Here is a 252,463-nt window from a genome sequence, read left to right as displayed (position 1 = left end):
CTTAGTGGGAGTACATGCACACATGGCATCCATGCTGCCAAACTACAAGCCCCAGTTAGTGTTTTCACATGTGAAGGGGGGAAATGCCCCATGCTTGAGCAAAAAATAAGAAATAACTGTAGTCATGATCAGCCTACACATGGTTTATACATTAATTTTTTCCAATCCATTTCCAATTGCTCATTTTGAGTCATGGTTGAATTGAAGCCCTGCAATCAAGTCAACCAATATCTGTTGAGAATGTTGAAAAAAAAGGCAAAATAACATAAAATAGGCATGAAAGATGAATGTATCACTATGGAATCAACTTACCAGAAATGAGCTACAAACAGATAAACAAAACTGCACTAAAATGACACTAACTTTGAATTTCAGGATCTTAACAACAATCGAAGAAAAAACAAAGATGAGGTCTTTTTCCTGTTAATATTAGTATTTGCTATTGGTTGATTTACAACGTTAGCAAAACAATGGGAAAAGTTGATTTGGGGTGCATAAAAGTCTGGCTCTATCCTTAATAGTTAAGTAAATGCAGCAGGAAAAACGGGAAAAATTAACATTTTCTATTCTTTTTTTGGTTTTGTTAGTTCATTTTACCAAGTGATAAGTAGATTTCAGTGTTCACGTGTATTTGTATAAACACAGTGATGATGCATCACTCGTTTTTTTAAATAAACAGAAATGCTGATGTTGCTAAAGTAAAAAGGATCATTTGACACAAAGTTCATTCATTTACAGTATATGCCTACACAGCATGTCTGTACTATTTTAAACGTCTAAGTCATCAGGAGGTTAAAAAGCGGGCTATTGCGTGAATGTCTGCCATTGTGGAACTTCCTGCTACAATCCTCCAATGAGACAGTGCAGAGGAAGTAAAAGCAAAAACCAGAAATAAATTAGTTATTTGGGGATGTTTTGCAATAAACCAAATTATAATCAGGCTTTTCACCTGAGCTGTACAAGAAAGACCGGACAAAGTCACCGCGAGTATTGAGAAAAAAACAAAACGATGACTCCAAAGTCTTGAATTTCTTTAATTCTGTTTGTGAAGCAATTAGTCGGAGGATGTTTCCTTCCCGAGCAAAAAAGTGAGACAATATAGTGACTCCACATCTGAGTTCTTCTTTTTTCTTTTTTCAGCTTTCACACAACTGGTTCAATCATTTTTGCCTTCAAGTTCCTGTTCAGTAGTTGCAGTGCAACATTTGCGGTGTTTTGGGGACCTTTTTGGGATTAACGGAATGGATTTGCTCACTTTTATCACACTTTTAATGACAGGTAAGATAAGATTTTTTTTTAAAGTTGACATCTATTCAGTGACATCAGACTATATTTTCAGTTTTTTTCCTCTCAGTATTTAAAGCTACACTTGCCTTCAATATTGATCCTGTGGTTTGGAAAACCTTGAATAACTCCGCAGAGGGTTTTGGATACCAGATAGTGCAACGGCGATCTGAGTGAGTGATGGAATTGAGTTGAGAATGTTTTGGTAGTCAGATTCGGTAGCATTGGTCTGGTTCTGTTTTGCCAGTTTGCTCGTCAGTGCGCCTCTGGCTCAGACTTCAGCAAACAAAAGAGGGCAAATCTTCAATTGCGGCCTTGACACCTGCAGAGCGTTGCAAATTCCAGGTAAGACACATCACATTCTTGATAGTTCCAAGTTCAAGTAAAGAACTGGTTACCAATTGGGCTGCTTTAATGTGGTTTCTAAGAGCCACGCCATTGGACGTGTATTGTCACTGGTACACGGTCGATTGGTCGCCGGTCTTTTGGTCGGCGATCTTTTGGTCGCAGGTCTTTTGGTCGCCCGGAAGGTTATTGATAATTACCATTTAAATCGTTGCTCAAATTCCCTAAATACAAACTGTGAATTACTATTTAGTCATACTTAATGCCCTAGTAATTATTAGGCTAAAGAAAAGCTCAAAATTTCCCGGACTTTTATTGTTTTTTGTTGGAAAACTTGTTAAGAACCTGACGGACGTAGCTTCTTAAAGGGACAACGCATGTACATACAAACTCTAATACACTCACACGTCCGCTCAGTGAAACTGCTCATGGCCATTGTTGGCTTTTATTGACGCGTAGACCGTGTAGTTTTACCTTGTTTTGTCGCTGGTCTTTTGGTCGTCGGTCTTTTGGTCGCCGGTCTTTTGGTCGCCGGTCTTTTGGTCGCCGGTCTTTTGGTCGCCGGTCTTTTGGTCGCCGGTCTTTTGGTCGCCCGTTGTCTCGGTCGGGCGACCAAAAGACCGCGACCAAAAGACCGGCAACCAAAAGACGGCGACCAAAAGACCGGCGACCAATCGACCGCACACGATTGTCACTTGCACTGAAAAAGTTAAAAATGTCCAAGTTTATCCAGGCGGGGCAGTTAACTTTGAATTTTTTTCATTATTTATAAAAAATAGAATTGAGCAAAGTCATAAAAATGACAAGCAAATACCTAAATAAGTAATTAACTTCTTCACAGTGCCGGATTTTGCCATCAACATGTCTTTAGGCTTGACCATGACAACCAATCCGTCCACCCGAGATGTTATGGTAAATCATTTTCATCATTTTGCACGTGGGCAGTCTGTGAAATTCCTACTTGTCATATTGGGTCCCTTGCAGGCTTGCGGTCCAACCATTCCAAAAGATTGTGGAAGCATCATTATGTTCAACGGCTTGTGCTTGGAGATAGACCTTTCGAACAGAGTCGGACCACCTCGGCCCGCTGCTCTCGATGGTGCTCCTTATTTTTTATTCAATAATTGTAGTGAACAAATCATTCAATCTTGACTGGCCTACACACGGTATAAATTATTATTATTTTTATATTTTTTTATGACAAGAGTGCCGTAATAAAGCAGACATCGCATTTCTGTTGGACGGGTCAGGCAGCGTAGAACCGGATCAGTTTACAACAATGAAGAATTTTGTCATTGGACTCATCGAATCTTTTGTGGGCAAAGATTCCCTGGTGAGTGACTTTGATTATTTTGTAATTTTGCATGTATATTAATATGCATGTTTTTAATATGTTCTCTAAAAGTTTGCCATCATCCAATTCTCCTCCAAGACCAAAATCCATTCCAATTTGTCTGCTTTGAACGCTACCACCTGGAAAAACACGATTCAAGGAATACAGCAGTTAAAAAGTGTGACGTATACAGCTAGTGCCATTTCAACTGTTGTGTATGTTTGTTTGTTGTTTCCTTCCAAGCCTCTTTTGCAATCTAAATGCATAGCAATTTAAAAATGAACTCAGATACTCTTTGTTTTAATAGTGATAAAGTCTTTTCGGGAAGCCAAGGCTCCAGGCTCGATGTGAAAAAGATTCTTATCGTGATCACGGATGGAGAATCTGGAGATAGCAGCAAATTGCCAGCTGCAATTCAGGAAGCCAACAGAAAAAATATAGTTCGATTTGCTATTGGGGTGAGTTGTAATGTTAACAGTATAATGGCACCTTTCATTTTTAAATGAGGCCATGTTTTTTTTCCAATTTTGACAAGGTGGGGAGTGCATTTGAAAACCAAAAGGCAAAAATTGAGCTGAACACCATCGCATCGCTTCCCTCGAACAAGCACGTGTTTCGTGTGGGGAGCTTCGATGCGCTGGATGCCTTACAGGAGACTTTGGAGGAAAGCATCTTTGCCATTGAAGGTAAAATGGAAACTGCTTCGTAATACTTTACACAAGGAGAATCACAACATTCATTTCATAAATACCTACTATGTATTTTTATGGTGATTTTAGGATCCCAAACAAGTGGTGAGATGCTAAAAATGGAGATGGCTCAGCGCGGATTGAGCGCCACCTACACGCCCGACGTACTAAACCGAGCATTCGTGCACATGGCGAAAGATGTTTTAACAAATGTTCATAACGTTTCTGGGATGATTTCAGGGAATACAGATGACTTCTGTCGGGGCCAACGGTTGGAGAGGAGGTTTCCAAACATATGTCGGCCAGACAACAAGTTCTTATCTGCCTACGGATATTGATCCCGACAGCTATTTGGGTATGAATTTGATCATCAACTTCAGTCTAGAGCCACGATGCACTTCTTCATCACCTCATTAAATTTCAGGTTATTCAATAACCATAGCCCGAACGCGTTCTGCAACGCTGACAGTAGTTGGTGCGCCAAGATATCAACATCGAGGAGTTGTGATGGTGATTCTTCAAAACATGCTCGAACAAAAAATAGAACCCTTTGAATCGCAGGTATGCTCGCACAGTGTCGCGTGGATTGCACAACTGGCCAGTAGCTATGGAAAATAAATATAGTCGTTGCACATATTTTAGGTACATTTCGGGATATTTTCCGATTGGTTTTGGTTCAATTTGTGGTCACTTCTGTTGACTTTGGGTAGCTTCTTGTAGGTTTTCAGGCAGTTCATTATAGTGATTTTTTTCCCACCGTATTTATATTGTTATTGTTTTTTTTGTGGAACTAAAACTGTACACAAAACAATCTTTTTTTTATTGTTATTGTGGCTTTAGTATCAGATTGGGGAATATTTCGGAGCAGTGGTCTGTGCCATGGATGTGAACCAAGACGCCATCACGGATGTCGTCCTCATTTCTGCGCCCATGTATGTAGAGGACGACAGAGAGGGCAGGGTTTACGTTTGCGTCATGATTGGCCTAGTGAGTCACTTTGAGATTGTTTGGGGCCCTCTTTTGAAAATGAATCCTTTCAAAAATCTTTTACCTTTGCTTTGCCACCAGAGACTAGAGTGCCAGTTCGACTCTCCTTTGGTTCTGAGAGGAGTCGCATCTCCCAGAGGGCGATTTGGCTCCTCCCTCGCCATATTGCCTGACATCAACTCAGATGGACGTAACGACTTGGTGGTCGGGGCGCCGTTGGAGGATGACGGCCGAGGCAGCGTCTACATATTTCAAGGAGAGCAAAAAAGGATCTCTGCTACTTTCTCACAGGTATTTTGCAAAGATCAACTGTTCCTTCCTGGACACGGAGCATACCTGACAAAAGTCATCTCTGAACTAAAAGTCCCACAATAATAAACATAAACACCACATCTTAGAGTGCTGTTCTTCTAAAAGTGAGACAAAAGGAATAAAGGTTTTTCACTTACTCATTTAGAGGATTGCCGGATTGGAATTGGAGTCAGGTCTCAGGTTCTTTGGCATGTCCATCAGTCAATCTTCTGCTGATCTCAGCGGGGATAACATGGTTGACCTTGCAGTGGGTGCAAAAGGAAGAGTCATTTTACTCAGGTAAACTATTCTCCATGGATACTTCATTTTTAGGACAAAAGTTTGTGGATAATTCATGAAGTTACAAGTCTGCAACGTCTTTGTTCTCAGATCTAAACCCATAGTATTGGTCGACAGCATACTGTCCTATAACCCGAAACAAGTCTCCACAAAAAACGCTACTTGTGAAAATCCAAAGCCCTTCAATGCAGAAATCTGCTTTTTGATGAGCAGTCTCTCCCCCGTGTCGACAGGTGCCTGAATATCTGGGTCTATCTTCATTTAGTGACTTGTCCATCTTGCTAACGCTTATTCAAAAATGTCACAGCGAGAGCGAGAGTTAATTATACCTTAACGCTGGACGTCACTCGCAAGGTGCCAAACAACCGTGCTTACATCAGTGAAAAGAATCGAGAAACGAGCAGGAGCATGATTCTCGATTTAGAAGAGCAACAATGCTTCGTAGTCAAATTCTACATTAAGGTGAGTTGCCAGATAGTGAAGCGCCAAAGCCGAAGACCTCACCACGCCGTTCTCAGCTGTCTTTTCCTTGACATGTTCAACTTTTTAGCCTTGCACAGACGACTCTTTGAATCCTCTTTACAATGAGCTGCAGATGACATTTGAAGGTTTGCCCGCCGCCAATGACCTGAGCCCCACTTTGGCCAAACAGACCAAAATGACCACCTTCCATCCGGTGAGAGAGCTTCATGCCTCGTAAGGTGTAGACCTATCCCACTGATTCAGGTGTTGACCCATCTTCTGCTCTCCACAGTTGTCTTTTGAGATCAACTGCGGCGAGGACAGAATTTGTGAAGATAACCTCAAACTGGAATTTAACTTTAACAGGTGAGACATTCATCAAGGTTTTGAAGTACTTTTTCCGCAATGCTTGACCTCGTTCATCACGGAGCAGCTCCTCAGAGTTCCGAGTGGGCATTGATGAACTCTTGAACGTCAATGTATCTGTGGAAAACCGGGGAGAAAATTCCTACAACACCTTCGTTGTTCTCACGTACCCAATCGGGCTCTCTTACAGAAAATTTACTGCTCTGCAGGTAAGGTTCAATATAGACCTTTTTTTCTCGGACATGATTCATTTTGTTTTTCTTCCATAAAGAGACGAATTGAGTGCAACTCTTTGGACAGTGAAGGTGGTCTCACCCGTGGAAGGACAGAATGCACCATTGATAAACCCATTTTCGGTAGCAACGCCAAGGTTTGTTCTGAAATAGATTTCAGTTCCACTTCTTGCACAGTATCTGTACTTCTTAAGTACCGATTAAGGAATGATTTCAGGCTGCCTTTGTGGTCTCGTACGGCATTGCAACAAACAGACAACTGGAAGACAGGATTTTCATCACAGCAAATGCAACAAGGTTGAGTTTTTCACCAGTGTGTGGGATAACCAATTTTTCCTACACACTTCAACTCCTGTTTTTGTTCTAGTGGGAATGAGATACACTCGGCTTTGAGTCAACCTTACAAATTCAAAGACATTGGTGTAAAGTACAGCATTTTTGTTACAATGGAAAGGTGTGTCATTGGGCAGTAATGAGAACTTGACCATTAATTGACTGTAACATTGATCAGACGCTTTTTTTTAGTTCTCTAAGATACATCAATTTCACCTACGGAAAAAATGATGAACACAAATCAATACAGCAATCAGTTCTGGTAAGATAATTATTAAAAAAACAAAGGTACGAATTGATTTAGCATTAGACTAAGAACCATGAATGACTTTGTGTTAGGTTTCTAATACCATCAGAGCCTTGAACCTCACAGTTGTGATCAGAGTCCCAGTGAAGCTTGGTGAACAGGAAATCTGGCAGAATTTGACAAGTCTGCAGGTAGAACGTCATATCATTTTATATTAACCGTCCTCACCTGTCTGTTAACACGAACTGTCTTCATTTCAGATTCCAGGTTGCCACTACAGCAATGATGAAAGCTCTAATATCCCAAATTTTGTTGGTCTGGTGCAAAGAAATAAGTTAGTGGTAAGAAAAGCATCACTATCTGTTTAGGAGAGGGTACACATGCATGATGTGTTTTTTTCAATGTTCACAGGATTGCTCTGTGGCTACGTGCAGAGTGTTTAATTGTAATAGGTTGATGGGAACGTTAGAGAACAAGGAGTACAAAATATCCGCCAATATGAGTTCAGCATGGATCCAGCAGGTAATTCATAAGCGCGTATTATTTAAAGGGTGGTCTCCTTTCTATGTAATTGAAGAGCCCGTCTAATTCAGTTGTCATTTTGAAACAGATTGGGCTCAACAACGCCAAGTTCATCTTAGTCAGCACAGCCAGTTTGGAGTATGACCAGAACAAGTACATTTTCTTCTCAACATCGTCTAATAGTAAACCTGCCGCGCACAAGGTAATTTTAAAATTGGGGGGACAAAACTTGAATGTATTGGCTCAAATGTTGTTGTCCATTTCAGATTGAAACAGGGGTAGAAGTGTATCCCCAACCAGACTTTACCAAAGAGATAGTTGGCGGTTCCTTGGGAGGAGTGGCAATACTGGCTCTACTCTCAATTGTCCTATATAAGGTGAGAAAATAAGAAAATAAGGGAATGAAAAGATGAACAAATCACACAAATACATCCTGAGAGTATGCCAACATTTTGTATTCACAGGCCGGATTTTTCAAGAGTAAATACAAGGAAATGATCAATGATGTCGACGGTGGAGAACAAGCGGCCCAGTGAATGATGCAGCCTAACTCACATAGCAATAACATTAATAATAATAATAATTTGAGGCCTTTGCTACCAGCTATGCAACACACTGAATTCGTTGTCTATTTATCATCTCAGTAAAGCTCATTCAACATATCATTCAATAAAATTTCACATAAGGAATGACATTTTTGCACTATTGTTTAACATGTTTATATGCATGAAGGCCTTGCTATGTTTGTGTTAACATAAAAAAAATGTACTGAAAAACAAGTTTGGAAATATTTGATTTTTTTTGTATCTTACTAAGTATATTATTGTCAGAAAGAAAGTCACAACAATAATAAAAAATAACTAATTTGGTACTTCATTTACTCAGGTCTGGCATAAGTGAGTCGATATATAAGTAACTAATCTCATGCCTCTCCATGATACATAGATGAAACCAGGTAGGAAGAGGTTAAAGACACAAAGAAATAAAAGTGCGAGAACCTGGATGAACCTAGTACACCTGCTGAGGACTCAGGCGCAGGAGATGGCGTGTCGCCTACCGTTTCCTTCAAGAATGATGCCAAACGCGATGTTTTGGAGAACACCTGAATGTTGGTGTGGAGGGCTGTTGTTACAACGGCTGCCTGGAACCAAGATGAGTCTGACTTGCAGATAAGAGGCCCGCCAACATCTCCCTACAAAGACATGAGTATGAATGACATCATCCATTAGAGGGTTTGAATAGGCTAGTTTAAGATGGTTTTATAAGATAGACACTGGATATGTTAGTAGAAGGTTGCTCACAACAACAGAAATCAAAATATACAATGGATAGGCCGAGGTTGAAGGTCAAGCCCATAAGAGACAGCAAATTTTATCAGGATAAATCTGACCATTTGAAGATATATGTGTAACAGGAACGTACCTGTTGAAGGTCCAAGGAAGAAGTACAAATGTTCTCCGTATCAGACCCAGAACTTTCACAACTGACTACCTCAGTTTCAAGGTCTCTTAGTCTTTCGGATTTCATAATACCTGAGAAGAACATACATACTCATTAATGTGGAAATAGTAATTTTAAGCTATTTTGGTCAATTCAATCTCAAGAAAAAATCTCCATGGTGATTGTGGCCTCACCTTGATATGGGTTCTGTTTTCCCCAGCCTGCGATCCAGCAGCGACTTCCAACAGGGAAGGCGACTGCATTGTTGATGTCCAAACACACAGGTTGACGGTAAATACTGAATGCAACGTGTTGTTTTAGATGCAGCACTGCAACATTCGAATCTTGCTGTTGGCTTATGGTAATCCTATCGATGGCCAATGAGATTTCAAACTCCTCCATGCCTTTGACAATTTTGTGTCCCACATACGCAGTCCAGTTACTGACCACTGGAGTAGAGCTGCATACAGCATATAAATTGCCTTAGAATAAAAAGATTCTTATATGGACAGCATGAATTTGAATAGATGAGTACAATATGAATATAAAGTGAAATACCCAAATTGACCATCCAATTAGACAGAAGACTGCTATCCAGTAAAAAAAAATACCTAGAAAAGCACTCAGCAGCAGTGAGGATGAAAGTGGAAGTAATAAGAGTTCCTGCACAAGCATATCGCCCATTTTCGTGGAGACTTGTGATCCAGGGCCAAGTTCCACTTTGTACATATTGAGGGTTGCCTTCCAGGCGAACGTTCAGGGGTGCAGTACCGCATACTTGCCCTAAATGAAGGGATATAACAAAGTCCAAGACATACATGTGAAATCAGGCAATAAAAAATAGTAAAGATTATTTGAATCACAAGAAGACAGTAACCAGTGGGATTTGGTAGTGTTGTTCTTGTAGTTGTTGAGGTCAGAGCTGTTCCTATTGTAGTTGTGATATCGATAACAGGAGGCGATAGAGGACAAGTGTAGTTGCGATCATCCAACCCATTGGAGTTGAAATGTACAAAGCCTGGCTTATCCGAGCCGATCTGAGAGTTGATCCACGACTGGTAGCGAGACACTCTTGCATAAACTGACGGTTTATTGGGCAGCACACAGCCAAAACTAGCAATTCCAGACTGGATCCATTTGGAATCCTGCTTGTTGACCATTGGACCTCCTGTATCCCCCTAAGGATTTCAAGTAGAGTAGTTTGGCTTCGGAAACTTGCAGCAAAAAAAATTCTAAATCAAGAAATTGACAACATAGAGTCTACCTGACAGGTGTCTTTCCCTCCTTCTAGAATCCTAGCACAGATCATGTTGTCTGTGACTGAGCCTTCTTTATTCAGGCAGTCACACTGCCTGTTTCCAACAACTCGGATTTCTACTTCTAGTAAATTTTTCAGGAAAAGGACACAAAGTGTAATGTAAATTCAACAAATATGAGTTTAGAAAATATCAAATCCTCACCTCTCTGGACTGATCTCCATCCAGTAACCAAGCTTTCGGTACCATCGTTGAACACACTCTTATCGGCTGCCAGACATACAGGTCGGATATAACCTGTGATTGACACAGCTGAGGAGAGTCTGAGGAGAGCGATGTCGTTGTCATTGTTGGAACGGTTGTAGTCTGGATGCACAACGATCATATCGACATTTCTGGACACTTGATTTGAATTGTCTCGAGGACCGAGAGAAACCGACCAGCCAACGGTAATAGTGCTGCAGAATGAATGCCGAAAGGTTAGCAGGTCAAATTAGGGGAGATGCATGTTTTCATCCTTAGATGACCCACCTGGAGAAGCAGTGAGCAGCAGACATCACCCACTCACTGTTTATGAGAGAACCACTACAAACATGGCTGCCATAACTTTGTAGACTTGCCTGCCAGGGGAAACTGCCCTCTTCTATCTTAGTATCCACTGTTGTACTGCCACACACTGTAAAACATTGTACTTTACTAGGACTGCAGTAGATTGATAAAATATAGCTAATATTCTGTTTTTATTCTGACTTAACAAGCATGTCAGAGTACTTTGTATTGTAATGTACTGCACAGCCCATTGAACTTAAGTTTAGGTTACACCAGTGTATAATACTAGTTCAGGTTGTTACCCACATTCAGCACTTGACACGCTGGGTACTGGAACTTCAGTTGTTGCTGGGCTATCAGTCCCCACAGGTGGTAAAGGGCAAGTGTAGTTGATATCAGTGTCCGGCCTACTGGATTTAAACTGCACGAAACCAGGTTTATCGACGCTGATGTGGGAGTCGATCCAGAACTGATAGCGGGACACTCTTGAGTAGACCCCAGGTTGATTAGGTCTTACACAGCCATTTCCAAAACTAACAATTCCAGATTGGATCCATTTAGAACCCTGCTCGCTCGCCATGGGAGCTCCAGCATCCCCCTGAGGTTGTGTAAAAACTTTGCATGTCAACAACATGTTTTAAGAAACACAAATAATAAGATAAGTAGTCTACCCAGCAAGGGCCTTTCGCTCCTTCCAGAACCCCTGCACAGATCATATTGTCTGTTACTGAGCCCTCTCCATTCAGGCAGTTACACTGTCTATTTCCAAGGACAGGGACCTCCACTTCTTGTAGTGTTTCCGGGAAAAGGAGGAGCACTAAAGAACACATTGGCAGTGCATGACGTATATTGTTGGTAAATATATTTTATCACTGGTAGAGCATCTTACAATCTTCCTGGACTGATCCCCAACCAGTGACCCAGCTAGGCGTCCCATTGTGGAACTCACTATTACTGGATGGGAGACACACAGGTCTGATGTAGTCTGTAAAAGTGACTGGTAATGAAAGTTTAACCAGAGCAATATCATTATCATAGTTGGAAATACTGAAGTCTGGATGCAAAATGATGGTATCAACATTTCGGGACACTTGATTTGAATTATATCCTTGAAGGTTCTGAAGACCAAGAGAAACCGACCATCCAAAGATATCTGTGCTGCAGGGAAAGTGCCAAAGGTTAGTGGATTGGGTTAGATAAAATTTACGCATATGATTGAGTGATGCACCTGGAGAAGCACTGGGCAGCGGACAGTACCCATTCTGTGTTTATGAGAGAACCAGAACAAACATGTCTACCATATATCTGGAGGCTGGCCTGCCAAGGCCAACTGCCTTCTTGGCTATCAACACCCCCGACAATCCTTGTGTTCAGGGATGCGATGCCACAAACCTCACTTGAAATGATAGTTACTGGATTTTCTGTTGTAGTTGGTCCTTCAGTGACAGGAGAAGTTAGACTGGGACATACGTAGTTGATATCAGCATCCTGCTCATTGGAGTTGAACTGCACAAACCCGGGTTTATCATGAATTATGTGCAAGTCTATCCAGGACTGGTACTGGGACACCCTTGAGTAGACATTGGGCCGGTTGGGCTGACCACAGCCAAATCCAGAATTGGCAATTCCAGATTGGATCCATACAGACTCCTGCTCACTTACCATTGGACCACCTCCATTTCCCTAGGGTGTAAAAAATAGATTACCTGTCCAAACATTTTTTTCTAATTGGAAATTAGAATTAGTCTACCTGACAAGCATCTTTCCCTCCTTCCAGTAAACCAGCACAGATCATATTTTCAGTGATTAAACCTAATCCATTAAGACAATTACACTGTTGGTTTCCCACCACTGGCACTTGAATTTCTTGGAGAGTTTCAGGGAAGGGCAGGGGCACTAAATAATACAGTAAGTGTGTATCAGTTCAATTTGATATATTATAAAGTACTATAGTTGGAAATTTGCACTTGACCACTCATAAAATGCCTCACCATCTTCCTGCAGTGATCGCCAGCGAGTGACCCAGCTAGGAGTGCCATTGTTGAACACACTACTACTGGATGCCAGACACACAGGTCTGATGTAGTCTGTAAAAGTGACTGGCGATGAAAGTTTAACGAGAGCAATGTCATTTTCAATGGTGAAAATGCTGAATTCTGGATGCAAAATGATCTCTTCAACATCTCTGGACATCGCCTTTGAAAAATTACCCAGTAGGTTCTGAAGACCTAGAGAAACCTTCCATCCAAAGGTACTTATGCTGAAGAGAGAAAAGCAAATAATACACAGTCAAATTAGAGGAGATAAATATTCATTCATGTTTGGCAGACCCACCTGGGAAAGCAATGAGCTGCAGACAATACCCACTCTCTGTTTATGAGAGAACCACCACAAATGTGACCACCAAAATTCTGTAGACTAGCCTGCCAAGGCCAAATTTCAGCTTGAGCGTCTCCTCCACCAACAATCATTGTTTTCTGTTTTGGCCTGCCGCAAATTACATTTGATATGATGGACTCTGGATTTTCTGTTGGAGCTGGTGTTTCAGTAACAGGAGGAGGTAGACCAGGGCACATGTAGGTGCTATCAGAATCTGGACCAATTGGGCTGAACTGCATGAAGCCAGGCTTGTCAGAGAGGATGTTGGAGTTAATCCAGGACTCGTAGGAAGACACTCTTGTGTAGACTCCAGGAGAATTAGGCCGAGCACACCCTAATCCAAAACTGACAATTCCAGACTGAATCCAAATAGAATTTTGTTCACTCATCAATGGACCTCCCGAATCCCCCTGAGGTTAATGAGAATAAGTGCCTGTCAAAGCATCTTTTAAGATTTAAGAAATAAACAAGAACAAAATGAGAGTAATGTACCTGACAAGCGTCTTTCCCACCTTCTAGAAGACCAGCACATAGCATACTTTCTGCAATTAAACCCACTCCAACTAGACAGTTACATTGTCTGTTTCCCAAAACTGGGACTTCAACTTCATGTAGTGGCTTTGGGGAAGGAAGAGACACTAAAAGATATAGTTAAGTACATGAGATACACTCAATAAACATCATTTTAAGATTTGTTTCGCTATGGAATAAGCTCCTCACCTCCTTCATCAATTGTTCCCCAGCCTGTGACCCAACTACTAGTACCATTGACAAACACGCTGCTTTCAGATGCAAGACATATAGGTTTGACATGGTCTGTGAAAATGACTGCAGTGGTGAGTCTCACCAGAGAAATATCATTTTCAAATCTGTAAATATTGTAGGATGGATGCAAGATGATCGTGGCAACATCGATGGTCACTTTGTGAGGTTCAAGCTCTTCTAGCTTCAGAAGACCTAAAGAAACTGACCAACCACGGGTGCTGGTGCTAGAGAAAGAATACCAAATGTTAGATTAGCAATTGAACATGTCATAATTGTCTGTCCTAATTTATGGGTGACCCACCTGGAGAAGCAGTGGGCAGCAGACAGTATCCACTCTTTGTTTATGAGGGTACCACCACAAATATGGTTACCAAAATGTTGCAGACTAGCCTGCCAGGGCCAAGTTCCATCTGAAGCAATGTCACCTCCAACTATTCTGTGCTTCCTTGCTGGAACTCCACACACTGCAAATATGCCATCTTTGTAAATTGACAGCCTTGCCGCGAGGTACAGAAGTTTAAAATGCAAAAGGACATGGACCACAGCTTGGCTAAGTGTATACCAATGCAGAAATACAATTGAAATGGGAAATATAACATAAGTAACAGGACTGTATTGAGAAACAGGTTGGTAAACTTCTGATGTTATCATACAAGTGTGCTGTGCGTGGATTGTACTTTGATATTACAAATGGGATTGTACGCACGTTCAGCACTTGTGAAGATGTGCCTTGGATCTTCAACTGGTTTTTCAGTAACAGGAGGAGGAAGACCAGAACAAGTATAAGTGCCATCAGCATCTAGTCCAGTAGAGTTGAACAGCACAAACCCGGGCCCATCAGAGGTGATGTGCAAATTGATCCAGGACTGGTAACGGGACACGCGGGAGTAGATACTAGGTTGATTGAGCTGATCACAATCAAGACCGTAACTGACGATTCCAGACTGGATCCAGATAGAATCTTGCTTGCTCACCATTGGACCCCCCGAGTCGCCCTAGAAAAGGGAAGACGAACTGTTTGTCGAAACATGTTCCTACAGAAATAATGGCGTTCTTTACCTGACAAGCGTCTTTTTCTCCATGCAGAAAACCAGCACAGATCATATTTTCTGTGATTAAACCGACTCCATCCAGGCAGTTACACTGTCTGTTTCCTATAACTGGGACTTCCAATTCTTGTAGGGTGTTTAAGGACACTAAAGGATGCAAGGATATTGTTTCGTGTTTAATAAATGAATTGATTAAAAATAATGCAGAGAACAATGAGTGCCTGACCATATTTCCTGACCGTCCCCCAACCAGTGACCCAGCTTTCAGTTCCATTATTGAACACACTACCACTGGCTGCCAGGCAAACAGGACTGATATGGTCGGTGAACGTGACTGGCGAGGAGAGTCTGAGCAGAGCGATGTCATTTTCCAAGCTGAAAATGTCAAAGTCCGGATGCAAAACGATTTTGTTGACGGTTTTGTTCAATTCCTTTGAGTTGTTTCCCACCAGGTTGTGACGACCAAGAGAAATTGCCAATCCAGAGGTATCAGGGCTACAAAGTGAATGCGAAAGGTTACGTGATCAACGTAGAAGAAAGGATTCTGTGGTCACCTTGGCGTGACTCACCTGGAGAAGCAGTGGGCAGCGGACATTACCCACTCTTTGTTTATGAGAGAGCCACCACAAAAATGCATTCCAAAATGCCGTAAACTAGCCTGCCAGGGCCAACTTCCTTCTTGCGCCTCTCCACCCCCAACAATTTTTGTGATTAGTGTTGGGCGGCCGCACACTGCATAGGAAAGAAAGCAGTTAAGAAGAATTCATTGGAAAAATACTCATTCTTATCTTTCACATAAAATCACAAAGTTTAGAATATTAATTCACCATCAAGTTGTGCTTGTGACCCTGCAGAAACACAAAAAACACAAAAGGAATTATCACTTGAGCTCAAACAGGTTCGTTAACATCGGGTAGGTGCAGACGCAGGACAATTAGCAACTCAATTTTCTAAATTACGCTAAACAGACTCCTTAGACGATTTCAAATGTGCACATTTTTGCTGAAGATAGACTTATACCTTTTGCGAAGATGTGACTATTTAAACCAATACATGCATGAATTAAATAGAGTATTTTATGAGAAATAATAGCATTTATAAAGATGAAACAAAATAAAAAGTTGTTTTAACAAACATGTCTAAATATAAATCCATTAAAGTGTCTAATGAGAATTTATCCAAAACATAATTTACACTCAATTTAAATCCTCCCCTCAGGTTTGTCATTGCAGTATATATTTCAACAACATGAAAAGCTTAAACAAATTACAATGGGTACTTGTTTAAACAAGAAACAAAATTATATATAGATATATAGACTTACTTGCTGTTAAAAGGATGACAAGAGTCAAAACATTGGGGTATTCTCTCCAAGCCATTGTGAGAATACACACTTTTTGCATGTGACAGTATTTAAACATCTGGCAGGTGAGGCCCTCCTACACATAAGTTGACTACTTTCTTGCTCCTTTAATTGGACGGAACAAATTTTCAGACGACAAAATTGCCGTAACGCACCGGTTTTAAATGCTACCCACGTATGAAGCGAATACTGCAAATATTTCACATTTCGCAAAGCTGAAAAACAACATTTTCAAATGGGGTTTTTTGTTGTCAAGTATGGCGCATCATCAGGCCTTTTGACAAATGCACCTATTAATAATCTGCTTCTGACATGCACTATAATTCCCCTTTTTATATTTATTTTTTTTATTTCATACAGTATATCCTCAAATGGCATTTCAGCTAAAACTATTTAGAAAAAAAGCAATTGCTTTTAAAAGTACAGTAGCAGTAATAGTTTCTGTAAAAGGGGTGAATAAATGTCTTGTAAAACTGACAGGGTCATTTTAAAATCTCTTCTCAATAATGTGAAGTCCACAAATGTTAATGGACTTTTGACCATGAGGATGTTCTTGAGTCTCTGATGGCACTTTTTTTCTGGTCTGTGGGAAAACAACCGGTTTTGTGGAAAAAGCTACAGCTTCGAAGAGAATGCAGAAGGCTTGCTTAAAGTTCATTTCACCCCCAAGTCAAGGTTTGCCTAAGAATGTCAGCTGTTGCTGGAGGGCCTGTGCATTCTTTCCAGTAGTGAGGGAAGGCCATTTACTCTTAGCCTTAGCCATGTGAACATTTCCGTTTAACCAACCCCCCCCAAGCCATTCTGAAAAACAAACAACTTTTGAGAAACCCCCTCAAAATATATAACTCATAAACACTAACAAGTACTGTTTTCATGTCCACCATAAACAAAAACTAATAAAGTTTTAGGGTTACAATAGAAGTATATTTTACACCAAGGGTGTCAGACTAACGTCAACGTTAACGTCAACTTGATTTCACGGGGGCCGGGCCATTTTAGTATAATATTTAGATATTTTTTTTTATAAATGGATTAAAAGAACTAGATTAAAAGCCCTGAATATTCAGTTTTTTTATAGATCTAAAACAATGTGTATTTGAGCTTTTTTTATATATATTTTTAGATTTTACAAAATGATTTGTGAACTAAAAACACAGAAAAAAATGATTAAAAAAATACAATTATTGATTTAAAAGGGGGAAAATCAGGAAATTTAATATACATCTATACTCTTCATTTTAATTTGATCCTAAAACAGAAAGTCGGCACTCATGATTTACTTTCCCGGGCCACACAAAATGATGCGGCGGGCCAGATTTGGCCCCCGGGCCGCCATTTTGACACATGTACTATACACTATTTCATTTCACCTTCTTTTTTATATATAGTATATATAAATTGATACTCACCTGCTAAGTAGGTCTTTGGCGTCATCTTGTTGCTGCAACAAAAACAGCACCAAATAAACAATAATGGGTTTTCGGCAATTACGGTTCAGTCCTTTGAAGGGAAAAAAAACAACTAAAATAATCAGTTTTCACTCCATACAGCAATTATTTCAGTTGATGTGGTTTAGATAGTTCAGATACCACAAAACACAATAAAAGAATCATTCAACTTTATTATTCAACACTCTAAAATCCAAGTGATGAGGACTGACAACATATATATTTTCAAATGAGATGAATCTGTGTTCTGGGGTGGAAAGTCTTGAAATGGCATCAAGAAATCAGTCAAATGAATCATTGCAGATGTCGTATTTTGTTCTGTGGGTGTGAACGATAATTATCCTGCCTTCACTTTCTTCCCTTCAATGGCGTTCCGTCGCTTGAGGTTGGTGTACAGCAACGCAAAGTTGACTAGGTACGTTGACACGCATACCATGCAGAAATCACCCAGGACAAAAGCCAGAATAGAGGCGAGGTAGAGGGAGCCAGCCACTGACACCCATGAAGAGAACACCAATAAAAGAGCAGCCTTTTTGGACAGGGAAAGACCTTGGATGAAAACAAAAACATGATCAAGTCAGACCATTTCGAAAATATAGTTAAACTTTGCTGCCCTCTTGTGGTGTCTTAATGCTATTAGAAACTCATCTGATTACACGGGCATTTCTACCCATCAGTTTACTTGCTCAACCTATAGTAGACAAAATTAAATTAAATTTCGCTTTAGAAAATTGCAAGAGACAAACAACAAAGTCTTGAATAACTTTCAATTCCTTAAAAAAAGCAGTCTACATTAAATGTAGCTACATTGCAGACCAACATTCTGGTTTGACCATTTTGGTGTTTTTTACAACCACCCTCATCTGCAGTCTGTCATTTGAAGAACGCAAACATACCCAGGCCAAGTTGTAGAGTGTAAAATATAATTCCAAGAATACTGTTTGGTTGGTTGAGAGGACTATCTTGAGCAACAAAGAACTGGACCAAGCCAAAACCACGTCCCCATCTGAAAAATGTAGAAACAAACAAACACATTTTTTTGAAAAAGGGAAGGGTTTACAAACTACTGTACTGTATGCATATGGTGCCTGCTCCAATGAAAAGATGTGAATCAGTTATGTTTACAACTTTGGTAATGGATTGCCATTTTTACACATTTCCCAGGTAAACATTTCACATTGTTAAAGTGGTATTGATGGAATTTTAGGTCGAATGCTGGCACTTAAATATACTTAGAAAATCAATGATGTACATTTGATATATTGTACTTTTCAAAAATAAAAATTAAGTGAAATTCAGACTTAGCTTTCATTGTAAAAAAAACATCAATAACAACAACAATAGTATAATACCAAACTATTTACAAGAGAGGTGCATTCCACAATTCGGGGTCAATGGACTCCAAGGGTGTATTTCATTTTAACTTTGGAAACCTAACCTACCCAAACACTGAATAAGAATCGACTGCACACAAAAAAATATTAATGATGCTCATCCCGCTAGATGGGTTTTGTGATGATTTGCATTTAGGTGAGAAGCCCCCCATGATAGTGGGGGTTGCAAAACGTGGCACTTGAAAGGGGCGGACCCCAGTCAGTCATCAAGAAGCCATTGTGAAAAACCTGGCATCCCTCATTTTAGCAAAACCTAAAGTAAAATAGAAACAACAAACCAGACCTGGATGTGAAAACTTTGGAGCAGCTGACAGAATCTCCCAGATCGCACATCGCTCTGTAAGCCGGGTCGTGCTCTCGGGACAATTCCACGTGAAGCGCGTAAACGGACAAAATCAAGCCAAAGACGCATAAAAACACGCGTACTGTTCTCTCCCACTTGGGCATAACTGCTACTACTGCCATGTTTAAATCAGACAAAAACGACGCCTTCTACTTTACAAAATGAGGAGAAAACGTTGCGTTCGTGGGCTAGGGGAAGTCTATTCAAAAACATAGCCTGTTGATTGGCTCTGAAAGTTCAATCCCTGTCCTCCTAGTTCGTTGATTGGCTCGGGGATAGTCCGGCCTTTTCATTGGTAATATTAGTGGCCAGTAGGCAGTGGCGTAACGGTGTTTGTTTTTAGAGTTTGTCCACTTAGTGTAAATACGCCTCTTTTTCAGTAGATGGACTGCAATAACTGCAACTTGTAGCAGCCAGAAATTTTGTCATGGTTCAATGAGGGCAATGGAAAATGGAAAGTATTTACATTCTTAGACAATTAACCTGGATATTTTTTAATAGCACGAGATTTCTGGTCATTTATAAAATACGTAACTGAAATATCAAATATTTTCTTATTATTGTACTATTGTTGCGTTTTATACTTTTGTGTAAAAAGAACTGTTGTTTTCTTGTGGTGTGACGTCATTTAACATTGATTGGCTATTCACAGGCCAATCAAAAAGCGATGCGAGGTATTTCCCTCGAGCGGTTTTCCATACGCGCATAAAGTTTTGGCTTTGTGGTGATGCAGTTCGTTCAAAGAATCATTTACTTCATGGATTTGGATTTTAATTTGTTGCAGCAGAATCAAGACGATTATAAATCGGGCTCGAATTGTATAGTCTGACTTTCGGAAAAGCCGCATTGATAGACAGGGCGAGCAGCTAAAACCTTTTTTTTTTAGCTCATGAGTGTACATTTTGTCCGCCAGATGGCGAACGTGCCACTCGGTGGCTGGCCTCCGCCGTGAAACGATACAGAGGAAGAAGACAAAGACAAGGAAACGAGAAATAACAACAAGATCCAAATATGCAACTAAAGGATTAAACGATTTTAAATTGATTGATGCTTTGGTGAGTCTCGAGGAGAACCACTGTTTCGCGACAGTAAACACATCTGCATGATCGGTCACATCTAGTCGATAATTCTACTGACTTTGATTATTTGATGGTAGCAAGGCTACGCCCCTGTCTTGAGAGATGGTCAGATATTGTTGTACTCCATGCAGTTTGTGGGGCACTGTCAGGCTTAAGAAGACCACATTGATAATTAGTTTGAACGGGATTTTTCGTCTAGAGAGTTAGATTGTGAAAGTGCGTGCTTCACAGTAGTCAATGAGTAACCTGATTCTCTTATTGTTTGACAAGCTTGCCAAATAATGGTGCAAAGTTGCTTATAATTGACTGAAACGTCTTACTATGTCATGCCGAAGGGTATTTTTGCCCCCACAAAATAATGTCTGGAATTACTCACACATCTAATTACTGCAATATGCAATCAAAGCTTAATCTGTGCTTGGCAACAGGTTTATTTTCTGTTAAGTGTACCTGTCACTGTCATAGATCAATAACACAAATACAGTAAGGTGCACTTTTGATCACACTGTATCCCTTTTATTTCTAGAGCTATGTCATCTGAGGAGCATGGGGAAGGTCAAAACCATCAACCTCTGGCCGTGGCGCCCGAAAGAATGACGACTGAAAAAGCCGATGTTGACCGCCATGCAGTCAAAATTACAAGCAGCACCACAGATACCAGCACAACTGCAAAAAACTTGGCTTTGCTCAAAAAGCACTCACTGGATGTGAAATTTGATGTGGGCGAGGAGTATGATGTCATCGAAACCATCGGCACTGGCGCCTACGGCGTCGTGTCATCCGCGAGGAGACGAGATAATGGTACAACTGATTGACAGGGGTTGATTGTTCATTTAGCTGATGGTTATTCCTCCTGTTTTTCGCATGTTTGATGTTCCTCAGGCCAACAGGTGGCGATAAAGAAGATCTCCAACGCTTTTGAGGTGGTGACCAACGCCAAGCGCACCTTGAGGGAGCTGAAAATTCTCAAACATTTCAAACATGACAACATCATAGCCATCAAAGACATCTTGCAGCCTAACCTTCCTCACTCCGCCTTCAAGTCCGTGTGAGTATTTTTCAACTGCACGTCCATGCATAAAATATCACACGACTGTACATTTGAAAGTACTAAATACACGGTCAAGTAGTACTTACCATCTAGATTTATTTTTCTGATATTCTGCAGGTATGTAGTGCTGGATTTGATGGAGAGTGACTTGCACCAAATCATCCACTCTGCACAAGCGCTCACACCTGAGCACACGCGCTACTTCCTGTACCAGCTCCTCCGCGGCCTCAAGTACGTGCACTCCGCTAACGTCATCCACCGAGATCTGAAACCCTCCAACTTGCTGGTGAACGAGAACTGCGAGCTAAAAATCGGCGACTTCGGCATGGCCAGGGGTCTGAGCTCCCACCCTGAGGAATCGCACTCCTTTATGACCGAATACGTGGCCACCCGATGGTATCGAGCTCCCGAGCTCCTCCTGTCCCTCAATCACTACACCTTGGCGATTGACATGTGGTCGGTGGGGTGCATCTTTGCCGAAATGTTGGGACGAAAGCAACTTTTTCCCGGCAAGCACTACGTCCACCAGCTCCAGCTGATCTTGTCCGTGTTGGGAACGCCGCCCAAGGGCTTAATTGGCGCTATTCGAGCCGACAGGGTGCGCTCGTATGTTCAGAGCCTTCCGTCACAATCTCCCGTGCCCTTGGCCAAACTGTACCCTCAAGTGGAGCCGCGGGCTTTGGACCTGCTCGCCTCTATGCTTCGCTTTGACCCGCGCGAGCGAATCGGGGTGACTCAGGCGCTGGAACACCCGTACGTGGCCAAGTACCACGACCCCGACGACGAGCCCATCTGCGTGCCGGCGTTCGACTTTGAATTTGACAAGCTTCCAATGACCAAGGAGCAAATCAAAGAGGAAATTTTGATGGAGATCCAAGACTTCCATAAGAACAAGCAGTGCACCCGTCAGAGGCTTCAGTTCAGGCCGCTAGCGAGGGCAAACGGCGGCGGAGGAGGAGGAGGAGGAACCGCGACGCAAAGTGGTCCACGTGTCGCTCAGGTTTCCTCGAGCGACCTAAGCGAGTTCAATGGCGATCTCGGCAAACAGCGAGCCTCGCAAACGGGAGATGCCGAGTCCAGAGCCAACCAGATGTTTGCAAATCAAATGGACACGTGTGGCAAAGATGGCCTCAATTTACCGTGCCTCACAAAAAATGAAAGCGGCCCGGTCGATGTGGACATGCCCAGCGCCAACTCGGACAGCGGCCAGCCGGAGACCATCGACTTGACGACGCCAGTCTCAAGTCAGGAAATGGAAGCGATGAGGGACAACGAAAGGCGGAACCAGCCCAGCGAGAACCAGAACCGTCCTACTTCTGCCACACCTTCAACTAGCACTGTACCTTCTCTATCGCTGTCAGCCGCCCAAGCTCAGTCTCTGTCCCAAAGCCTCTCACAGTCACTGTCAACAAACCAGCGGCCCCCCCAAGTTACCTCAGAAGCGCCCAGGAAAGAAGGGGCCATCTCGGAAGACACCAAAGCTGCCCTCAAAGCAGCTTTATTCCGAAATAAAGCGAGGGGTGGTACGTAGGCTTTCTTCTTTTCATCTTTCGCTTTACCTGGTGTGAAATGCAGGTCCTAAATTAAAAAGAAAATGGATCACATTTTTTTAAGCTTGTTTTGTTCAAAGTTGTATTTAACAAGAAAAAGAGAACACTTTGGACAACTATCATTCACATAAAACAAAGTATTTCAATATGCCAATTGTGAATTTCTGAGACCTGATAATGGAGTAAATCATTTTTAAATGTTAATTTGACTTTTTTCCATTTTTATTGTAGATGGCGGTGTGTCCACACTGAGCACGGAACCGTCAACAGGAGTTGGAGGAGGGACACTGGCAGCCCTTTCCAATCCCGAGTCTCGGCGACCAGTCACGGCTCAGGAGCGCCAGCGAGAGCGCGAGGAGAAAAGGAGGAAGCGGCAGGAACGCGCCAGGGAGAGGGAAAAGAAACTGAAGGAGAAGGAGAGGCGAGAGGGAAGGCGCGGGGACTCGCTGGGCGGGGTTTTGCTCAGCGACAACGACAAGAGTCTTTTGCAACGCTGGACCAAAATGATGGACAGTCGCAACGACAAATCTCACACACCTAACAGTGAGGGCGCCAAGAATAGAGACTTAAATGTGAATGCTGTTGTTGGGGAGAACACTCAAGGAGCATCCAACAAACAACTGGAAAAGGAAACAAAGTTTCCGTCGCACGAGCAGCTAAACTCTCAAGTCCGAGCCAGCCAATCGGGTTTGCTGCAGCCTTCCGGCAAAACCCAGCAATTAATTTTCTCAATGAGCCAGAAGAAACCAGCCGATATCGTTCTTGCTGTAAGCGGGTGCGTGGACATAATGGACGGTTCTAGCGGTTTCGTCAAGAACAACAACACGCTCAAACCTCACGACGAGAGCGACGGCTTCAACTGCTTCGGTAATTGGAGCGGACAGCAATTAGAAAGCAGGCCCTCCCAACAGGCAAAATGTCAAAGGACGCCACCGCAACAGAACTTTCAAGCCTTAGCCGAGTCTCAGACGCAGCTGCTCCCAGTGGAGACTTTTTTGACCAAAGGGCCGACGGCACTCGGCGCCAGCGACGCTAACGGGGACGTCGGGGGTCGCGATCACCTCAACCGTCACGTCGCGCCCTCGGTCGCCAACGGCCCTCCCGTGGAGAAACTGTGTTCCTCCGTTGGGGACAAGTCGGGGCCCCTCTGCGGGGTTTTGCCGGTCCCCACACAGGCTCATCCCAGTTTGGCCTATGAAGACACGGGACAGCAAGGACCCTCCGTCACCCCCGACATCCACACAGTAACACTACAGCTCTCCAAGTCTCAGGTTGGTTCTTTTGTATACTGAAGAAGTTCATCATTGGATTGGATTGGATAACTTTATTCATCCCGTATTCGGGAAATTTCGTTGTCGCAGTAGCAAGAGGGTGAGGATGCAGAAATAGGAAAGGCATTTTAGACATAAATAGATAGGTAATAAGTAAGTTAATAAATACATGAATAAATATATAAATAAATAAGCGTGTTGCTGAAATATACATATATATATATACACATATATACATATACATACATATGCATATACACGTACATGTGCATACACATACATACATACACATACATACATGTACATGTGCATACACATACATATATAAGCACATATATACATACATACACATAGATGTACATGCATGCATACGGTAGGTCTTAACACAGCCATTTGTTTTGTTAAAGAAGGAGCATCGAATTCAAGCTATTCATATGACATTTTTGAAGAATAAGTAATATCATAAAATGGGTGACGTTGGATTGATTGGCTGTGTTTTCCTACCTCAGGTTGAGGACGTGTTGCCCCCAGTATTTTCAGTCACCCCAAAAGGAAGCGGGGCAGGTTACGGTGTTGGCTTCGACTTGGACGATCTCCTCACGCAGTCACTCACGGAGCTGCAACACTGTGACCGAGACAGGTGGGATCTTAAACAATACTTTTTGAATTTAAGTTCAAGATAAGGGACTTACTTTCACCTGTTGAGCTCCACTCTAAAAACTTTTCCTGTTGCCCCCCCTCATCAGTTATGACTCGGCTCCTCTCTCGGCCTCGCTCTTATCTGACTGGAGCGAAGTTCACCGGATGACTCCGGCCGACCTGGAATCGCTGCAACAGGAGCTCCAATTGGGCTCTCCCATGATCCTCTCTGATTCCATCGCACCTGATTCCTGACTGAGTGCCAGTGCTCGACTGAATGTCATTTTATGATTGACTGAATTAATTTAAATGTATTTTTTGTGAATTGTATTTTTACGTTTGTTTCCTAGACTTCATAACAAAAAACACCTACTGTGTCAGACTGAGAATGTTAATGAATAAAATTTCAATTTTCTAAAAAATAAAAAAATAACCACCACATACACTATCAATTAGTTTGCACTTTGTATAAAGGTTTATTTGTCCTTAGGACAATATATGGCCCACAAGCCATGACACTAATTTTCAAAAGTAGACATTTATTTATACAAATGAAAAAACGAATACAGGTCACAGTTGCAATTTATAGGACAAAGATATATATATAAAAAACTTTTAATTTGCACTTCATTCACTCAAATGCTAAAAATTATATTAGAGTTTGTCTTCCAACAAGTAGCAAGTAACGGAAATTTCTTCATTTGGCCCGGTTTAACCTTCCTGAAAACCTTCTCAAGGCTTACTTACAGCCAACGCAGGAGCAGCATGACCGACAAGCAGGCGAGCAGCACGTCCGAGCGTTGCAGATGCGCTCGGCCATACAGTGGGGCGTCGGGTACATTGTCTCTGATGAAACTGGTGTAACTGGTGAGCCTAGCGTAGACCCCTGGCTGGTTTTCCTCAGCGCATCCTAGCCCAAAACTCACCACCCCTGCCTGTACCCATGTCCCATTGAGCATCTGGCACACGAGGGGCCCTCCTGAATCACCCTGTTGGGAGAGGGTGGGATTACTACTACTGCATAGTGTAAATGGAGCTATTTTTGGTAACAGCGACACAAAGCGCTGACCCCGACAGTACCTGGCAGGAGTCCTTGCCGCCCTCCTGGTAGCCGGCACAGATCATGTCATACAAGATGTCCACCTGTTCTGTCTGGTACATCTCACGACATGACTCCTGAGAGATGATTGGCACCTGGACCTCCTGCAGAGGACCCGCCCCTGATAGTGGAACTGTGCAGAGGGTAGGGAACCAGATGATGACTTTTTGAAAATCACTTAGCTGATTTCCCCTTTTATTTTCTGTAATTACTGATGTGCCACTCAAAAATAACAGTGTGACGTGAGCCTTACCATTATTGCGGATGTGCCCCCATCCAGTGACGTGGCAGCGCATGCCACCGGGAAATAGGGCGCCGGAGGTAGGCAGGCACACGGGACTGATCCAATCTGACCAGGTCAGGGGAGTGGAAAGGCGCACCAGGGCCACATCCTTACCGCTGTGAGGCTCCACGTACCCAGACGGGATCACTACGTTGTTGATGCGGTGTGCCGATTGGTGCGGGTTGAAATTGTTCAGGTAGTACCAGCCGGCGTAAATAGTGTACGAACTCAAATCAGATGGACTGAAAGGGTATAAAGAGAGGTACATTTGAAGGTTACATTGTGCAAATCTCAAAATGTGATAGAACACATGGAAGATTTAAATGTTACATAAAAAATGTTTGGTGGGAATCATATTTTTAATATCACTATCAATAGACAACATCAGGCTGAGTTTCACCAATTTGGCACTTTGTTAGCAGCAATTGCGTTATAGTATTGACGGATGCTTCAAATTGTCATTTGTCGGACATCAGTGTCCGTTAAGTAAACTTGTTTAGAGCTAAATCAATAAACATACTGCCTTTGATGAAATTAATCTTCCTCATATCCAAAGGGGACGTCAACACATTGCTTTAAATGCCGCTTTGCGATGAACCAGGTCTCCTACGTCTTTAAAATGTTAACATTCTATGTATACATTCTTTGGTCAAAAGAATAGTACTTTAGTTAAAAAAAACTATTTTCCCTTAGAATAGTGTAGTAGTGCATTTTTCCCAAACCTGGTCATATATAAAATATAATTGCCTATTTTCCCACAGTTCCACAGAAACCTTGAACAAGTGTGTTGAAATCCGTGGGTTTGGTTTGCACGTCTCCTTACTTGGGAAAACAGTGAGCTGCTGAAAGGATCCAGTTCTCAGTGATAATGGACCCCCCACAGACATGGATAGCATCTTTCTGAAGGCCAAAGAGTACATTGTAAGAAGAAAATCCACAGATACACACAGAATGCGACACAAGTAGATGAGTACAGGACCCCCTCACCCTTCTTGCTAAAAAGCAAGGGGGATACACGAAAGTAGGGCACCATTGGGACCCCCTCTCACCTGAATAGACACCTGCCATGGCCACGCCCCATCAGAAGCGTCCATTCCTCCTACAATTCTGTTGGTCTGGACCACCGGTCTCCCGCAGTCTTGTGCGTACGACGCCAAGAAACCTAAATGCCAATTTCAAGATGACTTTTGAATGGAAACGGCAAAACTACGAGAAGGAATTATCTGATTATTATGTTAGAGTAGACAGATCAGACAATAAAATCAAAAGACAACCCGGTGATTTCATGGTTGGTTTTGAGACTGACTGACTAAATCCACTAAATCTATGACACAATACTGTGATTGGATTTAGTGTTAAAGCAAGAATAGTAATATTACAACTGGAAACATATTCCATTCAAAGTTGCATGTTTTTTTTTCTAAGTAGAGGACATTTAGAAAGGAACAAAGGAACAGACATGGCGACCACAGGGAAGATCCTGGCGGATGCACTCACCTGTTACGCCAAACAAAGCAGCAATAAACTGGGCCTTTAGTGACATTTTCTCCGTTTTAGTCCCGTAAAAAACAAAACGCACAGTTACTTTGAGAGATCAGCGAAACTCTGGCAGAGAAAAAAAAAGATGCCCTTTGTCCACGACGACGTTCTTCGCTAGAAAAGGGAGCAAAGAGAAGAAGGGAAAAGGATAAAGGAAGAAAACCGGTTTTGTTTGTGTCCAGACTGAAGTGGTTTCGACCACATTCCACGGTAAATGGTTTCTTCTCAAGCCACAGTTGGTTGTACCTGTTCGTTCTGACCAATGAAAGACGCCCTCCGGGGGACACCTGAGCCAATGGAACTCTAAGAATTTAGCAGGAAGCCCCTCCCCCGAAATTCAGTTCAGTGCAGTTTCGAGGTCAAGACAATATGACAATAAAGTGTCATAGAAAGGACATGATTGATAACACAAAAATTTAAATAAATTATATTACATATTTCTCTCCGCACCCACAAATGTCCTTGCTCATTGTGTATTGTTTGGAGTGAGAATGAGTAAACAGAAATGAATATTTTTCTCCATTTATCTGTATATGGCTAAAACATGGCCTCATTTTTTTCTCATTTATCAGTACTGAGAAATATTTGCGACATGATGAATCTGCCTGTGTTTAGTAAAGTATTATTTGTCAAAATGCTCCTAGGTATGGAATCACAATATAGATCGTGTGGGTAAAAATATAACTTTTAAAAACTGCCACGTCACATTAGTCACGTGACTCTTGTTAAAGGTTAACCACGTGATAACCTTCGTGTGTTTGTTGTGAAAATGCTGGGGTGACCAACATGTTAGTAAAAAACTGGCCCTCACATATTTTAGTTTAGGGTTATCACTTATCCTCACAAGGGTGGCGAGGGTGCTGGAGCCTATCCCAGCCAGCCATAGGGAGTAGGCGGGGGAAAAACTGTAACCTTTGTGGATTGATTCTAACAAGGTAAACTTGTACTGGACTCCAATCCAGGTCAAATGGTAAAAGTAGATGTTTGGGACTAAAAGAACATATGGGTCATTTTCACATAATTCAGCAAATAACGGTAAAGACACTTTCAGAAAATGAATAATTTACAAAATGCAATTCAAGCATTCTGATTATCTCTAATTAGCAACACTAGCACTGCCTGGAAATATCTTAGCTGGAACTTTAATGAAAACATAATTAATTAAAATTTAACCTGGATTTTACTAGTCTGAGCTCCTTGTACTGGTGAATGATACGATATTGGTGCCCCATAAGAGCCACAAGGTCTTTCTCAAGGTCATCACAGAGTTTCGCAATGGTGACAGATTTTTCTTTCTTCTGGATGACAACAACATCAATTGGCCCATTATTTGTCATTCTGGTCTCTACTCCCTTCTCCCATTCGTGGTATAACACTTGCTCCTTTGATTGCCTTATGTCATCAGTTCCATCCCTGTAGATCTTTTTGATGTATTTCTTGCAGACAGCACAGTTTCTAAACATACAACGGTAAAGACAAAATTTATTAACGGTAAAGACACAACATTCCACCTCAGCCTTTGACATTGGTAGATGGTATTTCTTGGCACTCAGTAAATGATAGTGTTCTGCATGCATACACCATGCCCAGTTCATTAAAAAGCAAAGTAATTATGTTCACCAAGTTTTTAGGACATCGGTAAAGACATGGAATTGTTACGACATTTCACAGGTATGGTCCTTACCTTGGTTTTAGTTTCATTCTCATGGCTTCTGCTTAGCTGGCGTTGACAATATGGCTGACAACATCCTGGTACTTCTCCCACACCAGCCACCTGGTGTATTTACTGTGAATTTTTTGGTGTATTTCTCATGTGATAACGGTAAAGACACACTAACTGATATGAAAGGTACATCAGTAAAACTGTTTGCAGTTGCAATTCTTTTGCATTTTTCTCAAAGACAACTTGAGTGAAAATACTATTGAAACAAATCTAAACAACACATTCTAAATAGAGACAAACAAATAAATCATAACCCGACTTTTCATTCCTATAAACTGTGACACTAGATTCTGGACATCTAACGGAGTGGACAAATTCAACATAAACTGGCTCTCAATGTATTTGTGTCTCAAATAGATTTCTCTTAAAATTGGTGCCAAATGTAGTATAATATGTGGCAAACAAAGCAGTAGTAATTAATTTTTATAACTTTGTAACACATAAAGGGAAAGTCCAGGGCCATATCTTTACCGTTATTTGCTGAATTATGTGAAAATGACCCATATATTTACGATCAAAGTAAGTCTGTGGGTCATTTCCTTTTTCCACATTATATTGAATGCTTATTTCTCCTGTCTGTCTTTAAAGCGGTCTGTCTGTCTCTCTCTCTTTCTCTTTCTCTCCCCTGCCTTGCTCGCTGGCTCTCTCGTGCCCCTAGGCACTGTGTCTAGTTTCAGAGAGCAATTGAAGGTGACAGGGACAGAGAGAGAGGGAGAGGGAGGGTGAGGGAGGGAGGGACAGAGGGAGGACACATCACACTGTGGCCTGGGGCTACACAACAGTAGTGGAAGAGCAAGAGATGGAGGTGGGTGGGATGTAGGAGGGTGGAGGGGGGTGACCAACAGAGGAGAGAGTCCAAATAGGGGAATTCCGTAAACAGGTAAATAACATCAACAAGTTGGAATTAGTATGTGACGTAGCCGCAGGTTAACTATTGGCGCTTAAGCACGTAAGGTCCTCCCGCCTACCTGCTCTCCTCGCGTATTATATATGCATGCATTACAGGAGCCAGTCAGTAAGAGCAATTATAATGCACTCCCGTTTGTTTTTATTTTAACGTCTTGATGAATATTTGGGCTGGCATGGTAACCATGGTGACTGCCTCCGCACGCACACATGGCCCTGCCCTCCTCTCGCCCACCCCCTCTTCCGCATCCCCCCTCCAGCGACGAAAAAAGCAAGGGATGGCGAGGGAGGGAGAGAGAGAGAGAGGTGACAGGAATGAACTAACAAGATGCACTGGGAAAAAAAAAGCATGTCCCGCAGCTACATGAATCTTTGCAGCGAAGCACGCGCCGTCACACACACTCACAGACTCACACATTATTGCACTCAGCACATAGGGATCACGTAGGTTAGGCCACATTCCAACAACTAGAAGACAATGGGATGCTGCAATCGGTTTGGAATAAAGGGCGTGCGAGCTAAGATTCGGCTAGCCCACATTGCTTTACTACTTTTAAACAATGTATTCATTGCTTCTACGTGTATGGTAAACTTTGACACTTTTAGTTGGATCAGCACACATCTCTATAGGAATGCATATGTATATGGATTTTTTTAGGGAGGGACGCATGCCAAAATAATAGCTAAATAAGAAAAATGGTGAGAAATGAAAACATGACCAAATATGGACTGTATTTTGAAGAAAGTCATTTTGTGCTCTGAGCACATAATGGTTAGAAACGTGGATGATCCAGAGTTGGAAATATTGAATAAAGATTAAAAAAAAAGAGAACCTGAACTTTTTGGGGAAGTTTGTGTACCTGGTGAAAAAGTTTGAGAATCTCTAGCCAGGTCAAGTTAAATTTCTAGGCCTAAATCATTAAAATCGGCTCAAGGGGTCCGCGGGAAAACAGCTGTTCACACAGAGCTGACAGTACAATGTTAAAATAATCAAAAGTAATTTAAACAAGTTCATATTTTAAGAGGAAAATTCTATACTAAAAAGTAATTAATGCAAAGATGGCATCCTTTGTCCAGTCTATACTTACATAAAATGCATAATTCATTCCTATAAATACAAAAAGTCAAGGAAGAAATATAAGAAATCTCTAGAACAATAAAATAATATTTTTTTTAAATGATGTTTGGGGCTTATTTAAAAAAAATACAGTACTATCAAATTAGCCATCTATTTCATGACAATATCATATTTGTACTTTGTAGTATGTAATATTTTCCAAATATTATGAAGTCTGCCACATTTTGTTTTAATTCAAAGCCATTTGATCAATTTAATAAGATATGATCTATTAATTTAACACAAACACATTGCATTGAAAGCCATAAAATCTAGAACAATTTTCACATTTTCCAATTTTTTTGCCGAACCATTTCAAACCATTGAATGAAAAACATTTTAACATAACCCATCTAAAAAAAATTACAGTTCCGATTGATTTCCCTTGCCTTATCAATCGATCCATACCGATTTATTATTACTAATCACATAGTAACTGCATACATACCCCCCAAAAATGGCATTACTCACAATTAGTGCATTTAAATACATTTAAAAGAAGTCAATTGTTTGAAGATTTTACTCCAATTTGTTCGTGATTTAAGTAGGAAAAGAGATAGAGCAATGATGTTGGGATGGGGCGCAAGGGGTGGAAGGGGGGCAAAGAATAGGCGAGTATGAAAGAGAGAGGGAGCGACAGAGAGAAAGGGAGCGCAAAGTCTTGTCAACCGGAAATAAAACAAGCTGGCACCCTCCCCATCCCCGAGCCCCTGCACCCACCCCAAAGTCACATACTTCCTCTTCACTCTCTCCATCTCCCGGCTTGGCCTCCATCTTCCAGCAAAGAGATATATTTAAACCGTGCTTCCACGCCGCTTCCTGCCTCACATACATACCGTCATACCTGCGTCACCTCATGGCAGGCCTTCATGTGGCTTTTTTGTTTCTGGAAGTGTATGCATTTTGAAAAATACATTTAGTAAGAGGCCTTAAATGCACAGTGTTATTATTATTATTATTGTTATGAAACAGTCCTCAAAACAGGTTTTTAGCATGAATTTCAGGTAAGGTGCTTTGTAACCTGTTTTGAGGCCTTTTTGCTCACCCCACTATGCCGCCACCTATGCTTGAGTGAGGCCCAAAAACTGAAGCTTTACAAACCTTAAATCTTATATTAATAATATCCTGACTTTTTGCAATATATTGGACTTTTTGTGTGCTTACAACCTTCCAATGAGGTCACACAGGACACAAAATAAAGGCCTAAAGGAGATAAAATACATTTGTGCTCTATGTGTTGGTTGTTTGTAGCCGATCCATTCATTTTATTCATTGGTGATAAATTAACACAATGATTTATTCCATTCAAACAACTTGGTGAATTTATGAAAATATTATTGTTGATCATGAAGTTAAGTAGTAAAAGTATAATTTTGAATATAATAAAATCATAAATATTTACGATAAATTCTATCATCATTATTATTGATATACCCTTTGGATGTTTACTTTTTTTTCCACATTACAAATATTTTTCAGGAAAAACTGTCCATTTTAAACAAATTAAATGGTGCAAACCCCAACCACATCATGAACTAAAATCAAAATTAACATTTAAATTTCTCAGTTTGTCTTGTATTTGAATAATTTTATAAATCTGCCAAACATTTAAACATTATTACGAACAATACAAATCGAATTAACGGTCAACACAAACAAACCAATTTAAATCCCATCTGAATCAAACCATCCCTCACTTAATTCACAGTTCTTGATTCATTTATAAATCTGCCTTCAGCTCATTCAAATCATTGTATGACAAGCATTACTCTGCCGTGGCTCCAAAAGAAGCGATGACATTGAAATAAAGCAAATGATGTCATCACCTGGCAATATTGACATGCGTTTTTATGTTTAAAAAGAGATTCCTTCATGTATTTGCCTTGGTCTCTATCTCTCCATTATGCGTGCCTCATGCTGGACTCTGTATGTGTGCACCTCCCCTCCTCCTCTCCATGGCATTAAGTTCAAACTTGACACTGATGTTGACTCACTTTGTCACCCCTCGGTGGCCCTCTACCTCCCTTCTTCTTCTCTCTCTCTCTCTCTCTGTCTCTCTCTCTCTTTCGCTCTCTCTCTCTCCATCGCTCCGAGGACAAGAGCGCCCGCAGACGCATTTCTCTCCAGAGCGCACCCCCCACCACCTTCCCACACACCACCTCGTTCCCTCCCTCGCCCTGTCTAACTCCCTCCATCTCTCTCCTCCACAGTCGCTTTTACGCACACAGTATTGTCAACAAAGCTGGAGAACAAGGGGGCGATCGAGGTACACGGGACCCCCGGCGTCGACACACCTTGTGAGTGGAAAACTTTACTTTTTTTTTCTCTCCACATTGATTTGGGAACTCGTTCCATGTCATCGACGGGGGTAAATGTCTATTTTGTTTGAACTGGGAGAACCGGCATTTATTGTACCACACTTCAAATGGATTAGAGGTCTTTGGTCGTTAAGGGCTGCTAATGAGTTAATGTCGCAAAAATAGTTCTCTGTTTTCTACAAATTAGATTAGAATAAATTTTAATCTAATCTAATTTGTAGAAAATGGAATCGGTGATCGCTGATGGGGACAGGTGACCTGTCGGAATTGTTTTTCGGTGTTTTGTTTGTGTAGCGAAAGGTTATATCTTGTAGAGATGACAAAAATACAGGAAAGAAAGCCTTTACCTGTCTTAAATTAGGGCACGCCTTGGTTTAATAGTACTCCGACGACCATCGTTTTTATTATTGATAGTCTTTCCGTTGCTACAAAGAATTTGGAAGATGTGACTCAAGTATATATTTTGCATTTGGACTACAATGATAACATTTACCCATTAAAAATTCCATAGCAAGTTGTTAAGGTCATGGCTACTGGGCAAACCTCTTTCCTTGGCGTGTGTCAACATCCAAATTCCGCATCTACCCATGCTTGCATCCATGTTATCAGCAAAGCTAAAAGCGGGTAGCATAATAAATGTCGCGACTGGCAGAGTGGCTTCTAATGTACCTCTTCTCCCAAAGGTATACCAGCATTCCAATGTATAACATACACACACACTACAACAGCCGGCATGTAACCAACTCCATTTCTGTCTGTCATCATGAGGCTAATTCGCCACAATGCCGGCCATGTGTGAACTCATGCGATATGAACCCCCCCTCCTACTTTGCCTCCTCCTCCTTCCCCCAGAAGGAAGAGTTGGAGGATCGAAGGACGGCGCCAGGAGCCCAAAGTGACAGCAAACGGGGGCGAGCACGCACACAGCGGGACTGCTGCCTCGGTCTTCATGGTGGTTGGGCCACTTGTAGTATGTATGAGAAGTTAACCATGCTCAACCTGCAGAGCGGCTCTAACTGGAGCGGGCCTAACAACTGGTACCACGACCCCACCGGAGTACAGACTCAACACAGCGCAGGTGAGAGTAAAAAAAAATCGTACGTGGGAGACGCCAGCGAACGCTCAACGACGAGGTTTTGTCACCTCAGTGTCCGAGGGATGCTTGCTGGACGCGGAAGGCGGCATGGGAGGAGAAGCGGTCGTCGGGGGAGGCGCGGTCCGAGGGGGAGGCGTGCCCCCCGAGAGGGACGAGGGCGAGGAGTCTCAGCTGAGGCTGCAGCTCAAGAGGAAGCTGCAGAGGAACCGGACCAGCTTCACGCAGGAGCAGATCGAGGCGCTGGAGAAAGGTCAGGGCTGCACGCAATGACGCTTTACGGCCAATCGCGACACGCCATATCGTGATGACTGACTAGTGGGTTGGTGAAGGGCAAAAACAGGGTTTGGACACTTGCATAGATTTCGTGAGGTCAAATAACACTGGCTAAAAATGAAAAAAAAAAAAGTTTGACAAGGTCTAACAGCTACTTCATCTCATTTTGGGGTGCGTAATCTAAAATTGATCTCAGTTTATGTCTTGTAGGTCAACTCTTTTTCTACATAGTTCACCTAAATCCAATGTTCTTACAACATGCAAACATCTAGCCTTAAAAAACTAACAATGTTTTAAATATAAAAGCCCAAACTCTTAGCATCCAAAATTCTGCATAATTTGAATATAAGTGGAAGATATAGAGCAGCATGCACTGCAAGCTTTATATTGCAGCTTCCTAATTCAAAACATTATCAATCACCAAAATTATTACTACCACAACAGTTAACATTCATTGTCTAATTTCACTTAATGGATAAAACTAAAAAAAATGCATTTTTCTTGAGTGTCGTGACAAACAAGTTTCTTAGTTACGCTTGGTCAATTTCTAGCCTCTCTGCCTGAAATTTAACTATAAAACCTAATAAAAAATGGTGCGTGCCCAATAACATGGAAACAAATCTGCATTAAAGAACTTAATGTTTTTTTATGCCGATGCCCTCTGAATGTACTGGATTAAAATATGTATTGAGCTGCAAATTCAAGAGTATGTTAACTCATTGGCTACCAATGACATAGATATACACCAAATCCATTTTGCAATCACTCGCTGCCAGCCTCTCCTAAACAAAAAAGATTGGGCGTCAATCCCCGTCAATGGCAGCGAGTTAATCCTGTCCGTTATAGTTTCTACCACAAACCAACGCAAATATGAGCATCACCTTTAAGGCAAAACAACACACTTGTGCTTCATTAGAGTAGACAGGTGTATTTAAACAAAAAAAGTGTGTTTTTCCTCATTTTACCGCAATGAGCCCTGATTGCCCGACTCCGATGATAAAATCAAATTAAGAGCGCAGCTATAACCCCGAAAAAAGCCTCTGGCTGCATAAACAGTGGCGTTTTGATAATGCATCATTACTGTGAATGCATTATGCAGTAAGATAAGCACACATACACACACACACACACACAAATGCACGGAGGCATCAGAACGGCACCCTTGAGTGGATATGGCTGTAGCGGGCCCTTGAGCAAAATAAGGACACGATGTCCACTGCTCAGTCGAGTGGAAGTGTATCACTGCGGTCACTCCGTGCAAATGACATTAATGAGGTAGACTGACCTCGGTGCACGGCCAAGGCGCAATCGCCATCACGTGTTGACGCACACGCCAATTATAACGCAGCCAATTAGAGCAATTTGCTAGACAGGTTTAAATCATCAGGTCAAAGTTGCCGTCCTGTACAATATGGGACCTGTTAAACACATGTTAATGTTCAATACATTCATGCGGAACATTCCAGTCTTGACCTCATTTTTCGGATCCGACGTATTTTGCGGAATATAAGTCGCACCAGCCAAGAAGACACAATGGAAAGGGAAAAAAAATTGTGTTGCATATAATGTGAATTAAAGGAACTTCACCAGTGAAGCAGCAAATATGCACAGAAAATATGAAACTATTTCCAGACATGTATTCTTTATCCTTTGCAAATAATGAGATCTTACTCACTCACTATGAAATTTTACTTATAAGTCACAATCAATTAAACTCTTATGTCAAGGCACCACTGCAATTGACGGCAATACACGTCCAATCCGACAGATGTGGGAAGGTTGGCTGGGAAAAATCATGTTTCCGTTGTTAATACGAGAGGAAACGTGTTCTACGGGCAACCATCCTGATCTCGCTGGTATTGGCAAGCCTGACTTTGGTAAATAAATGTTGACGACAAAACTCGAACCTTTGGGGAGTTCCAAGTCGGCCTACTTTAAAATAAAATTGCTTAGGCAGCATCTCAACTCGAATCATTTCGTTTGAACTTTCGGCGCGTTCCATCACCATCAATAATTCATATAAAGTGCAACAGATAAATATTTCAAAAATGGTTGTAAGGATACATCTCTCAGCCTCCATGATTTGTGTTTCCCACGGAAAGTAGAATTAGTCTACACAGATATGACGAAGGGAATTGAAAAAGATGCGGCGCGGGTGAATGCTGAGTGATTCTAATTCCATCTCCACTTCATTTCCTTTTAGACGCATCTGACACTTTTCCCACTGTGATATGTTTCTTTCCTTCACAGAATTTGAACGAACACATTACCCAGATGTCTTTGCGAGGGAAAGACTGGCCAATAAAATTGACTTACCTGAAGCCAGGATACAGGTGAGCAAACCAGAATATAATCTCTTCCCACATTGCTTTATGATCATCCTCATGATCGTGAACATGATCTGGTGTCCAACCTAGGTGTGGTTCTCCAATCGAAGAGCTAAATGGAGAAGAGAGGAGAAGCTACGTAACCAAAGGAGGTCGGGAGGGGTCACTTCCTGTTCGCAGAGTCAAGCCCCCCTGACCACTTCCTTTAACACATCTGTCTACCATCAACAGCATGGCAGCAGTTCGGGTAAAATGAACTGGATTTGCTAGTGTGTGTGTCATGGGACAACACCTGTATGGGATTGATGGTGATTTCTGATTGGACAAACAAAGAAGATACTGGAAGCTGTGCAAATAACCTTAAAAATACTCATCTATTTTTTTCAAGTTTTTGCAAAAGCTTTTTTTAATGTAATCATTTATTGTTATACAAATCTTATGCATATTTAATAATTTTCAATCTGGTTTATATGTATTTTTTTATCAATTATATTTATCTCAACTATTTTACATATAAATTGCTGTCAGACCCATACCGGTATATAACTTTCTTTTAAAATGAACTAACTCATCTGTGGCCCTTTAGCATTAAGGTTCTATTGTTTTTGCATTTCTATAGGCCCCTGAATGAGTGTGTGTGTTTGTTTGTGCTGACTTTGCTCGCTTTCTCATTTCCATCAGGGTCCATGTTGAGTCAAGCTGAGTCCTCTCTGCCCAGCTACAGCTCCTTGTCAGTCTTCTCGTCCGGAGTCCAGGTTTGTCTTTTTTATGTCCTTAAACTTTGCAAAGCACAGCATGCAGTACTTAAAGTGTCCGTTAGGTGGTGGTGGTGATCTCGTAGAATCTGGATTCACAAAGGTGTGGCTACTTTATAAGAAATATTAAACTAACAAGATTTGATATAATCATCACTATTGCTTGCTTAACTGTTTGAGCAAAGAAACACTGCAAAAAAGATGCATTGAATATCATAACTCGAGCACCCTCTAGCATGCAAAACTGTGTCACTACACCTATCAATCCCCTCCACAAAGGCACAATGGAAAAAAAAAACCTTGCACACTGGAATAATGACCTTTTCCTAAATTGTCCTACAAATTGACTTTCATGAATGGCATTGTAACATTTAACAGTGGCAGTCACAGGCTGAAAATAACTGAATTGGGAGGAAATGACTCAAAGCAATTTGCACGCTGCCATTGATGGCGATGAACATCTCTGCCATTTAAACTGAGAGGCTTCAAATAGATTGCCATTGACACAGCCAATTCATTCACATTTTTCCAACCCCATCCTATATTGTAACCTACTTTCTCTTCTTCTCTTCCTACTCCTCAGTCCATCCCTCCGCAGTCAGCCTCCTCGTACTCTTGCATGTTGCCTCCATCTCCATCTGCCCCGCGCAGCTTTGACTCCTCAGCCTATTCCTCCCCACACCTGCAGGCTGCGCCCTCGGCCAACTCCAACACAGGTGAGTAGTGCTTCTGATTTCTCCAAATTCTATTTTGGAGGCCTTCTTTCCACCAACTCTTCGCCCTTTATCTCTCCAGGCCTCATATCACCTGGCGTTTCGGTGCCGGTGCAGGTTCCCGGGACCGAGCCTCAGGGCATGAGCCAGAACCTAGGCCAGTACTGGGCCAGGTTACAGTGAACGACAAACCAGCCTGACGGAAAATGGCGAAAGAAGCAAAACGGGTTGTGAGAACAATAAGGGATGAAGCAAGACTGAGCTTTAAGACCCCAATATGCATCAAATGTTTACAAATGTATCCAAGAACAGCTTTGGCTACACTTGACAGCACTCTACCGCTATTTGCCCGGCCACCAGAGTAGGATTAGAACTAGTTGAGGATTAAAGTGGAAAAAGGGTGTGGACTACGTGATGGAACACCACAAGTAAAATGCCAACAAATGTTTGTAGTGTGTATTGTGAAGTCCAATACTTGTTCCATGAGCTGTTCAGTGGTGACAACAACAACATGCAGATTTGTCCACTGGCTTCAGGTTAAATGAAAAAAAAAAATGTTTAAAAAAAAGAAAGAAAGAAAAAGTTCCATCTTGACATTTTGCTTTGTATTTTTGTACATACATCCAAGTATGATGACGTGCTGTCAGATGTTACCGGAGGGAAGAATGTAGCATTTTATGGACTGAAAACTGCTAATTCCTTCATCCAAAATGAACTATATAGCTCATCATGCAAATGCAAAAGGTCACAGGGATTTCTACACTTAAAAAAAAGAATCAGGTTAATGAATTGTCTTCTTTTTTTTAATCACTAGTAAAGCTTCTATGATCTACTGACAATCAAGGCTGCCTGCATGCACTCCAGGCTGACAATCAAAGCAGGGCAGAGAGGAAATACTGTGAAATGATACTGCGACACTGCGATGGCAACATTATAAACTGTGCATGACCAAATGTACCCGTAAGACAATCAACTTGATGGGGAAATGATTTTAAGGCAAATAACGACGCTCACTTTCCTGTGACTGATGGTTTTGTGGATGCAACTCAGTGCGGGCTGTACCGCCGTCGTCTTTGCAATCTATTTATTTGTCTTTTCACGTCACAGGTCCTCGATGTAGTTTCTGTTGCTGTGTGTCTTGTGCTAGTACTGTTTAGCTGCCAAGAGTCAACCCTTTTCGTGAAGACCTTGGATCCCTTTAATGAAAATAAAACTGCGTCATCCGTACAAACTGAGTGCTTTTTGTTTGTTCCTATTTTTCTTTTATGTGGTTTAAGGCTAAGACTAGGTTTGAGTGTTTAATAGGATGTTTAGGTCTGATAAGAGTGGAACATTAAAAATAGTCAATATGAAATTTGAGTGCTAGAAATAGTGTCGTTCAAGTTGGGGTCAAAACATAAAATGAGCTAATGTTTGCATTCAGTAGAGACGAATGTGTGTATTATATAATGTAGTAATGGCATGAGTGACTCGCAGAAATCATTGAGGATGAGGAGGAATTAAAGACAAGGAGGATGGCTTGGAGGGTTGGGGTGGGGGGAAACATAACACCAAAGAAGAGCAAGCAAACATGCAGTAATGGCTTTCTAAGATGTGGATTTATTTTGCAGCATCATAGTGTTATCATAGAGAATTCATGGACATGTGCATTGGGACCCACTCAGTGTAACGCCAGGCATTCAAAATGGAAGACAAATGTAAAATCATCTCCAGAGATGAACTATAAAATTGTACGTATATAGGGTATATAGGCAAGGGTGTCAGACTCGGGTTGGTTCGCGGGCCGCATTAATATCAACTCGATTTCATGTGGGCCGGACTATTTTAGATATAATATTTAGATATTTTTTTAATAAATTGATTAAAAGAACTGGATCAAAAGTCCTGAATATTCCATTTTTTATAGATCTAAAAAAATGTTTATTTGAGCTTTTTTCCTTAGTAAGGGAAAATCTCTTTTAATCATTATGTTCCATATTAAAGTGGAAAATAGAAAATATTTTTATATATTTTTAGATTTTACAAAATGATTTTTGAACTAAAAACACAGAAAAAAATGATTGAAAAACTACAATTATTGATTTAAAAGGGGGATAATCAGGAAATATAATATACATCTATAATCTTCATTTTAATTTGATTCTAAAACAGAAAGTCGGCACTCATGATTTACTTTCCCGGGCCACACAATATGATGCGGCGGGCCAGATTTGCCCCCCGGGCCGCCACTTTGACACCTGTGGTATAAAGCATATAAGGTATATAAAACTTGCAATTCAGAATATGAAATTAGAGGCATTCATTTTGCATGGGAAAAATGTCTATAAAAGTTTAAACAATCTGATGTTCAAACTACAACGAACCAACAAAAGTATTTTTCAGACCATTAATGAAGTAGTACCATCACGCTATGAGTAAATTAAATTCGCCACGAAAATGCGACTTATTGCCCATTGTGACATGCATTTTTATAGATATACTATCATAATTCTTTTTTTTTAACTGCTGCAATTTACATATCTAATTGTGATTTTTAAATGTTACTTTTACTCTGAGTAACAATTGTTTTATTCTGGTTCGAGATTGCAGTGGTGTGCAAGTGTGCTTTATAACAATACCCTTTTTAATATTTTGCTGAATTAGTCCGAATGATGCATACTTGGGTGGAGTGGCTTGTGGTGGTGAGGTGGGTTGTCCCCGCCCGTATGAACTTGAGTCAGAGAGAGTGAGAGAGACCGAGAGATGCTGTATTGATCAGCCCATCCTAGTCTCAGGGGAGCAGACCCAAGCTTCAGAAAAGACCTCACGGTAAGCTTTGTTCTTTTCTTAGGAGAATCATGAGCTGACCATGTTTTCTACCCCAGAAATTGTGATGGAACTGATGTGGATGATTTTGACTTTGGCTGCATGCACATCAGCTGTGCCTGAGCAGTATAGCAGAGCAGTGGTGAGTAGGAGACTTATCATATATTCTCTTATGATATATTTATGCCCATGAAATGATAACATTGCTCGCTTATGGCTGACAATTCATCCCAAAACTATAATTCGATGTTAAGTAATGAGAAAATAAAATGGATGTTTAAATGAAGCCAACTCTTAAAGTAATGCATATAACAGCCAAAATGTCATTGAAATCTCTAACATAAACATTACTGTGCATTACTATTCATATTGTATTTTTTAAAATAAAGACTGGAGAAAAAGTTGGTTTAATATTATACAATTGTGGCTTGCTTATACAATAGTAGGCTGGTGATGGTGTGTTTCAAGATATTCATCTTTCCTGTTTTGACAGAGATTCATGAACACACTGTACACTTTTTTTTAAAGTTTCACATGGCTCTCACGCCCTTTATTCACTTAGACTGCCCGTACACGCCAATGACACAATATCAATCAGGGCCAAATGCTTTAACGTCCTAAATCATGTGAGAAAAGCACATATGGAAAAGGAAGTGAAATAATGCATAAGTGAAGTAAACATTGTTTTTTCCATATAATTCTTTTTTGCTGTGGTAATCATCTTTGGAGGAAACCACACAACCACACTTCCTCTTTTCTAATTCTTTGTTTTGTACACTCCAGGATTGGTTGAGCAGGTACGGCTACCTTCCTCCGCCTGACCCACGCACAAGTAAGCTCCAGACCAAGGACGGCATTGAGAAAGCCATTCGGGTCATGCAGAGATTCGGTGGCGTGCAGGAAACCGGCGTGCTCGGTAAAAGGCTTCTCACGTGTAGTCTCTGACTTCCTGTTAGCTTCTGTTTCACTCTGACGCAAAACCAAAAAAAAAACCTTGGTGCGAATATTGACATCAACTGGATTATGGATAGCGATAGGTCTAAAAAAAAAAATCAAAGTCTTCTAAAGTGGGTCTACAGCAAGTGAAAGTGAAAAAGATGATCTAAATTCTGACTAGTATTAACTAATATGAATCTATATCTATTTCTACCATATTAACGTTGAAGACGATGAAACACTGAAGCTCATGTCGACGCCGCGATGCTCCCTTCCCGATATTGTTGGAAGCGAGGACATGTTGAGGAAGAGGAGGAGGAGGAGAAGATATGCGCTGTCGGGACTTAAGTGGCAAAAGCGCGATCTCACATGGAGGTAGGTTTCAAAATTCCATTGGAAATATGACTTTTTGACCAGAGTGCCATCTACTGGCTCTGGCGGGGCACTATCTTACTTGCCCCAAATGCTAACTCGCTCAGGACTGTCCCTTTTGCAGCATCCACACCTACCCGTCACCTTCCCGCTCTCGCTTGCCTGATACCTCAGTGGACAGCATCGTAACACACGCCTTCAAAGCCTGGAGTGACGCGGCTCCTTTGACTTTTCGCAAACTACCGAGCAACGGCGCCAAGGGTGGCGACATTAGAGTGTCTTTCAACACTTTGCTGCATGACGACGGGTACCCCTTTGATGGACAGGGGGGAACCCTAGCTCATGCATTCTTCCCTGGCAGGGACGACGTGTCGGGTGACACGCACTTTGACGACCACGAGATGTGGAGCTATGGAGGTACAAAATCCCTGCCCTCGTTATATTGCTAGTAACTCACTGCGGGACCACCGTATTGCACTTTTTTTGTTTTTGTTTTTATCTGTAGACCATGAGTCAGCTGCACAGCTGTCCAACATGGTGGGAGGGTGCATGTTGGGCAGGAGAAGAATTAGTTTATTTAATTATAAGACAAGGACTTTCCTCAAAATCCTAAAAATCAGACGCAAATAAATATTCACAACACCTTAACTGACAGGTCACCAATGGTTAATAAGTTTATAACGGGTTACCAAAGTAAATCAGTCTAAATTATACGGTGCTCGGATGATTCGCCTAAAGACGTTTCGCCGACGGACGTTTGACAGACGGACAGGTCGCCGAATGGACGTTCCACCGAACGGTCAATCGGCCGAACGTCTTTAGGAGAATCATCCGACCACGAATTATACAGAGCATGTTTATATACCACCTCGAATAGTTGGTCTACATTTATCCATGTTGACTAATGGCCGATTTCTCGTACAGGGGATGGCGGCCGCAGCACCGACTTGTTCACAGTCGCAGTGCACGAGTTTGGCCACGCTCTTGGCCTATCGCATTCCTCCTCGGACCCCTCCATTATGCGGCCGTATTACCAGGGTCCCGTGGGAGACATCCCCCACTACCAACTGGCTCTGGACGACAGACTGGCCATTCAGCAGCTTTATGGTCAGTCACTGCTAAGCACGAGTGCTTTCATCTTTCATCTCTTAGCTATCCCCTGAGTCATAGATGATGGTCTACAAGAGGAAGCTTAGACAAGATGCGTACAGTCGGCTGCATGTGATTGTGTTAGGCACTTACTGTAATATATTACTATACTACTACACCCAGTCGTATGCACCATATACTATATGCGACTGGTTCGTGCTTTATTGCGGTTCTTTAAGGTTTCAGCATTTCTCTTGGGTGTCGTTGATCTGTAATTTTGAGATACTTTTGAGATATTCTCATCTCCACCGAGTCCAAGTTCCTCTTTATATATAGTCTTGTCTTTTACACATGTCTGGTGGCCTCATCCTATGTGTCGCAATGTTTAGAATACTGCCAAATCACAGTTTCAAAACCACAAATCATGGGCAACTTGACTATGCGTCATCTTGATGGCACCTTGTGATTATTTTCCACTTCTGACAGAATTGCCTTGTTAACCACAAATCACAATAGCATTATGTACTGATTGGAGGCCTTTGTTAGTTCATGCCAAACCCCAAACATTAAGTGTCTCCACCCTGTGTGGAAACACATTCTTCTACATTGCTCAATTTCAGGCACCAAGGACGGTTATAAACCAGATGCGGTAGATCCCAACCTCCCTCGTTTGCCCAGTCCTCCTCCAACAAGACGGACAAGGCCGTGAGTTAAAAATTATTGGACACTATTGCAGCTATGCATTAGTTTAAATGTATACTGTACTCTTCATATCAGTTAATTCAATTTGTTGCCCTCCTCGCAGTTAAAATGTTGCTATGCTATGTCTCAAATGCTTTACAATAAATCAGGGGTGTCAAACCGGTCCTCAAAGGGCCGCAGTGGGTGCAGGTTTTCATTCCAACTCCACAAGAGGATACCTTTTGCAAGTGTAATCAGTTCATTGAAGTCAGGTGCTACTTATTTTAGAAGACACCTGATTGGTTAAAATGTCGGCACTGGATCGGTTGGAACAAAGACCAGGACCCACTGCGGCCCTCGGCGGAATCGTTTTGACACATGTGCTTTAGATTAATCAAAGAAAATTTCTAGTATTTACTATGAAGGCGGATGAGTTTTTAGCGCGTCGGCCTCACAGTTCTGGGGTCGAGAGTTTGATCCCAGGTGGATCCTGGGTGGGTTTGCATTTTCTCTCTGGGCTTGGATGGGTTTTCTCCGGTCCTTCATCCCTAAAACATGCAGGATAGGCAGGTTGAACACTCTAAATTGCCCCTAGCATGAATTGTTGTTTGTCTCCTCGTGCCCTGCGATTGGCTGGCCACCAATTTAGGGAGCCCGAAGTCGGCTGGGATTGGCTCCAGCACTCCCCATTGTTTCGTCTCTTCTTTTCCAGTTCGGAACCATCTGTGCACGATCGGTGCCAAGGGGGATTTGATGCCGTGGCTAACATTAGAGGGGAGGTCTTCTTTTTCAAAGGTGAAGATAAAAACTCAAATTTGTACTCCAAATGTACACAGCTAAAATTCATTCTTGTCCTCTTCTGAGCCAAGGTGCTAATTTCTGGAGGACCACGCGTGATGGATCACTGTTGTCACTCAACCCAGCTCAGATCCAAAATTTTTGGGTGGGCCTTCCCCCGGGGACGAATAAAATCGATGCCGTATACGAGCGGAAGAGCGACAACAGCATCGTTTTTTTTATCGGTGAGAAAACTGCCCGGAAATTGAAATGAAGATGAGCACCAAAGCAAAAATTGCAAGAGTCATAATCATTTTCAACATTTCATTAATATTCTAGATTTTATCTAAAACTCACCTTTGTTTAAAGTCAATGATTCAAAAATGTTGTAACAAACATTACAAGCGTAATACGTATTCACCTTTATGGTACGACTCTCGCATCCCTAGTGTCTGTTTATATGCTAACATCTACCTGGCCTTGAGAAAATTGTACAAATATTTCTTTTTAATAACTGGAATTTAGCAGCTTGTACTAATCCTCAAAACTTGAAATTACAAATGCATGCACAATTCACACTAAATTAATGAAAATGCTGTAGCCATTATGAAACGTGTCATTTTGTTGTCTAGATATCAGATTAAGCTGTAATAAAGTAAAAAAAAATTCAACCATAAATATAAGTGAGAAAAGTAATATGAATCACAAAAATGATTAACTGCTAGCTCGGTGGTATTTATTTTGTGTACTTTGGGATGTATTTCTGCAACAGGATCTCAGTACTGGGTCTTCAACAACACAGTGGCCATGAGCGGGTATCCTCACCCGCTTTCCGAATGGGGGATGAAGAGGAAGAGCGGGCTTGTTGTGGACAGGGTGGACGCCGCCTTCATTTGGGCTCATAACGGGAAGACCTACCTCTTCAGCCAAGGCGAGTTTTGGCGCTTCGACGAGAGCGGCAAAGACCAGAAGGTGACCAGGCAGCCGGAGTCGGGATATCCCCGGGACAACAGCCTCTGGACCGGAGTTCCGTCCCGCATGGATGATATCATCAGCTGGGGTGAAGGTAACATCACTGACAGCCCGACAAAACCGGCAGTTCCCATTTATTGCAGTCAGGTGGAATTCTCTGGTATCTACTGTTTGGAATGCAGATGAATATATAATCGATAACGAGATGGAATTTCTGTTTATGACGTGAATGTAGTCTGTCTGATCTGTCTGTGCACATTGCAGCAAAGTTTTAAAAGCAACTGAAGGGTCATCTACAATAGATACCAAGGTGGAATGCAAAAAGAGGTTTAAAGTTCAACAGAGCAATCATCTTCAAAGACTTGAATGTAAACTTTATGATAATGACCGCCGATCGTTTTCTCACGGCTAGTTTAAAACAAGGTTTGAAATGTGGTGTGAAAACTTTAGAGCAGGGGTGTCAGACTCGGGTTCGCGGGCCGCTTTAACGTCAACTTCATTTCATGTGGGCCGGACCATTTTAGATATAATATTTAGATTTTTTTTTAATAAATGGATTAAAAGAACTGGATTAAAAGCCCTGAATATTCATTTTTTGTAGATCTAAAACAATGTTTATTTTAGCTTTTTAAAAAATATATTTTTAGATTTTACAAAATGATTTTTGAACTAAAAACACAGAAAAAAATGGATTAAAAAATTACAATTATTGATTTAAAAGGGGGGAAATCAGGAAATATCATATACATCTATTCTCTTCATTTTAATTTGATCTTAAAACAGAAAGTCGGCACTCATGATTTACTTTCCCGGGCCACACAAAATGATGCGGCGGGCCAGATTTGTCCCCCGGGCCGCCACTTTGACACATATGCATTAGAGTCCCTTTTTTGCGATATTGTTTAGCATCTTCAATATCTCTTTCTTTTTAATCTTACATAATAAGGAAGCTTAATTTGATTACACTTTGTTATTACAAAATTATTATTGCAGGAAAGGCTATATTGGAACAACTGTCTTTCGGTTTACAAGATTAGCTGAATCGAGTCTTGCATCTCCAACTATTGGATGATTATTTGTCCTCAGGTGATGCCTACTTCTTCAAGGACAACAATTATTGGGTGCTCACGAGCGGAGGCCTGGACCAAGACGTTGTGGAACCGAAATCCATCGCTGTGGACTGGCTCCGTTGTCCCATCCCTCCTCCAACGTTCGCTCCGGCCAATCCCGACGACCCGCACAAATGCCGCTGTGACCTCAAAGGTTCGTCTTCATCTCTGACAAGTACTAACTCTCTCCTGCTGTCTGTTTTACTGGTTGTCAAAGAGATTATTAATATAACAAGAAGTTGAATTTTGCATCTGTTTATGTTACACACTTCCTGAATTATCAAAATATCAACCATTTTCATTTTTTTTTCATGAGCTATAATACAAATAGTGGACTTTCAATTCAGAAAATTCCAACTGGGAGTGAATGATTAAATTTAAAGAATTTAAATACATTGAAAATTTTTATAGACGTCCAAATCCATTTGAACCGGGATTGGATGTCTGTTGTCATCAATGGCGGTTAATGAGTTAATATTTGATTGTCTCAACTGTATATAACATTTTTATTGTGAATCATATTTTCCCCTTACAATTCAAAACAAATACGATATCAGCAAATATTTTGTTAATACGGCAGCTTGAATTGAAGTGACAATCAAAACTGAACAATAATGGCGCTATCAGTAATTGCTCTTGTTCTTTGGTGTCAATCTGTTATGTAAAGTGAATCATGAATGCTGTCATTAAAAAGAAATAGAACAAGTTTTAGTGGGTGTGGGGTTGTGTCACAATTTGAATGACAGAATATCCAACAAAAGACTTTTTAACTGAACTCTTACAGGATGTTATAAGAGTCGGTCACTTTGTGAATATTTTATAGGCAGAATGATCAGCCTTGTGTTTGAGAAATAAACATGAAAAATAAAAATCATTAATTGGCTGCCCTCCCAGTTTAAGATGTCTCGACAGTGTGGGCGTGTACAGCCAGGAAAAAAAACGCAACATTAATTTCATTGTTGAAATCACTTTCTATATTGGTGCGGTCAATCCAGAAAGGGAACGCGCCATGTTTTATTCACCATAGGTAAGCAGGAAATTGTCAACAAGGTCAGTTGAGAAACAATCAGTCTTGCGGAAAATACAAATCTTTTTTCTAAATCTTTCACATGCGCTATTATTGCAATGTAAAATTGCTGCTATTAAACCCAAGAATAGTATATTTTTATGTTTTGGAAATCTCAAAACAATTTCTCAGGCATTAAGCTTATTTTGACATTGTTTATACTGTAACGCAATACAAGATGCAACAAAATGTGGAATTAATGAGACAGCATGTTGCATTCAGTGCAATATCAACATAATGCAGATTAGGTTAAATTTACACAGGCACACTCAAAATGGGAGAGGGGGGTAGTGGGGTTCAGATGGTTTTGTCCTTTCATGACAAAGTAGCTTCCAATTTAGGAGCTCAAAATCAAGTTAGTATCTGTTTCCCAGTGTGAAACTCAGAGAAAGTAGCACCATCGAGATGCAAATTTTGGTAGGGGAGCTCAAATCCACACTAGAATCCGTCATATTCATAGTCCGGGTTTGGGTGACACTCAGTCTCGGCTGGATGCCCCTGTACACACCCACCATCAACGGAGTTGAACTTGAATTGCCGATATACAACATTGTGCTGAACATGTCAATCTAGGGAGAAAGGAAAAGGCATTGACAAATTAGGAAGGGTGATTGCTGTGTTCTCCGTCACCCCCGCGACCCACCACAACCTACCAAGTCTGCACTGACTTCAATTGGATCCTTAAACACAGTCCAGACCACAGCTTCGTTGCATGAGGGTGTGGTCAGGGAGCCAAGATAGCGATAATATTGGGTGGTATCCACCCCAACCAGCAACTCATTGAGCGAAATTGGCTCCATTATGGTGGCATTTTGACCTGACCAAGGATGACAAATGTTTTCAACTTGTCATAGATGCATAACAATATCATCACTTTTGCCTTTAATGTCATTTTACCTTGCAGCCTGATGTTTCTTAGGTAGGAGGTGAGTCTGTTCCAGGCGGCAGGTTCGCCGTTCGTGTTCTCTCTTACCTACACATCAACGTGATCTCAATTAGGACGCGAAAGCAGATTTGGATCTAGCGTTAAAAAGGCATGACAATATCTCACCACAATGCGGAAGCCGAGAGCGGCAAGTCCCGTGGGGTCATTGACCGCTAAAGTGGTATTCAAATTCAAGCTGCCCTTGACGTGAACAATGTGAAGCTGTAGGTGGAATCGAATCGTAGCAGGTTTTCAAGACAGAAAAGAAACAAAGCCAATATTTGAACCTGGTTTTAGAGCTCACCTCCATGGGGTCGCGTACGCCATTCACCGTGTGCTCCGCGCCGGGAACTCTGCTGCCGTTTCCCCAATGCAAGTGGAACTGCAGGGCGTCGTAGGCCTCCGAGAGACCTCCCCCGGAAACCTGCACCCCGGATTTGAGGTTCACTTTGACTGAAAGCAAGATGGAGAAAAAAAACGATGAGTCCAAACGGCAAAGTCAAGTGTACATATAAGGCACGCAATTAGTTTAAGTCAAGTTGAAAATATACAGGTCTTCACCCGTTTTGCCGGTGTTGACTATAGTGTCCAGCACGTTACTGTCGTCGAAGTTTGTAAAGGTGAACGCGCCGAGGCTGTTGTCCACTACGGCTGTTGCCGAATCAATGTCGATTGGTGACTGCCTGCTCCTATTGCAAAAATTCGCAGCGATGGTCGGCCACGTGATGTCGTCTATACGCAAGAACATGGGTCATCAATGAGAAGCAATGAGGAAGCAAAGATAACAGATCAACCGCTTGATACTTACTGCATGAGGGATCATGATAACACCAGGCTGGGGAAAAGGAAATGGGTTGAAATTAGTAAATAATTCATACGAAAAGATTAGATCAGATTTTTTTCCTTGTACTTAATGTCTCCTCATTTTTAGTAGATGTTACTACTATACTTAAATTGATAATTAAATGGGTGATGATATTACAATTTGAAATATATATATTATCATGTCTACTTAAATTGAGTGTTTTACCCATCTTGTGCAACCGATATGTACATATTTGTATCAAGCGTGATTTTAGTTATTAAGGTTGGTCGATTTGATAAACCCTCATTAGATGGTCATTTTTTTAAGGGGTAAAAAATCAAATAACTTACGAATTCCAGTGTTGGCACCGTAGACTCCTGCGATAAGGCTGCCAGCAACAAAGTAAACGATCAACCACCTCATCTAAATGAACAAATAAAAATAAAAAGACAACGAATGCATTCAGTATCCAAAGAATGAAAATCGTCAATTTCTCATCTCGTCTGATTCACGAATAAATGAGTCGCCATAACGAACGTAAATGAACTCATGAAGTTATTAAAATAAAGACTTGGAAAAAGTTTTAAATCAAAATGATGCCGCATTAAAAGTCCAGCGATTCGAACGCGTTGCGTCTCTCTCACCTTTGGGCGTGTTTTTTTCTTTTCTTTTCAGGTGAGCCGTGATGGCATTCACCCGTCCTCCTTCGCTATTTATATGCTTTGTTCGCCCAAAAAAAACAACAACGCCTCTTTTATCTCTGATCTTGCACTTTATAGAACAAATCCACCAACCATTGTATGCAGATTCCAACCACAAGATAAAAATCTGTGTTAAACTGCGAATGTCACGACAGTGAGAGATTACTATACACCATAGCAGTTAAACTACAAATACTTGAATTAAAAATTAAATAATATTGCAAAAGCGTCTGACTTTAACCCCCATGACATAAACTAAACTGCATTTCATACAAGGCAATAATTAAACTATTCTACCTAAGAGCTTTTTCATGTGTGCGTGTGTGTGTTTGTTTGTCTGATTTTTATTTAAGTATTTTGGTTTTTAATATCAAAATTCCTATTGCCTAAGGATATCTCGTTAATGGTATGTCTCTCATCTCATTTTCTGAACCGCTTTATCACCATTTGGGTCACAGGGGTGCTGGAGCCAATCCCAGCTGTCTCCGGGACCCAAGGCTCCAATTAATAGTCATAGTCATAAAAGTCAAAAAAGAAAATTAGAGAACAAACTATTTGCCTTTTTGGCTCCTACACTTGCAAGACTTGTCTTCACTGTTTATTTTCTTCATGTGTACAGAATGGCACAAAAGGTAACATGTGGGCACCTGATTTGGCATCAAGCATCTTTCAGTGTCATAGAATAACAGAATTACATTATTTTCATTTTCTGGGATGATCGCACCTTTTACTCTGATGGCTGGAGCTGCTTTGTTCAAATGCAGGTTTTGAGCAACACGCTCCGAATGTAAGGCTTAAAGCACGTGTCAAAGTGGCGGCCCGGGGGCTAAATCTGGCCCGCCGCATCATTTTGTGTGGCCCGGGAAAGTAAATCATGAGTGCCGACTTTCTGTTTTAGGATCAAATTAAAATGAAGAGTATAGATGTATATTCAATTTCCTGATTATCCCCCTTTTAAATCAATAATTGTAATTTTTTAATCATTTTAAAGTTTTAGTTTAAAAATCATTTTGGAAAATCTCAAAATATCTTTTTAAAAAGCAAAAATAACCATTGTTTTAGATCTATGAAAAACTGAATATTCAGGGCTTTTAATCCAGTTGTTTTAATCCATTTATAATAAAAAAAATCTAAATAATATATCTAAAATGGTCCGGCCCACGTGAAATCAAGTTGATGTTAAAGCGGTCCGCAAGCCAACCCGAGTCTGACACCCTTGGCTTAAAGCATTAAAAATATATTAATGATAGCATAAATTATGAGTCCCATAGATTCGCCCTTTTTTCTTAAGGTGGCCATTTGTTTAAATGCCTTAACTTTCTAGATGGGAAAGACAATCTCCTGAAGTCTCCAAAAGTTGTTTAAAAAAGAGCCAATTGACCTTTCGCAAAAGGTTTGTGAATCTGACAGTAAAGTGTATGGTAGGGAAACATATACCTGTGTATGTTGTTTCTTTTGGACCAATACCAAAGCAATAGCCAATCATCACAGCAAAAATATGCAAAATATACAGGTTGCTAGCTAAGTCTGAGAAACTGCACGACGTTTATTTTCAACTGGGTAAGTTATGTTTTATATATTTGTCCAGTATTTGTCAAGTATGGCCACTACTGTTTGGTTAGTTTGACGTAAACTTGAGCAGGGGTTGGAAAATAGCTTCTACTCTTCACACCAACAATGGAAATAAGTGTTTTGAGGATGTGATGTAGTTAGTTATCTATGACTCATAATGCAATAATGGAAAGGTTCAAGACTAATGGCAAAGAGGTTGGAGGTTGGGTGAATAAAAACTGTACACAATAACTTAGTCATCCTTTTCAACCTGCTGTATTCAATTGAATGCGTGACAATCATGAGATTTATTGTTGAAAATTGCCTTTTTTAAACTCCAAATACTTATTCATTTTGAATTTAAGACCTACAACACATGCAATTTTTTGTTGCCCAAAAGACTGAGAAAGGTCAAAAATGCTCACCCCAAAAATATCCTGTTTTTAATGTTCTACAGGTGAACTCTTTTTTTTTTTTAAACAGGTGTGTGACCTGAGAGGTGGGAGGTGTTCCAATAGTGTGGTTGAGAAAGAGTGTGCACTAGACTGTCCTGCTAGCAGCCTCGACCTTCCAATATTATAATACAAAACAATAAAATGGATTGGCTTTAAGATAAAAAAACATCTCGCCTGTCTAAATGTATTTCATTGAAAATACAGAATCGTTATTTTACAAATGAACTCAATGGTTACCCATGACGAGCTCTCTCCCAGTTCAGGCGAATTGGACGTCTATCCCTGTTTGAAACATGAATATTCACTCACTGGCCCGTTTGTCATGCAAACATGAGGAAACCACACAAAATATAAAAAAAAGCTGCTGGTTCTCACTAAATACCTGGCCAATGTCACCCATCTGAGTGACATTCATCTCAATGGCATTTTTTAAATAACAATTACACTGAAAGTAACTGATACTGCCTTGAAATTTAAATTACAGTCCTAATTGTGTATGTCAAATGTTTTTGTGCATAGAGATTTACTAAATAGGCGAGAAACATCCGACGGGGGGCGTACAAATGTATTGTATGCATTTTAATGACTTGAAAACTGGTTCTCAGTAATTGGATTCCAAGTAAACTATCTTTGCCTATGTAACAATTCCATGAATTGCTTCGGATTATATAGCCAATTTTTGGAGACGTCACACACATACCTGGTTCTGAAAACATTTTAGTTTGATGATAGTGTGATTTTGTTAAGTGGGGTATTGCGTACAAAACTATCACACAAAAATAGTACCTGTTTATCTTTGTGCCTTATTTCTAAGGCTTGATTATATTTGATTTAAATTGAGGTCACACTTAAACACAAAGGTTGTTGATAGAATTGGCTTACAATTATTGGGTATAACAGGCAGATCATTTATACTTCATTTTCTGCCAGCTGAAATGGGAAATTAACTGCCAGATACCTATATACAACGCTAAGTTAATACTATCTGATTTTAAAAAGTGCACAATAAAATACACCACAATATTCCATCAAATGATGAAGTTGCAGAAATAAATCAACAGCAGGCATTGCACGATGGGTGCGAGTTTTCCGACTCCGGCCGTGGTGTAAATTTTCCTGCCGTGAAGATTCTGCGTGGCCCGGAACACATCATTGAATCCAGTTTGGTTGGGGAACATCATCAGCTGGAGACCCGGGTGACAAATAGATAAATAAATTTTCAATGCAAACTGGCTTTTCTTTCCTAATCGTTCAGATTCCCTTCGACACGTGTTCACCTGCAGTCATCATGACTTAACATTGTCATTATTATGGCATTTTATTATCCAAAGCGACATCTTGTCTTCTGGCTGATGTTTGGCTGCCCGATTCCAATCAGCCACGTAGATAACAGATTTTTTTCTACTCACTGACGCACGGCCAAATATTAGTCATACGAAATTATTCTGGTTGACGTTTGTTTTCACCTTTATACAAACTTTCAAGGAATTCCTTGGATGTTTTAATTGGACTGGATGAACCTTGAATTGCCTCTCCGATCTTTCATTCATTCATTTTCCTCTCCTTTTATTCTCACAATGATGGAGCCTATTGCAGCTAACAATGGGCAGTTGGTGGAATAAACCCTGAATTGGTTGCCAACCAATCACAGCCTGTCAGATTTGACCTGTTAAAATGTTTAAATGAGTAACCAGTGTGATTTCACTCACTAGCCTGTGAAACTGTGAAACTGTGAAACTAAATTAAACTGGTAAAACTAAAAATGACCTTGAAAGTGAATGAGCAAAACACCTGAGTTATACTGAACGTTGCCACGCTACCATTTTTAATCCCATAATTGCATTTAATAGTCATCTAACAAACTATGTCAAGGTTTTACAGGCTCACGAAAGAACTCACCAGATCGGGATGCACCTTAATCGACTCTTTGAACACGGTCCAGACCACTGCTTCGTTGCACGAGGGTGTAGTTAACGAGCCATTGTAGCGGTAGTAATTACCCATGTTGACGTGACCTAGGAGCTCAGCAAGAGAGAGCTCTTCAGTGACGTCCACCTGCGAACCTGTGTTACAATAAAAAAGGGATGTTTTGACTTTTATATATTTAGTTCAAGGGAATAATATGCCGGCGACTAGACTCGGAAGACCCGAAACCCACCGGTGCTTTGTATCTGCATCAGGTAGTTGCTCAGAACTTTCCAGGCGCCAGTCATCACATTATCTAAGGACTCGTGAGAGGAGTCATCACCGGAGTCATGTGACTATATTTTAAAATAATAAAATCCAAGATATAATTCTATACAGCTCATCGGTAAGGTTATGAAAGGTTTTGATGGACTTACGTCTTCGCTGTGGTCGGAAGCGCCGCTACTTTTGCTGGTAGTTTTGGCCTACCGAGAAATGACATGGTGTTCTATTTTTATTTCAAGGAAGCACTCAAAGCTGTAATATGTTCTTTTACATGTTTTTTTTGCGTAGCTCAAACAAAAGTGTTGAAGCAGCTTTAGAAAATCTGTTGTTTGGATCACAGTCTTTGTAAAAAAAAACTTTTCATGACAACCTCAACCTTGAAAAGAAATGGACTGCTGTCCAAAATCCCTCCCATTTCCACCACTGGGCCAAAATATACTGCGTTGAGTTAACATTCATTAGAAAAAAATAATGGTCTGGTAAAAATTTGTTTCCTGAACATGTTCAGGTACAGCAGTGGTCATTAATCCATCCATTCATTGTAAAACAGCTAATGTGATTGGTCATACCTTTTAGTAAGTAGTAGTTAGTAGTTAATTACCAACGAGAGCATTTTAAACAAAGATGGGCGTGATTGAAACTAATGATGACTGCGGCCTAAAAAATGTACTCAACCACTAAGGTGTTTCTCCAAAGATTTTTTTTTATTGTTCATGATTTTTCCAAAACTTTGCCCCTGATTTATTCGGCAACGTTCAAACTATGTGTGACACTTATGCAACATGTTATGTGATTCAAAGCTCGGAAGACGTTTCATGAGAAGAAAAAAAATTCTAAAACAACCATCTTCCTTCGCTGTCTTTCTCTTGTCAGTTAAAAGCACGAGATGACATTTGATGAATGTTTTTATCTGATCATAGAAGAGACGAGACGCAATGTTCAACATTTCTCTGCGAACATGTGCTTCTCTAATAGTGCATTCTATCTAGCAGTTACTTCTGCAGTTCACAAAGGTTGAGTCCATGCAACTGGATTTTCTTGTTTAAAATGTGTGGGCCCTCGACCAAAACCTATAAAGTTTAAGGTGTGGATGTTCCAGCATTCATTAATGAATCTGTATTTGATTCAATATTTTTCAGTAACCATCAACTGGATGACTAATCTTCAGATGTTACATCTTTTTAGTTTTTTTAAATCATGGCTTTGCAAGATGAAATGTGAAAGTTATTGATCACATTACCTCAATCAACAAGCCCATCACTGCCAGGCCATTGGTGGTGTTGACTGCCTCCTCCAGAGTCAAATCTTTTCTCTTGTTCACTATGTGCACCTGAAATTGAGTTGCAATATCAGAATAAAATAAGAAAGGAACATTGCCAGTGAGATTCCTGTGTACCTCCATTGGAAATCTTTTGGAATCAATCGTGTGCTCGGAGCCTTTGGTGTCCGGAGATAAAGAACCCCAGTGAAAGTGGAACTGGAGGGTGGTGTAGACGTGACCAAGGCCGCCCCCCGAGACCTCCATTGCTCCCTCTTTTAGGACAAACTTGACTAAAAAGGAACACATACGGCGTTCATTTAGTCTCAGCATGCGAATCCAATTTGTTTTTTTCTTTTAACAAGTCTGAAGTGCTTAACATAATATGTATGTTATATTTTAAACCCTATTTACAAATAGAAAAGATACTCTCACGATTTTAAATGAATTTATCAAGTGAATGTTAAAAATGTTGATTTTCAATTTGAAGTTGAAAAAAAAAAACATGATTTTTTTGTTTGGAATTGTGTTTTTTGTGGGTGATTGAGTATTGCACAACATTGAAAATAAGGTTGGATGAGATAACTGATATATTCTCTGTGTAGTGAAGTTATATAACCAGAATATTTAAACCAGGTCAATATATCATTTCCTGAGTGCATAGTGTCAAATACATATTTTGAAAGTGCCAAGTTAACCCGCAAATGAATGGGTGTAACATTATCCAACCTGTATGGCCTGTATTTGCGATGTATTTGATGACATGTTTGTCGTCAAACTTTGAGAAAGTAAAGCCGTCCAGTTTTCCTTCCTTCACAGCATTCTGTGTTTGGATGTTAACCGGCGACTGACGCTCTCCATCGCATTGCGAGTCGGGCAGGAGATGCCATTTCGCAGGACTGAACTCTATGAAGGGTAAATGGCCATTAGCCAAGTAAGATTAGAAAAGAGTACACACCTATATCCTAGGATTAAATGGGTTTACCACATTCTTCACCATAGCACCATGCGTGATCTATGGACAAAAAAGAAAAAAAGTACAAGAAAAGCTATTAAGCTCATTGACTGCCATTGACACGGATAAACATTTGAGCAATTTTGAACTGGGAGGGACGGCAGCACATAGCATTAATAAAAGAAAAAATCTCATACCTGTCAACCTCTGCCGATAACTGCCCTTATAAATGATTATGATTCCCCTTACAAACCCCCAAAAAAACTTACAAACACCGTACGACTCGTATGGTGTTTGTAAGGTTTTTGGGGGGTTTGTAAGGGGAATCATAATCATTTATAAGGGCAGTTATCGGCAGAGGTTGACAGGTATGAAATCTATACACGCTTTCTGTTAGAAATTAGAATTTAGAGTGTCCAATTAGCCTACAATGCATGTTTTTGGAATGTGGGAGGAAACTGGAGTACCCGGAGGAAACCCACGCAGGTCCGGGGAGAACATGCAAACTCCACACAGCTGGACATGACCTGGATTTGAACCCAGGACCTCAGAGTTGTGAGGCCAACACGCTAATCACTCGCACCACTGGGCCTCCACAGCTAGAATTAGTTTTTCTTAAAAATGGAAAACAATATTTTTTTAGTCAAATTTATAATTCATTCATTTGCTGAACGGGGGTAATAGTGGTTGGGGGGTGCTGGATTCGGGCAACAAATTTAAAATGAATGTGGCCAATAAAAATCTAAATTTCAGTGTGGCAAAAACTATCTGGGATTCATGCTTTTTTCATACAAATTTTGAAAAATGGATTGATAACACAAAAAAGTGTGTGTCTTAACTCACTCGAAGGCAAAACAACTGCAGGGGAATGATATACTTGACGTCCATTGAGGTCTTGTCCTGGGCGATATACATTGGCGAGGCCAGTCTTCAAACGAAACTGTTGAAGCTAAAATCGGACCCAAAAAATAACAAAGCTATTCCAAAAATCGTGCCAGCATTCCTCAACAGATGTCCAAATATCACATCATAAACATTGATGTCTCATGGTGCACCTTTAATTATTCCAATTGTCAAATTGTGTTTGGATATGTGCATCAATTATCTTTATTGTATGTGAGCCGCAAACAACATGTTTTAGGAGATGTAGGTCACCATCGGCCGAGTGCGAGCCACAAAATATGCGAGAGACATTTCTCAGCCTCAGTCTGTCAAGTTCTTGTTTGTCCAAGATGTCAGTTGTTTGTTATAGTCTTGCACATGTGCCAAATCAGGTGTGAAACCAGTTTAAGTCCATGCATACGTCAATCCCTAGTACAGATGGGAGGAGTGTACATGATGCCTCGCTCCCACAAATAATCGTTGTTGTTGTTCTTGCCAGCCTTTCCACATGGTGATAACTACAAAAATGTGTGACCTGGGCTTGACACCAGAACTAGTATGTTCACTATGTCTACTTATCCAAACCCACTTTCCTTATTTGCTATCTTCTTTTTATTCTTTAAGGCTTTATATGCATATTCATGTGGATTTAAATTGATCCCTGAAAAATGAAATGATCTTTGAATGCATCACTAATGAAAAAAAAAACCAAAGAAAATAATGTGATTTTAAATAATGGGGCCAAATATTGGAATATAATGAAAACAAATTGGGGGCACAATAACATGGGAGAAAAAGTTATAATTGTGTTAACTGCCTATTAAATTTGATTTAATATGTTTTTTTAAATGTGATCCATTAGTATTGTTTTTATTGTTTTTTGTTTTTTAGAAAAAGCACCATTCCCACAGAGTTCAACAATAGCGTGTCTGGAGACGAGCCCAAATCTGCCAACACCCAAAATTATTTTTAAATACAGGCACAATGGTTGTACCTGCTGTAATTGATGTATCATATTTTAGGTCAATCAAAACACCATTGTCTTTAAAGGTGTAGTAATTCTGACCAGGCTGTTTTTGTATAATAGCCTTGCACTCATTTTAAGCATTTCTGATTTCCCAAATCAATTACCCACAAAGCGTTACGAATGGCTTTACGACCTGATTTGACTTTTCAGACTTTGCGACTAACCAGAATGCTGTTGACGGTAATAGGCTCATGAAAGACCGTCCAGGCCACCACTTCGTTGCAGGAGGGGGTGGTCAAGGAGCCCATGTAGCGGTAGTATTTGGTTAGGTTCACATCCCCAATGAGGTCTTTGATAGAGATTTCATGTGTCACGTTGATTTCAGTATCTGTGCAAGCAGAAATGTGATTGAGTACAATAACTAACTGATACGACAGGATAATCGAGGACCGAAAAGAATAGGGTGAGGGTACCTGTGCAAGATGAGCTGTCAGAACACCTATAGACTAATAGGTTTTGCTAATTAGTGTTAAAATCCTAAATTTCAATGTGTTACAGTTATTTTGATTAGTTGTGAGGAATTTACATTCACTGCCAGCCTCTCTTATTCAAAATAGACACCATTAAAAAATCCTATACGTATCTCTACATTGCGGTTATCCACTTAATTTGGCATGTCTCGGAACCTATTAACTATGATAAATTAGGTATACATGTATTTTGTGTGATGTGTACACGTCTCTTTCACAATGGTAGTGCAAAATGAAAGCCCAAGGCCGTGCCATTGTTAGCACTGCCAGATTTGTTGTTCCTTACTACCTGACAATAGATGTTATTGAATCGGAAGATTCTCGCTTGTATTCAGGCAACAATGCCAACCGCAAATGATCCGAATCAAGACCGGGTGCCTAGGCAGGAAATTACAGTGTAATGACTGGGTAAAATAATACAGCACATTCTGTTTACTCCTAAACACCATCACATTCTCCGACTTTAGGAAATGTGAGAAATGGGCTCAAGTGTCACAGTCTTTAGATGAGTTGAAACTGAAAAATATATGATGTATTTCCAACATATTTGGCCAATAGGTTCAAGTCATGTACTGTACCTATACGGCTTGAAAGGTAAGAAGTCAAGATACTCCAAGGACTTGATACATTCTTATCTTCAATCGCCTAGGGAAGAACAATCAGTAAGTTAGTGAGTCAAAAGCATGATGTTTTATCTGCACGTACGTCGATGAAGAAGCCAAGAACGGCAATGCCGGTTGGATCTGTGAGGGCCTGCTCCACGGAAAGGCCTTTCTTTATATTCACAATGTGCATCTACAAGACATACTGAAGCAGTCAGAGTTGGAATCACCACGAAAATAGACAGTGTGAGTTGACAGACCGCATTTCGTGGGGGGAATATTGCTTGACAACTTTTTATCGGCGGTGAGAATAAGTCATTTCTTTTCCCACTATGATGCAGCGATAAGGTCAAAATGGATTGGCCGTCTATCGCGGTCAATAGCATCTAGTGCTGTACCTCCATCGGGTATCTGTGCCCATTAACGGTGTGCTCCGACCCAGGATGATGCTCCGTGTCGCCCCAGTGAAAATGGAGCTGCAATGTGGAGTATGTGGCATTAAGTCCACCTCCGCTGATTTCAACCTGATCATCCTCTAGTAAGAATTTAGCTGTTCAAAAATAAGCAGCAATCAGACATAGTCATTCATTAGTTGGTGTAATATCTATGAAACTTTACCTGTATGCCCGTTATTTATGAAGGCCCTAAAAGTCTGTTTAGACGTGAAGTTGATCAAATTGAAATCGAGGAGCATTTCGTCCCGTTTGAGGTTGCTGCTCACTATATCGACGGGTGACTGCCTTTCATCCCCACAGAAAGACCCCTCCAGGTCTTTCCAGTAGCTGGGCGTATGTTCTGTTCAGTTAGAGTCCATTCATTATTATTCAAATTGGCTTTTTCTTAACTATTATATCAGAAAGATGCACTCACTTACCACAGCCCGTGTAGCACCAATCACTTCCAGCCGCTGGTTTATTTACAAAAAGAGAGAGAACAATAAGTGCCTGCTAGATTATAAATGTGTCTTGAGTAAACAGCGTGCTAAAGAGCCTGTTAAAGTCCAAAATAAACAAAAAACATGCACTGTGCACACTGTCAATAGAAAGCAAGTGATCACGCCCGTTCCGACTGTAAATAATGGGTTTTCCAAAAGAGGAGGCTGCGTATTGCAATAATGACCTATAAACAAAAAATATCCCACAAATGTAGCTAATAGAGGTGTCAGGATGAACCTTTTTGAAATGTATATTGGTCTGTGTTGTGTGAGATCTGATTGGTAAAAAATAAAAAATAAATAAAATGACCTTCATGAATGGTTGGATGGCACTGATTTAAAGCTATGTAATGGTTTACTGACTTTTTCTTTGAAACGAAGTATCTTAATTTAAATCTCAATTGGACCAAATAGGTTCAAAGTCCCTGTAAATCGAGATATGAATCTTCTTTCTCTTTTTTGGTGTGAATGATTCACACCCAGAGTATCTAATATTAAACAGGTGTTTGTTTGTTCTGTACTTTATATTTAATATACGAGAAATGGCGTAATGTTGACAAATATTACTCACCATTATTTATCAGCACACTCAGGCAGAGCCCAATAAAGGAAAGATACATCTTTACAAAAAAAAGAAAGGATGCAGAATTAGATTTGAATAGGTCTTCATTTTTATTTGCACTCACTCAATTTTGAAAAAATCTTTTTGATTTGAAGTGCTAATTGTTTAAACTATCACACAATCATCACTATAATAAACAATGCATACCAAGTTTTTCATGCTGAATAATAATCATAAAGTAGTGTTTTTTTACCTTACTCAGGCTCCAATTCCCAGTGAATAAAAAAATGCAGAATATATTAAACAATATATTGTTTAACAGGGAAAGCGCGTCCAAATCCAAATGGAGAAAAGTGTCAAAATACAGTTTATGATATGGGTGGGAAGAATGTTGGAAGGGAGGGTCCCTCACTGTGTACAATGACAACATTTAACCTGCTTAGGGGACACTTGAAACCTGTCAAAGGATTTGATTTTGTTTCTTTCTCTTTTGACCTTTGTTATCAAAATACATATTTTTTATCACCACTTTGTTAAGACACATGCAATTACTTTAAGTGGACAAAAAAAAACACCAGCAATTGAATGATATCCAATACATAAAATTAGCCAGTTGTTGTTTGCATTGTTGCATTGGTGTGGAAGTACAAAACAAAAAAACATCTTGTTAAATCACATGTTTATGCTATATTTTTCCTATACTTTTACTTAGTTTTTTAATCCCACAGACTAGAATTGTTATATGGTGCTTTAGGAATATAGTTTTTGCTTAGATGCTTAGATAAAAAGTAAACACTTATATGACTGGTTACGGTTGGGTGGTCCACAATAGTGACAACAAAGACTTTTCAACCACAATAAAGGAAGTTGGTATTCTCCGCTTCCCTTTAGGTGAAAGGCCACATTATCCCACATAAACAAGAATGAAATCCCACTAAAGCCGGCGACCATTCTAGTGCAATCGACCGTGTTAAACACAAGACTACTCTTTTAAGTTCTTTAGTTAAATGAGGCCAGAGAAGCAAAATGATACTCTCGGGATTAAAACAAGGCCCAACAACGTTATTTGAGAAAGGGAGTTAAGTTCTTGATTTTCTTCAGAATTTCTATTTCCAAAGAGTAATGAATTAAAATTTATTTATTCATTGGAATATACTAGTATTCTTCCTTCTATTGGTAAAAATGTGTTTACAATGCATTATTTAAAAGAGTACAAGTAGAAAGTATTATGAAATTATATATTTATTTGTGCTATGAATGAGAAAAAGGGGTGTGGTTTATTAAATTCCCTTGGCCCCACTCCTTTTCAGGCATTTGCTGTTTATTTATTTTGTTTATTTGCCACGTAAACCAGCGAACGAACACTCAATGACTGAGTGTTTGATGGATTGAACTGCCTCAAAAGAAATCATTACATTTGAAAAATAATAATTGAAGTACTTTTTTCCCTCATTAGCTGTCAGTCACTGGTCTGAATCCTACGAATGAATGAGAGATGCATTTTCTAAAGTATATATATCTATTGCACAACACATTATAAGCGCCCTTATATTTGTAGTTGACAGAGAAGCAAATGTTTATTTTACTCATCAGGGAACTAACTTAGCAGGTGCGCATGTATGTCGAACACATTGACAGCAAAGCTCATCACTGTAAGTCATCTGTCTATTTGCCCATCAGCATCACTGTCAACACCTCAATTATGGTATGCAAACCAGTAACGTGGTGTTCCAGAGAAATTCTAAAGATTTTCATTCAAACAAAAGTGACACATTAAATGGGTGATTTTCAAAATTAGGAGGATCATTCAGAAATTGAAGGGACCAGTCTATTTATATGTTAATTAACGAACTCATGCATGTCTATATACAATTAAAATTATTAAGCCACAATTTCTTGAGTCTTTAACTGGCCACTAGAGAGCAATGTCAACCTTCAGAAGTTAAATAATAGTATATTTTAAAATAACCAGAATCAACTAAATTCATCAGAGGCGGAAACACTTTTTACTTGTGCACTGCCATTGCGGGCAATAGAAGATTCTACAATTTTTAACTGGGACAGCCCAAGTTATGGGTTAAATGACATTTGTTTCTAGGACATAGTGGTAAGCAGTGGAATTTTTTTCAATTCTGTTTAGAGATCAGATAGCCAATCTGGAAACATGTTGGATAGGGTTTTTCTTATGTTGATCAAGTGTCAAAGAGACAAAACAATGTGTTGCTATGTGACAGTTTACATTCCAGGGGGCGTTCCATATTGCATAGCAGCATTTAGACTGCCATGTCATACCGTCAACTTTTGTCCTTTGAAACACATTGGCAAGTGTGAAAATGATTTTTAAATACCTCCAATTATTACTAGGTGAGGCTTATGTGGGTTTCAGAGGAATTTGTAAATGGCACTTTGGATGCCATTTTCACAAAATTATATCACCCTTTTCTGCTTTAAGGAACACCACTGACAGGAAGAGACATCCTATTATTTTGAACGGATGATTTCTTGATGACTGTCACAGGATGTTGTAGATTAAAAAAAACCCTGTAAATTCTTATATATTTATTATAAAACTGTATTGTAAAGCCTTTCAACCTATCAACAAAATAAAGTGACAAAAAAGCACACGTTGAGCATAAAATGAGAAATAACATGCAATAAACTTGGCCCCACTCCAGTGTTACACCATAGTCACAGTGTTAAATATTTCATATAGTATCCAGTGGTTGACTATAAATACAGTTTGGCATATGAATAGCAAAAATTGCACTTCAAAATATTTAGAAGTACTCCCTTCAAGACTGAAACAACATGGCTGCTATTCCTTCTTCTACTCATACCGCTCATAATATGCTATGGCATTTGGTAAGCATGGCAACAGTCAAATCTTAAAATGTCTAAAGTTTCATCACGAGCCAGATGAGGAAGGGATAAAGGAGTCTGGAATGAAGAAAAAAGAAATTGTGTCAAAAAAAGAAAAAGAAAAAGTATAGTAATAATAGTAGTAACTTGTCCAATTTTACCTCGAAGCGTTGGGGGAGGAGGTCGAGGAGGTTTGAATGAGCTGCCTTGCGCTAAAGTATCGACAATCCAGCTGAGTGCGCTGGAGCAGTACTCCATCTGTGGGGCAGAAATATTTTTCAATATGTTGCCCCATTTATATATGTAAACAATATTTATGAAAACTGATGTTCATCCTTTCTTTTCAGCCAAAAGATCAGTGGCTTCTCCCTTTTGAGAACACAGCATTCAACTGTCCTGTCGAATTATTTCTGGATTTCAGTATAATTGAACTTGGGTGATTAAAAAAAATTGCTATGGTGATGACGCACGTTAATGTATCCGTCACACCCAGGCAGTAAAACAATTAATTACGCATCCGAAAAACCCCAAGAGGAAGCGAACCGAGAAACGGTGTCACGGTAGAACACAAAAATAAATGACTGAAATGACAGTGCACATGCAAGTATGGGTGCAGCATGAAAAGGAGGACTTGTTAAAAAATAAAAAACTGAACCCGGAAATGGCATGAAAATCTGAGGAAGAACACAAGAGCGGTAAAAAATAAAACAACTTTCCAATTTTAGTTTTACCTCATTCTCCAAAGTCCTGAGCCTGTGGTCAAAGTCTCTGCTTTCAGTCAGTTGTTTCATGACACCATCCACCCTAGAAAAGAAGTCATTTTTCTCCGTTTTAGTCCAAGACTCGTAGGGTTATTTCAATAAAATGATTGTAACAATTCAAAAGGCTCGCTCTACTTACTTAGCAGACATTCGCTTGAGCCTCTCTGAGTCTGTGCTTTTCTGGATCTTGCTCTGAGCTGTCAGAAAGTCCTCTTTCTGTATGGTTTCCCACGTCGTCAGCCTGTTTGCCGCCTTGCCGTTTAGTTTCAACACTGATGGGACGGAAAAGAAAAGCTCGTTCACCCTTGCCGACTGCACGAGGGTTCAAACAACGTGAGAACGCACTGACCGAAGTGGTGGATCTTGACCGAGGAGACTTTACGGATGTTCCTTTTGATGAAGAGGTTGATGTGCGACAGGATGATGAACGGCGGCGCTAGCGAGGGCCGCGAGTGGTACTGCACGATGAGGTTGTAGCGCTGGAACTTCCAGTAAATGTCGCTGTTGGCTTGCACCTCGTTGAAGGTGTAACTGCAAAGACAAACCAGAGCTGTAATGGGGAAGCTCAACGTGAATTTGTGAGAAATCAAGGCAGAGGTGCTCACCTGAACATTGCAATGAGAAGATTAATAAGCAGGATGTTGGTGACCAACAGATAAATGACCAATAGGATTACCACCAGCCAGTTGCTGTACGTAACTCGACACGGCTCTGCGCCGCCGTCGATCAGGGTCACGTTATTGGTGCAAGCCATGTCCCAGTCTTTCCCCACTGGGAATAAAGTAAATAAAAGACAATAGTAGTCAGAGAAGATGCACAAACGGATGGACAATACTCTTATCCTATTCTTATGTCACAAAATTGCTCAGCTCGTTACACTATTTTCACAATTTTTAGGTCACCAAATGTTCCATTTTTAAATAGTTTAACGTTAAGGTTGTTATTGTGTGTCCCTTTAAACATAAATCCATTTTTAATTTGCAAAATGAAGGTAACGTTTTAAGTAAACAGCGACCAAAGTACAGATATGAGCGTACCGTCCATCTCTTCAACTGGGATCTGTCCAAAAATATGCAAGTATGGCCTGTAAAAAACCCGCCGGAAGATGCGGTCAAGCCGGGGGTCGTAGGAATACAGCAAAGCCTGGTTGGCCACCCCGTACGCCATTAGCCAGACCCCCAGGAAGAAGAGGATGAAGAAGACATCCTTCATCTGAGGAACAATAATTTGGGGAAAATTGAGCAAAACTGACTTAGAAGCTTCTAGATGTGCTTTGATACAATTTCTCACCATCTTCCCAACGATGATAATTTTAGGTCCTAGTTGTCTGTGAATGGCAAAGATGTGAATGAGGCGGAGCGTGAAGACCATGTAGTCCACGCACATAATGTCTCGTCCGAACTCGTAGGAACTGCTGAACATCCTGCAACATCAGTAGAACCCTTTAGAAAAGATGTTCATGGCGCCTCCTAGTGCTTCACTTGTAAAAGCATGAGAAAAAAGATTTGCAGGGAGATTTTTCCAATCCAAAAGATTTGCCTATATGATTAAAGATTAATACATTTTGACAAGGGGTGTATTTGTTATCCTTTTACGTGGAAAAAATGATTACACAAACAACCTGCCACATTAACATGCCAGTTTACACTGCAGTGAACATCACCATCAAAAGTGCTTGACACATCTAATGTTGTTTGGCATATTCAATTGAAAAAGAATGGCATAAAATCACTTCTGCGTCATTTAACATTTCATTACAGTCCCACCCATCGAATGGATTAGTAGGAAAAAGCCATGCCAAAATAGAAGAAGGCCAAGTATGATTATGTTCTTATCTGTCCTCATAATTAGTGGTTGTACTTAATTACAATTTGTGCAAGACTTTTTCCATTAAAAAGAATGTTGCTTGACTAAAAAAAGCATGGGAAACTCCGCGGTGGGCCAACTCACACAAACGACACAACCATTACCTGCAAACTAGTCCAATGATGAAGAGTATGATGGCAGTGAGGTCACACTTGTTCCATACATCCTGAATGTACACCCTGACTCTCTGGCGCAAAGTCATCGTACCTGAGAAAAATGTCTTGAGGGGGAAAAGAAAAAAGACATCAGCCAAAGGCAGTTGATTGTTATTTTTTATACAGTAGGAAATATATTAGCAGTGGTGTGATATCTACAAAATGAACAGTTGATTAAAAGACATGGCTATTTTATATATAGGAAACAATTTAACTCATCCAAATGTTCCTTTGTAACTCATTCGCTTCCATTGATGGCAAAAGACATCCAAATAATTTTAATTAGGACTAATTAGCAGCAGTAAAATTGATTTTACCACAATCGCCGTTATTGGCAGTCGATATAGTAATGAGTAATACTTTTGAATAAGTGTTCCACTCTTTCACAGAAACTTTTGATGTGGGATAACTTTTGTATTATTACAAAGAACTCCTAAAATATGTGCTAATATGAACTAAGCCAAACAATTGTAGTAAAAACTTTGCAAATAAGGGACATATATTTGTAAATGTGTATTGCGAGCACAAGATGACCATAAAGCACCAATCTATTAATCGCTGCCACGCCTCCCAGTTAAAATGAATTGGCACGGAAAGAGGGATTACGAACACCTCGGACATGTACAAATCCCCACTTTCCGCAATTACCTCTCGTATCTCCTCGCACACAATGGTGAAGACCCAGAAATAAAGCACCAGCTCTGTTATGGCGGGCCCTGCGGGAGGCGGAGGCTTGAAATCCACCAGCAGCACGTAGGCGAAAAGCAGCAGAAAGAGGAAGTACATGAGCACGTTGCCCAAAAAGGACGTCACTGGCGCGAACCAGAACTGACGCCATCTCGACACGATGAACGGCCACTCGGGAGGTTTCGGAGTTTGAGGTACTACTGGACAAAAAAATAATAAAAAATTAAAAACATGTCGCTACCATTGCCTCATGTGGAAAGTTTTTTTTAACTAGTGATTCACCTCTGAATGTAGCTGTCCTGCAGGGAGTGTACGCCCCGTGTGAATCTGCTTCACTAGTAATGCAAACACAACATGATTTTAATGTCTGTTTTCACAGATAAATTAGCAAGACCCAGTGAGAAACTGGCGGTGGTCACTGTGTAACATTACATATGCTTAATGTCGGAGAAGGAGAAGACAGTGGTCCCATATAGGCTGTGGCTGTCTCGGCCCATGACGTCCTCGTTGGGCTTTACATCCCTGCTTTCCTGTTGGTTGTCTTCTGGTGTCCTGACAAGTGACGTGGTGTAAAAAAAGAGGCTGACATTTTAGCAACTGGATAATGAATTTCACTAGATAAAAGGTATACGAGTGTTTTAACGTTTTTCTTTGTCATTGTTTACTTCTTGTTTTGTTATCAGTGTTTTTATTCAATTTTTTGATTTTTTGTTTGAAATTATGCTATGTGACAGTGATGTGTGCAAATATGATTGATATATTGTATACTTTGTTGTCTCAACTACTGCAAGTCTCACTTTTTTCATAGTTCAGCGAGGCCTGCACTTAACTGACAGCTGCAACAAAGGAACCTCGAAGCGAGTTTTTCGCAAACGATGTTGAAAATAAAGATTTTACTGGATTTGGTAGTTATCTAAAGACCTGTTGATATGTTACATAGTGCATTGTTCTCCTAAAATTCTATTCAAAAATGTGATTCATTTTTTCCCCCTCTCTTTGTGAATTTTTTGGCTGGTATGACTAACAGCCTAAAAAATACAGTATACAACCATATAGAATAATTTGGGCTTAGTATTAATTTTTGGATTTTGAGGGGCTATTAAATATGATGGAAACAAAAGACGAGTGAATTACCTAAAGGAAATCAAGTTAGTGTAGCAGAGGAATGGGCAGAAAAAGGTGAGTAGGAGTTTCCACACCTCCGTATTTCTCTTCATATCCCCCCACCAGATCTGGGACAACAGAGACTATGGGGAGGAGAGACTCTGTTCAACTACACGGCAAATAATACGTTTGAAAGTGAGCCGCGGGGAAACAAAGCCAAGCACCTGTACGCCGTCGTGGCTGAAGAAAAGGCGTGCGTCCGCACCCATTCCCATCTGGAGGCAGGTGGTACCGCCCCACATAGGGGATTTGCGGATCAGCAGAGTGAAGGAGCGGCTCTCGTTGCTACGGTAACAAGAACTGAAGATATCTGAAATTGAATGAAAATAAACAATTCTTACAAAAAAATGACTTCAAATGGAGTCCAGTAGATTCCTTTTCTTACCATGGGCTAAATTCTCAAATTTCTGAGCCAGTTCTTTCATTGAGAGTTTGGTTTCCGTCTCCACGTCCAGTTTGGAAAGTTCTCTTAGCATCTTGCACCCACTCAGTGCACTCAACACCGACTCACCAGCCTGGAGAGAAAGACAGGAAAGTCCTTTCAAATGAAACACTGTGCTTATTTTTTAGAGCTCTGTAGTCCATCGGCAAAGTTACCATTTCCCAGAAGAAAGTGGCCATCTCGCTCCGGTTTTGGAGGACGGCCCAGATGAAGAGTGAAGACCAAGGGAAGAGGCAGGGATTATTCCGATACAAACAGTCGCCGCGAAGCAGCTTACTGGCACGCTGGCGAGAGACAAAATAAGTGGGTGAAAGAATTTTGACAAAATGAAGAGTCCTGCCTCAGATGTTCCAAATAAAAGGGAAAAAACTATCAATGATCACTGTAACGACAGGTACTCGGACGTTTGGTCGCCGGACGTTTGGTCGCCCGGAAGGTTATTGATAATTACCATTTAAAATCGTTGCTCAAATTTCCTAAATACAAACTGTGAATTATTATTTTGTCATACTTAATGCCCTATTAATTATTAGGCTAAAAAAAAGCTTCAATTTTCCCATACTTTTATTGTGTTTTGTTGGAGAAATGGTTAAGACCCTGACTGACGTACCTTCCTAAGGAGACAACCCATGTACATACACATTCTTATACACTCACATGTCCGCTCAGTGAAACTGCTCAGGGCTATTGTTGGTTTTGATTGATCCGTAGACCGTGTTGTTTTACCTTGTTTGGTCGCCGGACTTTTGGTCGCCGGACGTTTGGTCGCTGCACGTTTGGGTCCGGGCGACCAAACGTCCGGCGACCGAAAGTCCGGCGACCAAACGTCCGGTCACGGTAACGACATGTAGACGAACAATAGATGATACAGTGTGAAAGTAGTAGTAAAATAGTTTAATCATACCTTCATTGCCCGTCTCTTGGAGGTAATCTGTTCCAAATCTAATGGTGAATAATAGAACGGTTGGCAAACATCACCCATTAACAGTTCTAGCACTCTCGACACCTGTGGAGAATTGAAAACACATACATTGAAATAAAGAAAACAATAAAGATTACAACTAAACGCAAAATAGAAAAAAGAAAAGGAAAGAAGGGCGTCTTACAAGTATGAATTACCTCAAAAAGGCTGAGCTCAGTTACTGGTCCATTTTGTATTTTCTCAGTTGAACTTTTGCTCGGGGAACCCTGGAGATGCGTTGGAGTACCGAGTCTCTCCATCAGATGGCGCTGAAGGAGCTGGTAGAGAAGTGTCCCGGCAGCCACCGATTGGTAGAGGCTTTCCAATCTTCCATATGTCAAGTATTCCAGGATATTTAGGCCATTCTCGGTGAAGAGCCGGACAAACTGAGGTTTGTCATTCACCAGAGCGTCGGTCATGGAGTCCTCAAGATCTTCGTACTGTTCGAGGATTTAAGCGATTTTAAGGTTTGAGACTTTTTTATGCGCGTATATCTCAACTCACCCTCCACTGGATGTCTCCATTGAAGAGTTCGCTCTTGGCGATGTCCACTCTGTTCCACGTGACTGCCAGCTTCAGCTCTTCATTATACGGGCTGTGGTCTACTGAAGCGCGTTGCTTGGATGCTAAAAAGTCACATTTAGATAAGAGATCCGAAACGACAGTGAACGAAAAAAAATTCGCGCCATTCACCCCTATAGATGCCAAATCCATTTGACCTGGAAAAGCCTTCCCAATTCAAATGTATTGGACATCTATAACCATCAATGACAGCCGGTGACTTAATGTGGATTGGATATTTCTACTATACCTCCCACCAGAGCTTTGAGAAGCACTGTGTCAAAGTCATTTGGACCCTCCTGCTCGCCATGATAGATGGTGATCAAGTCTTTGTTTTGGTAGATGCTCAAAGCCTAGAGAAGTCAAAAGGGAGGGGAGAGTCATATTTGTTAAATTTTAAGATATGCACAATATTACAAGCCAGTGTTTCTTTTGTGTGAGGTCAACGTTCTACAATTATATTATGTACACATAGCTGTGAAGTTGACATTACTTTTGCAAAATGATAAATGATAAGTGGAGTGCGACATACGTATGTATTATGTAACATGATGCTGCTAGTGTTTGACTTTTAAACACACACATCACACAAAAAAAGAGGAGGCTATTGTGTTGACTGTCGAGGGACGTCTTACGGGTATGTATGTCCATGGTAAATTGCAGCTTGGCATCTTGCCATGTGTTATGAAATATCCTGTCTGTGCTCTGATGGAATTTTGAGCCCATTGGCATTCAAAGAAAGGTCAAGCAAAACTCTGAGATAATCCATTGTAAAATACCTCTGCCTATAGGGTGAGACCAAGGGTGGTCATGTACCATATTATATTTTAAAAATGATGGATGAGCTAGCTGTGAATGAGAAAATAATATTTTATTTTAGTATTCAAATACTTGATTTGTTTCAATGTTTTGAAATTTTAATAAACTAACTTATATTTAGTCTCATTTTCCACATCTTATTCACAACTATTCTAAACTATAATTAGGAAGTACTTTATTTTGTAAACATGTTTAATTAATAATCAAGCAAAAAGACTAAACTGTACAGGATAAATTTCATTTTTTTTTCAAGAAGCAAAATTAGAGAGGAAAGAAGCTCAGATGTTTATTGTTGACAATGTAAATGCTCAATTGACCAGAATGAAGAATGTGTATGCATTGTGTCAATAGAATTTGCTCACCCCAGGTCACACCCTTACGACTGGGCCGTCCTACTTCCTGCTTATCAAAAATGCACACAGGTGTGACAAAAGGTGTTGCACTTACATGCTCGACAAGTTTGTCCGTCTCGGCTTCGGAGGGAAAATATTTGCGAACCCGTTCGGCCACTCTGTCTTTCAGATCTACGCTGGGGCCTGCGTCACCGTCGCCCTCGCCGGAAGACGGAGCGACCGGCACTGACGACAAGTTCTTCAAGAGGTCACTCAAAAAGTCGGCCATGCCTCCTGAGCCTGCCAGCACTAACCAGGGCATGGAAGTCTTCAAGGAGAGATCAACTCTCTGGAACAAAAGGAAATAGGGCCCATTTTTGTGGGTGGGCTTGTTCTACTAAAGCTAATGAATGACTTAACAGTTTTCACAAAACTTCACCTCCAGTAGAGTGGCATCTCCCGAGACCAGCATGCATAGAACTGGGATGTCGATACTTCCACTGCCTTAAAATAGCAAACAATAAATCAACACAGTAGGACTGTAGGAATATTCTGAGCATATGAATACACATGCATGCATTATTACTTATACAAAGAAAATTGCATTTGCCCCATGGGATGATTTTTAAAAATCATTAATTATATCTTTTCACAAATATAAAAAGTCTACAGAATCCAATTTAAACTCTGGATAGCAGATTTTAAAAAAATATCTAGTCATAAATTAAGTTCAAAGCTTCGAAAGGCAAGCATTAAAATCGGTCTTGTTCTTTTTTGTGCCGACATTGCTTGACTTTACATGTTGAAGAGCAACATGTCAAATGCATGCTGGGGCATGCAACAGCTGTCGGCTAGTGAATACCAAAGGATCATCATGCGCCTTCAGTCCAGGAATCAAAAAACGAAAAAAAACAGCTTCATAAGAAAGCATCAGGAAGGGAGATCACTACTTTCTTTTAATTCTAGCGGTATTTCTTCAAAAATACTCGCAATAATAACAACACGGGAAGCGGCAGACAATGGAGGCAGCTGACCTTCAGTTCACGGACTGGATATAAAAAGCGGCCCACACAATGGGTTCCAATTCAAACAAAGCCGTTACCCCAAATGCCTGTGCGTTGGTGGGAGATGTAGTCCTCCAGTTTGGCCCTGAAGCCCGTCTCACCACCTCTGCGTCCCATGCTGCCGTCATCCACCAGCAGGAATGCCTGGTAGTTGTTATCCAGGCAGCACGAGTCCCGGGGTGTGTTGCGGACATAATACCTGGCAGGAAAACTGCCCTACAATAAGAAGAATCAAGGGAAAGGTCCATGACAGGTGTTCTTTGATTTAAAGGTTAAGAAACTCTTGTTAAGTAGATCTTGAGACAGATATAAATTGTTCGCACATCTGTGCTATTTGACAGCTTGTTTGGCAAATTTCTTTCTGACGCATTATTGTGTGAGGACAACCTGTGGATTGACCAGTTGCTCCCGCTTGTGGACGATGCCCCACGGAGCAACGCCCACGGCCACCACCTTGTTGAGGGAAACGGACGAAGCCGCAGTGGCGTGATCCCTCACCGCCTGGCCGACGCACCTGCCAACCCCTTCGCGCAAGCCTGCCGTCAAGATCCAAGCTCCTAAAAGGATGAAAAATGATTTATTGACCGAACGATCTATAATTCAACAATATTGAGGTCGATATGTAGCATGGCATTTTTGTTTTAAATTTGATCAATTTTAGATTTTTTTTTCCCCAAACCACTTGGACAGTATTTGTCAGTCCTTGAGAATAGGTCTGGTAACTCTCTTGGACACACAATGAGCATCGTTGTAAAAATCTTAATCAAAAACCATGGTTGGTGTTAGCCTCGTTTTAATCAACGGCAAAGTAAAAAATTAACATTACTGCACAATATAGAATGGTTCAGTGTGGTGTTTTTCTTTCATTTTTTCTTTTAAATATATAATTTGGGGAATGTGAGGATTTTGTCCAACACAAATGACATTGTCGTGTCACTTATTTCGCTTTAAAAAACAAATCTGTATCTTATGTACAAACACCATGAACCCACGTGGCATTTGTTTGATTACATTTTTTTTATCGTGTGCCAGGCAGTTGCTATCTTTCCTTTGATCTGCAGCACTCCGTGAGAAAACCTGACAGAGATGATCTCAGATGATGGAAGAACACTGCGTGCCACCTGCAATTGGCCAACCACTCAGGAAAGAAAAGGCCCATTGTCATTCCAAATTTAGGTTACCACCCCCAAGGACCCCCTCAGTTTATGGCCACTACCTTGTTTTTCCATGTGCTACAAGTATTCACGCGATCTTTTCAAAACACTTCAAGAAAAAAAGACTGAGCGATGAGTCATAAATCTACTAGGGTCCCTTACTTCCTTTGTTTGCAGAATGTTTTTTACCTGTGCTTTGAGAGGCCTTGACTAGACCCTGCCTGAGGACTTCCCGCACCCACGTCTTCACTTGGGTCCTGCCCTCGCCGCCCACTACGGACACCACCAGGTTAGGAGCGGGCAGACCCCAGTGGGCCGTCATTAAAGTGTACACCATCAACGGCTGTGTTTCGCTAGACAGCCGTAAGAACTGAACCATGGGAGGGAGATTCATGATTAGTGCATTGGTTTTCCAGTGCCAGTTCTGTGTACTCTAGCTTGTGGGTAGGCAAAAATAATTTGTAAAATCTACCCATTGTCAAATGGGAGATTAATTGTTAATGAGAGTGATTGAAAAATAACCCACGTAGCTGTGCCGCTTGCTGGCGCCCGCGAACTGCAATTCTCCGAAGGCATCGGTGGGGTACTCAGAAGAGTGCTGGGAACTGGCCCAGTGATTGACAATAGCCGTGCTGAAATAGTCGCCGAGGGCCACAGAGGCATGGGTGTCTCTTGTCCCTCCACATTGGCATAAAGCACCATTACTAAGGGAAATGGGGAAATGAAATGTCAATAAAAGAATGTGATGAGGCACCAATGCCAACTTCAGGGTACCTGAGAGAATCTTCCACAAATGTGGTACAAATTCTTTTCTTGAAGATTTTGGGGATCCAGCTCTGGAAAATAAATTCAACAAAATTTAGGATTTAGACTGTGAGCGAACATTAAATTCTGAGAAGGAATAGGGATGGAAGCGCAAACTTTGGCAAGTTGGTTTTAGATGATAGAAAGTAGCTGCTATTACACTAGTGAGGCATGCAGTGTTCAAACACTTGCCTGTGACTTATGGCAAGGAACTGCAGTTTGGCCCAGTGTGAGTATGTGGAGAGAATGTGAAGGCATAATATGGGTGAGAATTAAAATATTTATAAACAGCAAAATGCACCTATTTTTAGCAGGAAAAAAGTCAATAATGGGGACAATGGCCAGTGTCTCGCACTTTATAAGTTGGGGCTTCTGGAAACATAGCAAAGTGTGTATTTCAGCAGGTATGTAGACTAAAGGGTATGTATGAGTAATATAATGTGAGTGGAGAACCACACAGTGATGTGCAGGGCAATGCAAATTGCTATTTGCTATGTGATTATAATTAAATAATAAGATTTCTATTATAAGTTTGGTTATTTTTATTACTGCTATTATTCTACTATTATTATTAATCACATCTAAAAAAAAAACATTTTTGACATATTTGAACATGCTCAGTCTAGCTGTACATAGAAGGCCACGTTCCATTTAGTTGTTCCGGCAAGACCAACCGAGCGACAGCAATACATTCTGGTTGAGCAACTAGTCTGTAAAAGCAACATGGACCGCAGCCACTTTATGTGTACAGTCCAGCACTCTAACTCTGAAGTTTGACAAGTTGATGGACACAATGTCAACATTTTCACTAATTTTACAACTGTAGTCCATTTAGAGCGTGTCATATCAGCCCCAAAACATCTTTGTTCCTTACAAGTTCCGACTGTTATGCTAGCACATACACTATCAGCTAACGCCCGCCGTAATGTTTTTTAATTGCCCCATAATCGCGATTACGACAAAACGGAGTCAAATCGCATCTCACTGACCGAACGAAAGCATTTGCGACGAAATTTTCCCGTTCTTTGATAAGAGAGCCTTCACTCTATAAGTTAGATCATCACATGGGGTAGCAGAAGCGTGGGAGCGCGTCATGATGACTCATTTTGGGTAAGGCAACTTTCACAACTTCAACTTTTCTCACAACAATACTAGCAAGAAGTTTTTCCTCTCACCTGGTCTTTCTCAGATTTGCTGTTTTTGTGTCCGGGGTCTGCTGCGTCTCCAGTGTCTCTCATGGTTTTTTTCCCCTCAGAGGCAGATGACAGGAAAAACAATATGCTCGTTTTTTTCCCTAACCATTATGCACTAACTATTTCCCCTTCCGATGTCATTGCAGTTTCTTAGTCAAAGCAGCCGGTTGCAAGGAAGGTGCAGAGAAAGCAAAGCCTACAGGTGAGGGTGTGGTGAGAAAAAGCAAATGGAGGACACTGCCTCCCCCAAAACCACCCACAGACACACAAATGTCGCACCTGGTCCCGGATTTAGGAGCTTAGTTATGGTTCCTATCTTAAGCACTCTCCAGAGAGTGTCTAAGATCAAACTTTCAATGCTAAATGCTGCCAAAATATATAAAACAGCAAGAACACCCGTGTCCAAGGACTAAAAATATCCCATTGCCTCACTTTGTACAACCACACGTACCACTGGAAGTGTTTGTGTTGACATGACTTTAATCAGAACATAAATATATTACTGTAAATACAAATTAAATAATATATAATTTCTTTGGAAGCATGACTAAAATACAGTGGCAAAAAGCATATGTAGGAATCAAGTACCAGTCAGTGAGAAGAACTAAAATATTTTGAACATAGCAGAGGAGTTTGGGATGGCTTTCATCCAATGTGTGTTTTATCTGCCGTAACCCTGGGGGTCGTTCGCCTTATGGGATTTGTCTTTTCCACTTGTTTTGCTGATGTGGTATAAAGTGTTGGCCAAGTTTTGGACATGGCAAGTTCCCAGTTTGCATCCACCCTTGGCTGCACGTTTTGGACGGAGGAGTCTTGGGCTTAAGCTGTGAAAATGGGGAAAGACATAAGTAAATATCAGTCAAATTAATAGTATTTTTTTTTAAAAAATGATCACAGCAAGCCATCCCAGTTCAAATAGATTGGACCAATGACTGAAAAAATATCTGAAGGCAAAACATGAGCAGGGTGCAAATAACACCAAATTTGTTCTGTTAAAAAGAATGTGCAATATAGTGTGTGATCAGAAATTAATCTTAACTTTTTTTATGTGATATGTGGGCAAAACATGAAATGGCTTGTTGCATACAGCCGTAAATATGATGTTGGCAATACAGCAACTCTAATGATGATATAAGACTAGTACAGTACTAGTATACGCTTACATAGTGGCTCTAGAATTTTTTGTGCTTGCAGGAAAAAAATACTATGAGACTCTCTACAAGCCCAAGAGTGAATCATTAGTTCCTAAATTTAAATGCGGAGTTGAAATATTAACAAGGCTTTTAAATTTAGGAAAATAGTTATTCTACTCCAATGATTCACTGATGGAGGAATGCCCCAAAATGTACCAAAACAAAGTCATTGTAAATTGTTCTGAAAGATAAATTATAAATAATTTGTGTCCTCAGAACTCAGAAATACTTTGGAAAAAAAAGTACAGTACTTAATTTTCCCCAAAATATGAACTCTGTAACATTAAGGTCAGTTACTACAAATGTTACTATTTCCTCACTTTGTAAATGACTCAACAATAGTACCAAAAACAAATTGCATCCCGTTTTGTTGCATAATATACCTGCGTTTGATTGCCTCTATGTCTAGGTGAAGCTCTCTTGACCGAAAAGGCACAATCTTCAGAAATGGAACATGCTGCTTCTGAGCCTCCTCGGACTTTTCCAAGCCTGATCCTTCAACCGTGTCCACTGCAAGGAAGATATCTTTGTCTGACCTGTTGCTCAGACAGAACCAGGTACCAATTAGACCCAAATATCATTAAGCCTATCAAACACGTAGGTGTGTTTTCACTTACCTGAGAGCGGGTGTGAGTGGTAAAGCAGTTGTCAAAGGTGCAATCAGAAGCAGCAGAACAGCTATCTCCATACCGCACTGCTCTGTAGTAGAGAAACACTCCAATAAAGTGATGCTGGAGAAAAATTCTCCAAACATTGACAGCGGGATAAAGCTTACCACCAAGAAAATAAGAAAATCCGCTGCTACTTTTGTAGTGAACCATCAATCCAGAGGTGTTGTTGTTGTCGCCTTGTGATTGTCAAGTTGGAACGTCTCATACTTTCGGCCCTTCGGACCTTTTATAGGGTCAGGGGGTGTGTCTGGAGTGTAGTCACGGTAACCCCAGATCAACTCCCATGCTCGTAATGCTTTGACATTCGGGGGGGTTAGATGCTAATTTATTGCATGAGTTATTGTGAGCAACCTTTTCAGTAAAAGCCAAGACATGTGATGATAAGTGACCTTGTACCTTGTTTGATGTTTACATTGAATTTAAAGCCCTCACCCCCCACATACACCTCCCCCACCCCCCTTTTCCTCCACATCCTCCTCCATCCCGCCACTCTCGGTCCACTTGCTGCTGCGCAATTGTTCCACAAATCTTTCTTTCTTTTCCATCACCTGCAGGAAGTGCAGACGGGCTCAAAATAACGCTGATTCTCCTGCTGGCTTTTCTTTATCGCCCCATTTTTCCTGTGGCTTTTCCCCTTGAGTCACATTCGCCATCAGCATGTTTATTCCTGAAATGTCCTTCGCTCCCACTAATTCGCTACACATAGTGTGAAGAAAAACAACCTCTTGATCCCAAACAGTTTGGTTAAACCTGAAATTTATAGCATTGCAGAGTGTTTCCTGCTCTAACGTAATGTACGTAGTAGCAGGCCTTCTATTATACACGGTTTTTCAGAATAGATCATATTTTGAGAAACTTGCGCTAGATATCGCTCATTTCACTGTCTATATTTAATTCAGTTCCTCAAACTCATGCCAAACTGTGGTTTTGGACAGAAAAACATCTTGGCAGTAATTTTGTAGGAATTTTACAAAGCTTAAATTGTCAAATTCTATTCAGCTCACATCCATCCATACAATACCTGAAATGAAATATAGCCTTTTTCAGGACTTTCTTTTTCTCATTTTATTAAATTGGAAGTTGTCCAGCAGTTTCCAATTACCACCGTAATTTTCTCTCTCCCTCTTTTCATCTCTCTTGTGCACAACTTCCCTTCTGGGATCTATTGTTTAACTCCACTGTGTAGCATCTGGTCTGTGTGTCGTCACTGCACTGAGTCATCACGCCATCACGAGGCACCATATTAAACTAAAGCGTGATTAAGAAGGGGCATGTCAGATTGTTATGAACACTGTCATTTCCCTTTCTACACACACTGACACATTGGTGCAAGGGAGAATGAGTACGTGCTTAAGGAGAGCAAACCTTCTCAGCTGACCAACCTATGAACCCTACCTTCCTCACGAAATAACTAATTTCCAGACATTTGACAAGATCAATTTATGCTGCAATCGATTGAGTTCAGTCAGGTCAGTCTAGAATTTTGGGATGTTCCCACCCAGAAATGTAGTGTAGTGTAACTTTGAAAGACGTAATGAGAAATGCACAATGCGTCATAAAAAAGCAGGAAATTCGTATGACTTTTCCACTTAATGGAGCCTATGGAGCCTAAGCACGTTTTCAAGTTTGGTCACTGACCTACATTCCCACCAACAATTGCCTGGTGATCAATGACAGGTTCTGAGTTCCATTAATAGTACAGAGTTGTATAATTAATGCTCATCCATCTAATTTGTCCATCTAAAGTTAGCATGTTCTCCTCATGCTTGCATGGTTAGTCAAATATCTGATAAACCACAATTGTTAAAAAAAGAAAGAAAACATTTTCTCTTTATTCAAGGTTGTCAAATTCGTAGCCCGGGGACCAGATTCGGCCCGGCACGTGATTCTGTGTGGCCACCTTTATGTTTCTGGATGAAATAATAATTAATAATTGCTAACATTTTTATAGTCCTTGTTGAAAGGTGATGGTCTGAGAATGATTACTCTTTTTTCCCTTTTTTTTAAATATGCATTCAAATAAATCCTAAACATTATATATCCATAAGGCATATTTGGCTTAGTTTAAGCACAATTTTAAATATTCCATAGGAGTCAATGTATGTGTCCCGTCTGGTTGACCTGGTGACCCACTAATGAAGTGTGGACGCCACCTTCCTAGCTACTAAATTGCTCAGGTGGCGATTGCACGAATAGATGCAGCCACTAAGACACATAGCATTATTACGTAACACAGGTTAATTCAAGTCTGAAATTTTTCCTTTGGTCGGTTGGGTTGTTATATGATTTACAGCATCCTCTGTGTTATGACAGTTGGTCACAATGTCCCAATAAATCAAAATTTAGACGTATTTTAGACTAACTCATATATCTGTGACAATCTTTGTTTCAAAGGTGCCCAAGGGTCATCCTTCTCTTTTTAACTTTGACTTGTTGATAGCCTTGCTTAAGTGTCGAGTTCATGTGCAATAAATATACATTGAGAGCACTTGGTGGGGACCCGTCTTCCCCTTTTTCCCATTTCTTCCTGACGTAGTGCACATCCTGTTGTTGTGTGACTGCAGCCACCAGTTGGACATTGGAGAGCCTCTTGGCTCTGCTTCCTTTTACCCACTGAGCACAGGAGTGAGCATCCTGCCAGGAAAACCTGTCATTCCCATTTATTATCTTCTCACAGGTTTCTTGGCAATTTTAGGAGGTCTCAGGGTACCTTCTTGAGCACACGTGTAAACATCCCCATGTCACCAGGAAGCTTTTGATAATGACCTTTCATATTTGGAGTCATGGAAAAATTTTATTCGTCACACTTTGTTTTTTTCCATTTGTGTCATTCAATAATTGTTTGATATGATTTGAAATCATCCAATAATTGATAAATATTACTAATATACATTTTATACTTTTACATTTGATAGTTTTACATTTATTTTATTTACTTATTATTAGTTAATTCTTCATACTGTATTTCTAGGAGTGTATATTGTACACAAGAAATACCAGATTGTAAGGGGGATTAATGCTTTAATGCACTTGAAATTTTGGCGCTTTTTAAAAATTTAATATTATTTATTTATTTTTGTTTTATTTAGATTCTATTTGGACAAGTTCAAACTCAACTATTCATTTCTATTTCTAAACAAGTAATTGTACTACTTGAACTATGATAATTTCAATTTATCAGTTTTGGGCAAAGGGGTTCAGTCCCTTTTATAGAAAAAAAATCTGGTATAATCAAAATGATCAGAAATGTCAATGGGCTATTACGGCAGTTTTCAAAAACACAAACCAAATGTGTAAGGATAGAATTGTCCAAAAGCATTCACTGGTGCGTCCTAAACTGGTCCTGAAACTGTGGAACCGTTACCCCATTTTGTGAAAATAGCGTCATCTGGCGGGAAGCTGGCACAATGAGAACAGTAGTGAAGCACTGGGAATGCCAGACTGGTTACCAGTCCATCAATTTTCACATGGATTCAAACCCCGAACTCATAACTGAGAATAATATGCTAAGAATTAAAACACTGTGCCAACCCATCTTCGAATTGAATCTTTTCTGAGCATTATTCTTTATATTAAATATTACAGTGCACTAGTTGTATCTTATTACTGATTTGTTTTAATTACATAATAGCTCTTTGGAACATTTTAAGGAAATCTTTAAATAAGTACACTTGGTAGGTAGGGAACTGTTCAAGGCTTGAAAGTCCAGAAAAGGTTACGTGGTAGTCACAGAGATATAAAGTGGGAGTCCATTAGTGGATTATAAACTCTGTGGCCCCTTCATCTCTCTTGGATTAACAGGAGAGAAAGTGAGAATGGGCGAGAGAGAGAGGGGGGCAAAGTGGAGTGCAACTGGAATTGAGCAGAACCCGGCAGAACTCTGCACTCTTCCTACGTAGACGGAGCTTCTGGAGTCGTGACAGTCCACCAGTATCAGATTACCTAGTTGCTACGGGAACCAAATCAAGGTAGGTTTAAGCACACTCTTCATGCATTATGTGGTTGTGTTTTTGCATTCATATTTATACTAAACATATTGTGTAATGTTTACTAAATGTGCACTAAACTGTCATTTTAAAGTTGTTTGGCTTTCCACTGAAATCACATCACATCCATTCATCAATCCATTAACGTGTAATCTCCACCTCTCAGCGTGATTATTGTGTAACTTCCATTTAAATGATTGGTGTGCTCGTGCAGGAAGCATGGTCGTAGACGTCGAGGGGATTATCCGGTGCATCAGGCGCGATGATGTGAGCAGCGTTCATACCCAGCTGCAGGAATTCAACACTGAGGTGAGATAAACACGGATATACAGATTTTACAGCGTGTATCATTGACTGCATGTGGCTGTGTTCCAACAGTACGCCCAGTGTTTCTTCTTTGACGCAGAAGAGAGGGACAGAAGAAAAGTAAGCATATTTTACAATACAATAAAGCCCACTCCCTGCAAATAAAAGCCCTCCCCTTCCTTCTCTTTCCTGTATGACATCGAGCCATCGTCAGATCCCCTCCTCCGTCCATCTCTGATTAGTAATTCTGCTGTATCAGTCATCCCTGATCCTCTCTGTTTGCATGCTCAAGCAGATTGCGTCTCGAAGCTGATAATCTTTTAGACATTTCTCCAGTCATTTGCAGCCTCTGAGCAGCATTTAATGTGGATCTGTGCTCTTGATATGTGTACTGATTCTGTTTTTTTTGTTCTTTGGCTACTTCTTTGCTAACACCAAATGTGGCTGCTCAACTTAAGCAAAGAAAACTGGACGAGGTATACGGATACAGATATTTCTGACTGTAGTTTTATGAGAGAGCATTAGATGTCATGTAAAAATATGATCCAAGTTCAGACAACAGAATATTTCAATTTTAGAATATCACCAGAAAGTATGAATTTACCTGTAGTGCATCATTCTCCTGTACTACATATAAAAATGCCTTCTCATCTCATTTTCTGAACCGCTTTATCCTCATTAGGGTCACAATGCCTTTGTTTCACATCATAAAATTCAATTTGTTTCCTTGTTTTGACAGTTTAGGAAGAATAAAGTCAGGGACAGCACGGAATCTAACTCTGACTATGACGAGAATGACCAGGAAGACCGAGGTCTACTCCTCAGACAGGTCTGGACCCTACACTGCATTTGCTTGCAATGCTTTGTCTGTGCACATTCAAACCATTTACATGTTTTTCTTTTAGAGTTTGGCAGCAGTTCTGGTGCGGTTCATAAGAAAAGAAGTTCCATGTCCTCTGATGCGAGTCACATTACGCACCCTGAGGATCCTCTCAAGAGACAAGCGGGTCCTCGGCCCGTTGGTGACCGACGACGCTCTCCTCAAGCTGGCCAAAGCGGCAGGGCTGCCGACCACGAGCGAGACCAACGACGATGCTGTCACCGACTCGGATTTCTACGACAACATCATCTTTTCTCTCACCGAGGGTGTCAAAACACCGCCATGTTGTGTGGACGCAGACCAGGACCCCGACGGAGAGTGCTCGACCTTTGAGGGCGACGCCAAGAGTGACGCTTGCAGTGATCCCGACAGTATCAGCTGGCCTAGCAGCCACCGGCCCAGCATTGACGAAATGTACAGGGGCAGCATCCATCACAAGGAGCTGGAGCGAGGGAGGAAGGATCGCCGAGAGAGCAAAATGGAGGACGAGTACGAAGAGGACGGAGTATCTGGGGATGAGGTGCAGAGGAAGGAAGCTTTGAAGGTGTTGTGTAATTTGGTTTACAACAGCACATGGGCGCAGGAGAGGTTTAGCGCCCTCAGGTGGGAATCTTTCTTCACAAAAATTTATATTTATAGGCCGGGATGTCAAACTACAAGTATTTTTTTGTTTATTTCAGGCTCATGCGCGGCCTTCGAGAGTGTTTGTCCTCCAGCGTCAGTTGCTCATCTCCCTCTAGTGTGCAGTTTTACGAATTACGACTCACATTTCTCGTCACGGCACTGCGACCCGAGCTCAGCGCTCAACTCCAGGAGGTGACGAACACCTGATCATGTTTCAATGCCATTGGCGGCGAACTGGGAGGACTGGTATTGAAAAAGTGTGTTGTTGTCTGTGTCCCACATGTAGGAAGCAGGCGTCTCCATCCTCTCAGCAGCACTGGAGGGCTGCCTGGAGGTGCAGTGGAAGGCGCCGTACGAGTGCACGTTGGACCCCGGGGCGCCCCCTATTTCTCTGGAAGCCTCTCAGCGCATTATCGAGATTCTCAAAATACTTTTCAATGTGACACACCGATCCCACAGGCAGGCGCCCACTGACGTGAGTTGAAAAATTTGCCCATTTAGGTACTGCTTAGTGTCACGTTTTCTTATGTCAACTACAAAATCGATATTATTATTTAACGTGACAAAAATCTGTGATTACATTTCAGAATACAAGTACATTATATACAAAAGTAGCATGATTTGCCAGTAATACAAAAAATAGTACAAATAGTTAAATAGAAAATTCACTTGAGTACAGTTACTAAGTAGTGTTTGTAATTCATAAAGTCCTGTCACTGTGCTCACAATCAACTATTATGTTGATATTTTTCAGTCTGATGCAGCTCTTTACCGCCACCTAGTAGCAATGCTTCGTCTGTGCATGTTGCGCAAGTGCGATATTCCTGAGGACACAGATGAACTGCAAGGGTGAGCTCTTTTTTGCTCTATTTTTTACTCTCTCACTAAACTATATTTATATAAGACAGCTGTTGGTGTCAACATGCCGAAGTGCTTGTGGACAACTTAACACTTTAATGAAAAATATAACTGCAAACTTCCACGCCGATGCACACACACAAACACAGCATTTAAATACACAGACAGGGGTTGATGACAATAACGAACACCTAGGCCACACAAGGGAAGGAAAGTCAGAAAGAACACAGCAGGTGAAACTCATCCAATCACGAGGACAGAGCACACAAGGAAAAAACACCCAGCCACCAATCCCCCCAACACATGACAGTATTTGAAAAATCATTTTATTTATTCTTCCTTTTTACACAGTCACACTGTCAACCTGTTGTCGGCGCTGCCTCTCCAGTGTCTGGATGTTCTCCTGACGGTGCCCCTGGAGCTTGACTCAGAGCAGTGCCAGGGTGTCAACATGGCCTGCGTCCAGAACTTGCTACTCTTCATGGAGAGACGCCTTGAATCGGTATTTGGTTAAAATTTTACTGCAGTGCACACAATCACACTTGGTCAATAACTTGACGATGTCGTTCCACTTCTCAGGGGGACAGAGTCAAAGAGAAACTGACGCCAATCCTCAATTTGCTCACAGAGAGCTGCAGGGCACACAAGGAAACCCGCCACTACATCAGGAAATATGTAATAAGGACAAAAAAACAAGGCGGGAGTAAACCAAATGCAAATACTTTGACTAATGAAGTTATTCTACTCAGATTTTGCCTCCCCTGAGGGATGTTTCCCAGAGGCCGGAGGAAGGTTGTACTGTGAAGAGCCGACTAATTCGACTCATGACTCACCTGGACACGGACCTCAAACATTGTGCCGCTGACCTCCTTTTTGTCCTCTGCAAGGAAAATGGTAACAAGCACAAATTTTATCTGGATAGGTTCTTCCACATTAGCTTTTAAAGTAGAATTGCGTGAATAAACTTGTTCTTCAATTTGTAAAATGGCTCTACAAATCTAATTTTAATTTCCTAAGCCAAATATATAAGATGTATATTGATAGTAGATAAAAGATAAACATGAAATGAAATGTGGAAAACCTCAACAGTTTGGTGCAGAATCCCATCTTTAACTTTTCCCTCCAAGTTCGACGTTTCGTCAAGTACACGGGCTACGGGAACGCGGCAGGACTGTTGGCCACTAGGGGCCTTTTGGGCGGCTCAGCGTCAAGAACCGCCTGCAGCGAGACCCTGTACTCCAGCGACTCGGATTCGGATACGGAAGAATACCGTCAAGTTAAAGACCGAGTCAACCCGGTGACGGGGCGAGTGGAAGCGGAGCTGCCGGACCCCATGGAGGGCATGACAGAGGAGGAGAAAGAGGAGGAAGCCACCAGGCTTATTCGGATCTTCAACAAGATGTCTAGGTCTGCGTGCAGTGTAGTTACCCCATTAACATTCATTTTTCTATCTCAAAAATTAATCTTAAATCATTACAGGGATGACATTATTCAGCCAATGGGAGTGGACGCAGATGGGAAGTTGGTCCCGATGGCAGAACTTCGAGACAATAGAGTCATGGAAGAGTCGACGTCTGACAACGAGATGGATCCAGTTGAGACAAATCAATGAAGTCTATTTTTTTTGTCTTAGATACCATTTTAATGTAGTGGTTCTCAAAGTAAGTCCTGGGACCCTCAAAAAGTTTCCGAGCTGTCGATTGAGAGGGTCTGCTAAGTGGTTGTGATGTATCAGTACATAAACTTGACATCCCGATGAATAAGTTAGAACAAGAGGAGTATTAGAAGACTGCCGCTTTAATGCCTAATGTTTATAGCAGGCAAATTGACAAGTTAGAGATTTAGATTTATGGACATCTCTTTTTTTCATCACAGAAAAACTGCTTCAATTTATATTTTCTGATACACTTGGAGTTGCTGAATACACTATAGAAGAGTTTGCCCGTTTTTTACACTAGAACATTTTCATGGTACATAAACGAACAAAAATGTCTGTTTTTACAGTAATAAAACGCATAAAGACAATCTTTCTTTAGGTACTAAGCCAATAAGCCTCATAAAAAATGAACAACTTCCATTATTCCATGTCCTTTTTTCCATTAATCCAGAAAATATTTGTTCAACTTGTCTCCACAGACAGACCAGAAGGATACCTAGAAGACATTCTGACATTTGCTACATTTGTTGGTTGGAAATTTCTAGTAACGCAAGAGCACTGTTTTGTGCTATTGACACCTGGACATTAGTGAGTTGTGTATTTATGTATCGAGTCACCCATCATCTGTGGCATGTGTTTCTAGTAATTAAAGAAATGATGAGAAAAGGATGGCTGGCAGTCTTCATTGTTTTGTTAGCAGGCACCTCCAGAGGCGCCCGTACAGGTAAGAAAGCATGACATCAGTAAAAAAATGAACACGAAGAATCAGTCTATAATCATCTCTTCCAGCGACATTTGCAGTTCAACAGATTTGAGAGATGAGGCGCCGCCATCCATTGCCATGGTCTTTAAGCTCTCCAAGGTAGTGAGAGCCACCTGATGGAATAAGAGAAGCAGTTGTGAAAAGGTGTGGACAATTTCCTTTATTTCTTAATATAGAGGTAAATTGACACTTCACAGAGGAGAGAAATTCTATAGGTTCATATAAAATACCTAAAAAACAAAACAAGCGCACTTATAACTTTCTCTTAACCTATTTCCACTGAGAGAGGCTGTCAGCGCCTCTCTCACTTTGGGCAAACTTCCTTGGCATCTATTCTTATTTCCAAACTGTAAAACTCTGAATGCTGACCTCACCTCAACAGTGATGAGTTTTTTCTTCCACGGCATCTTCTCTGGGTCAGGCCATTTTTCCCCCAGGCAGATAAAGAGTGAGCAGGGCCCACATTCTTTGCTGTCAAGCTCTATAAATGCCAGTATACCTGGAGGATACGGCACCAATCAAGGGAGGCAGATGTCATGTGATTGACAAGAGGGTTAGGGGCGGGGGTTGTTGGGTTGTTCAAGCCTACCTTGGATAAAATCCTTCAGATGAAAAAACGGCTGTGGCTGCATTTTGGCGATTTCCTGGGGTCGTCCACTGTTGTCGAAATTGGAGAAGCTCCAGAAAGCTTTGATTTCGCCTCGTCTCTGGCCGTAAACGACTTTGCCTGAAACGCCAATGTCCAGTCCCTCGCCAAGATTGTCCAGGATGCACTGGGTCAGCTTGGCTTGTTTTTGATCCTTAATATTAACAGGGCACGGTAGGGAGATGACAGACAGCCCCGACTTGTCGTCCAACACTGGCTCCACCAGTTCAGGCCTTAAATCCAGATTTAAAAATTGGTCGATGGCAGTCAAAGAGTTAAACTTTGTAAGTTTTATTTGAATGTTACCTGTAAACTAAACGGAATCCAGCTTCATTGGGAATTACCTTCTCAGAAACCTGCACACCTCTGTAGTACACAGTTATCCTGAATTGGGTTTCTAAAAAAAGGATAATATTGAAAATGCACAATCCAGTTCATCGTAGCGTTTAAGTGGGATCACTATTAAATTTACTTACGTAAATGACCTCCATCCCTGGTCTTATTAAAGTAGTCTAAAAACTGTTTCGCAACCTGTCCCCCACAAGCCTCATCTTCAGCTTCCTCCATTGGATGCGCCGGTTGCCCAGGCGACCGAGCTTCGCCGACCGTGCCCTCCGCCGCTACTGGATGCGCTTGTTGCCATGGCGACGCACGGGCGCCTATCACAAGCTGATCCTGGAGCTCCTGTTGCTCGGGTGGAAACGCAAAGGGGGACTTGTCTTCTGTGGGAGGGAGTTGCGAAGAGTTGAATATTTCCGCAGTGCAATAATGGACAAAAAAAATAAAGTGAACACAAAAGAGGGGTTTCTTTAGGTGTGGTGCCGGTTACTTTGAGATGATATCTTTTGCTCATACCTGCTTGAGGTCTGATGTCAAGTTGTTCGAGACACGTCTGCAAAATGTGTTCATTGGGGATGCATTCTGTCGGCAAATTTTAGTTCAGCAAGGGGAAGGAGAATGCTCTTCATGCTGTCATTCTGCTAATAAATACGAGCGGCGTTCACCTTCAGTAGGACAATAGAGGAAGTCATCCATGAATGGGACAACATGGCTCTAAAAGGCAGACATGCACAGCGTTAGTGTTTGAACATGTATTTTAAGAAGGGAAGCACAACACATGCACGTACTTCTTGTACGGGAGGGCTTTCATGTTGATCTAGCCCAGGTTGGATGGATGGTCTGGCCGCAGAGTTGTCTTGAAAAAGAAAAAAAGTGTTGTTAACCATGCAGGTTTGTCTGACTTGTTGAGACTTGCTGCTATTTGCAGAATTGGGAACATTCATGAAAATAGCCTCTTTCCTGTCTGAGATTGTTGATAAATCCTATTGGCTGAATAATTTGAGTGTTTCTTAGGATTCTAAGTGTTAGGGGAAACTTGTGTATTGCATCAAAGTGACTCAGTGTACATTAGGGCATGATATCCATCAGAAATAATTTAGTATTTGATCATTTATGACCGACTAATTACCGTGGCTTGAAGTTGACTCATCTGGCCAACGGAACACTTTGTGAGGGTTTGCCGTATCGTTTTTGTTGTCTGCGATTAATGTAAACCTTTTAGCACGCAGGGCAGCGCGGAAGTTTCTCTTCCAAACTGATGGATCTCCTTGAATGCGCCCGTGTCCACTCACATTTGCCCATGCCTACAACCCAGAAAGACACACAAATGTATCTGGTCAACAAATACAACAACAGAAAATAATAGGACTATGTTTACATTGAAAAAAAAAATAATTAAACAAGCTGCACGAGAAACAGTGATAGCTAGATGCACCTTGAAAATGAGAATGTCAGTATCTGAAGAGTCTTGTCTCAAGGCATGTTTCCAAGGAATGCAAAATTCAGTTTTCTTCTCATTGGTCCAACATACACCAGGATATGTTCTGCTGTCAATCTGTGCTCGAAGCCACTGAATGAGCAGCGGTTTGGAATGAGCCATCTTCAAAGAGGAAAGAAAACCAAATTTAGTCAATATCCACATCATATTTTGTGACATTTCTATGAAGTTAATTAGTCTGTTGGGGAAAAAAAGCTACAAAACAATCGCCTTTTATTCCCAAATTTCTAAACAGCGCATTAGTTGAAATAAACTAAACAAAAATATACGTTGAACTAACAAAGTTGTACAAATACTATGTGTTATGTAGTACTATACCTATGTATATTTGCATTCTTTTACACACCACAGTCCTGGCCTGTAGAGGGTGCTATTGTTTAAATGTTTTAACCAACAAAGAAAAAACTAATTTAAAAAACAACAACGCTTACAATACACACATACAGTGTAACACTATAATACTTTCGGAACCAAGTTACAATGATGCCAAAACTGTAATTAGAAATAACATTTCCGAACCTATAAGAACTGGAAACTACGTACGTATTGAAACCCACGCTTTCTGTGAAAACAAACAAACATTTAATAATAGCTAATAGTACAATAAGTCAATTTGTTTACGTACTTACTCGAATATGCTGCCGACTACGCTGTTTAGTTATACTTAGCAGGGCAATGTTGTAGCTTGTTTAGGAATTAAACACGGACGATCGCTATTTAAGATAAAAATAAACATGCACCATTTTGATTCTATACCTGGAAAAGTCGTCGAACTTCGGGTGTGTTGCTTTCAGAAGTCTTTGTGCTGTACTAGCGAGGGTTTGAGCAGCAAATGTTTAAAATACTGTGATATCGAATATGGGAGGGCCTTCTTAGGAAACTCCGAGCTTTCGGTTTCGTTTTCTGAACGGTTTCATTAATCATCAATTTTTCTGAACCGCATATCCCCACAAGGGTCGCAGGGGGTGCTGGAGCCATCCCCAGATAACTACTACGGGCACCAGGCAGGTGACATCCTGAATTGGTGACCAGCCAATCGTAGGGCAAGGAGGGACAACCATTCACACTCATTCATACCTAAGGGCAATTTAGAGTATTCAACAAGTGTACCCTGCATTTCTTGGAATGTGGGAGGAAACCGGTGTACTCGGAGAAAACCCACGCAAGAACATGCAAACTCCACACAGTGAGTGGGATCGAACCATCGACGCCCAGAACTCTTTACCACTTCATAAATGATCATATTAAATATAAACAATGGATTCTCGCGAGGTTAGGAGAAAGAGGAAACTGTATGATCTTTGCAGGTTTTATTTGTTTCTCAAATACAGGAGTTAATGTACAGAATGACAAAGAATATCATCAAGAGCTGTACAATATTTACACACCCATTTCCTTTTTTTATGGAAAATTAGATTGTTTTCAAAATAAGTATGCACATACATCAAAATGATAAAAATGACATGACTATTTCCTCTTTAAATATCACCTATTTATACTTCTTCCCACACCGGAACTGGACAGTTGACTTTTGTTTTTTTCCTCGTTGCATCTGCATTAGTGATGATTGAATTGAAGCACAACAATGTAAAGATTCAAATACACTCCCCTCACTCTTTGCGCTCTCCTTTTTAAAACTTTTTTACACCCACTGTATTTGATACATTATGCCGGTCTTAATGTCTGTTCTTGCATGGAGAAGGAGAAGACAGCTTGGATATGTGGGTCACGATTGTAGTATACTGAACATGTGGACAGTAAAAAGTATTTAAAATGTTAGGGCAGCAATCCAGCGCTTGTTAAGTTAAAAACCTCCTCATATAAATAATAAAAATGTGTTTATATATTATCACACTGCTGAGTTGTGCTGCCCTTCACATAGCACAGGATGAGAGAGAGAGAGAGAGCATTTCTTAACACATCTAATGGTACAAGACCATGTTTACGCTGCTCACGGCACACTCCACACGCAGTGTAAAAAGCATTCTCGCCCTCTTTCAGTCTTTCCCAAAGCCAACACTTCATGTTAGTCTTTTCAAAAAAATAATTTATGTAAAAACTAAGAAGTAATAGTTTCTCTTCAAGCTACTGTCTTAACGAGGTGCAGTTAACGAGATGTTAGTGGCTCCTCTGTGGACTTGGCGTTGCTCGACACTCTCCGACCTCGTGTCCCCTTTTCACGGGTGGTCAGGTTTCCCATGACTCCAAGTGAGCGCTAATCCAGTGAGGTCCCTGCCTCAAAATGAAACACTTTTCTTTAGTCATAGTTCGATAAAAAGAAAAAAAAGAAAAAAAACGAGGCTACGGTTCTGTCGACCAGCCTCAAGTTCATCAAGGGCTTTGAAAATACATCCTCAGATCTTTTAGATTCGAGGAAAATAAATGGGTTGGGGGTCTGTACAGTAGGATCCATCATGTTCATGACTTTTTCTTTTTTTTTTCATATCTCCGACTTTAATTAATCTCATCCTTCTCAGGCTTTGGTGCTGAGTGTGAGGAGCTCGATGAAGGAGCCAAAGAGTGTGTCTAACCAGCTCTGGTTGGCCATGCACTGCTGCACTACTTCTTCTTGGCCGGGGTCCTCGGCTGCCTGCTCGATCGTGTTGGTCTGCATAAAAGGATGTGGAAAAAAAAACAAGACTCCTGAAACTCAAGCACACGTGCAGGTTGGTTCTGCAAGGTAAGTATCTGAGCTTACTTACCTCTTTCTTGCACTGTAAGAAGGTGTGGTATTTATAATGATGTAGAGAGTGGTAAAGACTGTAGATTTGGTACGAATCAGATGACAGTTTAAGGTCCTGGAAAGAATCACATTATACATCTGTCAATCTTTTCACAAATAAGAAAACACAAAAATGTACAAAAGTATTTTTTTAAACATCTGTTAAAGATTAAATACAAATGTATTGAACTTCAAAATCAAATACAATTTAAGTCAAGTTATTTATCACATACCACCACACTTAAAAATTACGATTTTAACCATATCGGTGAAACGGCAAATTATCAAAGATCACCAAAATGTCAGAGTATATATTCTTCATGTTTATTACATGTTACCTCTGTCTTCTTTGCCAATCCAATACAATGTATTGATTATTTACCTAATTGTTAGCTACATTTCTAATGAAGATGTTAGCAATGACAAACCTGTGGTTTAGGCAGGATTTTCTTGACTCGGTTGAGGGTTTTGCGGTTGTAGCCGTCGCCACTGAGCCGCACCCTCACCACCCCCGAGTCCAAAGGGTCCACAATGATCTGGGGGTATGCATGCACAACCTCCTGAAAAAGCAGATGCACCAAAAATTTAAAGTTGCAGCTCACAAGTCCGATTCATTGACACTCCCTAGAATAACAACGTTCAGTTTAACACTCGCAAACAATTTTAGATGCGACCCGGAATGTATCTTGTTGACAAATGACATAAAAGTGCGTAGCTGACAAAGCACATTTGTCAGCAATGCCATGATCAAGTACTAGGATACCTGAAGGACAGTTGAGCGCAGATTACCTGATGCTGAGAGCTCATGCTGACTCTCCTCAACAACCTCCGTTTCTGTTCGCTGAGGATGCTGTCGATCTTCCTCATGGGGGGGAGGTAAAGCTCATCTGCAGGCCAGTCAGAAAGAGAAGGTGTCATTAGTCATCATACGCCGAGCTGCCGCTCGCTTTAATAACACGGGCTGACCCGTAGCGGCTCTTCTATCAGCCCTCATTCTTTCAACAGAATCTATTTCGGTATCGTACTTCAGTAAATATGTCAGCCCCTCTACTATGGAGATGATAAAGTTCTGTATTCTCATTGTTGTTTGTTGTGAGTCAGCAGTATAGCACAAAAGATGCCAAATCCATTTTTTGGGGGGTAAACAGATATTTAACAGATGTTTTAATGACCGTGGTCATACTACTACTACGACTACACAATGTAAAGCACTACTGTAAAAGTGTATTTTTCACAACCAGTTTTGTTATGTTCTGTAGAGTACTCCTCATTATCTATCATAAATGTGTACTTTGAAAGACTCATGTTGACAATTTATATGCCACACTAAACAGTATCTACTGTACTGCTTTTGCTTTAATTACTGTCGACACGCTACTGATCGCATGCGATCTGCATTTCATTGCCTTGCCAAACGTTTAAGCGAATCTTCCGTAATCTAATTTAAGGAGGGGCCCAAAGACATTCTTACCGTCTGTGTCCTCCAAGGCTTGGATCATGTCGGGGTCCAGAGCTGTGCTGACGAGCATTTCCACGTAGCTGCGGAACATTTCCCTCATCGCTCGGTTGTTTACGCCACCTTTCACGGGCACTGAGTGCAGAAAGTCAAAGGTCATTTCCATCTTAAATTTTGTAATCTAACCTCATTGGTAAACGAATAAAAAGTCAAGCGCTTACTTTCATTCTCACTTGCTGCTTCGTCCGATGAATCGGAGTCAGAAGAGGAAGGCGCTTCCTTCAGCCATTTCTTCCTCTTTTTGGGTGGAGGCTCCGCTTTCACCTTGGCTGGTTTGGACTTAGGTGGCCGGTCGGGTTTCTCTTTCTTCTCCGGTGCTTTCCTCTCGTCCTTGCTCTTCCCACGTTCGGCGGTACGTTTCTCCACTTTGTCCTGAGAGGGTTGCACTCGCTGCTTCTCTTTGGCCTTGGGGACCGCAGCTGGGGCCTCCTTTTTTTCCCGTTGTTCTTTTGCCAGCGTCGGGGTCACTCTTGATTTCTCCTTCGTCTCCTTCTCGCGCTGGCTGGGTGGAGTTAATCTCTCCTCTTTTGGTTGAGCTTGGCTTGCAGGTGGGGAAGCCATTCTGGGAAAGGATTGGCGCCTGTGATGCATTGAGAAATGCCATTTAAAAAGCCAATGATTAGGAATCATCTTCAGATCAAATAAGAATTGGGAGCAAAAATCCCAACTTGCACACCAAAAAGACATGAACGCCTTGTTTCAATGCATAGAGAGCTCTATCCGCGTTATAGTATTTATTTATTCATTATTGTTGGGCGGGTTGAAACAAATCAAATTTGTTTTCTAATCTGGATAAAGGAGATATTTACCTGAGGGCAGGTGTTGCCCTGCGCCATGGTCTCCGGGAGCAGACTCTGACATAGTCCTTCTTGTTAACATTTTCCAAAAACTTGACATAGATACGCTGGTAACGTCGTTTGGCATCTCCAAAGTAGCCGAGATACTGCAAGAGGAAAGAAGGAAAACAGTCAAATGGCTTCCACTCTGAAAGAAACTTGTGGTTTCCTGAATTTAACTCACATTGCTTGTAGCACAGAACTGCCTCTGTCCATCTTTGATCTCTGGGCTGAACTTCTGCAGCAGAGCTTTCTGCACTCTCCAGATGGGTGGAGGTTCACGACCCGTCTGCAAGGCCAACTATGAGGAAAACACAAGTGTGTATGCTCTAGTTTAAATATTGGCATTGATGGCATTTTCAGCTATTCAGCCCATTGTCTTATTTTCACACATATGTACCTTGAGTGTTCGGATGTCCTCCACTCGCACCACAAACTCATCCCTCTCTCTGAAGATCCCCTCCCCACCACTCTCGCTGTCATCTTCCTCACTCTCTCCCGCAATGGCAGCGTCCTCCTGCTTCTGAGCTAGGTGTAAGTTGGTATTCTTTGGGGGTGGGCGCTCTTCTTCGGGAGAGGCAGCGGACTCGGGGGATGGTGTCGGAGACTCCTTTTGAGGAGACGCTTGAGCGGGAGGATGTTGAGCCAAAGATGTGGGAGGAGGAGGAGGAGAAGAGTGGGGAGGAGGAGAAGTGTCTGGCAGAGGAAAAGTAGCGGTCAGGGGAGGCGGCGGTGTCTGAGATTTGGCAGCCGCGGGACTTGAAGGTTTCAAGTCCTCCCGTTGTTCCTCTGCTGGAGGGGGAGGCGAGGGCAGGGAGAGAGGAGGAAGGGGGGAGGGAGCTGGAGATGACGACGCTGAAGAGGCAGGAGAAGTGGGTACTGAAGGAGGGTGGGGAATTGCTGCTGCAGGAGGAGGAATCTCTGGCATGGACACTGAAAGGACAGAGATTTTAAGGCTGAGAACCATTTGACAGATCAATGGAAAACTGTACAAGCAACGCATTGTATTCAAATTAACATCATCTAACATAATCGGACAGTCTGGGCTAAGTAAGCCAGCTGTTGATTTAAATGTGTGCAAAAACCTTGTGCTCAATACAAGATTCAAACTGCTGCTGCTTGAAAATGCTAATTTAAGCAAATCTCAAATACAAGTAATATCGTGATTTTGAAAAAACTATTTAAATTGTAGATGAGGATATTTATGAGTTTGTGAATCTGTACTTCTAGTAGCATCCGTGCCAATGTAACAGCTAGAGCAGAATTATGTTTGTTTTGTTGGCTATTTTGAGCTCTGCGACCTGTAAACGCAAGTTCAGCTTGAAAATGGAGCTCCGTTGCCACAACATTATTTTAAAACTAAAATGAGCGCCAACTGAAATGTATGACAAAACTTCCATACATCAAATCTGAACTTAGATTTATGCCTTTGATTTGATTATGTATCTGCTTTTGACAACTTGGGGTGCGAATGAGTGAAGCCTTCCTGACCTTCAAGTTCAGGGGCACCTAACGTCTCCAGCTGCTGTTGTCTTTCCGCCATCATTTCGCTCTCTTCATCCACTTTGGTACTCTTCTCGTCGTTGTCGTCCTCATGCTTGTTTTCGTGCGTGTTTTCATCCTCTGGCTGGAGGACGCATGGTTCATTCAGCTCGGGTTGTGTGTGGGGTGTATGAATGTCAGTCTGAGGGCTAAGAGTTGGGGGTTGCAACGGGGGTGTCAGAGGGGAATGGGACGGCTGCGGCTGAGGAGGCGGAGGGGGTATCGAATGATGGAGGGTCGCAGTTAGCTGTGGAGTGTCGTACAGGGCAGAAATGGCTGAGGAAATGCTTTTCTGGAGATCTTGGTTCTTTCCGACCGAGTCCTCCTCATCTGAGGAGAATGAAGGCAGGGTTTCCAAGTTCCTCTTCAACTCGTCCTCCAAGCGCTTAGGGCTAGGACAGCTGCCCAGGGCGAGACCACCATTGCCTTCACCGTCCCCAAAAGCAGCTGCTGATGGGGGTGGAGGGGGTGCCGGTGATAGTGGGCGCAATCCTGATTTACAGGGAGATGTGTCACCATTGTCAGCTTCCATTCCTGGGGAAATATCCAAACCTGGGGGTCTCTTCCCTGTATTAAGGAAGTCCAGCAAAGAAGCTACCAAACCAGCCTTGGACTCAGAGTCCTTCTCATCACCCTAGAGGAGGCACAAAAAAAACTTCAATTACTTAACAGAAAAGGGAAAATATCTTTCAATTCAACATATAGTAGCTAACATTGACCAATGGCTGTTACCCTTTCCTGCAGACCATCCTCATCCATTCCTTCGTTTATCATCTGGCTTTTCTGCTTGTTTTTATCCTGTCCCCGAGTGCTTTCAGTGCTGCAAGGGCCAGGACTCAGCCCAATTGAGGGGGCTGAGCCTACTGAGCCATCAGACAAAGCAGGGTCTGTACCAGATAGAGAGTCTGTCCTCAGCAAGTCATCAGAAGAGGACATGGGAATTGGCAACTTGATCTATAAAAAAAGAAGGACCACTATAATGTACTATTTGCAGCATACTTTTGATAACAGCACAGCAAATTGTTTAATCAGTTATGAATGCTGAGCCTTGATTGTCAGATTTGTAAAGCCCAATAACAAAACTGAATTAACTGAAAACGCTTAATTGTTTTAAAGCAATGGCTTTCAAACTGGGAGCTTTGGACCCACATAGTTTCTTGATAAGCCTTGCTTTTAAAGCCACTTACTTTCAACGGTGGGATCGGTTCATGCTGTAGCTGTTGGGGTTGATGATGGAGCGGCTGCTGCTGCTGCTGATGGTGGTGGTGATGATGCATCTGCTCCTGCTCCTTCCCGCTCATTTCCATGTACATATCCTCTCTCCGACCTCCTCTTCCTCTGCTCCCACGGCCCCGACCCCTGCCTCGTCCCTCCACATTGAATCCCCCTGCGCCACCTCCAACTGTTCCGCCCATCTCACCCATCATTCCTCGCGGTGTGTAGGGCTCGGGCATCGGGCGAATGCGAGGTCTGCCTCTGGGCCGTGGGGGGCCCTCCCTCTTGGGCCTAGTAGGCTTTCGACCTCTCTTCTTAGGGCCATCCTGAGGCATAAGAGTCTGTGGACCTATCGGTTGGTAGCTAGAGGCATGGTAGAAGTCAAGCTCGCCCATTAAAGGGCTGAGAGAACCACTCCCCCCTCCTCCTTTCCTGCAGCTTGACACCAAATCTGGCAAGAGATCTGGAAGTCTGCGACTGTTCAATCGGATGTCAGCAGGCTGGTCAGCTTTGTCCTCATCATCTTCAAATTCGTACTCTTGGGCGTAACTTTTCTTAGGCAGTGTGTTGGGGTCCCTACGCTCCTTTAGGAGGTGAAAAGAACTAGACTTGAGGAGCTTCTTCGGACGAGATGAGCAGAAAATCGGCGATTGGAGGCCACCGGATGCAGAGCCCGTGCTTGTCCCTCCAGGCCCGGAGGACAGCTTCGCGGCGGGGTTGTTAGGTCCAGCGTTATTAGTGCCCATACCCATTGCTGGGCCCTGGGACTGAATTAAACCGAGCTGCTCAGTGTTAACGGTGGAGGGTAGCTCATGGGTTTTCAAGGAGTCAAGATCCAGAGTCATAGTGTTGTTGCTGGGTTCCTCCAGGCTGTGACAGTATGGCTCATAACCCTGATCTCCATGATGACCCATCATATCATAGCCAGCTCCGCTACCGCCACCTTGTCCACCACCACTTTGTCCGGCTTTCATGGAGCCCATAGCCTCCTGCCCAGTATGGCTTTCATTCATCTCCTCCTGACCTGGTCCTGCACCACCAGCACAACTTGATTTGTAGTCCTCCGCACAAAACATGTCTTCCATACCTGGAAAAAATGAACGGTCCTCGTCTTGGAGAAGGGAGTCAGGAAAACAAATAGAAGTTAGGGGAACAAAGCGATTACTCTGTTGGGCTTGGTCTGCCTTTTCCACTGGGCTGACCGTATCAAACTGGTGCTGCTCTGAGCGTTGTTGGTCTAATTGGCTCTGCTGGGGCGTGAGCTGGGAGGGGAGAGACTGTTGCGTATCGGGCTGAGGTTGGGGATGCGTCGGGGCAGACTGAGAGGGGATATGGTGAGAATGTGGGGTCTGTGGCTGAGAGTGAGGGTGGTGAGAATGGGCTTGTTGGTGCTGAGAGCTAGCATGCTGCTGTTGCTGTTGTGGATGGTGCTGCGAGAGGTGGTGCATGTGAGACGGAGTGGGCATGGAGATTTCAGACTCAGAGAGGAACGAATGGAGTTCAGGGGCCGAGTGGGTTGGCGGGTGATGGTGAGACGGGTGCTGCCTTTGCTGCTGCTCCTGCTGTCTGTGGCGCTCGTTGCTTCCTCCGCTCCGCCCACCGCGTCGATCTTCCGAAATTGCTACATCTGTGCCGGAGGTCTGCGAAAGAGAGCGCTCCAGCATGTCCAAAGATGAAACAACTGAGCTTTGTTTGACTTGGCTCTGCTCGTGTTGATGTGACGAGGGTCCGTGGTTGTAATGAGCCGCTGCCACCTCTAAAGCCTGCGACTGGAGTTGCAGCTGCAGCTGGGTCGTTTGGGACTGAGCCTGAGCCGGATGCTTAGTCGAACCCAGTCGTCCGCTCGCACTCTCCATTACAGTTTGCTGTTGGCCAATGGAGTGCTGCTGCTGTTGGGGGTGAGAGTCGTGTGGATGTGAGTCCATCTTGTGGTGCTGTTGATGCTGTGGGTGGGAGTCCATTTTAGGGTGTTGGTGAGGTTGGTGGGAGTCCATTTTATGGTGCTGCTGATGAGGCCGGTGAGTATCCATTTTGTGATGTTGCTGTTGATGCTGTTGGTGTGTGTCCATCTTGTGGTGCTGCGAATGAGGTTCGAGTTTGTTGCGTGTTGTATGGGATAAAACAGACTGGAGCAGGTGTGAGGGCTGGTGGGACTGATCTGTGGGAGAGTCCATAAGAGACGCAGTGCTTTGAGGCTGGACCTCTGGCGTTTTCCGTGGATACGGGATTTCAGAGCGCTCCTTTTTCTGTAACTCCATCTGATTGTGGGGTGGCATCTGTGAATGTGATGATACATGCTGATTATGGGAAGAGTGCTGGGGAGGAAGGGAGTGTTGTGTATATGGGTCCCCTCGCCCATAGTGGACTACAGAGCCCAAGTTGTCATGGTGAAGTAGGTGCGAGTGCACTTGTTCAGCACTGCCTCGTCCGCCACTGTTTCTGCTGCTCCCAACAGGCCTCTCGTTCCTTTGCTGTTGTTGGTGATGGTGCTGTTGCTGTTGCTGCTGTTGTTGTTGTTGATGTTGCTGCTGTTTCTTCAAAGACATCTCCAGCTGACTGTCTAGCCCAGAGGTTGCATTGCCTACCCCAGAAGAAGATGTGGCACTGTGGGTGCGTATGACACTCTGGGGATGATACCTTTCTTCAGAAGACTTTCCCATATCATAGCTCAACCCTTTGCCAGCATCGGATGTTGGTGGTGCCGACTGAGGTTGTGGCTGCGTTTGCTGCGACGTTGGTTGGGGCTGGTGATGAGTGGCCTGTGGAGCAGGACTCGCCTGTGCCTGCAGCAAGTGTTGGATTAGGAACTCATCGTCATCATCTACTTCTTCTTGGGATCGTTGAGAACCAACTCCGAGCATTGAGGTGTCGGCCTTTGATTTTGAAGAGTTTGCATGATAAGACTGAGATTGAGAGTTTGGACCTCTGGTGTCAGGGTAGCCCTGAGGGGAGCTTAAAAAAGGAGGAGAGAGAACTGAGGAGATGTATTTATTAGAACCAGCACCTCCAGGAGATTGCGTGGGACATGTCGGCACGGGGGAGTGCAGCCCTGGGCGGATAATGCCAGAGTTTCCAGATGGGGAGGGACTTGAATCGGGAATATGATAAGACCCTCCTCCACTCCCTCCAGCACCTCGCTCACTTGTCATGCCATTTCCTGCACCTCCTCCTGACCCAGAGTTTCCACTTCCTGTACCACTGCTACTACCTCCCCCAGATGCACCACTGCCTGAAGAACCACTTGATCTTAAAAGCGCAGGAGAATGGCCTGGAGCACCATAACCCAGTGATGGGCTTCCAGCTCCACCCAGGGAAGAGGGAAGTGATCCATAAGCAGAATCTGCTCCGTATATATCACTGGGGTACGGCTGACTTCGCCCTCCTAAACTTCCATAGCCTTTCCCACCAGTACCTGAACTCAGGTCCTGGGCTTGTGGGGAACTGAAGCCACCGTAGGACTGAGCTAGGTGAGAAGTAGGGGGCTGATTTGGGGAGTATGACTGAGTCTGTTGTTGAGGTGGGGTTTGACCAGTGAGACCAGATGTGGGGGGTTTTACAGGGGGAACAGGTGAACCGTAACCAGAGAGGCAGGATTTGGGAAGAGACTGGGGTGTTGAAGTGGAGGTGGGAGGGGGCTGTTGTTGCTGAGTGGCTGGGGGAGGTGGTGCTGGTTGAGTGGGGGGTTGCTGCCTAGCGGGGGCTGCACTAGAGCTAGAGGTGGGGATTGAGTTAGAAGGGTGAGCCCCAGGAGTGGCAGAAGACGATGAAGAGGACGAGGAGGTAGAAGATGCAGAAGGAGGCGTAAGAGGCGTTCTTGAGGACGATGCTGAACTTGCAGATGAGTAGCCACTGCTGGAGCTGCTTTTGGTACCTTTCCCAGCTGAGGAGGACGAGGAGGAGGAAGATGACGAATACGCAGGCTGGATGATTGGCCGATATTGCTCTGTGCGAGACGAAGCTTTGTGGTCAGATGAAGGGCTTTGGTCACCCAGGGGACTGCAAGAAAGGCCAGCGTGCCTATGATGAGAGGCAATTTGTTGGTAGCCTGCCCCTCCACAACTGAGGTAGTGCTGCAGGGAGTGAGCAGCGGAGGACGAGAGCTGCGGCTGCGTTGGTGTTGGCCGCTGGTAGTGTTTGATGACGCTATCCTGTCTGGGCACGGCTCGTTCCTGAGCCGAGTTTGACTGGGAATGAGCTTGGGGCTGGGCTGAGGAGAATACTGAGGCATTATACAGCTGAGAGGACTGGTCCTGGAGCTGTGAGGACAGCAGGTTGAACTGATGGGACTGCAGGTGCCTAGCAGAGGATGCCTGGGCTGATGCGGCACCTGTAGGGTCTTGACTGCCCCTATAGGCGGCTGCAGCAGCCCCCTGCGAGGACAGTAGTCTGTCAAAACCCAGACTAGACTGGGAGGGAGCTTTGATGTGTAGTAAGGGGTCATGTGGGGACAGAAGACCATTAGATGTTGGGCTAAACGTGGGGGTGTCCTGGAGGGAAAGGGAGGCACCGGGAAAGGAGCGGCTGGAAAAGGATGCTGGGTGCTGATAGGCTGAGAGAGCGGAGGAGGAGGGGAAGGAGCCCGAGCCAGGAAGAGCTCCAGAAATGAATAATTCTGGAGGAGCAGGTGTGTGCATCGCTGTTCAGGAAGAGGTGGGGTGGGGGGTACAAAAGAGAAATTACTCAAAATCAATGCAGTCATCTACACAGTGCAAATAAAAATGCCCAATGAAGTTTGGGTTTCTTCTTTGCATAGTAACAAATTAAATAAATTAGCACATAGTACATTGCCAGCAAAACGATAATAAAATAAACAGGAGTTTCTTCAAATGGCATATTGACAGTCGGGCATGTTTCCAAGTTAACACATGAAGGAACACAGACTCACCTGTCTGCCAAGTGGGTGTGCGGAACTGGGAAAGTAGCGAGGAGGCGGAGGGGGGAGCTTGGGGACCCCGAGACTCCAACGCCGAAATAAGATTCATGACTGAAGCATCGGGGGCTGAGGGGCTGGCATGGTGCAGGCCAGTGTCAAACAGCCCCGAAAGACCTTATAGTAGGAGATACAATTAAAACATGTTTTGAAAATGATTTTAATATTTTGAATAGAAAAAAAGCATAATTCTTCCTGATTACATAGTAAAGTATTAGCGACTCTGTCTTTCTAGCTCTTTTGCGCCGTCAAATAAATAGAGAGCATAGAATAGATCTAAAAGCCCAGGATATGATAATGAGTTCATACTTGGATAAGGCTATGATACAGTATCACATTAAAATTCCATAAATGTTAAGAATAAATGGTTGGCAGTGATACAATGTATCTTATGATATCGTCCTCATGCATGATCCATTTTGCATGGCGACTATTTTTATTAAATGCTCATAGAGTCACACTTATCTAGGCAATGCCTGGGTAATGGATTTTACTCCCACTTGTAACCTGCAAACTGATTTCTGTTTTCACTGTTCATTAAGTGGCATGTTAGAAAAAAACTGACATGTTTTAATAGTACTTAAGACTGAGGCAAAAAATCTCATTACACTGCAGGCATTCTTACTGTTCAGAGTTTTAATCACTTTTATATGAAATCAATATAATTGTACATTAAACGTTGCCATTGTCTTCAAGTGGACACGTATAGCGCTATTGATTGATTGTTTTCAGTCAAAGCCCAAATGAATGAAATCACTGTGTGCAAAATTTTAAAGCACGCGTCCCGATTTGCACGCTTGGTCGGCCACACCAATAATTCATTCCTGTGGCCCCTACTGTTGGGGACACGGTAGGTATGACATTTATCTCACCCAAACTCCGTCCAGCTGCTCCCCAAGCCCCGCCTTGGCTGGAGCTCCCTGGGTGGTGATTGGTGGCATAGCCCTGCAGAGGGTGTGGGGTAGCGTAGGCTTGGCGGTGGAGGAGCTCAGACTCAGGGTGGGATGATCTGGAACTCCCATATACAAGACTAAGAGGAGGAGGAGCGCAGGATCATAAAGTGTTATTAATTTCAGAGGGCATTTGCATAAATATTAGCTGGTACTAAAAATGGTGACAGACTCCCACCAAAATCCCCCATCATTCAAGTGTGTGCTTAAATCTCAGACCCTCATTTAGCCAAGGTCCTCAATTCCATTGCATCATTAGCAATCATTCAATGTCATGATCAGATCCTTAGATTTAACCATGACATTTACATTATTATAGTATCATTCTGAGGCTAGGGGTGTGTTTCAAAAGAAATGTAAGTGTGAGTAATTTGACATGCTATAACTGAACATGCCGTGGTTGCAGGCAGATTCCTTGTTAACATGTTGGCCATGGTGCTTGCTTGATGGGAGCTCTGTGCACAGTAGCGACGAGAGCAGAGCAGACACACGGCCTTAGTGTGCGCAAGGTCGGCATTTTGGGGTGAAACTAAACCAGATTAGTGCACTCACTCACTCCACAGCCCGCTCTCGCGATTGATAGACAAGTATTCATTGATTACGTTGATATGGCTAACTATGTGCTAGCGTTCCACCTACATAAACTAACCAACAGCAACACCATGTCTCGCAATTGGACATCACATCGCGTCTAAACACAATAGCGTTTAGACGTGGTGTGGGAAAATGTGCTGTAGCGGCTAGCTGAAGTGATGCTAGCAGGCCGCTATTGACTTCCGTTCAAAATTAGCTCGCATGCTAACGTAAAAGGTAACAGAGGTCTCAGGCGATTTCAGGTTTTTTTTAACAGCGTATACACGTCGTCATCAAACTCGCCATGAGTATAATCAAATAAGCAAGTCCTTTTGACCTTGTTGTTTTTATTCAAACAATCAGATGCAATGGTACAATTTCATTATGCAAATGAGCCTTGCTCATGAACCCTCTGCAAATCATCTCCAATCATGTCTGAGGCCAAATTCGGCTATAAAAAATGTGGCCATTTTCATTGCAATCACGCTAACATGAGACATTTTTTTCATTTCGATGCACCATTGAAGACGGCTCAACGAATGCAGCCTCCAATTCTTTTTGTTGATGTCTGTCAGGAGGGGGCTGCTTTAGAGCTTTTGCACCATTCGAACCCATTTTATTTATTTATCAGAGCATGTCCAGGCCCGTTAGGTGAAAAAAACCTGTAGATGGTAGCCCACCACCACTTCGCATCAACCATCTGCTCCATCCAGGTCTAGCTAAAAATCCACTGTCTGTCTGTCAATCACATTCGATTCAAATCCCCCATACCCCCAACACCCCCCCCCCCCCAACCTTTTCCTTTCTCCACCCCGCCCACCCCCACGACACGCACACTGCTCCATTGCTGTTGATAATGTTATTACTATGCAACTCTTTGGGATGACAATGCATCGGCGTTCCGAGTGCGTGTGTGGATCGCGAAGTCAATAGCGACAATGTGTTTACACACGGTGCCCTGCCATGTAGGCACTGATGCATGCATGCACATTGTCTGCCTTGTGCCGATTACCTTGCTTTGGCCGATCTCTCGTAACTCCATCCTGCTCCAGCGCCCAAATCGCCGAACCCTGTTCCCGGGTAATTTCTATCCATCTAAATGGGGGGGACAACCGTGTGCGAAAGCGACGTCGCAAGGGGGTGGAGGAGGGGAAAAAATCCAGTCTTTCCCGAGCTCCGTTTCAGGCTATTTTCCCCGGTTTCATAAGCAAGTCCTCCGGGGTGGAAAACAGCATATTGAAAGAGAAATGGAGGGGAGGAGGAGAAAGCTGGATGAGAAAAAGAGGGGGGTCTACGGGGCTATAATCCAAGCACCTCGAAAAAAGATAGTCTTCCTCATTTTCCTCCTTCCACGTTTATCATTTCCATGAAGGTAGTCCAAATCCGGTCCCGCTCATGATGAAGATGTCGCGGATTTGGCCGCCAATGGGCGAAACGCTGACGAACATTTGATTTCCAACGCGTCCCCCTTTTTTTCTCTCTCCTCTCTGTGGTGCCTCCTCCCCTTTCTTTAGGCTAGTCTTTTTGGGCTACGCTGCTAGCGCCACCTAAGAATCCAGCAAAGATCGGAGGAAATAACCACGTTGATGGAGATCGTCTCCCCAAAAAACATTAGGCGTTCGATGAGCGGAAAAACGCCTCATTTAAATGTGCATTTCATGCAAAAATCGCCGCCACAGAACACCCCTCCTCCTCCTTCTTCTTCTATCTGTTATATGCTAACAGCGAGCCGCGCATGCTAGCTGTCAGGAACGACGCATACGAATAAAAGTGGCGTTATAACGCCCCCATTAAATGTCGACTTCCTGCAGTTAAACCTTCTGGTATTTCAGTGAAAAAGTAACCGCATGCAGGGGAATCAAGCCAATCGTTAGAAACAATAAACAGAACAAGGAAGCTTAAAAAAAGCAGGCCGCGTTTTTTTTTAAATACATCTTTACAAATTTTCATCCGTAGACGCCATTTTTGAAGGCGGCTCTCTCTTCGTCCTCGCTGGTTGCCTCGGCTCCGCGTCCGGGCTGACCTCCCTTCCATTTCCCGACGCGTCTGCTAACCAGATCGGCATGCTTTTCCACATTTTCGCCTCTTTGTTAAGTAAATGACGCTATTGATACCAAACACTGGACAACACAAGGTAGCTCCAAAGTGTGAAATAAACACTACTTGGACCTAGACAAATTCATATTTTAATTGAATCTTAACAAAAGTTATAAATATTTCCCACAATAGGTTTAATGCACTGGTCCTAAGTAACAAAGTGCACTGAAAATATCATTACGACAGTATCACAGTTATTTCTTGGATTTGGAATGCACGTCTATTTGCAGGTCAAATGTGTGCCAGTAGATGGCAACACTGGAGCACAACTAAGTGTTGGATGGCCAAAACAATTGGAACACCTACACAACACAATTATTATAAAACGGACCTGCAAGTGTAGTCCTTTTCTGGACAAATATATGTATTTATAAATCTATTGTTCAATTTCAGTGATGGGCCATCAAACCTAAACATGACCAGAAGTTCCAACATTATATTTAGACCCTGCACTCCAATATTTCTTTCATGAAGTCGTTAATTTATTCCCACCAGTGTCATCTCCAAATTTCATAGTCTTCCAGATGGTTGCGTTGCTCCTAGCACATTAATGTAGATGTCACATTTTCTCTGTCCAATCATATTTCTGCCTCCATGTCCTGCCATGCCAATCTACTCGCCCAAGGCATTCCATAAAAATAATTTTGGTGGCCATTGTTACTTAAACTATGTTAATACTGGGACTATTTCTTTAACCAGTCTCCAGCGATCCATGCACATTTGTTTACTTTATTTGTCGAAGAACATTTCTAATATTGTATTTACATAATATTATTCACTCTTCATAGACTATGTGGCCTTTTTGTATAGTATTAAAGGTTTTAAGCATTAAATAATTAGACCCCACTAATAATTAGTACCCACTGAGGGCCAGAAAGCATTGTTAATGCCTTGAAACGGTGCAATGCAGTCTAACATTACTCACATATGTATTATAGGAAAAGAAAAATAGTTATTGCAACTAATGATTCAGTCCTGCAGCTAAAATAAAAATAGTATACATGATTTTGGAATATGAGTGTAACCTATTGTCAACTGAATAAAACTGATACAAGTAAATCATTCATAGTTTTCATGCTTTTAAGAAAAAGTGTCATTTAAAAAAGTAAATTTTATGTCACATTCAATGGTAATGCCAAGTTGTTGGTTCAACAAATGCTAAGCCAACAAATCCACTGTAATACAAAATCAGGATCTCCAGCCTCCTCTTCGAAAAAAGCCCCTCTGTCAGCTCCCCTGCCGAGACTATTTTAGATGCATTAGGGGGTCTTTGTAATGCACAATGCTTGCAAAAGGTCTGTTATCAGCATATTCATTAAGCAGACTCCCAAAACAAAAGAAGAGGAATTTAAGTATTTAACAATCCTTCAATTAAAGGGGTGGGATTACACATGCATGAGGATCAATAATACAAAAGACCTGCAAAAAATGGGAGATTAAATGTTAACGTTAGAAGTTTCAAGCAGCTATATAGATTCACTGGAAAGTCTGGGCACCCTTGTTCAACTGCCAGGTTTATTCCTCATAAAATAACGAACGACATACTCAGATTAACATTCAACTATTGTCCAAATAATCAAATCTGCTTTTTCAGCAGGGGTGTGTAGACTTTTTATATCCACTGTACTTTTTCCACTGTGGCCTGCTGCTACATGACACTGTCACATTTCAATCCACCCTCCCTCCCCACCTATTCCAAACTGTCTCTCCGTCTTTCGTGTCTCCTACAGCAGATGTGCATTTGACCGCAAACTCTTGCAAGCACGCTCCCGACACACTGCAGCTGTTCTGTCAACATGCCAGGCTCTGACGACGCTGCGCCGGCACCGTGCCAGGTTATCAAAGCGGACGCTGGCAACTGGTAAGTTAGGATAGATACAGAAATCAATTCAAGTACGTCTTTATAGCTTTGTATTTTTGTCTTTTGTAACAAAACACCTTGTGTTTAGAGTTCCATCATATAATATTAAGCATGAAAACCAATACCAAAAATCGTCGTCAGGAGTAGATGGTGAATTTACTCATTCGGGGTCCAAAGTTAACTTGTCACAGCAGGAACATTTGCACATTTACAATTGTTTTAATAAAATAGAAAAAAGTAAAAGACGTCAAACAAGAACAAAATGCAGCATTAGAGAGGATTTAAAAAAAACAAACACAAAGAAAAAAATTTGAAGATACTACTTATGTATACATACTGTATTTGTGGTCACAGTAACACACATGTTTACTCTGGTTTGTTACATAACAAAACTGTCTCGAGCCTTATTAAAAGGTTTAAAATAGTCTTTGACATGAACGACCTGTCCTGCGCATTCGAGGCTGCCGTTTCGTGTTACATCCACAAAAGGGGCTGGGGATATTCATTGCATGTGCACGTGCTGGGGTGATTAGTGGTGTACTGTTTACTCACGTGTTATCACTTTATTCACATAAAAGTATAGTACAGTACAGAAATAATCCTTGATGCAGATTTAGGGTCATATTAGAGATGATCCGATGCAAAGGCAAAGGTTGAGGCAGCATTTCAGGTGCTATCTATCCTGTGTGTTATTATATAGTGACAAATACAGAATGATGTATAACTCCAAAATGTTCGTAGTATGTAATTTGGATTTGTATTCAGTATCAGAGATAAGGGAGCAGTGGCGTGTAAAGACCTCCTAGATGCCTTCAATGCCTGTGCAAAGACCCTCTCTGAAGGATCGTGACACATGTACAGTAGGTAATATCTCTTTTTAATATGAAAATACACTTATGAAAGAATTGTGCTTGTGTCAGGGCATCCTGTGTACAATGTGTTTAGTGGAAGATAAATAAACCTTTATTGTTTCTTACTTTATTTTTATTATATAGTGTATTCATCTTGTGTAACATTTATTTTTCATTTAATGTTTTTTCTGACAGCTCTCAGGACAGGAGAATGTGGACTGAACCATCAGAAAAACTGCAGAGGGGTAGAAATGTCTTGTATTATGCTTTTCATGCAGCAGAATTTTGTAAATAGTGCTATTACTGTTTTATGATGATTGCCTGTCCATGCTATTAAATATTGTGAAAACGACCATATTATTATTTCTTTAATTAATCTGTCAGTGTCATGTGACTTATTGTATTATTTAATGCCCAAATGAGTATCATTTTGTATATATTGCTCTTAGTGTTTTTTCCCCGTGAAGATATGTGGTACAGAAAATTTAGATTTATACAATTTTTAGATTTCTCCAGGCCTTTTTAAGATAAAATATTTATACATATATGAATACGTACAAAGTCACATTATGTTATGTGAATTTTCTCTTAGGGGATTGATCCAACATCGTCAAATTCAGCATCATTGTTGAACCTGCTTGAAAATTCTGTAATTGTCTTTTTCCTGTTTCTATTTCAGCCGCATGCATGGCTGAGGCAAATCCTCCTGGCTGTGTGAGATTCACCCAGCTTGGCAGAGTTGAAACTAAGCTTTGGGGAATTATCCGCCCACGCAAAACATTTCAAATTGAGATCTTAGCACTTTCACTTTTGAGGCGAATTTCAAATTGTCCTACTTTTTCCTTTTTCTAGGAGAGTAACTGATTCTACCCAAACTACACAAAAGGTACACATTTCCAATGACACTATTATTGCCACTTGAAAGCTCCTTATGTTGTTATAATACTGTACACCAGAGGGCTTTGTAAGCAGCCAGTTTGTTTTCTTAATAGCATATAGCAGAAAAACTGTTATTTCTAACATATGTAAGAATTTCTGAAAGTCTTGGAAATGTTCCACTTTTTTTTTTTTACAGTTGTACATATACGATTAGGATTCTAACTTCAACCGTGGGATACATTTACCCATATTAAATCAAGCTGCCATAAAAACAGAGCTATAAATTGTACTCATTATTTTTTACAACTGTTTTTTAGCATTTTATCATGACAATGACCCATAAACATCGTCAAACGTCTTATTTTTTTGCACTGTCACTATTAGCAGATGTGCAACACCTCAGCATCCTCATTTTAATGCCCTCCCATTGGTTGCCTGTGGCGGCTGTTTATGACCTGGATGCGGGAGGAGGCGGAGGGCGGGGCCAGGCGCTTGGATGGAGCAGGACCCGGATGCTGATGCGAGTGATGCGAAGGGAGAGGAGAGAAAGAGAGGGAGAGAAAAAATATCGATTTACGGCAAGAAAACCGAAGGGAGTGTAATACTAGGAGGCCTTTAAACCCTGCACCAACTATCACCGAGCTCTAGTGCAGGAACCGAAGGGGTTTATTGCTAAATAGGGGACGTCTGCGTGTGCTTTTTTTGCACTTGCTTCGAGAAGATGTTGCTGTGATATCGGCTGGCTCCTAGCGGGGATGTAGAGGCAAGCGCTGGGCAAAGGGAGGACAGGGCAGGCGGGGGAAGGACTTCGAGACGACGCCGGAATGGCGGTCTTTACGCTGGATACGCGCTCCATCCACCTTTCGAGAGAATGAGGCATCCGTCGGACAAGGGTTACAAGCGTTTCTCGGTGGCCAACGACTCGAGGTGGTGTAGTTTATTTTGACAGGACGGCCGCTGGGTCAAGGCGCCGTAGCTAAAGCTAAAAACTAGCCTCGCTGCTGTGTGGGAGAGCGGCGGCGAGGCTACACTTAGCATGTCGTTGCACCTGTGAGGAGGAAAAAAAAGGCCCGACGAAGAGAGAAATTTCAAATTCACAACTCATCTGAGGATCTTTTGGCACGACTTTTAATGTCATAATTTAGAAATGTGTTTTTGATGAGCTTTTTTCACCCCCAAATGTGTTACTAGGTTGTAGTGATGCCAATAAGGTCATATTTTCTGATTGGTTTAGTTTGTCACGTTTATTGATTTTATTCCGGATTTCAAAGTTGTTGTTGTTTTCTATACTAAAGGGGCAGCAATGACTAAATAGTCAGGTTTAAATGGAGTATTTGAGCAAGATTCCTCTTTATTTGCTGAGCATCTTCAAAAGTGGGCACAGTGTACGCCACATTAACATCTGGATAAACTGTAAAAAATTACAGTAAAAGCAATAATCTTTTAGTCTAGTGTCTCTTAAGTAAGAGCAGGATGAGTAAAGAACTGTCTTTGAGTCAGTCCGCTCAATATGTCGGGCCTTATCGGCTGGAAAAAACACTGGGAAAGGGGCAAACAGGTGAGGAAATCATGATTAAAATATTTATGCTCCATTTAAAGAAAAAAACAACGCCATCCAAATGATTTACCTTTTAACTTGTCTTTAGGACTGGTTAAGCTCGGCATCCACTGCATCACCGGTCAAAAGGTGGCCATCAAAATCGTCAACAGAGAGAAGCTCTCTGAGTCAGTGTTGATGAAGGTATGCAAATTTCCTGTTCCTTTTTGCAATATTTTCCACTTTGGAAATAACATCAAGTTACAAGCACATAATGATATGAGTGGTGAGCATGCTGTGTCAATCTTGGCTCAGACATTCCAGGAGTGCATAGTATTTGGACTTTTCCCCTTTATGTCAACCTTTAGCCGTATCAAAGCATCTGCCAATATAAAAACAATATGCAGTGGTGTTACCTCAGTCAAAAAAAGTGTCAGTGTAGTTATTTTAGAGTGGTGCAGAACTGCACTGTAACAGTTTTACTAGTAGAATCATTCATAACCATCCAAAAATTTCTCTTGGTCTGAACAGGTTGAGAGGGAGATCGCCATCCTGAAACTAATTGAGCATCCGCACGTGTTGAAGCTGCACGATGTATATGAGAATAACAAGTACCTGTGAGTTCCCACCGCACAGTCAGACCATGCAAACACTTATGCTTGTTAAGTACTAACATATGTTATGAGACCGACACATATACTCTGCTGCTCGATGCACACTTTTAGTGTACAAAGTACACTTGCCCAGCTGAATGAGATTTGAGACAGGAGTATGGAATAATTTAGTTTTTAGAAGAATTATGAATAAATAGTAACTGTGCATCTACAGATATCTTGTGCTGGAACATGTATCAGGAGGGGAGCTGTTTGATTACCTGGTTAAGAAAGGCCGCCTCACTCCCAAGGAAGCCAGGAAGTTCTTCAGGCAGATCATCTCTGCTTTGGATTTCTGCCACAGTCACTCCATCTGGTTGGTTTTTACGTCCAAGCGCTTGTTCTTGCACTCCTTGGTTTCAGTAATTTCATTTGAGAACTCATACACCATTAACTCATAAAGTGCCCCATTAATGCAGTGATAACAATGTCCACTTGAGTAAAAAATGTTGTCTCGAACTATTAAAATGCAAATGTTTGATTCCTGTATTCATAGTAAAAGAAACTGTAAAAAATATATTGAGAACAAATTGCATAGTGATTTCATGCAATGATTTAATTGAAATGTATTGCAGTTTAAAAAAAAATGTTTCACCAAGTGTGGTAGCTGTACTGTTATTTATATATACATTTAGTAATAGTTCATTTGGGGATGCCACTTTTAAAAATTACACTCATAAATACATTTACACCCATTTAATGAGCATCACTTATGCACTGATGCAGCCACAGAGACCTGAAGCCTGAGAACTTGCTGCTGGATGAGAAAAACAACATCCGCATCGCTGACTTTGGTATGGCATCACTCCAGGTGGGTGACAGCCTGTTAGAGACCAGCTGCGGGTGAGTGCCTCTTTGTGTTAATCCACAAAAAACATATTTGAAATAACTCTGCCACATTATATATTACACTGCATCATTGCAAAGATGTCAAATTGTAGAAATGCTTCTAATGCCATTGTTCTCCTCTTTCAGATCCCCTCATTACGCCTGCCCTGAAGTCATACGGGTAAGTGGCCACATTTCACATTAAGGATAATCTGTCTTGTATGAGTCACATGATGTCTGTTTTTACAGTAAATGTTGATTTTTTGTCTGGCAGGGAGAAAAGTATGATGGAAGGAGAGCAGATGTATGGAGCTGCGGGGTCATTCTTTTTGCTCTGCTAGTGGTAATTATTATTGTCCGGGGAAAGAAGTGTTTGTGCTTTCGTATGACCCATTCTTTTTTGGAGGTGTCACTATTTTGCTCTTTGTCCTCGCCAGGGCGCCCTGCCGTTCGACCATGACAATTTACGTCAACTTCTGGAGAAAGTGAAGAGCGGCGTGTTCCACATGCCACATTTCATCCCGCCGGACTGCCAGTCCCTGCTCAAGGGCATGATCGAGGTCAACCCTGAAAAGCGCCTCACGGTATGCGATAGCCCTGCAGTTGACAATTAGACATCCACATCATTTTGACTGGGAGGGTTGGCGGTGAATGATTGCTGCAATCTCTTCCATACAAAATGAAATAGACATTTAACGCTGTAAATGTGGAAACATTTTTTAAATGCTTAAAAGTGCTGTTAAGACCATTGCACAAAGTCATATATATTATATTATAATATTTTCCTGGTATGATGTAATTCCATTGCACATTTGTAAATACAACTGTGAATTTTGCACTGAGGTTTGATTTGTATCAGCCAGAAAAATGGATGTTCTTCCTTACTTGACTATAAAATTCTAATCTTTCTTGTGTGTTGTACAGCTGGACACCATTCAGAAACATGCCTGGTATCTGTGAGTATATGTCACTTCTCTGTGGCACATAATGCTACCTTTAATCGCGCTCATACACAGTCTATGTCACATACTGGACATGTGAATGTCTCCAGGGGTGGCCGTAACGAGCCTTGTCCTGAGCAGCCTCCTCCCAGAAGAGTGTGCGTTAGTCAAATCCTATCCTTGACCGAGCTGGACCCAGATGTGTTGGAGAGCATGCACTCACTGGGCTGTTTCAGAGACCGCGTCAAGCTCACGCGTGATTTGCAATGTGAAGAGTAAGTCTTTACACTTTGGCCACCCCCACCTAAAATGTTCCTTTTGTTGGCCTGGTCCAAACTGATAGGTTAACTTTGGTTGAGCTTTAGCCAGAGCTTTAACTCATGGTTTATGGTGATTCTATTTCAGGGTTCCTTGTTTACAAGCACCTGCGATCTTTCTAATTTGTGGTTTTAATTCACACTGACGTTCTGTAGGCTTGAGGAATTTTTATAGACGACGAGAAACATGTTTATAGTGCTTTTCAAGCCGGCAAGAGAAAACGCTGACTGCCAAGCAGTCCAGCATAACAGCTGATTAAATGAAGCTGCTGAAGGGAGGACAAAATGATTGTTTGGACTCGGACACTTACGGTATTCCAAAAAGTTGAAAAGAAGTTTTTCATTTTGGAAAGTAAATCAAGTAGATTCAGCCTTGTTGACAGATTTGATTCATGAAAGCACAGTTGCTCATTTTAAAAGCTCCTGGTGTTATTTGTGTATTCAACAATTCCTTTAGGGAAAACCAGGAGAAGATGATTTATTACCTGCTACTGGACAGGAAGGAGCGTTACCCCAGCTATGAGGACGAGGATTTGCCCCAACGCAATGACGCTGGTCAGTCCTTAGGTGGCAGCGTAGCTTCACTCATGGGACGTTGACAGTGAAAATGAAGCGACAACCGAATTATGGATGCTTTCTCAACTTTTATTGGCCGATGTGCAGATCCTCCGAGGAAGCGCGTGGATTCCCCCATGCTGACGCGCCACGGTCGCTGCCGGCCAGAGAGGAAAAGCCTGGAGGTGCTGAGTGTCACAGAACAAGGCTCCCCCACGCCTCCTCGTCGTGCTCTAGACGCTGCCCACAGCCAGAGGTATGAAATTAAACTGCCTTGAAAATGTTTGTGATTATGTTGTTGCGTGAAAGTTTGCTGATTTTTCAATTTCTCAGGTCTCGCTCAGTGAGCGGAGCATCCACCGGGCTCTCCTCCAGCCCTCTCAGTAGTCCCAGGGTAAGACTCAGCTATTGCTTTTATACTTATGAGCAATGGCTGAATGCAATCGGGTAATATTTAACTTACTACTAAAACAGTAGCTAATTGGTTTTCAGGATATATTTTGCCGTAGATTTTTGTCAAAATGATCAATAACAACATTCAAAACTCATAACTCCCAGAAACATCCATTTATCCATCTCTTCTCATCATTTTTTTAACATGATAACAAATCAAGCTCCTCAGAATAAACCTCACGCGGCAGGTTCGTGTAACATTTTCACTTTTCTACTGTCATGCCACTTGTCTTTCGAATCCCGCATGAGCAACGCACACGAAAATTCCATAAAGCAAAGCCATCGTTGCACCTGACACCGTCCGCAATTTACCCCGTTGCTACCGCTAATGGACGTTTGGCCACACTTTGTCTTTCACTCGACACTTTCACTACTCACAAGATGCAGTCTTTGACCATGAAGCATGATATTCATTTCCATCCTTCTTTCTCCATGTTCCATCCCCTCTCTTTCTTGTTTTCCATTTGGCCCCAACAAAATCCCGCTCCCCAGTCCTACCAAAGCCCCATTTTCACTTTCAGCCAATCAGACGTCACTTCCGCCGCCACCTCCGCCACTCCTCAAACAAAGGAGCCCAAACAGGGAAGCACCACGACACCCCGCTGCGCACGGGCTCATGACAAGCCCAAAGCTTCCCCCAATGCAAAGACCCAGACCCTCCCCGCCAAGGGACCGGCCGAACGGCTTCACCTGCAGCCCATCAAATCCCTGCCTCTGCACAACCCATCCTCCCGCTCACCCTCACCCTCTCCGCTGCTCTCACCCATCCCTCGTTTCTTCTTCCCTTCGTGCTCTGTCCTAAAGTCGGTGACTAAGAGCTTGTACCCAAACTCTGCCCACTCTGTGCCGCAGGTCACTCCCCAGGGCTCTCCGTTGCCCACTCCCTTGGGTACCCCTGTCCACCACCCTCACCACCCTTCCTCTACCCCACCTTCCTCCTCCTCGTCCTCGTCCTCCTCGCGCGCAGAAGGGGGTGGTGGGGTGGGTTCCCTGTCTCTCACGCCGCCCTCCAGCCCCGGAGGGGGAAGCGGACTCGCGGCCAGCAGCTCTGCTCATTGGAGGACTCGCCTCAATTCGTTTAAGAACAACTTATTGGGCTCGCCGCGGTTCCATCGTCGCAAATTGCAAGGTGAATGGTTCTTTCTGTTCATATAAGTCGTACACTTAAAGGAAAATATGATGTTCACATATATGAACATTGAATCTTTGTTTTTTATGTTATTAAAATAAGACAAAAAGTCAATTAAAAATGTAAAGAATCAATAAATTAGGTATTTAGTAAGTATTCACAAATTCACAAAAAAATGTCCCAAACTGACTCCATAGTTTCTCTTTTAGTTCCAACATCAGAGGACATGTCGAGTTTAACTCCAGAATCCAGCCCCGAGTAAGTCATCATTTTTGCAATGCCAAGTTTTACTATCAAGTCCAAAGTCCTGCTCACTTTTTGAATGCTGACAAATGTTTTTCCCACTTCTCAGGCTGGCCAAGAAATCTTGGTTTGGAAACTTCATTGGCCTGGAGAAGGAGGAGCAAATCTTTGTGGTGATCAGAGACAAACCTCTGAGTTCTGTCAAAGCCGACATTGTTCACGCCTTCCTGTCTGTGAGTACCTGATGTGGCTTAACTATCACGCATATCAAAGGTCACAGGCTATCAGGAAGCATGTTCAAACTCACACATGTACTTTTTTCTTGTCTTTTTATATGTATGCTCATGATTTCAGTTCTGCTTACTCGCGGCACGCTGATGTATCACTTTGCTTTTGCCTACGGCTCACTCTTTCTCTCTTCTCCACACCCTCACCCTCACCTTTTGTCTCCCCTACACTCACGTCGGCCTCTCGTACCTCTCCCGCCTCGTAAGTCTGTCGGGCTCTCTGCTTCTTCTCTGTCTCCCCACCACGCAGATCCCGTCGCTCAGTCACAGCGTCATCTCCCAGACAAGCTTCAGGGCCGAATACAAGTCCTCCGGCGGCCCTTCCGTCTTCCAGAAGCCCGTCAAGTTCCAGGTGGATATTGCCTTCTCCGAGGGAGAGAGGGAGCGGGACAGAGAGAGGACCGAGAGGGAGGGAAGGAGGGAGACGGGAATATACAGCGTGACGTTCACCCTCATATCAGGCAAGTTGGATACGCAGAATCTTTTTCCCTTTTTTTTGGGTGTACTCACAAGTCCATTGCAGGACACATTGCAATCACAGCTTTTTAAAATCCGCATGCTCAGGTCCGAGTCGCAGGTTCAGACGAGTGGTGGAAACGATTCAAGCCCAGCTTCTCAGCTCCCATGATCAACCCCTGGTGCAAGCCTTATCTGGTGAGGTTGTGATCCATGTTTAACGCGTAGACAAAAGCAGGCATTCTTACATTACATAAAGTCTTACATTACCTTTTCGTCTGACGTTTTGACGTTAAATACGCATCACTCACAGTCGTAGGGTGACTTCCCTGTTCTCGTCTGCTGATCCCTTCCCAGACGAGAAGAACGGCCGACCCCACAGGACCCCCACCCGCCAAAATTCCAGGCGCTCAGAGGGTGGGGGCGACAGGTGCGAGTGGGGCGACCGAGCCGACGGCTCAGGCATAGGAGGCAGCGGGGGAGTTCTCCAGCGCAGAGGCTCGGCAAAGGAGAGAACCCGACTGCTGTCCACCAACGGAACCCAATCGCAACCGTAGGTTAGAAAGGAAAACCACACCGCAGGATGCCTGACCGAGCGACATCCACTCTCTTTGACTTCATCTTTAAGCATCCCCGCAAACCACAAGCTCCATCCTCAACGAGGTGCTTGGACGTTGAGCCCCCGCCCCATCATGCTTTTGTGTTTAACAATTGTCTCGAACCCTTCGGACAACCTGGATTCCAAAAGTTCCACCAGAGCGATGGAATCCCCCGTTTAATGAAGTGATAGTGAATGAGTAGTTTGGTGTCCCACCGTAGGTACAGCTTCTCCAAGTCAAACTAGGAATCTTGAAGTGCTAATGTGCATGCCAGTTAGCAAATCAGCCTGCTAAAGGATGCTGACAAGACCTGATAGCTAGCCTACCATAAGCATTGTACGACAGCATCTGATACCAAAAAGAATAAGGTGTATTGTGGCGGCTCTCCAGATGACACTGAAAAATTTCCCAGTGCGTGTTCATGTCAGTCTCAGGTGACATGCAACAAGTAGTCTTCACGGCTATTCCATATTTGAAAGACATCGACTAAGTCAGTGGCAGATTAAAACCTGATGCGAGCTGAACGAAAAGGTCCTGATCTTCTCAGGAAATCAGCATCCTACACGTGACTCAAAGAAAACCAACAAAGTAAGCTATGTAAGTGAATGTGAAAATTTATTTTTTTATTTCGCCGTTATTTATTTCCTTTTGAGGGCGTGCGCTGATCGCAGCAAGACGGCGGCAGTCAGTGCTGGAAAGTGGAAGCTGCCTCTTTATTTTACTTATTTATTTTGGCCCTTTAATTTCTCTTCAGAGACCAGATGAACTTATCCATTTGAGCTCCTGTTCCTCTGAGGAAAAATAATTTTGATTTCAACAGAAATCTCAACATGACTCTATGGAGAGACGAAAAAAAAAACACTATTTGTGACTATGTTCATGATCGTCATCACTGTTGTTTGTCCTTCATTGAAAGAGAATGACATTCGTGTGCAGCTTCAGACGGAAGCCTCCTTTTCACGTCAAGCTTTTCTCCTTGTCGTCGGCAGAGATGACACACGCGCCGATATGTTGGTGGTTTCACGGCTCACTGTGTCACATTCCTGGTTGACCTGGACTTTGTGAAGGGAACAGAAGCAAAGTGTCACACATCCTTGCCCCTCGCAATGTCATACAGTATTAGTACTCAACTTCTCTAATAGACTAGCTAATGCCCATCACCAGTCTTCCATACAGCACAATATGCAAAAAAGTGCAAGATATTGTCCAACCAAGTTCTCATGTATGCTTTTGGTTTACATATTTATTCAACTCTACCACATTCCTTTGCTTTATGGAACATTTGCCTATTTTTACCGTCGATATGAACTTTTCCATCGCATTACTTTCAGCACTTTTTAAATGTGAATGACTACGATAGCTGTACGGAGTAATCTTTGTTTTTCTGCTTTTTAATTCATCAAGGTTTTTGCTGGTATGTGTGGGAGATTGGTGGATGATGGGGGCGTAACAATGAGTTAATTGAACTTTTAAGACGCCGCACAGGGCCTGTGTGACAGATTAGCAACTAAACTCTTAACAGGCATGTCATTTTTCGTCACTTTGATCCGTTTGCTCACCCTCAATGTGTTGTGTAGCCCTCATCAGCACACGAGAAACCGCTTCACTGTGTGCGTTCACGTTATGATTGCTCACCATCGTCCAATTCATTTTTTCTCTTCTACACGCCACTTTCACCGTCAGTGACCCAACTGTGGCCAAGATTGTAAACTATTCTCCATCCATAAGGGTCAGTAGAATAAGGTGTTTGAAAAACAAATGTCTGTATAATAATTTAAATATAAAAAAGTGCACTATTATAACTATTGCCTGTGATTTAAAAAAAGAATAACAGTTATGATTCAATTGATGGTCAAAATAAAGAGAAATCCACCTTGTTATGATTACAATAATAAACCCCAAATCCATGTGTCTGGCACCTATCATTAATAATTTCAGAATCTTTATTGAACAACTGATTAGACAGTATCAAATGTTGTCATTTACAGTGGCAAATTATCCTCCCAGCCAGATTGGGCTGGTTCTCGCCTTTGAAAGACTCGAGGCGGAAGACAAATACAAAAGGAGCGTTGAAAGAAACGTGTGCTTCCTTTAACAAAATTAGTCGCTTTGTTTAATATGAACATTTAAACCTGTTTGTCTGCATCTTGAAGTTCAGCTACACTGCCTCTGAACTGCAAGTACAAAGTCAAATTATAAAAAAACTGAAAATGACGCGTTAGATAGATGCACTGTAATTTTATTTTGATTTGTCGCCTTGTTTCGAATTAATTCCACTTGACAGGTGAATTTGCTTCTGCTTTCGACACCAAGCTCAAAGGAATATTATGCAGTCGAATTGTCAAAATTGTCCCCCGACTACGATTTCTTTTGACAATCATTTTTTGGACGTTTAATGGTGAACACATTATTTTGTTAATATTTAACTGGTTGGGGTAACATTCTAATTGGCTTGAATATTGTCTCTTCGATCTGCTAACCCTGTAATCGACATTTCCGACGGTCAGTGAAGGGTGCATCAAGTCCATTCAGTAGGAGGGGAACTGTTCTGTTGAACAGTTCACAGACAAGCAGGGCCGGTTGGACTACGTCGACACAGTCACGGCGTTTTTCGATGTTTTAAGACACAATTCGAGTCTTTCTTCTCTGCTTTCGAAATCGCAGAGCCCAAAAGGTAAGAAAATACAAGCTTGGTGGTGAATGGCGCCGTAGGAGGCTGCGTGACGTATGCGGCTAACGATAGAGTAATGGTGCTAAAACCAGTTCAAATGGGCTCGGCGTTAATCGCTGACAATTGCAGGTGTTTTTTATTTATTTATTTTGCAATCCAGATCATTGCATCTATACTATCTCTACAAAAAAATGTCTAAGCACGAAGCTGGTGATCGATTTTAAACGTCTTCATGAAAAGGAAAGTAATTTCAAAGTAAAACAGGAACTAGCGCTTAGCTAGCTAGCGTCAAATGTTTAACGTTTTAATGTATTTTTTTACTAAAAACTTTTTGATACTTGTGTGGCTTTTGTACAATATTGCTGCCAAATGTTTTGATTGTCCGGCAATGTTTTGCAAACTAAGAAACAAATCAGGACTCGGTGAGTTACTTCACTGATTGTTAAACCTTTTAATTTCTGTATTTCGATGGTAAATTAAAAGCACATAGCAAATGTGAGATCAACCTCACTTTTTAACAAACACATTAACATAATTGCACTTTCCATTCTGACTAACCATTACTCTGCTATCTTTGTGAGTAATATACAGTGTACTTGCATACCATTGGTGGGCGGGTCCAAATTGTAATTTGTGAGCTGGAGCAGTACAGAATGTATATCAATGTAATTACTGAACAGTTCATCATTAAATAGCAAATAACAATATATAGTAGTTTTACTGTCACTGTCCCCCGAATGAAAACAAAAGTTGATTCTGGTACCTCTAGATAAGAACTACCATTTACCAGATATGTTTTCTGTACTATTTTTAAGTGTCATTGGGTTCACAGTCCTGCATAATGACATAAGGGCCATGGATAAGTGTTTCCCCCTTCCACACAATAAATCGACTCTTATGGCATAGAAAAGAAACTTTTCATGGGCCACACCTACAGCAGTTCTATAAAACATCTTGTGACTGAGCTGAGTTTCAAAATTAAAGGAAAGAAAAGTTTAACCTTTACAGTGAAGACATGAATTCTTATCAGTATATTTTAGTGTAGGAAGTCGGGGTAAAAATCATAACCTTGATATGATGACAGGAACTGATGACGTGACTTGGTTTTGTGACATATGGATGGAATAGAAGACCATCAGAAAGTCCATCAGAAGTCAGTACCTATAAACTACAAGATTTAAAAATAGTAGTAGTTGCTTATCATAACATAAAAAAGCAATTTATGTTAAATGCTTCTTTCCCACGCTACTGTGTCTAGTGTAACAAACCAGACCTCAGGCTTTCCCCAATATCACAACCTATTTTGGGACAGAAATCAATCCCCTCTGTGAGGTGAAATTGTAATTGAGTTCAACACAGAAAATCATAAAGCCAGTCAGCACTTTTCCATGTAGCTCATTTAAGCCTACTTTGCGTTTGAAAGGAGTCACTAATAAAAGTGCCGCTTCACACAATGGATATTCATCCATGCTCATCAATTCTCATCCCCTGTGAAGACATATTTTTACATGCTTACGTTGCAACGTACTCCCACATGCGCTCTTGTCTCTTTGTTTATTGTTGTCACTGACAGTTCATATGCAGTCCCCAGCATCCCATGATTAAGTGGGTCATTCCCGGTATGAGAGGCAGCTGCTTGCAGAGGTTCACGTGACCCACGTCGCGTTTGCAGCTGAGCTCTCGTCACCCCGCGTTTTTTTCCTAACCCAAAAGCTGCCGTCATACGTATCGCCGCTTTCTCTCCGCACAGTGCACCGTCGTCATGGCAGAGGCCCACCAAGCCGTGGCCTTCCAGTTCACTGTCACCCAGGAGGGCATCGATCTTCAGCTGTCCCATCAAGCACTCACTGAGATCTACCGCTCAGGCATCCGCTCCTGGAAGAAGCGAATCATTAGACTGAAGGTTGGTTGGCCTTACTGGTTTCGCTTTTTTGCAGTTTAATACTTCCGTGATTCAGCTCGGTTGACTTGTTTACTTAATAAGTTAATAAGTAGATGAATAAAACTCTTGTCACATGTCAATATGAATGTTTCAGTAGATTGCTCAATAACCAGCTATTCAATGGACATGTTCAGGCAGTAATGCGGTGGTTCACAAATTGGGGCCTGATGCAGCAATAAAACAAACACACTGACACAATAACACAATTACTTTGCCCTATTTTAGCTGAGGCCCAAGGCTTTGAGGCTAGCATGAATAAAAATTTTTTTTTTAGTTTTTGGGTTTTCCAAACAATAGCCATATTGTTACAGGAATAAAGTGGTTTTACTTAAGAACTCCAAGCAACTTTTTTTTAAAGATTAGAGGTGTCTTCAGTTTACTGTTAATTATTTCTTTAATATTTTCATTTCAACTGACATTTTTTTGTTTGTCGGTGAAGCCCTGTGGAAGGTTTTGACAATTTTCCAAAGATGGTTTCAAATGAGTTGTTTTTAATTTACTTCATTACCATTTATGGCTATAGAAGTCCAATCCATTTGAACTGGAGTAGACGTCTATTGCTGTCATTGGCAGGCATGAAGCTGCCTATACATTAAATCATATTACATATAATGAACTTACACAAGAGTGTGTCAATGTTTTCCTTAGGGTTTTCTGTTTATGGCCTTTACATGTGCAGAGTGGTGATTTGTAGAAAAACATTGTAATTTATTCATTATGTAAGAAACCTGACATGAGAGTGGATAAAACAGGATTTACGGTCAATCTTTCACTCTTTCTCAAAAAATCAGAATAGCGTGATCACAGGAGTTTATCCCGCCAGTCCGTCCTCATGGCTCTTTGTGGTCATCGCTATCCTGGCCACCATGTACACTCGCTCCGATCCTTCCATGGGACTCATAGCCAAGATACAAGAACACCTGCCAGTCAGGTAAGAAATAACACACTCACTGGATGTTACATTAGATACTTTTTTTGATTTGCACTGCTATTCTTTAATAATGATGTACACACGGAAAAAAAAAACTTTTCTGCTCCTCTCCAGCCAGTCCATGAGCACCCAATGTCAGACAGTAGTGTCGGCCGTGCTCTTCAGCACCTTACTGTGGCTCCTACTCATCTTCACCATGCGCCTATGCCTCAAGCAGCTGCTCTCCTACCACCGCTGGATCTTCGAGCAGCACGGCAAGATGTCCACCACCACTAAAGTCTGGGTGGTGAGCGTTTTTTTCTTCTTCCTGCCTTTATTTTTTCCACAGTTCAATTTTCTTTCAAAATGCACTCACCGCGTGCCTATGTTCACGAGCCAGGCACTGGTACGCATTTTCTCTGGCAGAAAGCCTCTGCTCTACAGTTACCAGGGCTCGTTGCCAAACCTGCCGGTTCCGGCTATCAAGGATACTCTCAAGAGGGTAGGTCGCCAAATGATGCCCAGGAAATGCTAGCAGCCAACAACTCTGACTGGGCTTTCCTTTTTAGTACCTGGAGTCAGTGCGCCCACTGATGGACGACACCCAGTACGAAAGGATGACTAAACTGGCCGGCGAGTTCGAGAGTCGCCTCGGAAACCGTCTTCAGTGGTACCTCAAAGTCAAATCTCTCTGGGCCGCCAACTATGTGAGCAACCACACTTGACCTACTTTGGCAGTAAATAAAGTCCATGTTGGAAAATTTTATCAAATATATATGCCTTTGAGGGTTTCTCTGCCTTGCATTATTTAGGATAACTCAGCAGGAAATTGTTTTATTGGTCGTTTTCTCACTGAGGTGTGTTTTAGGTCAGCGACTGGTGGGAGGAATATGTCTATTTAAGAGGAAGGAGCCCCATTATGGTCAACAGCAACTATTACGGCATGGTATTTATTTTTATTGGATCGATATTGATTTGTCTATGCTAGCTTGTCCTAATTGTGTGGTGTTTCTCCGCAATTGCTGTGATAAAAACTCTTGTCTTTTCTTCCCCCTAAGGATTTCCTGTATGTGACCCCCACACCAATCCAGGCAGCCAGAGCTGGCAACAGCATCCACGCAATGTTTCTATACCGCCGCAAACTTAACAAAGAAGAACTCAAACCTGTGAGTCTGCCTACTGTTGCTAAGGCAACAAGTGGAACAGTGCATGTTTTACTTTTGCAGAGCAACTTTAGATATAATGTTGCGATTTTGTAATTATTCAACCATGAACAGAGCAAACACCTGTTTAGTTTGTGGTTTTTAGTTTTTATTACATATAATGTGCCTCTCCTTAGTTTTTTTTTAGTTTTTAAATTTTCATCTACCTATGAAAACCCTCATGTTCTCATAGCACCCCTTTGTCTCACCCTTGCTCCTATTTACTGTATGTTTTTCACTCCACTCCCACTATTGTTTTTGCCTGACCTCATGATCCCCCCTGCCTCTCAGAGTCGTATACCCGGCACCTTCATTCCTCTGTGTGCGGCTCAGTGTGAGAGGATGTTTAACACCACACGCACTCCTGGAGAGGAGACGGGTAAAGATACAGACATGAATACACACACACACACACTCTTACGTTTTGTGTCAACATCCACTCAAAATGGCCTTTTGTCGAGATGTGTGATCCACAATGGGTAGATGAAAGCCTTTAAAGTTGTGTATGAGTCTCGCCCTGTCTCTCCTTTTTTCCTACTGTGCTCTTTCTGGGTCTATGTGCCTGGCTGTTCTCTTAACTAATATCTATTTTCTTGTCTGCCACTCTTCATTTTCTCTCATCTTTCTTCAATTCCTTTTTTCCATTCTATGTTCCTTTATTTCTTTTCCTGCGTTCCATTCTTCTGACTCAGTGGTTATTGAGATCTGCGGTTCCTTGCTGTTCCTATCAGTTTGAGAGGATGTTTGACACATGTCGAATCCCTGGAACGCTAACAGGTAGTCAAACTGGATCTTTCCTCAATTAAATTGTTTCAAATGTAGACTATGACCACTAGCATCCATTGCTGTTGCAATGTGCTGTATGATTTGAGTGGATTGACTTTACTCCTTAGATCAAATATGCTGCAGTCCTACTGCCAAGTCCCAGATTGCCCTTTTTTGTTGTAAAACTGGACCCAGGCGAGGGAAGTTCTGTAAATTAAAATCATTTTTTTTTGGCTTTGGAAAACTGCAGCTGTTCATTATGAGCTATGTGCACTGAATCAAGCCGGCCATGTGGAATGTTGCCCAAAATAGATGGATCCTGATACGAAAGAGTGCCATTGTGCCAGTTTTACCAGACTAAATTGCTGAATAAACCGACATATAAGCAACACCACTTTAACTAATCGACATACTTATAATACATGCCAAGTTTTGTATTTAGTAATAAAAGTGTGCCTCTTTCTCCTCCCAAAGACACCGTGCAGCACTGGCAGGATAGCGACTATGTCGTCGTATATCACCGAGGCCGCTACTTTCGGCTCAGGGTGTACCAGGCAGGTAGGCTGCTGTCCCCCAGGGAGATTGAATTCCAGATTCAGAGGGTCCTCGATGACCCTTCCACACCCTGCAAGGGAGAAGCCAAACTTGGGGCTCTGACTGCTGGCGACAGGTCTGTCTGACAAGAAACTGCATTTTTCTTTTCTGAATTAAAATTGAAAAAAAAAACTCATTTTGGCCCAGGATTCCTTGGGCGCAAGCCAGGACCAAGTACTTCAGTAGCGGCATCAACAAGCGGTCATTGGACTGCATCGAAAAAGCTGCGTTCTTTGTGGCTCTTGATGACGAGGAGCAGGGCATGATGGGAGACGACCCGTCGGGGAGTCTGGACCGCTATGCTAAGTCCTTGCTGCATGGGAAATGTTACGACAGGTAGTTATAGTCCAAAATGAACTCTGTGCAAAGCTATTTTATATAGCAATTCCACCATTACTGCATGTTTTATTACGTGCAATTTTATTAAAATGCTATTATCTTCTCTGTCACGCAGGTGGTTTGATAAGTCTTTCTCCTTGGTCGTCTTCAAAAATGGTAAGAATGGAATTAACGCGGAGCACTCGTGGGCTGACGCGCCGGTGATCGCACACCTGTGGGAGGTGAGGAGTATTATCCAAGAGGCCTGTGCCTCTCAGTGGATTTGAGTGCCAACATTTTTTTTAAAAATGGATTCCTGTCCTGCCATTGCAGTATGTGGTGGCCACCGACTGTTTCCAGCTCGGTTACAACAGCGAGGGTCACTGCAAAGGTGAAGTGGACTCGTCGCTGGCACAACCTGTGAAGCTTTCTTGGGAAATTTCCCCAGAGGTTAGTATGGTCAAGTAGAGCAACTGAGCTCAGAATGCTTAAAATTGTATGTTGAATAGCACTTGTGTGTGTCACATTCAGTGTGAGAAGCAGGTCTCTCAGTCCCTGTCAGTGGCCCAAACCCTGGCTGATGACATTGACTTCCATGTGGTGTCCTTCAGAGACTTTGGCAAGGGAAAGATCAAGAAGTGTCGAGTCAGCCCGGACGCTTTCATCCAAATAGCTCTTCAGTTAGCCTACTTCAGGGTGAGAAACACATGCAAGTTTGGATGCGTTTCTAGACTTTGGCTGCAGCGATCACAAGCCATTTCTTGTTTTGATGTTCTAGAATCGGAAAACATTTTGTCTGACCTACGAGGCTTCCATGACCCGTCTGTTCAAGGAGGGCAGAACCGAGACTGTTCGCTCCTGCAGCAATGAGAGCAGTGCCTTTGTTAAAGCGCTTGTGGGCGAAGAGGTGGGAACGTCCACTTTTTTTCATGATTCGTGAAAGTTTGCGATGCCAGCAAACTTCAGTGTGAAGTAATGGAGTATCGTACATAATTGAGTTACTTTTTTTTCTCCACCAGTCAGCAGACGTATGCAGGCGTCTGTTCCGCACAGCATCCGAAAAGCACCAGAACCTTTGCCGCATGGCGATGACAGGCGCCGGTATCGACAGACACCTCTTCTGCCTCTACGTAGTTTCCCAGTACCTCAAATTGGAGTCGCCTTTCTTGAAAGAGGTTCATTTCGGACTCTACTCGCATTTTCTCAATTTGTAGCTTTGTTTACACCGATAGCGGGCCCTTTCAGGTCTTGTCCGAGCCGTGGAGGCTGTCCACCAGTCAGACTTCTCTCCAGCAGCCGGAGCTGTTTGACCTTGTCAACCACCCTGAGTACATTTCATGCGGGGGAGGCTTTGGGCCGGTGAGTGCTGCTTTCTGTGTCTCACGGAAGCATTTAAATGCGTGGTTATTACATTCTATTTTGGGGGCTGGCAGCACAAATAGGGGAGAGAGGAAATATAGCTGTTTTGTACTTGCATTCCAGTATTGGAATTGTGTTTATTTTAGTCCATATCACCTAAAAACATTGTTTTTCCTCCAGAAACTCTTCGCTAACCAAATATTAACATCATCAATTTCAATATTAAATAACTTTATTAATACAATAATGTCATTTGATTCTGTTATGTCTGTCTTTTCAGGTGGCTGATGATGGTTATGGAGTGTCCTACTACATTTTGGGTGATAGCCTGATCAACTTTCACATTTCCTGCAAGCACTCCTGTCCTGACACTGTGAGTTACTGTACACATTTTGACATACTATTTTGAAAGAGTACACTTAACTTTTTTTTTGTATCTCTTCCAGGACGCCCATAAGTTTGGTGCTAAAATTATGAAAGCCTTGCATGACCTGCTGGACCTGATGAGCCCTGTCCAGAAAGAACCCAACAAGCCCGAGGAGAGTCGACCAGAGGTCAAGAAAAACTTGTAAACGAGAGAAAAAAGGGATTCTGATGAGAAAAAAAAAGGTTTTTACTGAGTGAGGGAAGTGTGGTAATGTTTTTATGTTGCGGGAGGTAAGAAAATAATGTCTAGTTTTCCAACAAGCCAGTACAAGGGAGCAGATCTTTTTACGACATTTATATTTTTGTGTTTGTCATTCAATTTCATCTAGGTTTAATATGTAGTATTCCATTTATTTGTGAATATAAGCATTTTTTTAAAGGAGCATGCTTCTGTTTCGATACCAATGATTGCTCTGAGTAGATGCGCATCTGTTTGCTTGGAAATTGTGCACTGACGACACACACACTTACACACTTAACCGTGACGACAGAAGGCACCTGAAACATTCCTTAACTTCAAACATTTTGCTTTGCACCACAGTATATGTTGTGGTCATTCTTAACAACGTGCCAAAGGCTTTTGTCTATTTTCAAATCTGTTCAGGTTGTCCAGGAGGCATTGGAAGCACGTCCACGTTCCTTTTTTTTGTATTTTTTTTATTTTAATGTCAGCATTTCTAAAGGAAGCAATGTAACAATGCAATGTGTGTTTTAAAACATGAGCTCGAGAAGGTTACCAGGGAAATGTCGGAGAACACTTTTGTTTTTGGTTCTTACCACTGAATTTGTCAGAATTCTTTTGCTAGGCTTTTTATTTCACTATTACACGGTGACATAAAGACATTCGATAATAAAAAGTGCTTGTCGTATTTTTTGGGAGGTTTGTTAACTTGTTATCCTGCCACTGATCGCCACACTGCTCTCTTGATGGACATGTTAAAAAAATGGTTCTTTTGTTCCAGCTCCCAGCACCTGTCTTTTTTTGTCTTCTTATTTCAGCTGTGAGCTCAGCAATGAGGCGCTCGCTCCCAAACCGCTCCGCCAGAATTGGCCTTCAGCTCCCAAAAGCCGCCAATAATCCACAAGCTCATTTTTATTCCACGTCCCCCTCTTGTCACCCCACCGGAGCCTTTTATAAATGAGGCGGCGTCCGCCACAGTCTGCTCATTACGCCTTGACGCCCATTTGACACTAAACTGGTATGTACAATGACTCTTCTCTAGCTTTTTGAGGTCATTTTGGGGAATCAATGTGTTTCTTATGGGTTGGTTTAGTCATCGGGTCCAGATTTTCTTACCTTATTTGTCCAATGCAGTAATTATTCATAAGATGGTAAGTGAAATAAAATAAAATATTTGGATGTGTCCATCTTGAAACTGTTTTGATTTAGGGACCTACAGTATGAGACAAACCAATGGAAAGTTGCCTGAAACTACTTAAAAACAAAAAATAGTCAACATTGAGTAATAGATTAAAAAAATTAAAGTTGGCAATTGGAATTTAACTTCATTTAACATTAACTGGGGTGCTTCGTAAAAAGAAACATTAATCAAAAGTGTATTGCAATACTGTATTTCAGTAAATATCAATTTAAAAGGAAAAAAAATCAAGTCCTAAAAAGAAATACATTGTGTGGAAATATGTTTTTTTACACATCTTTTTTTTCCAAAATGAAAGCCACAATAATAGTCTCAATCTTAACAATATTACCAAGAGGAAAATTTGATAAAATTATTTAAAAACAATATGTAGATGTCTTCAGAGGAAAATCCAACAACAGTCCTAAAAAATATCCTGTCACCACATGTAAATTGGCCTTTAAAAAGGAACAATGCATGCAGTGATTTCAGATTAAGGACAACGATAAAAGAATTTGGAAAGTAATAACTTTGCTATGCTTATTATATTGCCTGCTTGTTTCCATAAAGTATTTAAGCACTTGCTTCAAATGCTGCATCGTAACTCATTTAAATGATTTGGACCCCAAAATTATCCAAAGTGCTTCTACTTCCTGACTGTTTGTTTATGTTCTGTACACGCTAGTATAGTGCTTTAACTCCCTTGCTCACACTTGTCACCTGAGAGGGTGATAATATACATGTCATGTATAGTATGACATATTTATCCCCCTTGGGCAGTTTTACTACCTTTTGAGCAGAAGGGTTTAAAAGTATTGGAGTTGGACGGCACTCACTTTAACGATGGAGAACGGAGGGATTTTAAGGCCAATCCCTGGCCTGTTGACTTTGCGCCATGTTTATTCACATTGACATGGTCTGAATGCGCTTCATGCTTGGCCAAAGCTTGCAACTATGTAAGGCCTTCATTCATGTTATTAATTGTTTAGGCAACCATTGTCAACATGCTGTATGTGGCGGAGAACACCGCCATTTTCTAAATCAGACTTTTATGGCCAGTGTGGGAGATATGTTGGTACTTTTCCAACTTTAAGGGAGGGCAATTATCCAAAAGATTTTGTTCATTCATTCCTCGTCTTAAAAAAATGTTGACTTTATTTTAACTAATAATTTTAATAATTAGACAAAATCATTTTTTCCATTTGAATACTAGGTTTATATTATATACTATATATAATGCTTCGTTTTCAATAAATAGTAGTGAGTCTCTCTATTCAGTATTATCCCTTCATTATTCTTTTAGAATTCACCCCAAAAAATCTACCTTACTATATGGCAACTCATCACTGAAATATATAATTCAATGTTGAGTGAAATGATAATTATATTTCTACTGGCTGAAAAAGGTATGTTGACTATGAGAAGTCCCACAACACAAGAAGATTAAACAGTAATAGGGGGTCCGGCTAGTGTAAAGTGCCAAGTTCAAAGCCCTCTCGCCCAAAGTCCTTTGGAGTAAATCAAATTAACAAAGAATGGTCGGCCGCGTAATTCCTCGCTGTTATTGGAGTGGCATGACTCAACTGCGGTCTGTCTCTCCTATCCCGAGATCAGCGCTCTGTTATCTTAGAACACAGAAACAGTCATTTGAACTCATTCACTGCTTTTGATAATAGAAGTTCAATCCCTTTAGGCTAGGAGGGCTGACTGTGATCATTCACATAGGGCTGTGTTGACTTTTATAGTATTGACCATGATGTGTATTCTGTATGTTTTTCGCATCACTGGAGTTAGATTAAGTTTTAACTTTTGACTTATTTGTGTGTTTCAGTGTGTCAAAATGTCTGATTTAGAAGATCCCGGGTGAGTAAATTGCCTCAAGTTTACCATGTTTTACTTTTTTTTTTAAACACAGCTGCAATGTATTTCTATTTCTGCTCTAGAGTGCACCAAGAGGGTAAGTATTTTTAATTGGGAAAAAAATAGTTATAATCCTTTTGTCCTCAATCATCATTTTTGAGGCTTTTTTTCCTTTATAGATGAAGACGAGCATGGAGAAGGAGGTAAGAATGTATGTGAGGATTTTTTGGGGGTCATCTTCAACTGCTTGTATGATGAGCCTAGCATCTCTTGTTTTTTGTTTTTTTGCTTTACATATTGAAGGAGAGCGACCAAAGCACAAGTGAGCATCAAGTCGAATCTTATTGTGTTAAACTTTCCACGTATACCTGATGCAGATCAAAATTCATATTTTACAGGCCAGTTGCCACACAGCTCGCTCCCCCGAAGATCCCTGAAGGCGAACGGGTGGACTTTGATGTACGTTCTCCTTACTGTTTCAGTTTTTTTAACTCATTTTTTTCCATTAACGCCAATCTCCATCACTGACAGTAATATTAATGGTATAAACATGTTGAAGCAACACATGTAGACAGATGTTAAACCATTGCTACAAGCTATATATTATATATTTCATCCTTTGCCATCAGGATATTCACAGGAAGCGCATGGAAAAAGACCTCCTGGAGCTCCAAACCTTGATTGATGTCCACTTTGAGCAGAGGAAAAAAGAAGAGGAGGAGCTCATCGGACTCAAATCGAGGATTGTAAGACTCTTTTTTTTGTCATTCTTATGATACGTCGTACATAAAACACTCATATTTGTCTTTTTGTGCCTCAGGAGAGTCGGCGTGCAGAAAGGGCCGAGCAGCAGCGAGTGAGGGCCGAAAAAGAGCGAGACAGACAGACCAAAATTGCGGTAATTGACCGTGAAATTTTTGGCGTCATCGGAAAAGACCGATGGGTGAGCTTTTAACGTTGACGTCTACAGGTGGAGAGGCAGAGGAAGGAGGAGGAGGAAGCCAAGAAGAGGGCAGAAGATGAAGCCAAGAAGAAGAAAGTGCTGTCTAACATGGGTGCACATTTTGGAGGATTCTTGGCCAAGGTTATCGATCAATTTAGCACTTTCCGACAAATGTGAAACGTTGTCGCTGGGATTTTCTACATTCATCACCGACGAGGACAAGCGGTGTTGAAATTACGCCGGTCGCGACTGGTCCAGGTGGAGCAGAGGCGGGGCAAAAAGCAAACGGCGAGGGAGATCAAGAAAATGACACTTTCGGAGAGGAAACAGCCGCTCGTCATTGATGACCTGAGAGAGGACGCTCTCAGGTCTATTTCAAGCTGAACATCACTCAGGTAGTATAATGCACGTACAGCTCAACGACAAGGTCATTTTCTTTTAGGAAAAAAGCCGTCGAGATATGGGAGTGCATCTTCCAGCTCGAGTCAGAAAAATTCGACCTATCTGAGAAGATGAAGAGGCAGAAATATGAGGTGAATCCTTTCAACATGACAACAAACTAGGGATTTCCCCATCACCTTTTGAAATATTTATTTTCCTTTTGCTCCACACAGATCAACGTTCTCCTGAACAGAATCCAACACGCGCAAAAGTTGTGAGTCCAGACGTCGCGCTGAATGTACGAGTGCTTGCCCTATACTCACGGATCTTTGTCTTCTCTCCGGGCAGCAAAAAGAGCCACGGTAAGGGGATGGTTGGAGGACGCTGGAAGTGAGCCGGCAGCCTCAAGTTTAAAAAAAAAAAGGAATCTGGCAACATAGCAGCAAATTTGCAGTGTCGCCCCATTTGGAATAAATTGCCGCGTTGCATGATCATTTGAATTTGGCCATCATTGACAATTCACACTCTGACAGGGTGGGAAGTTAACCCACGCTTCTTTTAAAACAAAATGTGCCATGAAATAGAAATAGTAAAATCATGGAGACATCTTATTTGTCCTGGTGTGGTTGAAAAACAGCATGAAGGTCGTCACCGTTTGCCCCGACACACGGTTGGAATCCCGCTTCTTGACACATGCGGGTTACTTGCTCAGCGAAACCGGCTTCTTGCTCTTTATTCAGGTCCAAAATGTACCTGAGGCCAAACCACAGCTTCAGTACCATGTACACTCCACTGTCGTCACCATGGTAACAAGACTTAATAATTAAATTTAAAAAAAGAACTCACTTGGCCAACTCCACGATAAGCACAGCGTCTGGTGCTGCAATCTGCCGGATTTTCGGGCCCAAATGGTGCGAGCAGCTTCAGAGCGTTAAAACGGAATAGAGCAGAGAAAACATGGTGAGCGACAAACACTATCTGTTGGCTGCAATTCAAACGGAAAGATTTCAGACAGATTACGCGGTACGCGCCCCCACGTTTTTAATCCCATAAGGCCTAATAGGACAGCTGTGTTTAAAAATGGGTTTTTGTAAAGCTCATTGTTATGGAGGAACGCAGTTTAAAAAAATATTCGATTTGTCACCTGGTCGAGAAGTGAATGACGTGGAAGAATTGGGCATATTTCTCTTTTTCTGGCAGTTTCTGAAGGGAATCCAAAGGGAGGAAATTGACGGAAACCCCTTTAAGATGTGTCAGTTCTGAGAAAGATAGGAAAAAAATGTCCACCGACTGAACAGATATTTGCCTTTAGTGTTTTGGGGGATTTCGCTTACTGCTGACGGGGACAGAATGATGTTCAATATTTGCGGATGGAGGTTCCTCTTGAGGAGAAGTTGTGCATTTTTGTCTCTTGGACAAAGATTGGAACAACACTTGCATATTTGCGAAGGAAATATCTTGTGCCGTCTGCAAGGACAAAATTACAAGTCAAATGGATTGTATGAGGCGTGATCATGAACAAATACACCTTTACCTTCATGTGTTGGCCGTTCTGTGTTTTGAGCAGGCTCTCGTCTTCAGTTTCAATCCCGAAGGCGAGGTAAGGACTCGACACGATATCCCCCCAATAGCCCCTCATGGCCAATTTGTCCCCTCTCTGGTTGAAGACCCGAGAAGACAGCAAGCTCGGGTTGGTGCTCTGGTAGACTCCTTCCCTCAGCTCAAAGGCCAGGCCGCTCTCCCTCCATCGGAAGTACTGATGCTTGTTAATAACACTACCCTGTAGATGAAATCCAATATGGTTAATATCGCAGTAGTCCTGCAGCCAGCAGAGGACGCCATCCTATTCAATCAATATTTAATGTTCATTTCCAGCAGTCAACCAGTCAGTCATTCTCAAATAGTATGCGTGCGCCCTCCTGTGGTCAATGAACAAAACTGGACCCTCGAATTTTAGTGGATTAGGGGCCTATAAATGAACTCATTTGATTCTTGTCCACTTGTAATAGCTGTAAATGTTTAATATTTTGTTTGGCAAGTTTGATCACTGGATTGATAAATCTCCAGTCTAGAATTGGAAAACAATTTAGGATTTATTTAAAGGAATATCAACCAAAAGATGGCTATGAAAGCACTAGGACACCAAAAAAGGTACTATTCTAGCTCCCCTATTGATAATTTTTATTACCCCTTTCTCGTATAGCTTCATAGTAAGATCCCAGTCAAAGCAGCCCCTTTTGGCGTCGTAGCGTGTCCCAAGGTGCTGCCTGACTCGGTAATCCCAGGCTTTGGCTATGGAGACAGGGGATGTGGAAGAAGATGCGGGTTGCATCCACGATTTAAAAATCCTGGCCAGTTCATCCCGCTCCTTAAACTAGACACAATTAGAGAAGTCAGTTTTTTGCAGACAAGATGTTCAAGCATCTCGACTGAAGCGAGCACCTTGAGAAAAGCGGTGTTAAAACAGGGGTGCACGTCTGAATCCGGAAGGTCGCTGACGTGCAGCAAGAGCTGCGACGCTATACGTTTGACCGTGTCGTCCGTCTGACTACGGATCAGGCTGTTGCCAAATAACTCCAAGAACATCTCTGTCTTCTCTAGATGTGGAGAAAGGTTGCGTTAAATGGGATTAGGGATCATAACAAAGAGCTAGAACCCGCTTAACCTACCGTTAAGTCCCATCATTTCCTGGGGAGTCAGCGTGATGTAGAGCAGGAGCATCTGTCTGGCCACCACCTCCATGCAGTTTTCAAACAACCATACCTACATGGACACGTATGTACATGTTTAGCTTCTCATTTTCTGGGTTATCCTGAAAAATAAGAGGCTTACGTTTAGAATGTCCTCATCCCTAAGGCCAGACAAGGTCTTCAGAAGGTGTCTTGGGTCTCCATTCCCGACAAGCAAAATGTTGAGTTCTCCTTCATGTCTAACGGGTCCTGAAATGACAACATAAATTCAAAGGTTTTGGGAGAAATAGAAAGTAAACCAACTGGAGAGGAAATTTGACTTTTTGAAAAAGCAATCTGAACTAAACCTCAAGGCTTTATTCCATAGTATACTGCCTAGTATTTACTGTAGTTTTGTAATTGATCATATTAGTCATTTATTATGCAATCAAAACAAAATATACGTATCATTAAATGTTCACAGCCTGCCATTGCCCTTTTTATTTTATCGATTGGTTTCTAATACTATTTAAACATCTAAAAAAAATTTGTTTATTATCAGTGCAATATCAGAAAATAATACAAATCACTCTAATATTTTTGCAGCTTTATCATAATTGTCGCCAGCTTGTGTTTTCACGTTCACGCGAGAGTTGGGAGAAAACGCCGACTGACGTTCGCCATGTGTTTTTCTTCTTCTGTGAACATATTATAAACGTAGTACGAACACATTTTGATAGATTGATCGGTCAGTATCTCTGTAAAGACAATTATCTGAGGAAAAATTAACCCGATTGGCTCATCGTAAATTGAAGAACAGAATTTAAAAATGTTCCCAAGTTTTTGTTGGAATCTACTCACCTGTACCGACGAGATCTCGAGCTGGACCGAAACCCCACCAATTAATGCAACCCGCGCCTTCCGACGGCCGCCCGGCGCTCATATTATCGCGACGAGACTTCGATGGAGATCGGTGACAATAAATGGTTCCTGGAGGACGCCGCTTCGATGAACTACCTGCCGTGAGTATTTTCAGGAAGTTTAACGTGACAATTAGCCTACAAACGACCAAAAGTTAAGTTTTTCTTTAGTTGCCTAGCAACAGTTTTCTGTGTTGTGCGCGCGTGCGCACCGTTGCTTGGAGCGCACGCTCATCGAAAAGTGATTCTCGCTTTGACGTCTTGTTCGAGAAAACGCGACTTTTATGATTAAAAGTCAGGCATAATAGAAGGCACATCAGGCAAAAATGTTCAATGGCAATTTATTCGGCGCTCAAATAACATTTTCCTCATTGAATACACAATACACTTCAGATTTATTATTTTATTGTCTCCTTATCTGATATCATTTCTTTTAATGAATCATTATGGTCATGTTTGACGTTTGGAAATAAAATACGGGAATAAAAGGAAATATCCACAATACTCCAATACTAACAATGTACCTCTGCCTATATGCTCATACATAAACACATTTACGTTTGTTTGAACTCGGGTAACATTCAGATATACACAAATAAATAATCATATAATATATAAACTAATAATAAATAGAGAGGTGGTCTTATTGACCCCAAAAATGGTCTTTTTGTTTTTAAAAATATTTTCAATTCACAGAAAGAAACTTCATGCATGGAAAACAATACCGCATAAAAATTACAACATAAAAAACAGCAAGGAAGGTAGTGTTAATATTATTGAAAATATCTAACAACTTTACCAGAAAATCATATTTTTTTCAGTCATTCAATCATGGCAATCAAACTCATAGATGGTGTGAGAACATTCAAAAGGATAACACACACACGCACAAAGAAAAACATCGGAAATTTTTCTCTAGCGAGGTTTAGCTTTGAGCGCCGTGTCCACCTCCTCTTCGGGCAATAGCGTGTGCCACTGGGCTACAGGTCGTCTGGGATTGGCCAACATGTCCGACCAATGACGCAGGCCCACACCTGTTGCTCCGTAACCCATGAAGGTTTTACCGATGGGGTCGTTGCTCCCCAATTTATCGTAGTCGTACACTGTGATGACCACCTGCACTTTCTAAGTCAGCAAACACAAATAGTTTAACAAAAAAACACCACATGGACATTTCATTTATACTTCATATCATTTACCTGTATCTGCTCAAAGGGGACTTCAAAACTAAAACTCTCATTAAAGTAGGGATTGAGTGTGTTTTTCTTGACTGTTGTCTTCTTCTTTTTGATCCGTTTTCCATTTTGCTGCAGGACAATCTTCACGAAGGGATCTTCAAATGGACGACAAGATGACAACAACAGGTATACAAGTTCTCATCAAAATTAAATATAAATTCGCGTTCCACAATAGTATGCTTGCCAATCAGTATGCACTAAATTCAAGATTCTGCAGATGTCGCTGTATGATGCTTAAGCTTGACTGAGCAGAAATGAATAAAACAAGATCGTTTTACAAAAAAATACTTTAAAAAATCCCATACAAAAGTTGTTATACGGCGTACGCAATTAGAAATGATAAGAAAACAAATATAAAATACGGGAAAATGTATAAGTTGACAGGTACGCAACGGTTTCGTAAAATGAATGAACAGGTCACCCTTTCTGTTGGATGGCAGCATTTAACGAAAACACAAATTCACCTGATAAGCCCCCCACATCCATTTTCTTCAGATTCTTGGCCTCCATGATGTTCACTGTGAGTTTGCCAGCAGTGGGGACGTATCTCAGGGAGATACATACGTCACCCAGTTTTTCCTGTGGAGATATTAGAGGAAGACGTTATGTACAAAATGACGACAAATTGAAAAGAGAAGACGTACCTCTTCCTTTTCCACACTTTCCAAATCCCTCCACTGTTGCATGGGTTGACCCAGGTCGACACTGTTCATGGGGATCTTGATATCGCCGATCATATCGTGCTTGGAAAAGCGATCGAAATCGAAGACTTGAAGCACTAACGTTTTGCCTCCTAATTCTGCGTACGGGATCTAGAGGGAGACAAATTGAATTATTTCTTCAAAATAATGAAAACACTCATGAAATCGGGCTTTTCAGACCTTAAATAAGAAAGTCTCGTTGAAAACGGGACACAAGTTCTTGCGCTGAACTTTGGTCTCGTACTTCTTCTTTTTGTCTGGTAAGAGGAAGACCTTGACGTAAGGGTCTGAAGTTCCCCCCATGTCCATGGCGGCCAAATCCTGAGCCTGGAGGATCCCCACGATGAGCTTTGAGCAAAAGAGTACAATCGTCAGCTTCAAGAATTAAACCATTTGACTGTTTTGGCATTGTGTGTTGCAGGAGGGCCACCTGGGAATCTGTGAAGTTGTAATCCAAAGAGAACTCCAGTTTGCCCAATTTTTCCTGCTCTTTCTCCTCGTCCTCGCCGTCCTTCTTCGCCTCGCCTTCCTACGAAATGGGCGCCATAGTGAGTACTCACCCAAAGTCTAAGGGCTTAATTGGTGGCACCTTATCGCCCGTTTCTCCTTCGCCTTCCTTTGTCTTCTTGCGGCGCCCCGCCTTCTTTTCTCGCACTTTCTTGGGCTTTTTCTTCTTCCCAAAGCATTTTTTGAAAACGCAAAAGACGCAACACGCCACTAACACGAGAACCACCACGACGATGGCTCCCACTGCCCACATGGGAACTGCGATCAAATGAGAGGGAAAAAAATGGTGAGGAATAGATTTCTAATCTTCTAGTTCATACCAACAAAAAAACAGTCAAAGACTAAACTCTCTCAGAATTAGGGATTATGTTACCCTTTGCTCCTATAATCTGAAATCGTTCACTCGCCATCTGTGGACGGAAAATCTTTCAAGGTTTCAAAACACAGCCAATGATTTAAAAAAAATAGGATGAAGAAGGTTGTTGTTTTTTTTAAGCGTCAATTATTAAAATTCCGCGTAATAGAAAATTTAGTTTAAATTTTGGGGCTGTAATTTGTGACCCGCTGAAATCTCTATAAATGTGTTAGCAAGTGGCTAATGTACGGTGTGGCCCGGAGACAGCTCGGATAGGCTCCAGCACCCCCAGCGATGCTAATGATGATAAAGCGGTTCAGAAAATGAGATGAGCTTTTAATTCACTTTTTAATGAGTAAAATATATTTTTATGTATTACAAAGATCTAAATGACATTAGGATTGTTATCATTATTAGTAGACCTGTATTTTTTTTCTTCAATGACATAATATTAATGAATAATATTTTAATGTGACTAAAGTACTTTGCGTAGCAATTGAACGCAGACTGTAAATGTTCGACATGCTCACTGGGTAGGTGATCCAGTTCATTCATGAACTTATTCTTCATGTGGTCATAGTCGTGGGCGGGATGATGCTCGGAGTGGCCGTGGGGTTCCCCGCCGGGGTGCTGGTGGTGGTGCACCGGCTCAGTGGCCTCCTCGGACTCCTTCTCGGGCAACTCGGCAGCCCTCCGGTTCCGAAAGACGCCGCTCGGCAACTTCATGTCGGCTGCCAAAATAGAGCGGAATATAACGACGTGGACGCGTACGCTCGTGTAATCCCTGCGTCTGTCCGTTGCACTCCAGCGGAGAAGCATAGAACATCTCTAAGCTAGAAGCTCGACATGGTTGACCCTAATCCCTCTGTTTCCCCCCCCCCCTCGTCCTGCACACACAAACATTTGCATTCACGGTCTACCAATAGTTTTCTCTGCTTTTGTGTTCTATCTGCATGCACGTTTCTAGATTTAATTCGACAATATTAATCCAGACGCAGGAGAAAACGTTGAATTCCTCCGTCATTCAGTTACACAGCGATCATAATCTAATGTATAGTGTGAGAAGCTTTTTCTCAAATTATTCTTTACAAGCGCAATGATGCCGCATTTAATAATGGCATTTGCACAGGAATTCATTTTTAAAAAATTGTGTTTTATTTATTTTAAAAAATTAAATAAGTTATATACCAACCCATATACGAGCTAATAACAGTAAAGTTTAAATGGGAATTTAAATGGGTGGTCATGAATTATTTCAACATGTTCAAAACAAACAAAATGTACAATATGCACATTTTGTCAAATTCAGTCACAATTTTTATTTAATGCATTGCATTTTAATTCAAATTTGACATTACTTCTTGGAAAAATGACAAAATATTTAAGGGTAGGCTTTAGGGTATCAATATTCAAAATGCTCATGTCTTTTAGATATAATGAATCATTTTGACATTTCTCGCCTATTGCTTGGATTAAGACAAAACAACATCCATCCTACCTGTAGATATGTTCCTTTTATCCACGTTCTGATGACAATTTTATAAAAATCTTGTGATATTTAGTTTATAAAGCTCTCAGATGCCCATCATTCCCTCGATACGCCAGCGCCCGTTTCCATCAAAGCTAAAGCCCTGGCAAATCACCATAGCAGTGACGCGATTTAATCCCCCCTTTTCCATCACCATCACTACCTCCCCTCCTTGAAATATCAGAATAGTGATCAAACATCTGTTGCTTGACAGCCATTTGATTGTGACCACGAAGCAGCAGTCTCCTTTATTTTTTTGGACTGACACTCACATATGCCCAACAATAGTTATGGTTTTCCTCTTTGAGATAAATTGATAAAATGCTGAAATCAACGTTTCCTACGTTGATTTCAGTTGATGAAATGCAAGATGCACTGTTTAATTGACTCGCTCCATCTAGTGATCGACCTGAGAAGTACAACAATGTAGGCTAAACTGCAGCTTCTTGCGTCGGCCATATTCAGTGATACTGGCCAATAAAAACTGGGCAGCAGGCCGTGGTTTGAACACGCCTGCTTTAGCGGAGCCAAGCCCCTGCTAATCTCCTCAGTGTAGCTTTGCGAGCACTTTCACACCAATCCAGCAACAACTTTCATTCAGAGTGGACGTTGTGTCCCGCTACACACGTGCTCATATTTAAACCAGCATGGGGATGTATAATCCTCTGGCACGCTGTCGCATCAGAACGCCTCGGCTGAGCCCAGCCCTCCTATAGTAGCTAACGTGGAAGGAAATATGTAATAAAATGAGGCATTAATCGTTTGCTGCCTTTGACAGCGATGGACGTCCAATGGCAGACCACATTGTAGTTATGGTTTCTTTCCAAGGGCCATTATATTGTACATTTTCACTCATTTGGTTTCCATTGATGGCGTTAGGCGTTGATTTATTCGAGCGCTTTAAAATTTAGTTCTACTAAGATGGCCTAAGTGAAGTCAGTGGGTGTTTCATTTTGGGTGTGTCCGCCTTTGCCTGACAAGATTATAAAATGCGACGGGCAAGCACTAGCAAGATCCTTCTTATCTTTGCAGAAACATGTCATTTTGTTAGATTTCCAGACTGACCGCAGGCCTGTGCCTAATGTTTGACTTTTAGCCCCCACTCAACAGACACTAAGCAAAGTCCCCCTGTTATCAATGTTATATAAGCGCAGATATAACATGACAAACGTTTGTCTGAACATACTATAAAAGTGAGTATAGGAACAAACTGTGTGCAAAGTGAATTGCTGGCATAGGTGTAGTTTATTCAATGTTTGACCATAGGAATGTAGGAAAATACAACTTCTGAGCACCATAACTAGTGTGGCCTACTGGAGGTTTGAGGTATTTTCAGGTTGACATTTTCTTAAAAATAATTACTTGCGTTCCTAATGGCACAAATCAGACTTGGTTCTTGCTTTTAGGAATGAGCTCGTTACAAGGTATGCTTGTCAAAGAGGTATTCTCCCAAGGGGCCTTGGCTTTCGGAGGCCGTGACGCGTTTCAGGCTGCCGGTGTAGTCGCCCAGCTTCTTGATGGTCTCGTGGCTGTCGGTGAGAAAATGCTGCTCGAGGAAGTCGCAAAGCTGCAAAAAAAAAAAAAAAAAGTGTCGATGATGAGACTTGTTATGGCTTGAATATTGTAGCTATACTAAGATCAGTCATTTATTTGTAAGAGAGACTTATTTTTTTACTCACATGGGGGTCTGTGTGGGTGTCAGCCTTGACATGCACATCCACAATACAAGTATTCACAGCCTTCTGATAGTCCAGGGAGAAAGACATGGCATCAAGACCACCTCTCCAATCTTCTCGACTTGGTTTCTGCATTAAATTTGCCCCGTCACAAAAGCACCCTATACATGTTCATTTATATTGCGCTTATTACAACAACAGGCCATTTACAGCAATAGTCTGCATCAAAATGCGACCTCCTCTCATGTTTTGGTACTCCAGCAGCTTCTCGGCATGTTCTCGCTCTTTTTTGGAGAGCTCCAAGAAAAAAGTGGAGAATTTGTGTAGAGCAACGTCATCCCTGTCAAAATACATGCCCTGTAATGGACAAAGACGGACCAAAATCGTTAGGAGAAGTCAGATTACATTCCATAATAATATTTACTAGTGAATTTAATGTCAGAGCTAATCGTGGAATTAGTCGGATCTGTTTTTATCTCAATTTTTTCATAGTTTCTTGTTAGTAAACAAAATCAAAAGGTATACGATTCAAGAGTTGGCTGGCTAAATCACGTGGATCGTAGTAATCCCTCATATAGTAATAGCTATAAATGTATACAAAAAGAGAAAGATTTACCAGAGAAAGGTAGGTGTAGGAGGCATTTAGTTTAAGGTTGATGAGTTTGTTGATGTCGCCCTCGCACTCTGCGTGGAGATTTTGCCTTACCACCGACTGCATTTTCTTCATTTAAAAGAACAACACGTTATGCAAGAAAAGATATTTGGGACAGCCCTGCTCACCAAGATTTCGATAAGTCACCTTTTCGTTCCTCGTGTCTTCTAAAATTGTTCAGCGTAAACAAGTCAGACGCCCCCTTGTTTTAAAACGTACTAAAAGAAAGAAAAAGAAAAAAAAGGAAAAAGCTCGTCTTCCGGCAGCAGCAATGTTTGTTTTGCTTTGTGTCAAATAATGACTCTTTACTGCCCTCCTGTGTATTTGGAGCATACTACACATGGATAGACAGTACCAAAAGAGTAAGGGGAAAATGATTCCCAACCAGGATTCGATTTTTTATGTTTCGCAGCTCTATCTGCAGTAGAGGTTTTGTAGCCATAAAATAGTTTTTGAGGGTTGGATTGATTCTGACAGCTGAAGGCGTCCCTAGGAAATACACGGACCGTCACTGCTATACATAGTCATTTTTGCAAGAAAAAAGCCTTACTATACATGGTCCTTTTTGCAAGAAAAAAGCCTTACTATACAATGTATAGTAAGGCTTTTTTCTTGCAAAAAGGACCATGTATAGTAAGGCTTTTTTCTTGCAAAAATGACCATGTATAGTATACATGGTCATTTTTGCAAGAAAAAAGCCTGACTATACATGGTCATTACATGGTCAAAAAAAGCCTTACTATACATGGTCATTTTTGCAAGAAAAAAGCCTTACTGTACATGGTCAGCATAAATATACAAGGACAAAATATAATAAACATCAGTCTGTGTTTCAGATACTATTTTAGACCAACAGAGAAGGCGTTGCAGGCCCTGATGGTCCAACACTGAGTTATTGTATACAATACAATGAAGAATTCTTTGCGTGTCAAATTTTAAACTTTTAATGGAGTCAGGTGGCTTGGAATAATGGAGAGTTGATGTAAAATACATAGTCAAATGTTAATCAATATTTGGTGAAATTGTTTTACTAATACGTACTGTTTTTTAGCATCAAGACCACAAAACTCACGACTATTCTACAATATGGGCGGGGTTACGCCTATTGTCGACGTAGCAGAGTTTATTAAGCGCATGCGCAGTAACCCCTTCCTTTTGGAAGGCTTTTGCCACGCTGCCTGTCGACGAGCATGCCAACCAGGTAAGGAGAGCAACAATTCAATGGCCTAAATGCGTTTTTATCAAGCTATCGGGAGATTTTTCAGCAATCAATTGAGCCCAAAACGCCAACAAATATCTTAGTTTAATTCCAGGTTTAGCACACCGTCGACAATTTAAGTTTGCGCTTAGCGTTAGTGTCACGATTTGACTTAAAAAGTATGTTGTCCGTTTTCTCTCCATTATTGAGTCGTGTTGCAAGACTTTAAATTTAATCAAACAACGCCGAGTCATCAACCGACAGTTTGCTGGGTAAATGCTCACTCTAGAATGACATCCAAAGCAACGAGTTAGTTCCTGTTGTGTTTGTTGGATGTAATGATAGTTTTCATTGCGAGTGCAAATCACCCGTTGCCGATTTGTAATTGTTCTGTTTTTACAAAAGAAATCACTTATACAAAACTGTTAAGTCAACGTTCTCCTAGCTGTTAACGTCAGTCTGTATATTTAATCGCCGTATACAAAACTACTAAGCCAACTTTCTCCCAGCTCAGTGGTGTCAAAGCGGCGGCCCGGGGGCCAAATCTGGCCCGCCGCGTCATTTTGTGCGGCCCGAGAAAGTAAATCATGAGTGCCGACTTTCTGTTAGGATCAAATTCAAATGAAGATTATACATGTATATTATATTTCCTCATTTTCCCCTTTTTAAATCAATAATTGTAGTTTTTTAATCCATTTTTTTCCTTTTTGTGTTTTTTGTTCAAAAAGCATTTAGTAAAATCTAAAAATAAATATATTTTATTTTCCACTCTAATATTGTACATATTCCCAAAAATATTTTGTTTCCTTTTGAAATGAAAAACAAATTATTATAAGATATTTTCCCTCATGAAGAAAAAAAAAAGCTCAAACAAACATTTTTTTAGAGCTATAAACACTGAATATTTAGGGCTTTTGATACAGTTTTTTAAAATCCAATATAAATAGAAAAAATATCAAAATATTATTTCAAAAATGGTCCGGCCCACGTGAAATCGAGTTGACGTTATTGCGACCCGCGAGCCAACCCGAGTTTGACACCCTTGTCCTAGCTGTTAACGTCAGTCTGTATATTTAATCGCCTTGTCTGGAAAAGGAAAAATAGCACTTGGCACTTGCTAACTAATTTTCATTCTTTATCTTGATCGTTTATTAAATTTCTTGTAAGATTTCTCTAACCCGTAATTGTTTGGCAACCCCCAAATACCTTGGTTAAATCAAGTTTTCCCTGTTTAGCATCAAGATGAAACTACTTTCCCCAAAAAACAACTAAGCCTATCTGTTGAATCTCCATGCTCTATATATGCTAACTTATGCTTTTTTTGTGTGCAAATTTTCCATTTAGCACCAAGATGCAGCTCTTTTAGCATGCCAAGAGCACTCTTGAGGTAATAGAAGTGGAGCCTGTGCCAGATCAAGGTAAAACTACCCCCCCCCCCAAGTTGAATCTCCATTCTATATATTCTAACATTTGCTATTTTTTTTGCATGCAACAGGCCTGACAGATCTTCCTCTCAAGTTGCCCACTTGAATCATATGGTGTCTCTGTACTCCTGAAAATCCAAATTAAATAAAAGCCTAAATCATCATGGTGATGTTTCACTGGCCATTCATTTCCACAGCTCTTTGACTAAATCTTTAAGGTAAGAAGGATCTCAGTTAATGTTAGAGCAGGAATTCTAAGTATCTATTCCCCCAGTATTTTTTTCTAATTTTATTTTCTGTTTATTCCTTAATTTTATTTTCTGAGTGTTTATTCCCCATTTTATTTTCTAAGTGTATATACCCCCAGCTTTTTTTTTCAAATTTTATTTTCTAAGTGTATATACCCCAGTTTTTTCCCCCAATTTTATTTTCTAATTGTTTATTTCCCCCCACTTTTTTTCTAATTTTATTTTCCAAGTGTATATACCCCCATTTTTCCCCTAATTTTATTTTCTAAGTGTATATACCCCCATTTCCCCCCCAATTTTATTTTCCCCCAAATTTATTTTAATTTTATTTTCCAAGTGTATAGACCCTTTTTTTCTCCCCAATTTTATTTTCTAAGTGTATACCCCAGTTTTTTCCCCCAATTTTATTTTCTAATTGTTTATTTCCCCCCACTTTTTTTTCTAATTTTATTTTCCAAGTGTATATACCTGTTTTTCCCCCAAATTTATTTTCTAATTTTATTTTCTAAGTGTATATACCCCCAGCTTTTTTTTTCTAATTTTATTTTCTAAGTGTATAGACCCATTTTTTCCCCCAATTTTATTTTCTAAGTGTATAGACCCATTTTTTTATATACCCCCAGCTTTTATTTTCTAAGTGTTTATTCCACCAGATTTTTTTTCCTAAGTGTTTACTCCCCATTTTCTTCTAATCTGTTTACTCCCCCAGTTTTTTTCTTAAGTTTTTCTTCTAAGTGTTTATTCCCCATTTTTTTCTAAGTGTTTTTTGTTAATCTATAACCATGTTGTCTTCATCTGCAGGTGGAGAAAAGACTGGCCAAACCAATCAACACTTCCATATGATGGCAACTCAAGAGTTAAAATGTTTGACTGTTAATAAAAAGACATATATACTTTGCAAGATCTTTTATTTTGAAAGAGTTTGGAGATAGGTTCTGGCAAAACACCCATATACTTTGCAAGTTCTTTTATTTTGAAAAAACCCACTGATAGGTTCGCGCAGGCCGTCCAGCATTTTAAAAAATTCAGTTTTGCCTTCATCCATTTTCAAATGGACGAAGACACTCCCCTGGGCACCAGGTGAATTTCTGAAAATAAAAAAAAGGGGGTCAATACACAAAGTTAAGTAAAAAACCATTCGCAAGGTCTTACCTTTTATTTTGAAAAAATGCATAGATTGGTTCTCGCGTGACACCCAGCACCGAAAAATGAGGGTGCCTCAGCCTATCTGTACATAGGCAGAAAACCTTGTCCCCCCTTGGGTGGAATTCTGGAAAACAAAAAAGGGGTCAATACATAAAGTTAAGTAGAAAACCATTCACAAGGTCTTACCTTTTATTTTGAAAAACGCATAGATTGGTTCTCGCATAACACCCAGCACCGAGAAATGAAGGGGGGTGCCTCAGCCTATCTGGACATAGGCAGGAAACCTTGTCCCCCCCTTGGGTGGAATTCTGGAAAACAAAAAAGGGGTCAATACATAAAGTTAAGTAAAAAACATTCGCAAGGTCTTACCTTTTATTTTGAAAAACGCATAGGCTGAGGCGTTATGCGAGAACCAATCTATGCGTTTTTCAAAATAAAAGGTAAGACCTTGCGAATGTTTTTTACTTAACTTTATGTATTGACCCCTTTTTTGTTTTCCAGAATTCCACCCAAGGGGGGGACAAGGTTTCCTGCTTATGTACATAGGCAGGAAACCTTGTCCCCCCCTTGGGTGGAATTCTGGAAAACAAAAGGGGTCAATACATCAAGTTAAGTAAAAAAACATTCACAAGGTCTTACCTTTTATTTTGAAAAAACTCAGACTGGTTCTCACATAACACCCAGCACCGAGAAATGAAGGGGGGGGGGGCTCAGCCCATCTGTACATCGGCAGGAAACCTTGTCCCCCTCAGGTGGAACTCTGGAAAACAAAATGGGGTCAAGGCACAATAGATTAAGTTACAAAAAAAGAAATACAGACTAGGGCCTAATTAAGTCAAATTTAACTAAAAAAACTCCTACATTTAGCTTTTTTTCTATAAAACAATAAAAGGGTACCCATTATTCAGGCAATATCAGACATACTCCTGATGGTCTGTTTTCTTTTTGTCTGCTGCAGAAAGACTAAAAAAAGGATCTGTCTTTAAACACCCCTATCAAGTCTATTTTTCATGTTTTCCTCCACAAACAAATAATCAGGATCTTGATGTGGTGGGAAATATAGAAAACACTGGACAGGGGCCCACAAGGTACAAATTACATGAAAATAATAAATAAAATAAATCCTACTTCTGCCTTGAGTTTTTCAGTCAATTATTTCAAATCCATTCATTCTTAAAAAAATAAATATCCAAAAAGCTTCTGTTTTTCTCTTCTTATGCCAAGGAAAAAATGCTTAAATGAGTCAAAAATGACACCTGCACTATTGTTGAATAAATGTCTTAGGTTTTGTTAAAACTAAAAATGAAATGGTCCAAGCCCTGAGGTCTTTAAGAAAGTTAACGGGGTAAAGGTATATAATCTATTTGAGTGCACAGTTCCACTACATGGCAGAATTTTTTGTACCAATTACCAATTTCATCACACAGTTATCTGGGTATGATGACAATTAGGCTTTTGTCAAGTCAATGATGATGAAAGCCTATGTTCGATTATTATATGCAAGTTCAGAAAGATGTGAAACTCACAAGCGGAAGCTACTCCTACACTTGCCACTTAAATTCAATAAGGATGACCCTACTTTACAGTTTTTCATTTATCGCAGCCATGTCTGGTCTACATTAACCACGATAATCGAGGGATTACTGTTTATTCCTTACACGTCCACTAATGGCATTTGTGTGGGTGACTTATCCACAGGTTTTTGCTATTAAAAAACACCAAGCTAGTTAGTATTTTCATTCAAAAGTCTAATGTATCATGATGAAACACGAGCCAATTGCGCAAAGCCTTGAATACTGAACGCTGACGTTTAAATATTACACGGATAGAGAAAATCAGAACTATTTAAAAATGACTCACTTTGTTATGGCGTCGACAAGATGCCCCTTTCTGGTCGTTTTGTCCACATTCTTGATGTTTCCCAGCAGTCTGTGCTCGTTGAGGGACTGAAACACACAATGGAATGATTTCCTTTTAAACAGAGAGCGATCAAAGAGCGATCGGTAACGCAATGTAGCCAATTTGTTTGCAAACATTTTGCTGTCTGCACACACATGGGGCTACATCACGTCAACGAATCATGCTCTTATCACTCTTAAGACGAGAACTGGGGCTTCGAAATCCCCAAATGACAACGTACCGAATGTGCTGCATCGTCCTGTGAGAAGTTTGTCAGGCTTTCTTCGGCAAATCGTCACTGTTGAGCTGCTCTGCAGTGCACGCCCGTGTTGCCTCCTGGTTCATCAGCCATTTTGGGGTTTGACGTCGGCAATTTAAACTCTGACCTCGGCCACGCCTATTCAAAATAGACACACACAAAATATAAATTGTTTTCATAATAACGTGCATTAGTCAGTGTGTGTGTGTGTTTGGGGTCTGCAAATGCTTTTTGGTGGGATTTTAATACTTAAAAAAACATTGTTTTCATAACATGCATTAGTCAGTGGGTGGGGCGGGGGCGGGGCTGTAAATACGTGTTGATTGGGCTTTCATACTTGAAAAAATACTTTGTTTTCATCATAACGTGCATTAGTCAGTGGGGGGAGCTATAAATACCTTTTGGTTGGGCTTTAATCCATTAAAATACAGTGTTGCACATTATGAACATTGTGATGACATGCACTTTAGTGTTTGTTTTTTACTTCTAGACATTTAAATGATACTTGGCAGTGAGGTGCCGATCTTGCACCCAAAATCACGGGGCAAACTCCACATAGGACCAACTGGGATTTGAACCCACACGGCTAGAGATGTGAGGTTGCAAAGGCAATGTGCTAACTACTTAGGCCACGGGCCTCCAATATAACATCAATACTAGAGATGCAATTTAATAAAGACTTTAGCTTATTCCGCTTGGTAACATAATAGTTTGCGACACCAGGAGTTGAACCCAGCACACCAGACCCGTGAGGCTGATGCACTAACTACTGAGCTAATTCCATATGCTAACATAAGAGCTCAGAGCACCTGGTATCCCCGGGCAGTCTCCCATCCACGTACTAACCAGGCCAGATCCTGCAAAGGTTCCGAGATCAGGCATTTTCAGGGTATTATGCCACATAAGCACGCTACACCTTGTATTTTTTGAAATGGCAGGAATAAAAACAATATTTGAGGAAAATTCCCTCTACTAATGGGTGTTTGAATTTGTTTCTTAACTTACTCATTGTTCCCTCACTGCATATTTTGTTCTGACAAAATAGGAGAAACAGACACCTGCCGATTTGACGAGAGCGATCAAGATCAAACGTGAAGTCGCGCGCTCAAAAGCGATGATGCGGCGACATCGCTTCAAAGCCCCCCGCCGCCAAACCATTGATGCCCGATATCGCCCAAACTGCTTCTAGCTAAAAGGGCCAGAATTTAGCTGGCTATCAATTGGCTACATTTCCATGGAGGTTCCTTCACATTCATGCATGGGATCTTTTGTCTCCCTTTTCAACAACAAGGTGAAATGCTTGTACTTTTCCGGCTCCAGAGAAATCTCTCTCGCAGATTTCCCCAGCCACTTCGAAAAATTGAGTAGGAATCAGAACCGAGGTTTCAGCGATGAATACGAGGTGCTGGAAAAAGAACGGCTATTAAAAAAGGGCTGTCCTTTTTTTTTTTACCTGGCATCTAAACCCCCAAACTTCCCATGCAGAGCCTCGCTCTTGTCGGCATCGAACACACTCAGGACGCCGCTCTCTTGGAGGAAAACGTGGAGAAAAACCGCTTCACCAACGTGCTGCCGTGTAGGGCCGTGATCGACGAAGGGCACGTTTTCCACTCCATAACTGGTTTCTCCTTTTAACAGACGACAGGAGCAGAGTCAAGTTAGGTGGAAACTTGGACTACATTAATGCTTCGTACATGGCGGTAGGTACGTTTGCGTGGTGGATGATGTTGGGATGTTTAAGCGTCGACGTCCACATGATGTGAAACAGGGTTTCAACAGCCCACGGGAGTACATTGCCACTCAAGGTCCTCTGCCTTCGACGGTCGGCGACTTCTGGAAAATGATCTGGGAGCAAAAAGTCAACGCTGTCGTCATGGTGACCAACTGCAAAGAAGGAATACGGGTGTGTTCCATTGTAGAAACACTTCACAAGATTTGCAGAATTTTGTCAGTTGTGTTTAAATGCATGTTTTCTAGACTAAATGCGAACTTTACTGGCCCGCACATGGAAAGTCGTGTCAGCATGTACGATTGACGGTCACCACTACGTCCGAACAGCAAGACAACAGCTGGACGTTAAGGGAATTCAGAGTAAAACATGTACGATTTAGCGTCAAAATGTATGCTAGAATGCATTTACATGGTAGACCCCCCCAAAAAATGCTCTTCTTGTGTACCATAAACTGAATGTTTTTTTAGAAGAACAGATCAGAAGAGAGGACAGTTAAACATTTCCACTTTACTGCATGGCCCGACCACGGAGTCCCTCAGTGCACGGATGTCCTCATCCAATTCAGAGGTCTCATCCGACAACACATGGACGCAACCAGAACCAAAGCCCCAACCGTGGTTCACTGCAGGTATGAAACAAGAAAAATTAAGAAATAGTGATCTGTGGTCACGCAATGAATATGACATGATGGATATTTTTCTCTTGTAGTGCAGGAGTGGGCAGGACAGGCACACTTATAGCCTTAGATATTCTACTTCAACAGCTGCACAGGGACAAGGAAGTCAGCATCAATGCTCTCGTACATAACATGAGAATGCGGCGCCCACATATGGTGCAAACTGAGGTAACGCCAATCATGTGTCCTGGACTACGCTTTTCCTCAGTGAGATTATTGTTTTATGTGACATCCACTTTACAAGCCAAGTTATTATTCTGCTCTCTTTACAGTCCCAGTATGTTTTTTTGCACCAGTGCATCATGGACTATCTGAAGTCTCAAGGGCAGTGATGAGAGCTTACATCAGAAGACTGATATTATTGATAAAAATGCAATGGCGCTGGAAGAGTTCTACAAAATGGCGGTTTGAGCGTAAGATGATGGACACCAAATAAATTATCGGATGAAGAATGTTGCAGTCGTTGGCAGTTTTTGGGAAGCTGTTTTGCCACCTTTTAACTTGGGTTAAAATTAACTTGCTGGTACAAACTACACGTTATTTAACCCAGTTTCCACTTTGTATACGTTCATTTTCAATATCACCTATTCTATTCTATCAGTTATATTAATAAAGAAAAAATGCATAAAATGACACTGCAGGAGACCAAATAATGGTAAAAAAAATCTATTAACTCCTTCCAAAAAAAAAGGTTTCGAAACGTTTCCTAATGATGAATACAGAGAATACTTCAATTTCAAAAGGGTCCACAGAATTTAAAATTGAGACAAAAATCTTTTTTGTCAATCGTGAAAGCTGAATTCCTCTTCCCCTTGGCCTTTCACAACAGAGAAATTATACTCGATAAGTTCATGCCGGGCTCTCAACGCATCGGGGCAAATATCGGTCCACTCGCCGCACAAGTTGGTGGGCTGCGGGTCCTGAAACTTGTCCATTCCGTGCGGAACGGGGACGGAGAATTTCTTGGCAATGTTGTGCAAGACGCAGCAGACCTGGATGATTTTGGTCAACTTGTGTTGGGCGAAGCCCAGTTGAGTCAAGCACCTGAAGCGCCATTTCAAGCAGCGCAACATGTTTTGCGCCACCTTGTAGAGCTTGTCGTGCGCCACGTTGAAGTTCCTCTGTGACTCCGTTTTGGGTCCGGTGACAGGGGTCAGGACGCGTTTGCTTTGGCTGTAGCATTCCCCTCCTATAAGGAAGTAATTGGAATGGATCAAATGAAATAGCAAGATCAGCATCAATAAATCGATAAGTTAAGCAGAGATGCCAAAATCACTGCGGTCACCACGGCTTCACTGTTTGAATGGAATTACCGTAATGCTTGAACTAAGCAGGCAGGCTATTTTGAGCATCTGCTCATTTGACCACGAAAACGCGAACGTCCCGCAGTCCAAAATCCACAAAACAAAACATGGCTAGATTTAGTCCAGATCATCAATTTTTAGATATTCCCTTTTGTCTCAAAATACAGGTTTCCATCAAATGTGTCAGCGACAAAATGGTCAAAAAAACGATACATTTCTGAATGCCAAACGTCTGTGAAACCACATTTAAGCTTGAATTTCATCGGATCGTGGCGGAATTTGTCAAATCCTCGATCACCGTATCGTTGTCCAAAGAATCGATATCGTATCGGCACGGCCTCGACGATCGCCCCCCTAAAAAGCCGCAAAAGCGCATCCACTCCATCCGACAGGCTGCCACTTACCTACGACCCAGTATCGCCCGTAGAGTTCTTCCTCGATTTCCCGTCCAGTGAGCGACGTCCCCCACAGGTCTCTCTCGCGGGTGCTGCCCGCACAACATTGCTCCACGCTGAGTATATTGCCATCCAAATCGCAAATCATCTGGCTGACCACTGACGTGTAGCCCATCGAGTTGACGCACAACTCCCGGGCCCCGTAGGTGATCCGAAAGTGAGCCGGAATGAGCAAGCCGAGCGTGTTGGGGATCCCGCAAAAGTCCTCCACCATGTGTGCGATGCCCACTTTGGCCCTATGCGTCTGCGGGAAGGAAATGAACTGCTCGGACAGGCCGGCCACCACGTCGGACACGTTGAGCACTATGTCCTCGTAGTCCGTGTTTAGGTCGAAGCGTTTTAAAATCGAGGAGGAGTGGAAGCCCCGCGCGTAAAAATTCAGGGTTACTAGGATCATGGCGTCCATGGAGAGAGGGCTGAGCTGCATTTTCTTTTTCATGCGGACGCGCATCATGTCGGCCACGAACTCCAGGCAGGGCCGCGTGAGGTGGAACAATTCAAACAACGCCTTGTCATTAAAATGGTCAAAACAACTACGCGACTCGGAGTCCAACTCCTCGCCGTGGCCCAGAAGCTCCGACTGGACCGCGAACCTCACCGCCAAAGGATCCGACATTTGGTCGCTCCTGATCTGGCTTTAAAAAAATAAAAAAAGTTAAAACCACATGCAGAAGTCTTTCAACTTCTGATGAATTAGAATGGCAATGACCGGGTGCGAGCGTTGTTTACTTCCATCGTTTGGGGGCTGGAGCTCGCCAATGACTCGTTAGCGCCCTCCTGTGGGGTGGAGTGTGGAATAATTGTTTTCCCCGTATTTTTTAGCTGTTTCGTTAGCGCCCTCCTGTGGGGTGGAGTGTGGAATATTTTTTCCCCCGTATTTTTGAGCTGTTTCGTTAGCGCCCTCCTGTGGGGTGGAGTATGGAATATTTTTTTCCTCCGTATTTTTTAGCTGTCTCGTTAGCGCCCTCCTGTGGGGTGGAGTGTGGAATATTTTTTCCCCGTATTTTTGAGCGTCGCAAATCGGGTGAAAAAATTAAATACACAATGTAATTTTAAAAAGTAATTTATGTGACATGAATCATTTATCACATATGAACTCTATTAACCATTTCGGTGCCATATTTATATGTAAAGTATTCACAGAGTATGGTGTGGCAGTAAAATAATGACATGTATATTAACAACATCACATTGACTGCACTAGACGCCCAATTTATTTTGACTGGGAATAAATGTTCTTTTGACCCTTACAAGCAACGGAATGGATTTCAACTACCAACAATAGAAGTCCATGAGTTAAGAATATAAAATGTGTCTTAGATCATTTTGCATAAATTGTGCAAGTTAAATACATTATTTCATACCCACAATCCAATCCTAAGCACATTGTTGCACGGTCATCCCCTTTTTACAGTCAGTGGTGACAAGTAGAACATTTTATTGACATCACTGATGGGAACATCCTTCAGTCTTTGGATTTGACCCTTACGCGACACTTCGCTCAGCTGGCCTTTTGCAAACCCATCTGAAATCGTTCCGTGAGATAGACGAGATGCCATATGATACGTGTTTTAGAAAGTGAATAGCTTCAATATGAAGATGCTGACCTGTAACGTTGTCCAGAGAGTCCAACGGTGCTGTATTGTACATATTGATTCCAAATAACAACAACACAGAGATGGTTAATGCCACCAGCAGATAGATTGGTGCAGCCAAGGCCCAATACCTACAAGACAAAATCAATGTTTGAAAAAATACTTCAAAATCATTCAATAATATTAAAAACGAAATGTCTGTTTACTTTTGAGGCCAGTAAGTGAATCCAATTGAATGAAGCCACTCCTCCGGTATGTATGCCCACACGCAATATAAAACTTGGCGGATGGAAGTTAGGGGAAAAAATAGTCAGGAAATAAACATAGTTTACAACTTTCATCTATTAAGGAAACGGGGGGAAATAAACTTACTGAAGCCAAATTGGGAGCCGAGGTAGAGAACAAAGCCATAGATCGCCCTTTCAGGCAGAGGAGAAGGAGTGTTTTCCACCATTATCTGAAAACAGATACTAATATAAAATAAAAAGGGAAGATGGCTACTAAAAGCATCGTAATATATATTTACCTAACTAAGCCTAACGCCCGATAAAACTCTAAATCAAGCTACTAAAATATGACAATTTGCGCAATAAAATAGTCCAAATCAAATTCATTTAACGCAAAAGTGTAACAATACGGAAGAAATACCTAAACATACCTGTTTTTAAACATGATCCTAGAATCGGAGCTCGACTAGTTTTGCCTAGATCCGTCCAATATTTAGAACTTCCGGTAACATGGTATGAAGTTTATTCCTTTTTAAAAACCCTGCTAAAACGTCACAAACGCTTTTTAATTTCCATAAAATATAAAACAGAAAACATGTAATTATTTTAAAACATATATTTGAGTTGATACATTTTTTATACAGCTAGAAGCGTGTTTTCCCTTCGAACGCTGGGTTTGTGTTCCTAGTCGGACACATTTAGATGTTACACCAAACGAAATGGGTCATTTCTGCATGGGTGAGAAAATAAATGCATGTGATCGGTTTCTATAAATGTAATACGATACTTTGAACAATTTGATCGTTTCTTGATACGTTTACCGAGCCACCTCAAACGATAATCGCAACTTTTCAAACGTGATATTTATACGTTATGACGCCGCGTGGATGCTGATCATTTTCTATTCGATCACATTTTACAACTAATCCCATTGGTCATAATGTCGAAGAAAAATAAACAAATCTCCTCTAAAGTACATCAAAACAGCAGAGTTCAAAAGAAAAAAGAATTCTGGATTCAAATGAAGAAAACCAAGAAGAAAAAAAGTCAATTGTCAATACTTCCCAAAGATCCCAAACAGTTTTCCTGCAATTGGAAAGCATTGCAAGAGGTAAGAATTAAACATGTACTGCATTGTTATTATGCATAAATGTGTTTGAGATGGATTTGTTGAAAAGATAACTTGATGAACTCAAGAACAGGTAAAACAGACATTAAATACGAGATAGTTGTCAACACTGCCACTCCTATCCACAGATTTTAAAGTCCAATAAGACGACAACAAATGAGCCAAAGGCAGCCAAACAACAACCTAATGGCCATGCACAAGAAAAGAAAGTCAAACCACCCAAGACTGTATGTGAAAAAAAGACCACCCCCAGTAAGACTGATTCAGGAAAAAAAGCCAAACTAAAAAGTGTTTCCAAAAATCAAATTCTTCCGGACACAAAAAAGCCAGCTAAAGACAAACCCAAAAGTGTTTCCAAAAACCCAATTCTTCCGGACACAAAAAAGCCAGCTACCTTGAAAAGGAAAAAGACATTTCAAGCAAACGGTGAGCAAGCAGCCAAGAAACAGAAATTTGTAAAAAAGGACTCCAAACCCACAGAGTGAGTGTCTGCCGAACGATCACGTTTCGGTGCCGTTGACGTCCATCGATGTCATTAGGTTATTAAAAAAATGTGTATGATGATGTATCCTTCTGGCAGAGAGGACATTTGGTTCGATGACGTGGACCCCGATGACATCGAGGCGACCATCGGGGAAGAGGCGGCAGCCATCATGAGAAAGAAGCAAGGCGTTCAGAAGAAGGACACGGATAGCAAGCTGGTCAAGGAACACGGATACGAGGGGTGAGTTCAATTTCTTCCTTTAGATTTATTTTCCTAAGTGACCACCATTTGTTCTCAGTCTTACCAAAGCCATCGCCATGGATTGCGAGATGGTCGGCGTCGGTCCTGATGGCGAGGAGAGCATCTTGGCGCGTGTGTCGCTCGTCAACCAGTATGGGAAGTGCGTGTACGACAAATACGCAAAGCCCACCGAGGAGGTGACGGACTACAGGACGGCCGTCAGTGGCATCCGGAAGAAGGACATCATCAATGGTGAGTTTAGATACGTTTTAATTCCCCTCTTAAATAACTGTACTGTTCATTTTGGAACACAAAATATTACAATACGCCATTTTCTCCTCGAAACGGCAGGAGAAGACGTCGCGACCGTGCGGAAGGAAGTTGCCGAGATCCTGCAGGGAAGAATAGTGGTTGGTCATGCGCTACACAATGATTTCAAGGTATGTATTTAATGTTTATATTAGGGGTGTCAAGTCAAACTTAAGTTTGGTTTCAGGTAACCACCTTGTCATATTAGGGTACTTACTTATTTTCATGTTGTCATAACATTTTGATGTATTTTTTTTTCCAGATCTTGCTCCTCGATCACCCAAAGAAGAAAATCCGAGACACTCAGAAATATTTACCATACAGGAAAGCTCTGAAGGTGTCAGCAATGCCCAGTCATGCAACACATAATAGAATCTTTTCACCTTAGTTGAATTATATGATAATCATTTCTTTTCCAGACAAAACATCCTTCGCTGAAGGTACTCTGCAAAGAAGTACTCAATGTCAAGGTCCAGCAGGGCGAACATTCCTCCGTAAGTGCGACCGGAGCATCCTCACGTATGTTCAGTGCGGTGGCTGTAATCTGTTGATTGAAATGTTTCAGGTGCAGGATGCGCAGGCTACTATGAGGCTGTACACGCTGGTGAAGAAGCAATGGGAGGCTGAGATCAAGAAAGGCGCCAACGAGCAAAGGGAAAAGCGGAAGCCCAAGCCCAAGTTGTCCAAGACAGCCAGCAAGCCTCGTGTAGCAGGGTTGGGGGTGTTTTAATTTAAACATGTGCACCCAAATCTTGTCTTTATTCCTGGGAACCTATATTGACTGAAATAGATTTTTGATAAGCTTCAAGGAGTTAAAATATGTCAAGAGATGAGCAGAAACTTCAATGTCAATGGAGGAAGTTTTAAAAAATAAAAAACTAACCAGCAGAGAAAGGGATCCTGGGATATCTGAATGTTTACATAAATGTCAGTAGTGCTCAGTGTTCTACATTAATATGCATTTAAGTATTCCCCTCTCCTCTATATGGATGTGTGAAATGTTTCTCCTCAATTATGAGTAAACTTGATATTAATATTCATTTCCTCGCTGTCTTGAGGTGCAAAGTTATTTGTACAGTTTGAATTAAAATACCATATAACCATCTGGATAGCAGTGAATTTTTAATGACTCATTCGCAGCCATTCACGTCAATTAATGTTTAATCGTTGCGATTGAACGTCAGTCGCTGTCCATGGTAGCCTTTTAATTGATGAAATGCCCTGTTGAAAGGCAAGTCAAGATTAATGTTGTGATATTCTAATTCTGCTTGATTCCAAACAACCGATGTCAACGACAATTGGAGTGTTCCCCCTTCAAAATGCCTTATCCTTAATCGATATCTGTAACAAGAGCAATGAGAATTTTCTGAAAAAGTAAAACTGATTTGATATGATGTAATGTGAATGTATATCTCGTGATAAAATGATTGAGCAGCATTTACGTCCAACCTGACCTTATTTTACCTGTCTAATTGTGTGCTCAGTTGACTCGGAAAAACTTTTGCCGCCCCAACTTTCCTCTAATGCACTTCTGCTTTCGACATGGTGTACTGTACACGTACAAGCAAGCTGTTTAAGCCTCACGGAGCGCCTCATTTAACAACAACACGGGCTGCTTTTTGCACTAATAGTCAACACATGACTCGGCACATCTCGTCAAGTCTGCTTGGCTCTGCGTTTTTCCGGGTGCACTTGTGGCCACGCACGCAAACACACACTAACCCTTTCGTCCTTTTACACCCACTGTAATTTTCATGAGATTATATGAGGCACTTGCTCTTGGAGTTTCCTGTCAATAAGTGCATTAGCTGTCTTGCTGACCCTTAAGTTTCTCTAAGGCTGAGTCTCATTTTGTCCATTTCCTTCCTATTGAGAAATGTAATATTTGTAATTGCATGTTACTCCGGCCTTTACATGTTAGCCAGAAATGTGTAGTGGAGCAAAAACTTTGTGCTAAGAAAAAGGTCTATAAATGTGGTGTCCCTAAGGAACTCTCATTGTTTTACAAGGCAGAGTTCAGCTAGAGAGTAGTTTCAGATTTCATTAAAAAAAAGCCAAAAATCGATTTATATAGATATATTCCTTAGTTTAAAATCTTTCTATTGAAATACTTGAGTCCTTTAAGTCAGAGGATGGACTATACAATCTTACTGTTGGTTTAAAAAACCCCTAAAGGCATTGGACCAAAATACATTCTTGATTTGTTCGCCCCCTACAAAGAATTGAGACCCCTAAGGTCGTCTGGAATCGGTCTGCTGCCTGTTCCAAGAATAAGACGCAAGCAGGGTGAGGCAGCATTCAATTATTATGCTCCTCACCTCTGGAGCAAGTTCCCCAAGGACCTGAAATGTGCTCAAACATTTAGCTGTTTTAAATCAGAGTTAAAACACTGTTGCTTACGACAGCATATTTAGATTGCCCATATAGTTCCAATTTCAAGTTTTATGACTTTTGCTTTCTAAGAATGAATTTTCTGTCTTTTACATTGTGCTATACAAATACATTTGTCTAGCCTTAAGGATACATAAAACAGTATTCTTTTTTTCCTTATTTGTTTTGGATTTTAAAAAAGGACATTATTTGGTATAAGGAGGCTTCAAATAGAATAAAGGAACTGGATCAGTTGTCAATCGTCGCAGCATTGACAAAATTATGAAGAACACAACTGCGTAATGACACATTGTGGAACTTTTCTTTGGTGATGCAATGTGTAAATGCCCAAATGTGAAAAACTGCTACATAGAATGACATCAAAATATTCATATATATTTATTTTGTATTTTTTTCACATCGACCGTCATTTACAGAACTATGAAGAACACAACAACCCTGATTATTCACGTTTCAGTGCCATTCACAACAATAGACGTCCAATCCTAGGTATAAGAGCTCGGCATCATCCCAATTGAAAGGGAACGAACCTCTATCAGCGTCAATTCTACCATTGACGTCAATAGACGTCCAATTCAATTTGCTCACTGAATCCCTGCCTTCCCAGTTGATTTTTTTATATCACTCACCATCAAAAACAGTAGATAAAACCAATTGTAGCAAGTGACATGCCCTTCCTCACAAACTACAGCAGACAAATATGCGCGCATATGTCATACCTAAATTGACCAACTTGAATGATGACCACTGATGTCAAAACTGGAAACCTGTGGACAAAATGGTGTTTGTGCATCCATCCAACAGGCAGAGAGAGGGAGAGAAAAAAGAGAGAGGAGAGAAGGCACCGATTGGTAATAAATCAACACAATCCTTACGCAGCCCCTCCTCTTTCACCCCCTGTGTGTTTTTCCTCCATTTCATTTATGTATCAATTTGCGTATTGATGAAGTTTAACATACATTTAGCGCGTTCCTCCCACCTTTCTGTCTTGGGTCTAATCCGCCCACATGGATCGTCTGAGGGAGGGTTAAAAAAATAGTGCAGAAGGTGACGCTCCTCTGAAGGAACACACCGAGGGATAAGGCAAAGAGCAAGGCTGCATCTCCATTGAAATATTTCAAATCAGACGGACAGACGCCGAATGGGAGCTGGCGATCCATCATTCCATTTAAGAAAAAAACGCCCCAAAAAGGTGATAGACTACAAAATAAGAGGGGCTTTTGTTTTCCCTGCTTCATTGCACTAACTGGGAAATTCCCCTCAATAGCGAAAGGAAATAATAATAATAATTATTATTCAACCCAAAATGAATCATCTGCCTGCATGCGAGCGAGCGACTGGATTTTGAGTGAAAGCCTCTGCTAACAAAGAAAAGAAAACTACGCCGTGATTGATCTCTTATTTATTTTTTTCTCCGGGTTTGGCGCACGCAACCTGCTGGAGCCAAGTGAGTATTAACCGCATCCGCGCACGCGTTCGACAAGCCTGCCCTTCTTATTTCAGCTCATTTAGCGAGCACATTCAACAAGTCGCGTTTTGCCCTTGCGTGATGAGAGCTCCATTCTCCTACTATTGCCCCCCACCCCCACTGGGTTGCACAGTCGTGACGTGAAATGTACATTTTCATCTTAATATCGATGCCCATTTCCCCAAAAAGCTCTATTGCTGTCGCCCAAAACACTAGTGGGTGTTTCCCCATCTTCTCCAGGCTGCAGATAGGAATGCACCCTTAGTCTCTCTATACTTGTGTGTGTGTGTGTGTGTGTGTGTGTGTGTGTGTTTGTGTGTGTGTTTGTGTGTGTGTTTGTGTGTGTGTTTGTGTGTGTGTGTGTTTGTGTGTGTTTGTGTGTGTTTGTGTGTTTGTGTGTGTGTGTGTGTGTTTTGTTAAGGCCCAGGAGGAAGGTTTAGAGAAGGGAATCAAGATAATGAATGGGAATACATGAATGGATAGGGTTTAACATTGGTGGGCATCCAGGAAGTATAGAGTTGCACTTGGATGTCTAGACTGGCTCTCACACACGCGCCATCAGGTCCATCTCAGCCAACTTGCTCCATCTTTTGCATTCCGCAGCATCACCCGCACACATCAACGCCAAGTCCTCGGTTTCATAACGCCCCTCGCTTCCTTCCTTCCGTCACTTCCCGCCTGCCAACTGGCTCCGTCGTTTGCTTTCCCGTAACGCTCTCTCTTCTCTCCTCGCCTCGCTTTCCTCCATTTGCTCCCCACCCCGCCACTCTCTTACACACATACTCACTGGTTCTGCATTATAAATCTACAGCTGGTGCTATTTTTAGACTGAGGGTAACCCAGAAACCCTTCACCACCACCCCCCAAAAAGAGCCACCTGGCAGAAGAGATGCTGTAGTTGAAAATGATACAAAATGAGAGGGAGAGAAAAGGGTGGATTTTTTACTTTCGGGACTAAATGACGGCTACGGACGTTCCTGTCCTAGTCCCCGTGGCTCCACTATTCCCGCCTTTGAGAACCTTGAAATCCTTGACCTTGACTTTAACCATTCACCCCTTCTAACCAATTATTTTGACGCCTTCCCCATCTGGCAACCATAAAGCTTCCTTCCTCCCGCCTTTACTAATTTCTCACTTGGGACCCAGAAAGAGGCGTGCAGGTCCAATCTACACAAAAGTAAAGTTTAGCGATAATTAGAGGATTGTAGTGAAGACAAATCCTTCATCAAATGCGATAAAAATTCATGGAAAAAAGGTACGAAAGCTTTTAGTTCCATGATGAAGCCTCACAGTCCAAATGAAGTGTGTTTTGGCCCTTTTGGACTTTTACAATCAACACTAATTCACTCCACTGCACTAATTACTCCAAGGAAACAGTTTGTACTTTTTCACAACCAATGATATGAACAGCTTGAACACTCCTATTGTTTTATTTTAATTTTATTTTTTTATAACAATGTTGATGTTTCCCTTGCAACCTGCAAAAGGACTTTAGGTTAAAGACATTATTTTATATTAGTCTCTTTCCCTGAATTTGCCACACACACACTCACACTTGTTTGCGTAACAGTTGGATAAAAAAAGGATTATGAAACAATACTAATGTATAGAAGATGTAAACGGTCTACTCACCCCTGTTTCAATGGCAGGCTTTGTTACGATTAGCTCAGTCGTGGAATGTAGTTGCACCCAAATGCAGGGAAGCAGTCAAGGAACAAGTGGGTGCTGTGCTCTAACACAACTTTTAATAAAACATCAAGAAAATAACAATGACTTAGAATCAAATAATGAAATCAGAAGGATAAGGAAGGCATGGGGAGACTAGGGACATGGAACATGGCATGGTAACTTCCCATGAAGTAAACAATGAAATAGACACAAGGGCTTGATCACTAATCTTGTGCAGCTGGTTACAAAAGGAAGGGAAGCCGAGAGGGACAAGAGGCGAAAAGCACACACATACTCATACACAAACACAAACAAATGCACACACACAAACAAATGCATGCACACACAAACAAATACACACACAAACAAATACATACACACCTCCACTCTAACAAGATGTGACAATTTTTGCAATATAAAAGCATTAAACCAAAATACTCAATTGTTTTCCATCATGTGACCTCTGCCCTGTAGGTTAAGAAAGTAATATATATTATTTGTTAATGGGGGGTAGTTTTTCTGGTAGCAGAAGGTGATTGCTTTTAACTCATGAGGTTTTGCACACTTCTGCAAATCACAGTTTCAGTTTCATAGTGTTACTTCCTTCTTCAATTGAATTTTTTTCATCACAATTTCAGTTCGACATAGCTTCAATCACATGGATTCAAGTTTACGACACATCGCGAGGGAATTGTCTTTATCTTTAAGTCTGGCAACGACTTCTATAATTTTTGTCTGCCATAGAGGTTCCGTTTTTTTTCTCACCAACCCATCCATTTATTTTACTGCTCATAAACATTATGTTTGGAGGTAAGCTGGGATCTATCGGAGCTGACTTGCTATGACATGTGGGGAATACCCGTAACTGGCCACCGGGCACTTGCTGTGTGAAAAAAAATGTAATTAGTTCAAATGTGAATCATCACAAATGGATCATCATTTGCCAACGTGGAAACAGCTAACACGTCAAAAAATAAGGCGAGGAAAGTACAGGTATTAGAAAATGAGATTAAAAATTCATATAATATTAACATTACCACTCATTTAAAGCAAACGGTCTGATCAAGCCCCCTGCATGCAGGTGTGAGTGATGTGTTTGGTCTGGTTGCGCCCCCGGGGAGCGCCACGCTAGCTGGAGGAGAGGCGCGGACCATTTCCTTTCTGCTTGTTAATTGATTGCCTATTTCATTTATGTTGTGGGATTTGGCCGCAGGCCAGTTTTGCTATGATGACCGGTGCCATCTTTTTACACGACTCCTGATGAAAAAACGCTTCGTTATGATTCAAAAGTAACACTTCAGTTCACGGTTTGTCTGCCACTGACGGTCATAGACGTCCAAACCTGTTTGATGCAGATGATCGCTGTCAGCCTTCCCAGTTCAAATGATTGGACGTCCCTGGCGTTGAATGAGTTAAAGAGATGTGAATAGAACCGCAGTGCTCAGTCGTTGTAGTACCCCCGTTTCTTCTGTAGAGGTCTCCTGTGCACTGAGTGTGACGATGGCGTGAAGGAGGGAGGGAGGCAAGTGATCTCGTTGGAACAGCATGACGCCTTGTGGTTACATCTTTTGATGAGGGAGCGGGTGGCGGCGATGGCTCGGAGGGAGGGGAGTGGGGGGCGTGCAAACATCACACACGTGAATTCATGCATGTCATTTTTCCCTGCATAGCCAGCCTCCCTTAGGGTACCATGTGTGCCCCCTTGTTTTCCTTCCGTCTTATAATAGATGGACCCTTTTATTCACTGTACACCCCAATGTCCTTTTCTCCTTCTCATCTATCTGCCTCCCTACCCCCCCTCCCTCTGTGATTGGGATAGGTTTTTCCTTTTCCTGCCAACAGCCTGGTTCGTTCCGCATACTCAGCACTCCTCCGAATTTCTCTCTCTTTTTCCTCCCCTCCCCTTGCAGTCGATGCATCCCATAATCCCATGCCCCCCCTTATGCACCAACCCGTTCCTCTATTCTCGCCGCAGTGTTTGGGCTTCTGTCTATTAGGGCCTTTGCTGGCAGGTTTTTACCCTCACTACGGTGACTTTCTCGGTGTGTTGGGCCAGGTGAGCACCCAAGGTTGGAAATACTGCAGGAGAAAAAAACAAGACCCCCCCCACTAACACACACTCATTCCAGTTTGAGCCCCTCTGCCTTCTTTCCCACCTATGCTTTTTACCCTTCCTCCCTTGCCCGCTCATACCTGTCCTCCCTCCTTTGCTCGCTTTGTTCCCTCTGCATTGAAGTGCCGCGGTTCCCTTCCCAGCTTAAACTGCCACCTTAAAAAAAGCAGACAAATCCACACTTCACCAACACCACCAACCGGATGCACTCTCAACTCGAAATTAAACCTCCCACACGTGTAGCGATCGATATACTGACCACACATGACACCAAGACAGGCACTTAACTATTCTTGCAGATTTGTGGCTGATGTGAATAAAATATTCAGTAGTTTAGTAACTAGAACAACACGGTTACCAATCTAATCGTTTGTTAGAAAGCAAAGTAAAAGCTGCAGTGGAACTATCCATGGTGCTGAAAACCAGCCTTTCCCATAGGACTAACTACATAAAGAGTGTCACTTTTCTTTTTGGTTACAATTCCAGTTGAAATGTTGACATGCAGCACAAATCTCAACCTACCTGGTCTTAGGCTCGTTCCCAGGCATGGAAAAGGAAAGCATCCGACATCAAGTTATTGCACCACTCAACTTTCAAGAGAAGTTGTCCCTCTTACGCAGAAATAAGTACAGCATTGCTGCAGTGTCCGACAAGACTGAAGAAGAAAGTTAACCCAAAAGTGGGGGAAGAAAAAGATGGGGGGTGTGGTGAGGGTGGGGGGAGGGTGGGTGCTGGGGGGTATCAGAACTAGTCTTGCTTCTCATTCCTTTAAGGTGATTCCTTTATGCGGAACATGAGACCGAACAAGCCAGGAAAAGTGAAGGAGAGAGAGTAGTAAGTGGGAGGGGGTGTTTAGAAAGGAGGCGTGTGTGGGACTTTTATTTATTTATTTTTAATAGAGAAAGAGGTTAACCACATGAATGTACACACATTTCTCCTGTGAATGGCGAGGTGCTTTCAGGCAAAACCTTTTGACCTCCTGGAAGTGTGTGTGTGTGTGTGTGTGTGTGTGTGTATTTTCGGCAGCCCATTTCATTCACCTTTTTTCATCGTACCTCCATCTCTAATGAAGAAAACGCACTATAGCACATCATGCTGCATTCCATGCCTTCCTTTAAGAATGGCCCCTTCGTTCCCTTCCCCATCCATTTGTTTATTAAACTCTGAGATTCATGCCACTAGTACTTTATTGCGTGGCAGAAAGTGACATACGTAATTGTGCACGGGATGAATCCGAAGCGCCCGTGTAACATAAGCACGGGCACGCCACACTCCGGGGAGGCAATTAACACACACTCACATACGGACGAGGTGCTGCGGCACCTTACGTCAGAAATGCGTTGAGGAGCAGGAGCTCCCCACCAACCCCACACTTTTCTGCTCCTTCCTCACGCTCATGTGTCCGTGCTGGGTGGGGGTTGGGGTGGATGGCGCACACATCTCACAGTGGCCTAATTAGGGAGAGGATTTAAATGAGCACCGACTTGAGCATCCGTCGGATCAATTTAAAGATTGCGGGATGAGTGAGGGGAAAAGGGGGGAGACATAACAGTGCTGGGCAATTAAGAGACTTCATCATTAACAATGCGGGAGGTGGGGGTGGGAAAAGTACGGCTTTGGGGCCCTATATGGTTCACAGCGTTGTTTAATCTGGCCTCTTGGGGAAAGGAATTGGACAGCGATATCTAGACTTTTATGAATTGAATGGATTATGGTTTAAACCATTTGCTGGACTGTGATGGGAGTCCAATCCATTCAAATTGAGGGAAGGGGGGATGTTGGTGGTGGTGATCGTTGCTATTATTCATCATGGTTCTGTTAGATAACCTGTCACCCCTCCCAGTTCAAATGGAGTGAACATTCATCTGCATCAATATTAGCGAATGAGTAAAAAAGCACTCAACAAATGTAATTTATTAGCAATGTTATCATGATCAGCATTCCTTACATTGTACAACACACTTTTTGTTGAGTTAATATGTAAGATTTTTGGGCGTGGAATACAAAACCAATCACAGTTTGTCCCATCTACTTGAATAAATACTGCACTTAACATATGTGCTTGCTGTATAGAATATTGACATACAACGAAACATGAAAGAAAAAGCTATGACTTTACAGTGTTGTTTTTGTAAAGAATTTTGCTGCCATAGATTGTAATTTATATAAACCTTGAGGTGCTAGAACAAGTCCACTTTTGGAATCAGCGTGCTAATTTTAGTTCCAATCAGAATTGACCCCCCTAAAGTGGTCTCCTGTGTTATTCTATGACCGTTTATGAACCATTTTGCTCTTTTTTGTTTGCAACTTTTCGGTCCATTCTGCCTGTTTGTACAAACCAAATGTGTTCCTCGAGAAGCAGAGGTAAATGACGGGTTGCCGTCTGCAGACGACAAGGTTATTTGGTGACCTTTTGCATCCTAACGTGCGACTTTACATGGTGGAGAATCCACATTGTGCTAAAACGCTTCCCTCTTTTCGCCCCCTCCCCTCTCTCTCTTCCCGCAGACTCCTCCTCCCACCTCCCTCCGGTTGCTCTCATCTTCTCCCTCCTCCTCCTCCCTCCTCCCCCTCCGGTCCTCTATGCTCAGTTCGGTGTGTGTATCCTCTTTCAAAGGGCGCAAGGGTGGGAACAAGTCGTCCAACAAAGCATGTTACAGCGCAGACATGACTTGTCCGTCGGAAAGCGAGAAAATCGTGATAAACTGCGGCGGGGTGCGCCATGAGACGTACCGGAGCACCCTGAAGACCTTGCCCGGTACCCGCCTGTCTTGGCTGACCGAGCCGGATGCCTTCAGCAACTTCGACTACGACCCCAAATTGGACGAGTTCTTCTTCGACCGCCACCCGTCCGTCTTCTCCTTCATCCTCAACTACTACCGCACGGGGAAGCTGCACTGTCCCAACGACGTGTGCGGCCCCCTGTTCGAGGAGGAGCTCGCCTTCTGGGGCATCGACGAGACGGACGTGGAGGCGTGCTGCTGGATGAACTACCGCCAGCACCGGGACGCCGAGGAGGCGCTGGACAGCTTCGAGACGCCCGAGCCGGACGCGCCCGACGACGACCCGGCCCTGGGGGGCGCCGACGGGGACCTCAAGAGACTCTGTCTGCAGGAGGATGCAAGGAGGGCGGGCTGGTGGAAAAACTGGCAGCCCAAAATATGGGCGCTCTTCGAGGACCCCTACTCGTCCAAATACGCCCGGGTGAGTTGACCCACCGCCTCCTAACTTTTCCAAAAGTTAGCCGCATACGCTAAAAACCCGCATCCGCAGCGCCCTCTCTTTCCGTAGAGACTGGATTATGTTGCATTCCACCATATAGACTGTGATGTTGAATAATTGATGCAGATAGGAAGAGTCCGTTTGGAACGCATCAAAACTCCGCACGCTGCGTTCACTTCCGAATGGCAGTTTTCACTGCCATCGTTGATTTTGCGGGGATTTGGCCGAGTTAATGCAGCAAAGATCCCCTCATCTTCCTCCGCGTTTGCCCTTGGTGATGCTCCACTTGTTTTTGACATCCCCGTCCCATTCGAACGCTACAGGAGCGTTACGCTCTGGCTCCGTGACTTTTACGCGCAACACAGGAGTTGCGCGGGTAAGAACGCAAATGGAATGTGGCCTTTTGGGAGATTGTTGATGAAGCAAGACTGACTGGTGCAGTATAATTTCACCCCATAGGCGCAACATGAATGCGATCATTTCTCAGCGCAGGGAACCTAAATCTAAAATTGTGGATAAAAATTAAAAACACGGATTACCTAAATTAAGAGGGCATTTGCGATTTGGAAATAGGCCGTTAATGCAAATATTCTGTCCCTCTCCTTCAAGTTTGTGTTGTCTTTAACTCCTCGGCTGCCATGGATGAAGCGTTCAATCAATTTTGACTGGGAGGGCCGGCAGCGATCATTGGCTTTCTGGAAGATGGGCAATCATAGACAGTCTTGTTGTTGTCAATGGCAGGCAATGAGTTAAGGAGCTCAACTTTGGTAAACATTGGATTCAGGGATCAAGATACAATAAGGAAATGTATCAATGTATTTTTTTTATTAATCCCTCCTGTATTGCATGTTGCAGGATTCGGATTGTTGTGAGATATTGAAGCAAAATATCAAATGTGTAGTTGCTACAGCAAGCCTGGCTATGCATATTCATTAAAGTTGTGGTGATGGTGGAGCGGGGAGAAGCGGGGGGGTTATGCAGAGTGCATTGCAGGTGTAGTCGCTGAGCTCCATTTGTACATCTAGTGTCGCCAGGTTCCGATCTGCCAGCGTCAAACGGCGAAGTGACCCAGATCACTCGTTTTTTGGGGGGGTGTCTGTTCTTTTTCCGACATGACGGAACCTTTTTGATCCGGAGATATGCAGATGACGTGAGGAGAGGCAATGGGGGATGTAGTGGGAGATGTTGGAGACACGAAGGGGACTGATGAGAAGAAATAAAGGGAGACAGGAGGAGAGATGCCGGTCTAATGAATTAAGGGGCAACGAATCAAACAAATTAATCTCTTTGTTTGAGACCCTCCTCCTTTATTCTATTCTATGTTTTGTCGCCTTCTTACCATAGCGCCGCGCACACACGCATGGTATCTATGCTGGCTTTTCTGCTGCAGTAGACGCTGGAGAGAGGAGGGGGGAGCACTGGAGAAAGAGAAAAGAGGTGCAGCGGGTGCTGCTGGTGGGAGGCGGGGAGGCTTGGGGGAAGGGGGGGTAGGCAGAGCGAGAGGGAAATGGAGAAGGGGTGAGAGAGCGGGGAGAGGCGGTGGGAAAATGGAATGAAAGTAGAAGGGGGTACAATGGAGGATGTCAAAAATGCGATTGGGTGTAGGGGTGGGTTGTCTTTGCGTATTCAATTATATTGAGAAATTCAATCACCCCCACATGATCTTGGCAATCCTGCCAGCCAATTTATCAATTGATATTTCATTGATTATCTTTGTTTTATTTTGTTTAGTGACACTTTTGTTGCTTTTTATTTGCTATTCATGCAAGTTATTTTATAGACAGTGATAAGGGTGCAGAGATCACGATTTTCTTGCCAATCGCTGATTTCTTGAAACCCAAACCAGCTGATCGCCAGTTCTTCATTAATAATAGAATTAATATTACAATCAATCTCTTCTTTTACGGGTGAATATTACTTGTGAAACAAGACTGTTTTAAACTGCACATGTAGTATTTCTTCCCAAAGATAACTAAAAAGTTATCAACTTTTCTTTTCAAACAAAGTACTAACTAGAGTGTCCTTTAGCAAAAATTAAAATGCAGCAGTATTTGCTTCCCCCTATAATAAAAAAGTTTAATAATTAAATTGATAAATCATTTTAGTAAATGTGAGCTTTCACTCCAAAGGTTATCAAATTTAAAGATGAACAGTAATGAATCATTGCAGCGATCTTTCCGACCTCCCAAATTGGACGTCTATCAATGTCTATGGCACTGAAACCTGATCACTCAATGCTGTCATCTTCTCTTTAGAGGTCAAGATAAAAATGTTCCACCACACGATCATAACAATCCATACAATGTTTCATTTGACCTTAGTAGCTCAAAAGAGCACCCAAACATGAGAGATTAATGATGACTCAACTGCACTGAGCTCATTTCAGCTGTCAGCTAATAAATGCTTAACTGCAGTCCCACTACACTTACTTGTGGGGTGCCACTCTAGGTACCCTGAAGGGCACACGGACTGTCCTTATTTGTGTTGTGTTGGAGCATTGCTGCCATAAACACAAAATTCGACCCCTCCGCTCGGACCTGATGTCCCCTGATAGAAAACCACTGCGGTGGACAGAAACCGGAAAAAAAGATGCATTGGCAGGTGAACAGCTAGACAAGAGAAATGCAAGATCACCTTGGAGAGGATTTTGTCAGCAGAGCTTAAGGGGAGACAGTTTAAATATGTCCAGCTGTGACTAGCAAATACTTTAAAATATTTCCTTTGCTGTAAACGAGATGGAAATGCAAGGTATACAATGTAAAAGCGATCTTAACTAGAACAAAGATTTAGATTTTTTTTAACCAAGTTTATTTTCACATTTTCAGTTGTTCAGAGATAGAATAGTCTACGTTTAAAAATGTTTTTATAGAATATACCATATTTTTTCGGAGTTATTATAAGTACTCATAATGCAATTGTGGGTTCCAAAGTTGCTGCAAAATATTTGATCCTGAATTCATCATTTCATATGCAACCACTTAACATTTTACACTGTGATCTAAAGCTCCAATTCTTAAGTTTTTTTTTTTTAAATCACAACCAATTATCTAATTGATTAGTTGAGTCATCAGAAATAAAATCATTTCGCATTATTCAACCAATATGAAATGTAACACAGCAATCCGCACAGTATTTTTTGCTTGTCTTTTTTTGGTTAAAGTATTTTTTTAACTAGCTCAAATACGTATAAAACAACAAAGTCTAATCTTTTTTCACTCTTACAATCGCCACTCAACTTACATTTTATATACTGAATGTTATCTTTGGATGGTATAAATGGGATGTGACTTTTATTGCTTTGTGGATCTGCGAATGTTCCCACTGCAGTGCAGGTAAACATCACTTCTGAACCTAAAAAGCATAATTCTTTTTCTCAGAGTGCAAACAGTGTCCCCGCAATGACGTGGAAGTGCGCTCAAGCATTGCGGGATTAAACACCGGGTACTTTGCTTGTATTGGAGCTTCCCAGCTGTGCAGTACGTACCTGTTGAGTGGCCTCCTTCCCACCCCCGCACGTGCTCCAGTCCCTGTGGGCCACTTGGAAGGAAGGCCATGCTTCTGTCTCGGCAGGCAAAAGCACTCCTTTATTTTACCTTGGAAGAAATGCACAGATTCAGAATCAAGAGTCCAGCCTATCCCATTTTATTAAGTGCACCAGGTGGGGGACACCCTGAATCAGTGGCCAGCCAATCGCTTTACACAAGGAAATGTGCAACCAATCATGCTCACACTCATATCTAGGGGCAATTTAGAGTGACCTATCTAGCAAGCAGCCTATCTAGCATGCTTTTGGGATGTGGGAGGAAATCGGAGTACCTGGGGAGGACATGCAAACTCCACCATCTTGTATTTTATGAACACCATCTTGTATTTTATGAACACTTACTAATGTATTGACATGGCTTTCAAAGAGGGAGCTATTGTGTTTTTGCAGCTGGTAAAAAAACAATTCTCACGTATTACAGAGTTTTCAGACAGAAACTGCATGTCTCCATATCACTCAAAATTCTGCTCGTGTCATCTTTATGTACTTTCTTTCCTCCTCCTCTGCACTGAGATCAATTTAGCCTCACTGCTTAAGTGCTGACTCAGCCTCCTGCTACCAGTCAATTAGGGCCATGTTCTTGGGACCTAAACCTGCTAGTGAGCCCTTGCAGAAATGAATAATATTAGCTCATCTTACTGAGTCACAGAAGGAACTCTATTTGATGTTATTATAGTATGTTTTTGAAACGTGTCATCTTAAAGAGTGTTTTTTTTTTAAATTCTTATTTAAAACAATTCTATTCAGCTTGTTTTCTCATTAGAAACAGTTCCATTAGAAATTTACCGTATTTTTGGATTATAAATTGCACCAGCCCAAAGAATACATAATGAAGAGGAAAAACTCTCATTTTTGGGAAGGCAATTTTTTGGGCAAAGACACATTCATCCACTTTCATTACAAAATGCATATGAATGCTGACCCTTTCAAACAACTGAGGGGTCATCCATCCTTCTGGGTACATTCACCTTTCCACATTGGCCCATCCGATATGAGAAGAGCAAGCCATAAAGCATTCGGCTAAGGGCTGCTGTTTACAGCACGCGAATAAATCAGCGCATTGGACACGCCTCCCTTGTGGAACCCTTGAGGAGTGCCCTCACGCATGCTCTCCTGCGCGCAGCTTTACCAAGTCCGATTTCTTTTCAGCCTCCTGCCCTTAATCAGGATTCTCTTTCTGCTCATTTACCACAATTAGCCAGTATTAACACCACAAATCTGGCTTTGTCAAGTTTTTTGGAGGGCAAAAGGTTATTCTTTGTGTCACATTTTGGTGATAAACTTATTATTCAGTACACCTGCATGCTTTGCATTTTTCTCATTCAGAATTTTGGCTTAACAACGCGCATTATCTCTAAATTTAACATCCAGAGCGTATAATTGAGCAATTTTCTACCAGGACAAGTAGCAAAGAAATGTAAAGATGTTATGATTCAAGCATAACGACTGTGATTGGACAAATTATTGCGTCAGTTGGTTGGTTCCTGTGCAGCCATCTGCTTTCTCTTGATTTTGCCTCCTGTCCAAGCGGTGACACTATTGACTATTCGCCACCCCAATGTGTACAAATGAATAGATTTTTCAAGTCTCTGTACATTATTTAAACACTGGTATTTTATTTTTATTTTATTTTATTTTACTACCTACATTTACAAATAGATATCTGTACTTACTTCGCTCAATCTTGTCACCACTATTAAAAGATATACATCTTTCCAAATGTAGAACTTCAACATAATTTTGACACACACATTGCAGTATTCTGAGTTGAAATTCGCCCTGTTTCTATTGCTTTGTGCGTCACTCATATAAAAAAATAATTTGAGATTGACCACAAGTCTTTTTTCACTGTTCCCCAAAAGTACACAATTGACACCAAAACAGTGCCTTAATTTTAAATTTTTAACTCTGGAAAGTTCATTTCAAGTTCAAGAACACAGACGGCCTGAAAAACTGTCATGTTACCAGCCTGCTCTCCATTTTACTATCATTAGTTTAACCTATATTTGTTCATGGTTTCTAATGAAACAAAAAAATGCCCTCCCAAAAATGCGACTTATACTCCAGTGCGACTTTTAGACACACAACTGAACGACGTCCATCTCCGCCAATTAGAGCCAATGAGTTAATAGCCAAGCATGTTAGTGTTAATGTCAAAGGCATCACATGGTATGTAATACTTTCAGGTCCTGCAGTTACATTGCACGTGTTTAGATGCTTTATCAGACAGATGCAAGACAAAAAAAGGCATATAAAGATGTCGTAACCAAACTCTCCTGGTGTGTGTCGGACACGATGAAGGGTGCAGAGTGAGTGAGAGATGGAGCTAAAAAAGAAAAAAGAGGGATTGGCTGAAAGAGAGAGGGGGGGCTGCGTCGCAAGGACAAGTGCACATAATATGCTGCAGTAATATGTTCGGAATACAAAGCAGATGAGAGAGGGAAAGCACACATGCAGCTCACTCTTACTATTTGTTTGTCCTCGCTAATGTTTGACAGGACTGCAGTGCAAATGCAATGGAGGGGGCTTGTGAACACTGCAGCGCTGATAAGACTGTGACGTTACACGCTGACTGGTGCGTGCGCGTGTGCGTGGGGGGGAAAAGGGAGACGATTCAGCCGTAGCGTGTCAAGGAGTTGAGTCATTCAGGGAATTTCTGAAACTGAAGTCTAGATTGTTGTGATTTCTATGCAACAATTGTTTTTGTCTTGAGCCATCAAATCTGGGAATACAATATTTTTTGGACTATAAATCGCAGTTTTTTAAACATTTTTTGGTCGGGGTGCGGCTTATACTCCAGTGTGACTTATGTGTGAAAATATTCACACATTATTATATCATTTCCCAAATTATTTTAGGCAGGATTGCAAATATTAATGGTGGACATGCTAAATAGTTCTTTAGTTTTTCTTTACCTCTAATTTTAGATACTCTCCTTGAGTATTTTTGCATTCTAGACTTTTGAGCTCCGGTAAAAACAAATTGCAGGCGTAAGGTAACATACTAAGAGCAGTTTAATTTCAGTTGAATGCGGAAGATATTGCTTGGCTTAATGCAGCATTTCAAAAAATTGGAAATCTACTGGCTGGTTATAGTTAATTTATTGGTTGATGACAGTGTTAGAGGTTTGATCCATTTGGACTGGGAGGTATAGCAGCGATTATTCACTAGTAGCTCTCAAGGTTCAAATGGATTAGACATTTATCACCGTCAATGGACAGACCTCCAAAGTATTTCCAACTTCCCAGCAGTCTCTTGTGGCGCATAATTAAATTTAACCTGCCCATATTTTACCTGTTCATACTGGCACAAAAGTCACTGATGTCATTCATAATTTAAAATGTGATTTCAGTGTACTTTTCTTAGCTTGAACGCTCGCTTGTCCACTCTGCACGCTATGTCCTCAAGGAACCTGTCTTGTTTTTGTACCCTTTACTCTTTCATTTAGTGATCTTTTGTTTTCAAGAGAGACTATTCCAAGGTTACACTTATGATGGGGAAAGAGTGGCAACTTTGATGGATGCCATCAATGATCGACATAATAATCGAGGAATGATCCCGTCCTGGTTTAGATTATGCGGCGTCCTTCGAGCCAGCGTTCTCAGTCACATAGCATTTAAATGTTCATTTTTCCTGCATCGTTTGTGTCGATGCAATTTGATTTCTGCTGACTTGACGCGTGATATTAACGCCCACCATCTTGAGGAGTCGGAGCTACTCTACATAAAATTAAAAAATGTTGCAAGATCTGACCCAAAGTCAAAGGATGTCTGTCCATTTTACAGTTCACGCTAAAATAAAATAACGTTTTTGCCATTCTTCCTCATTGTTTTATCCATTCTTTCATTTTTTTCTTGTCCTCATCTGAGTCACAGGCTTGCTGGAGCTGATCCCAGCTTAATATGAACAGGAGGTGGGGTACACCCTGAACTGGTAGCCAGCCAATCACTAAGCCAGCTAATACCAGTTTTTCATCATTATAAAAATTTATAAATAAAAATAGTCAATAAATGCAAGAGAAATCTAATGAAATTGACTTCTAGTGCCGTCACCCAAAGCCAATTAGATTTAGGGAAATTTGGTGTAAAGTTGTCCTTCCTCCCGACGAGAAAAAACAAACGAACTGATCCTTAACCTAATCCCCGTCTAGTCGATATTATTGGAGTCATTTGAACCGTGTCAAGGTCACTCCCCTTTTGACACCCTCGCTCCTAATTTGGCTTCTGTGCATGCAAACCAGTTCGTCATTGCAGCCGCATTGAAACACTATTTGGCTCCGTCCTGTCCTTGGTGTCTGAAAGCAGAGGCTAACGCAGTGGTTGCCATGGCGACCGAGAGCCAGGCAGGGGTTGGGGGGGTGCTGAGTGTAATACTGTAATGATAAAGCTCTTCTGGATGGTGCCGCAGTAAACACAGCACCACTAGGGTCCCGTTAAGAAGAGCATGGTGCGTCGCACAAATCAGCGGTGACCATCTCAATGTGGATATATCGCCACCCTCCTTTTACCCCTCTTTTGTCGTCCTCTCCGCTCATTGCGGCCGTCCTCTCTCGCATGGCATTGGTGAGAAGAACGCCATTGTCGCTTCCCTCTCCAATCTTTCACTGTGGTCGTCCAAACACAATCAACGCTCCATCAACTTCCGTCTCTCTCTTTTTCTGTCTGACTCTCAACCTTCTGAATTTATGTTGATGATCTCTAGGAATCTAATTTGAGAGTCGAGCGAGCGAGCGGAACTCCATCGGGCCTTGAAGGTCATTGTGGCTGCAGGTGTCTCACTTGTTTGGGCTTCAGTGTGGGGAATCGAGAGCATTATAGGTCTCACCTAGGATGGTGTACTCACAGCGCCGCGCGCACGCGCTCTTGATGCAGGGGTGCACGCGGGTAAAGGGGATAAATAATTATGAGGGATCGGAACTCCTCCTTTTATCGTCGTCCTCCAACTCTTTCTTTTGACGGCGGCCCTTCGATGCGGCACTCGCGTTCGTGCGTGTGCCTGGCAACAGCTCAAATGTCGTTTGTCTGGCTCGTGTTCTGACTTTTGTCCAGGAGACGACTTGCGCTGGTCACCAGAAACACCTGCGCCCACCTGGCTAACATTTTTTTGTTTTAAAAGCATGCCTCAAAGATTGAGTTAAGTCAATGGTTTCCATTTCGATCGATTGTATGTATGTAGTATTTTTTTTCTCTTATTGCCGCTCTCCAGCTTTTGCATTTTAACTGAAAACAAAACAAACTGTTCATTTTACTTCAACAAATAGCTAATTGTCGACCTTTTAGAATGTTGATCAATGTTGATCACTTTGCACCGATTTATTTTCTGCTTGTAGCTTGGCGCACAATGATGTAATGTGAACAATCTCATGATGATGTTTTGACTTGCTTTGCTGCTATTTTGAAATGCGATCAAAGGCAGTTCTCTCCTCCAAATCTATTTTTTCCAAAGGTATTCCAATACTTAAGAACCAACTCAGCATTTCTTTCTGATTTTAATCCAGTCTTACTATCAAATATGTTATTTGCGTTTGATCGAGATTTTATTTTCTATTTACATTGACCTATTTTACTTTTCCCGAGCCCTACATTTGTTTACATCAAGCTTTTTCCTCCCTCTCATATTTTTATAGTTCATTTTGTCGCCGTCAACTTTCTCCTTCATGCAATGGTCGTCTGGTCTCCCTCCCACCTGTCCGCCCCCTTCTGTGCCTCCACCTGCGTATCCTACATAAAGCGACGCTACTGTAGCTTTGCCACTGTATTCTTTTTGTGTGTACTACTGTAGCTTGGCCGGTCTTTTTCTCCTTTGTGAGCGCTTTGAGCTTTCTCTCCTGAGAATTCGGTGGGATTTGGTACAAAAAATGATGCTCTGTAATTAGCAGAAAGCTGTGTTATTTTGGGCAATACTTGAAAAGGCTTTATCTTATTTTTCAGTATATTTATAGCATTTGCGGCAGTGTTGTCAGAGTGCGTCGCAAAAATAGTTTTTGTGGATGCAGTAATATTCACAGTTCAGTACTGCTCAACTGTTTATGTACTGAAATTGCACAGAAAGATCATTCATTCATTCTTTCATTCATCATCTATACCACCCATCGTCCAAAAGGTTGCAGGAGTTGACCCTAGATTGGTCACCAGTCAGTCGTAGGGCACACAGAAAGACAGACAACCACTCGCACTGCCACAGAGTGGGAATCGAACCCAGACCGCCCGCACCAAAGTCAGGCGGAAGAATCACTGCACCGTCGGGTGGCGTACAGAAAGATATGTTCAGTGATTTGAACCTTAATTGTTCCTAAAATTGTTTATTTTAATATCATAAAAAGCTAGCATATAAGACATCATTTATTTATTTTTTTCTTGCCGTCCAAATGCACAAGACAAAGCTTTTCATACATAACCAAAGCATATGCATTATCTTCCCATATTTTTCAAATATAAAAAAATGGTGCAATAAATACAACAGTGAGCTAACTAAGCACTTTAATGGTCAAAAATGAAACTATATGAACTTTTATGGCAGACCATTTTTTTTTCTGCACTGAAGCATTAGAGTAATCCATTCTTTAACAAAACAGGCTGACCCCTAAGTATTTGCTCAAATATCATTTTTTTGTTCATTAGACATTTATAGTCTGATTTTTGCAATTACCCCAAAACAATCAGGAAATGACACTAAAAGTACACTCAAAGCCTACGATCAGTGCTATTTATGCCAATACGATGCGTGGTTGTACAATATGCCTTACATCACACGCGCCGTCATGAGAAAACAACAGTAGAAGACTTGTGGGTAATATATGTACTTTATTCTTTTCCTTCTGCTTGCCCTCAATTGCGTGTGTGAAATTCCAAGCCAATGAGGAAGTGCAATGAGCAGGTCCCGCTGGTGCTATCCCGCTTCCCCGAGACACACCGGCATGGGGGTAGCGGCAGGAGGAGGGTGATTGAGAAGCTGCGTGTGTGCGTGTTTGGCGATGGAGGGGGAGAGCACTGCAGCAATCTGAGAAAATAGGTCAGACATAGCAGAGGAGAAAAGAGGTACAGGAAAGAGATGGAGAAGGAAAAGGAAATGCAATTCTTCGGGATACAAAAATGGACAATTGTGGTGTACTTGAGCTAATGTGTGCATGAATACGGCAATTTACTGCCTCTTTAATGGACTCTTCTAGATGCACCTGCAGGCCATGTTTGCTGGCCATTGACCGACTCTCCTCTTTTGGCTGAACGTTAGCTCACGCGTTCTAAAAATAAACGTGTCAATAGCCTTTCCAATAAGTACAAGCCAAATGGCTCTTTTGAGGAAGTTTGCTCTCGATGTTACATAAGCGCATAAAGCCAAAAAATACAGTGCGGCACACATAGGATACACTAAATGCACTCAGGCTCCTTATACGTATATGGGCTCCACTCAGCTATGAATTACCTTTCTCTTTTTGCTCTTTGGGCATGGGTGGTGTTTTATTATTTATTTGATGAAGCACAAAGTATACTGCGCCTATAAATACACACTGCGGCCCCACTGGATCGGACTGCGCCAGGGAAAAAGATTGCGCGGTAACCGCACACACAATGGAATTGATTCATTGACAATTGCTTAGGTACATATAGAAAGTGCACTTGGTGTTGATACAGAAAATTGCCTTCATGAGTCATGGGAGAAGGTTGGAATGCTCGGAAAAGAAACTCACGAGGAAGGAAAAGATCCTTTTAGAGGTTCAACTGTACTCATAAAACACATTGACTAAAATGCAGTCAAACAAAGTGGCAAATAAAAAAGCTTCAGTAAGAGCAACACGTGCGTCTGTGTGTGTATACTGTAGTCTATGTACAAAATAGTTTTAGTCGACACTGATCTGAGTAATTAAGACTAAAAATAAGATTAGGAGCTACTCTCCATGTCTCACACTTTTTTACAAACTCCAGCCGGACACCGTAACGCAGGCAACACCTCAAATCTAATTACATTAAAAAAGTAGTCCAGAGATTTTACTTATCTCTTGGACAACTTTAGAATTTATTACAATATATAGAGAAGAAGATCAGATGATTTGTAATAGTCACCATGTTACAATAATAATACCAAAAAAACCCTCAATGAATGTATTTTCTAGTGTCACTTACAACTAACTGCATTCTTCTCTTGGTCCCCCCAGTACGTGGCGTTTGGCTCCCTATTTTTCATCCTCATCTCCATCTCCACTTTCTGCATGGAGACGCATGAGGCCTTCAACACCATCCTCAACAAGACTGAGAACGTGACGGTGGGCAACGTGACGCGGGAGGAGATCGTCTACGAGGTGGTGACCGACAGCTGGCTGACGTACGTGGAGGGCGTCTGCGTCATCTGGTTCACCATCGAAGTCCTCCTGCGAGTCATTTTCTGCCCCGACAAGGTCGAGTTCTTCAAAAGCTCCCTGAACATCATTGACTTTGTGGCCATCTTGCCCTTCTACCTGGAGGTGGGCTTAAGCGGTCTCTCATCCAAAGCCGCCAAGGACGTCCTGGGATTCCTCCGCGTGGTGCGATTTGTCCGAATCCTCCGAATCTTCAAGCTGACCCGTCACTTTGTGGGTCTGCGTGTCCTCGGCCACACCCTCCGTGCCAGCACCAACGAGTTCCTCCTGCTCATCATCTTCTTAGCCCTGGGAGTCCTCATCTTCGCCACCATGATCTATTACGCCGAGAGGATCGGCGCCCACCCGGACGACCCGGCGGCGAACGCCCACACCAACTTCAAGAACATCCCCATTGGTTTCTGGTGGGCCGTGGTGACCATGACCACGCTGGGATACGGAGACATGTACCCGGAGACGTGGTCGGGGATGCTGGTGGGGGCTCTGTGTGCCTTGGCCGGCGTGCTGACCATCGCTATGCCCGTTCCCGTCATCGTCAACAACTTCGGCATGTATTACTCTCTGGCCATGGCCAAGCAAAAGTTGCCCAAAAAGAAGAACAAACATATTCCCAGAGCACCTCAGCCGGGGTCTCCCAATTACTGCAAGCCGGACGCCTTGGCCATGGCTACTGCCTCACCGCAAAGGCTCTTGGGAAATGTTCTAGGTGGAGTCATGGGCTCCGGGGGCCTCGGGGGTGACTGTCCTCTTGCCCAAGAAGAAATTATAGAGATTAACAGAGGTGAGCGGCTTGTTTTTTACTCTGCTAGAACTAATTTAAGAGAAAGTTCTGCACATGGGTGGGCAAAGGTCGCATGCAGCCAGTCTCTTTTTTCATCTCTATCAAGAGTTTGTTTTACAATATGTTCAGAAAGTTATACATTTGTATGAACAGATAGCCATACAGTTCAACAAGTGAAAATCTAGGAACAAACACTAAATAAGGATAGCAGGGAGTGAACTCAATTATCTATTAAAAGAGCTGAATGCATTTCAAATTGCACTGACTTGGCATTTCCTCCATGGCATCACCAATAAAACCAGCAAGGGAGGTAATTTACTTATTGGTTTGCTTTTTACATGTGCCGGTGCACCTTTAATGCATCATGATGGTCATCAGAGAGCTAAAAAATATTGCCCCCGTCAGCTGTTTTATGACGTTCCGTCTGCGTTGCTTTCCCTTACTTCATCAAAAAATTCTCATTGGCCATTAACACAGGAAGCTGTGATCTAGCCATATTCGACTATTTTTTTTTCATGACTACAAATAGGCTCCATCTTTTCCGTTGAGAAAAGTACTTTTTAGCCACAAGAAACTGCGAAAAGTTTTGGAAGCAGCACAGAAGTTATGTAGATCCAGTTTGGATTGGAAATAACAGTTGCAATTTTTATACAAAAAAGCACGCTTCCAAAACTTGTTAAAATAAAAGCTCAAATGTTTTTTTCTTCACGTGTAAGTGAGAATTTCATTAGTGCGTAGGTGTGTTTTTGTATAATGTGTGATAGAGTAGTATAGTACTTAATGAGAGAATTTGTAAGTGTCAATTATGTTAATGTTTAGAGTATTTGAGTTCAATATATAAGAGAGCTTCAGTATTTTGTATGAGAGCAAAAGGGTTCCAATTTTTGTGAATGTTTCTCCAGTTGTTGGAGCCTTTTTGTTGTTTGTCTAAAAACGATTTGGCTTGTTTTACGCGTGAGGGCAAGAGGTTGTCAGTTATGAGTATTTAAATAATGTATGAATTAAGTTCATCCTAGCCTATCATACAGTGATAGTCGGCCTGTAATAAGCTAGACTTTATTGTAACACTATGATCAATGCTGAGCCTTTTCACTGTCATGTATTTTCTGGCTCCAATTCACCATTGGCTACATCCTGTGCAGATTCCAAACAGAACGGTGACGCGGCTTCGGCCGCGCTGGCCAACGAAGACTGCCCCACCATCGACCAGGTGCTCAGCCCCGACGAGAGGAGCCCTATCGGGCGGGGTCCGACCCGGGAACGCTACCAGCAGGACCGCGCCTGCTTCCTGCTTAACACCAGGGAATTCCGAGCCACAGATGGGAATGTGCGGAAAGGTACGTCACGCATCCGGAAAACGCTGACGCAAACATGTTGTTTACACGTTGAGTAAACATTTAGAAGGGAGAGCACACATTAAGCGGAAGATATTTGACTCCAAACACATGCTCACATGCACACTCAGCTCTTGTGCTGTGCTCTGGCGTGTAAGCGCCTCTTTTCCATCCATGTTGTCTGTGTGCCATCACGGCTTGGTTTGCCTACTTCTCCGTCTGACCTCCAACGTTTCTGTGCGTCTTCTCGATTTGATTGCTTCCTTTCTGGTTTGACTTGCTCCACCTTTCCACGGTGTCCATACGATTGTTTGCGTGTGCCGTGGCATCCATCCATGCTCATAAACAGTCTTTCTCTGTCTTCTGGACTCAGACAGTTGACCATGCATTAATTTATCTTCTCGTCACTTCTTTTTCTCTCTCTCTCTCCTGACTCCTCCCTATGTACTTTTTATTTTTTTACCCTTTATTTCATCATTTTGCCTAACCTTAACCTGCCCACTCATTTCCCTTCCCCGGGATAATTCCATGACCCCATATTCCATCCCCTTTTCTCCTTTTGTGCCACATCCAACCCCACCCAAACCTCCCCTCCCTCTTAATTTTGACATCAACTACATTATCTTTGTGCTCATGACAACCAAACACCTTAATCCATCCATCCATCCATCCATCCATCCATCCACCTGCCGGCCACTCATCGCAATCAAACCACCGCTGCCGCCAACCTGCACCCAAACACTCCTTCACACTCCCTCCAAACTTTTCAACACCCCCCTTGTTGACAACAAACTAGAGGCAGCAGCCCTGGCACCCAGCCCAGACTCCCCTCTGACTGAGGATTGGTATAAGATGGAAGGGTCTCTGTTACAGCAGGACCTCAATGCAAACTCCACCTCTTCCTGGATCAAACCATAGACCAGAGGTAACAATGCAAGAGTAAGACAAACGAATCCAATAATCACAATAGTCAAAAGAGCCCTAGCAACAGGTTTGGCTTCAAGTGTCCACTCAATTCCATTTGGCTCTCCATCATGTAGCATGCTATGGCATTTTTTGTATATCAACTGCAGCAGCAGCAGCAGCAGCAGCAGCACAGAAACGACATGAACACAAAATACACACTTGCAATTACACTTACTCACATTAACTCGCTTTGTCCGTCTTTTCCCTCGTCATGAGACGCCCCTAACCCGTGGCCTCAGATGTGCAGGCTCTTGAGCTGAGTTTACGGCGGACACACAGAAATTATTTGGCTTGAAATATGAACGAAATATGAACCAAATATAACCGAACCACAGCCCAATCACATAGCCGGTTTGCTCTTTTTGTGAATTGCAGCAATACAGTACATTCATTGTGTGTGTGTTTGTTTGTTGTTTTTACACAATTTAACACAGCTTTGTGATCATGTGTGTATCCTGGTGGAAACATTCAAATATGAACACAGTAGTAGTGACGAGACGTAGTGGAAGGAGGGAGAGGGAGTCATGAAACTCCCAATTTTTGAATATTTTAAATACTTTGGCAGTGAATTTGATTCTAAACACACCAGCTGACATCAATGAATATTGTGTTCTTTTATGGATGAGTGAGTCAAAAAAAAAGATTTTGATATACGAAAAGCAGTAGATTTAAAGATTCACAATCATTCATACTACTTTTTTAAATTACAAGCATAGTCACTGAAAGAACTAGACTCACAAGTGAAGGAGCCTCTATAGAGACTTTTTGTGGCTATTCTTGCCATTGGAATTATTACTATCTTTTAATTTTACATTCATTGTGTTTTGACTCAAACATCGTTTGACATCAGTTGATGATAAATTGATCTCAAAAGCCAGTATACTGCCAAAAAATGCTCCCCCCTTCTTTCACTTTTGACCCATATGACCCCCTCATAATTGCAATAGAATAAAAAAATAAAAATAAAAGACTGTAGAATAAAAGGCAACACACACTTGAAGAAACGGGAAAAAGCGGTTCACATAGTTGCCATCTGACGTGCCTCTGTTGTTGTTGTTGTTTCTCCTCTTCAGGTTGTGTCATATCACGCGTGTGTATGTGGGCTCTTTCATTCCTACACGTGACACACACTGTCTCAACGCCGTCTGAGTGTCGTGTTGGTGTTGTCGTGCGTGGCTTACTTTTGGTTCTTACTCCTTTTCCCCCCCTGATAATGTGTATAGCAGTGTGAACTCCTTTGCCCCACGGGCCTCACCCTTGGGGAAACAAAAACAACCCTTTGAAAACAAATTGAAACACTATTTAGATGTGCACAAAGCTGCAAATTCAGTACAAAAACGAAAAGTGCACATGATTATATAAAGACAAAAGTATATAAAAACAAAAGTATTGGACACTGGGCTAATACAAATATATGAAATAGTCTGACACCACTGAGACTGTTTAAGATAAGACAATAATAATAAAAACATTAGGATTTTCAAAGTGATACAATGGCTTTCTGTTGTATTTCTGAACATTAATGGAGACATTTCGGATACAGTCCAACTCTTGATTGCTTCAAATAATCAGGAGGTCCGTCCAAAGACTTTTGTCTATTTAACTATCCATCCCAGCGTGTCATGTTATTCCAAAGTGCAATTTCCCAAGGCCCAAGGTCACTGTGGTAAAGGGGAGACATTAAGGTCAAAGGGATAGTACTTCTGAAAACGACACTGTGCTGACGACAAGCTAAACACCCTCCATGTGAGAACGCCCCTTTGTGCTTTATGACCTTCATCAATCAGGTTCTCCCTGTCATCATCATCATCATATAAAAGATCGAACACGGTGTCGTTGGAGCTTAGTGCTTCGGAAATACTATTCCCAAGATCGTGCGACTGAGCTTTCAGTGCCAAGTGTAGCCCAAAGCTTCATAACTCTTTGCTCCCTTGAAAGAAATGCAATGAAATACAGCTCAAAGCTCCACTTGGTAACTAAAAGACTTTGCTCATTCAGTCCAAGATTTCAAAACTTGGCAGGTTGAATTAAAAAGTAGCAACAAGGTAAGCAGTAGGTCTAAGACAATACTACACTTTTGGTTGATCCTCTTGTAAAAACAAAATATGTGCCAATAAATCCCTCTTTAAAGCAAATCAGGATTCAGAAAGAGAAATTTAGTTCATTAAAAGGAGGCCTCAAGATTTGTATAAATGTTTACAGTTTAAGACTTACAGTTTATGACGGTAATGCTAACACACAATGGGGAATGCAGAAAAATAAAGAGGACACACCCAAAAGATGCAAGTCAGTACATATGAAATAAGGTTAAAAGGAAAAAAACAGGGGCAATTTTCCTGTTTTTAAAGAGGGATTCGTAGTTATTCTTGTGTGCTGCAGGTATGTTTTCCCCCCGCTCCGTAGATAAACGCTTAAGATGTCTTTGCCAAGTTGTTTTGGAAAGCTTTACATGTTCCTTCAATTTTGATTGTGGGCCATCTGGCTTCCTTTGCTTTCAATGCAAAATATGCATGGCTAATTTAGAGGGTTATACGCGTGGCTACTGGGGACCTTCAACAACAATTCCCCCCCATCTTGTTAATTCTCTTCGTGTGGTTTTATTAAATATTTTTCTTCTTTTTTAAATTCGCCTAGTTTTTGTCACTTGGTTGTTTTTTGTGTTGTTTTTAACTGTGCTTTTTGTGTGATTTTTAAACTGTGTTTTGGTGTGGTGTTTTATTTTATAGTTTTGTTTTTTTCCTGTATATTTTTTATAGGGCTAAGTTATAATTTGATTTTTGGTGGCATTCAGTGTGGTTGAACTCATAAGTTTTGTGCACCACCGTTTTGTTGACCTGGTGTTGTGTTTGAGTTTTAACATCATTTTCCAAAAATACATCAAACAAATATGGCAGGGGAATTTATTCATTTTTACCCAAAAAGCTAGAATGATCCTGTATCATGCCGTTTTAAAGAGCAGTACTCTAATGTGTTCTATTTCACAGTCAATTTTTAACAACTAGCCAGCCAGTACTACATATCTCATTGATTATTGATAGATTTTATTGTTGTTTTCCTTAAGGCACGTTTTTATTGGTCTCTGTAGTATCAGCTCACGTTAAAATATTAATCATGGCCAGTTTTTATAGTGAGCCCTTGAAACAGTATCCAACCAAATACAGTATTTCTTGTAAAAGTGGTAACACTTGTCTCCATTTTCATATCACCTCATTATGGTTTACTGCAAATATTACTTTTTCTGAGCCAGAGGTAGGTAGTTTTTATCAGAAATAAAGCTAGTACAGCATAAGAAGATCAAGAAGGCGTTCTAATCTTCACTCAATCTGTGAATCAGCACAATTCTATTAAAGTAATATGTTAAAATAATGCACTCAGGTTTCATTTACCTTGTTAAGATAAAACAAACTGTCCAATGTCCTCAGTTCTGAGGTTGTAATTTTATCCCATTGGTCGATCGACTACATAATACACCTTTCAATCTAAAACTTCCCAATACGACTTTCCCATCGACCGTAACCCTATAATAACGTCCAATACGACCTTTGTGACCGTCACCAGAAAGACGCTTTATCAGTGCAGTATTGAATTGCAGATGAGGTGTACCTAATGAAGCGGTCCCATTTCCTGCTCTGGATTACGCCTGACGATCGCAAATGTGGTCAGGAACAGATCAATCGTTTTAATTAAGTGTAACTGGAGTCGCGGCATCTTTAACGGGCAATTGATCCCACGTTCCAAACAGCACAGTTTGTGGCCCTCGCGAACATTTACGAATAATCCTTTCAATCCTTACGTTTATTTATTTGTATTATATTGTACATGTATCGAGAGGGAATTTCAATTTCGCTGCTTTTTGCTTCAGATTTCCTCTTTTGTTTAAGAGTCTGGTCAGATTATTTGCAGTGTTTGCCTCTCTTGTGTTCCTCCTTGTGCTTCCTTCTCCATCAGTTTCACCTTCCGCGATTAACGCTCATTCTCCCATCCCATCTCCAGGCCGCCAATGCAGTGCAAGTGTATCTTAAAGTCTGACTGTAGGTAGGTATATATACACATTCCCTTTCTTAGTGTAAAGTGCAGTGTGACTGTGGGTTGAGTCGTTTGTCATCAATTAGCCACACGCGACTATTTCCCCTGATAAAAAAAAGCAAAGGGACCAAAGCTTTGGCATTTGTTTTGTAAAAGCACTCGTTACCAAGGTGACGAGTTGACTTCTGCAGACTGCAGTGGCTGAGATACACAATGAGCACATTCTGTTTTTATTCTTATGCTCACTAAACAATGTGATTATACATACATAAAACATACGAAAGGACCAAATTGGAGTCAAAAATACTGGAAATACTAAACCATGTGGTACTGACAATATTTATGTATGTATATGTGAAAATACGCACAAGCCTCATTTTTCATCTATTTCATCCACTTTTGACTTTTCATTGAACCACACTGGACAAGTGTTTCAGATTTATGGAAATAATGAAGAAATATATTGTAAAATCATTTCTTTAAGACAATACTCATTACAAAATAAGGCAAGAAAATTGTTATTTTATTTTAAAATTTCTCACTTGCTCACCATTTAGATTGAGAGACAAAAATACTTCTCAAACTTTCAACTCAACAACACAACTTTAAAATAACTTTTGTTTTACTAAGCATTAAATTGAAAACTTTGAGAGCATTTTTTTTTATTATTATCCGAACATGTACCCTTTCGTCTCTACTTTTGGGTGCCACGCGGTTCCTAAAATCTTCACGAAACAGCTTTATTTAGAAATGTTCAGCCCTAGAAAAGGCATCATCAATATTTTACTGAGTTACCATTCGACTAATGCGGTTCAGCACACACACAAAAAAGGAAAAGCGGGCTTTTATGTATGGTTGGCTCAAGCGAAGCATCATCGAAGGGTCAGCGGCTGCCCTACTAGTTGTTTTTGTCATATAGCGTGACAAAAATGAACTTTTATGACTTTTTTTCTGGGTGGAAACATCCTTTAGTTTAGTTCTACAGTTGTTGTTGATTGTTTTTATCCCCCAAGTTAAGAAAATGTGGTAGAGTGTGGCAATTTTTTAAGAGAAGGTGAGGTTGGATACTCATGATGTTCATCACTTGACCAAACTTCTATTTATTGTTGGGAACTACACAATGGGAAGGGACACATTATTTGGTATTTGATAACTCACAAAAGAAAAGGTTGATAGTAAATCCACAAACAAGTGTCGTGTCCCACTGTAAACAATAATCCACATATTCGGATCTCTCTGGATTAGGATGTGTTTTGAATTTTGCCACAAGGTTCTTTTTTCTTTTTTGTTGACCAGGTGAAGTTTACTAGACTCAAAAGCTTGATTTGAAAGTGAATAAGAAAACATATTTTTATACAATACATACGGACTGATAATAAAATGTTATACGGAAAACATGTATTTTGTAAAATTGTGAAATCTCAACTTAAAAACTACAACAGTGGTTCTCATGTATTAAGTAAAAAAATACCTGCTCTAAACAAAAAACAAGCAGTTATTAAAGATTCTCAACAAATACAAACTCTTTGACATTTGATGTCATTGTTAATTGACATGACCATCATTTTTTCCATCATAAGCGTTTTATAAAATTTCCGCTGTACTGTTTTATTACTGTAATTAAAATACTTCGTCATTTCCTGGTGAAAAACTATATGTAAAAATTATTGAATGTACTGTACCTTGAAACTTCAGGTGGTCAAATCCTATGCAATAATTTGTATGGGCTCAGTGTTGTCTAAAGCATGCGTATCAGGAACGCAATGACGGGTGCTTTATTCATCGAGCCTATAAAGCTGTTAGCTATTAAAACTGTATGCTTTTTGGAAGAAAAAAAAAACAAAAAACAAAAACCAAAGACATGTCATAACTCGCATTTTCTTGTTTTGTCTTGTCTGTCTTGTCTTTGTGTGTCTTTCTGTCCTTTTGTATGTCTTTTTAATTTCATGACATTTTAAACTGACTTTTTGCTGACATGCTTTTCATTTTCTTTTTACTTTAAAATCTTGGGTGGAAACCACTGACGATTGTTCAAACGTGTAATTGTTTTTTTGGGGTTAAAACTTTAACCATAAAATAGCTACAAGTTATGAGAAATCTCGCAGTCTGACAAACGTAACGGGGATGTCTGGCTCGTCTCTTCGGCTAGCCCCCATCACGAGCCCACCTTTCGAAAGCTACGAGGCACCGGGCCCGTTGCGCCGTTGTCGTTCGCCAATCCCCTCCATTTTGTAGCGGGAAGGCCGCACAAGATGGGATGTTAAAAGATGCGTATAAATCTCCGTGGACGCTGCACACTGTCAAAACGGATAGCAATAAGATCACGTGAACTTGAATGTAGACCAAATCTTGTCTTGTGAATCTCACTGTTTATGATGCATGCGCCAGGTTAGAAAATAGGTTTAAAATAGAAGCTTCAAAGGGTAACTTCTGTTTCACTAATAGATTAAATGTAAACACATTGTTTAGCAAAGGAATTGTATTACAGTTTCAAAAAAGATTCACTTTTCATGTTGTTCAATTACATCTTTTATGACTGAATTGAAATGACAGAACTACCACAAGACGGAATTAATCATCATAAAACAAAAAAACATCATCCACAACAACATATCAGTGGAACAGAGCTCAAAGTAAAATCAAATAATATTTAAAAATGTGAAACAAGTCTTAAAAAGAATTTTTAATCTATACTAAAAACAACGAATATTTGTAAAAAGCACCTTGTTATTTTTAAATGAGAGTTTACAAAAGCAACAATACGTTATAAGGCGATAAACTGGACTTTGCCAACTTTTGTTTTTATTCAACTATAGTTGAATTTCTTGACCTTGCGACTATGTAAGTCAGCTTTACAAATAAAATATGATATTAATATCTATATATCGAAAATCTCCTGGGAAAAAGTGCAATAGATGAATGATTAATTGTTAATCATATTTTTGATAAAAGTATTTATTCATTTGGTATTACTTACTGTTAAATCACTGATTCCTATACATATGCAAGTATTGTGCAATATTCTTTCTTTTGTAAATGTCTCTTTTCCCTCACTTAAAAAACGCACACAATTATAAATCAGTGTACAAAGTACCATTATCTCTAACTATAAGTCACTTCTTTAAGGCCTTTTTAATGTTGTAAATTTTGAACATTTGTCAAACATTTTAATTTTTTCACTCTAAATTATAGACACCACTTCTGTTTAGACTGACACAATTGCTTATTTTCATCAATTTAAAAAAAGAAAACAATAACAAAGCTTCCAAAATAGAAGTTGAAGATGTTTAAAATATTAAAAGTAATGCATGCCTGACTTTTTCTGATTATTGAAGGATTGTGCATACTTCATGTACAGGTGTTTGCCCCAACCATTGTTAATTAAAAAAACACACAACAAAAACAAACAACTGCTTTGTGCAATTCAAACATGATCCACGCCTTTATGTATCGCACACTAAAAGGAAGGCAATTCTGGGAAAATAAGTTTGCAATTTGATTGAAGTTGCAGCAAACAAAAAAACAAACAAAAACAAAAATGTACTCTTCTAATGGGCACTATGGGTCCATGCTTCAATGCCCTTGTTAGCCCAGTACATAATACTCGCTTGCACTCAGTGGATAAAAGCCTCTAAACAATCTAGCACACAAACGCTCCTTTTTCCACAATGTGGATGTGACAATGTTGTTCTTTTTTATTTTCTGGAGTTGGAATGTTTGTGTTACGGCCAAAAGAAATGTCCCTGTGTCATTCACGGTGTTTGTACTGGGTTTCTGTTTTGTTTTAAAGATACTTTGAATTTGCATTGTCTTCAATTAAGAAGGAGATATGATCAAACATGGAGACAAAACAGACAGTAAGTGCCTCTATGAGGCCCCTGGAGGCTCTGATTTTATTTTAGGGGTTTATTCTAATTAGCTAGATTTAACTAGCTATATTCCTGTACTTTTCAAGTGATGCTTCACAAACTGTTAGTGTTCAACATGTATTGTAAATATCTGTTATTGCACACGTGAAACATTAAAGTCATGTAAAGTATCATAGATGCGCATTTGTAACTTCTTGCATTCTCAGAGGAATCTTGTTTTCTCACTGAATTTATTGGGAGGTTTAAAAGTACTACTCATGTTTTTTTCCCATTAATGTTAATAGTGGGAATGTACATTAAAGGTTGGAAAATATTTGTTGTATTGATGTAATGTTCATATTTTGTGCAGTGCTTCATAGGTTCATAAAAGGACAGTAATGACGTTCTTTAATAGCTGAAATTCAAAAAGGTTGGGATTAATAAGCCTTTATTTAGTAGTTGTCTAATACATTTCTTAAGCACTTTATTTTTAGCATACATTTAATCATGCCATACTATAACTTACCTGAGCTATTATTTTAAAGGTATACCTTAAAGAAATATTTAGTTATACTTCCACGGTGTGAAATATTTCCATATTGTTTTTTTTCTTTAACAACGTAAGTACTGTGTAATATAGTCCAACTGAAATCAATTGATAAGTTCTAGGAAAATGGTTCATGTTTCTGTTCTGCTTTGTAATGTATTGTTTTGCAAGCTGTTTTTTTCTCGAAGAAGACATTGGGAGAAGATGTTGAAGCCAAGAGAAGAGGGGGATTGTATAACAACATTTTAAATAGGTTTATGGGAAAAGAATGAGTTGTAACATGATCAATTGTATGTTTTGCATTAATATTTCAGAAGTATTTACCCCCTCTGTAAACAAAGCATGCCTATGAGAACAAACAAAACCTGAATGTGACAAATGACTGCAATAGTTATTTCCCGCTTTTGGACGATGCATTCTTTCAACAGGGCGGTTAATACTTCTGTTACGGCAATTGGTGACCTTCATTTTTTTGAAAATTGATCCTTTTAATGTGCCCATAAACACCACGTGTATATGTGTGTGTCCATCTGTCAAAAAATGTTTACATATCACACTCATAACACAAATAATTCAATGAGGTTTGTATTCTAACATGATTGTAGCCTTTTTCTTTTGTTTAGCTGAATGGAGAAAATTACGTCAACATGTTGCCACTGTTTCTTTTTTCACAAAATATTATATTTTGCTGCAAATTCTTGCACTTTATTCTCACAGTTAAACGGCAGTGTACACAGGTAATGCTAATCATTTCCCTTCTTGATTGAAATGCCAAAAGAAAAAGAAAAAGTGACGGTTGCAATTGGCAAAAATAAGACAAAAAAATGCTCAACTTATATCCTTGGTTGGTTTATAATAGTTCAACACTGGTATAACCCAACCTGAAAATGTTTGAACTTGTTTCGAATTCCTGCGTTGTAATGCTTGTTTGATTGTTAGCTAAGTGTGATTATTCATGACTTTCTGTTCTTGTCTTCACAGTGTTAAGTTTCTAGCATTGGCCTTCTCTGTGTAAGGAGGAGTCATTAAGCGGTTAACACAAATTTGCGGCAGGAGCCACATAGGCGGCGAGCGTGACGTGGATGGACGTTTTAAAGAAGGGTGACCAGAGAGAAAAAGCGAGGGAGAGGCCACACGTTTAATCATGAATTCTGAAAAAATTCACACGGTCTGCTCCTGCTCACGTCGTTACCAAAGTAGCCTCTCGGAACTCTGACGACCACATTTTTTGACATCTGTCTGACAGACCTTGTTTTTTCCACCACCTGTTTTGGGCCAATTGACTGAGCATTGCACTGACACACTTTGGGAGGAAAAAAAAAAGAACTCCTGATGACACATTCCAGATGACATCACTCCGAAAAACGTCACCTGTTCTGTACCATCAACGTGTTTCCGGAAAGAAAAAGAAAAAGAAGAAACAAACAAAGAAAAAAACCTACTCGTCTTTACAAGGGACCGAATGAACAATGTAGCATCCCTCATGATACTGTAGCATTCATTGGCTGGGAAACGACTTGACCTGACAGAAGAGTGAGGGATTTATGCAGTTTAGACGTCAAAGCCCTCTTGAGATCCTTCCCAGTGAAGAAGTCAAACGCCCCCCTCCCAACCCCCCCGACAGTACATGGGAGACATAGGTCTTACCCTTCATGGCGTATTACATTCAAATGAATAACCCGCATTAGGCTCAAGTTTAGCACTTGCCTCTCAAACTTTGTCTTCCATTCACTTGTACCAAACACGATCGTATAAAAGCTAGCACGACTAAACGAAGCCCTTGTAGCATCGGCGTTCAAAGTGGTTTGACCTTTAGTCTGCCCTGACATCACAAGACTTTTTCTCTCATGTACTAAAGCCGGAGTCGGCGGGGGTTGGGATCCCGCTGAATGACCTTCTGTGATGACATCTAGATTAGCAGAAATTAGTCCACTTGGGGTTGAATGGCCACTTGCATCCGCTCCCCTTTGATGCGAAGCACATTGAAGCAAAATTAGAACTATTCTGGATGGAGCAGAAAATAGACTCAAGGAGACTACAGACAGACGACTGCTTAAATTATCATCAACAAAAAAAGGGAAACGGACAGCCCCACCCCCCTCTCTCCGCTCCCTTGTCCCCTACTCCAAGGACACTTTTTCCATCCCATGTAACTGACCATTAGTAGTGAAGGATTAATTTGAAAGGGACCAATCAAATTAGTAAACCCCCAACTCACACAAAGGCCTACACTGCCAGCAAGGCACAAATCCCCAGTTGAATACTGCCCGAAACCTCTCTGCGGTACCTCTCGCTGCCAGGGGGCCGCTTCACCGGTGAGGCCATGTCACCACGAGAACGGCCCGGAAGGAGGAGCCATCGAGAAACGGAAGCGGACCAAGTATAAAAGCAAGTGTACAAAAAAAGAGAAAAAAAAACAAAAACGAGAGAGCACAAATCTATATTTTGATAAAACAAATCTAAGTATGGCTTCAGAAGCTGGTCCAAGATGGAATGAGAGGAAAGCGGAGGACGGGGGGTGGAAAGTGAGATGAAAAATGTGAAAATCTGCCATGAAAAAACAAAGTGTCCTGAGGAAAGAAATGAAAAAAAAATGACAAAACGTGGCGGACAGGCCCGTATGCACTGATGGAGAGACTGAGAAAAGACATACTCATGCATCTAAGAATGGATGGACCCTGAGATCAACAAAAGAGGGGCAGGGGGGAAAAAGATGATGCATTTTTGTAACTTTGTTTACCAGCATGACAACTTTGCATGACTGTCTTTTCTGCAAACCCTTAGCTGAAGACAAGGGTGCTAGAGATACAAAAACATATATATATATATAAAAGGAATTTAAAAAAATGTTATATGCAATTCATGTTTAAAAAAAATTCTAACGAAAGAGAAGATATATTTTGTTTTGAAAAGTTGAAAAAAAATGTGAATATTGAAACGTATGTTTGCAAACGTACACCCTGAACTGTTTTGTTGGATGAAATCTCTCTGCTTCTACTGCCCTACTTTCCTCATTCCAGGGTTTTGCATCCCTACTACTAATATAGTTTTAAACATGGTATATTTTCCTAACATCTCATGAATCACCATCATCATCATCATCATATGAGACTTTGCCGACCGTTAGCTTACGTGCAAAGTTGAACGGTTTGCACAGAAATCGTAGCAGCAGCAGCAACTAAAAAAAATGAAAAAGCTGTCTGTACTTTGACTGCTTGATTAACACTCATTTTTTCATTATCTTTTTTTTTTCTTTGGCAATAATACAGGAACGGTTGAGACGTGATTGTAGCAGGAAAAAATGGACAAAGTAGCTGAAATTGGATTCGTCTGTCAGGTTGGGTTCTGTTCCACTTGGCCAAATGATAACAATCAATGTATATATACAGTGGCAACCGTCAAGGTTAAATATAATTCCGGACTTTAGTCCACTTCTTTTGTGTGCATTGTGTTGAAAGAAATTTTGCCAATATAAAATGTAGAAATTGGTCACAATTAAGTTGATTAACAAGAAAATGTTTCTTCTACTCTAAATATTGCAGTTCATCAACTCTATTAGTAATATTAAATCTTTAAGGGTCATCCAATGGAAAAAAGTCACTTAACCTGTCTACTTTAAATTACATTTCCGTATATTTGTTTTTGTTGCTCTTTTCTCAAAAATTAGGTTGAGGTTCTGCCATCTTTTTTTACATTAATAAATCAAAAAAAAATGCCAGTCCCTTGCTACATTAGTAACTTAGGCTACACTCACACAACAATTAACTTCTGATTCTTTGCTCATAAATTACATTTATCAAATATTTGTGAAAAGTCAAATTCCAACTTTTTTAATACAACCAGGGTACATTTGTACAAATCAATATATGAAGGCCCAGAAAATAGCTGACCCAGATAAAACCAAAATTACCTAAATATCCGATTTGGGCGCCACGGCCTATGGTGTAAATATAGCCTTAGACCTTTGAGGTTCCACTGTATATATACTTAATGGGATATCCGATGCCAGTTTATCAAAAGACATCCGGTATTAGGCGAGATTTCAAGTTTGCATGGAACCAATGTTCATTCCAAAGTTTGGTTTTAAAGACTCAGGTTGTGTTGTTGGCTTTCGTGAACATGCATTAGGTGTGACGCTCTTTTATTTTGTAACACGATACATTTTTAGTCATGATGTGAACACCCCACAGTGATCAGTAGAGGAAAAAAACAAAACAAAAAACAAATGCATGCGTAATTTCCTAATAATCTTAAAGCGGGTGAAGCGGGGCACAGAGTATCGACGTACAGTAGCTTCTTAGCTGCCATCATCTGTCATGAACCCTTAAAAAATGTCCACTGTGCTGTGTCGTAGAGCAGAAACGTCTTCCTCCCAGGAGCAAATGGCAACACGCTCACAGTGTTGAAAGGTAGCTCGTCTTATTTTGTATCTTTTTTTTATTTTAAAGACAGTCTTTAACAATCTTGCAGCATCCAATATTGCTCTCTGAACCAACTTGTTCCACACAGCACAGTCAAAAGAGACCCAGAGCTTCCAAAAAATGATGTCGGTCAAGTAGTGTTTCATTCAATCTAGGAGATCCCAGTGTCCACCAAGAGATGGATATTCATAATTAATAATTCTCGTTTATTTTCAATCCATGCCCTGCAGGTTCAGGGCTTTTGCAGCTCTGGCAGCTAACCAATCCTTGCCCGTGTAAAAGCTTGTCAGAGTTTGACCTCAGCAAGTCTACGCTAGTCTTACAGGGTCAAATCTCATTTGGTTGCGACAAAAAGTGTCCGTGGGGTATCCTGGGAAGTGTCATTTATTATTATTTGTGTGTTATTGTTTGCAGTTTCCATCTCGAAAGACAATTATAGCTGCGCTGGTTTAAGATGGTCAGAAATCAAAATGGTGCATGCAGAAACTTGTCACACAGCTGTGTGAGTGTGTGTTTAATGCCAAGAATTGAGTCTTTATTTAACCATCTCATTTTTTCCACATGTTCTCATCCTTTAACAATTCCAGGTCCGGGAAAAAAAAAGATGTCTTTCCATTTCTAGTGTGTACATGTAATATTGCACCATGTAGATTAAGACTACAGTGCCATGTTTTTTTGTTATTTTTAACTTTAATCAAAATGCCATGGACAATTTTTCCTTGACGAATGCTTTACGATGTCATTTCAAATCTTCATCTTCGGGGTGTCATGTGCTCTAAAAAGCACAATTCATGTTTTCGTGATGTGCCTGTTTGAATTGATCTGTTTGTTTTATTCACTTGAAGACACTGTATGCAATCTGCACCAGGAATGCCACTGATTGACACTTACTGTAATGCTCTCAAGGGCGCAGATTTTTGGGGCTGTGTGTCTAAAATTATTATTTTTGTTTACATTTGAGAAAGCCCATCATAGATTTTTCTAAATATGTACATTATCAGACATCCGCACATCGGATATTGCAGATCAACGACACGCGTTCTCACAAGATTTCCAAAGATTAAAAAAAAAGGCTTATCGTTTAGTAGTTTGAACTGGACTGAGAGTCACTGCACTGCAGCTTTAAAGGGAGAAGAATTGAAAAGTGAGGTGTTCGCTGGGGTATCCGGATTTTATTTTTGAAATGTCCTAACACATCAAGAACTGTACAAAGTATATTTCAACGGAATGTTCATGATCTATCTTTTTATATTTTGAAGAGAGAAGAGAAAAAAATAGAAACATATCAATAAAAGTGTCATAATTTAACATATTTCTACTTCTGAGACTTAAAAATGTATGAATGTCAATACGAACTAATGTGAAATCAATCTCCATAGCAGCTTGAATGAATTAAATGGTTATAAGTCAGGAGATGCTTTTTTTCAAAGACGTTAAAAATTGCTTCAAATCAATGAGATGAACTTAAATAAACGGGGAAAATGGATCACCATTGTGTTAGTTGTTTTTTTACCTTCTGTGCTGCTCGTTTAAAGAGCTCATGCACAAAAATATTTTAGCAGACACATTTTTTATTCCATAACGGTCAATTTTATTGAATTTTTCAGGCATTTACGTAAAAAAATGTTGATGTTAACTTTTAATATTACAACAAAAGTCATGATTTGCTTCTAATTTTGTATTTTAACTCCCTAAATTGTAATGAAAGCACATTCTGCAGTACATGTGAGTGTGCTGACAGCAAGAGTTACAGTCGGGGACGCCATCTCGCTGCACTGTGATGGATGTAATCCGACGTGAAGTGAGAACACAATGAAAAGTCCTTGAAGAAAGTCAGATATGACGTATTCAATCACAAGTTAAAAGCTACTGTATGGCCTAAGTATCGGGATGACAGAAGCTTCCATAGCAGCCCTGCTTTAGCCATCATTTGAGCCTGTTAGCAGCTGAGAACTGATGACATGTCACATGATGCTGATCTATGATTTTACTGTATCTGTGTCACGATATTTAAGAACACCGAAGTAAAGCAAGCGATATCTTGGATATCGGATGCCAAAAAAGTGTATGTGATGGAAACATTCAAAGCCGATATTTTGAAACAGATATGGAATGCAGAAGTTGACAACATGCTCAAGGCCTTGACATACAGTAGGTATGACAAGTCAAAATATGACTGTTACAATACCAATTTTTGGTCATGTAGTAAAATAGAAACACTATTTGATTGAACCATCATCATTGGTGGAATAGTTTAGCACAGTCTCAGCTTTCTATATCTATAAAAATAGCATTTAAAAAGTGTTGTGTAGATATATCACATCATTGCTTTATGTACCTCCTCGCCACAGATGCACCTTTTGCGCTATTTGTGTATGTATACACACACACAACACACACACAACACACACACACACACACACACATATATATATATATATATATATATATATATATATATATATATATATATATATATATATATATATATATATATATATATATATATATATATATATATATATCTTTTGAGCTATACATAACACTATCACCCTCTAGTGGTTATGCAACTTCTGCAAAGGAGAAGCCTGTTGAGTTATGTTTAACACAATGGTAACATTAAATTAATTACTGGAATACATTGTGTCTTTACAAACAGAGCAACAAGCTGTGATTTATGTTACTTTTATTCAAAAAACATTAATAATATATGGACTGCTTAATATTTAATACTCTGATAATCATCTTTCAGAGTGTTAAGTTAGGATCAACTAATGGATGATTTTATTTTTAACCGATGATGTCAGTGAACTAGTAGAAGACCCCATGTTTTCACTACACCAGGCATAAGATGCTTTACCTGATACTCTTGAAGTAGAGATTGAGGGAGTCATGGAGCCGCACTCAAAAGAGCGCCAACAAACTGCCAAATCATCTGCAGGGGATTCCATTGGAGGGCTGTGAGGGCCTCCAGCCAGAGTATTGAGCTTGTTAGACAAGCCAACACCAGGGGCTCCTATGCAGACATGACATCCGATAGCTGAGATGGAAGGGTGTGCAGCTCCATTGCTAAAATGGGGGTAAAGGAAAGGGAGGGGTTGGAGACACCCGAGCCGGATTGAATTTCCTCAGAACAGCATTCCCGAAAAATTTCAAGACTGGACAAACATGAGGCGACACGAACTGACAAGATTGTGGATGATCTCTGAGCAAACAAGTGGTGCTGGAGTCAGGACGAGACCTTGTCAAAGTTTAGCAGGATTTAGCCTTTTGGGGAGAACCTCCATTGAGACTGCAATTGGAAGGTCATGATGACAGAGCGACGGAAAACCAACACGCTAAAAAAATAGGAGCGAAACCATGTGATTTGATTTGGTATATGTGAGTAGGAACCTTTTCCCTGTTAAATCATTCTAGCGTCCTGGGTAAAGACATTTCTCAATGTATGGATTATTTTTAGTATTGCTGTAATGCCATTAGCAAGCTTAATGAACCATATCTACTCATGGCACTCTCGCTCTGGTCTCAGGCAATTTAGTCTTGCTGTTCAACAGTTCCTCAGGAAAGACATTGGCGGAGGAGCCTAACTTGCGATACCGAACGGGATGGACTGCAGTGGTGAGGAAAAAGAAGGTCGAAAAGAAAACGATGGAGAGAAAGACAAAGAGATGAAAAACCAACTGAACATTGAAGAAAAAGGCGAAACGGAGATTAAAAAGAATGAAAAAGAAAAGAAGAGGCGTGGATGGGCACTGAGTGAGAGACTGGCCATCAATGTCTCGGGGATGCGCTACGAAACGCAACTTCGCACCTTGGCTCAGTTCCCGGACTCCATGCTCGGCGACCCCCAAAGAAGGTCGCAGTACTTTGACCCCATGCGAAATGAACTCTTCTTGGACCGAAATCGGGCTTGCTTTGACGCTATCCTCTACTTTTATCAGTCAGGGGGGAGGCTGAGGAGACCTGCCAACATCCCTCTGGACATTTTCATGGATGAACTCATGTTCTACGAACTAGGTGAGGACATCATGGACCGCTTCAAGGAGGACGAAGGCTTTTCTAAAGAGGAAGAGAGGCCCTTGCCTGCTAACGAAATGCAGAGAAAACTTTGGATGCTTTTCGAACACCCGGAATCCTCGTCGGCCGCGCGCATCATAGCCATCATCAGCGTCATGGTTATCGTGGTGTCTATTCTCATCTTTTGCCTGGAGACGCTGCCCGACTTTCGCGTTGAGAAAGAGACACGAGAGGTACGCAATGTGAATGAAAATAGCACGACGATAAAGATCTGTACTCCATCTAAAGCTTTGAGGTTAAAGATCTTGTAAAGTGAGTTCAAATGGATCTTTATGCAAGTTCTGTAGCTAATTTAATCCGTCGGATTTATGCACGGACTCAAACTGTTTTTACAATCACCACGCTGAAAGTCAGGAATGTGTAAAGGGATAGAAGGGCGAGGCCCGGATGCAATGGAAGGAGATGAGTGAATTGCGGGCTTAGGTGCAAGCAGAAAAGGTCACTCGCAGTGACTGAACACATTGGCGAAACACTGCCAAAGTCTTCTGCCGGCTTAGGACGGAAGATTAAAATATCTCACGGGATGAGTAGAATGCATCAGGTCATGTTAATAGATTCTTTCAGGGCTGCCACACTGTAGGTGAGAGCTGCCAGGAAAGAACTGTAACTTTGTCCACTCCAAGCCTGCTCAGTTGGAGGCCCACTGAACCGCACTGGCGCTCGGTGTTCTGGGAGGGTGATGAATGTGGAGATGGATGGGAAGTGGTAAAGTGAGACACTCTCGTATTTCTCTTCAGACATCTGACAAGGTTATATTTAGTACGCGGAGAGCCTGCAGAGGTGATGAGCGCATACTGCAAGCCAGATACACACCTTTAGCAATAAACACTGGGGCTGACCTACTACTGAATGTCACGTCAAAAGATATTTATCCAAATTGCACTTATAAATCCTATCCATCACATTACCAGTAAGGCCATATGCTAAATCTGAAGCCATGTTTTTTTTTAGGCCAAACCGTATCTTTAAATATAAATTCCTGGTATACACGAATGTAACGCTTACTGTCACGCAAACTAGAAAGACAGGTGCACTGCAACAGAAAGCTAAGATTGATATATAAAGCCACAAATGTCAACTGGGTTCTGATGGCTGCTTTAAATGACAGCCAATGAGATGGTGAACAACATACTAGAGTTATAGTTATCAGAATACTGAGAAAAACGTATCCCGCCGATGTGTTTATAATGGCGTTAAATATAGCCAAGCAGTTTCCAAACAGTTCAAAACATGTTTATTTTCCAGAGTCTATATTTTATTTTATTCTTAATCTTATTTGATTCAATGTGAAAATAAACATACAGAAAGGTTCGGCCTTAATGCATTCTTATTCTTCTTTTTTGTCATCACAGGCAAATTTTTACAAGCACCACGGCCAAGAAACCAATGTGTCTGAGACCATGCCTCCCCCTCCCAATGTGTTCCAAGACCCCTTCTTCATTGTGGAGACCGTATGCATTTTCTGGTTTTCCTTTGAGCTCATCATGCGCTTTTGCTGTTGTCCCAGCAAGGTGCACTTCTTCAAGGATATCATGAATATCATCGACTTCAGCGCCATTTTGCCTTATTTCGTCACTCTGGGAACAGAGTTGGCAAGGGAGAACGAAACCAGCCCAACCACATCCTTGGCCATCGTCAGAGTCATCCGACTAGTCAGGGTGTTCAGGATCTTCAAGCTCTCTCGTCACTCCAAAGGTCTTCAGATCCTCGGTCAGACCCTGAGGGCCAGCATGCGGGAACTGGGCCTTCTCATTTTCTTCCTTTTCATCGGCGTCATAATTTTCTCCAGCGCCATCTACTTCGCCGAGGCCGACCACAGCGACACGGCCTTTATCAGCATACCGCATGCGTTCTGGTGGGCCGTGGTCACCATGACAACAGTGGGCTACGGAGACATGTACCCAGAAACGATGTGGGGTAAAATGGTGGGCTCTATGTGCGCCATTGCCGGTGTACTTACCATTTCTCTACCCGTGCCAGTCATAGTCTCCAACTTCAGCTACTTCTACCACCGGGAAACGGAATGTGAGGATCGATCGCTGTATAAGCATGTCACAAGCTCACCGTGGGAGGGTGAGGAAGCAGAGGGGGAAGAAGAGGCACAAGAAGGGAAAGGGAATCCTGACGGGGATTATTATGCCATCGGAGGCAACTATGACAGTCTTAACGGGACTCTTCTGGGTGCTACGCAACAGCGTGTTGAATTAGAAGCGAGTATGTTATTAAGGGAACCGCTTGTCACCCAGGTGTGAAAAAGGTCATACTTTGAAAAAAAAACTGTAATATAACATGAGGAATTGCTTCAAAGGTGCACTTGATTATTTGAATGCTGCCAAATGTCTTATAGGATGTGTGGGGTCTGTATATTGTCAAGTTCCCTTGCACAAATAAGCGTTTGTTTTTGCTTGACATGGAGAATGTATGGATTCAGACACTATGACGTCTTACTGTGCCACTTTGCATATTTTCAAATGGAAACTTTGAGGCGTTCTTTGTCATAAAAAGCTCCGGTTGCTGCATACGCACTGAAATGTCTCGTAAACGAAGCAGAAATTCTTAGCATTGTTTCGATGGTTGACATTGATTCCGCTATGGCCCGTGTGACAGGGGGTTATTGACCTCTTCATGCTTTAATGCAGCACTAAATGGGAATATGCATGTGAATATGTATTGAAGACATGAATGGTTCTGTTATGTACTTGTTGGTTTACTAAATCCTCTATTTTATGAATTTTCTAGAAGGAAGTGTTGGCTATTATTATTGTTAATATTAATATTTTTAGTCTTGAATGATGCATTCATGACTGACCGTTAGAAGCTTCAGCATAATCTGTTTTTATCCTCCATTTTCTTGGAACCCATGCCTTACTTTCCATAGTACGAGAGTGATGAGCCATGGAAGGCATGTACTGTACTTCAATACTGGTTTGTGTTAGTGTCAATATCATGCAACCTATAGCTAGTACAGTGAACAGTACAGTAAAAAAACATTTTCCCACTCCAACCTAGTCGTACTAATATCATTACAGAATTATATTAACTCAGTCGCTCTCAGCATTTAACATCAAATCAATTTTGACTCGAAGATCTGGCGTCAATTGCACTTTGTACCTCACTGATGCCTCCATAAGTGTTTAAAATTGATATAATGATCACTCAGTCACTGTGTTGACAGTAAGTATCTCATATTTAGTGTATGTGTGTAGTATACAAAATAAAGTTAAAACATTCACTGACGACATTAGACATCAGATCCATTCAGGTGGGATGTTTATCACCACTGTCAATGGCAGTCAAAGAGTTAATATGAAAAAGACTCACATGGAAAAAGAAGTTACAAAAATAATTTATTTTCATCCATGTTTTCCAGTCCAATAAATACATTCTTTATGCAAACACACTGTCAATGCTAAAACAGCTAATAAAATTTCATCATAAATAGACTTAAAAAGCACACTTAAATAAATAAAATAAAATCATATTTACATTAATAGAATTCACCTGTCAATGCATTGAATTCACCTTCTTTGCTTTCACTTTTCAACGGCGAACTGTGGACTTAGCACGGACCCCTGAGACATTCCAAGAAGGTCATCAGAGTCCAAGTTGAAGTAGGTCTCTCTTATCGGTGCTGGCTCTGATGGGGTCTCCTCCCTCGGGAGGGTTTCCTTGAGCGGCAGGAATCGAGTGAAGGGAACGTGACGATCCGGGGAACGCCTGGATGCCAGCGACAGGGGAAATCCGTGTCGCGGGGAGAGGAAACGGGTGTATCCGTCGGCCAGCAACAGCTCTTGGAAAGTGCAGTCGTCTTCTGAGAAATGACTCTGTAAAAATCAACATCACAGATGTGCAAATGAGGGAGGGCCTTATGAAATTGACTACATTTACTACTTTCGTCAATAACTTGAATTGCGGCAATCGTATTCTGGGTTATGACTTCAAGGAAGATTGAAAAAGCTTCAAATTGAAACAAAAAATATTTCTTCTCAAGCTTGTTTTAGGCTGGGATTGTCACAGTAGATTGGTATTGAAAGTGTGACTGTGAATGACTGCAAATCATTTTGGATAAAATATATTTTAACCATTATCATAACACTTTGTTTACCTGCCCCCTCAGGGATCCCCCGCTGTCTGTGCACAGAAACATAGACGACCTCTGACCTTTGATGGCGATGTGGCCCGGTTGCACCGACCGCAATTGCAATGCACCTGTGAACATTCATGCAATGTTAAATTCAAAAATCATATTTAAAACGTCAGTTTTCCATCCTAATACACTCAGAATAGCCTTTATTGACGATGTAATTGAATTTAAACACAGAAATTTCTCTTTTGCAAGAAGTCCAGTGAGGATTTCAAGCATAAAATAAAGAAGTGTAAAATAAAGCGTTCTGTATAAAATAAAGAATTCAAATATAAAAGTTTAAGAGGAGATCATTGAGGAAATGAGCAACACTCACTGTAAGGGGTCTGCACATCACTTCCGGACACGCTCCCATCCTGGCTAATCTGTAGGTACATGCCTCGTCTGTGATTTTCTGAAAAAGAAATAAACAACCTGAGTAAAAATAGTATGAGATGTATTCAGCTGGACCAAAATTCAAATGAAGTACCTGTGTAAAGGTGCCCTTCTCTGACTTGGCTGCTAAAGGCTAAAAGTGGATTGGAGTCAGCAAGATAGAAAGACTGAGCAAACGGGAGGAGTGTGAAGAGAAAAAAGCACCCCAAAGTGATGTTTGCTAACCAAAACATTTGGAGTCAAAAGGAAAATATTGAAGTTCTTTTAGAGTTATAAATACAATATAAATAATTACAAAAATATTATAAATGACAACAAAGGCGCCCAAATAAGTTAGTTACATTAGGAATATTATGGCTCAAGTAATGCAAGTTCTTTTCTGTTTATTCCAAAGAAGTTTGTGCTTTTATAAAGGAGGCAGGGTAGGAGGGTCTTCTTCATGACTCAGACATTTAAAGTGTGATTTAATGCTGAGCGGAACCTCGCCGACTATATAAGGGCCTCACCGTTGTTTCGTTTTTTTTTTTTGAATTAGAATTCCCAGTAGCATTTCACTGTTTTCATTCTTTCATCCCCTTCTATTTGCACAAATAAATAGCAGGACTTAAGGAATGTTATCAGTTTATAAACATTCTGACAATTGCATTCCTTCAAATGAAAACAATCTTTGGAATTTGACTCAGATTTATCAACGATATTAAGTAATAATATTCAACTACTCCTGGCTTGTATTGGACAAGATTTGATCTGCATGTTATTATAATGAAGTGTGAGTCTCTTCACTTTTACTTCCAGCAATAGACCCCTTCGGACTTACTGTAACTTCTTCTGTTCATTCCATTCATCTAACAAAAATGCACAAAACAAACACCATCCACTCTATAAATTACAGGACACAAAGGCGCAACAGCATTGACTAAAGCTTTTTAAACTTGAAGCGCGTTTATCTTAGGTTGACGCGTATTTGTTTGACGGTATAACGAGAGGAAGAGTGGGCGAAAAAGGATTCACAAGTATGAGAGCAAAACAATGTTTACGTGAGTGCAGCTGTGTAAGGCCTTGCGTGTCTGCTGGTAAATGGACTTCCATGTAAACCTCCTGAGCATTGCCTTCACCTCCAATGAGCAAATATGAATAAATGAATCCACACTGGTGTGCATTCATGCGATCACTGTCATTGTGATATATTTCAAACATTTGTGTGATGAAAATATAGCCCTCTGTATGTAAAATAATACATGCAAATTGTTAGTTGGATAATTATGACCTTTGCACTTCAAATGGTCCACTAGAGCAGTGAATCTACACTTGTGGTTATAACACCCTCTTGTGGCACAAAGACAATCAATGTACGTATAAAGAGAGTTCAGTTGTATTTAACATTTAAATAGAATACAATTTAATTCAATTCAATTTTTGAGAACTGTTAGTTCTTTAACTTTTATTGAATATCTTTTGTTTTTGCATAAACCTCACCTGCCATATGATTGAAAGATTGTTGTGGTCTATTGTAGTATTTAAAAAAATGAATTTAGAATATTTTAAACATTTGATGAGATGTTTGTTTTGACATTTAGACCTACTTTTGTACTAATATGGTGCTCAATGTTGTATATATGATGACGGTGCTTGGTGTAAATACTGGCTAAAAACAAAAAAGAAATGTTATATGTGTCTTTGCCTGTAGATGGAGCTAACAGAAAACACAATTGAAATAAATAAAATATTCCCTTGTGGAAAATGTTGCATTTTTGTGAACAGCATAGTTAGTAAAAAAAAAAAAACATTTCACAAGGCTATAATACTTTATTCTAAGTTGTTTTTGGTTTGTACTGTAAATGTTTCTACCTATTCCTTCAGCTGTAAAATATATTTTTAAGCTTTTGAAATTTATTTCTTTTGAAGTTTTTTTGGGGGTTCATTAGTGATGTGTAATTGCCGTAAATAAGCCTTGTTCCGAGAAGGAGTCGTGACTAGTCGATGATGTAACGGTTGTTAAACTTTTTATCGACTTTTGATGACGACATTGAGATTTACTGAAGAGTTTGAAGTCAAGTTTTAAGACCCAATCTGCCCACACGTAGATTATCCAATAAAATGTCAAGTGGCCCAAATATTTATTTCCTTTTCCGATTACTGGAAATATGGTTCCATGTGAATTTGGTTTTCCCGCATTTACGGTTGAACCTTTTGTGGCCAAAAACGTAAACCAAAAACTAGACAGAGAAAATACGTCATTGATTCAGAAAAGTTGCACCAAGTTGAGTTTTATTTGTGTTCATTTTATCCATAAGAAAGGGTAGTATTAGCAACCCGCTAACTCCATCTTAATTTGAAGAAAAAAACTTTCAGAGGCGTCTAACATGTTTTTTTTAATTACAGCTTTTACAATCATGATCAATATTATTATCATATTATATCCAATTGTCATCACTACTCTCCAGTAATATCAACTTAGCCAAAAGACAATTTGTTGTTCGAAAAATGTACGCATACAAGTCGGATATCTTGACTGTCCATCATTTAAAACACATTTCTTTTTGTTAAGCTAAAATGAAATGAACATCCACCTTAAAACTAAGTATGAAATGAACATATAGTTTACACGCATACATACTGTACATACATACAATAGCAATTATCATAAAAAAATGATAAAAATAAAATGCACACAATTTACAAAGTTCTGAGATCCAAGCTTTCACATCATTAGATGACTGACATTCACTCTAACATGATAGATTTTGGCATGCATATGAACACGAATGCGTTTTCACTTATTTTCTGGTTTCAACGGGTCATAAAGCACTTTGCTTATTATCTCGTCGTCAGTCCTTTTATCACTTGTGCATCTGGCATTTATTTTATGGCTTCAGAACATCCACATTACCACTCAAAATTGTCCTGAACTGTAATGTTATGACATTATATACTGATACTAATCACTTATCAAATAATTATCCAATCGACCTGAAAGAATTTATTTATTGTTCTGAACACGACTGCCCAAAACTGTAAATTCAATATTTCAGTTTTGCCATTGCACACTCTAAAACAGAACTTGAATTCATGATAGGCATTGGTCACTTTCTACAGAATCAAACAGCATCATGCCACAACAATGGATTGACAGATAAAGACAGAGATGATTAAAAAGGCATCCATTCATTATTATATCGTTTGACCTCATTCACTCAGAGTCTTTGATTCTTTCAAATGTCCGACTCCGGTGTCACTTCCTGGGCTCATTTGTTTCCTCAGGTCAGGATGGCGACAGAGGTCTGTCAAGTGACAACATAACACACACGCAAAGTTTCACTTTGATTGGCCACCTTTAAAGAGGACACCAAAAATGATTCCTCACCTGATGTGCTTTTTTTTTTCTTAGCAGGAATAGGTTCTCACTGACGCCGGTTCTCCTCTTTGACCCGAGTTCACTAGAAAGATAAATTGATTTATTCAGATTCTATTCTTAAGGTGTAGTCACACCTGTTCTGTTAGATCCGGACCAAACCTAAACCTCTGGTGTGCAAAGGTGATCTCGGTGGCGAGATGTGTTCATTGTTCTCATGAACTTTTATGCTCTCCCACTTATTTCATGACTAGTTAAATTCAAACTTAAATGTCCTTTTCCTCACCTTCACTTTGGACTTTCCTCAAGGTGACAGAAGGGGTCGAGATCGCAGAGGCACGGAAGTTGGCCGGTAATGTTTCCGAAGAGTCGGAAGTCACGCCGCGGAGGTCTTTCTCTCGGAACATCTTCCTCCACGACGGTGACCGTGTGAATGTTTTCGTGCCGTCCTATGGAAGACACAATGAAGTAATGACAATCATTAATTGAACCAGCTGCCTCTAGTGCATGGGGAGGGTGGATTAAGCGGTGTTTGTTGTGACAATGTGCCAATGATGGCATAATTTGCTGTATTTAGGCAATTTACAGCATAGTGAACACATCTGAAGTAACAAGCCTAAGCCTAAGAGATATTTCACCACAAAAAAAAGAAGGATGGGGTGAAAATCAACACTTTATCTTGACTGATTATTCTTCTGGCAGTACCTCATCTGGCCTCCTCTCTGTTCCCATGGAGATGAGACCATTGTACTCCTTCTCCAAGAGCTGCCTTGCCTACAAATCAGAAAGATTAGATAACGTAACCAGCACTGGATGAAGAACCCATTTCTAACTGATGGCATGGATAAGCTTTGAATAGAGTTGAGGTTTTCGCGCTGACCTGTGTGTTTTGATTGGGTATCTGCAGAAGGAGGGCCAAGTCGGTGTAGTCGAAGGTGTCATCGAGAGCTAGGAGTGCTCCGTGGACTCCACTTTCTAACAGATTGTCTGCAAACTCTTTGAGACCGATGGACTGCACCCAGCACATCACACGCTCATTGGACCACACCATCACATCTGAGGAAAGGCGCACCATCAGAAAAGCCAAACGGACACGTGGTGCAGAGATTTAGGCGTTTCTTATCAGGAAAGTTGCCATCACCTTGGTTCTGATGCTGACTATCCTCCCTCCTCCTCTCCAGCTCCTTTCTGTCGTAATTCAAGCGCTTCAAGCACATGATGCCGTAATGAAGACTCACTCTATGGAATAGCATAGTGTGCATTTGAAGAACAGACCAAGAAGAATCAATCTGGAGAGAACTATGCCACCAATAATCCACCTGTGGAAACTGTCCACCATCTTAAGTTGGCCCCTCAGCTCTTTCTTGGTCAGATGATCAAGCATTCGGGCGTCCACCAGTGACTCCATGAAGTACGAGCGATACTGGGGTAAACCCAGGCTGGGGAGCCACTCATTTCCCACCCACTCATGATTCATATCACCATAAGCCAAGATCTGTAGATGAAATAGCACTACATTTACACAAAACCTTGAATTTCACCCCAAACATTTGAATAGAGCAACAAATGAATGCAGAACGTCCTTTAAATAAAATGAACTCACCTGATCCCAGCTGAACTCTTTGACCTCCTTTTGGTTTGAGATAGGCAAACAATGAAAGAAAAAAGGGACAGAGAGGCGCACATAGAGGAAATATATATTTTTGCATGTGTGTGTGTGTGTTATGGTGGAAAGCGATGTAAGGAGAGGGAAGGCAGAAGAAGGAAACGTTTGTTAGTGAGAATTAGTTGGAAAAAAAACATCTGCACAGATTTTAAGGGAACAGTATGGGGAAGGCGTAGCCAAACAGGCCTAATAAAAGAAAAAGAAAAAAAATACATGTCAAATTGATGACACACTCAAAGTAAGAATATTCTGATAAAAAGCAATATCGTTTGTTCACCCAGTCTGTTCTAGACTCCACAAATTTACTGTCATTGACGGCGATAGACGATAGTAAACTAATTGTCTATTGTTGTCAATGGCGGTTAAGGACAATAGTGAATAAAGTGAAATCAAATAATCTTACTGGCTTGGTGGCAGCAGCGAGCGACTCCATCTCAGCATGTGTCATCCAGATATTACTGGTTGACTGTAGTAATAAAATACAAAATGTATCCAAACTCAGGTGACTGGCTAAGACGCATCATCGTGTTCGGGAGGCTTACTGAGCGTGTGCTGGCGGGTGCCGATGGGCTGGTGAGGGAAACCATTTCCTGAATGGCCAGCCGGAGTTTGAGCCTATGGAGGGGGTTGCTGATGCCGATCTCTCTCTGGATCTCTGTGTCCGAAAGGTTGGCCATAATGGCGCCGCTCTTTACGTTGGCACGGCACGCTGCCACGTACCATGCGGGCATCCCTACCCAGAGCTGCGAGAAAAAAAAGTGCAAAAAATGTTGCAGAAAAAAAACGAAGACACAAAAAAAGGAAGCCATACCTCAAGCCACGTGACAACCGTTGGACCGTCCCATGAGGCAAAAGGCAAACCTTGACGACAAGCCTCCTCGAGCAAGTCATGCCTGGCAAGACAAAGGAAGATGTTAAATTAGGCCTTATTTATTTATTGCAATTCCATCAATTTAGTCAATCATCACTTCTTTTTGCTCCGACGGTCCTTTTCAACTGTTCCAGTCCCGAGTTTTGCCAGGCCCAACGGGTCTGCCGGGCCCAAGTCATCTGAAGGCGTAGAGGCTGAAATGGTTTAAAAACATGATGCCAGCTGGTAAAGACCAAAGTCAAAGAAAATGGCAGTCGCACCCAAAGAGGTAGACTCGCGTCCAGGCGTGCCGATCCTCCCCTTCTCCTTTTTGCCAAAAAGACGTCCGATGGAGGACTTAATGCTTTTCTTTTTGCTGGCTTTGTGGAGGGAATCCTGGCTGGCAGTGATCCCCCCATCGGCAGATAAACTTAAAAGAAATGCGAAATTCAGAGTCTTGGAAGCCAAGCATCTCAGAGTTCATATTTCATACCTGCGAAATTCTCTGTGGTCGTCAAGGCCTGCTCCCGGGTGAGTGTGTGTCATCCGGTCCAGTCGTAGGGCTCGCGGCACAGCGGGAGGGTTGGAATCAATCAAGGCGAGTGCTTGGCATTCTTCACCATCTTTGCTGTTCTGCATGGGGGGAGAGTTAATTCAATTACAAACAAGCTTTAGCCAATGGATTGCCTCTGTGAAAATAAATGAATAAAAAATAAAGACTGTGCCAGCTTCGGACCTGTCTGTCAGTCTCTCTGGCAGGAGAATGCGGCAGCCGGGGGGTGGAGTGCCCAGAGCTGGGGGGCGACGGAGACGCCAACGTGGAAGAGGTGATGGAGGGCGTCATGTATCCCCGACCGACATTGTCCCGTCCACCGAGCGAAGAGGGTGGAATTGAGGGCGTGTCTATGGCCACGCTGCTAACCCGGCTCTGAATCTCCTCTGCCCTCAACTCCGTGCTCTCCTTTTCTTCCTGTATAAGCCTGAGAAGACAATCACAAAGGGCAATCTGAGATGTGACAGCAATTTTTTTTAAAAAATCATTCCCCTCATGAGCAATTAAACTTAACACCAACTTAATCTCTTTGTTGATGGCCTCCAGTTGCTCCTGTAGCATGATGGCCAAAGTCTGCACATCGGTCTGCCCGCTCGGCGACAGCAGCTCCGATCCAAACAGAGTCTCCCGGTCATCTTCGTCGTCGGAGCAGACTCCTTCCACGCCATCGAACCCGGGACCCATCATATTGCCAGTATCCCAGTCACCGTACTGGAAAGAAGATGTGGGACGGGTAAGAAGAACTGCTGCGACCTCGACGTCATCATCTCAAGACCAGGTGACCACCTTGTTACAGTCGTCCCGAGCTTGGCCCCAACGGCCGCGGTGGGTCCGCCTGACCACCACCCCGCCGGAGGAGCTGGTGTAACCCGCTGGGAGAGACCCCCCACCCTGTGGGTACCGCAGCTCCGAGGAGCTCCCCGGAAGAGATCTCCGAAACAAGGTGGATGGAAGTGAGCTTACGCTACCCGCCCTGCAGTGGGACGCAAATTTTTCTTGTTATAACACCGTCCTCGTAAATGACCCAGCTGCTCAAGGAATATTTTGTGTATCTGCTTGTGACTGAGCATGGTATAAATCAACTCTTTTTATGGTTCATTTTGACAAACCTGGAATAAGATGAGCCAGGCCTTCCCCTCAGCTGGTCCAGCTCCAATTGGATTCTCTCCAGCTCAGCAAGGAGCTGCTCCTGGAATAAGTAATTGATAACACCTTGTAGATTCATGTTTTTCCCGGCGAGAATGTTGCCTGTGTGGTTAGGATTAGGAAAACACCTTAAACATGACGGCTGAATACCTTATTAGCAAGAAGGTCATCCTGAATTTTCTTCATATTGGCCAGTTCTTCGGAAAGCGCATTCTAAGAAAGGAAGAGATTTACATGTTTGGAACTCTTAATGCTACAAAAAAGACAACAACAAAAAACAGTTTTTGAGGTTACCTTCTCTTCCAGGGCTGCCATCCTCTCTTTTAGATGCAGCTGAAGTCTCTCGTTGGACTCAGACAGAAGTTTGTCTACGGTATCCGAGAGTCGTTTGTTATGTTCATCATTCATTTTTTCCCTCTGTCTCGCCTGGATGGAGTGAATGGAAACTACGTGTTACGGCACAGGACGTCAGGGGAGAGTTTTTGATCGACTTAAACTAAATAAGCTACATGACGTTTACCCTCTGTAGCTCTTGGTTTTTCTCTTCAAGTTGAGCTTCCATTTGTCGTAGCCGTTCCTCAAAGTTACCATGGCGCTCTTCTGCCTACAAGAAAAGAAGACAGAAAATGTTTTGTTTCCAAAGAGTGACAAATTCTCCCTTTGAGAATATAACCCCAGTGATAAGATATTGTACACTTTGTTTGCAATATTTTATCAAGAGACAAAAGCTATGACAGAATATCTAAGGGACGTTTAAATATAAAAAAGAAAGAAAAGAGAAAAAAGGTTCTCCTTTACCTTGTTAAGAGCGGCGACCCTTTGTGCGAGCTGCGCTTCGATCTCAGGAAGCGTCTCAGCTCTTTGGAGGGTTTGCTGAAGCTTCTGTTTGGCTTCTTCTAGGCGCTCCTGCAGTTGTCTGTTCTTCTCTTCACTCTGTCTATGAAGGGATTCCTTGCTGGCCAGCTCATTTTCCAGTTTGTCCTTGATATCATGGAGAGAAGTGGCCTCCCTTTGGGCGCTGAGGTACCTGTACACAACACAAGACAAAATTGTAACTACCTTGAGATGTCCAAAATGTTGAGATACCCCTTTAGCAATTGGGATTGGATCTTATACTTATACTACTTATTTATTATGTTGTTTATCTATTACTATTTAGTGATTATTTATTTATCATGACTATATATTGATTATCTATGCGTTTGTTCTCAACAACTTGGCGATGAACATCTCCAAAACCATGGAAGTCATTCTGGACTTCAGACGGAACAAGCCTGCTCTGGTCTGCTGACCTCACTTAGACTACTTATTAATTTATTTCTTATTTATCAATTATATATTGGTTTGGTTGTTGTTATTTGTGCACTATGTGGTGAAAGCTTTTAATCTCATGATACATGTATAATGACAATAAAAGCATTCAATTCAATTCATTCAATTAATCCTTTGGGACATTTATACAGTGTTTTTAATATGGCCAAACGGGGCACCAACTCAAAGCTTCTTTTTCACAAGGACGCTAGCATGAGTGTTTTCCCTAAAAAGCACAATGCAAAGACCAAATGCAAATTTGATTCAGAATAGAATTCAAGCCAACAGCAAATTGTGATAGCACTGTAATTTTTCCCTAATTGTATGTGCTTAGTTGGCCTTCAAATTGAACACTGATAATGGTTACCTTCGTTCTAGTGTTGTGATTCTTTCCTCCATATCCTCCCTTTGGCAAAGGGCCTGAAAGAGGAACAGATATATCAAATATATATCATCATATAATGTGTGTACATACAGTATATGGAGCCCCTTGAGTGAAAGATCAGGACAGATTGGGTCAACAGACCTCTTTCACTTCCCGTTGCAGCTTCTGATTGGCCTCCTCCGACTTTGTCACCTCCCTCCTGGCGGCGGCAAGCTGTTCCTCTATTTCACCAACCTGACGAGACGCCACAAAGTACGACAACTATGGTGAGTCAGTATTCATTCCAACAGGAGCGGGTGTGAATAAATAGTGACAGTGATTCATTACAAATAGCCATCGGGTATCAGTAATGTTCTTGAAAAGCCAAAGTGACACCGGATGCTGACGTGAGAGCAATGTTCACTAATAATTTTGATCAGCCTATCTTTTTTTGTTGATAGTATGACATTGTTCTGGCGTGCAGAACGGTGGAGGGGCAAGGGCTGAAAGTAAAATAGAGGCTCATGGACCTAAAGGCTGCACCAGTAACACTAATTGGAGATAGGAATATACACCTAAAAAAAGAAAGAAAAAGGACAAAAAGATTACAAAACACCATATATAGTGGCATATATACTTTAAAGCAGGGGTGCATGTTGATTGAGTCCAATTGCCACATGCACAAAAAATAACAATATACAATAAAAAAAAAAAAAAACTTATATTTATGTTTGCACTTTGTGGTGAAACCTTAAATTTCATTGTACCGATGCAAAAAAGGGCAAGTGTACACACTGTGGTTAGTTAGCAATAAAGTACACCCGCTCACCTGCCGGCACATGAGGGCCAGCCTCTCTCTAAGCTGGGAAAGCTCGGCTCTTTGACGCTCTATTTCCACTTCCCGCTGTCTCTCCAACTCGCTGTCCTCCAGGCCAGAGGCGGGACCATTAGGTAGTCGCTGAGATGGCCGCAATAAAACAAAACAAGACGAGTGAGGGATGATGCGAGGATGCACGATTTGAAAAAGAAATAGAAATCACACTCATGATACCCATACATCTACTTTTCTACTCGACTTCTAGTCGCTACCACGTACACAAAAACAAAACAACTGGAACCAACATGCATAAAACCCTCCCTTACATCTTTCCCGCCGTCCACCCCTTGTTGACGTCTTTTAATTTGGTCTCTTAAAGAGATTACCTAGGAAGGGGGACACAGAGCAAGCCAACAGAGCATACTTATCAACATGACTTTGTCACATGGGAGTTTATATGTATATACATATGTAAAACTGTATGTAGTCAGATTTGTTGACAAATTTAAATTACTTTACCTCTTGGGAAGATGCAGCTAATTGATCCTCCAACATGGACACCCTCTCAAGGGCCACTCGAAGACGCTCTCGAACCTGCAACACAAGTTAGGGATGCTACCAACTAAAATCATGGCACAATTTCTAGAATGTATTAATTTTTTCCCTGTTCAAAATTTGTACGTTTCGCTTTCAGTATATGCTGAGATGGTTAGTGTTGGCATTATTGTGTTTAACATATTATCGACTTTTACTCAAATAGTTAGTATAACATAGAAATGTCAAACAAAAGCGTCTGACTCGTGCGTCCAATCCTGTCCAAAGACTGCATTTTTTTGGACGCTGTGTTAATATTAAATGCTTGACTGTCAGTCTTCTGAGACACCTTCTCATCCAGAGCCTTGTGGTGCTCAAAGAGGGACTTGAGTGCCTTGAGGACTTCCACCTCGCTCGATACCCCCGCTGGTGATTGGGCTTGCCTCTTGACCACCGTCATCCTCAAACTGCGTTCGTGACGGGACACCAGACATTCCAGGTGTTCCAGCAACAACTGTGGGACATGTCCAGATGAGCAAGACACGTAACACTGAGCCCGTCGACGTGCAAACGGGCAAAATGGCGCTTAGATATCTTACACGTGTGTTGTTTCTCTCCGCCTTGAGCTCAGCAATCTCCTCCTCCCTCTCCAGAAGATGCTCCCGGCAAACGTTGAGCTCTTTTGTCAACACGGCAAACTCCTGCGGAACACACGAGTTGCATTAAGGGGCCAGCAGAACAAACACTTTAAACGGTGCATCGTTCGGAGTGTTGCTGTGTGTTAAAAGGGAGGAAAACAACCCAGGCCAAACATCCAAATGTAATTCAGAAAGTGTGAAGATACCAGATTTACTACAGAAGATGTGAAACAAAGCCCAGCTAAGACCGGGACGTAAAACAGCACAATTATCAAGCAAATCACTCATTCACTTTGGGATGCACTTGTATTGTGAACACATGGATGCATTACATCACACGGTTACACAATGGCCTCGCACTGGCATGCACGAGAGACCCCCCATCCCTAAATAAAAGCTGGGCAAATTGACTCGATGTGCTACTTTACAACACCGTTGAGGATACATTTGCAGCTTTGAAACAGGACACGGTGTCTTATCACGCACAGTAAACCATAGCAAATGTCTGCATCAACAACGTAGTCAATTCAGTTTGAAGAATGAGACTCTCCATGCGGTGACCTATCTGTATCAACAATCGGAGACCTCGTGTTTGCATTCCAGGAAATATATGACTTTGACCAAGACAATTTTTGTCAGCGTTCTTGCTTGGAAAGATGGTCAGAAGCAATGGCTCAATGAGGGAAGAGATACGAGCCAAAGAGTGTTGGCCGCAGATGGCGACACAGTGGGTCTTTGGGACTGATGGGACTGTTTCTGGTTTGGATGGCGGTCAGCTTCCCGGTTGGCTCTCCGTGTACTTTTTTTGTAATTATCCATCTCATGCTCTCTTTTGACACGCCTGTTCGAACATCATCCGGCGGTGGAATTGAGTTAAAACTTGCCGTTGGGACAAACTATGCTGTAATTATGTAATAATGTGGGCTTTGTCATATTACTATTGAATTCCAATAAAATATAAGAAATGGAATTTGGAGATTCTTCATTCATTCATTTTTCAAGCCAGTTGTCCTCGCGATGGTCGTGTTGGTGCTGGAGCAACAACCGATTGTATGCTTAATCAGGCTACCAAACCAGAGTGCCAGAGAAAACCCACAGAAGCAGGGACAAAACATGCAAACTTCACACAGGAAGCCCGGAACCCACCAGAGATTGAGCCCTTGATCTCAGAACTGTGAGACGGGCATGCTATGCACTCTTGGCTTATTGGAGGTTATTTATAACAAAAACTTGTCAGCCAATTAAAAAAGGGGTCTCCAAGTAGCAGACGTAACAAAAGGTTGTCAAGGAGATAAGTAACACAATTATAGTTTTAGCTCTACTGTAATTTAAATGCATTTTCATTTTTGGGTAGAATCTCAACTTTAATTAGCAATGTCAAAATCGCATTCTGGAATCCCGCCGATCTCAATGAAGCTGTCTTGTGCTCACACGTTTTCCTCTGTGGACCCTGACAGGATTTTCAGCAGTACAGCTGAAAAGACAGCTGAGTGTGACAGCAAAGTAAACACGCCTGTAAACGCCTCACACGCAGTCAGAAGTGGGGATTGATCCCGAAGGAAAAAGCCAAAGCTGTTCATCATAGCTGGAGGAGAAAATCCTCAAATAACACTCAATATTCATCAGCAAATCCTCCCAGTATAATAAAGAGGATTCCTTGACTATCAACTATTCATTCAAACCTGAGTTCCCACCATTTAACAAATATCTTTCAGCACTATTTATCAGCAGAACCTCATGAGTGGTAATAAGAGAGGGATTGTGAGCGAGGCTATTAACACCAAACGGCTCTAACTGTAGAGAAACGTTAGCGCGGGTGCAGAAGGAGGATTTTAGCATTGACTTAGAGTGCTGCTTGCTGCTACTTGAACTGTCACCGCAAAGGCTTACTGTCTCATGAGCTCACTTCATAGCAAAGTACTCATACACCACTGGACTGATAGGACACGGCAGCAACAGTAACCGCACAGCGTGCTCTCCACCTTAAGGCCCTGACACAAAAATGCACACTATTGAGGAACACCTCCAAGATCAAACAAGGATTTTAATAGTTTGGAAGGTCCTCCTGCAAAGACAATACTAATGATTTTCAATGAAAGTCTTCTCCTATAAAAATCGATGAAACGCAGTAGTTACGTGCTAGGTTGGCAGATTTTAATGGACATTTTAACAGACACATTTTTATGTTTGCATTGTTGATCTTTACTTCTAAGTTTGTTACCACCCAGAGGGTGCTGAATTGGGAACATGTATGGCACTGGAGTGAAGAGACTAGATAAAAAAGCATCAGGAAAGCATCAATTTTGACAGAGATAATTTGAATTATCATTATCAAGATGAAAAAACATAATCAATATTTTGGGAATAAAGGACACACAACAAGTTTGGTTATTTGACATTCAAACTCCACACAGTGGCTCGGAGTCCACCAGGAATTGGACACTCGATCTCAGACTTGTGTTGCATGTCTGTGTTTGTGTTATCTAGATGTGTGTTGTTTTCATGGTTGATTTATAGTTAGTCAATGAAAATTAATTCAGCCATTGAAGACAATCATTTGTGTCTGGATAAGTGCAACCAAGGGAGGTAGACATTTTTTTCAGTTGGAAAATGAGCCTGCCTGCAACATACAATCGTACATGTCATAATGGCACTCTTGCACTGAAACCAACTCTATGCATTTTTAACCTATATGTGTCCACTGTTAAAAGTTTATGTGCAGCTTCCACACACTCTTTTAAGACGCAACACTGTGTCTTTTACAACAGTCAGCAGGATTTGTCTCTGATTGCCATCTTACGATGTCGTTTACGGTCGTAACGTTTCAGAAGCCATACACCTTTTCGTCCTGCAGTTTTTCTCGTTGTCTGCATTTTCAATAAATAGCCACCAGAAAGACTCACGTACCTGCGGCAGGGCAATGGAAAGTTGCCTTTGAAGAGATTCCTTCTCATGGCTGAGCTCTCGTAGGCGTAGCTGTGCCGTTCCCAGACAGTCCTGCGTCTCTCTCAAGTTCTCCAGCAGCCTCTCTCTCTCCGTCAGCATGTTGACCATCAGAGACTCCAGGTTTCCTGTGCTGCCCCCTTCGTCGCCCCCGCCACGGATATCCCTCCCGCCAAAGCACCCTCCTCCCATGGCACCTCCGGGGCCTCCCACCCCAGTCCCGGCCGGAGAGGAGGAGCCCCCGGCCGTGCCACTTCGCCCATCCTCAGAAATGGTGGGCATCACTTCGCACATCATCATGAGACCGGTGAGGGTGAGTCAACTTCAGGAGGCTTACAAAAAATGTAAATGTTGATTTTACAAGCTTGTGCGTACAATTATAGTCTGATGCTCAAAATGTAAGCCTTTACATTTACGGAGAAATCGTATCCCTTTGGTGAGCATATTTTCCTGATTTGAATGCCTTTGTCCACTCCTCAGGCCTTCAGTACTTGTCAGATGCCTCCTTCAAAAAGTCCCAATCTGCATGGTAAATGATAAGAATTCTTATGAGCTTTCAGGGAAGGATGTTTCTAAGGGGATGCCATTCTCTGGGTGCCTGGGATGGGCGGAGGGCGAGTATGGGGACAGACTGTGGTGAGAGAGGGGGATTTTGCTCCTTGACTCAATGCACAAGGCAGCACTTCTCACAGCACAGTGCAAAACCTGCAAAGAAATAAAATGCGGTTGGTGTCAGACAGTTCTTACAAGAGTCATAAAAAAACCCTGCAATATTTCTCCCTTTTTCAAAACTCCGGCAGGAAAGCACCGGACCGATAAATATGCCTGCAAATTGGCACATTTGTACGTGTCTCATCTCATCTCATTTTCTGAACCGCTTTATCCTCATTAAGGTTGCGGGGGGTGGTGCAGTGTCCAATCACCATGCATGTTTTTGGAATGTGGGAGGAAATCGGAGTGCCCGGAAGAACATGCAAACTCCACACAGGTGGACGTGACCTGGATTTGAACCCAGAACCCCAGAGCTGTGAGGCCGATGCGCTAACCACTCGCATCACCGGGCCGCCATTTGTACGTGTTGGAAATGTCAATATACAAACATTTCTATCTTTAACGATAACTGCTGAGAATGTGATGCACAAAGACTGAAAACTATTGGGGAGAATTTGGGTCATCTTTTTTTTAAAAAGCATTCTCAGGTGTCCATTTCTAAAGCAGACGACACACATGTTCCCTCTGCTTGTTTGTGCTAAGAAAGCTAACTTGAAGCCCCGTAATCTATATTAACTTTGGCGAGACATTACAATGGTATTGATCTTCCCATTTCCCCCTTGACAAGAAATGAAAAATCTAACATGAGGGCTTTGAAAATGTGATCTTCCACCACTTATCTTCATTAAATCAGTGTTGCTGTTGGGACTTACAGTACTGCATATTGCTCCAATCTTGAATTTCCTCTCTCACTGATTACAAGTCTCTGTGTCACTGTGTGAACCCGCGGCCAAAAATGCAATGGATGGCACATTAATTGAGTGCGGAGAATATTATTCTTTCCTCTCTTATTTTTCACTGTCTCATCCACAACACCGGTATATTCATTCAGAATCCCATATTAGCCCGTGAGCAGGCATTGCAAATACAGCAAGAATGTATTTTTTAAAAACATGTTGAGCAGAAACTGTTAATGTTGACATCCACCCACCCATCCATTTTCCATATTGATAATTCTCACTATATAGTTTCAAACTTCACAGTGGCATGACCAAAACTTTTTGGGGAAATTCATGCTGGCTAAAAGCACTTGGCATCTTCACTGTGTTCCAGTCAATAACTGATGGATGGTCACTGATGCAAAACAGCTTGCACTTACTGCATTTACTTAATATACACTTTAATCTTACAGCTCTTCCTAGGAATTTTCAAGGGCAACTGGAAGGTATACGGCCCGACGGATGAGTGGTTAGCGTGTCGGCCTCACCGTTCTGGGGTCGATCCCGGGTCGGTCCTCAGTGTGTGGAGTTTAAATGTTCTCCCCGGGCTTGTGTGGGCTTTCTCTGGGTACTCTGGTTTCCTCCCACATCCCCCCCAAAAAACATGCAGCGTAGGCTGGTTGAACACTCTAAATTGCCCCTAGCTATGAGTGAGAGCATGAATAGTTGTCCTTCTCCTTGTGCCCTGCGATTGGCTGGCCATCGATTTAGGGTATCTCCCGCCTGGTGTCCGTAGTGAGCTGGGATAGATATATATTTCCATTTATTACCATAAATAATCATATTTGTTTGGTAATTGTCGACACAGAAGTAGCTGTCCGCATTTTGTAAACAAACTTTACTATTAACTAGCTCTCCCACTAAATGTAAGGTAGGAATTAATTGGTTACACTTAGTAGGCAAGCTAGTAATTTTCTTAACGTGTTCAGCACAGGCTCATCCTTGGGGTCGGGTGTTAACTTGCTCATTTGCATAAGGACGCTAGAAAAGTTGATGGGGATGACTATGTTTCTATGCAGATGAGTGGGGATTGTGAAATGGAAATTCTCTTACATAAACAGTCACACTAGAATTTTTTCTTAGACATTTTGGACACTCACTCGGACCACCATGAGTGTACACAACCCAAAAAAATAGTTGAAGGCAAAAAATGCAGTTATATTTACCACGTACTGGAGAAAAAGGTGCACCTCCATAGCATACGGCGGGCGTCTGATGATGAAAGAAAATGGTCTGTATTGTGAAATGTTAGTTTAGAAAAAAATACGTATATGTGGTGGTGCTGAGTAAACATTGGGCTGAGGGAAAAGGAGGTGGGGTTACAATCTCCCACAACCTACACGAGAACAAATACAACGACACCTGCAAATGGATGCAAAACCACCTTCCCATAGAAACCACAACAACTACTAGTAACTAAGCCCCCTAGTCTACTTCTAATGCCAATAAACGACGGCACCCCCGCTCCTTCTACCCTGGGGTGAACAAACGCATCATTGAAATCAATAAGTGATTGTCGACAGCTGTTTTGCGGGGATGAAATCCCCTGGAACAGAACCACACACGCCTTTTTTATGCATTTTAAATTTCCACTCATGGAATCCACATGCACTAATGGAAAAAAAATGACAGGATGAAAGCTCGACGATGATTCCCATTGCTGGATGTATAGCAGCAGCCCTCGAATGCATTCTTCTAGTAAAACATCCAATGGGTGAGTGTGGGCTTTAAACCAGTCTCTTATGGAAAACATGACAGGATGAAACCGTGCATGCATTCATGGCGTGCATCGTGCAGAGCGCACGTCATGTAACGGACCCAAAAAAGGAAAAAGAAAAATCCACCCCACATGAAAACGACATTTCAATGCATTTGATGTCATTCTCCCCCCCAAAAAGACCCTCCTACATGAGACGAATTTTAAAGAGCAAATTCAAACCTGGAACGATGCTTCCAGCCAAATCTCACTCTGAAAACATTTGCTATATTAGGTGGCCGTGTTAACATTTAAGTAGCTTTGACTGGATATACACACATTAAATAAAGAGTGCACAAAACACACCTGTCATGTGGTTTGATGACAGCACGCGCGCACACATGCACCCACGCCATACTGTAGCCTTCCTGCCATTATAATTATAGTGTTCGTGCAGCCATTGTTTTTTGTCTCTCGGTGCAAAGTTGAAATTCTTACCATAGCCGTCGTGGTAGTTAGCATTCAGTATTCAGTAGCGTGAAATATCCTCGGGTCCATTTGTGCGTGGGTAGGCGCCCCTCATCCGGATGCGAGAAAAGCCCCACTCTTCTCAATGTGTGTGTGTGAGCGTGTGTATCACCCCCTTTTTTTCCCACATGTAAACGACGACGAGGAAGAAGAGTTAGGAGGGGGGGGGATGCGTTACGCCACCTTTGCACAGACCCCCCCTCTCGATGGGATTGGAAGGTAATGGGTCTTAAAGAAACATTCTCTCAGCATTCTCCGCATCTCTGTGATTTATGCGCTTGCACGCGTGGGCCAATCGCGCGCACGTCGCATCAGCACCGGCGTTGAGGGGGTAAAGACGCAAAGTGAGTGACAGACATTTTATTTGCAAACAGACCATAATGCATTGCAGTGCGGCGCCCTGTGCACAACCCCATTAAAACACTATGACGGAGCCGCGCGTGGAGATAATGTGCATCGCATAAGATGCTGTGGTGCTGAGGAGGGGCAATCCAATTGAGCCACAATGCTCACTGTACCCCTTTGAATATTGTCAACAATCTCATTTTGCATCTTAATTTAACTGACTCGTCGCCTCATAATTTTATTGCTGATTAAAATGAACTACTCCATCAAGTTTTTTTGTCACCTGAACAGAAAATCTAAATAAATAATAAAATCTAATAAAAACCCCACGCTTGTTCTCAATATGCTGATGTTGTTATCAAATTTATGCATGTGTGTGTTTGTGTGTGACTTTATGTGTGCGGCTGGGTAAACATAAGGTGGTGCTGTCTTTAAGAGAGCCAGCCTGGGAAGGGATGATGTAATGTGCTCTCAGACAATGATGTCATCGACTAAGACTCGGCAAGGATTTAAAGTGACAAAGGCATTTTTTTTATGGGGCTCTGTCAAATTCTGCGTCAGGTCTTTTTAGGGAGCAGTAGAACCACACGGGAACATCCTTTTGAGAAAAAAAAAGAGGAAAAAAAGAGGGAGACATCATGCAAATGATTTAGGTGATGGGGAGGGGGGTATTTTCCCTTTAGAGCACAGGATCTTTATTAATAAGGAGTTTTGATGAACAAAACATAAGAGCATTTTGTCAGATGCCAACATTTACATCCATTCATTCATTTGAGTTGAAATTACAAGTGTTATTCTCATTGTGATTATGCGAGTGCATCGACACATTGAAGAGGGACATGATAATATCACAGGCAAATTTTCTTCATCCGCCATGAAATTAAACTAACAATATTGTAGTTAAGCGGGCATCTTACAGTGGTTGTGAAAGTCTTTTGCGTTTGTGTATTCATGACTGTATTATACTGCCCGGTGGCCAAGTCACGCACACCGAGAGTTGCAATGAATTAATCATGCTGTACATGAGGTTATTACTATATCAGGATATTAGAATGCTTTGTTTTTTAATAAAAAGAATAAAAAGAACACACGAGGAGGGTAAAAAATGAGCAAATAATATTTTTGTTGCAAATACTTTGAGATCAGAGCATGCTCACAGAACAAATTAAACACATATCTGAAGGCAATCTAATCTAAATCGTTACAGTATTACAATATTGCATTTGTGTCAATTGATGGACAATTGTGGACTTTTTGGATGAAAAGGTGCTTTCACAAACTGGTCCTGAAAACTGTCACTTTAGTCTTTTGGAAGGAGTCCCTCCGACTAACCTCGTTGTCCTTGTGAATGGAACTGGATGAAGTCTTGAAGTTATCCTGGTCTTCTGTTCTTTCTTGATCCCTGAATTCAGCTTGGCCCAAACTCCTTCCCTCAGACGTTTTGGTCCCGGCGTTCTCTTCTCGATCAGATTCCAAAGTCGCATCTTGAGGTGACGCTCCGTATTTTTGTTCTTCAATGTACAACCTGAGTGCATCTACTGTGTCAGCTATCATTTTGTCTGTCTCTGTATCTGTTGGCAGCTTTTGATTGGGCTCCGTGCACTCGAGATCGGATAAGCTTCTGACCGCACAATCGTTCACGCCATGCTCGTCTCTGGAATTACCGTCATTCTTGGTTATATCCGTGTCGGAGATGCTGATGTCGCAAGCGATCTTATAGAACAACGAGTGGTTTTCTTTCATTTTCTCCAAACTCTGACTGACTGTGGATGACATCAGTGTGGAATCGCTCCCTTCATCAGAACAATTCGGGAGGACCTCCTTGCCCGATGGCTCCTGGGTGCTAATGTCAATTTCAGGGATGTGCAAAGGGCGGAATTCCAGACGCTGGCTAGTGGAGAGGAACCACTTGGATTTCACGTCGGAAGATAGCGTATTGTCATCATCTTCATTACCATCAAATTCACGAATCTCTTCCTTGTCCCCCTCTTTGCTGCTAAGAAAGCCCTGACCTTCATCACTCTGGTAGACTGTCATAGATGTAATGTGATGTGGCGATGGTGGACGTTTGATTTTAGTGGAAACACCTGCCCTGCGACTGTACCTTTTGTTCTCTGATTTGCTCGCAAACCTTATGGGACTCTTGACATTGTCAACATGTTGATTTTGTTTCCTTTCCACTTGAGATATTGCAACGGGAATCTGAGAATTCAGAGACGTTCTAAAGGACTTTGTGTCACTGTTATGTTCATAGTCTGAAGAAACAGAAAGAAATAACATCGGAGAATAAAAATAGAATTATTCCTTTGGTGCAGCCTGGACCGGGAGCTGGTATATGATAAGATAATAGCAATAATAAAGTAGCCAAAAGACGAAGAACGTACCTGATGCCAGTCTTTGCTTGACTGATGTGTCATTGAGATGGCCCTCTTGCTTGACAGGTATAATGGCACTGGTAGGTAAATAAATGGATAAACAGACAAAATAGGCCACTTCAAATGACTAAGAACACCTTTATATATAGTTGTTTTAGGATTCTTGTAAGTACTACATAGAACTAAATGGATGTGGCGACCTCCACTAAGGCAGATATTCATGAAAGATGTTAGAGTTTGCATAGTCTTTGTTTTTTTAAATTGTAAATGTGTAAAAAGCTATTGAAAACTGTATAACTTGGTCATGGTACCTTTGGATGACTCTCTGGCGTATTCTTTCAACACGCCTGAGTTTGGCCTCACGTTGCTCGGGGGTCATGTAGATTTTGGGGTCCAATGCAAGGGTCAACAGGGTAGAGGGTGGTTCAACCATCTGTCCAAACATTTCAAATAAGGGTCAAATCACTATGATTTATGGCAGCGTTCCCTTGTATGTTTATGATGTATTTCAAGATTTAAAAATAATCACATCAAGTAACCTTGATTTCAGAGCTGCATCCATCTTGTAGTCCTGCTGATGGCTCCACAACGTCAGTTCTTGACCCTTCTGGACGAGCCCCACCGCTTACGTCCATTGAGGCTCGAGTCGGCCTGTTGGGCCTTGATTTTTTGCTGGGTTGCGGCACACGTGCCTGCACATCTGGCGTGACCCATTCGGATAGCGGGGCTTCCATCTCGGCTGGGGGATCCTCCACGGAAACACGCCGGGCCACGAGGGAGGTTGGCAGTACGGCAGTGACCACCCGTGTCACCCTTAAAGGAAAGGGGGCCTGAGGACAAGAGTAATTTTGTCTTTTTAAAAAAAAAGCTGTGGCAGCAACCCTGTGAAAAAGCAAGGTGGGATCAGCTTACACACCTCCTCTTGTAGTTCTAAACTTTGACTCTTGGTCTTGGCAGCTGGAGATGGTAAGGGAGGTTTCTTCCTATTAGTCATCCTCTCCTGGTTCCTCTTCATCCTCTCCATCTGCTCCTCCTCACTCATCTTCATCTTCTGAGGGCAACACAGGCCATTTGGAGCATCCATCATACATGTCTGTATGGCCAATCATGTGTGTGCATGTATGCTTGCATGTGAATCTAGCCATGTGTGTATCTATGTGAGAAAAGTGCAATGGGTGCAGGGAAAGGGGGCTTCTCTGAAGTCTCTTGACTTCCTCTGTTGGATAACACAAGTAGTGCAACATGCCCTAATTGCAGCGAAAGATGACAAAATCAAAGAATTTCCATTTGGCTGTGATAGCAGGGAGGTAAACTCAGTTTTAGAGTGCTTCTATATTTAGATGCGTGTTCTGGAGCACACTGACTATGGTAACCGGCCCAGTGGAAATAATCATGGTGCCAAACCTTGGTTGATTGTGATGTCGCATCTGCCGTGATCCCCTTAGTGCTTGACTGATATGCTAGAGTTAGATTTTAAATGGTGAAACAAAAGACGTAAGTGAGTGAAATATGATTTTCTTTACAATGCCATATGTATAAATCAATGCAAACCAGATCCATTCTTTTGTGCTTTCACATTCCGCAGGGCGGGCTGACTTTTGCTTCTTTCATGGATATGATCAGCAGTGTAGTTGCCCTGAAAAGCCACAACAGATCAATAACCAATCGAAACTTGCTTTTTCGTGCTGTGTTCTTACTGTACATCGTATGGGGATCCACTCCAACCGAGGTTTTGAATGCTTTCCAGTAGCTCCTTGGGTAAGGGGGGGCGGACCGGCAGTGGTTCTTGATGCACATTCTGCTGGGATTGAGACATGGTCTTATTTTATAATCTTTTATTAATACTTAATATACTTACTATTAGACTGTGAGGAATCTCTATTGGAGAACCAGAATGTGGGCCCGAGGACTCGAACACTGGAAATTATAGATAAAAAATGAACTAAGGGGTTCATTTGGCATGAAATAAACTGTAGATAAAATGTCAGAGAAATAGAACTAACCATGGTGTGTCTGTAATCCCAACAGAAAGTGGAAATGATCTCTGTTCAGTTTTAACCCGGTGAGGATGTCCTCCATCATCCATAGTTCTCTTTGGGCTTGAGACTGTTCCTGGGAGAAATAAAGAAAAGAAACAGACTTGAAGAAATAAAAATTATGACACAATGTTCACAAGTCAAAGCAAAAATTTGTCCAAATGCCAAGTCAAACTGCTCGTATCTCAAGTCTAAAACAGTCTGATGTTGGGTCAGACGTACCTGTGGCATCCCAAAGTTGCAAATGTGCTGCAGGTGTGAACGAAAAACAGATAGTTCACTTTCCAATCTCTCATACTGACCCCACACGACCTCCATTTCCTGTGCGACAGGTACAGAGGAAAATATGTGTTCATACATATACCCACAGGGGTAGGTATACATACACAAGTCTTTGCGCACCACTGACAAATCGCACATTCTGGCACGGATTGTGACCAGTTCTTCCTGGAGCAAGACCTTCTGGCTCACAGCCTCTTCATGGGCTCGCGGTCCCAGATTGCTCCAGTCCTCCAGCTGGAGCCTCAATACCTCCAGCGCGCACTGGATGCTATCCTGTTACAATGAAACTTACTTTCAAAAAAGCAAGAAACAACAGAACACATAAAGATGTTTTTCTGCTCAACTGCTGCGGCGACCTTGTCCATTTGTAGTTGTGACAATTCCACGGACAAAGATTGCAGAAGCTTGTCGCACCCACACAATCTTGTCAACACAGCCTGGAAATGAATGAAGTAGAGCATATATTAAATCTGTTCATAAATGCCTCTTACATATACATATACACACATATAGGCATACGCATACATATACAGATATTTTTTAGGGTACTTACATCTGCATCACTTGCCAGTGGTCTGATTGGAGTTGGCTCAGATTTTGGAGACTGTAATTTCATCAATGCATGGCATTAGGACATAATTATTTTAGACACTCAGCACATGTATTTCAGTTAAATCTGTCAAATTATTTAGAAATCCTGTATCGTTTAGATCAGGGATGTCAAACCGTTCCTCAAAGGGCCGCAGTGGGTGCAGGTTTTCATTCCAACTCAACAAGGATACCTTTTGCAAGTGTAATTAGTTAATTAAAGTCAGGTGCTACCTATTTTAGGAGACACCTGATTGGTTAAAATGTCGGCACTGGATCGGTTGGAACAAAGACCAGGACCCACTGCGGCCCTCAGCGGAATCGGTTTGAGACAGGTGGTTTAGATGCTGTTGCAGATAAATTGTCCAGAAAATATGCTAATGTCACCAATGGAGTCTAGACAACTCAATTGCCATTTTAGAGAAATAAATACCTACGTATAGATGGTGAATACATTGATATGAGATGAGAAAAAAAGCAATACTGCTGGATTTCTGACCGATAAATTGGAGCGTTGCTGCGAGTGGTGCCCATGTGCAATCCTGGATGAGGGGGGGAATGGGGAGAGGTCCATGTGGGTGCCTGTAGAGTAGCACTAAAGAAAGAGAAAAACAGGAAACAAATCAGAATCGAACAAGAGTCAATATATTTGTAGATATTTTGGAATCACCTTTCCTACCGGTCTTCGTCCAGTGGGCCCACGATGCACAGAACCGTATATTGGAGAAGTCTACAAAGACAAATGTGGCAATTCCAATTAAAACTGTTTGTGGAACACAAATGATATTTATACAATTAAACAAATAAACATTTTTGGGAACATCCTGACCTTTGTGCCATTTTTCCATCTTTCTGTCACTGGAGTGGTTGGAGTGGATCTGAACTCAATTTTGGGCGAGACAGGTGTGTAATACAACGTGTCCGACACTGTGACCGCGTCCTCATGAGGTCGAATGTCAACCCTTCCGACCGGTGTGTGAGGTCGAGACCCCAGTTGACCTCTGGAGGTAAAAAAGTTGCCGATTTCTGCATTTGTTGCTGATATGTGAATGGGGAGAGAATCCCCCTCCCGGTTTGGACCCCAATGGCTGGGGGTTCGAGCTGAAAGACTGTACGGCAAAACCGTCAATGAGTGAATGAATGGAAGCAATCGAACATTTTTGCTAACCTTGCATTCCTTTGACGAGCACACCTCCTGCCTCTCTGCTCAGGGTTTGATGTCACGATTCTTCCTCCGCTTAGATGACTCGGTTCACTGAGAGTTCTACTGAAGTGTCTCAGTTCCGGACATATCGCCCCTTCCGAGGGGGAATTTGGGAGGTCCATAGATTCACTGCTACCACCTATCTGAGTAAAATCCTGGTAGCTTGAGCAACGCCTGTGAAGATTGTTTAAATGTCTATTTCGTGGGAGTTGGAAATTAAAATAATATTGTAGATGTAAAAATGAAATAATAATACCTGTGCATACTATCAGTCTCCATTGAAGCCGACTGATTAAGAGCTCGGACCCAACCCAACATATCCTCTTGAGTGTCAGCGCTGAAGTAATAAGAGCGCATCCCCTGGTGCACCACCTAGATTGGGGATTTTCACACAATATCAGACACTCCTAGTATTGCATAGATAGATGTTTATATCATGATTAATTTAATCTTGAGATACAATAGAATTTTGAAATGTGAAATCATTAGCAGCCCAGATGAGCTTTTATAATAGTCCATACCCAAATATGCTTCAGGCTCCTACATAACTTGAAGGTCATTGTTTTTCTTAATGATAGCAACTATCATAAATAAATAAAACAGCAAAGCTAGAAAAGATACCTTGAAGGTGAACTTTCTGTTCTTGCATTCTCGCGGCGTGCAGAATAAGATTTTGTAGCTCGGCAGTGGAATACTACCTAGCACCAATTCTTCCCTGCTGTCTGATTGGAAACAAGTAAACAAAATGAGCGTGTTCACTGTCGCACTGTCACGCTAAAAATGGGAAAGTCGAGTACTGTTGACAAATGTTTACCTTTGTAGTAGAACAAGCAGTAGTCGGAGAGCACAAACCATCTTCTCTTCCATAATTTCAAACCTATGCTGTCCTATACAGGAAAGATGGATGATTCATGCTTTTAGAAAAAAAATATTAGTATCAGTAATTAATCCTTTTGATGGAATAAAAGTCATTCAAATTTACTCTTTTGCTAAGCCACCCTCTGATGACTACAGGACAATTGGGGTCCCTCTTGGCTGCCTGGCATCTTTTTCCAAAGGAATGCAACTTGCCATCGCTTTCCTGGACAATCAGAGTGAGATCAGTTGATGCATTGAAAAAACAAGACAAAATTTAACCCTAGTCAATTCAGACCAACCCTTCTGACGGGGAAGTACGAGATGGTGGCCACACTGGAGGCTTGGCTTAATCTGTCCTGGTCTTCCATTCTGCATAGGACATTAAGGGCAATATATATCATGCGGTTTAACCTGGCATACCTTCGGGGGACAAATGATTAGACCCTGGCCTAGTCATGATGTCTTACCACAAGTTTTCTCTGTAGTATCATTCCCACGCTCGAAACCCTGAAGCCTTCGAACACACCGACCGCATTCCCTTAATGACTTGTCGGTCCTCCCGTGTCATGTGTTCATTCTGACTGTGTTACACTCACCCACTTGCAGTTACCCTGCATTCTCCCACTTATTCTATTCCGGGCCACTCAGCAATTCCACTACATGAGCACATAAGTGACAGGTGACAGCTGCGTGGCCTTGGTGGCTGCGAGCTTAAATGGAAGGACTGGCATAGGACGCATGACTTGGAATGCGAGTTCTTAAGTTAATGAATGCGTCTAGAGGCTAACGGAGAAATACTAAATAAAGACAGATGGGATAATGAGCTATATAGCTCGAGAAAAAAGTCATCAAGTGCTTTATTACTCTTAAGGCACCAATAGTTAATTGAAATGAGTCTGAAACAAAAGTGGCTCTTTAGTTTAGCTCCTTTCAGCACTGCTATCTAAATTTATTAACCAGTAGTTAGTCAGTAGTTGACCTTGTTTAAAAAGAACAAACATTGGGTAATGTGAGAAAGAGCATGCAAAAAGTCTGTTATGCCACCTCCTGCCCACCGGCTAATCCGCAACCACAATCACTCCTCAAATCAGTCACGAACCAAGTGATTGTCAACAATCCCGTCTTTGTCGAGTCAAAAGACAAAAATCCAACGCTCATGGGGGTGTTATTGTTGGAGTTTTGCAAAATCTCCTTGATAATTCGTGGAGGAGGAGATGGAGAAGGATGGGGGAAGGGGATAACATGCTGAGGATGGAAGAGAAGACCTCACATGCAAAATAGAGATGAAGATGATGCCAATGGTGGACGGGAGGACAAACGTTGAGTGTGTGCACAGCACAGAGTGCGCTTTGTGGCCTCGGAAACATTTACATGTCTCCCACACCCTGCCCACATTTACAATCAAATGAAGTATCACTCTGCATTTGACCTTGATGGTCAAACTAGTGACAACCGTGAAACGATTTTTAAATCAAACTATTCTATTCATCAAATTGTGGTCTAACTTGGTGATTCCCTCATCCAATTGTTTGTAAAAAAAATTAAGATCTCAATGTTTCTTCCTTCAATGCCTGAACTACACCTCTTGATGAAGAAAGATTAACACATTCTGCAATCAAAAAGAATCTTAGTATGAGATGATATTGCCATACCTGACTTGTCAGATGATTTCACACCATCCCCCTTGAGCCAGTCCACTTCCTGTCCAAAACAAACTGTGTAAGCGCTCCCTTACTGTGTTCTACCTTTGCTGTGGATGCTCATCGCTCTTGACTTTCTACACACTGTCAGTGTCTTCCTCCTTACTGCTCCTTCTTAGTGTTCTTCATCCTTTCCTAGCAAGCCTGAGACCACAGCCTCTCTTGTCTATTGCTGAGCGTGGGTTTGTGACTGAGGAATTTATTGGGAGGGAAAAACCCCAGCTGCCCTGTCGGCCCCCTCTTCGAGCCTGTTGCTTTATTGAAATCAAACCATGGAGAAAACAAAGACAAGTCAGGAAAGTGATGTTTACAGATAAGTGTAACCCTCCTTAAGAGTTTATTGGCATACAACCCTTACTAATGAACATGGGGTAGGTGGGCTGTAAATATGTGTTATATAATACGCCCAACGACTTTGACAAATAGAATATTGTTGAAGAGAAACATGTTGGAGATCATTTTTAAATCCGAGTTGGTGTTTACTGTCAAACTAAATATGAAAGGCAGTTTTGAGATAAGGCCCAAACATACTTATCATGCCATCTTATAATTATGTAGAAGCTTACATGTCTGCCGATTGTTGATTCTGTTTGCTGTAAATTCAGGGGAACTACATTTCCAACAGAGGGAGCCCTTTGATAACTCTACAAACCAAAATAGTTTAGATTGTCACCCTAAAATTATGCCTGTTTAGATAAATGGCTTAATTACTAATATCACATTATATTATTTTACTACAGAATTAGGGAAAGGTCTTGAACACATGCATTAATATTGAGGACAAAGCTCCATTGACGAGTGGTTGTCATTATACAAAAAAAAAAAGAAAAAGAAACATGATTCAAAATTTACTAAGGGTGTACTGACTGCAACATGGTCTTTGTCTCTTCCTGCTGGTTGTATTTTGAACAACATGCTTTGCCAGCACTACTGTGTAGTGCAGTACTTACTATTTGAGTAGAACAAAATGTAAATAATGAAAATATTGAATATTTACGTATATCTTGCTAATATCCATTCAACCGAATTTTGATTTATCTGTATATTTTGATATATTTCTTTTCATGTCAGATTCAGTGCACAGGATTAGGCAACATCAGCTACTGATTGAAATGGCATTGTAATTCCTATAATATGTGGAAAACATGGATTTTTCATTCAAATATTTGTAGTTTGTATAAAACTGACAAGGAGAACTGAAAAGTTGTGTAACAAACAATTTTGACCACTAGAGAACAGCACCGTCTCAGCTGCTAACATAATTGCTTAGTGATATGGCATTCTGTTTTTTTTATTTTATTTTTTATAATTAAATAAAAAAAGCTTTTTTCATTTGTCACGTGTTTTTCTTCACCGGGCCTAATCCTTTACCATGCATGCATGGAAGACCAAACTAATAATAACAAATAATATGTATGTAAAAGTAATGGTGGAAAACCAAACTAATATTACCAGATAAGTAAAATGTATGAAAAAGTAATAGTATTTTAAAAGTAAATCATTGTAATGTTTTAAGATCAAACAGATAAAGACATTAAATAATTCATGAAACAAAAACAATTTATAAAACAGACTTTAAAACGTTGAGAGGTATTCCAAAACATGCAATAAATAGTGAACAAAAATACCTTGGCCATCTTTGCTCTTTGACCACAGTTCACGGAAACCATAAGTGCAAAATGCTCTTTCTAATATCTGTATATTAAAGTCAAATGCCCATAACCTTATATGAATGTGCCTCAGCGCAGAATGAAAACTAATACAGTCTCAAGGGTTTGAAAAGCCCACCCATAACACACGCACAAACACATAATAAACAGCGATAAAACCTGTAAAAACAAGGTCAAAATATAGACTAGATTATTGTTACTGTGGACAAAACAGAATGGTGCACTTGACTACAAATTATCTCTGTCTGCCTCTTAAATTTGCTATCTGTAAAAGTCCCTGGATATTTATAGTTGTCCTCCAATTCAACATCCTTATCAGATGATGGTACGGATTTGTAAGCAGGGTATAAAGCAACGCAATTTATTGCACCTTGCCAATAAGGCTCCAAACATCTTGGTTGCCCAAGTTTCCTCAATGGAAAATGCTGAGAAATCCTGCACGCACAATAAACTCTATTTATACTATCGACTGAGGAACAATAAAATAGCGGAAGGAATCGTGTACATGCCAGAATTTATATAAAAACATGTCATGTTTTGTGAATTGTATAAAAAAAGTATTCAACCAAAAACAAAAAAACAAAAAACAAAATAATAAACTATTTGCCATGCATACTTTGGATTGCTAGTCACAACTTAATGATGATCCCGGACAATGAGAAAATAGTAATTAGGGTTGTGAGGGGAAGTTATGGAGCATCTTCATCTTACATAGATGTGCATTTTGTGGTGCATTACTTTATGAATTAACTGTAAGACATTATTTTTTTTCAATGTAATATAAGTTTTGTAGAATGCATGTATTTTATGATTATATAAAACATATGGTCTACTCAAGTTTATTTATATAGCCTTAAATCACCATAAGATCCCAAACGGCTTTGCAAACAAAAACTTTAGAATGTTAAATAAAATATGAGTAAGTAATAATGATGTTAGATAGGCAAACATCAAGAAAAATGATGAAATGGCCTGATCTGAACCACTTAATAGAAAAAAAAGAGAAAAAGCGAACAATGAAAGTATAAAAATGATAAAAACAACTCTATAAAATACTATTTATATAGAGTAGTCTACAATAAACCAATTAGCAATAATTAGTAGCATATAGAGAACCACCAAGATTAATATAATGCAGCACACATTCCAGGTCTCTTTGAAGATGACGATCCACCATAACTCCATTAGTTTAAAAAAAAGGTGAATAAAACTAAATAATTTAGCAAAACTGGTTGATCCACAGCCGCATTTAGTAATTATTACTTTTTGCAGTTTTCATTGCAGTACAACACCTAGTCCATTTAGCCTTATTCATCCATCTGATGTACTTCACCGTTTAAGGGCAGAATTTACAAGCTGCGCAGTTGTTTAGTAGCACAAAGCAGCCTGTTGGCCCACTTGCCGATGTCACCTCATCAACAGCAACCTCCGGCTCGCGCTTCACCTCCCAAACTCTCCAGACATTGCCGACATTGACAGACTGGACGTGGGTGTCACCGAGCTGACTACGCGGTGACCCTTTCACCTCCTTTCGCAGTTTGTCGCCTTCACCTTTTGCCCCTGCCAGTTTCAGGCATGACATACGCATTTCTGCCAAATAAAGTCGAGATGACTAAAGTTAACCAAGGCAGCCACGATTGCTTCCATAACCTCTCAGTTCAAACGGATTGGACTTCCATCACCGTCAATGGCGGTGAAACATGAACATTCAAACTTTGGACCCGTTTATTTTTTCTCCGAGCCCCCGACTTCCCCCCATTTTCTCTTGTCACCCCCACATCGCCCTCCGCCCCTTTCACACACACCTTTTCTGCGCTCCTCATTGAGAGTGCGACCCCACTTGAAAGTGCTTTAGGGGGACGCCAGCTCCTTGCTTCTCACTTACAGCGTGGGTGTGGGTGACTGGAGTTCCACGAGAGCTTTGAATAACAGCGGGGTTAATAAAAGGAATAAGCAAAGAGCCTGCGACCAGTCTTCCAGCAGCAAAGAGAAGACACAGGAATAAACCATGCCGGTCCCTGCAGGTATGGCAATGTGCAAAATATTTGCTTACATTTATGGGTGTCTGGGATGCGCTTTGGGAAATGACTTAACTCCGACTTCAAATGTTGCAGGATATTGCAGTCAACTTTTTTTTAAGTCAGCACAATCATGTATTCACTTTCTTTAAAGTACAATTAAGTGGTTTGGAAGAAAGACGTATGGAAGTAGCCTGCTGTCATAAAATGATTTGGGGTTTCCCAAACTTGGGCTCGGGGCCCAAATTGGGTCAATTTTTATGGCGGATTGTCAGGATAAATCACTGGGATGAATTTTATGGATCAACAAGCACACAAGCGAGCGCCGAATGAGTGATGGTTAGTTAGAGTGAAGTCATGTCTGTTGTGTTGCTGTTGTTAGTTCATATTTATGCTAGGATGTTTTTTGTCGCTGGTTTAGGAAACCCTGCCATGAATTAGATTGAGGAAGTATCAGTTGAACAATTGATTTTTTCCCTCTTTTTACTGTCAGAATGAGATGATAAAAAAAGGCTTCAAAAAATCTTTTGCATGAACTATTTTCCATTAGAACTACCACTTTTGAATCTATCTAAAACATTCCGACATGCCCTGATGGTGGTTCAAGCTTATGCGTGAAACGATTTTGCCAATATTACATGTTAATTTATCACTTGGCGACCTAATTACAATTCTAAATCATTTACGGTTGGCATAGTGGTAATATTCCACTGTAGATACACAAGTTGATGATGTAGATATCTCAAGACAAGAGTGCTCTCCGTAGTACTCCACATTATTTCCTTATCTTTCTTCACCGCAACACAAACTAACAACTTTTGACAAGCATCCAGAAAAGAACAAGCTGGAAAAGTGGAAAGAAAGTGAACCCACGGGCTGAGGAAGAGACTAATAAACTCAAGAATGAGACGCTACCAAGTTTTGTATTAGTTTGTGATTAAACAATAAGGTGTTTTTAAAGAATTTCGTTCCTTCTTTGACGAGCTATAGCCAAGAAGTAAATGTTATAAGACACATTGCGTGTAGATTTCAGCTCACTTTACACTTTAATATATTATTATTGAGATCTGAAAGCCGCTTGAGACAAACGCTACTTTCTCCAAACTGTCGCATGATGTCCTTCACCTTTCGGTGGCGACAGGTTTGACCCAATGAGGCTCTAAATCATTGACTATGAGAAATTGTCATGGGGAATGACTTCATTTTTACAGGCCAAGGTTGCATTAACAATGTAGACCCCCTCCCACTTCCCATCTAACAGCCTCCCACATCTAATCCCTCCACAGCCGCTCTGCTCTGATTGGGAACATAATGGGCTTCACACATTATTTCCCTCTAGACTTTTCGGTAATCTTGAAACATTTTTTTCCTGCGATTATCGCAGAAGTACGCATACCCGTGCGCTTATTAAGCGTATGCAGTCAGTGAGTTTGAACTGAGATTCTTGGACATGCGCAACGCCCACCGTGCTGTAAGTGAGCCAAGTTCAACTGCCAAGCTTGCTAAGGATGATCATCCAATGTTTGACTCCCACATGTCACCCCAGGATGTTCTATGTGCTCTTAATGTGGTATTGAATCAAAAGATTAGTTCATTAGGATGAGAATAGCATCGCGTTTCATTCTCCGGTCTTTTTTCTTTTTAAATCATCCATCATTCTCCCTTCCTTTTGCAGGCAGCGTCGGCCCTCAAGGCGCAGCCAAAAATAATCCCAAGTAACCCGTGTCCTTTTCGACTTTTTTTTTTCCCCGCGTCTCCATCCTCTTAAGTTGATAGGGTTTCTCACACACCAGCGCATTAGTTACGATAGCACTTGCGCACTCACGGCTGAAATTTAAATCACGATGCACACCGTCGTTCTGGGCTTAGAAGTTTCCTCGTCAAGATCAACAGGCTTTGTGCTCATCTCTCTTTGTATAATTTCTCACTGGTTGGATCATAAACACATGCATTAAAAAAAGAAACCACCCAAAATGCTGTTGCTTAACCAAGTGATGACCACACGCGTACGATTTGAAACACTCTCCTGCCGGCTTCATTAAGTGTAGCGTTGGCTGTAAATCTATATTTAGATGATTAAGAAGATCATTTTAAGTGAAATTCATTTTCTCACATTAAGCCCCGCAATGTCAAATTGCATTAGCACCTTCATTTGTTTAGTCCACAAAGCGTCGCCCGCAGCTGAGCCTTAAATTGGCCGTACTTCAAAATCAGGCATAAATAGAAACCCAATTAACTCCTATTTAACAATTTTCGTTGACTATCAGCAGGTCCTGTTAAAGTCAACACACTGTGATATGATTTAAGTTCATTCGAGGAATGTTATTGTACGTATTATATAGTCTTAAAATAAGTTTGTTTTACTTTTTCATTAGCTGTTTTGTTAAAAATAATGGTTTTCATGCAACAAAATTGTGAAAGCGTCAAAATGTTATATATATTTGGGTTTCTTTAGTTAAAATATAGCTTATTGTGTTAAATGTGTATATAATATTCTATTAAATCGATTGAAGGGCCTTGAATTGAATTTTGGCAGACTTTGTTATATAGGTAAATGTTGTATAATTGGCCATTTTGACCAAATAATCGATATCATATCATCATAAAATTATTGATTTAAACCCTCTATTATAATTAGCCTTTTTATTAGAATTTTCAGCATGTAACTGTGATCATGAAAGTGGTTAAAATCCCATTTGCATTCCGTAATGGTTAATAGCCCACGCAGAAATGGATGGGCTGTTCAAATATTATTTCAAGATGTATTTATTCATTATAATCTACTATCTTCATCTGAAACTTGACAGTAGGCAAATGTGCTACTTTAGATTGATTTATGCCAATTTGGAACTGCAAAGGCGAGAATTTATGAAGCGTTAGCGAGGTCAGGTTTGTGTGGCTATTTAAAGAAACGGTCCAAAAAATAAGCGTGGCCTGTCTTGAGGGAAGTCATGAGACACCACACTTGGCCTTTACGTGGGTGCGATGACCCTTCCTCAGGGATTTTGGTATTTAATATGTTTCCATTTCTAGCTTACTTAAGTTTGGACCGTAGCACCAACTGTGTTCGACTCGGTCGTACTTTTAATGTGTTCAAAGAATGGTGCCCAAATCGTCATGTAATAGGACTCTTGTTGAAATCGAGCTTTTGGATAGAGTCGTGCCATACGTTAAGTCACTAGAAAAGCTGAACATTTTATAGAATGTCCACTGGATTTATGAACACTTCAAGACACCTTGCGCCATCCCGCATCAGATGACATCTTGTTACAAAATGTAACAAGATTATGTGTTCCGTCAAACAAATACAAACCAAACACAAGGTTATAGTTGTGAAAACGAAAGAAAAATAGATTTTTGTCTCAAATAGAAATAACCAAAACAGTGTACTTTGTGCTCATAAAACCATTTAAACTAGCGTATTGAATTTGACTAAAAATGTACATAAAAATTGACCTAAAAAATTAGACACAGTGCCTGTATTATACAAATAATGAATGAAAATGAATACAAAAACTAATTGAAACACTTAACTTCAATTAAAAATTCATGCCACTCCTTCCAGTCAAAGTGGATTGGACGCCTATCACCGTCAGTGTTAGCCAGTGAGGTAGTATGAACAGTGAATCCTAATCCTATCCCTCTTCTTTTTCTCTTGCAGCCAAAGTGGAGGTGGACGGTAAGTCAAATGCACACCTTCATTCACCTCCTGACCTTTTGTGTGTCTTTGATTATCACATCGTCACCTCTTATAGCTGACACATTTTCACATTTGCCGCGTCGCGCCGACCTCGGCCGATACCCGACCCAGTTAATTGACCGGCTGTTGATCGTTGTGTATTTGCCATCTTCTTTGTATGTCATTTTGCGAATTCATCTAAACATGCATTTCAATAATAACAATAGTGTGAAAGTAGCAGTGAAAAATGTTGCTAAGCCTCGTGTGATGTACTATTTATTCTGACTGTAGTTGATCAGCTGTTGAAGCCTCTTGACTTATGTTCTCCACTGGGGGCTTCCATTTAAAAATAAATGAATAAGGTGTAATTTTAGCTCCACAGGAGTCAGCAGAAGAGGGTGAGAGCCGTTTTTAAAGAGGCGTTCATATTTGAGATGCGTTGAGTGTCGCAAAATGCTTTTCAACTAATCGGTCATGGTGATTATTTAAATAAAACAGATGATACGTTCGGTGAATTAAACAGTGAAGTGGATAGATCAAGGGTCAATCTCTTTCTTTGCGATTGAAGTGTATAATACAGTGATAATGACACGGGTTCTGCAATTTTGCATTTTTAGCACATCCTCTGCATGCAATTCTGTTGTATTACCTTGACTTTACATCCTTTACTATTTTATTTTGAATGTTTGAAAATGATGACTTCATTGATAGCCAATGTTGATTGTTAAGCAGGTCTCATCACAGCCTTTGTTCCAAGTAAAACACATTTTTTTATTTACACAGCTGCTCCAAAGCTGGAAGCTTCCAAGCTTTCTTGCATTTTTTTTTTCAAATTCTAGCCACATACAGTACAAGATAACCAAATATGCACTGGCTAATTCTTATTCATTTCCTATAGCTGTACCCCCCACAGATGGAGGCATCTACAGTATTATGAACGCGACCATTTCTCTTGCTCATCTTCATAATCCTGTTAATGTATTCACATAAGTGCATACGTGAGCGTTTCCGTGTGGAAATGACACGAATCTCCCAGCATGAAGCATGTTCATGATTACTTGTTTGCAGGTGTGCCACAACTGATTATAAAAAACAACATCTTCATATTTCATTTTGTGTTTACTTGAATTTTACATTACTAATTTTACAGTTGTATTGGTGTGCATTATGAGTATGTCAAAGTCTTTCAGTTTAAGAAAATAAAATGTCAAATGTGTACTATAAACTTATTGCAATATTTTACAGCAACTTTTGTCCATTTCTGCCGCTCTGGCAATTTAAAATAAGAGTGCAAGAGCATCTGATATTCAGTTGTTTAACTATAACAGCTGCCCAGCGTTATGTGATATCCCAGATTTGCCCTCAATTGAGTATTATGGCCTATTAATAAACATCACAGGAAGCCGAGTCCTGCAGGGAATCACTCCCAGGACATCAGGTGCGTTGTTTTAAGGCTCATCCCGGTGTCTGTAGTCCAAAGCCACGAACACGTTGCATTAAGTAGATTTTCTATTGTGAGTTGCAGCCTGGTGGTGGCAAGTTAAACATCTCAACCACGCTGAGTTCAGGTTTTACAAGTGAAACCTAAGTACTGGAATTCGTCGAGAGGGATCATCAGTCTGGGCTGACTACTTTTCATGGTTGGGGGGTTGCCGACTGTTTCTGCCAGCGCTTGGGTGTGCTTCTCTTTCTGTATTTTCCATCAGGAAAAGCTTTGAGGGTCGAATGACAGCAGCAATTGGAAATAGCTGGCTTCCAAAAACTTTGACAAATGTAGTCAACTTTATACGGTGCCACAAGTGGATTTGGTACATGTGGGTTGATGTCACACTGGATGTTCTTGCATCACATTTAATGTAGGAGGATTTCCTCTTCTTGTGTTATGTTTAATCTCAATATAGTAGTAATTGCTGCACCTGTCACTGTGTGTGTCCCTCAGGATAGACATTTGTAAGTTCTTGCATACCAAAGTTGTTTAAAGCCTTTCCCAGAGGGTTGAAGAGTAAGCATGTGGGTTGAGGCGTGATATTCTTATCCAGTATGCCTAAGGAAGCAGGAAGTTAAATTAAAATATGATACACTATAATTAATTTACTGTTACTTTGAAAACTTGGCTCAGAAATAACAGCTTTAGTTTAATAGAAGTATTCAAGGTCATTTCAAATACATGTTTTATCCCAAAAGTGATGATTACAAAGTGTGCTCTGACTCATAACAACCATGATTGCATTCAAGAGTACACAATGTATTGGCTGTTACTGTGTGGTGTATTCACTTCTAAAATATCACACTTACTCTTAGCATTGTTATAACTGCAAATTGTTTCTCTCCCAGCTAACGGGAAAGCTGGAGGGGAGGGTAAGCGTGGATTATGTTGAGTTATCACTGCATGCGGATGTCATTTCATGGAGCGTCTGCATCCGTTATTGCTTTTGTTGCACAGGTGGTGTCTACATGTGAACTGTATTTTTCTTTACATTTTGTCCTTATTGTCAGGTTTGTGAAGTGGACGGATGCTCATTTGGGGTTGTATTAATGTTAATTTTCATGTGTCGTGAGTGAACTTTAATCCTGCCTGCTACCGTTTGCTCTTGTGTCCATGTTTTGGAAAAAGATGGCAACATGACATTTTGCCACTATTACATACTGTTACAGCAAAAATAGAAAGACTTTGCTATACCACAGTGTTTCCAAGAACCACTCAAAGAAATAAGATTTCAAGTACCACCATAATTACCAACTTTAAAATATAGGAGCCTGGTAGGCCTAATTATAAAATGTTATTTTGAGCCTTTGCAACAGCATATAGGGTTTAATTTTAACTGTGTGCTTAGATACATGGAATTAAAAAAAAAGATTCAACTCGTGTATATTGCACATAAAACCTTGTCAAATACTGTAGCTAGGTAAGATTTTAAAAATAAACCATTTTCTAAATGCAACTATATTATAGTAAAACATCAAATACAACTTAACTGCACAGGGTATTTATTCATTTTTATAGATTTAGAAGAACCCAAAGTATAGCTTTGAGAAGCACAAAAACTTCATCAACAAATTTGTACAATTATGCAAACCAGGCTTTGTGACATTTTATAGAATGATTTGCCAAAAAGAAATTAACTTGATTGTCAAATGTTAGTCAGAAAGAGTATACTGTAAGTTGAAATGCTAGAACTGTACAATTTCATTTAAATATATGTCCTGTACTCCTTTCCATCTTTTGTTGTTTGTATCAACCATTGAGTTTTCATTGTTTGTATTATAAAGTGTCTTTTGTTGTTGAGTCAAAATTATCTCTGGCTGCACTTTGGATTCTTGCACACAGTGTCACCATCATCATCATCATCATCATCATCATTGTTTGTCTTCTCACTGGTTCCAATATCTATATTTCTGTTTGTACTAATATTAAATAATGAAATAACTCTAGTTTTACTTCATTTCAGAGGTGACAGAGCTCACCGGGCTCTTCGTGGAGAAGCCTCCAGATAATGTGACAGCAGTCGCAGGTTAGACGTGTGAACAGACAAAATGAATCTACCACAAAGCACATGTTGACACTACTGATTGGTGTCATGACAGGGAAGGATTTGGTCCTCATTGCTAAGGTTGACTCAAGTACCCTGATAAAGAAACCCACTATGAAATGGCTGAAGGGAAAGTGGCTGGACTTGAGCAGCAAGGCTGGGAAGCACATCCAGTTCAAAGAAACCTATGACAGAAACACCAAGGTGCGCCTAAACAAATAATAAGATTGCCGTACAATGACATTAAATCTCTGATCTGTTATCTAAAGATCTACACTTATGAAATGGTGGTCAACAAAGTGGTCGCAGGAGACGCTGGCGGTTATAGGTGTGAGGTGACGTCCAAAGACAAATGTGACAGCTCCAGCTTTGAGATCGCCGTGGAGTGTAAGTGAAAGTTGAACCACGGCTACTGCGCATTCCATGTGCACGGATGTTCTGGTTTGATGCGGACCTAAAGTGCCATCTCAACAACTTCTCTGGTTTCAGCCTCCCAGCAGGAGGAGAAAGCGGACATTTTGTCTGCCTTCAAGAGAGCGTGAGTGGATTTCATGCGTTCTCACAGAACCGCTGCTCCCGTCACGCACATGACACATTATCCATTTGGTCCTAAGTGATCTAAAAAAGGAACACAACCGTATTTTTGGGGGGTTTGTTTTTTTCTGCCTGCAATAATCGTGCCATATTACTGTGAGGATAAAAAAACTATATATGAATAATAAAAGAAATACTTTAGAGTAGACTTTCTTTGCGCCTTTCTCGCTCCTCTTGTTATGACGTCATTTAATCATTGCAGTTGCGAAATTTAAAATTCACGTAATAGTTTAAATACAATTTAATCGTTAAAAATCCGAATTGGACTTAAACAATACCACAGAAGAATTACACAATTTTTTTTATTTAATTTTTGGAATTACATTGACATTCATGATTCTATAACTGCCTTTTTCCCCCAATATGTCAATTATTTTTTTCTCCCTCAGTTTAACTTCCTATGTTGTTACTACTTGGACAACATTTAATAATAATAGCTATATGCTTTCTAGAAAAATTGGAGTCATGTCTGTTTGTATGTCAATATTTGATTTTTCTTTTATGAAACAAGCACATGAGTTAGATTTTCATTTTTTTTTGTGATATAGATGTTGGTTGGGGGGGTATCTAATGGAGTGGCAGCACTCCTGTGTTCTCGAATAATATAGTTGGCACGTCGCCAAGTTTGCACGCACTCCACAAGAAATACGGTGTACTTAAGTCCGACTCACACGAGTTCTCCATCTTTGGCTTCTTATTGTGAGCACATTTCCTCCCACAAAGGGATGCCGGCGAGGATGACGGTGACCTGGATTTCAGCGCTCTTCTCAAAGCTGCCAAGAAGTGAGAAAATCTTTGCTTACACAAGCAAGAGCATACTCACACTCTATAATTGTTTTCATTTAAATGCCTTCATTTCCCCATGACTGACAGAAAGAGACCTGAAAAGGTGGAGGAGGAGATAGACGTATGGGAATTGCTCAAGAGCGCTCACCCGAGCGAGTACGAGAAAATCGCTTTCCAGTACGGCATCACCGACCTGAGGGGCATGCTGAAACGTCTAAAAAAGATGAAGGTGGAGCCCAAGCACAGCGAGGGTGAGTGAGGTGGAGGGTGACGGAGCGCTACCAGATCATCTTAAGCATGTGCTGTAAGACCAAGGACAGCCAGAGGAGAAACAAGAGAATCCCATTCCTATTATCCACTTCTTTCCTGTATTCCCTAGCTTTCCTGAAAAAGCTGGAATCTTGCTACACTGTCGACAAAGGAAAGAGAATCGTCCTTAAGGTGGAGGTGATGGATCCCAACGCCCAGGTCAAATGGTTGAAGAACGGCCAAGAAATCAAACCCTCTGCCAAGTACGTACACAAAAGCAGCAATACGTTTAAATATATCTTGAGCCTTATTTAGGGAGGATTTTATTTTTTTTCTACACATTGACAGTAAAACTAGGTTAGAAATGCGTTGAAAGTAGCTAGTTAATGGGTAGTTTTTAGATAATGCACAGCTAAAATTATCGACTCCGTAAAGTCATACTTTGGACCGATGCTGCCATCCACACATTTTATTTTTAGGTCATCATAAGAAACCTCCCAGAGGGCCCAGTAAGTCACACTGCCAAAACATGTATGCCTTATGTAAGCTAATGCTGATAAAATGAGACCTATAATTCAACAGTCGGTAAGAAATGTTACCATCGGTGCTGTTGTGCTTGCTATTAATTAGTTCACTGTGATACTCGTCCAATCTATTTGAACTAGGACGGGCTGGCAGCAAAAGATCTCTGCCAGCTTTCCCAGTTCAAATAGATGATGACACATCCATCATTTTCAGTGGTGACCATTGAAAGGAGACGTGTAAAATTCCAATTGGTTTTTAACTTTTTTTTCAAATCCAGATATGTGATGGAGACAAACGGAAACATCAGAACACTCACCATCAATAAAACCAGCCTTGCTGATGACGCCGCCTATGAGTGTGTCGTTGGGGAAGACAAGAGTTTTACTGAGGTGTTTGTCAAAGGTATGCCACATTTCGATGACGTCTTGAAATGGTGAGCACCGGCACACATGGTAGAGTTCTAAACTCATGGTTTGTTGTTTCAACCCAGAACCCCCAATTACCATCGACAAGCTTATGGATGACTACCATGTGGTAGTTGGCGAGAGGGTGGAGTTTGAGGTTGAGGTGTCGGAGGAGGGCGCTCATGTGATGTGGTGAGTATGAGTTAAGAGCTACAAGCAAGAATTAATCCAGATCTATAGGGATATTAAATATATGCTTACAGGTTCTATGAAGATGTGGAAATTTCAAAAGACAGCGCGTCTTCAAAATATCGCTTCAAGAAAGATGGAAAAAAGCATACGCTCATCATCCTGGAAGCGGCGCTCGAAGACATCGGAATGTACCATGCTTGGACAAACGGAGGGCATACCAAGGGAGAGTTGGAAGTGGAAGGTATTACTGCCAATATTTGCATTTAATGGAATTGGACTTGGGCAGCCCGGTAGATGAGTGGTTGTTGTGTCGGCATCACAGTTCTGAGATCGAGGGTTCATTCTTAGTCCGGATCCCACTGTTTGGAGTTTGCAAGTTCTCTCCAGGCTTGCGTGGGTTTTCTCCGAGTACTTCGGTTTCCTCCTAAAACCCCAAAACATGCAGCATAGGCTGGTTGAACACTCTAAATTGCCCTTAGGTATGAGTGTGAGCATGAATGGTTGTCCGGCTCCTCGTGCCCTGCGAATGGTTGGTCACCAATTCAGGGTGTCCCCCATCTGGTGCCCAAAATCAGTTGGGATAGGCTCCAGCGCCCCCGTGACCCTTGTGAGGATAAGCAAATAAATTAGTGAATAAATTGGACCTCTTTTCAAATATTTTAATGAGGTTTTCCTGGATTTAATTCCCTACCCGGTTTCTCATGTGTCCAGAAAAACAACTGCAAGTGTTGCAGGATATTGCTGATCTGACAGTGAAAGCAGCTGAGCAGGCTTTATTCAAGTGCGAAGTGTCTGATGACAAAGTTACAGGCAAGTGGTACAAGGATGGAGTAGAAGTCATGCCCAGTGAACGCATCAAAATGACACACGTCGGAAGGTAGGGAGAACCGTAAAGACAAGGAAAAAGCGAACCTTCATTAATTTTCCCGTCGTCACATCATCACTCCTGCTCGTTTCAGGTTTCATCGTCTGATCATTAACGATGTGAAGCCAGGGGACGCTGGAGACTACACGTTTGTTCCTGATGGATACGCTCTGTCACTTTCGGCCAAACTCAACTTCTTGGGTGAGGCAAACAGAAAACACTCCTTATTTGATGTGGATACATTTATCACCAACAGACAGAGTTAAACGCTCATTTTCTTTCTTGACAGAAATCAAGATTGACTACGTGCCTAGACAAGGTAAACAAACCTTCGTTCGCTCAACTTCCCAGTCATTTGAAAAGTGCATTTGTATTCACTTCCTCTACACAAACCCTCTCAGATCCTCCAAAGATTCACCTGGACACAACTGGGAACATGGTGTCGCAAAACACCATTATTTTGGTGGCAGGCAACAAACTGAGACTGGATGTGGAGATCACTGGAGAACCAGCACCCAAAGTAGTTTGGACCAAAGGAGACCAGGTGAGTCATAACTTAAGTCTTTTTTTCATAAATTGGGTGGGCCTCAAGTGCGACTTATATGTATTTTTGTTTTCCCATTTTACTATTGCTACTTTACCGTGTTTTTGTTCCTGTTTTTTGATGAGATAAAAAATTACCCTCCCAAAAAGCGACTTAGACTACAGTGCGACTTGTATCCAAATAATCGTTTTTAAATATGTTTTATAATGAAGCGACAATCCAGTAGCTCGTCTTTACAGTATGTACTCGAACAACATACAAGCCATATATTTGATTGCTGCTTACATGGTCTGTATCTGTAACATAAGCTTCTAGCAGTCAGGGCAAGTGATTCACTTGTCATAAATGTAAAAGTTGAGGTGCCCTCCAGCTTCTCTAGTTGGCTGCTCTGAAATAGCTTAAGGACAAACATGAGCCCTGCTTCTAACCTTACAAATGGTATTTTCACTCTGCGGCCTCAGAGACTAGCAGCAATTACTACCGACTAGTAATAATGTGTGTGAATGCTCACATCGATTGGATAAATTACAAGTGGGTGGGAAAACGACATACCTGTGATAAGGTGCGATTTCCTGTCTGCTAGGAAATCACGGAGACCTCAGGGCGTGTGAGGGTGGAGAGCAGGAAGGACTTGAGTTGCTTCGTCATTGAGGGCGCAGAGCGGGAAGATGAGGGCAACTACACCATTGTTGTCACCAACCCGGCTGGAGAAGACAAAGCGGTGCTGTTTGTGAAGATCATAGGTAAGTAAAGACAATGTGATTATAAGGCAGAAGTCATTTTAAAATGTACAGCTCAACTAAATATATACTGATCCCCTAATTCGGAAAAACCTTTGACTTTCAGATGTGCCTGATGCTCCTGAACATGTCAAGTGCACATCCGTGGGAGAAGATTGTGCCACCATCACCTGGGAGGCTCCCAAATTCGATGGCGGTGCACCAATCAAAGGTAAAGAACAAAGATATATTAAATATATAGACATGCCTGGTTTCCTGCCCTAATACTTTGAGCCCACCAGGTTATCTGATGGAAAGAAAAAAGAAAGGCTCCAGCAGATGGACAAAACTTAACTTCGACGTGTACGAATCAACCACGTACGAGGCTAAGAGGATGATTGAAGGCGTACTGTACGAGATGAGGGTGTTTGCCGTCAATAGTATCGGTCTCTCTCAGCCAAGTCTCAGCTCCAAGCCCTTCATGCCAATCGGTAGGTGTCATGGCCGCTGCTCCTCCATTTCCTCCAGGGTTATCTTCTGGGATTCTCAGTCTTTCTTCTCATCTGCGACCCCCAGCGCCGACGAGCGAGCCGACCCGCCTGATGGTGAATGACGTGACAGACAGCACTTGCACCCTGAAGTGGCTGGCCCCGGAGAGAATAGGAGCCGGTGGATTGGATGGCTACGTGATTGAATACTGCAAAGAAGGAGGTCTTGTTAGGCAAACGCAAACATTGCCGATATTATCACTTGCCCTTTGAACTTCTGTCCGCTTTAGAATGTAAAATCGTTGATTGTTTCCATACATTTTATGTACGCACCATGGAAAAAATCTAAAAAATTCAAATGGAGTTTTCCATCATATATTTCACATTATTTGCAGATACCGAATGGGTGGCAGCCAACACGGATCTGTGGGAAAAGCAAAACTATGTGGTCCGCGGGCTACCTGTTGGGGAGAAGATCAATTTCAGGGTGGTGGCCGTGAACATTGCAGGGCGCAGTCCTCCTGCCATCATGGCACAGCCTGTCACCATCCGGGAGATCATGGGTAAGACATGATTTTGCATCTTGGTATTGAAACATGACCTCAAACGACAAAAAAAAAACATTTATGCAGTCACTCTATAGTCTATATTCTTTATTTTAAAAAAATAGTTTTATCTGAACTTTTAAACTTCCTTACCAACTCTAGAGCACCCTAAGATCCGCCTGCCTCGCCACTTGAGGACAAAGTACATCAGGAAAGTGGGAGATAAGATCAACCTGACCATTCCCTTCCAGGTTGGGGAAAAAAAATCTCATAATCTGAATTTCAAAATCCATCACTCATTGTCCCGTTTTGTCTCCCAGGGTAAACCGCGTCCTGCTGCAGAATGGTTGAAGGACGGAAAACCAATTGACCCCAAAACCGTCAATGTCCGTATGTCCAACGTCGACAGCATTCTTTTCATCCGCTCAGCAGAACGAGAGCACTCCGGAACGTACGAGCTGGTTCTAAAGATTGAAAACATGGAGGACAGAGCAAGTTTCCAACTGAGAGTTGTCGGCAAGTGCCCTTTAATTAGATCTCTCGGTCAAATATGTAAAGGCACTCAATTATACAAACATTTAACCCAATCAGAAAAGCCGGGGCCACCTTTAAATCTGAGGGTGACAGATGTGTGGGGCTTTAACGCCGCACTGGAGTGGGAAGCCCCCACCGATGACGGCAACTGCGAGGTCACCGGGTACACCATCCAGAAAGCCGACATGAAAACAAAGGTGAGCCAAAGACAAAAGATGAAAGGAGGGCCCAATCATTATTCTAAGTGGATATCGCTTTTCTCTAGGAATGGTTCACCATTTACGAACACAATAGACGAACGCACTGCACGGCTTCCGACCTGATTATGGGCAATGAGTACATGTTCCGCGTCTACAGCGAGAACCTGTGCGGCCTGAGCGAGGACCCTCGCCACGGCAAGAACACGGCCACCATCGCCAAGTCAGGTTCGCATTTAAGCATGTGTATAAATACAGACAGCAAAAACCTTTGCCACCTCTCCTGCCAAGTAACAGGATTTAAAAACATTTGGATCCTCCCTGAGTGCCACTCTTCCCCACATAGGACTGCAAATGAAACAAGCCAACTACGAAGAGAAGGACATGTCCTGTGTGCCCAAGTTCACTCAACCGCTTGTGGACAGAATTGTGGTAGCCGGGTACAGCATGGCCATCAGCTGTGCCGTCAGAGGCTTCCCTAAGGTATATACAAATGATCGTCTTGAGATGCCTCTTAGCGCCACTGCCATTTTTACAAGCAAACTGAAGTACCGTATTTTCCGGACCATAAGTCACACTTTTTTTCAGTTATTTTCTCTCTTGTACCACCGAAAGTTTGTGTTTTTAGGCTGTAGTTATCCCCCAAAACTGTAAATGTTACATTAAAAGGTGCCTATATAGCCTGTTGTTCTCTATTTAACTATTTTGACTCCCAAGTATGTTAGTTCTTGGTTTCTGATCCCCAAAAAATTGCCCTCCCTAAAATGCGCCTTAAACTCCAGTGCCACTTATAGTATGAAAAATACGGCAGCTGTCAGAAGACGTACAGATCTTATCCTGCTGCCCTTTCTTGGGAAAGGCTAACGGTTATTCTGATACGTTTCGTTCAACGGGGTTATTTATTCATTTCGCTCCTTAGCCCAAGATCATGTGGATGAAGAACAAGATGATCATCGGGGATGACCCTAAGTACTTGATGCAGAACAACCAAGGCGTAGTGACCCTCAATATTCGCAAGCCGAGCACCTTCGACGGAGGCAAATACACTTGCGTAGCCACCAACGACCTGGGCAAGGACGAGGTGGAATGCAAGCTGGACATTCGAGGTGTGTAGTTTTCACAAGATGTTATTTGGACCAGATATATCTGTGGCCACTAAAACAAAGAGTTAACAATTTCATTGCATAGATATTTAAGCACAAATAGTTCAGCAACGCCTATAAACAGACCAAACACAATTCGAGCGTACATTTAAGAGTTGTGACCTTCTCCGTGCACAGAATAAAAAGGCCGCAAAATCTACTGAATTCATTCACCCACAGTTTAATTTGTAATACTATTTCGTTGAACTCATTGCTGCCATTGACGGTGATATACGTCTAATCCGTTTCAAACAATCATTGCCAGCCTTCCTGGTCAAAATAGATTGGTGGTCTATCACCATCAGCAAAGAGACGACTGGATTTTTTATCCATTTTGATAAGAAAATTGCTAGTGTGCAGTATGAGAATGCTCTCCGCAAATATGAGATCGTGAAGACATATCCGTTAAGTCAGGTATAATCTGTTTACATGCCACCTGTAGTCGCATCCCCATAATGATTTCCGAGCATGGTAGGGGAGCATATCAATAACACCTGGCTTCATCTTGTTAGTTTGCCAATGCTCTTGCTAATGTTGTGAATACAGATATATAGCAAGATACAAAGAGGGGAGGTGGCCATAAAGACGTTTTAGGGGAAAATAATGCACTTCTGATTGACACATTTATTTGGATTGACACTTAATGTTCTACATTATTGATAATATGCAGTGCTGTCCAGGAGGAAAGTAAGAAAATGTCACTTGTACGCAAATTCATTGAGTGATTTCATTTTTCATGAATGCCAATCATATTTTCTGGCTTTCAACAGCTCCTGTGGATCCGAACAAATCATAAGAAAAGGACAAATGTGACATCAACTAATTCGAGTGGACAGTGAACATCAAAATCCAATGCCTCAACCTAATAAAAAAAAATTGTAGCATTTTGGAGTTCTTTGTACTTCATTTGAACAGCAAGAACTTTATCATTTTCTTAAAAACTGTTTTGAGAAACTTTTTTTCACATTTGGAAAATAATTTTAATGGCCTTATTTGTCTTACTTCAAATCCAGTTCAACACAAATCAAAATAGAATCGTGATAAACTCAACTAAAAGATCTGCGATCTGACATCTATATTATTCTCACTGGCACTAAAAGACCTGAGGTCATAGTGTCACATATTCAATCAAACATTTCTCAACAGTTTACTTTCCAGGAGCCGCCTGATTGATTCCTTTCTTTATTTCTCGTGTAAAATCCATTAAAAGCCCGATCAAATCTTCAGGTAGAACAGTCGCCCGTAATGGATTGTTTTCTAAGGGCCCACTGTATTTAATCGCTGTCGCTCAAGTCTAATACAATTACTCAAATTGCATTGGGGCTCATTAGTGCCACACGGCGTGCTGTAATTAAACACGCAACCAGACAAGAGCATGACGCTGGGCCTCGGATGCAAGTCATTGGCCGTCAGACTCCCGGTACGAGTCAGAGGTTGACAGACAGCGTACGGAGGGAGAGAGCCGACCGGCCAA

General features: G+C 41.4%; 28 protein-coding genes, 3 long non-coding RNA genes and 1 pseudogene across 58 annotated transcripts; 13 read left to right on the top strand and 19 right to left on the bottom strand.

The window, feature by feature from the left end:
* Positions 1 to 976: 976 nt before the first annotated feature.
* Positions 977 to 8,244, top strand: LOC144092955 (integrin alpha-M-like). Its single transcript, XM_077626140.1, is given in 31 exon segments — positions 977 to 1,278; positions 1,355 to 1,457; positions 1,532 to 1,629; positions 2,471 to 2,541; positions 2,614 to 2,728; positions 2,835 to 2,962; positions 3,035 to 3,177; positions 3,270 to 3,420; positions 3,498 to 3,648; positions 3,742 to 3,815; positions 3,892 to 4,006; positions 4,076 to 4,212; positions 4,492 to 4,638; positions 4,720 to 4,929; positions 5,096 to 5,229; positions 5,320 to 5,462; positions 5,537 to 5,691; positions 5,780 to 5,905; positions 5,984 to 6,057; positions 6,125 to 6,266; positions 6,329 to 6,427; positions 6,508 to 6,587; positions 6,658 to 6,744; positions 6,816 to 6,885; positions 6,963 to 7,061; positions 7,131 to 7,211; positions 7,282 to 7,392; positions 7,481 to 7,594; positions 7,659 to 7,769; positions 7,857 to 7,908; positions 7,911 to 8,244. Coding segments are annotated over 31 exon segments (3,390 nt in total). The 5' UTR covers positions 977 to 1,241; the 3' UTR covers positions 7,943 to 8,244.
* LOC144092954 (uncharacterized) lies at positions 7,865 to 16,259 on the bottom strand. The gene is made up of 24 exons (XM_077626139.1): positions 16,155 to 16,259; positions 15,658 to 15,678; positions 15,400 to 15,562; positions 15,057 to 15,325; positions 14,841 to 14,977; positions 14,488 to 14,776; positions 14,083 to 14,245; positions 13,737 to 14,005; positions 13,509 to 13,654; positions 12,972 to 13,426; positions 12,629 to 12,897; positions 12,388 to 12,533; positions 11,866 to 12,320; positions 11,527 to 11,795; positions 11,309 to 11,454; positions 10,944 to 11,235; positions 10,620 to 10,764; positions 10,293 to 10,546; positions 10,097 to 10,212; positions 9,710 to 10,010; positions 9,444 to 9,615; positions 9,027 to 9,292; positions 8,815 to 8,924; positions 7,865 to 8,584 (listed from the first exon to the last, which is right to left on the bottom strand). Exons 1-24 carry the CDS (start codon positions 16,249 to 16,251, stop codon positions 8,315 to 8,317), a joined length of 5,220 nt encoding a protein of 1,739 aa, XP_077482265.1. The 5' UTR covers positions 16,252 to 16,259; the 3' UTR covers positions 7,865 to 8,314.
* A 1,535-nt stretch (positions 16,260 to 17,794) lies between these two features.
* vkorc1 (vitamin K epoxide reductase complex, subunit 1) lies at positions 17,795 to 19,598 on the bottom strand. The gene is made up of 3 exons (XM_077626144.1): positions 19,319 to 19,598; positions 18,538 to 18,647; positions 17,795 to 18,190 (listed from the first exon to the last, which is right to left on the bottom strand). Exons 1-3 carry the CDS (start codon positions 19,498 to 19,500, stop codon positions 17,979 to 17,981), a joined length of 504 nt encoding a protein of 167 aa, XP_077482270.1. The 5' UTR covers positions 19,501 to 19,598; the 3' UTR covers positions 17,795 to 17,978.
* Positions 19,599 to 19,968: 370 nt separating this feature from the next.
* On the top strand, positions 19,969 to 25,413 carry mapk7 (mitogen-activated protein kinase 7). Its single transcript, XM_077626141.1, has 7 exons — positions 19,969 to 20,433; positions 20,984 to 21,258; positions 21,340 to 21,505; positions 21,626 to 23,031; positions 23,290 to 24,329; positions 24,839 to 24,969; positions 25,076 to 25,413. Exons 2-7 carry the CDS (start codon positions 20,988 to 20,990, stop codon positions 25,221 to 25,223), a joined length of 3,162 nt encoding a protein of 1,053 aa, XP_077482267.1. The 5' UTR covers positions 19,969 to 20,433; positions 20,984 to 20,987; the 3' UTR covers positions 25,224 to 25,413.
* A 7-nt stretch (positions 25,414 to 25,420) lies between these two features.
* LOC144092958 (serine protease 33) lies at positions 25,421 to 28,076 on the bottom strand. Its single transcript, XM_077626143.1, has 6 exons — positions 27,848 to 28,076; positions 27,400 to 27,512; positions 27,174 to 27,250; positions 26,321 to 26,592; positions 26,049 to 26,200; positions 25,421 to 25,957 (listed from the first exon to the last, which is right to left on the bottom strand). The coding sequence occupies exons 1-6, from the start codon at positions 27,891 to 27,893 to the stop codon at positions 25,712 to 25,714; spliced, it is 906 nt and encodes a 301-aa protein (XP_077482269.1). The 5' UTR covers positions 27,894 to 28,076; the 3' UTR covers positions 25,421 to 25,711.
* Positions 28,077 to 33,615: 5,539 nt separating this feature from the next.
* Positions 33,616 to 48,741, top strand: mmp25b (matrix metallopeptidase 25b). Its single transcript, XM_077626461.1, has 20 exons — positions 33,616 to 33,932; positions 34,806 to 35,031; positions 35,102 to 35,299; positions 37,573 to 37,655; positions 37,740 to 37,896; positions 38,331 to 38,404; positions 38,988 to 39,120; positions 39,200 to 39,296; positions 41,761 to 41,803; positions 41,892 to 41,925; positions 41,982 to 42,064; positions 42,706 to 42,838; positions 43,089 to 43,233; positions 43,355 to 43,647; positions 44,155 to 44,337; positions 44,940 to 45,024; positions 45,713 to 45,795; positions 45,870 to 46,022; positions 46,550 to 46,843; positions 47,836 to 48,741. Exons 1-20 carry the CDS (start codon positions 33,618 to 33,620, stop codon positions 48,099 to 48,101), a joined length of 3,078 nt encoding a protein of 1,025 aa, XP_077482587.1. The 5' UTR covers positions 33,616 to 33,617; the 3' UTR covers positions 48,102 to 48,741.
* An 82-nt stretch (positions 48,742 to 48,823) lies between these two features.
* On the bottom strand, positions 48,824 to 51,361 carry LOC144092957 (carbonic anhydrase 4-like). The gene is made up of 9 exons (XM_077626142.1): positions 51,299 to 51,361; positions 51,005 to 51,077; positions 50,658 to 50,684; positions 50,411 to 50,581; positions 50,154 to 50,302; positions 49,976 to 50,071; positions 49,822 to 49,897; positions 49,578 to 49,741; positions 48,824 to 49,493 (listed from the first exon to the last, which is right to left on the bottom strand). Exons 2-9 carry the CDS (start codon positions 51,075 to 51,077, stop codon positions 49,281 to 49,283), a joined length of 969 nt encoding a protein of 322 aa, XP_077482268.1. The 5' UTR covers positions 51,299 to 51,361; the 3' UTR covers positions 48,824 to 49,280.
* A 2,783-nt stretch (positions 51,362 to 54,144) lies between these two features.
* On the bottom strand, positions 54,145 to 62,705 carry LOC144093292 (uncharacterized). Its single transcript, XM_077626669.1, has 17 exons — positions 62,495 to 62,705; positions 62,251 to 62,299; positions 61,620 to 61,652; positions 61,364 to 61,540; positions 61,144 to 61,295; positions 60,849 to 60,938; positions 60,722 to 60,788; positions 59,838 to 60,001; positions 58,608 to 58,713; positions 57,795 to 57,824; positions 57,539 to 57,715; positions 56,948 to 57,102; positions 56,792 to 56,881; positions 55,704 to 55,751; positions 55,520 to 55,622; positions 55,261 to 55,424; positions 54,145 to 54,545 (listed from the first exon to the last, which is right to left on the bottom strand). The coding sequence occupies exons 1-17, from the start codon at positions 62,669 to 62,671 to the stop codon at positions 54,390 to 54,392; spliced, it is 1,938 nt and encodes a 645-aa protein (XP_077482795.1). The 5' UTR covers positions 62,672 to 62,705; the 3' UTR covers positions 54,145 to 54,389.
* A 2,080-nt stretch (positions 62,706 to 64,785) lies between these two features.
* LOC144093073 (transient receptor potential cation channel subfamily M member 4-like) lies at positions 64,786 to 77,480 on the bottom strand. 2 transcript variants are annotated; one of them, XM_077626341.1, is made up of 28 exons: positions 77,046 to 77,480; positions 75,841 to 75,902; positions 75,593 to 75,770; positions 75,256 to 75,436; positions 74,300 to 74,469; positions 73,951 to 74,128; positions 73,288 to 73,352; positions 72,964 to 73,197; positions 71,948 to 72,050; positions 71,641 to 71,762; positions 71,295 to 71,576; positions 71,080 to 71,181; positions 70,331 to 70,459; positions 70,119 to 70,248; positions 69,898 to 70,043; positions 69,704 to 69,816; positions 69,002 to 69,121; positions 68,852 to 68,904; positions 68,531 to 68,766; positions 67,832 to 67,947; positions 67,152 to 67,284; positions 66,899 to 67,073; positions 66,467 to 66,632; positions 66,211 to 66,392; positions 66,001 to 66,133; positions 65,832 to 65,904; positions 65,262 to 65,358; positions 64,786 to 65,178 (listed from the first exon to the last, which is right to left on the bottom strand). In XM_077626341.1, the coding sequence occupies exons 1-28, from the start codon at positions 77,106 to 77,108 to the stop codon at positions 65,147 to 65,149; spliced, it is 3,774 nt and encodes a 1,257-aa protein (XP_077482467.1). In that variant the 5' UTR covers positions 77,109 to 77,480; the 3' UTR covers positions 64,786 to 65,146. The 2 variants fall into 2 exon arrangements, with proteins under 2 accessions (XP_077482467.1, XP_077482466.1); XM_077626340.1 differs by having other exon boundaries at positions 68,531 to 68,769; positions 77,046 to 77,478.
* On the top strand, positions 76,966 to 87,907 carry LOC144093076 (chaperone Ric-8A). Of its 2 annotated transcripts, none has more exons than XM_077626358.1 (16): positions 76,966 to 76,980; positions 77,210 to 77,265; positions 78,666 to 78,813; positions 82,729 to 82,895; positions 83,128 to 83,222; positions 83,292 to 83,339; positions 83,959 to 84,048; positions 84,125 to 84,702; positions 84,780 to 84,915; positions 85,010 to 85,198; positions 85,478 to 85,572; positions 85,933 to 86,083; positions 86,161 to 86,256; positions 86,331 to 86,475; positions 86,709 to 86,988; positions 87,061 to 87,907. In XM_077626358.1, the coding sequence occupies exons 5-16, from the start codon at positions 83,133 to 83,135 to the stop codon at positions 87,191 to 87,193; spliced, it is 2,031 nt and encodes a 676-aa protein (XP_077482484.1). In that variant the 5' UTR covers positions 76,966 to 76,980; positions 77,210 to 77,265; positions 78,666 to 78,813; positions 82,729 to 82,895; positions 83,128 to 83,132; the 3' UTR covers positions 87,194 to 87,907. The 2 variants fall into 2 exon arrangements, with proteins under 2 accessions (XP_077482484.1, XP_077482483.1); XM_077626357.1 differs by lacking the exon at positions 76,966 to 76,980 and adding an exon at positions 83,678 to 83,695 and having other exon boundaries at positions 77,197 to 77,265.
* On the bottom strand, positions 77,524 to 79,112 carry LOC144093085 (uncharacterized). Of its 2 annotated transcripts, none has more exons than XM_077626378.1 (4): positions 79,032 to 79,112; positions 78,874 to 78,955; positions 78,640 to 78,792; positions 77,524 to 77,887 (listed from the first exon to the last, which is right to left on the bottom strand). In XM_077626378.1, exons 1-4 carry the CDS (start codon positions 79,075 to 79,077, stop codon positions 77,725 to 77,727), a joined length of 444 nt encoding a protein of 147 aa, XP_077482504.1. In that variant the 5' UTR covers positions 79,078 to 79,112; the 3' UTR covers positions 77,524 to 77,724. The 2 variants fall into 2 exon arrangements, with proteins under 2 accessions (XP_077482504.1, XP_077482505.1); XM_077626379.1 differs by having other exon boundaries at positions 78,874 to 78,950; positions 79,032 to 79,103.
* On the bottom strand, positions 87,361 to 91,440 carry irf3 (interferon regulatory factor 3). Its single transcript, XM_077626370.1, has 11 exons — positions 91,241 to 91,440; positions 90,422 to 90,586; positions 90,116 to 90,290; positions 89,775 to 89,842; positions 89,652 to 89,700; positions 89,503 to 89,568; positions 89,124 to 89,369; positions 88,954 to 89,044; positions 88,591 to 88,880; positions 88,376 to 88,500; positions 87,361 to 88,114 (listed from the first exon to the last, which is right to left on the bottom strand). Exons 2-11 carry the CDS (start codon positions 90,584 to 90,586, stop codon positions 88,004 to 88,006), a joined length of 1,386 nt encoding a protein of 461 aa, XP_077482496.1. The 5' UTR covers positions 91,241 to 91,440; the 3' UTR covers positions 87,361 to 88,003.
* Positions 91,441 to 91,779: 339 nt separating this feature from the next.
* prr12a (proline rich 12a) lies at positions 91,780 to 106,885 on the bottom strand. Its single transcript, XM_077626339.1, has 15 exons — positions 105,781 to 106,885; positions 104,118 to 104,275; positions 103,201 to 103,362; positions 98,288 to 102,951; positions 97,833 to 98,054; positions 97,050 to 97,734; positions 95,959 to 96,491; positions 95,743 to 95,859; positions 95,532 to 95,665; positions 94,884 to 95,302; positions 94,678 to 94,797; positions 93,996 to 94,093; positions 93,635 to 93,766; positions 93,187 to 93,282; positions 91,780 to 93,092 (listed from the first exon to the last, which is right to left on the bottom strand). The coding sequence occupies exons 1-15, from the start codon at positions 105,861 to 105,863 to the stop codon at positions 92,958 to 92,960; spliced, it is 7,758 nt and encodes a 2,585-aa protein (XP_077482465.1). The 5' UTR covers positions 105,864 to 106,885; the 3' UTR covers positions 91,780 to 92,957.
* A 4,038-nt stretch (positions 106,886 to 110,923) lies between these two features.
* brsk1a (BR serine/threonine kinase 1a) lies at positions 110,924 to 119,985 on the top strand. 10 transcript variants are annotated; one of them, XM_077626349.1, is made up of 20 exons: positions 110,930 to 112,014; positions 112,103 to 112,197; positions 112,525 to 112,610; positions 112,822 to 112,962; positions 113,373 to 113,489; positions 113,622 to 113,655; positions 113,749 to 113,817; positions 113,912 to 114,058; positions 114,399 to 114,430; positions 114,526 to 114,690; positions 115,190 to 115,287; positions 115,396 to 115,543; positions 115,621 to 115,681; positions 115,902 to 115,928; positions 116,593 to 116,869; positions 117,079 to 117,127; positions 117,222 to 117,345; positions 117,650 to 117,860; positions 117,964 to 118,053; positions 118,201 to 119,985. In XM_077626349.1, exons 1-20 carry the CDS (start codon positions 111,930 to 111,932, stop codon positions 118,410 to 118,412), a joined length of 2,268 nt encoding a protein of 755 aa, XP_077482475.1. In that variant the 5' UTR covers positions 110,930 to 111,929; the 3' UTR covers positions 118,413 to 119,985. The 10 variants fall into 10 exon arrangements, with proteins under 10 accessions (XP_077482473.1, XP_077482472.1, XP_077482474.1 ...); XM_077626347.1 differs by lacking the exon at positions 115,902 to 115,928 and having other exon boundaries at positions 110,924 to 112,014; positions 116,233 to 116,869; positions 117,607 to 117,860; positions 118,169 to 118,317; XM_077626346.1 differs by lacking the exon at positions 115,902 to 115,928 and having other exon boundaries at positions 110,925 to 112,014; positions 116,233 to 116,869; positions 117,607 to 117,860; positions 118,213 to 118,358.
* Positions 119,986 to 120,934: 949 nt separating this feature from the next.
* LOC144093075 (carnitine O-palmitoyltransferase 1, liver isoform) lies at positions 120,935 to 129,510 on the top strand. 3 transcript variants are annotated; one of them, XM_077626356.1, is made up of 19 exons: positions 120,935 to 121,128; positions 122,876 to 123,028; positions 123,859 to 123,998; positions 124,113 to 124,284; positions 124,378 to 124,479; positions 124,547 to 124,684; positions 124,846 to 124,923; positions 125,036 to 125,143; positions 125,872 to 125,956; positions 126,419 to 126,614; positions 126,686 to 126,874; positions 126,993 to 127,098; positions 127,190 to 127,306; positions 127,388 to 127,552; positions 127,635 to 127,763; positions 127,876 to 128,031; positions 128,102 to 128,215; positions 128,496 to 128,588; positions 128,662 to 129,510. In XM_077626356.1, exons 2-19 carry the CDS (start codon positions 122,888 to 122,890, stop codon positions 128,785 to 128,787), a joined length of 2,355 nt encoding a protein of 784 aa, XP_077482482.1. In that variant the 5' UTR covers positions 120,935 to 121,128; positions 122,876 to 122,887; the 3' UTR covers positions 128,788 to 129,510. The 3 variants fall into 3 exon arrangements, with proteins under 3 accessions (XP_077482482.1, XP_077482480.1, XP_077482481.1); XM_077626355.1 differs by lacking the exon at positions 125,872 to 125,956 and adding an exon at positions 125,471 to 125,558 and having other exon boundaries at positions 120,936 to 121,128; XM_077626354.1 differs by lacking the exon at positions 125,872 to 125,956 and adding an exon at positions 125,471 to 125,558 and having other exon boundaries at positions 124,113 to 124,479.
* A 144-nt stretch (positions 129,511 to 129,654) lies between these two features.
* Positions 129,655 to 133,790, top strand: LOC144093083 (troponin T, slow skeletal muscle-like). 2 transcript variants are annotated; one of them, XM_077626375.1, is made up of 13 exons: positions 129,655 to 129,840; positions 131,831 to 131,862; positions 131,943 to 131,956; positions 132,039 to 132,062; positions 132,163 to 132,181; positions 132,258 to 132,318; positions 132,489 to 132,605; positions 132,680 to 132,757; positions 132,830 to 132,943; positions 133,061 to 133,170; positions 133,245 to 133,335; positions 133,417 to 133,457; positions 133,532 to 133,790. In XM_077626375.1, exons 2-13 carry the CDS (start codon positions 131,840 to 131,842, stop codon positions 133,575 to 133,577), a joined length of 738 nt encoding a protein of 245 aa, XP_077482501.1. In that variant the 5' UTR covers positions 129,655 to 129,840; positions 131,831 to 131,839; the 3' UTR covers positions 133,578 to 133,790. The 2 variants fall into 2 exon arrangements, with proteins under 2 accessions (XP_077482501.1, XP_077482502.1); XM_077626376.1 differs by having other exon boundaries at positions 132,039 to 132,070.
* dnaaf3l (dynein axonemal assembly factor 3 like) lies at positions 133,369 to 136,995 on the bottom strand. Its single transcript, XM_077626372.1, has 10 exons — positions 136,714 to 136,995; positions 136,016 to 136,122; positions 135,853 to 135,946; positions 135,626 to 135,780; positions 135,372 to 135,557; positions 134,718 to 134,963; positions 134,518 to 134,650; positions 134,328 to 134,442; positions 134,030 to 134,104; positions 133,369 to 133,936 (listed from the first exon to the last, which is right to left on the bottom strand). Exons 1-10 carry the CDS (start codon positions 136,793 to 136,795, stop codon positions 133,792 to 133,794), a joined length of 1,338 nt encoding a protein of 445 aa, XP_077482498.1. The 5' UTR covers positions 136,796 to 136,995; the 3' UTR covers positions 133,369 to 133,791.
* Positions 136,996 to 137,099: 104 nt separating this feature from the next.
* Positions 137,100 to 140,421, bottom strand: LOC144093078 (synaptotagmin-1-like; annotated as a pseudogene). The gene is made up of 8 exons (XR_013306211.1): positions 140,104 to 140,421; positions 139,301 to 139,476; positions 139,142 to 139,240; positions 138,892 to 139,059; positions 138,655 to 138,822; positions 138,475 to 138,589; positions 137,972 to 138,105; positions 137,100 to 137,897 (listed from the first exon to the last, which is right to left on the bottom strand). The product of XR_013306211.1 is annotated as a synaptotagmin-1-like (transcript).
* Positions 139,154 to 147,195, top strand: LOC144093087 (uncharacterized). Of its 2 annotated transcripts, none has more exons than XR_013306213.1 (5): positions 139,154 to 139,259; positions 144,481 to 144,630; positions 145,972 to 146,045; positions 146,123 to 146,269; positions 147,101 to 147,195. It is a non-coding gene; the product is annotated as an uncharacterized LOC144093087 (long non-coding RNA). The 2 variants fall into 2 exon arrangements; XR_013306212.1 differs by having other exon boundaries at positions 139,162 to 139,504.
* Positions 142,328 to 143,721, bottom strand: LOC144093084 (ferritin, lower subunit). The gene is made up of 5 exons (XM_077626377.1): positions 143,577 to 143,721; positions 143,394 to 143,498; positions 142,988 to 143,134; positions 142,781 to 142,906; positions 142,328 to 142,668 (listed from the first exon to the last, which is right to left on the bottom strand). Exons 2-5 carry the CDS (start codon positions 143,493 to 143,495, stop codon positions 142,519 to 142,521), a joined length of 525 nt encoding a protein of 174 aa, XP_077482503.1. The 5' UTR covers positions 143,496 to 143,498; positions 143,577 to 143,721; the 3' UTR covers positions 142,328 to 142,518.
* On the bottom strand, positions 147,191 to 154,538 carry LOC144093082 (putative nuclease HARBI1). Its single transcript, XM_077626374.1, has 10 exons — positions 154,480 to 154,538; positions 153,720 to 154,405; positions 151,312 to 153,200; positions 151,057 to 151,231; positions 149,586 to 149,741; positions 149,306 to 149,391; positions 148,085 to 148,205; positions 147,632 to 147,753; positions 147,452 to 147,569; positions 147,191 to 147,387 (listed from the first exon to the last, which is right to left on the bottom strand). The coding sequence occupies exons 1-3, from the start codon at positions 154,503 to 154,505 to the stop codon at positions 152,794 to 152,796; spliced, it is 1,119 nt and encodes a 372-aa protein (XP_077482500.1). The 5' UTR covers positions 154,506 to 154,538; the 3' UTR covers positions 147,191 to 147,387; positions 147,452 to 147,569; positions 147,632 to 147,753; positions 148,085 to 148,205; positions 149,306 to 149,391; positions 149,586 to 149,741; positions 151,057 to 151,231; positions 151,312 to 152,793.
* Positions 150,840 to 151,969, top strand: LOC144093143 (receptor-type tyrosine-protein phosphatase H-like). Its single transcript, XM_077626460.1, has 6 exons — positions 150,840 to 151,005; positions 151,089 to 151,179; positions 151,242 to 151,303; positions 151,372 to 151,506; positions 151,581 to 151,703; positions 151,901 to 151,969. Exons 1-6 carry the CDS (start codon positions 150,862 to 150,864, stop codon positions 151,967 to 151,969), a joined length of 624 nt encoding a protein of 207 aa, XP_077482586.1. The 5' UTR covers positions 150,840 to 150,861.
* A 279-nt stretch (positions 154,539 to 154,817) lies between the features above and the next one.
* Positions 154,818 to 166,116, bottom strand: pigp (phosphatidylinositol glycan anchor biosynthesis, class P). Its single transcript, XM_077626381.1, has 7 exons — positions 165,917 to 166,116; positions 165,475 to 165,550; positions 163,246 to 165,360; positions 155,738 to 155,822; positions 155,572 to 155,644; positions 155,378 to 155,496; positions 154,818 to 155,295 (listed from the first exon to the last, which is right to left on the bottom strand). Exons 4-7 carry the CDS (start codon positions 155,817 to 155,819, stop codon positions 155,168 to 155,170), a joined length of 402 nt encoding a protein of 133 aa, XP_077482507.1. The 5' UTR covers positions 155,820 to 155,822; positions 163,246 to 165,360; positions 165,475 to 165,550; positions 165,917 to 166,116; the 3' UTR covers positions 154,818 to 155,167.
* On the top strand, positions 156,273 to 158,863 carry rexo4 (REX4 homolog, 3'-5' exonuclease). The gene is made up of 8 exons (XM_077626373.1): positions 156,273 to 156,703; positions 156,850 to 157,202; positions 157,302 to 157,445; positions 157,504 to 157,697; positions 157,797 to 157,885; positions 158,017 to 158,091; positions 158,174 to 158,248; positions 158,320 to 158,863. Exons 1-8 carry the CDS (start codon positions 156,533 to 156,535, stop codon positions 158,482 to 158,484), a joined length of 1,266 nt encoding a protein of 421 aa, XP_077482499.1. The 5' UTR covers positions 156,273 to 156,532; the 3' UTR covers positions 158,485 to 158,863.
* LOC144093077 (voltage-gated potassium channel KCNC1-like) lies at positions 161,053 to 195,272 on the top strand. Of its 10 annotated transcripts, XR_013306210.1 has the most exons (8): positions 161,054 to 161,592; positions 167,903 to 168,598; positions 180,313 to 181,294; positions 182,437 to 182,631; positions 183,425 to 183,553; positions 184,668 to 184,688; positions 187,588 to 187,629; positions 192,997 to 195,272. XR_013306210.1 is itself a non-coding variant. In XM_077626364.1 (7 exons), the coding sequence occupies exons 2-5, from the start codon at positions 167,978 to 167,980 to the stop codon at positions 183,544 to 183,546; spliced, it is 1,920 nt and encodes a 639-aa protein (XP_077482490.1). In that variant the 5' UTR covers positions 161,054 to 161,592; positions 167,903 to 167,977; the 3' UTR covers positions 183,547 to 183,553; positions 187,588 to 187,629; positions 192,997 to 195,272. The 10 variants fall into 10 exon arrangements, 9 of the variants coding, with proteins under 9 accessions (XP_077482485.1, XP_077482490.1, XP_077482487.1 ...); XM_077626364.1 differs by lacking the exon at positions 184,668 to 184,688; XM_077626366.1 differs by lacking the exon at positions 183,425 to 183,553 and having other exon boundaries at positions 161,055 to 161,592.
* A 4,769-nt stretch (positions 195,273 to 200,041) lies between these two features.
* LOC144093142 (potassium voltage-gated channel subfamily A member 1-like) lies at positions 200,042 to 202,852 on the top strand. Its single transcript, XM_077626459.1, has 2 exons — positions 200,042 to 200,686; positions 201,866 to 202,852. Exons 1-2 carry the CDS (start codon positions 200,042 to 200,044, stop codon positions 202,763 to 202,765), a joined length of 1,545 nt encoding a protein of 514 aa, XP_077482585.1. The 3' UTR covers positions 202,766 to 202,852.
* A 1,058-nt stretch (positions 202,853 to 203,910) lies between these two features.
* On the bottom strand, positions 203,911 to 205,373 carry LOC144092963 (fibroblast growth factor 21-like). The gene is made up of 4 exons (XM_077626147.1): positions 205,127 to 205,373; positions 204,974 to 205,051; positions 204,619 to 204,722; positions 203,911 to 204,337 (listed from the first exon to the last, which is right to left on the bottom strand). Exons 1-4 carry the CDS (start codon positions 205,263 to 205,265, stop codon positions 204,047 to 204,049), a joined length of 612 nt encoding a protein of 203 aa, XP_077482273.1. The 5' UTR covers positions 205,266 to 205,373; the 3' UTR covers positions 203,911 to 204,046.
* Positions 205,374 to 207,283: 1,910 nt separating this feature from the next.
* On the bottom strand, positions 207,284 to 223,244 carry LOC144092422 (liprin-alpha-3-like). 2 transcript variants are annotated; one of them, XM_077625200.1, is made up of 32 exons: positions 222,891 to 223,244; positions 221,863 to 221,908; positions 219,171 to 219,911; positions 216,225 to 216,326; positions 215,975 to 216,139; positions 215,611 to 215,685; positions 215,418 to 215,477; positions 215,104 to 215,232; positions 214,437 to 214,529; positions 214,278 to 214,330; positions 213,398 to 213,626; positions 213,120 to 213,203; positions 212,894 to 213,025; positions 212,750 to 212,812; positions 212,563 to 212,642; positions 212,240 to 212,426; positions 211,974 to 212,164; positions 211,637 to 211,880; positions 211,394 to 211,533; positions 211,182 to 211,330; positions 211,019 to 211,115; positions 210,862 to 210,943; positions 210,593 to 210,793; positions 210,454 to 210,516; positions 209,988 to 210,014; positions 209,704 to 209,879; positions 209,526 to 209,623; positions 209,265 to 209,440; positions 209,090 to 209,158; positions 208,671 to 208,833; positions 208,397 to 208,469; positions 207,284 to 208,313 (listed from the first exon to the last, which is right to left on the bottom strand). In XM_077625200.1, exons 3-31 carry the CDS (start codon positions 219,504 to 219,506, stop codon positions 208,417 to 208,419), a joined length of 3,717 nt encoding a protein of 1,238 aa, XP_077481326.1. In that variant the 5' UTR covers positions 219,507 to 219,911; positions 221,863 to 221,908; positions 222,891 to 223,244; the 3' UTR covers positions 207,284 to 208,313; positions 208,397 to 208,416. The 2 variants fall into 2 exon arrangements, with proteins under 2 accessions (XP_077481326.1, XP_077481325.1); XM_077625199.1 differs by lacking the exon at positions 221,863 to 221,908.
* Positions 222,356 to 251,873, top strand: LOC144092423 (myosin-binding protein C, fast-type-like). Its single transcript, XM_077625202.1, has 29 exons — positions 222,356 to 222,410; positions 239,658 to 239,675; positions 242,010 to 242,033; positions 243,125 to 243,187; positions 243,261 to 243,409; positions 243,475 to 243,592; positions 243,695 to 243,743; positions 244,523 to 244,582; positions 244,673 to 244,836; positions 244,965 to 245,097; positions 245,637 to 245,761; positions 245,850 to 245,955; positions 246,027 to 246,196; positions 246,667 to 246,832; positions 246,915 to 247,021; positions 247,110 to 247,139; positions 247,222 to 247,364; positions 247,948 to 248,107; positions 248,211 to 248,315; positions 248,386 to 248,574; positions 248,660 to 248,794; positions 248,967 to 249,134; positions 249,279 to 249,367; positions 249,437 to 249,632; positions 249,708 to 249,847; positions 249,916 to 250,075; positions 250,194 to 250,330; positions 250,767 to 250,953; positions 251,760 to 251,873. The coding sequence occupies exons 1-29, from the start codon at positions 222,407 to 222,409 to the stop codon at positions 251,783 to 251,785; spliced, it is 3,321 nt and encodes a 1,106-aa protein (XP_077481328.1). The 5' UTR covers positions 222,356 to 222,406; the 3' UTR covers positions 251,786 to 251,873.
* On the bottom strand, positions 224,367 to 230,468 carry plekha4 (pleckstrin homology domain containing A4). The gene is made up of 20 exons (XM_077626428.1): positions 230,372 to 230,468; positions 230,007 to 230,122; positions 229,715 to 229,924; positions 229,376 to 229,655; positions 229,226 to 229,276; positions 229,046 to 229,141; positions 228,512 to 228,562; positions 228,315 to 228,395; positions 228,079 to 228,231; positions 227,899 to 227,997; positions 227,644 to 227,752; positions 227,499 to 227,557; positions 227,343 to 227,441; positions 227,192 to 227,276; positions 227,045 to 227,100; positions 226,557 to 226,691; positions 226,180 to 226,470; positions 225,952 to 226,073; positions 225,650 to 225,717; positions 224,367 to 225,520 (listed from the first exon to the last, which is right to left on the bottom strand). Exons 2-20 carry the CDS (start codon positions 230,105 to 230,107, stop codon positions 224,538 to 224,540), a joined length of 3,129 nt encoding a protein of 1,042 aa, XP_077482554.1. The 5' UTR covers positions 230,108 to 230,122; positions 230,372 to 230,468; the 3' UTR covers positions 224,367 to 224,537.
* LOC144092425 (uncharacterized) lies at positions 230,565 to 232,558 on the bottom strand. The gene is made up of 4 exons (XR_013306029.1): positions 232,261 to 232,558; positions 230,908 to 230,977; positions 230,733 to 230,831; positions 230,565 to 230,637 (listed from the first exon to the last, which is right to left on the bottom strand). It is a non-coding gene; the product is annotated as an uncharacterized LOC144092425 (long non-coding RNA).
* On the bottom strand, positions 240,620 to 249,781 carry LOC144092424 (uncharacterized). The gene is made up of 4 exons (XR_013306028.1): positions 249,270 to 249,781; positions 247,913 to 249,172; positions 246,868 to 247,013; positions 240,620 to 241,719 (listed from the first exon to the last, which is right to left on the bottom strand). It is a non-coding gene; the product is annotated as an uncharacterized LOC144092424 (long non-coding RNA).
* Positions 251,874 to 252,463: the final 590 nt, after the last annotated feature.

Source organism: Stigmatopora argus, chromosome 18 (genome assembly GCF_051989625.1).
Source record: "Stigmatopora argus isolate UIUO_Sarg chromosome 18, RoL_Sarg_1.0, whole genome shotgun sequence".
NCBI lineage: Eukaryota > Metazoa > Chordata > Actinopteri > Syngnathiformes > Syngnathidae > Stigmatopora > Stigmatopora argus.
The sequence above is the reverse complement of the archived record's forward strand: the minus strand, read 5'-3'. Positions and strand labels throughout refer to the sequence as shown.

Excerpts from the sequence above, each read along its gene's own strand:
- LOC144092954 (XM_077626139.1), bottom strand. The coding sequence starts at position 16,251 with ATGTTTAAATACTGTCACATGCAAAAAGTGTGTATTCTCACAATGGCT. Across the intron at positions 14,246-14,487 it reads CATCTTCACAAGTGCTGAAC|TGTGTGGAGTTCCAGCAAGG; the intron begins GTGCGTACAATC and ends GCATATTTGCAG. Across the intron at positions 11,455-11,526 it reads GGGATCAGTCCAGGAAGATT|TGCTCCTCCTTTTCCCGGAA; the intron begins GTAAGATGCTCT and ends TGTGTTCTTTAG.
- vkorc1 (XM_077626144.1), bottom strand. The coding sequence starts at position 19,500 with ATGGCAGTAGTAGCAGTTATGCCCAAGTGGGAGAGAACAGTACGCGTG. Across the intron at positions 18,648-19,318 it reads TCCAAAGTTTTCACATCCAG|ATGGGGACGTGGTTTTGGCT; the intron begins GTCTGGTTTGTT and ends TACATTTTTCAG. Across the intron at positions 18,191-18,537 it reads CACTCTACAACTTGGCCTGG|GTCTTTCCCTGTCCAAAAAG; the intron begins GTATGTTTGCGT and ends TTTTCATCCAAG.
- mapk7 (XM_077626141.1), top strand. The coding sequence starts at position 20,988 with ATGTCATCTGAGGAGCATGGGGAAGGTCAAAACCATCAACCTCTGGCC. Across the intron at positions 21,259-21,339 it reads CGCGAGGAGACGAGATAATG|GCCAACAGGTGGCGATAAAG; the intron begins GTACAACTGATT and ends GATGTTCCTCAG. Across the intron at positions 24,970-25,075 it reads CAACACTGTGACCGAGACAG|TTATGACTCGGCTCCTCTCT; the intron begins GTGGGATCTTAA and ends CCCCCTCATCAG.
- LOC144092958 (XM_077626143.1), bottom strand. The coding sequence starts at position 27,893 with ATGTCACTAAAGGCCCAGTTTATTGCTGCTTTGTTTGGCGTAACAG. Across the intron at positions 26,201-26,320 it reads GGGGCACATCCGCAATAATG|TTCCACTATCAGGGGCGGGT; the intron begins GTAAGGCTCACG and ends CCCTCTGCACAG. Across the intron at positions 25,958-26,048 it reads GCGGCAAGGACTCCTGCCAG|GGTGATTCAGGAGGGCCCCT; the intron begins GTACTGTCGGGG and ends CTCTCCCAACAG.
- mmp25b (XM_077626461.1), top strand. The coding sequence starts at position 33,618 with ATGTTGACTCACTTTGTCACCCCTCGGTGGCCCTCTACCTCCCTTCTT. Across the intron at positions 38,405-38,987 it reads TCTTCTCGTCCGGAGTCCAG|TCCATCCCTCCGCAGTCAGC; the intron begins GTTTGTCTTTTT and ends CCTACTCCTCAG. Across the intron at positions 41,926-41,981 it reads GCTTCAGAAAAGACCTCACG|AAATTGTGATGGAACTGATG; the intron begins GTAAGCTTTGTT and ends TTTCTACCCCAG.
- LOC144092957 (XM_077626142.1), bottom strand. The coding sequence starts at position 51,077 with ATGAGGTGGTTGATCGTTTACTTTGTTGCTGGCAGCCTTATCGCAGGA. Across the intron at positions 49,898-49,975 it reads CTCTCGGCTTCCGCATTGTG|GTAAGAGAGAACACGAACGG; the intron begins GTGAGATATTGT and ends GTTGATGTGTAG. Across the intron at positions 49,494-49,577 it reads TTGAAGTCAGTGCAGACTTG|ATTGACATGTTCAGCACAAT; the intron begins GTAGGTTGTGGT and ends CTTTCTCCCTAG.
- LOC144093292 (XM_077626669.1), bottom strand. The coding sequence starts at position 62,671 with ATGTTGTCATTGTACACAGTGAGGGACCCTCCCTTCCAACATTCTTCC. Across the intron at positions 60,789-60,848 it reads TTCTTGGCTTCTTCATCGAC|GCGATTGAAGATAAGAATGT; the intron begins GTACGTGCAGAT and ends GTTCTTCCCTAG. Across the intron at positions 56,882-56,947 it reads CCAAAAGATTTCCAATGGAG|GTGCACATAGTGAACAAGAG; the intron begins GTACACAGGAAT and ends ACTCAATTTCAG.
- LOC144093073 (XM_077626340.1), bottom strand. The coding sequence starts at position 77,108 with ATGAGAGACACTGGAGACGCAGCAGACCCCGGACACAAAAACAGCAAA. Across the intron at positions 71,763-71,947 it reads TCTCAAAGCTCTGGTGGGAG|CATCCAAGCAACGCGCTTCA; the intron begins GTATAGTAGAAA and ends GTGACTTTTTAG. Across the intron at positions 69,817-69,897 it reads TCAGCCACGACGGCGTACAG|TCTCTGTTGTCCCAGATCTG; the intron begins GTGCTTGGCTTT and ends TCCTCCCCATAG.
- LOC144093085 (XM_077626378.1), bottom strand. The coding sequence starts at position 79,077 with ATGGTTCACTACAAAAGTAGCAGCGGATTTTCTTATTTTCTTGGTG. Across the intron at positions 78,956-79,031 it reads ATTTTCTTATTTTCTTGGTG|AGCAGTGCGGTATGGAGATA; the intron begins GTAAGCTTTATC and ends TCTCTACTACAG. Across the intron at positions 77,888-78,639 it reads ATAGAGGCAATCAAACGCAG|CTTAAGCCCAAGACTCCTCC; the intron begins GTATATTATGCA and ends CCATTTTCACAG.
- LOC144093076 (XM_077626357.1), top strand. The coding sequence starts at position 83,133 with ATGGTCGTAGACGTCGAGGGGATTATCCGGTGCATCAGGCGCGATGAT. Across the intron at positions 85,199-85,477 it reads ACAGGCAGGCGCCCACTGAC|TCTGATGCAGCTCTTTACCG; the intron begins GTGAGTTGAAAA and ends GATATTTTTCAG. Across the intron at positions 86,989-87,060 it reads ATCTTCAACAAGATGTCTAG|GGATGACATTATTCAGCCAA; the intron begins GTCTGCGTGCAG and ends AAATCATTACAG.
- irf3 (XM_077626370.1), bottom strand. The coding sequence starts at position 90,586 with ATGGCTCATTCCAAACCGCTGCTCATTCAGTGGCTTCGAGCACAGATT. Across the intron at positions 89,370-89,502 it reads TGACATCAGACCTCAAGCAG|AAGACAAGTCCCCCTTTGCG; the intron begins GTATGAGCAAAA and ends TCCCTCCCACAG. Across the intron at positions 88,501-88,590 it reads TCTGAAGGATTTTATCCAAG|GTATACTGGCATTTATAGAG; the intron begins GTAGGCTTGAAC and ends CGTATCCTCCAG.
- prr12a (XM_077626339.1), bottom strand. The coding sequence starts at position 105,863 with ATGGATAGAAATTACCCGGGAACAGGGTTCGGCGATTTGGGCGCTGGA. Across the intron at positions 98,055-98,287 it reads AACCGATCCCACCGTTGAAA|ATCAAGTTGCCAATTCCCAT; the intron begins GTAAGTGGCTTT and ends CTTTTTTTATAG. Across the intron at positions 95,303-95,531 it reads AGGGCAACACCTGCCCTCAG|GCGCCAATCCTTTCCCAGAA; the intron begins GTAAATATCTCC and ends AATGCATCACAG.
- brsk1a (XM_077626343.1), top strand. The coding sequence starts at position 111,930 with ATGAGTAAAGAACTGTCTTTGAGTCAGTCCGCTCAATATGTCGGGCCT. Across the intron at positions 113,818-113,911 it reads TTCTTTTTGCTCTGCTAGTG|GGCGCCCTGCCGTTCGACCA; the intron begins GTAATTATTATT and ends TGTCCTCGCCAG. Across the intron at positions 117,861-117,963 it reads GACGTTCACCCTCATATCAG|GTCCGAGTCGCAGGTTCAGA; the intron begins GCAAGTTGGATA and ends CCGCATGCTCAG.
- LOC144093075 (XM_077626354.1), top strand. The coding sequence starts at position 122,888 with ATGGCAGAGGCCCACCAAGCCGTGGCCTTCCAGTTCACTGTCACCCAG. Across the intron at positions 123,029-123,858 it reads AGCGAATCATTAGACTGAAG|AATAGCGTGATCACAGGAGT; the intron begins GTTGGTTGGCCT and ends TCAAAAAATCAG. Across the intron at positions 126,615-126,685 it reads GCTCTGACTGCTGGCGACAG|GATTCCTTGGGCGCAAGCCA; the intron begins GTCTGTCTGACA and ends ATTTTGGCCCAG.
- LOC144093083 (XM_077626375.1), top strand. The coding sequence starts at position 131,840 with ATGTCTGATTTAGAAGATCCCGG. Across the intron at positions 132,606-132,679 it reads TCGGACTCAAATCGAGGATT|GAGAGTCGGCGTGCAGAAAG; the intron begins GTAAGACTCTTT and ends TTTGTGCCTCAG. Across the intron at positions 132,944-133,060 it reads TTGGAGGATTCTTGGCCAAG|GTGGAGCAGAGGCGGGGCAA; the intron begins GTTATCGATCAA and ends CGACTGGTCCAG.
- dnaaf3l (XM_077626372.1), bottom strand. The coding sequence starts at position 136,795 with ATGAGCGCCGGGCGGCCGTCGGAAGGCGCGGGTTGCATTAATTGGTGG. Across the intron at positions 135,947-136,015 it reads GGGATGAGGACATTCTAAAC|GTATGGTTGTTTGAAAACTG; the intron begins GTAAGCCTCTTA and ends GTGTCCATGTAG. Across the intron at positions 134,964-135,371 it reads TGAAGCTATACGAGAAAGGG|GGTAGTGTTATTAACAAGCA; the intron begins GTAATAAAAATT and ends TTTCATCTACAG.
- LOC144093084 (XM_077626377.1), bottom strand. The coding sequence starts at position 143,495 with ATGCAGTCGGTGGTAAGGCAAAATCTCCACGCAGAGTGCGAGGGCGAC. Across the intron at positions 143,135-143,393 it reads CCTACACCTACCTTTCTCTG|GGCATGTATTTTGACAGGGA; the intron begins GTAAATCTTTCT and ends TGTCCATTACAG. Across the intron at positions 142,669-142,780 it reads ACACCCACACAGACCCCCAT|CTTTGCGACTTCCTCGAGCA; the intron begins GTGAGTAAAAAA and ends TTTTTTTTGCAG.
- LOC144093143 (XM_077626460.1), top strand. The coding sequence starts at position 150,862 with ATGGGATCTTTTGTCTCCCTTTTCAACAACAAGGTGAAATGCTTGTAC. Across the intron at positions 151,006-151,088 it reads GTTTCAGCGATGAATACGAG|AGCCTCGCTCTTGTCGGCAT; the intron begins GTGCTGGAAAAA and ends CTTCCCATGCAG. Across the intron at positions 151,704-151,900 it reads GGGAATTCAGAGTAAAACAT|AGGTCTCATCCGACAACACA; the intron begins GTACGATTTAGC and ends CATCCAATTCAG.
- LOC144093082 (XM_077626374.1), bottom strand. The coding sequence starts at position 154,505 with ATGGAAGTAAACAACGCTCGCACCCG. Across the intron at positions 154,406-154,479 it reads GTAAACAACGCTCGCACCCG|CCAGATCAGGAGCGACCAAA; the intron begins GTCATTGCCATT and ends ATTTTTTTAAAG. Across the intron at positions 153,201-153,719 it reads CGGGCGATACTGGGTCGTAG|GAGGGGAATGCTACAGCCAA; the intron begins GTAAGTGGCAGC and ends ACTTCCTTATAG.
- pigp (XM_077626381.1), bottom strand. The coding sequence starts at position 155,819 with ATGGTGGAAAACACTCCTTCTCCTCTGCCTGAAAGGGCGATCTATGGC. Across the intron at positions 155,645-155,737 it reads CGGCTCCCAATTTGGCTTCA|TTTTATATTGCGTGTGGGCA; the intron begins GTAAGTTTATTT and ends CCATCCGCCAAG. Across the intron at positions 155,497-155,571 it reads TTCACTTACTGGCCTCAAAA|GTATTGGGCCTTGGCTGCAC; the intron begins GTAAACAGACAT and ends TTTGTCTTGTAG.
- rexo4 (XM_077626373.1), top strand. The coding sequence starts at position 156,533 with ATGTCGAAGAAAAATAAACAAATCTCCTCTAAAGTACATCAAAACAGC. Across the intron at positions 157,886-158,016 it reads CGCTACACAATGATTTCAAG|ATCTTGCTCCTCGATCACCC; the intron begins GTATGTATTTAA and ends TTTTTTTTCCAG. Across the intron at positions 158,249-158,319 it reads AGCAGGGCGAACATTCCTCC|GTGCAGGATGCGCAGGCTAC; the intron begins GTAAGTGCGACC and ends GAAATGTTTCAG.
- LOC144093077 (XM_077626359.1), top strand. The coding sequence starts at position 167,978 with ATGCTCAGTTCGGTGTGTGTATCCTCTTTCAAAGGGCGCAAGGGTGGG. Across the intron at positions 168,599-180,312 it reads ACTCGTCCAAATACGCCCGG|TACGTGGCGTTTGGCTCCCT; the intron begins GTGAGTTGACCC and ends TGGTCCCCCCAG. Across the intron at positions 182,632-184,667 it reads AGATGGGAATGTGCGGAAAG|GTTGTGTCATATCACGCGTG; the intron begins GTACGTCACGCA and ends TCTCCTCTTCAG.
- LOC144093142 (XM_077626459.1), top strand. The coding sequence starts at position 200,042 with ATGGACTGCAGTGGTGAGGAAAAAGAAGGTCGAAAAGAAAACGATGGA. Across the intron at positions 200,687-201,865 it reads TTGAGAAAGAGACACGAGAG|GCAAATTTTTACAAGCACCA; the intron begins GTACGCAATGTG and ends TTGTCATCACAG.
- LOC144092963 (XM_077626147.1), bottom strand. The coding sequence starts at position 205,265 with ATGTTTTGGTTAGCAAACATCACTTTGGGGTGCTTTTTTCTCTTCACA. Across the intron at positions 205,052-205,126 it reads AGAAGGGCACCTTTACACAG|AAAATCACAGACGAGGCATG; the intron begins GTACTTCATTTG and ends TTTCTTTTTCAG. Across the intron at positions 204,723-204,973 it reads TGATGTGCAGACCCCTTACA|GTGCATTGCAATTGCGGTCG; the intron begins GTGAGTGTTGCT and ends GAATGTTCACAG.
- LOC144092422 (XM_077625200.1), bottom strand. The coding sequence starts at position 219,506 with ATGATGATGTGCGAAGTGATGCCCACCATTTCTGAGGATGGGCGAAGT. Across the intron at positions 215,686-215,974 it reads ACAAGGCTCTGGATGAGAAG|GTTCGAGAGCGTCTTCGAGT; the intron begins GTGTCTCAGAAG and ends CTTGTGTTGCAG. Across the intron at positions 210,944-211,018 it reads GACCGTCGGAGCAAAAAGAA|GCATGACTTGCTCGAGGAGG; the intron begins GTGATGATTGAC and ends TTGTCTTGCCAG.
- LOC144092423 (XM_077625202.1), top strand. Across the intron at positions 244,583-244,672 it reads CTTCTCAAAGCTGCCAAGAA|AAAGAGACCTGAAAAGGTGG; the intron begins GTGAGAAAATCT and ends CATGACTGACAG. Across the intron at positions 245,956-246,026 it reads GAGGGCGCTCATGTGATGTG|GTTCTATGAAGATGTGGAAA; the intron begins GTGAGTATGAGT and ends ATATGCTTACAG.
- plekha4 (XM_077626428.1), bottom strand. The coding sequence starts at position 230,107 with ATGCGCTCTTATTACTTCAGCGCTGACACTCAAGAGGATATGTTGGGT. Across the intron at positions 228,232-228,314 it reads CACAACTACAAATGGACAAG|GATAGCATCCAGTGCGCGCT; the intron begins GTCGCCGCAGCA and ends TCATTGTAACAG. Across the intron at positions 227,277-227,342 it reads GGAGTGGATCCCCATACGAT|GGCAACTACACTGCTGATCA; the intron begins GTACAGTAAGAA and ends GTGGCTTTTCAG.